We start from the raw sequence: 234,569 nt of genomic DNA on the forward strand, positions 1-234,569 counted from the left end.
TGTTACAGCTGATTACTCTACAGAGACTTTTTTTATACTTTTTTATTCTTGTTTATAATGAGGACATTGTTCTGGATTTATATATTATTATTTGTTTAAAATTAAAGGGGCTGTAAAGGTAAAAATGTTTTAAGCTATTACCACTCTGTTACATACTGATTTCTAATAATTATATGATTTCCTCCAAAAATATTTTATTACCTGTTAAATTTGTATGTAATAATCGTCCTCCTGCTATTCTCCAGCAATTCTTTCCTCTACTTCCGGGTTTGCAGTGCGCATGCATTAAAGCAACATCACGGCAACCATGGAACTATATTTCCCATTGTGCTTAGCGGCACTGCACATGAGCAGTGCCCTTTTTGTATATTTCATTTAACGAGAACGAGCAACGTTCTCGTTCACACGCGTAGACACGCCCACTAACCCCCAGCCCCTATGTCTCTGTGATAAGCTGTAGTCCTAGGGAGTGGGGATGAGCACGATCACTCACCAACAGAGAAAACGGCTCAACTGACGGTGACAAGCTCCATGAAGACCAACAGGAAGTGAAGAATTAAAAACAAGGATTAGTGACATTTAGAAGAGAAATCGAAGGAACAGGTAAGTGAACTAGCACTGCATTAGCTTAACCACTACAGATCCGCGCTATTGCCAAATGACGGCATCAGCGCGGACCTACATTTCCGGGACTACGTCTATTGACGTCGTCCCGGATACGAGCGGCCTGCGCGCCCCCTGAGGGGCGCGCGCGGCGCGCTCTGTGATCGGCGAGTCCGTGAGACTCGCCTGATCACCGATCCGTGCAAGGGGTCGATCCCGACCCCTTATCACGTGATCAGCTGTCAGCCAATGACAGCTGATCATGTGATAGAACGGAGCCGGTAATCGGCTATTATTCCTCCTCGCGCTGACAGCGCGAGGAGAAAAAAAAAAAGCCGATCACCGGCGGCCGTGATCGGGACATCAGTCCCGATCACGGCCATCAATACAAGGGACCACCTGCCACCTGCCAGTGCCCACCTGCCTCCCGCAGTGCCATCCTGAAGTAAAATAAAACGCAAAAGTAAGTGCCCCCCGTCAGTGCCCCCCGTCAGTGCCCATAGTGCCCACAGTGCCACCCACAGTGCCACCCAATCTGCCTCAAAGGTGCTGCACCCCAGTGCCGCCCATCAGTGCCCAGCAGTGCCGCCCATCAGTGCCCAGCAGTGCCGCCCATCAGTGCCCAGCAGTGCCACCTATCAGAGCCACCTATCAGTGCCACCTATCAGTGCCCATCAGTCCCATCTATCTGTGGTACCTATCAGTGCCCATCCATGCCACCCATCCGTGCCACCCATCTGTGCCACCCATCCATGCCATCTTATGTGCCCATCTTTGCCCATCAGTGCCGCCTTATCTGTGCCCATCGGTGCCACCTTATCTGTGCCTATTAGTGCCGCCTTAACTATGCCTATCAGTGCCCACCAGTGCAGCCCATCAGTGCCCACCAATGCAGCCCATCAGTGCCCACCAATGCAGCCCATCAGTGCCCACCAATGCAGCCATCAGTGCCGCCTAATCAGCGCACTTCAATGAAGGAGAAAAATGACCCGTTTGCAAAATTTTATAACAAACTATTAAAACATGATTTATTTTTTTTATTTTTTTTGCATCTTTTTTTGTTTGTTTAGCAAAAAATAAAACTCCGAGCTGTAACTAAATACCACCAAAAGAAAGCTCTATTTGTGGGAAAAAAATGATAAAAATTTCATTTGGGTACAGTGTTGTATGCCCACGCAATTGTCATTCAAAGTGCATCAGCGCTGAAAGCTGAAAATTGGTCTGGGACTGAGGGGGGTTTAAGTGCCCAGTAAGCAAGTGGTTAAAGGAAGCTATTTAACAAATAAAAAAATTACCTTTACAACCCCTTTAATATCCTTCTGGGATTGATACAAGAGTTTAGCGCTGCTAATGCCTATATCTCCTTAGGGCGTGTAAACATATTTTTTACATTACGTAGTAATGGCCAACTGTAGTCACAATCAGGAAACCTGCTTTGAGAAATGGCATTCAGATATTGCTGGAATACAGATGTAGCACCCTGATGTTTAGGCAGAGTTACTATTAAATTTATTTGCCAAGCGATAGTTGCCTTGGCCAACTGTTAGGAGGTCAATAGATTTTGCCCTAATCTGGAATTGCAGCACTTCTCTCTTCTGTCCCTACATGACCGGTTATCTGGTGACATTAGACAAGGGCATTGCAAGGACAGATTAGGAATGAATGGTTTGTCTCAGCCAATGGGCAGGTCCCTTAGCCTGCTGGGAGAACCTATTTATTTGGGTGCAGTCAGGTGATCAGGGTTCTGTGTCACCTGGACAGCTGTCTGGGTGGACGTGTGTTGCATTTTCCCGGGCTGCTAGGCCAGAAACCTAAGGCCTATCCTAGGGATATCTGGCTGCTAGGCTGTCTGAGGGCCTATCCAGAAGCAGGAAAGCAGAGTAGGGTTGGGACTGCAGGCTTGTACTCCAACCAGAAGTAATGGTTCCACCTCCCGGGGGAACCAGTCATGGTCAGAGGTAGAGGGGAAGCTGTCGCCACAAAGGGACCATCCACCTTACTACCAGAGACCACTGTGAGTAAGCTGAGGCCAGTAGCAGAGCAGACTTCTCGCCAGCCGGGGAGTGGGAAAGCATCAGCAAGCGTCAAGTCAGGAACGATGCGGGACAGCAGAGGTGACGCTTGTGGAGTTCCAAGCCAAGGACCTAACGTGTCAGCAGGGGTGAAGCTTGAGGAGTATCTGTGAGTGCCAGACTAGGGACCCAGCAGTGACGCAGGGGTGATACTTGAGGAAAATACGAGTGCTACAGTGAAAGAGCTCAGGGGATCCAGTGGCCAGTGGATTTGAAGTCTAGTGAGAGAGACTTGGAACTTGTTGAGGGAAGACCCACAGTGAGTGAGTGTGGGGTAAAGAGAACTGTTCATGTTGCAGATAGTTGTATACCTTTACCATTAGTAACAGCTACAAGATTGTTGCCATAGGAGACAATGGTCTTACCTATACAGAAGTGGTGTCCAGCTGGAGGCCTTTACCTGTATAGCTGCCTACCTATAGAAGTCTTGCAGTCTGCCAATTAACATTGCACCTACCTAAGGGTGTCCTGGCCCCAAACCTTTCTCCCACAGTTCTGTTTAAGATGAGACAATAAATCTCTTTGCATTCAAAAAGTGTCTGACGCCCACCTGTTCATCTTGCATTACACACACGATGCCTTGTAACCCATTCTACACTGAAGGATGGCAGCTCTCCCTAACTCTGGAGGTCACTATTGGGCCTAAAGAGGCTCGGGACTTTGCTTTACATGTATATACATAGGAAGGTGATCCAAAGTTGCTGCAGGAGATCTGCAACACTGCGATTGAACAAATGATGAAAAACAGGTATTCTATAGTTCTTGTAAAGTCATAGGCAAGAAAATTAAGTGTTGGTGCTCTGTGCAGACAAGCTGTTGACATTTTTGTTACAATGCCTAGGACAGCACTACTAACAGCTTATGTCTGCACAGGCAGTGTGCGGTAGAGTGATCTCGCCAAGCCAACCCCCCCCCCCCCCCCCAAAGCTAGTCATCATAAAAAATAAAAAAATGTTGTTACTTTAAGTGTGTGCGGGGGAGCGGACACACAGGTGTCTATGGGGGGCATGTCGTTTTTTACATCACATGACTAAACCTGAGAATCTTTATTAGCCAACCTTTAGAGTAGCAAGTAGCGATTGGCAGCTTTCTGTTAGGTGTCGGTAACTGTGACGGGACAGGTTTTGGACTTGCAATAATAAAAAATTAAGCATGATATTAAGATTATGTAAGGGGTATGCTGAAATTGGAATTTGTTTAATTCCCTTTTATTACAGCAGTTTCTTCTATCTTGTTATACACATATATCTTTTCATATTCATGTATCATCTCCTTTTTGTTGGAGTCGCATGTGATTACACAAGTGTTTTTTAAACATGGCACTGGTGCCAGGACTGCATTTGGCAGGAGACATGGACTCCTTCATCCATCTTTTACAAAAGTAAGGAGAAAGCATGTCTGCCTGATTATTTGAATAACTAAACTTGGATATGTACACATAATGTAATTTGCCAAGACACTCATATTGCTCATGCCAGGAGACTGGATACTCTGTGATGACATTATTACGTATGCTTTAATGGTAAACTGTTCTTCTGTAAAGTAAGCAAGTCATGGTACATTTATTACGTGTTAAAGGATTATTATACAGGATTTATATAGCGCCAACAGTTTACGCAGCGCTTTACAATATAAGGAGACAATACAGTTATAATACAATAAAATGCAAGGATTAAAAGGACCTTGCTCAGAAGAGCTTACAATCTAATAGGGTGGGTTAGGTGGTACAAAAGGTTGTAACTGTGGGGAATGAGCTAATGGAAGTGGTAGAAGACTAGTTGGAGACGTGATAGGCTATCCTGAAGAGATGAGATTTCAGGGATCGCCTGAAGGTAGCAAGAGTAGGGGATATCCGGACAGGTGGAGGTAGCGAGTTCCAGAGGATGGGAGAGGCTCTGGAGAAATACTGGAGACGAGCATGAGAGAAGGAGACAAGAGAGCTTGAGAGTAAGAGGTCTTGAGAAAAGCGGAGAGGACAATTTGGGTGATATTTGGAGACAAGATTGGTGATGTAGCTCGGGGCGGAGTTGTGAATGGCTTTGTATGTTGTGGTTAGTATTTTGAATTTAATTTGCTGGGTGATTGGGAGGCATTGTAGGGATTGGAGGAGAGGGTTGGCAGACAATAAGCGGTTGGTAAGGGGTATAAGTCTCGCAGCAGAGGCAGGCCAATGAGAAGGGAGTTGCAAAAGTCAAGGTGAGAGGGAGTGAATGAGGCTTTAGGCTCCAGAAGATGACTTTGCTTGAGCTGACATATTTTCAGCCAGTTGCAGGCGGGAGGAGAAAGCATTTCTGTAGTCTTCTTTTCCGTAGTGATCATTTTAGGTTGAAGCATTATAACGGTGTACTGAGCAGCAAGGTGTGAAGCTGCAGCCGGGGGTGTACTGAGCAGCAAGGTGTGAAGCTGCAGCCGGGGGATGCATGTTTGTTAGACAGTGTACACAGTTTTAAACTGCACGGACAGCAATATCTCCGCACCAGCATCTTATGCCACGTACACACGACCGGACTTTCTGGCAGAAAAGGTCAGACGGACTTTCGACTGAGTTATGACAGACTTTCTATGGAGTTACGACGGACTTCCGAATGAGCGTGATGATGTACGAAATACTAAATACTGGCGTCGTACTTGGTCCGTCGGACCAGCATACAGACAAGCGGTTTTCCCAATAGGAATTGAGTCCGTCGGACAGGTTTGAAACATGTTCTATTTCTTGGAATTCTGCCGGAAAATCCGGTCGTGTGTATGCGGCATTAGTCAAAGCAGTAGATGCTGACCGCAGACAGTTCCTAAACAAAGATGCTTCAATAACTGTCACTGCCTTTCTATTGTGTGTGTATACCTCACCTCACAAACCGTGGGGTAGCCTCTGTCCTGGATTATACATACACATATTAACTTTTATATAGACTTTTTATGTTTTGAGTCACCTGTTTTGGGACTGTGACTCTGGGGACATTTACAAAAATATATTTTTTGTTTTTTGCCTTGTGTTTTTTCTGTTTTCTTACTGTTTTTTAATAAGATTTTTTATTTTTATTTTGTCATATATATATATATATATATATATATATATATATATATATATATATATATGTGTATATATATATATATTTTTTTTTTATCTTTGCTGGCTTAATAAAGTTTGCATAAAGAATTATTTTGAGCGTATTTTTGCAAAATCCTTTTTTTTGAAAGTCTGAAGATACTTCACTATGAGACCCTTTTTATTTTTCTGAGGATCCCCTGGCACAGCACTACTTACTGAGTATAAATTAGCCCACATACCAAGGAAGGTGATATAGCTGGAAAGTGGGTTTTTCGCTGGATGTGCCGCCTTCGGACGTGCCTACTCGTGGAACAACCAGATCCTGCATCGTGCAATATTGAAGGCCTGATCGCCCCGTGTGGGCATAGAGCTTTGGTGAGTGGGGACCTGAGGGGGCGAGCACGGAAGTCACCTGAATTCTTTCATGTTTGAGCACCAGTCACCTTTACCTGCAACCACTGGAAGATTTTGAAACTTTATGTGGACTTGTATTTATTTATTTATTTCTCTATTTTTATTTTCATTTTCATTTTTATCTCTGTTCCTGGATTCGTTCCAGGTCCCATATAATAATATATATTTTCTGGCTCTCTTTTTTGGTCTTTTTCGGGTTTAGTTTTTTTGTTGTTTTTTGCCTTTTGTTTTTTGTTTTTCAAAAGGACTGTATCCATTGTCCGTGTAGGACGATCCTTTGACTAAATTATGTACTCGGCATAACCGCTGCACTTTCTCTGCACATTTTTAGCACATTTTTTTGCACAATTTTTTGCATTTTTTGCACAACAGTGCACACCGATTGCTATTTTTGCACATAACATATATTATTTGTTGTACATGTTTATATCTGTGGTACAGATACATAATTGTTTGCACATATATAATTTATTTGCACAGTTCTTATATATATCTATGGCACTTATGGTATATTGAGCACAGACACATTCTGGTACCTATTTATATCCATGATCTCTTATAGTGGTACTTAGACTGTACTTATACAACCGCTTAGTCAGTACTGTAAAAAATTTATACTTTCTGGAATTTTTATATTTATTTATTCACCGGTTATACATTTATGTACAATTTGGACACAAATTGTTTTTTTCGTGAGAGTCACCTGTCCCTAGTACCTTTGTGCAGCCCGCTCTGGATATAACTCTATAAGAGATATTCTCTATAAGATCTTTTACTGTGATTTCCTGTGTGTGGTGATAACTACTACTTACCTGGAATTTTCTCTTCCTTTCTCTCCTTGGTGCTGGAGGCACTACTTTGCTCACACACATAGGGTTTATATACATATTTTATTTAGCTATGACAGGTAGCGCCTGGGCCTCTCCCTCCCTTTCCTAAGTCAGAGTCTAGGATTGCACCTGGTGCCCTGGCGTGAGGGGAGGAACTGATAGTTGCATTGTTGATTTTGATGGAAAAGTCATGGGGGGGGGGGGCACAGGACGGGGTGGAATATTAATAGCTCAGTTTCATAACCATGGCTTCTTCAGGGGAATCAGTTTTTTAACCCAAAGGAGGATGAATAGCAGCTAAGGATAATAATAGATAACACATAATTATTGACGATAAAAAGTGATGCGACCTGACACAACCTATTAGTAGCAGCAGTAGCAAGCCTCCATCCCGGATATATGTTCAATATTCAAAAAAGGGGGAAATTGGACTTTAAATGAGGCGTGTTGCTGGATAAAAATATATTTATTTATAGAGTACACACCATATGTGTGACATCTGCTTGGTTGTCCATTTTGGATTGAATAAAAAATATATTTATTTATAGAGTAACCACCATATGTGTGACGTCTGCTTGGTTATCCATTTTGGATTGCATGAAGTATAGCAATAAAAAGAAACCAAATTAGTGGCCTAAGTTCAGTGCCAAAAACCACATAAGTGTGTGAAAAATTATACAAATGAATATACAATAATTGGTGTAATATGTATTGTGCTTAGTTAGTGATAACGTGGCCAATATAATACAGCATTAAACCCATGTGCACTGCGTTTTTACAGTATGTGCCCAAACAAAAAAATAAATGAAATAATGAAAATAAAACTATGTAGAAAAATATTCAGGATATAAGATACAATTTACTTTGGTACATTTCTTTAAATACAATTGTTTAGATATACAGTCATTTTGCAAAGTAAAATACAACATCGTTAAAAATAACCCAAATTAGTGTATATTATTTGGTCTTTGTGAAAGTTAGAGAGTCCACAAGCTGTGGTGCGAATCATAAAAAATTGATCACACCTGATGTACTGGTGGCCTATCTCATTTCTTGTGACCCGAATAAGCCAGGAGAGTACAAATACACCCCAAATGACCCCTTTTTGGAAAGTAGAAATTCCAAAGTATTTAGTAAGAGGCATAGTGAGGTTTTTGGTGTTGTCATTTTTTTTCCCCACAATTCATTGCAAAATGAAGATTTTTTTTGTTTATTTTTTTCCCCACAAAATTGTCATTGTAATTGGTTATTTCTCTCACGTGGCATGTGTATATCACAAATAATGCCCCAAAATACATTCTGCTACTCCTCCTGAGTATTACGATACCACATTTGTGGGACTTTTTCACAGCCTGGACACTTAGAGAAGCCCAACATGCAGGGAGCACCATCACTAGGAGCATAAATTACACATCTAACTTGTTGACTACCTATTACACTTTTGAAGGCCCTGGAGCACCAGCACAATGACACGTGACACTGACGAGGCACTGATGGCAGATAGTACTGATACGAGGCACAGATGGCACGTGACACTGATGTGACACTGATGACAGATGGCACTAATACGTGGCAATGTTGACACTTGACACCGATGACAGATGGAACTAATATGTGGCACTGATGACACGTGACACTGATGACAGATGGCACTAATACATGGCACTGATGACAGATGGCCCTAATACATGGCACTGATGACACCTGACATTGATGACAGATGGCACCAATACGTTGTACTGATGACATGTGACACTGATGACAGATGGCACCAATACCTGGGACTGATGACACGTGACACTGACAGGTGGCACTGGGGACGGGTGGCACTGGGGAGGGGTGACACTGTTAGATGGCACTGGGGACAGGTGGCATTGACAGGTGGCACTGGGGACACACGGCACGGACAGGTGACACTGGGGACACATGGCACTGACAGGTGGCACTGGGGACACATGGCACTGACAGGTGGCACTGGGGACACATGGCACTGACAGGTGGCACTGGGGACACATGGCACTGATAGGTGGCACTGGGGACAGATCGCACTGGGGACAGATGGCACTGATAGGTGGCACAGGGAACAGATGGCACTGACAGGTGGCACTGGGGACAGGTGGTACTGGGGACAGGTGGTACTGGGGACAGATGACACTGTTAAATGGCACTGGGGACAGGTGGCATTGATAGGTGGCACTGGGGACACACGGCACGGACAGGTGACACTGGGGACACATGGCACAGACAGGTGGCACTGGGGACAGATGGCACTGATAGGTGGCACTGGGGACAGATCGCACTGGGGACAGATGGCACTGAGAGGTGGCACAGGGAACAGATGGCACTGACAGGTGGCACTGGGGACAGGTGGGCATGTGTGTGTGTTTTACTGTGTGTTTTACTGTGTGTGTACTCACTGTCACTGCAGCTGCAGCATGGAAGCTCTCCCTCCTCACATGCTGTCTCTGTGTGAGGAGGGAAGCCGGCGATGAGAGATGATCTCATATGTTTACATATGAGATCACCGCTCATTGGACAGGCAGATCAAGTGCTAAATGGCCGCTGTGATTGGCCATTTAGCACGATCTGTGATTGGCTGTGTCCGAGGGACACGGCCAACACAGAACTTCCCCGATGCGTGCCTGCGGCGGCGTGCATTGGGGAAGTAAACAGGAGGACGTCCAGGGACGCCCTCCCGGCAGTTAGCGTCCGCTCTGTAGCCGTCTTTTGGCTATAGGGCGGACGCAAAGTGGTTAATGAGAAAAAATTTGCCGCCAATCACAAGCCTCTCTGATGGTATGGCAAGATGGATAAGTATCTGCCTGTATTTTTCAACATTGAGGACACCATTGACCCTGACCAAATCTCCAGCTGCATTTGCAGAAATGCAGCCCCAAACACAGAAAATCTTTGGTTAGTTCTCTAAGCATGGAGCGCTGTCTCTTGAGTAGAGCACCTGTCTTCTAACAGGAGCACACAACTGTCTGCAAATGGGAACCCTGCACTATAGTCAGGTCTTTGCTAATCCATATCTGCACACTCACATCCTGAAGATCTCCCATAAGACCTGGACACAGTATTGAAGGTCTTTTGCCACTTAAGACTTATTGAAGCCTTTGGATTCCAGACCCTGATCCAGACTTACAAAACCTGTAGAAAACCAAATACCCATTTTTTTCTCCATAGTACAGACACTCTGGAGCCCTCACTCTGCATTTGGGAAGCCCTGTGTCAATTTTGTCTACTTTCACATTGTGACATTGTCACAATATAATATATATATATATATATATATATATATATATATATATATATATATACAGTATCTCACAAAAGTAAGTACACCTCTCACATTTTTGAAAATATTTTATTATATCTTTTCATGTGACAACACTGAATAAATTACGCTTTACTACAATGTAAAGTAGTGAGTGTACAGCTTGTATAACAGTGTCAATTTGCTGTTCCCTCAAAATAACTCAACACACAGCCATTAATGTCTCACCCACCAGCAACAAAAGTGAGTACACCCCCTAAGTGGAAATGTCCAAATTGGGCCCAATTAGTAATTTTCCCTCCCAGATGTCATGTGACTCGTTAGTGTTACAAGGTCTCAGATGTGAATGTGGAGCAGGTGTGTTCAATTTGGTGTTATCGCTCTCACCCTCTTATACTGGTCACTGAAAGTTCAACATGGCACCTCATGGCAAAGAACTCACTGAGGATCTGAAAAAAATAACTGTTGCTCTACATAAAGATGGCCTAGGCTATAAGAAGATTGCCAAGACCCTGAAACTGATCTGCAGCACGGTGGCCAAGACCATACAGTGGTTTAACAGGACAGGTTCCACTCAGAACAGGCCTCGTATGAAATAGACGTATGATTGCTGCCAGCATTGCTGCAGAAGTTGAAGAGGAGGTGGATCAGCCTGTCAGTGCTCAGACCATACGCCGCACACTGCATCAAATTGGTCTGCATGGCTGTCAACCCAGAAGGAAGCCTCTTCTAAAGATAATGCACAAGAAAGCCCACAGTTTTCTGAAGACAAGCAGACTAAGGACATGGATTACTGGAACCATATCCTGTGGTCTGATGAGACCAAGATAAACTTATTTGGTTCAGATGGTGTCAGTGAGGAATACAAAGACAAGTGTGTCTTTCCTATAGTCAAGCATGGTGGTGGGAGTGTCATGGTCTGGGGCTGCATGAGTGCTGCCGGCACTGGGGAGCTACAGTTCATTCAGGAAACCATGAATGCCAACATGTACTGTGACATACTGAAGCAGAGCATGATGCCCTCTCTTCAGAGACTGGTCTGCAGGGCAATTATCCAACATGATAACAACCCCAAACACACCACCAAGCCGACCACTGTCTTGCTACTAAAAAAACTGAGGGTAAAGGTGATGTATGTCTCCAGACCTAAACCCTATTGAGCATCTGTGGGGCATCCTCTAATGGAAGGTGGAGGAGCGCAAGGTCTCTAACATCCACCAAATCTGTGATGTCGTTATGGAGGAGTGGAAGAGGACTCCCGTGGCAACCTATGAAGCTCTGGTGAACTCCATGCCCAAGAGGATTAAAGCAGTACTGAAAAATAATGGTGGCCACACAAAATATTGACACTTTGGGCCCAGTTTGGACATTTTCACTTAGGGGTGTACTCACTTTTGTTGCCAGCAGTTTAGACATTAATGGCTGTATGTTGAGTTATTTTGAGGGGACAGCAAATGTAAACTATTATACAAGCTGTAAACTCACTACTTTACATTGTAGCAAAGTGTCATTTCATCAGTGTTGTCACATGAAAAGATATAATAAAATATTTTCAAAAATGTGAGGGATGTACTCACTTTGTGAGATACTGTAAATGTGTGTATTGGGTTTTAATTTTAAAATGTATTTTACTGTATTTTAAATAAATATAAATCTCTCCTTATTTTTAACCCATCGATTTTTACAATATCACAAGAGCTGACCTCTCTCCATGTGATAAAACAGAGGCCGTGTCACATTTTTTTTTTTGGAGACATTGCGTGTCTAGGAGACTACTGATGCATGATGTCTCCTTTGCCTCCAGCAATATAGTCAATATAACAGTGTAGTTCTCCCAGACAGGTATTTTTAAGCCCAAATCATGAATTTCTCTTATTTGCTCCCTTTTGGTCTGCTAAATATACCATTATACCACAGCATTGTGTTATATATCTGTTTGATAAGGAAAAAAAAAAACACGGTTAATCTTGTTAGAAATTCAGAGATGTCCTCTCCACACTTCCTGTGTTATGTCAAAAAGCCTAATCAGTTCTCCTAATTCTTATCTTGAACTCTTGAACTACAGAATGATTAGTCTTTATGTTGTACCAAACAGGGGGGTGTGGGGTGGTTGAGTAGTTTAGCAAAAGACACCGGACAGGGCTGGCTATACTCAGTCTACAAAGATTCTGTGTGCTGTCAGCCCACAATAGGGCTTAGGAGCTGATTGCACTTCTGGCGGATCAGTGAGTATTTTTTCTATATTTGCAGGGTCTTTAAATAGATAAAACATGGGAAATGTATACGTGTTAAAAAGATGTACTGCATATGTTATTATTTTACCTTGACATACACTTTAAAGCAGAACAGGAGTCCCGCAGTCAAAAACTGCAAGAACTTTGAGGCTATGATGCTAGCTATGATGTCAGCAACTTATTATTTACTGGCCAGTATACCACTTACTCTATGTGCCACCTACTTTATGTGCCATAGAAACCATACAATAAATTAGTCAGTGCGCAGAAAGAAGACATCTCCAACACAAATGGGTATGCCAACACCATAGCAGTTTGAGCAATACCATATCTGTAACAGCAGATGGTGATCTATAGTCTACTCTTGGAAGCACCTTCCCTCTCTTTATTTTTAGAATATCTGTTATCTTTTTTTGAAGTTCAGGAAGAGCAGTTCCGCAGAGAATAGAAGTTACCCCTGACAACCAAAAGTGTATGTATAATCCAGGACAGAGGCTACCCCACGGTTTGTGAGGTGAGGTATACACACACAATAGAAAGGCAGTGACAGTTATTGAAGCATCTTTGTTTAGGAACTGTCTGCGGTCAGCATCTACTGCTTTGACTAATGCCGCATACACACGACCGGATTTTCCGGCAGAATTCCAATAGACCTAGAAATAGAACATGTTTCAAACCTGTCCGACGGACTCTATTGGGAAAATCGCTTGTCTGTATGCTGGTCCGACGGACCAAGTACGACGCCAGTATTTAGTATTTCGTACATCATCACGCTCATTCGGAAGTCCGTCGTAACTCCATAGAAAGTCTGTCATAACTCCGTCGAAAGTCCGTCTGACCTTTTCTGGCAGAAAGTCCGGTCGTGTGTACGTGGCATAAGATGCTGGTGCGGAGATATTGCTGTCTGTGCAGTTTAAAACTGTGTACTCTGTCTAACAAACATGCATCCCCCGGCTGCAGCTTCACACCTTGCTGCTCAGTACACCGTTATAATGCTTCAACCTAAAATGATCACTATGGAAAAGAAGACTACAGAAATGCTTTCTCCTCCCGCCTGCAACTGGCTGAAAATATGTCAGCTTAAGCAAAGTCATCTTCTGGAGCCTAAAGCCTCACACACACTGTACGTTTTGCCAACTCTCCTAGATACCTTTCCTACTGATAGCAGCATTTTTGAAGAAAAAACGATTGATCCTTCTAAACACATGTAACACGTTTAGGCACATAAAATGCTTGAGTGTTAATTAATTTCTTTGGCCAGAATAATAATTTATTCTGTCCGCGTTTACATGTGTTAAGAATTTTTTTCTGCCAAAACGTTGCTGCTTCTGGATGCACTGGCAATGGTTTTTATTTCCTGCCTCTAAACACCTATGTATGCATGGACATGAAAGGGCGTTCAAAAGCAGAAAAAAAATACCAGACTCCCCTAATCGCCAAGTTAAAAACATCCAGTTTGCATGAGGCCTAAGAGCTGATCTTTACTTAGGAGTGTGTAGTGCACTCCCATAATAGGAGTCGCTAGTGAATACAGTCCTATTTCCCCACTTAGAGCACACACAGCCAGGTACACATAATGTTCTACATTTCTCCTCTGGCTCAAATAAACAGTCTAGGGGGTTCTTTTTAGGGTTTTTATTAAGAATGATGAACTGGGATGGGGAGCATATGATAGCCCAAAACTATGGAACTGGACAACTTGAGGACTCCTTAGCTTTCTGGCTGCACAGTGCAAAGATGAATATCCCCCAGGATATCTATGCTAATAGTGACTAGTACCCAATCCAGAGTTTAAAAAGCTACAAACAGTCACTGATTCCTCAGCAGTGGGGTTGCTTACTCACTTAGCCACAGGATCACTGGCAGCCTCCTACCAAAATCCACCAGGGTCTTCTTGGTGAGGGAGATGTAGACTCATACCACCATAGGACAGCTGGACTTTCTTCCACCAACTTCCTCCTCGCTCTTTCCAGTAAGCTTCTCGAGACCCAGACTCCAGACTTGATCCCTGGACTTAAGCTTGTGAATAAGCTAAGCTAAGCTGGGACCTTGATGTCTTCCTGACAGATCCTTCCAGAAATCTGCCCCAATCTATTTATGAGCTCTTCCACCACCTTCTGGGCACACCTTCCCAGGAATTGGCTAGAGGCCCATAAATATTGGGGCTAATTACTCTGTTCTTCCTCCCGCTATAATTCTCAAATCCTTTCTAATACAGGGGAAAGTGATCATAGCAGCAGCAGCCTATGAAACACATATAAACAAGCAACCCCTGTTCCACTGATTATAGAGGAGCTAAACAAAATCTACCTAACAGCCAATTGTAATCTAGGAGGGTGCAACATTTGGAACAGAGTTTTTGAAAATTATACTATTGCCGTGTATGGTGACATGCTAGGAATATATTTAAATTGTGTTTCTTTCAGTTTAAGGACAAACTAATCTTTGATCACAACATACTAGAAATAAATAAAATAAAAATCTAAATTTTTTTGAGGACAGGATGCCTGTTAAGGAAGATATAGGCATTGCTGTATTCTCCCTTTGATGTCTGTGCTTGGACATCCAACTCATCCCATTGCATGAATAACTACAGTATGCTGGCCATAAACATAACCGGCCATAATTTGAGCCGTGGGCGGCCTGTCAGCACCATCCAGCTTGACAAACTGAAAATCAAAGCAGCCGGGTGGAAAATTCACCGCCCAACAGTGCCTGCAATTGATCAGATGCTGTCACTGTTCTGGTATTCTGACATCCACAGGAGAAATGGCTGTTAGGATAAAATAGTGGCAGGGGAGATTCCTCCGTTCGCATAGTTTAGCGTGGATTGGGGAATCTATTGATTTTTCTTGTTCAATCTATTAAATATTAATTATAACTAAAGGCAAAATGTATTTTTCAATTTTGGATAGAGTTTTTTATTGCTGTCTGTGTCCCCATGTATCTGTGTCCCTGGGCATATACAGGAGCTAATGTGCAGAATTCACACCAATAGAGTCCCTACAAGATATTACAAACTCAGTTTTCAGTTTTCTAACTTTCTAGGATCCAAAAAAAACTACAATAATATCTCTACCTCGTGTCCTACCTTTTCTACCCTAAAATTCTACTTGCCTCTATCTCTGTAGCATAAGCTGAAGTCTCGTCTAAGACATCCTGGCTTCCCTCACTTCCATCCTAACCTCTCATAACATCTATTCCTTTGCTCTGAATAGGGTGGCTTCTGCCAAATTATGCTCTTCTCCCAGCCTTGGCCCTCATTACACTCATTCTTACAAAGCACAACATGCATGGCTGAACTAAGTAGGAGACAATCTGGCCTAAATAGGATAGGGATTTCCTCAAATGTAAAGCAAAACTTCATGATTTCAACTCTACCCTTATTATAACTAAGTCAAAGTAAAATGCTATACTCATTAACTCCCCAGCTTGTTATCTTCACCACATATTTCCCACAATGACTCCCTCCTAAACCCCAACATCCCCTGCCCTTACAATGGTTCTGTTTTGTTGGCAATGTGTCAATTATTCAGCTGTTGGGGAAAAAAATTCCCAGAAAAAGCAAAATGTGTACATGTGTATTTGTCTGAGTGTTTATAACTTTCTGTGGGCCAGGATGGTGGCTTTGCCAGTGAAAGAATGTATCCACAACTTCAAATTTTGCATACTACCCTGTTTCTTTAAATGAAAATCTAGAGTAATTTGTGCACTGTTCCAGCCAATTATATTTTCAAAATGCTTTGTATTTCTGAAGTTGAGATTTTTGAGATTTATATACACCAACTAATGTAACTTTACATGTCGTGCCTTGAACATGTTCATATTAAAAGGAATAACTTTTTCTTGGAAAAGATGCTGATGATTGGCTGGTCCTTGTTCTTAAAATGTATAACAAGGTCCTAGACCAGTGATGGCGAACCTTGGCACCCCAGATGTTTTGGAACTACATTTCCCATGATGCTCATGCACTCTGATAGTTCATGCACGGCCGATAGTTTGCAAACCGTAACGTTCGCGGAGGGCCCCATTGACTTCAATGGGAGGCGAACTTTGCAAACCTACAGGTCAAATTTGCAGCCACAAAATAATTACTAGCTGTGCAAACATAGTCCCACCACATGGCCAATGACATAACACATGTATGAGGTGAATCTGGGATCGACAACTACAAGCATTCTTTTTTTATATGTGAAATTGTTGTGACAATTCAGGACTGTGGAGCGCATGAAGGAAATGGAGGAGAGGAAAGGTCAGGGTAGGCAAAGAAGAGGGTGCAGAAGATGATCACCAGCAGCGTGACATACAGCAATGACACCTGCACCGTGATAGAGTCATCTGACACCAGCACCGTGATAAAGAGCACTGACATCAGCAGCGTGACATACAGCAATGACACCTGCACCGTGATAGAGTGATCTGACACCAGCACCGTGATAGAGAGCACTGACATCAGCAGCGTGACATAAAGCACTCACACCAGCACCGTGATATACAGCACTGACACCAGCACCGTGATATACAGCACTGACACCTGCACCGTAAGCAGCCCCAGGAGGAAGTCAGCATAGCACAGGGATGGTGGGAGCACCTCATAATGAGCATAGCACAGGGATGGTGGGAGCCCCTCATAATATGCACAGCAGAGGTGCAGCCCCAGGAGGAAGTCAGCACAGCACAGGGATGGTGGGAGCACCTCATAATAAGAAGCCCCAGGAGGAAGTCAGCACAGCACAGGGATGGTGGGAGCCCCTCATAATAAGCAGCCGCAGGAGGATGTCAGCATAGCACAGGGATGGTGGGAGCCCCTCATAATGAGCATAGCACAGGGATGGTGGGAGCCCCTCATAATATGCACAGGAGAGGTACAGCCCCAGGAGGAAGTCACCACAGGGATGGTGGGAGCCCCTCATAATAAGCAGCCCCAGGAGGATGTCAGCATAGCACAGGGATGGTGGGAGCCCCTCATAATAAGCAGCCCCAGGAGGAAGTCAGCACAGCACAGGGATGGTGGGAGCCCCTCATAATATGCACAGCAGAGGTACAGCCCCAGGAGGAAGTCAGCACAGCACAGGGATGGTGAGAGCCCCTCATAATGAGCATAGCACAGGGATGGTGGGAGCCCCTCATAATATGCACAGCAGAGGTACAGCCCCAGGAGGAAGTCAGCACAGCACAGGGATGGTGGGAGCCCCTCATAATAAGCAGCCCCAGTAGAAATATGACACCGCTCAACCTCTTCAAACAGGAGGGTACGGGCATATAGTACAGTGTGCTTTTTTTCGACAAGGAAGTGAGCCAAATGAAGAAAGAAGGTCTGTGTGCTCGATTAAAAAAATTGTTTATAGACATATACATAGTCTACTGGTCACATGTGTTGAATTCCTCCGAGATCCATGCCTCATTCATTTTCAGAAATGTGAGGTAGTTAACACTGTCGTGAGCTAGGCGAGTATGCTTATCGGTCACAATCCCCCCTGCTGCGCTGAACGTCCTTTCTGACAGGACACTGGACGAGGGGCAAGCCAACAGTTCGATTGCAAATTGGGCAAGCTCTGGCCAGAGGTCAAGCCTGCCCACCCAGTAGTCCAGGGGTTCATCACTCCTCAGAGCGTCCACATCGGCCGTTAACCCGTTGTAGTCGGACACCTGACGGTCTAGACGTTCCCTGATGCTGGATCCGGATGACACCTGTCGATGGGTCGGCTGAAAGAATGACCTCATATCAGAAGTCACCAACACATCTTCAAACCGGCCACTTCTTGCAGGCGCTGTTGGATTGGTACCCGCAACTCCTTCCCTGGGAGTGGGAATTGCTCCTCTGCCAGCGCACGCAAAAGCAGAATGCAGCATTTCACGAAGCAAGGCCTGGAAGTGCTCCATTCTGACAGCCCTCTGTGACGGCGGTAACATTTCTACCATTTTGTGTTTGTACCGGTGCCACCCAGTACTGGTCCTTGACCCTTATGCTTTTTATACGGGGGTCCCTGTTAAAACACTGGAGCATGAAGGTCCCCATTTGCACTAAACTGGAAGCGGTGTGGTGGCGTGGCTCCTGCTCATCATCCAGGATAATGTCGTCCTCTTCATTCTCCTCTCCCCATCCACGCACAACAACAGGGATCCCAGAAATGTTTAAAGCATGCTCTTCTTGCTCCTCCTCATCCGCCCCGGCACCATCCTCCTCTGACTCCTCTTCAGACTCCTGTTGTTCACTTGTCTCAGATAGAGTAGCCCCCCCTGGGAATTCATACAGCATTGCGACTTCCTCATCTTCCCGCTCCTGCTCCTCCACAGCCTGATCAATGACACGACGCAATGCACGCTCCATAAAGAAGGCATAAGGTACCATGTCACTGATGGCGCCATGGCTGCGACTGACCAGTTTGGTGATCTCCTCAAATGGCCGCAGAAGTCTGCATGCGTCACGCATGAGCAGCCAATGGCGCGGTGAAAAAAAAAACAGCTCCCCAGAACCTGTTCTGCCGCAGAGTTCATACAGGTAGACGTTAACTGCACGTTTCTGCTGGAGCAGCCTATCAAGCATATAGAAGGTTGAGTTCCATCGCGTCGGGCAATCACAAATAAGACGTCTGACCGGCAGATTGTGTCGCCGCTGAATGTCAGCAAGGCGAGCCATGGCCGTGTCAGATCTTCTGAAATGGGCCGAGATTTTCCTTGCCTGCCGCAAGATGTCCTGGACCCCAGGGTATTTGACAACGAATCGCTGCACGACCAAGAGGTGTGCCATGCATGGCACGTGCGTCATTTTGCCCTGTTTCAATGCGCTAAGCAGATTGGCACCATTGTCACACACCACTTTACCAACTGTCAAATTGAGCGGTGTTAGCCACTGATCTGCCTGTGAACGCAAAGCTGAAAGGAGTGCTGAGCCAGTGTGGTTCTTGGCTTCCAGGCACAACAGACGCAGCACGGCATGGCAACATCTCACCTGGCATGTCGAATAGGTTCTGGGGAGCTTGGGCGGCGCAGCGAAAGAGACGCTAGCAGCGGAAAAGGAGGAGTCAGCCGAGGAGGCGAGGGAGGAGGATGGAGTAGGAGGAGGAGGAGAAGAAGAGCCAGGCCTGCTTGCAATCCGTGGCGGTAAAACCAAATCTACACGGGTGCCACGGGTTACATGCTTGCCGGCCGTCAGAAGGTTCACCCAGTGGGCAGTAAAAGTGATATACCTTCCCTGCCCGTGTTTGCTAGACCACGTGTCTGTGGTCAGATGCATCTTGGCACCGACACTGTGTGCCAGAGATACATTCACTTGCCGCTGAACATAGCCATATAGCTATGGGATGCCCTTCTGTGAGAAATACTTCCTTCCTGGGACCTTCCATTGTGGTGTTCCAATGGCCACAAATTTGCGAAAGGCCTCCGAGTCCACCAGTTTATATGGCAGTAGTTGGCGGGCTATGAGTTCTGACAAGCCAGCCCTCAACCGTTGGGCAAGAGGGTTATCCGGCGTCATCACTTTTTTACGCTCGAACATTAGGCCCACGGAAGCCTGCCTTTTTGCAGAAAAACGTGAGCTTGGCGTGATGGAAGGTGGAGTGGAGGACAATTGTGAGGAGAGAGGAGAAGGAGAAGTAGAAGACGAGGCTGGATGGTGAGAGCCTGGAGTGTGGCTTTGTGTGTTCCGTTGCTCCCACTGGGCTCGGTGATGGCTGCTCATGTGCCTTCTTAAGGCGGTCGTCCCTAGGTGAGTGTTGGGCTTACCGCGACTAATGCGTTGACTGCAAATATTGCAGATGGCAACGCTATTGTCAGCAGCGGACACGTTAAAAAAAGTCCACACTGCGGAGCCATGTGCCGGTGTCCTGGGAGCGCCAGATGTGACCTACATGGTCGATGACTCGCTCCTGATACATTTGCAGTCTGCTTTGTCCCTCCTGTGCAATGTAAGTTATTCCTGCTTCTCCTCCCTATCTGATGGTCCATATCTCCCTCTGAACTCCCCTCCTCTTCCTCCTCTTGTGGGCACCCACGTGACATCACTAGACACGTCATCATCGACGTCACCTTCCCCACCGCTATAAGTAGAGATCTCGGAGTAGGCAGCAACACCGGGGACCAACTCCCTCCTTGGGCTGATCTGGGTACTGTCGTCAGACTGCTGAGTGGCGGTTGTCGCTACCTCCTCTTCCTGATCCAATACCAAGAGTGGCTGCACATCAGAAAAGTCTTGATATGGATCGGAAAATAATTCCTGTGACTCAAGCGGAAGGTATGTGGTGGTGGTGGTGTTGGTGGTAGTGTCTTTGGGGGTGCACATAGCAGAGAGTGAAGAAGAGGGTGCAGATCGAGAGGATGAGGAGGGTGCAGAAGAGTAAGGCTGAGTGAGCCACTCAACCAAGTCTGGTGCGTCCTTTAAATGAATTGAACGCACCTTCTGCAACTTCCCACTTTGTCTCAAGCCTGCTGCTCCTGCCCTACCCCTACCACCCATGCGGAAGGGCCTGCCTCTTCCTCTGCCTGTCATTTTTTAAATGACCCTGTGACAAAACTCTCAGTCTCTATACTGATAAAGGACTGCTGCAGTATAGGGCAACAGTCAGCAGTAGTGCACCTCAACCCTATGTATTGTGGACCTATACCAGTCCTTAAGGAATATCAGACTGTACCTCACTCAACCCTATGTACTGTAGTACCCTATACCTTACCAGTCCTTATAAGGACCTTTGTGGAACAAGTAGGTTGTGAATCATTAGCAGACTGTACCTCAGTCCCTATACTGATAAAGGACTATTGCAGCAGAAGGGCAGCAGTAGTGCACCTCAATCCTATGTATTGTGGACCTATACCAGTCCTTATGGAATAGCAGACTGTACCTCACTCAACCCTATGTACTGTAGTACCCTATACCTTACCAGTCCTTATAAGGACCTTTGTGGAACAAGTAGGTTGTGAATGATTAGCAGACTGTACCTCAGTCCCTATACTGATAAAGGACTACTGCAGCAGAAGGGCAGCAGTCAAGTATAATATTCTTTCTATATTTGGAAGAAAGAATATTATACGTGTACAAGCCTATTACCATACCAGTCCTGAAAAGAACCTTTGTGGACCTAATAGTAACAGCTACTGATTAAACTGACTGTCCCTCACTGCCTCACACACAGCTTCCTGCCTGTCCCTATTTAAACTGACAAAACAGAGGCTGCTGGAACAATAACTTGAATAGCACTTTTGTGGACCTAATAGTAACAGCTAATGATTAAACCGACTGTCCCTGCAGCACACAGCATCCTGTCCCTCTCTCTACACTGACAAAAGACAGGCTGCTGCAAAAATCAGTAGCACAGCAGTGCCTCAAACCTATATCCTGAACTACACCTAACACCTATACCAGTCCTGAAAAGAACTTTTGTGGACCAAATAGCTAGCGATTTGGGTCACTGCAGTCTCTCCCTGCTCCACACAGCAACCTCTCCCTATAGTGACAGAAGAAAGAATGTAAAATGGCCACCGGATCGGGTCTATTTATAAGTTAGGGGGAATGTCCAAGTGTCCATGTGCTGTAATGTCTCAATTGGCTGTCCTGTACCCCATGATGGATGTGTCATCATAGGTCAAAGTTCTTTTACACAGTAAACAGGGAAGTCCGCCGGACGAACGAAATAGTCCGCTGATCGGACGGCGAAATTTGCCGCAAAACGACCGCCGGGCGAACCGTTTGGCCATCCCTAGTCACAATATCCCAAATTATTGCTTTTTCACACAATGGCTGGTCAAGCGGTTCTTTGATGAGAGAAATGTCATCATGATCATTGAAACATACACCTTATGTACGTCATTGAAACTCTTTAGGGTGTGCATCACATGCCCAAAGTCCACCACAGGTTAAACATTTGGCAAAAATTTCACAAGTCTTGGTTGAAAGCAAAACTGAAGTCTCCAATGCTCTGAGTTTGTTCAATCCTTTGCTACTTTTAGCGAGTAAACATCTTTTCTCTTATTGCTTTTCCAAGTTGCTATGTAAATTATAAAGAAGTTTGTATGGATGATATCTCATTGTAAAGCGTAAAATTTGTAGGTGCATGTACAATATGTCACTCTGAATCTCTTGTAAAGGTTCCTAGCTTTAACCAAAATACAGGCACTCTGTCATGCAAGTTCTAACCAGCCTCCTAATCACCAGCTCTGCCAAGGTTCCTCCCACCTCATGCCTTTTTCTATTGGTTAGTGAGGCTGTCCCTTATAGTGACTGGCCAATAGTAAAGCACAAACGTTAGGACAGGGCATGCCAAAGCAAGTCACTACTTGCATAACAGAGTGCCCTGGGTTTTGGAACATCCATGCCAACATGCACGAAACTAAAGATTCCTGCAATGCAATGTGTTTTTTTAATGGAAAGACATGAGATTTACTTCTACGCTTCTATGGAAATGTATAGCTGTTAAGGAATCTTCCTTGGTGAACATTGATGGAAAAGGAATGTGTATTATTAATATTCATACGTGGTTTCAGCAGAGCTATTGTCATAAGGCATACATCATACCAGTGAAGTGACATCCCTCGGTGGGAGGCTTTCTATGAATCAGGAGGGATGTCTCAGTGGTTGAATGCTCTGCACTATGGACACAGTTTTCTCTAGAGAATAAGAAAGAATTTCATTTCTGACAACTGGCTTGGTTTCTGTTACTCTTTTTTCTGCAGTTTGTATGTATAAAACGTCTTTCGCATAAAGCTTGGTCTTACATAGCACATAGGGATGGGTTCAAGTAAAATAAATGGGTCTAGAAATTATATAATAAAAGACGTTAAAAGTGAACCTCTAATTCTGCCCAAACGTTTTGCCTGATGTAAGTGTATACAAACATATTTTATTCATTTTATTGGACCTGCTGAGAAGTCCTCATGTCCTAATGAGGCAAATGACTCCCGCTGAGTCTGTTTGACAACCACAAATATTAGTATTTTTTTCTGCATAACCTGCTGAGTCCTATACTGCCACCATCCAATACCTGTGACCAAGGTTAAATGGCTGGTGTTCAGGGTGGAAGATTCAGAGATGTGCAGATACTGGCCTACCTGAATGACATGAGGGCATAGCATTATCTGCAGGGGGATTCTTCTGAGATCCCTGCTGGCTGCTGGGATTCCTGCTCCGTGACTTTTTTTGTGGTAAAAAGCACACCTTCATATGGAAATCGCTTGGCTTTCGTGACTGGAATCCTATTCTATAGGAGGCAAGGGCCTTGGATGAGCGAAAATTCAAGAATTCAGCACTACTCCTAGATTTTTCTATGGAAACACAAAAGCTCCATAGATCATTTGATGCAGCCAGAGCCTCTCTGCCCACCAAGGGCATTACATACAACATGGGGATTGTACGTAACAAAGCCATTTTGAAACCCTTTCAAATTTGGCTTCCTTTTCTTGTAATGTGCTAACAAATAAGTGCAGCACGCTGATCAGCCTCAGTGCCAGGAGAAGGCACTTTTAAATGTAAGGAGCCACTTGGCTATTTGTTTTTATCTATTTTTACAAATAAATGGCATTACATTATTTTAGTTATTTTTGTATCCTTTATATATATCCTACCCAGGATCCACATTGGGGGAGAGGAAAGGTTCCTTGTACGGTTTCCATCTAATTGCAGCAAGCAATATCTTGCTAAGGCTCAAATGACTTCAACCTTTTTTTTTTAACTAATAAGGTCAACACCATCTGGTAAGCAGACATCCACCTACAGAGCACTCTGGGTGACAATGTAATCAATGAAGGTGGTTCATCTCCAAAGTAGAAGAACAAAAGATTTGTTGCGTTTTTCACATTGGACATTTTGCACTTGTTTTATATTTTTCAACATATGTTGTAAAGATATGGTTGACGATTGGATTATTTTAAACTAGGCATCAATTTCACGTGTGTTCATTTAACATTTTTTTTATAGTTGTACTCTATATATTCAGGTATACTTGTATATGGGTATATATATATATATATATATATTGTAACCTGGGGGACAGGTAGCAGGTATAAAGCTCCCTGGGATGAGCAGTTTCTCAGGCACAGATACCAAGTCCAGAAATGAAGTGACCAACAGTGCTGTGTTTATTTGTGGTATATACAAGTCCTTATACAGGTGCTGTACAGTTCTCTAGAAAACAAAATAAAGGGCAAAGTAGCAAAACACAAAACCTAGCCGTGTCACGGCTCTAGCTATACAGTCTGCAGGCCCTCACTACCAGGCTGAACAAGCCTAACGCTTGTCAGTCTCTACAAAGAACTGTTTAACAGGTTTTACCAACCTTACACTCTTCACAGACCAATTTGGTGTGAATGTCCCAGGCAGAGAGCAAAGGCTGTCTGCTCAGGTGAGCCTAAATTAGCCTGGGGAGGAGGACCAAGACCCGAACTGGATCACAGATTCCTGAATGTGTATGAGAGGAGCCCGGTGTAGTGTCACAGTTTGATGCCTATCACAGGATGGTGCGGAAGTGACGTTGTTGCGTACTGCGCATGAGCGATGCGCTCCAAACGCTCGCGCCGTGCGTTCCAACATAGTTTCGGCAATACAGTTCAGCGAAACCATCACATAATGTTACGGAAGTGATGTTACACACAACACAAACACGGGCCACGTTGTTGCGTACTGCGCATGCGCGATGCGTTCCAAACACTTGCGCCGTGCGTTCCAACATAGTTTCGGCAATACAGTTCAGCGAAACCATCACATAATGTTACGGAAGTGAAGTTACACACAACACAAACACTGGGCCGTTCGTTACAACACTAATACTTCCCTTGTTACCTAGTAGGTTTTGCATTGCTGGGACTTGTAGTGCCTATCCTGAGCTACATGCTTCAATGTTCAGTGTCCTCATCCCTATCCCCATGCTTCAATGTTCAGTGTCCATCCTTATCCCCGTGCTTCAATGTTCAGTGTCCTCATCCTTATCCCCGAGCTTCAATGTTCAGTGTCCATCCTTATCCCCGTGCTTCAATGTTCAGTGTCCTCATCCCTATCCGCGAGCTTCAATGTTCAGTGTCCTCATCCTTATCCCTGTGCTTCAATGTTCAGTGTCCTCATCCCTATCCCCATGCTTCAATGTTCAGTGTCCTCATCCCTATCCGCGAGCTTCAATGTTCAGTGTCCTCATCCTTATCCCTGTGCTTCAATGTTCAGTGTCCTCATCCCTATCCCCATGCTTCAATGTTCAGTGTCCTCATCCCTATCCGCGAGCTTCAATGTTCAGTGTCCTCATCCTTATCCCTGTGCTTCAATGTTCAGTGTCCTCATCCCTATCCCCATGCTTCAATGTTCAGTGTCCTCATCCCGATCCGCAAGCTTCAATGTTCAGTGTCCTCATCCTTATCCCTGTGCTTCAATGTTCAGTGTCCTCATCCCTATCCGCAAGCTTTAAATGTTCAGTGTCCTCATCCTTATCCCTGTGCTTCAATGTTCAGTGTCCTCATCCTTATCCCCGTGCTTCAATGTTCAGTGTCCTCATCCTTATCCCCGAGCTTCAATGTTCAGTGTCCATCCTTATCCCCGTGCTTCAATGTTCAGTGTCCTCATCCCTATCCGCGAGCTTCAATGTTCAGTGTCCTCATCCTTATCCCTGTGCTTCAATGTTCAGTGTCCTCATCCCTATCCCCATGCTTCAATGTTCAGTGTCCTCATCCCTATCCGCGAGCTTCAATGTTCAGTGTCCTCATCCTTATCCCTGTGCTTCAATGTTCAGTGTCCTCATCCCTATCCCCATGCTTCAATGTTCAGTGTCCTCATCCCTATCCGCGAGCTTCAATGTTCAGTGTCCTCATCCTTATCCCTGTGCTTCAATGTTCAGTGTCCTCATCCCTATCCCCATGCTTCAATGTTCAGTGTCCTCATCCCGATCCGCAAGCTTCAATGTTCAGTGTCCTCATCCTTATCCCTGTGCTTCAATGTTCAGTGTCCTCATCCCTATCCGCAAGCTTTAAATGTTCAGTGTCCTCATCCTTATCCCTGTGCTTCAATGTTCAGTGTCCTCATCCTTATCCCCGTGCTTCAATGTTCAGTGTCCTCATCCTTATCCCCGAGCTTCAATGTTCAGTGTCCATCCTTATCCCCGTGCTTCAATGTTCAGTGTCCTCATCCCTATCCGCGAGCTTCAATGTTCAGTGTCCTCATCCTTATCCCTGTGCTTCAATGTTCAGTGTCCTCATCCCTATCCCCATGCTTCAATGTTCAGTGTCCTCATCCCTATCCGCGAGCTTCAATGTTCAGTGTCCTCATCCTTATCCCTGTGCTTCAATGTTCAGTGTCCTCATCCCTATCCCCATGCTTCAATGTTCAGTGTCCTCATCCCTATCCGCGAGCTTCAATGTTCAGTGTCCTCATCCTTATCCCTGTGCTTCAATGTTCAGTGTCCTCATCCCTATCCCCATGCTTCAATGTTCAGTGTCCTCATCCCGATCCGCAAGCTTCAATGTTCAGTGTCCTCATCCTTATCCCTGTGCTTCAATGTTCAGTGTCCTCATCCCTATCCGCAAGCTTTAAATGTTCAGTGTCCTCATCCTTATCCCTGTGCTTCAATGTTCAGTGTCCTCATCCTTATCCCCGTGCTTCAATGTTCAGTGTCCTCATCCTTATCCCCGAGCTTCAATGTTCAGTGTCCATCCTTATCCCCGTGCTTCAATGTTCAGTGTCCTCATCCCTATCCGCGAGCTTCAATGTTCAGTGTCCTCATCCTTATCCCTGTGCTTCAATGTTCAGTGTCCTCATCCCTATCCCCATGCTTCAATGTTCAGTGTCCTCATCCCTATCCGCGAGCTTCAATGTTCAGTGTCCTCATCCTTATCCCTGTGCTTCAATGTTCAGTGTCCTCATCCCTATCCCCATGCTTCAATGTTCAGTGTCCTCATCCCTATCCGCGAGCTTCAATGTTCAGTGTCCTCATCCTTATCCCTGTGCTTCAATGTTCAGTGTCCTCATCCCTATCCCCATGCTTCAATGTTCAGTGTCCTCATCCCGATCCGCAAGCTTCAATGTTCAGTGTCCTCATCCTTATCCCTGTGCTTCAATGTTCAGTGTCCTCATCCCTATCCGCAAGCTTTAAATGTTCAGTGTCCTCATCCTTATCCCTGTGCTTCAATGTTCAGTGTCCTCATCCTTATCCCTGAGCTTCAATGTTCAGTGTCCTCATCCCTATCCCCCTGCTTCAATGTTCAGTGTCCTCATCCCTATCCGCGAGCTTCAATGTTCAGTGTCCTCATCCTTATCCCCGAGCTTCAATGTTCAGTGTCCTCATCCCTATCCCCCTGCTTCAATGTTCAGTGTCCTCATCCCTATCCCCCTGCTTCAATGTTCAGTGTCCTCATCCTTATCCCCGAGCTTCAATGTTCAGTGTCCTCATCCCTATCCCCATGCTTCAATGTTCAGTGTCCTCATCCCTATCCCCGAGCTTCAATGTTCAGTGTCCTCATCCCTATCCCCGAGCTTCAATGTTCAGTGTCCTCATCCTTATCCCCGAGCTTCAATGTTCAGTGTCCTCATCCCTATCCCCCTGCTTCAATGTTCAGTGTCCTCATCCTTATCCCCGAGCTTCAATGTTCAGTGTCCTCATCCCTATCCCCCTGCTTCAATGTTCAGTGTCCTCATCCCTATCCCCGAGCTTCAATGTTCAGTGTCCATCCTTATCCCTGTGCTTCAATGTTCAGTGTCCTCATCCCTATCCGCAAGCTTCAATGTTCAGTGTCCTCATCCTTATCCCCATGCTTCGATGTTCAGTGTCCTCATCGAAGCAGGGGGATAAGGATGAGGACACTGAACATTGAAGCTCGTGGATAGGGATGAGGACACTGAACATTGAAGCAGGGGGATAGGGATGAGGACACTGAACATTGAAGCTCGGGGATAAGGATGAGGACACTGAACATTGAAGCTCGCGGATAGGGATGAGGACACTGAACATTGAAGCTCGCGGATAGGGATGAGGACACTGAACATTGAAGCAGGGGGATAGGGATGAGGACACTGAACATTGAAGCTCGGGGATAAGGATGAGGACCCTGAACATTGAAGCAGGGGGATAAGGATGAGGACACTGAACATTGAAGCTCGCGGATAGGGATGAGGACACTGAACATTGAAGCAGGGGGATAGGGATGAGGACACTGAACATTGAAGCTCGGGGATAAGGATGAGGACCCTGAACATTGAAGCAGGGGGATAAGGATGAGGACACTGAACATTGAAGCTCGCGGATAGGGATGAGGACACTGAACATTGAAGCAGGGGGATAGGGATGAGGACACTGAACATTGAAGCTCGGGGATAAGGATGAGGACCCTGAACATTGAAGCAGGGGGATAAGGATGAGGACACTGAACATTGAAGCTCGCGGATAGGGATGAGGACACTGAACATTGAAGCAGGGGGATAGGGATGAGGACACTGAACATTGAAGCTCGGGGATAAGGATGAGGACCCTGAACATTGAAGCAGGGGGATAAGGATGAGGACACTGAACATTGAAGCTCGCGGATAGGGATGAGGACACTGAACATTGAAGCAGGGGGATAGGGATGAGGACACTGAACATTGAAGCAGGGGGATAGGGATGAGGACACTGAACATTGAAGCTCGGGGATAAGGATGAGGACACTGAACATTGAAGCTCGCGGATAGGGATGAGGACACTGAACATTGAAGCTCGCGGATAGGGATGAGGACACTGAACATTGAAGCAGGGGGATAGGGATGAGGACACTGAACATTGAAGCTCGGGGATAAGGATGAGGACCCTGAACATTGAAGCAGGGGGATAAGGATGAGGACACTGAACATTGAAGCTCGCGGATAGGGATGAGGACACTGAACATTGAAGCAGGGGGATAGGGATGAGGACACTGAACATTGAAGCTCGGGGATAAGGATGAGGACCCTGAACATTGAAGCAGGGGGATAAGGATGAGGACACTGAACATTGAAGCTCGCGGATAGGGATGAGGACACTGAACATTGAAGCAGGGGGATAGGGATGAGGACACTGAACATTGAAGCTCGGGGATAAGGATGAGGACCCTGAACATTGAAGCAGGGGGATAAGGATGAGGACACTGAACATTGAAGCTCGCGGATAGGGATGAGGACACTGAACATTGAAGCAGGGGGATAGGGATGAGGACACTGAACATTGAAGCTCGGGGATAAGGATGAGGACCCTGAACATTGAAGCAGGGGGATAAGGATGAGGACACTGAACATTGAAGCTCGCGGATAGGGATGAGGACACTGAACATTGAAGCAGGGGGATAGGGATGAGGACACTGAACATTGAAGCTCGGGGATAAGGATGAGGACCCTGAACATTGAAGCAGGGGGATAAGGATGAGGACACTGAACATTGAAGCTCGCGGATAGGGATGAGGACACTGAACATTGAAGCAGGGGGATAGGGATGAGGACACTGAACATTGAAGCTCGGGGATAAGGATGAGGACCCTGAACATTGAAGCAGGGGGATAAGGATGAGGACACTGAACATTGAAGCTCGCGGATAGGGATGAGGACACTGAACATTGAAGCAGGGGGATAGGGATGAGGACACTGAACATTGAAGCTCGGGGATAAGGATGAGGACCCTGAACATTGAAGCAGGGGGATAAGGATGAGGACACTGAACATTGAAGCTCGCGGATAGGGATGAGGACACTGAACATTGAAGCAGGGGGATAGGGATGAGGACACTGAACATTGAAGCTCAGGGATAAGGATGAGGACACTGAACATTGAAGCTCGCGGATAGGGATGAGGACACTGAACATTGAAGCACGGGGATAAGGATGGACACTGAACATTGAAGCTCGGGGATAAGGATGAGGACACTGAACATTGAAGCACGGGGATAAGGATGGACACTGAACATTGAAGCATGGGGATAGGGATGAGGACACTGAACATTGAAGCATGTAGCTCAGGATAGGCACTACAAGTCCCAGCAATGCAAAACCTACTAGGTAACAAGGGAAGTATTAGTGTTGTAACGAACGGCCCAGTGTTTGTGTTGTGTGTAGCTTCACTTCCGTAACATTATGTGATGGTTTCGCTGAACTGTATTGCCGAAACTATGTTGGAACGCACGGCGCAAGTGTTTGGAACGCATCGCGCATGCGCAGTACGCAACAACGTGGCCCGTGTTTGTGTTGTGTGTAACATCACTTCCGTAACATTATGTGATGGTTTCGCTGAACTGTATTGCCGAAACTATGTTGGAACGCACGGCGCGAGCGTTTGGAGCGCATCGCGCATGCGCAGTACGCAACAACGTCACTTCCGCACCATCCTGTGATAGGCATCAAACTGTGACACTACACCGGGAGAGGTATAAACCCCGAACAGGACTTTTCCTGGCTCTCTCTGGGACGCTATGCTACAATATATATATATATATATATATATATATATATATATATATATATGCATTTAAGAATTTGTTAGTTATATAGCGTCCCCTATCACCTTTTTTCAAATGTGAGAGTACTGCTCTGTTTTCAGAGCTTAGAGGGGTAGTTTTTTATGTTAAAGTGTATTTCCAATTTTTCAGTCAGAGAGAAAACACTGACTGCAAAAAAAAAACTTCACTATATGCGGTGTCATGACTGACTGCAAAGTGTTTTGTCAGAATGAGTCTGTTCCAAGCCTGTCCTCTTCAACATACTGTATAATGGAAAAAGCCCAGCCACTACACATTTACCCTTTTTCTAGGACCTACCGTGTTCAAATCGAGTTACAATTGACCATGGAGATCTGCCTGCACAATACAGACTATTTATGGCAAACACTGCTGCCCAGCTCCCTCAAAGATATTTTCCTTGCTTGAGTGTCCAGATAGAGCATCTTAAAAAGGTAAGCTGCATTTAAAAAAAAAATTTTTATTATTATATTAGTGAATAGGGATGAGCCGAACACCCCCCTGTTCGGTTCGCACCAGAACCTGCGAACAGACCTAAACTTCGTGTGAACTTTAGAACCCTATTAAAGTCTATGGGACTCGAACGTTCACAATCTAAAGTGCTCATTTTAAAGGGTAATATGAAAGTTACTGTCCTAAAAAGTGTTTGGGGACCTGGGTCCTGCACCAGGGGACATGGATCAATGCAAAAAAAAGTTTTAAAAACGGCCGTTTTTTCAGGAGCAGTGATTTTAATAATGATTAAAGTGAAACAATAAAAGTGTAATATTCCTTTAAATTTCGTAGCTGGGGGGTATCTATAGTATGCCTGTGAAGGGGCGCATGTTTCTGGTGCTTAGAACTGTCCCTGCACAAAGTGTCATTTGTGCAGGAAAAAAATACACTCAATGAGAGTTCTCTGTATTAGCCGACAATTCATTCATTCATTGATAAAAAAAAAAAAGCGTGGGGGTTCCCCTAAATTCAATTACCAGGCCCTTCAGGTCTGACATGGATATTAAGGGGAACCCCGTGTCAAATAAAAAAAAAAAAAAAATGACGTGGGGGTCCCCCTAAATATCCATACCAGACCCTTCAGGTCTGATATGGATATTAAGGGGAACCCCGCATCATTTTTTTTTTTTTTCACAGACCCCCAAAGCATCCTCCCAATGTTGAGGGTATGTGGCCTGGTACGGTTCAGGAGGGAGGGGGGGCCGCTCTTTCTCGCCCCCCCTCTTTTCCTGCGGCCTGCCAGGTTGCGTGCTCGGATAAAGGGTCTGGTATGGATTTTTAGGGGGGCCCCCACGTCAATTTTTTTTTAATTTGATGCGGGGTTCCCCTTAATATCCATATCAGACCTGAAGGGTCTGGTATGGATATTTAGGGGGACCCCCATGTCAATTTTTTTTTTAATTTGACACGGGGTTCCCCTTAATATCCATGTCAGACCTGAAGGGCCTGGTAATTGAATTTAGGGGAACCCCCACGCTTTTTTTTTTTTTTTTTATCAATGAATGAATGAATTGTCGGCTAATACAGAGAACACTCATTGAGTGTTCTCTGTATTACGGGGAGCCGACAATTTAGCCGCAAGTGATTTTAAAATACTTTTTTTCCTGCACAAATGACACTTTGTGCAGGGACAGTTCTAAGCACCAGAAACATGCGCCCCTTCACAGGCATACTATAGATACCCCCCAGCTACGAAATTTATAGGAATATTACACTTTTATTGTTTCACTTTAATCATTATTAAAATCACTGTAAAATATAAATATCATCAAAAAGTTAATTTATTTCAGTAATTCAGTTCAAAAAAGTGAAACCCATATATTAGATTCATTACACATAGAGCGATATATTTTAAGCATTTCTTTTAAATTTTGATGATTATGGCTTACAACATTGAAAATCAAAAATTCTGTATCTCAGAAAATTTTAATATTGTGAAAAAAGTTGAATACTGTAGAGTCATGGTGTCAAACTCTAATCAGCTAATTCACTCAACTCACCTGTAAAAGGTTTCCTGAGCATTTAAATGATCTCTCAGTCCAGTTCAGTAGGTTACACAATCATGGGGAAGACTGCTGACATGACAGTTGTCCAGGAGGCATTCATTGACACCCTCCACAAGGAGGGCAAGTCACAAAAGGTCATTGCTAAAAAGCTGGCTGTTCAGAGAGTGCTGTATCCAAAAATAATAATGGAAAGTTGAGTGGAAGGAAAAAGGGTGGTAGAAAAAGGTGCACACGAAAACGCAGCCTTGAGAGGATTGTGAAGCAAATGCCATTAAAAATAAGGGGGAGATACAAAAGGAGTGGACTTCGGCTGATGTCAGTGCTTTAAGAGCCACCACACACACAGAAGTATCCAGGGTATGGGCTTCAACTGTATGGGCTACATTCCTTGTGTCAAGCCACTCCTGAACCAGAGACGTCAGAAGAGTCCTAGCTGAGCTAAGGAGAAAAAAAAAACACTGGACTGTTTCTCAGTGGTCTAAAGTCCTCTTTTTGGAGGAAAGTAAATTTTGCTTTCCATTTGGAAATCAAGGTCTCAGAGTCTGAAGGAAGAGTGGAGAGGCAAAGAATCTAAGTTCCATGAGGTCCAGTGTAAAGTTTCCAGTCAGTGATGATTTGGGGAGCCATGTTATCTGCTAGTGCGGTTTTTCATTGCATAGTTTGCTGGAAAGTGTGTATAGCAGTGTGCAGAGGGTCCATCCAGAATCTGTAGTGGTAATATGTGATCACACCCCTTTAGCACCTGATAATTTAAATACATGTACACACTATTGGGATTTGAGAACAGGTATATATTTTCTCTGCTGTTAAGCAGGTCAGTGACCAGACCTGAACCTAGCCTTTCTCCCCCACCTTGTGTCTTTATGCCCCAGGTTGGCATGGTGTCCACCATAGCATTTACAGTGGCAAAGAAGTGTAGGACAGGCCATAAGAGGGATTACTTTCAAGCAGTTGGCTTAAACATGTATTGCAATAGGTCTTACGTTCTGTCCAACAGCAAATTTGGATAGATTTCAATTTGTCAAAGACATACATCTATTTGCCAGAAGACTCCTATTCAAAGTACTATACGATAAGCCTCAGGAAAACAACAACTCGGACTTTCCACCTATGGAATTTTCATCTAGTGAACTTCAGGCTAAGGACGACCTGATGTCACTTTGGGAGGAAGCACACACTGGAGATATACAGTCACCTGAGTTCGATGTACCTCGGGTTTCTGCTACGGGAGTATCCTTCCCCCCCAGCATCATTTAAACCCAAATCCAAATCATTCCCTTGGTTACAAACCAATCCCAATATTTGGGCTTTTGTAAAACAAATTACTTCAGAAGTTAGGAATCTCGAATTAGACGAACAAGAGTCATATAATCTCTCTCTTAAACATCGTCAAGCTCTTCACACTCTTCAGAATAACTTGGACTTGATAATAAAACCTGCTGACAAGGGAGGCAACGTCTGTGTTATGGATGCTTGTGCATATAAAAACATGTGCCTCAACATTCTAAACAACAGATGTTGGTATCGCCCCATTTCCAGACTACTAATCGATAATTTCAACACTAAATATAATCAACTTATTTTTAAAGCCTATCAGCAGGGCATCATTGACTTAAACACTTGGAAATATCTTAACGTGAAAGATCCCAAAATTCCTACTTTTTACTCATTACCAAAACTACACAAGTCTCTTACGAATCCCCCGGGCCAACCCATTGTGTCGGGATGCCAGGGATTAACCGAAAATGCCAGTGCATTAGTGGATAAATAGATATTTGGGATCAGATGGCGCAAAGAATCAGTCACTGTATAGTCTCTATTTGAGTATGAGTATTTTAAAATGTCAATAACAATAGCATTTGTAATAATATAGGAGAAGCACCGTCGGCAGCAACAGTCTTGAGAGGAGAAGCAGGGCTCTCTAAAGATTTTGAAAACACAAAAAACAGGGAGAAGGTGCGCCAGACTAAGTGCAGTATAAACGATAAAGTATTTATTAAAATAAAAAACATACGGCCAAATGGCTACTCACAAAGGTCAGAGTGATTTAGGCATGTAAATTAGATAGGGATGTATCCATGTCTCAATCCGGTCCACGGGGTTTGCAGAGCTGATGGAGTATAAAAGCAGACAGGGGGGACGACAATAGGCTTGCCTCTGTGTTCCAAAAGCTGATTTGGAGCAGCACCTCTGTATTTCTAATAGTTTTCATCGGTTTCCAGCTTTGTTAAGTGTCCGGATGGTCGGATGGCCGGAACCGGAAGTGCGTTCCAGCGTGGAACGCAAGCTCTGGGATCCGGAAGTGACGCGTGGGCCAATCAGAAGACGCGTTTCACAACTTCAGTTGTTTCCTCAGTTCTAGTATTCTAGACAGGAAGTGATGCATATATACACAGAAGGAGGGGCTGACCTGTGTTACTATTGGACAACGGACTTGTATAGATATATTACCAGGCAAATAACTGAATGAAATGAGAATAAATAAAATTGACTGTAGCATCTCAAAATAATATTAAAACATTATACATATAAAAATTTTATATATATAAAATATATAATTTAAAGCATGTGGGCAGCACTATATGAGAACATATAAATACTCTTATATATATTTAGGAGAGGGACTGAGATTTTTTATGTACATGTGTGTATGGGACTATATATTGGTGATAACCGCAACCATTTTATATAAATAAAGGGGAATAGGATGATAGGGATAGAGGAGATGGGGAAGGGAGAAAATGAAATGAAAAAAAGAGAGTAGAGAAATGAAAATGAATATAAATATGAAAAAAATATAATAGAAAAATATATATAATAAAATAAAATAAAAAAATAAAAAAATTAATTATTAAAAATAAAATAAAATAAAATAAATAATAAAAATAAAAAGTAAAAATAATAATAAGGGGAAAATTGAAGGAAAAAATAATAAATAAATAATAAAAATAAATAAAAAATAAAAATGAGGGAAAAATAGTAATAATACTATTATATGAAGATGATAATAAAATTGAGAACTAATAGAATAAAGATAGAAATGAAAATAAAAATAATAATGAAAATAAAAATAAATATAAAAATAAACAGATATATATAAAAATGAAAAATAATAATAAAAATGTAAGGATAAGAATAAAAATAAAAATAAAACTAAAAATAAAAATAACCATGAAGATAAAAACAGTAAGAATGAAAAAAGTAAATAACAACAAAGTGGAGAATATTTTGTGATGGAGTTGAAATAATAATGGAAAAAGGTAATAGATATGGGATAGATATACTAGTACAACAGAGGTAAGACTGGAACTCCAGAGAGAGGCCGTGGGTAGTTGGAAGTATAAAATATAATGTACTATATTATAAAGTATGAAAAGGAAGGAGTCTGTGTGTAGTCTGATCCGTTTGGGAATTGGGAAACACTATGAGGGGAAGGTATTAGAGAACCGTATGAACTTCAATCTCTTCATTTAATCCATGTGGTGTCAAAGTATTTAAAGAGTATATCCAGTATGTTTCTTGTTTGCAGAGGCGTTGGAATCTCTCTGCCGGAGTGAATTTTTCGGATATTGCTTCAACTATCCAGACATTCAAATCAGTAGTATTTTTTTGATGGTGTGTTTCAAAGTGTCGTGCGACACTGTATTTGGGATTTGCAACCTCAACCGCACGCCGATTTGAATGTCTGGATAGTTGAAGCAATATCCGAAAAATTCACTCCGGCAGAGAGATTCCAACGCCTCTGCAAACAAGAAACATACTGGATATACTCTTTAAATACTTTGACACCACATGGATTAAATGAAGAGATTGAAGTTCATACGGTTCTCTAATACCTTCCCCTCATAGTGTTTCCCAATTCCCAAACGGATCAGACTACACACAGACTCCTTCCTTTTCATACTTTATAATATAGTACATTATATTTTATACTTCCACCTACCCACGGCCTCTCTCTGGAGTTCCAGTCTTACCTCTGTTGTACTAGTATATCTATCCCATATCTATTACCTTTTTCCATTATTATTTCAACTCCATCACAAAATATTCTCCACTTTGTTGTTATTTACTTTTTTCATTCTTACTGTTTTTATCTTCATGGTTATTTTTATTTTTATTCTTAACCTTACATTTTTATTATTATTTTTCATTTTTATATATATCTGTTTATTTTTATATTTATTTTTATTTTCATTATTATTTTTATTTTCATTTCTATCTTTATTCTATTAGTTCTCAATTTTATTATCATCTTCATATAATAGTATTATTACTATTTTTCCCTCATTTTTATTTTTTATTTATTTTTATTATTTATTTATTATTTTTTCCTTCAATTTTCCCCTTATTATTATTTTTACTTTTTATTTTTATTATTTAATTTATTTTATTTTATTTTTAATAATTAATTTTTTTATTTTTTTATTTTATTTTATTATATATATTTTTCTATTATATTTTTTCATATTTATATTCATTTTCATTTCTCTACTCTCTTTTTTTCATTTCATTTTCTCCCTTCCCCATCTCCTCTATCCCTATCATCCTATTCACCTTTATTTATATAAAATGGTTGCGGTTATCACCAATATATAGTCCCATACACACATGTACATAAAAAATCTCAGTCCCTCTCCTAAATATATATAAGAGTATTTATATGTTCTCATATAGTGCTGCCCACATGCTTTAAAATTATATATTTTATATATATAAAATTTTTATATGTATAATGTTTTAATATTATTTTGAGATGCTACAGTCAATTTTATTTATTCTCATTTCATTCAGTTATTTGCCTGGTAATATATCTATACAAGTCCGTTGTCCAATAGTAACACAGGTCAGCCCCTCCTTCTGTGTATATATGCATCACTTCCTGTCTAGAATACTAGAACTGAGGAAACAACTGAAGTTGTGAAACGCGTCTTCTGATTGGCCCACGCGTCACTTCCGGATCCCAGAGCTTGCGTTCCACGCTGGAACGCACTTCTGGTTCCGGCCATCCGACCATCCGGACGCTTAACAAAGCTGGAAACCGATGAAAACTATTAGAAATACAGAGGTGCTGCTCCAAATCAGCTTTTGGAACACAGAGGCAAGCCTATTGTCGTCCCCCCTGTCTGCTTTTATACTCCATCAGCTCTGCAAACCCCGTGGACCGGATTGAGACATGGATACATCCCTATCTAATTTACATGCCTAAATCACTCTGACCTTTGTGAGTAGCCATTTGGCCGTATGTTTTTTATTTTAATAAATACTTTATCGTTTATACTGCACTTAGTCTGGCGCACCTTCTCCCTGTTATTAGTGGATAAATACCTTTTTCCACATGTACTGTCTCTACCTTCCTACGTTAGAGACACCATTGATTTGTTACGGATACTTGATGGTAAACAGCTTCCTTTAAACACCTGGCTGGTAGCTTTGAATGTTGAATGCCTCTATAATTCTATCCCACACGATAAAGGAATCAAAGTTATTCAGTCTCATTTAAGCGAAAGAGGCTCCTCCTCTGAAGCACACGGTAAATTTGTCCTCCAACTACTGGAGTTCATCCTCACTCATAATGTCTTTATGTTCAATCATTCCCACTACCTCCAGGTACAGGGTGTAGCTATGGGCACAAAATGTGCCCCTTCCTATGCCAACCTGTACCTCGGGGGGTGGGAAAGAGACATTTTTTCTAACGATCAATCCCAGGATTTGACTAGATGCATCTTGGGATGGCATCGTTACATTGATGATGTCCTGATTCTCTGGACGGGTACTTGCGATGAACTAAAGGAATTTTTTGACAGATTAGCCATCAATAACTTTAATTTAAAGTTTACAATGGAATTTAGCCAGTCTCAAATCAACTTTCTTGATCTATGCATCAAGGTGGACGATACGGGACAAATCAATTCGTCTCTATACCGGAAGCCTTCATCCGGCAATACCATCCTGCATGCCACCAGTGCACATCCCCGGCCATTACTAAAAAGTATCCCATATAGCCAATTCTTACGCCTTCGTCGGAATTGTACTCAAGATCATGATTTTCAATTGGCTGCCAAAGACCTATACATTAGATTAAATCAGCGGGGATACAGCAAATCATTACTAAAACGTACCTTTAATAAAGTGATCAAATTGGATAGAAATGATTTGATTTATTCTAAACCTAGGTCTACTACTAATCAACCAATACGTATAATAACCCAATACTCACGACAACACAGCCAGATGAAGGAGATTCTTATCCAATACTGGCCATTACTTTTGGCCGATCAAACCATTCAAAAATACATAAAACCATACCCTCAACTCACTTATCGAAGATCTCAATCCATGAAAGATAGGCTGGTTACCAGCCATTTCGATTCTAGGCAACTCACCAAACCTAAACGCAGGGGTACTTATTCCTGTGGCTGTTGCGATGTATATCGGTTTATCTCTAATTCCCCGAACATTTCTCTACCAAATGGCTCTTGTCATACCATTAAACACAACGTATCATGTAAAACGACAGGGGTAGTCTACTTTGCAAACTGCTCCTGTGGCTGTTTCTACATTGGAAAAACTAAACGTCCATTCTTTAAACGCATTAGAGACCACATGCTGCCACTTTTCAAACGCTTATGTACTACAGCTTTAAATAGACACGTAGGCTATGTTCACAATTTTGACCCTAATGTGGTGCAATTTTCGGCCCTGGAACATGTACTCCCTCATGTTCGGGGTGGCGAAATTGACACTCGCCTCTTACAACTCGAAACCAAGTGGATATACACTTTGGATGCAACTAGGCACCCAGGGTTGAATGAATATATAACATTTAAACATTTTCTATAACCTATATTGAACATGCCTGAATCTTGCTATGTTTGCAACCAACCCTCCCTCTTTATAGACTGCTGTCTGGCCCTTCAAAGGTCCTTTCCCCTCCCCGTCCTTCCCCCTTCCCTTTCCCCAATAAAACCTTCTCCTTTACCATCTTTATTATTATTTATATTCAATTTTATTTTAATTTTTTTTCTTTTTCTATCTCATTTGAAAAAGAATGTGTTTCATAACAAATTTATATAGCACTTGACTTGTGGATTCTACTTACATCTGTTGTGTTTAATATGATGTCAACACAATGAACCGACTGTTTCTCTTCTTTTCTGTAATGATATTTATATCTTTGTTTGAGTCATAGCCTAAATCATAGTTATTGTAATTATCTGTGAATGTTTGTATGTCTAGCTTACCCCATGACTTCAACATGCCATTGTATATTGATATCATCTTTCTGTATACCGTTATTGTATAAAAATGTTTTTTATCTCTGTCAGGATTACTGTACTGATCATGGAAATATGAGGCAGCCCATATTTTTCTTCCCCCTTCTTTATTTCCTTCTTCCTTTTTTCTTTATTAAACTTAAGAAAATTAATTTTTATATATATTACATCCCTTTTCTGTTGTTAATACATTCCTCTATTAGGTACCGTATTACCCCTTGTCCTTTCCCCTCACATATCCAGCAACATGGATGTGAGTCCTTCGGGGGCATACTGATCTCACCGCTCTTAGTGTCTGTATGAACACCCGGGTCTGGCTGTGTGGAAGCCGGACCCGCAATCGTGTAGACTGTAGCGTTACCAGCAAGTCTCTGCCTTTGGACATCGTTAGTATCCCTGCTGTTACACAGCTCACAACTCCTTACTGTGGCGTCTGTCAGCCCAGTGGATATCTATGACGGCGTTGTGGTCACCGTGGAAATGGAACCCCACCGCTGAGCATTTTGGGTCTTGTAGGCTTCACCACACTTAACGCACATGCGCAGTACTACCCCCCTGTCCGCTCTCACTCGGCGCATATGCGATGACGCTGATTGAGTGGGGGATAAATAAGACGCCCACACTGCAAGCCTATGCTGGCTCTGCAAGGAAGCTGCTATTTTGTTACTGGACGAATCAAGGTTAGTGAAGGGATTCAGCGTGGATTGATCCACACCATCCATGCCTTCTCCCCATTTTTGAGGCAATTTAGCTTCTGATTAATGTTATATCTTTGCTTGTTAGGATTTGTTCAGCTTGATACAGCGCTATGCGGCATACCTTACCCCTTGACAAATTTTCTAGCTGCACAGTGTATAACACTGACCCCATCAGGTGTATCTGTACCCTCAACTCTCATTGGGACCGGGTAAGCCCTTTTGTATTTCATCAATAATATAAAGCATAATGCTATATTTATACCAAGATATAGGCAATGACCCAGTCTTGGTTTATAATTTTTTTTTTTTTTTTTTGGGACCCTGCTTCAATTGATACATTTAGGTTGGTTCACACCACCATTTCTACGGGACTTCCTGTTCTCCATACTGGCACCTGTTTCCACCTATAAAATCCACTAGAGCATTCTAATCAAGGGCAGGTAATTAAAGATATTGGATTCTGAAAATATCCTGTCTTTTTCATATATTCCTGTTCCTTTTGCCCCATAGTGGGCTTTGTTTTCGGATCCTTATTAGGACTAGTGGGTAATTGTCCACCTTATCTATCCCCTGCAGTCACTTATCGGTGATACCTATGATCGGTCTACACCTACATTAAGAAGGCTCCCCCAGTTGACTGCTGTGGTAGGGTATAGGCCAAGGGTAGGTACCTTTTATGAATTTACTTATGTTTTTTCTCTCTTTTTATTCTTTTTTACAAATTGAAGCCCGTGGTACAATTGGGGGGCGTTGGCTGCATCATACTTCCATATTCATTTTTACAGTTTTGCTCTGTTGTTTCTGTTTATAGCGTGTCCTGTCAAAACCTTTTGGTATTGAATATTGGCTCCCCTGAAGAAGCCTTTGTTAAGGCGAAACATGTTAGGACATTTCTGAACTAGCCATATACTACCTCAACCAAAATGACTGACTTGACATGGATATTCATTTATGAATGATCAATGTGGTTTGTGTGTCACCTTGATTATCCTGTGTTTTTAAGTGTATTTAATAAACAAAATATTCTTTTTAGTTTATAATTGTTATATTATTCCTTTCTCTTTTCATCTTTTATCTCGTAATTGGGGTTTGTATTCTATTTAGACAGAAAAATTAGAACAAACAAAAATATATATATTTTTTTTCTTGTTTTCCTTTATTTGATATGATAAAGTATTTGGCACCGCAATAATCCCCCTTTCTCTCTCTTCTTCAATTTTTTATATGTATTGCAATATGTGTGAACTAAAGATCCCAGTTTTCCATTGCATAGTTTGCTGGAAAGGGTGTATAGCGGTCCATTCAGAATTTGATCTGCTTGCATTGGTCCACTGTATTTTATCAAGTCCACAGTCAGCGCAGCCCTCTACCAGGAAATTCTAGAACACTTCTGCTTCTCCTCTGCAGACCAGCTTTATAGAGATGCAAATTTCATTTTCCAGTAGGACTTGGCACCTGCCCACACTGCCAAAAGTACCAACCCCTGATTTAACGATCATGGTATCACTGTGCTTGATTGGCCAGCAAACTCACCTGACCTAAACCCCATAGAGAATCTGTGGGGTATTTTCAAGAGGAAAGACACCAGACCCAACATTGCAGACAAGCTGAAGGCTGCTACCAAAGCAACCTGGGCTTCCATAACACCTCAGCAGTGCCACAGGCTGATGGCCTCCATGCCACACCGCATTCATCCAGTAATGCATGCAAAAGGAGCACTAACCAAGTACTGAGTGCATACTATACTGTACATGGACATACTTTTCAGTAAGCCAACATTTCTGTAATATTTTTTTTTTATTGGTCTTATGTAATATTCTAATTTTCTAAGATACAGAATTTGGGGTTTTCACTAGGTGTAAGCCATAATTATCAAAAATTAAAAGAAAGAAATGCTTGAAATATATCACTCAGTGTGTAATGAATCTATATAGTATATGAATTTCACTTTTTGAATTGAATTACTGAAATCCATTAACTTTTTGATGATATTCAAATTTTTTGAGTTGTACCTGTATATAAAATATAGGTCTTATCAAAAAAAGTGGAAATATACTTTAACGAAAGCCCCCTGTATGTTTATTGCAGTTGACCTGTAAGAAATAAGCTCAAATTGGTCAAAAGTGGACAAGCCCAAAAATTACTATTAGTATATGATTTTGTGCAGTCCTTGAGAGAAAAAGTCATATAAACTCTAGCATCCTTCCTGGCAAGATCTTCTTTTATTGATGCGGTTAATCATATAAATGTTATATGCACAGTGCCATGTAAGGCATTATGTGGAGAAGTTGGAAGGGTGGCAGAGATTTCATAAATGTCTGTTTGACCTTCTAGTGATAACATGCAGAAAAGGAGATTTCAACAGAAAAAAAAAACATATTTTCTTCTACAGTACACATGGCTCAAAGAGGGTTTTTGGTGTTTGCAAATGAAGACAGACTTGCGGTTCATTTCAACAATATATAGCGCAAAAATATAATATGTCAACTTAAAGGAAATTGAAAAATGACACAAAAACTGTCTGTGATGATACATAGAGCACGTCAAGCAGAAAAAAAAATATTTTACATTAAGGCCCCTTTCACACTGAGGCAGTTTTCAAGTACTTTAGCGCTAGAAATAGCCTCTGAAAACTGCCTCCCATTCATCTGCATGAGTGCTTTCACACTCGGGCGGTTTGAGACGTTAGAAAAAGTCCTGCAAGCAGCATCTTTGGGTTGGGTTTGGAGCCCTGTAAAAAGCGCTTCAAAAATGCCCCTGGCCATTGAAATAAATGGGCAGCGATTCAAAAACCCCACAAAACAGGTGGTTTTTTAAATTTTTCTCAAAAAAATACCAGGTTGCGTCTAAAAAGCACTGCTATAAACACAGCAAAAATGACCGTCGCTTTAGCGTGAAAGGGGTTTCAGAGTCGCCATTTGAGAGAATTAGCTCATAGGGTCCAGAAAATAGTGAATTTTCACTATGAAGCAAATCTACTTGTGCGCTAGTTTTATTTTATACTTTCAAGTATTTGCAGCACAAAGCTCTAATGCTTGCTTATTTTTTTCAGCCATGCAATTTTCATTAGTGAATTGAGCCATGCCTCTGTTGTTTTGTCTCAATTATTGTATACTATAGTTATGAATAAATATAAAACATACAATTTAATCAGTTTATTAATGGCAATAAGAAAACATTTTTTGTTAACAGTCTTCAAGTTTACAAGCTTAATTTGTAACAGTCTCATTGACTGGACAGTTTCATTGACATTTACAAGCTGAATGATTGAAAACAGAACATAATGCTAAGAAGCAGCCATGACATTTACATTGCTTTGCTATAATGCAAGGCATGTTGTAAGACATTTCTGCAAAAGGCACTTCCAAAACAAACATTTGGAATGTTGTTTTTAATGTATAATTCTGTGTATAATCCTTGGCAGCCCACGGCTGTATGTCTGTGTATATATATATATATATATATATATATATATATATATATATATATATATATATATATATATATATATATATATATATATGACAAACCAAGATGCAAGGGGGCCGAGAACACCCTGGTTTGGTTTTTGATTCTGCATCCCCAACATCTTACACGACTCCTCATCCTGCAGTAGCAGGGGGAACACGTCTGCTCGCAGATGAAAGATGAAAAATAAATGTAAGAGCAAACAGACAGCAAAGCAAGGCTCATTCAGAATAGCTAAAGTTTAGCTGGGCCGGATTATAAACATCTGAGCCTCAAGAAATAACCAACACATTTGTTGAGTTAGCAGTAACAGTAAGACAAAAAAGTTTTGCCAGGTGCCAGAAATGATGCATCAAATCTGAGCCTTATTGCCCATTGCATTCCAGTTAAAATTTTCCCTTTCTGATATTTTCCACTACAAACCTGAATCTTAGAGGTTGCTTAACATACACAGATCTTATTATAGATGCACTAAAATTGAGCAATGTGTGTTATTTCTTAGGGACCCCAACTGCTAATGTGTATTATCAGAGATTCCAAAAATCTCGAGGCACTAAAACACAGTAAAATGAAGGGCATATCAGAATATTTTGAAAAATGTATTCTTGTATGCCCTTTGGGGTCTCAGCCCAGAGGCTGCATACCCCATGCTCCTATGGAATGAGGGCTGTTGACATGAAAATTATGCCAGAAGACAGTCCTAACTGTAATGAAGAGGTGTGTCGCTAGTGAAAATTATACAAAACAAGTTATCACAAAAAAAAAAAAAAAAAGACAAACCATTCCAGTAGGAACCCTCCCTTTCATATTTACATAATACCCAACGTACCTACTATAGTTAGTTGCACTTTTCCAGTTTGGTATAAGAATATATTCAAATGCCAGCTATGTGTTAAAAAATTAGAATTATGGGTCAAACAGTGCAAATGAGTTAACACATGAGCAGGATGCAGCTACAGTAGATTTGAGAAGTCTATTTTTTTTTTATATACTTAAATTTATAACCCATACATATACTAATATTCTGTCTTTTGTGCAGCAATTCAGAGCTCGGTGTCCCTGTATTTATTTGAATAAAATCCACGTTTTGATTGGTCAGCCAACTGTCGACGATAGTCCTCTTCTTCGTCATCACTCCCATAGCTTCTCCTATTGTCGGTGTATGACCAGCCTGGTGGTCTTTGAGGCTCTGGATGCCTGGAACTTGAAATTTAGAAAAAGTCAGATTTAAACATCTTTAAAGCGAACAGTCACAATCAGTAAAATACCCCAAAGACTGCTGTAAATCTACACGAATGATCAGGCACCAAACAGTATGGTTTCTAACACTGATGTTTCAGCTGTGACATTGCAAAAGAGTTGATCACAGTATAAGCTATAACTTGTAAAAATGCATTTTTCTTTTTTCCATATTTTGTCTATTTGTTACCACCAGTGTATTTATTTAACCACTTGACCTCCAGAAGATGAATTGTACTCAAAACAAAGTTTTATATACATTTTTTTTTTTTACACAAATAGAGCTTTCGTTTGGTGGTATTTAATCACCACTGGGATTTTTATTTTTGCAAAACAAACGAAAAAAAAAAAAAAGATCAAAAATTTTGAAAAGAAAACCCCTAAAAAGTGTTTTAATAAAATCTAGCAAACATGTTTAGCTCTGATCGCTGTATAAATGTCAACGGTCCCAAAAAAAGTGTCTGATCTGTCTGCCGTAATATCGCAGTCCTGCTAAGAATCGCAGATCACCACCATTACTAGTTAAAAAAAAAAAACGCTATAACTTTTTTGCAAACCAATCAATATACGCATATTGCAATTTTTTTTTACCAAAAATATGTAGAAGAATATAGATCGAGCTAAATTTAGGAATACGTTTTTTTTAATATATTTTTTGGGGGGATATTTTAGCAAAAAGTTAAAAATATTGCTTTTTTTTTTTTTTATTTGTCGCTCTTTTTTTGTGTATAGTGCAAAAAATAAAAACCGCAGAAGTGATCAAAATACCACCAAAAGAAATCTCTATTTGTGGGGGAAAAAAAAAAAGGACGTCAACTTTGTTTGGTTACAGCATTGCACGATGGTGCAATTGTCAGTTAAAGCAACGCAGTGCTGTATTGCAAAAATGGCCCAGTCATTAAGGGGGCAAATCCTTCCGGGGCTGAAGTGGTTAACGGCTCTCTTCTCTCTCATGCTGTCAGCATGAGGAAAAAAAAAAAAAAGAGTGCCGATAACCGGGTTCTATTTCTATCTGTGATCACCACTGAATGGCCCTTTACCTCAATCTGTAATCAGCAGTGTCCTCCGGACAGTGTGATCACAGGATGCACTGCCCATGTCCCGCAGCAGATGCAATTACGGGAGGCTGTCATATAAAGGCCTCCCAGAACTAGCCGTCCACACTGCAGCCATTATTTGGCAAGTAGATAACTAAAAAATTGCACACTTGTGCGATGCTGTACCCAAATAAAATATATGTCCCTTTTTTTCACAAATAAAGCCTTCTTTTGGTGGTATTTGATCACCTCTGCGGTTTAAATTTTTTGCACTATAAGCAAAAAGACAATTTTGAAAAACACAAAAAAAAAAAAAACTTTACTTTTGGCTATAAATTATATCCAATAAAAATAAATAAATAAATACATCAAATTTCTTATAAAATTTAGGCCAATATGTATTCTGCTACATATTTTTGGTAAAAAAAAAATCCCAATAAGCGTATATTGATTGGTTTACGCAAAAGTTAGTGTCGACAGACTATGGGATTTTTTTTTTTACTTGTAATGCCGGCGATCAGCGACTTATAGGGGGACTGCAAATTTGCAGCACACATTTGGACACCAACGCTTTTGACACTTTTTGGGGACCAGTGACACTAATACAGTGATCAGTACTTAAAAAAAAAATGCATGGTTACTGTACGAATGGCACTGGCTGGGAAGGGAATAACATCAGGAAAGATCAAAGGGGTAACTGTGTGCCTAGCCAGTGTTTTACTACACTGTGGGAGGTGCTTTTCCAAGGGAAGACATGGATCCTAGTCCCTGCTTTGCAAAGAGACAGGATCCATGCATTCCCTCCTGTCAGAATGGCAATCTGCCTTGTTTACATAGGCAGACCACCATTTTGTCTGTCTGCAGGATGATTAATCACAGCGAGAGTGAGCTGCCGTTAGTGTGCATTCACGCCAGTTACCTGGAAGTGCAGGATTATTATATATATATATATATATACACGCACGCACGCACGCACGCACACACACACACACACACACACACACACACACACACACACACACACACACACACACACACACACACACACGCGCGATTCAGCTGCCACCCTTTAGCAGCAAAAGGCCTGCTATAGGGTTGTCAGCATGTGGTTAAAGAGAGCGTACCCAATACAAACCTTATTTTTCTTTAAAAAAAGAATCAGTTTGAGACCTGACATCATACAGAATCTATTGATAGTGCAGTTGACCTCCTTCTGACCAGCGTTTCAGCTGCTTCAAGCTCAAATGCAGGTCAGAAGGAGATCATCTGCTTTGCTAAAAGCTTGTATGGTAATGCAAAATCCATTTGAAGCAAACAAAAGTTCACTGCACATGGGATACAAAATTTTATCTGGGTATCTATGGCTTTAAAGACCTCTAGTCCTGGGTTAAAGTGATTGTAAGGGTGCGATAAAAATAAATAAAAAACACACAAAACAAACATATCCTACTTGCCTCCACTGTGCAGCCCGTTTTGCAGAGTGGCCCCCGAACCTGCTCTTCTGGGGTCCCCCAGCAGATCTCGCGGCTCCTTCCCACATCAGATAACCCCCTGGGAGAAGCGCTCTCCCGGAGGATTAACTTGTGGGCGCCCCCTCTCGCGTCCAGCATTCGGCATCCATAGAGGCCAAATGCAGGACTTGGCCCTGCTCCCCCGGCGCCCACATCATTGGATTTGATTGACAGCAGCTGTGCTTCTATAAATCTAAGAGCCGAGATTCCCCGGGCAGAGAGACAGCGTGTCCCCGTGGGTGGGCCGATCACTGCAAGGTGATTTTCACCTTAATGCATAGGATTCATTAAGGTGAAAAAACACATAGGGTTACAACCCATTTGTGTAGCGATAAGCCCTTTATAACCATGTGTATTGCATCAGTTGCTTGCTTGAAAAGTCCTGCATTCTTTCATTAATGGCATCTTCCCATGACACCTCTTGCTGCATCAGGAACACCTTGGGAAACTAAGGGTCACATTTAATATGCATTTTCGTAGTGAAAAAGAGTACCTAAGGAAGAAGGCTAACAGCTGTAACAAGTAAGCAGGCTGGTAGTTCAGTTACTTCAGACTTTGCTGGCTGCAAGTTTGATATGCAGGCAGTGAAACAAGAATAATGCTGAGACACCAAAACCTGTTCCTATAAACCACGCTAGCAAAGGAAGCTCCCATTAGAGGCTTCTTAGTTCTAACCAAATCGATCTATACTTGCATGTGTGTATGTAACTCTCAAAAAGGACTGACATGAAAGGTTAACGTTACCTGCAAATAATGTAATAATAATTGTAAATGTAAAAGTGCTGTATAATATGTAGGTGTTTAATGCAGTTCATTAGAGTAAAAAAAATAAAAATAAAAGTAAAAAAAACTTTACATAAGCAGGTATAAAAAAGAAATAATATGAGCATTACCATACCTTACTGCCTGGGGTCGATTCTGGTCATTTTTCTGTGGCTTTATAGGTACTGCATAAATGTCAGGAAGCTTTTGTGCCAGCTCCAACTTTAAATGAGAACAGGAAAAAAATGTAAAATTGAACAAAAAACAGAAAGTGGTTGGAAATATTACAGAGGCTAAAAAATACTTTAAAGTGACGAATAAACAGAAATACTGCATAGAACAGAGAATACATAACTGAACAGAAGGCTAATCATAATTAATATCAAAGTTAAAGCGCAACAATTAAATAGAAAATTAAATTAAAAACCCTAAAAAAATAATTTACTGTTTGCTATGGGTAACATCTGCTTTTTGAGACGGCTCTGCCTCCCGGTAGCTGACACCATCTACGAAACCACATGAATGGGAGGATCAGCAATAGCTAAACTGCCAAATGGGTAACACACTGTTGTTATGAAACTGCGGTTTTTGAGGGAGTACATTGGGACTTTAAAAAGGAGACTCTGTCCTCTGAAACACATTGTCATAGCAATAGTGTGTCACCTATTTGTCAGTGACAACAACCCTAAACATTCAGCCACAGCTACAATGGAATGGTTTCGATCAAAGCACATTTGAGTGTTAGAATGGTCCAGTCAAAGTCCAGACCTAAATCCAATTGCAAATCTGTGGCAAGAATTGAAAATTGCTGTTCACAGACGCTCTCCATCCAAGCTGACAGAGCTTGAGCTATTTTGCAAAGAAGAATGGGTAAAAATGTCACTCTCTAGATGTGCAAAACTGGTAGTGCAAAACTGCAAAAATACCCAAAAAGACTTGCAATTGCAGTAAAAGGTGGTTCTTCAAAGTATTGACTCAGGGGAGCTGAATACAATGCACGCCACACTTTTCACATATTTGTAAAATATTTTGAATATCCCAATAAAATACATTTACATTTTTGGTTGCAACATGACAAAATGTGGAAAAGTTCAAGGGGTATCAATACTTTTTTTAAGGCACTATACATACCTACAATTGTAAGAGCAATTTTACTTGTGTTTTATAGGGATGGCCGAACTGTTCGCCCGGCGGTTGGTTTGCTGCGAATTTTGGCTGTTCGCGGTCTGCCCGATCGGCGGACTATTGCCACTGTTCGCCCAGTGGACTTACGTGTTTACTGTGTAAAAGAACTTTGACCTATGATGACACATCCATCATGTGGTACAGGACAGCCAATTGAGACATTACAGCATATGCACACTTGGACATTCCCCCTAACTTATAAATAGACCCGATCCGGCGGCCATTTTACATTCTTTCCTATGTCACTATAGGGAGAGGTTGCTGTGTGGAGTAGGGAGAGACTGCAGTGACCCAAATCGCTAGCTATTAGGTCCACAAAAGTTCTTTTAAGGACTGGTATGGTATAGGTGTAGTTCAGGATATAGGTTTGAGGCACTGCTATTCAAGTCATTGTTGCTGCAGATTGTCTTTTGTCAGGGCTGAGAGAGAGACAGATAGGACGCTGTGTGTTGCAGAGAGGGACAGTCAGTTTAATCATTAGCTGTTACTATTAGGTCCACAAAAGTCCTTTTCAGGACTGGTATGGTGTAGTAGTACAGGATAGAGTTTTGAGTGCTATTCAAGTTATTGTTGCAGCAGCCTGTGTTTTGTCAGTTTAAATAGGGACAGGCAGGAAGCTGTGTGTGGCAGTGAGGAAAGTCAGTTTAATCAGTAGCTGTTACTATTAGGTCCACAAAGGTCCTTTTCAGGACTGGTATGGTAATAGGCTTGTACATGTATAATATTCTTTCTTCCAAATATAGAAAGAATATTATACTTGACTGCTGCCCTTCTGCTGCAGTAATCCTTTATGAGTATAGGGACTGAGGTACAGTCTGCTAATCACAACCTACTAGTTCCACAAAGGTCCTTCTAAGGACTGGTAAGATATAGCGTACTAGAGTATATAGGGTTGAGTGAGGTACAGTCTGCTAATCCTTAAGGACTGGTATAGGTCCACAATATATACAGTGGTGGGAAAAAGTGTTTGCCCCCTTCCTCATTTCCTGTTCCTTTGCATGTTTGTCACACTTAAGTGTTTCGGAACATCAAACCAATTTAAACAATAGTCAAGGACAACACAAGTAAACACAAAATGCAATTTGTAAATGAAGGTGTTTATTATTAAAGGTGAAAAAAAATCCAAACCATCATGGCCCTGTGTGAAAAAGTGATTGCCCCCTAAACCTAACAACTGGTTGGGCCACCCTTAGCAGCAACAACTGCAACCAAGCGTTTGCGATAACGTGCAATGAGGCTTTTACAGCGTCCTGGAGGAATTTTGGCACACTCATCTTTGCAGAATTGTCCTAATTCAGTTACATTAGAGGGTTTTCGAGCATGAACGGCCTTTTTAAGGTCATACCACAACATCTCAATAGGATTCAGGTCAGGACTTTGGCTAGGCCACTCCAAAGTCTTAATTTTGTTTTTCTTCAGCCATTCGGTGGTAGACTTGCTGGTGTGTTTAGGATCATTGTCCTGTTGCAGAACCCAAGTTCGTTTCAGCTTGAGTACACGAACAGATGGTCGGACATTCTCCTTCAGGATCTCTTGGTAGACAGCAGAATTCATAGTTCCTTTTATCACGGCAAGTCTTCCAGGTCCTGAAGCAGCAAAACAGCCCCAGACCATCACACTACCACCACCATATTTTACTGTTGGTATAATGTTCTTTTTATGAAATGCAGTGTTCCTTCTACGCCAGATATACTTGGACACACACCTTCCAAAGAGTTCCACTTTTGTCTCATCGGTCCACAGAATGTTGTCTCAAAAGTCTTGGGGATCATCAAGATGTGTTGTGGAGAAATTGAGACGAGCTTTGATGTTCTTTTTGCTCAGCAGTGGTTTTCTCCTTGGAACTCTGCCATGCAGGCCATTTTTGCCCAGTCTTTTCCTGATGGTGGAGGCATGAACGCTGACCTTAACTGAGGCAAGTGAGGCCTGCAGTTCCTTGGACGTTGTTGTGGGGTCTTTTGTGACCTCTTGGATGAGTCGTCGCTGCGCTCTTGGGGTAATTTTGGGCGGCCGGCCACTCCTGGGAAGGTTCACCACTGTTCCATGTCTTCGCCATTTGTGGATAATGGCTCTCACTGTGGTTCGCTGGATTCCCAAAGCTTTGGAAATGGCTTTATAACCCTTTCCAGACTGATAGATCTCAATTACTTTCTTTCTCAATTGTTCCTGAATTTCTTTGGGTCTTGGCATGATGTGTAGCTTTTAAGGATCTTCTGGTGGACCTTACTGTGTCAAGCAGCTCCTATTTAAGTGATGCCTTGATTGTGAACAGGTGTGGCAATAATCAGGCCTGGGTGTGGCTAGAGAAATTGAACTCAGGTGTGGACAACCACAGTTATAGTATGTTTTAACAAGGGGGGCAATCACTTTTTCACACAGGGCCATGATGGTTTGGATTTTTTTTCACCTTTAATAATAAACACCTTCATTTACAAATTGCATTTTGTGTTTACTTGTGTTGTCCTTGACTATTGTTTAAATTGGTTTGATGTTCCGAAACACTTAAGTGTGACAAACATGCAAAGGAACAGGAAATGAGGAAGGGGGCAAACACTTTTTCACACCACTGTAGGGTTGAGGTGCACTACTGCTGACTGCTGCCCTATTCTGCAGCAGTCCTTTATCAGTATAGGGACTGAGGTACAGTTTGCTAATCACAACCTACTAGTTCCACAAAGGTCCTTCTAAGGACTGGTAAGGTATAGCGTAGTACAGTATATAGGGTTGAGTGAGGTACAGTCTGCTAATCACAACCTACTAGTTCCACAAAGGTCCTTCTAAGGACTGGTAAGGGTGTACTATTTGGTGTGCAGTATATAGTTGTGTAATACACGTATAAAATACTTGCACATATAGAAAGCATAGTATACTGCATTTCCACTGTGCAGCATTGTGACTGCTGAGCCGTTCTGCAGTGATACTACAAAGAGTGACAAATGCAATCCAAAAAAAAAGTATTGTAACTGGTGTGATAGACCAGTGGCCCCCAAAAACAACAGATTGAAGTGGGGTGTTATATACCTTCTTCCACATACATACTGCACGTCTCTAGAGAGTTGTCACAGGGTAATTTAAAAAATGACAGGCAGAGGAAGAGGCAGGCCCTTCCGCAGGGGTGGTAGGGGTAGGGCAGGAGCAACAGGCTTGAGCCAAAGTGGGAAATTGCAGAAGGTGCGTGCGATTACGTCAAAGGAAGCACCAGAATTGGTTGAGTGGCTCACTCAGCCTTACTCTTCTACACCCTCCTCATCCTCTCGATCTGCACCCTCTTCTTCACTCTCTGCTATGTGCACCCCCAAAGACACTACCACCAACAACACCACCACCACCACATACCTTCCGCTTGAGTCACAGGAATTATTTTCCGATCCATATCAAGACATTTCTGATGCGCAGCCACTCTTGGCATTGGATCAGGAAGAGGAGGTAGCAACAACCGCCACTCAGCAGTCTGACGACAGTACCCAGATCAGCCCAAGGAGGAGGTTGGTCCCCGGTGTTGCTGCCTACTCCGAGATCTCTACTTATAGCGGTGGGGAAGGTGACGTCGATGATGACGTGTCTAGTGATGTCACGTGGGTGCCCGCAAGAGAGGAAGAGGAGGGGAGTTCAGAGGGAGATATGGACCATCAGATAGGGAGGAGAAGCAGGAATAACTTAAATTGCACAGGAGGGACAAAGCAGACTGCTAATGTATCAGGAGCGAGTCATCGACCATGTACGGTCACATCTGGCGCTCCCAGGATGCCGGCATATGGCTCCGCAGTGTGGGCTTTTTTTAACGTGTCCGCTGCTGACAATAGTGTTGCCATCTGCAATCTTTGCAGTCAACGCATTAGTCGCAGTAAGCCCAAACACTCACCTAGAGACGATTGCCTTAAGAAGGCACATGAGCTGCCATCACCGAGCCCAGTGGGAGCAACGGAACACACAAAGCCACACTCCAGGCTCTCACCGTCCAGCCTCGTCTTCTACTTCTCCTCTCTCCTCACAATTGTCCTCCACTCCACCTTCCATCACGCCAAGCTCACGTTTTTCTGCAAAAAGGCAGGCTTCCGTGGGCCTAATGTTCGAGCGTAAAAAAATTATGACGCTGGATAACCCTCTTGCCCAACGGTTGACGGCTGGCTTGTCAGAACTGATAGCCCGCCAACTACTGCCATATAAACTGGTGGACTCGGAGGCCTTTCGAAAATTTGTGGCCATTGGAACACCACAATGGAAGGAAGTATTTCTCACAGAAGGGCATCCCAGAGCTATATGGCCATGTTCAGCGGCAAGTGAATGCATCTCTGGCACACAGTGTCGGTGCCAAGATACATCTGACCAAAGACACGTGGTCTAGCAAACACGGGCAGGGTAGGTATATAACTTTTACTGCCCACTGGGTGAACCTTCTGACGGCCGTCAAGCATGTAACCCGTGGCACCCATGTAGATTTGGTTTTACCGCCACGGATTGCATGCAGGCCTGGCTCTTCTTCTCCTCCTCCTCCTACTCCATCCTCCTCCCTCTCCTCCTCGGCTGACTCCTCCTTTTTCGCTGCTAGCATCTCTTCCGCTGCGCCGCCCAAGCTCCCCAGAACCTATTCGACATGCCAGGTGAGACGTTGCCATGCCGTGCTGCGTCTGTTGTGCCTGGAAGCCAAGAGCCACACTGGCCCAGCACTCCTTTCAGCTTTGCATTCACAGGCAGATCAGTGGCTAACACCGCTCAATTTGACAGTTGGTAAAGTGGTGTGTGACAATGGTGCCAATCTGCTTAGCGCATTGAAACAGGGCAAAATTACGCACGTGCCATGCATGGCACACGTCTTAAACTTGGTCGTGCAGCGATTCGTTGTCAAATACCCTGGGGTCCAGGACATCTTGCAGCAGGCAAGGAAAATCTCGGCCCATTTCAGAAGATTTTACACGGCCATGGCTCGCCTTGCTGACATTCAACGGCGACGCAATCTGCCGGTCAGACGTCTTATTTGCGATTGCCCGACGCGATGGAACTCAACCTTCTATATGCTTGATAGGCTGCTCCAGCAGAAACGTGCAGTTAACGTCTACCTGTATGAACTCTGCGGCAGAACAGGTTCTGGGGAGCTGGGTTGTTTTTTCACTACGCCAGTGGCTGCTCATGCGCGACGCATGCAGACTTCTGCGGCCATTTGAGGTCAGTCGCAGCCATGGCGCCATCAGTGACATGGTACCTTATGCCTTCTTTATGGAGCGTGCATTGCGTTGTGTCATTGATCAAGCTGTGGAGGAGCAGGAGTGGGAAGATGAGGAAGTCGCAATGCTGTATGAATTCCCAGGGGGGGGGGCTACTCTATCTGAGACAAGTGAACAACAGGAGTCTGAAGAGGAGTCAGAGGAGGATGGTGCCGGGGCGGATGAGGAGGAGCAAGAAGAGCATGCTTTAAACCTTTCTGGGATCCCTGTTGTGCGTGGATGGGGAGAGGAGAATAAAGAGAACGACATTATCCTGGATGATGAGCAGGAGCCAGGCCACCACGCCGCTTCCACTTTAGTGCAAATGGGGGCCTTCATGCTCCAGTGTTTTAACAGGCACCCCCGTATAAAAAGCATAAGGGTCAAGGACCAGTACTGGGTGGCAACGTACTTAGACCCCCAGTACAAACACAAAAAATGGTGGAAATGTTACCGCCGTCACAGAGGGCTGTCAGAATGGAGCACTTCCAGGCCTTGCTTCGAGAAATGCTGCATTCTGCTTTTGCGTGCGCTGGCAGAGGAGCAATTCCCACTCCCAGAGTAGGAGTTGCGGGTACCAATCCAACAGCGCCTGCAAGAAGAGGCCGGTTTAAAGATAGGCAAGAGAGTAGTGGTGCGCAGTACTAGCTTTAAAGGTTTAAAGATGTGTTGGTGACTTCTGATATGAGGTCATTCTTTAAGCCGACCCATCGACAGGTGTCATCCGGATCCAGCATCAGGGAACGCCTAGACCGTCAGGTGTCCGACTACATCGGGTTAATGGCCGATGTGGACGCTCTGAGGAGTGATGAACCCCTGGACTACTGGGTGGGCAGGCTTGACCTCTGGCCAGAGCTTACCCAATTTGTAATCGAACTGTTGGCTTGCCCCTCGTCCAGTGTCCTGTCCGAAAGGACGCTCAGCGCAGCAGGGGGGATCGTGACCGATAACACTGTCGTGAGCTAGGCGAGTACGCTTAACTACCTCACATTTCTAAAAATGAATGAGGCATGGATCTCGGAGGAATTCAACACATGTGACCAGTAGACCATGTATATGTCTAGAAACAATTTTTTTAATCGAGCACACAGACCGTCTTTCTTCATTTGGCTCACTTCCTTGTACTAAAAAAGCACACCGTACTATATGCCCGTACCCTCCTGTTTGAAGAGGTTGAGCGGTGTCATATTTCTCCTGGGGCTGCTTATTATGAGGGGCTCCCACCATCCCTGTGCTGTGCTGACTTCCTCCTGGGGCTGCTTATTATGAGGGGCTCCCACCATCCCTGTGCTATGCTAATTATGAAGGGGCTCCCACCATCCCTGTGCTATGCCGACTTCCTCCTGGGGCTGTACCTCTGCTGTGCATATTATGAGGGGCTCCCACCATCCTTGTGCTATGCTCATTATAAGGGGGGTCCCACCATCCCTGTGCTATGCTGACTTACTCTTGGGGCTGCTTACGGTGCAGGTATCAGTGCTGTATATCACGGTGCTGGTGTCAGTGCTTTATGTCACGCTGCTGATGTCAGTGCTCTCTATCACGGTGCTGGTGTCAGATCACTCTATCACGGTGCAGGTGTCATTGCTGTATGTCACGACGCTGCTGGTGATAATCTCCTGCATCCTCTTCTTTGCCTACCCTGACCTTCCCTCTCCTCCATTGCCTTCATGCGCTCCACAGTCCTGAATTGTCAGAATTTCACATATAAAAAAAGAATGCTTGTAGTTGTCGATCCCAGATTCACCTCATACATGTGTTATGTCATTGGCCATGTGGTGGGACTATGTGTGCACAGCTAGTAATTATTTTGTGGCTGCAAATTTGACCTGTAGGTTTGTAAAGTTCGCCTCCCATTGAAGTCAATGGGGCCCGCCGCGAACGTTAGGGTTCGCGAACTATCGGCCGTGTTCGCGGGCCGCGTAACGTCCCGTTGGAAGTTCGTCCATCACTAGTGTTTTATCCATCCAAGAAAGGTTACTGCACTAGGAGCCTGTGCACTCTCTTCCTTTTGTGTCTTTTGCAGTTTTTGGTGTCCCGCTGGTTCTAAGAGCAGCAAGGCTTCCCTGGATTTAGTTTTCGAACTAACTGTTACAATTTTCTGAGCTGTGGACTTTGAACTGGTTATGCGGGTAAACCTTGGTGATAGCGCATGCTACTAGCATTTTGTGTCTGCACTTATTACATGACTGAGATAGAGCTAGAAATCAGCTGCAGAGACCAGTGTTAAAATAAGGTCTTGCTCAGGTACAAAGAAAAGCATTGTTACCCTGACCAGTTTGAGTGTTTTGCAACCCACTGTCAGAGCGAGGGTTTGAGTTTTTGCTGCTGTTCTCTTTGAGCCTGGTTTCCGCCATTGCTACCAGTAAGTGAATTCTCCCATGGGTTGCAGAAATGAGGCAATCGTATCCATTGAAAGGGTCCACCATCCTGTAGCGAAGTCCTCATAGCAAGATAGCAGGAGGAAGTGCCAGAGTGTTTTAAAAAGGACTATGGGCATAAGTGGTGGCAACAGTGCAACCTGTGGTATGATCATCCTGGTCATCCACCTGAGATTAAGCTCTGAATGGTTGAATATTTAACATCAGGTTTAAAAGTTTAAATACTTAATAGTTGATAAAGTCAAACTACTATAAGTAGTGTAGATATTAAAGTGTCGCTAAACCAAGAACCCTGCACTTACTATATCTGGTCTCCCATAGTACATGGAAACGCAATAGGTTTAGTAAATATAAAGTGCTAAATACCTTTTCATCAGCAGTTAGCGCAGCCTTGTGACTTCTATTGGTGTCTAGTTAAAGCTTGTAGGAGGAGTTTTAATTCTGCTCTGACTGTCCTATAAGGCTTGCAGACCCTCTGTCTGTACAGTGATGGGCCCTGCGGTGATCTCATGCATTTTCCCAAGAAAAAAAAAAAAAAAAACACTCTAGCAATACACACCAAACTGAGCATGTGCAGCTTGTCGAAGAAAAAGAAAATTGGTCGCACACCATGGAAGGAAGAACTTCTGTAGAATAGTTACTTTATTGTCAAGGTGCCAGGGGACTTAGACATGATGTTACAGGAACATTGGTAGACCGGTTTCACACAAATAACTTGTGCTTGTTCACAACGTTGTCAACAATCACGAGTGATCCATGTGAAACAGGTCTACCAATGTTCCTGTAATGTCCTGTCCATGTCCTTTGGCACTTTGACAATAAAGTAACTATTCAACAGAAGTTCTTCCTTATATGGTGTGCAACCAGTTTTCTTTTTCTTTAATTACTATTGACAGTGGTGAGACAGGGTCAGCACCCATGAGGAAATTTTTATCTACAGCCTGAATGGCATTACACTGATGGGTGCAGCTTTTATCAGACTCACAAGGCTTGATGGGGCTGATAAATGTAAGTATGCCTCAAAAGAGGACATCTGTATGCTATCAATGACCTTGCAGACACAGACATATTTGTATAGATTATGATGCTGGCACAGGAGCCTTCGAGGGACTTGAGGGTCCATTTATAGAAGATGCGTGGCTTAATTTCCATAACAGATGCATATGATCGCATAATGAATAAGGTTCACTCGCAGAACTCTGCTGCAAACACAAATACTTCCTGAAGCACACTTCACTTGAAAAGAACTCCACTGTTTATACCATCTATCAAATCAGACCACACACACACTGTAAGCCCTTGTACACACGGTCGGACATTCCGCGGAAAATGTCCGATCGGACCATGTTGTCGGATAATCCGACTGTGTGTGGGCTCCATCGGACTGTTTCCGTCGGAATATCCGACGGACAAAGTTTTAGAGCTGGGCTATAAAACTTTCCGACAACATGATCCGATCGGACATACTCCGATCATGTGTAGAGAATTCCGATCGGACAAAGTGCCACGCATGCTCAGATCAAATTCCTAGACCAAAGCTATTGGCTACTAGCCTGAACATAGTCCCGTAATAACGAAATAACGTCATCACGTTACGTACGATTGGATTTTCCGACAACTTTGTCCGACCGTGTATTTGCAACACAAGTTTCGGACAAAATCCGATTGATTTTGTTGTCGGAATGTCTGACCGTGTGTACAAGGGCTAACACCCAGAAAATTTCACCGTTAGACTAATGTAGACATAGGATTACCCCCCCTCCATGGCTAATGCCACATGGAAGATAAAGGAAAATAGACTGTTGAGCGTTCCTCTGGGAGACTTCTCCGTTTGTTTTATTGCTTCTGAGGAACATTCCCCCATCGCACTGCACACAGAGGCACAGACTCCTTAATTCGTATTCCGCTCTCTACCTATCGCCCCCCTCCTTTTTGTTCTCCTCCTTTCCCATTTTTCTGGACGCTCATAATCTGTTTGAGAGTTTTCCTAAACCCAGGAACTAACCTTCACTAGGATGACGACATTGGCCAAAGTGGATATCATATTTTCATCACCCGATTGCAGAAATTCCCTCCAAAGACAAAAATCTGTATGCGTATATTCCGGGTGGGAGAAACTTTCAATCCTATATCCCTCTCATAGCCCCTTCTCCGATCCCCATTTTCTCCTATAGACGAGATGCTTTACAAGCTTATTAGCTTTTAATAACCATTTCTGTGTTGTGGTGTTATAAACTTCCTGAGCCAAAGAATGCCATACTACAGCCCTGACCTATAACCACATCGCTTACTAGTATGTACCCGCAAATATGCAATCAAATGCATGGTTTGATTTAATAATTTGGCACAAGATTGGGTCGAATGCCCACTGTTCATTTGCTATAATAGACTTTGATTATGAGAAGTTTGTAACATTGACTTTGTGCGTTGTTTAATATCAAATAAAATATGTTTGGGAAAAAAATAAAAAATAAGATGATGTGGGTCAGCTGAATGCTGGCCCTGCCCCCTCCTTCCCGGTCATGTGGACCTGGGCATGGCTTATTTCTATTTGTTAATAGATGCATAGTAAATGTCTCTACTTGGCTGGTAGTTACTGAGAGGCCTGAAAATGTCTCTCACAGAGGGGCCATTAGAGGACTTTGTTCACCACCGTGTGCTCAAATAGACTTTGAGCAACTTCAGCCAATATTAGGACAAGTAAAAGGCCCCCTACCTACAAGAATTAATGAGTGCATCAACAGCACTGTAGCAAAATTATATGATCACACACCCCCAGAAAGACGTGATCTTACACCCAAACCCAGGTAGCTTGCTGACAGATCAGCCATCTTGTCACAAGTGGAAACTGGTCTATGTGTAGCTCCATTATGAGCTATTCTACTTTCTGCTACATTCCTTAAAAACAAGTGGTTTGATTTGGTGGAAACACAATCCCAAAGAACATGACATTATGCAACCCATGCTGTTATGCAAAGGATATGGTGAAAAATGACATGATTTTTGCAGTCGTTCATTCTTACCCGTGCATTTTGTGCTTCATGCAACTCCTGCATCCTTTGTTGTCTTGCACTGAAGTCCATTTTCTCAAAAATTTTCACTTTCCCTAAAACAGACTTGGGGGCATTTGTCCCTTCATCAGCCGTGCCTTCATTATTTCCCACAGGAGGGTTAACACTGACAGGAGGCTTTATAATGGGTTTTGTAGCAAACACAGGTTTAGCAGCCGTAGGGGGTGGAACAGCTTTGCCAGATCCTGCTGAGGCTTCACTGCTGGCTACACTAGAGCTACTCCGTTTAGCATCATAACTGCGAGGTGAATCGTACAGTTCATCTTTGCTTTGTGCTTTGACCTGTAAAGAACATATCAAATTGAAAACTACTGCTAACTAACTACATAATATATATATATACAGATCTAGGAAGCATTTCTACAAAAGTAATATGACCATAGTTTGACTCTTAATATGGTTAAACCTGAAATTCAGCCATTTAAATAATGTAGAAGCAGTGAGGATAACAAGCAGATTTTTTAATAGGAAATGTGGAGAACACAAATGGCAGGAATAAAGAAAAGGATTAGCTATATTAACAGTACATACCTTGGGAGGTTCTGGTTTAAATGATGGTGGAGGACTGGGCTCTCGTAGCACTTCTTTGCTGCTTGCCCCTTTCAGCTGACTCTTTGGCTCTGGAACTGGTTTTACGGTAATCTGAAAAATATCACAGTACAATCAAACATCCCAAAATGAATATTGGCAATAAAGAAGAATAGGTTTAATTATGCACATAAACATGGCCATGCTATTACAGTGATTATTTATTAGTATTGGCATCTCTAGAAGTTTATGAAGACTCCATTCACAAAGTCTTCATCACAGTATTATCAACAGTGCAATGCTAGCACCACAAATTCACATTAAGTCCATCTGCATACGTCATATGATGTCCTCCCAGAACTGTCTGGCCACGCTGTAGCCGTCATTTGGCTATAGCGCAGTCGGCAAGTGGTGGAAGGGTAACTCTACTTTCCTGGGGAAAAAAAAAATAACATAACAAAAAATAATATTGCATATACAATTGTTACACAAGCCATATTGTAACTAAATTTTAACAAAAATTATAGTCTCTATAATTTTCTGGAAAATTCAATGTAATATGGCAACCTGGAGGCCTTCTGTACACAGGCGGTGTACAGAACTTCCTCAGAAATGTAATTTCTGGCTTGTAAGATTGGCTCACTGATTTTCCCAGAAGTCTGCACTACAAGTCAAATTTTAGCTACCCTATGCAACAAAAAATGAATTGTTGGTGAGATACTCCTAATGGCGTAAATATTTCAAAAGTAATGCAGACCCTAAAACTTTCCTCATAAGAAATCTGCAAGTGCATCAGCTGATTAATAATGATAAAGCCACTCCCATTCAGATTCACTATGCACATTGATCTAATCAAACAGTTTTTTCTTCACAGCGGAATCGTGTCGCAATCTGCAACAAAGTTTGGTAAAATCCTTGCAATGTACATTGATCACCCAGAGGGTGATCACAAAAAAAAAAAAAACTATCCTTAGTGACTGCTTTAATTTACCTCTTCTGAGTGGACAGGTTCAGAAGATCGACTGATGGCAGAGACCGGTACAGGATCATCAACAAGTTCATCAAGTTCATTGTCTGTATACGCTCCTCCTTCACCGTCGGTGTCTTCGAAGTCACTGATTAATCGGCTGTCACAGCTCAAGTAGTCTGCTCCCATTGCTGTCAGGTAGGACATGCGATCTTCATCGTCATCTACTCCGTCTACCTATTTTTTAATTGACATTTCAAGAGGCTAAATTATTCACTCATCCTAAAATGATTGTAAAAGTAATTTTTTTTCTTAAAATAATAAAACATTGGGGGGAATGGACAGGCACTAAAAAGGTAAATGCATTAAGGTAAAAAAAAAAAAAAAGAAAAGACCTTGGAACCAATTTAACTAAAAAAAATAGCATCCATAGCCAAATCAAATACAAATAATTGAAAATATACAATAAAACAGCCATATAAAGGTGTGCACGCTGCAGAGAAAAGAGGTTCTATAAACAATTAACATGGTCATGGATTTTTTGTAAATAGTAGGCGAGTTAAAAACCATGTCAGGTGAGTCTGTGCCCTGTTGAAGTATTTCACTTCCTAACCCAAAGACAAAACACAAAATGAAAGGACATCTCCAAATTGGTTGGAGAAGGACCTCTTATACAGGTGTCACTGGAACAGGAGTCCACCTTGGAAGATTTCCTCTCACCTCCTGTTATGGTGACAGATTAATGTTTAGTTGAAAATGAGCACCAGGACGAAAAAAACAAAAAAAGGAGGATCATCTTCCCAGTGGGAACAGAGGCAGCAGAAAAAAAAAATCATTAGATATTTTTCTGTCAAAAAAAAACACACTTCAAAGTAGCCACAGTAGGAAGCTCCCACTGACAACAGTGAAAAGGGCTCATAAAAGTAAAGCTGGCCATACACCCTGATCGACATTCGACTGGTCCAGCAGGGACTGGGCGACTTTCGATCAGTGAGTCAACTCCTGTGCTCGACGGAAGTCAATTGTTTGTCAACTTCTGTAGAAGAGGCATTTCCATCAATCAGCAGCGGAAGCCAATCAGCTGCAGTTGCTAATCAGTGTATTCCGACAGTGGGGATTCCTCCATCTACCTCGTTTGTGTGGATGGTTTAATCAGTTTGTTTTTTCTCTTTCAGTCCACTGGCCGAACAAAGAAAATAAATAACCGTGTAAACCTAGCTTAAGTATTCCACTTTTAAATCTGTAGATTCACTGGCTGTTTAGCTTGCCCTGGAACTCATCCAGCCTTGCAAAAAGTTAAAATACAAAATTTACCTTTCCTTCCGAAACCCAGACTGCCTCTGTCTGCTGATCTTTAATTACATCCTTAAGGCTTCCATACCAGCTGTCATTTGATGAATTTAGGTTAATAGTAGCTGTAGGATAAAAATAAAAAAAAGAAAGAGATTATCAAACATATTAGTGATAAAGAAATACAAGTTACCTTATAGGTTGGACTTGTGTCTTTTTTTCAACCTCAAATTTTATATCTATCTCTCTTAAAAATGTATGTATGTATATATATATATATATATATATATATATATATATATATATATATATATATATATATATATATATATATATATTTTTTTTTTTTTTTTTTTTTTTTTCAACTTATGTGCAAGAATAAATGTAAGGGACAGAAAAAGTGTCCCCATGCCAATTATGGCGTACGAGGTAAGAATTTTATTTATCACCATCTCCACTGCCTACTTAAGGAGTCCGATCATCCAGTCAGGCAGCATGGATGGATGGCACAGAATGCTCTAATGGCAAGACTGATCTTCATATATTTAAAACACATACAGACTTTTAAAATGGCAGTGCAAAAAAAAAAAAAAAAATGGGATTAATTAAACTACAGGATGCATTATTTGCCACAATGTCTATTATTTCTGCCAGTGCAGTTTACACCTCACTTTACAGAAAATAACAGCAACTTACAGCAATTAAGGAATGTTATAGCTCAGTGAAATAAACCTGATGTGCAGTAACCCATAGCAACCATATTTTGTTTAATCAGTGCCATCATTCAAAAATGATTACACTCACAAACCATTTTTGGCTAGATTGGTTCACAATCATTGGGTTATGCTAGAGCTGCATGATTCTGGATAAAATGAGAATAAAGATTATTTTGCTTAAAATAAGGCTCACGATTCTCTGTTCAACATCATCTTTCACATTATAAAAAAAAAAAATAATAAAAAAAATTGGGGTAACTTTATAGTTTCTTTTTTTTTTATAATTGAAGTGTATTTTTTCCTCAAAAATTGCTTTTGAAAGACCGCTGTGCAAATAAAGTGTGACATAAAATATTGCAACAACTGGCATTTTATTCTCTAGGGTCTCTGCTAAAAAATAAAAAATATAAATAAATGTTTGGGGTTTCCAAGTAATTTTCTCACAAAAAATACTTATTTTAACTTGTAAGCAACAAGTTTCAGAAAAAGGCTTGGTCTGTGAGCTCATGCACACTGCAAAAAAAATAAAAAAAAATAAAAAGAAAAACCTGCTTTTACAGGCATTTGAGCTTGTATTCAGCTTGAAGAAGCTTGTGATCTTTTGTGCTTTTTTGGGCACTTCGTCATCTTTTCTGCTCAAAAGCTCCTCTCAAAAACATGAGTTTTTTTTTTTTCTGTCTGTAAGAGCATTATGCATGTAGGAGCTTGAAAAAGCCAGAGTGTGCATGGACTCATTAGCTAACATGAAGGGAAGTTTCCGGGCAGAAAAAAGGCTCAAAATAGCTCAAAAGCGGACCTTCGGTAAAATTTTTCAACTTAAAGCGGAGTTCCACCCTAAAGTGGAACTTCCGCTCATCGGAACCCTCCCCCCCTCCGGTGTCACATATGGCACCTTTCAGGGGGGAGGGGGTGCAGATACCTGTCTAAGACAGGTATTTGCACCCACTTCTGGGCATAGACTCCCACGGGAGTCTATGCCTCTTCCTGTCCCGGCGTGTTGTCTGCTGGGACACACACGGGTCTCAGAGACAGCGCGGACCATTCCCATGTGCAGTAGGGAACCGGGAAGTGAAGCCGCAACACTTCACTTCCTGATTCCCTCACTGATATGCCGACATCGCTGGACCCCAGGAAAGGCAAGTGTCCATTTCTTAAAAGTCAGCAGCTGTAGTAATTATAGCTGTTGGCTTTTAATAAAAAAAAATTCAGGTGGACTCCCTCTTTAACTACCTTAATACAGCTAACTTCCCGTTTCTTGTCTGGTAAAAAGCCTAGGCTTATGACATCATGCACAGCTCTTTCTCGCACTCTAGTGAGAGTTTGCCAGGAAGGGAGGGGGGGTGAGTCATAAGAGGGCCAATGAGAGCTGCAGGGTTGCAGAGCTTGAGGTGTGCCTCTGTGTAAATCCAGGAAGTGGACAGGCAGCAGCTTCAGCTGCCCACAGTTAAAAATGGTTGCAGCCAAACTTTATAGAGGGAGATTTCTGCAGCATATTTGGCAAGTAAAGAATCACAATATATATATATATATATATATATATATATATATATATATATATATATATATATATATATATATACACACACACACATACACATATATATATATATATATATATATATATATATATATATATTTATATTACACACATACATATACACACACACACACAATAATAAGGCTAGAAAAAAGGTAGCGCTAAGTGATAGAAAGCAATAATCAATATACCAAATAGTATATAAAAATAGTGCAATCATGTGATAAAATCAATCGCAAAATGAAATTACCATGTGAAGATGTGTATAAAACCACAAGTGAAAAAGGAAAACTTATAGAGTCCGCTACAAGAAAAGTTGTTGCTCAGGGGGTAAAACGGCCTTGGCAGGCATGTAGAGTACCAGGGGTAGTGTGTCCTCCACCCAGGATAAGGGGCATGTACTCTTACCGGAAGAAGTGGATCCGAGTGTCAGCGACAACGAGTCAATCACGCAAGAATGGCCGAATCAACGGACTTCCAGAAACTATCCAGCGAATCTGGTAAACTCCAAGAAAGGATCCAGAAAATCATGCAGATGAACGTGAGGCTGGAATTCAGATGTTAGGCAGCCGGAGTGGAAAGTCAAAAAACTTGCATCATAGGGGATATAGAAAGAAAAAATGCCTCCATATGGTATAGGTCAAAAAGGTGGGTTTTATTGAAAAAAAAAAAATAAATAAAACCAGCATTCATCCATGAATATAAAACTGATCACAGAATGCCCCAGTTGAAGTCCATTGGGATGAAACGCGTCGGGTTTGGCTTTCAGCTACCCACATTGATTTTTATTCTGTGATCAGTTTTATATTCATGGATGAATGTTGTTTTTTTTTTCAATAAAACCCGCCTTTTTCACCTACACCATATGTAGACATTTTTTCTTGAAATATGCCCTTTGATGAGAGTTTTTTGGGCTTTCCACCCCGGCTGGCTAACATCGGAGTTCCAGCCTCACGTTCATCTGCATGATTTTCTGGAACCTTTCTTGTAGTTTTCCGGATTCCCAGGATTGTTTCTGGAAGTCTGTAGATTGGGCCATTCTTGCGCTATTGACTCGTTGTCACCGATACTCGAGTTCACTTCTAGCGGTAAGAGTACATACCCCTTATCCTAGGTGGAGGACAAACTACCCCTGGTGCTCTACATTTCTGCCAAGGCCGTTGTACCTCACTTCTGAGCAACAACTTTTCTTGTTGCAGACTCTATATATATATGTTTACCTGTTAAGGTCTTTCCACCTTTGGGACTTTCCACTTGTGTTTTTATACACTATATATACATAAACTTCACATGTTAATTTCATTTCATTTTGTGATTGATTTTATCATATGTTTGCACTATTTGGTATAGTTATTGATTATTGCTTTCTATCACTTAGCGCTACATTTTTACTAGCCTTTTATATTGAATTTCTGTCACATTGCTATGAAGCAGCTATTTTTCCTTTTCACACACCGGGTTATCGCAGTAATATCCCCCATTTACATATAAAATAGTATGCAAAGCGGTTGGAGGGAAGCTTCAGAATGGCAAAGATGTTTTTATTACAAATTATGTGAGCAGACTGCAGTTCCTCTTTAAGCTGAAGTGTGCATGAGCCCTTAAAGTGGTTAAACTGACCTCATTTGCAGACCGAAGTTCACCTCTTTGATCTCTAAAAGAACAAGAAGGATACAATGTTTCTTTTCATCTCTTTCAACACTTCCTTTTTTTTTTTTTTTTTTTAACAGCGGTGAGCAGAACTGCTCTGCTGGAAAAAGATTGTGAGGAGGGCTAATTCGAGATTGTGATTTTTTTAATGATTAATCATGCAGCGCTAGTTCATGCGCCTGCCAGCTACCTTTTCATTGTATTCTTCACTGCTTTTTACTGAGATAACTGGTGAGCTCAGCAGAACCAAGCTGACACATTTATGGAGTGCTCTACATGGCTATTACGTGGCTAAAAACACAAAGTTTAAATTTCGCTAGCATGTAAAAAAAAAAAAATATATAAAAATATACCTGTAATTAGATGACTACAGGTCTTCTTAAGTTTATTTGCTTGATCATATAGTTTCCGAGAGCTTTTGTTTGAATGAGGGCACAGTCTTTGTCTTATAGTTTTTACTCCTTGCTTACTGTCTGGGTTAAACAACACAACTATAGGGAACCACTGTGTATAGTTCAGCAGGTCCACGGCTTTTGGTGTAACATCCATAAGAGCATGTTTGTCCTTAAAAAAAAAACAAAGAAGGGTGGGTATTAAAATTTAATTCAATTCAAACAGCTGTAAAAGCAACATAGACCTTGGAAAGTTCGGATTCATTGTTCCTTTAATGAGTACACAATTGACAGTTACATCTGCATAAGAATGCCCATGAAAAATCAGATTTTGACATACGAGGTTAATTTGAGTTTGACGACATCCTCCGGCCATTCCTTACGTCACTGCATAAACCCTGTAGTGAAACAGGAGCCAGTGGATGAAACCTCAGTGCTCAGCACGGCTACCAGGGAATCAATACTACCAGACGTTTACTAGATGAAGATCATCCAGGCACCCTAGCTCTTAAAAAGAGCCAAGATCGGTGTCTGGACAGGAAAACAACACACAACAGCAACTAAATATTTAAGGAGCTGTGTCAACGGGGCTATCATTCACTTCAGAGTTTGCATTCCCTTACAAGTCTATATATAGCATTCCCATACAGGTCAAACTGAACGTAAAAAGCACCTGCCAATGAATTGTGAATGATCTCAGATGTGTGCCTGAAAGTGATGCCACCGACACAAGCCCAATCGGCAGGGGGACCAATGATCCGGTACTCCTGGAAGTTTATTAAATAAAACGGATTCTCCAGGCACCCTAGTTTTGAAGGGAGCCAAGATCGGTGGCAAAATATGCAAGCATAACATCTCTTTTGTACAGGGTTATTTATGCAATTTAAGCTTTATTCAGGATAACAGCATCACACTAAAGCAACTAATCAATTAAGGGACTATATGTCACCGGCTTTGTTGGCTTCAAACTGTGTTGCCATACAGGTCAAAAGGAGATTAACGGCAGGTAAAATTCACCTGCCAATGAATGCCACACAAACTCAGAAGTGTCCCAAACCATTGGCACAAGCCAAAGTGGGGTAGAGAGCTGGAGCATTGTGTGCATAAGGCAGCAGTGGGATCCAGGTGGAGGGATGCAGAGAGGCGGAGCATTGTGTGTATAAGGCAGCAGTGGGATCCAGGTGGAGGGGTGCAGAGAGGCGGAGCATTGTGTGCATAAGGCAGCAGTGGGATCCAGGTGGAGGGGTGCAGAGAGCCAGAGCATTGTGTGCATAAGGCAGCAGTGGGATCCAAGGGGAGGGGTGCAGAGAGCTGGAGCATTGTGTGTATAAGGCAGCAGTGGGATCCAGGGGAGGGGTGCAGAGAGCCTGAGCATTGTGTGTATAAGGCAGCAGTGGGATCCAGACGGAGGGGTGCAGAGAGCCGGAGCATTGTGTGTATAAGGCATGTAAAAGTTATGTTAGTGGTCCATGGGATTCAAAATTGCGAGTTTAGTAGTCCGTGAGGTCTGAAAGGTTGGTAGCCATTGCCCTAAGGGACCAAGTGCATGTCACACTGGGCCCTGCTATGATTCATGCCCTGTTTGCTCAGCAGCATGATTGCAGTGCTAATTGTTCATTTATAATAGCAAGCAAACAGTGAGCTTAGAGAGGGGGCGGGTGACTCAGTCCTCTGCTGTAACTTCCCCACAGGAATGCCCATAAATTGGACTTCATTACAGGGATGGAGCTACAGCACTGAAAGAATAATAAATTAATTTTGTTTTTGAACCACTGGATGGATGTTAATGGGACCAATTGCTTTGTGCATCCCCTAGGGGATTTAAAAATTTTTTTTTAAGAAATGCTACTTCTTTAAACGTATAATTTTTCTCTTTGAGCCAAAGCCATTTGAATTTACTTCCATGTTTATGTAATATTAGGTACCTAAATTATTTTGTGCAATACTACTTTATCTACAACTGTAACATAATGTAGTCAACATAACTGGACCGTTTCCTTATCTAGATCATAATTATAACCACTTGCCGCCGCCATATAGCAAAATGATGGTGGCAAAGTGGTTTCAATATCCTGACCAGACGTCATAGGACATCTTCAGTATATTAAGCTGCTGTGCGCCCTTGGGGCATGCATCGAGGCGATCGTTGTTGCGGTGTGTCAGTCTGACGGTGACTCTTTACTACGTGATCAGCCATGTCCAATCACAGCTGATCATGATGTAAACAGGAAGAGCCAGTGATCGGCATTTCCTCACTCGCGTCTGTCAGATGCGAGTAGAGGAGAGTCAATCGGCTCTGACAGGGGGGGGGGTCTGTGCTGATCGATTATCAGCGCAGCCCCCCCCCCCCAGGATGCCCACACTGGACCACCAGGGAGGTCACCACCAGGTATGCCACCCTAGACCCCCAGGGATGCCGATCAGTGCCCACAATGGATGCCACTCAGTGCCAACAATGGGCATCACTGATTGGCGGGCATTATTGTTTGGCACCGATTGGCATCCATCAGCACCATACATTACAGTACATCAGTGCCACCTATCATGGCCTATCAGTGACCATCCGTGCCACCTATCAGTGACCATTATCAGTGTCCATCAATGCCACCTCATTGGTGCCCAGTGCCGCCTTATCAGTGCCCGTCAATGCAGCCCCATCAGTGAAGGAGAAAACGTACTTATTTACAAAGTTTTGTAACTGAAACAAAACACATTTTTTTTTATTTTCAACATTTTCGTTTTTTTTTTTTTTTTTTTTATTTAGCAGAAAATTAAAATCCCAGAGGTGATCAAATACTACCAAAAGAAAGCTCTATTTGTGGGAACAAAATGATAATTTAGTTTGGGTTCAGTGTAGCGTGACCGTGCTGAAAGCTGAAAATTGGTCTGAGCAGGAAGGTGTGTGCCCAGTATTGATGTGGTTAAAAATGTAATCTCATTTTGCCTTAAAATAATTGGAATATCAAAAGAACAAGCTTACATTCTATGAATTCGGAAATGCATTGATTCGTAAACTATTCAGCCAATATCTATCACACAGCAAAAGTTCATATTATGTATAAACTTGTAAAACCTACCAGTTCAATGATCTGTCTAACAGTATTCAGCCTCACTACACCGCTCGCCCTATCCGAGCCGGCATCTTTTGGCTCTGTCTCTAAAATAAAGGGAAAGATTATTTACTTTCAGCTAAGACAAGTGTAAAACAAAGTGCGAATGACAGGTGCAAATTAACTCACTTGCTATTTGAAACAAATCTGGCATATCATTTGCCAGCTTTTCCATTGCTACATCAGCAATCGGGCCAAACAACACAACCGGTCTTTTAAAGCCAGCTGTCAAGAAAAAAAAGATTTACATAAAAATGAAGAACTTAATTAACCATCATAATACATAATACAAAATTACCCATTTGTTTCCTTTGTAGGTTATCCCTGATAAACTTCAATAAGACATTTGTAAAAAAGAATCAAGAATAACATTGTTGAAAAAAGCATTTTCTTTTAGGCTATTTTAAATGATATACCTGGTTGAATGAGTGGTGCAATGTTCACTAGTGGAGATGAGCAAGCTGTATTGTACACACCATAAAACTCAAGTTTTGCATATGAAATATATAGAAAACAAATGAAGAGCTCCTAATTTGTCACCGAAAATCCTGACCACTCTTCAGTTCACACTCTACACTCAACCCATCTGGTTCATGATGATCAGGCCAACTATATTAGACATACTTGAATCCAGAGCACTATTACCAACAGCAGAAAGTGGTGCATTACATGAACTAGAAAGTTCTTTTTTAGTAGAATCCAAAGACATTGCATGTGATATGCGAAAGCACGTGTAGCCTATAAGTCATGTGTGCAGAAAGTGTAGAAGTACACTGGAGATTCGCTCACCTTCCCTCAACAAGATTCTCTCATAGGCCGGAAACCTGGTACTGATTAGAGAAAGAGATGCCTGGTCATCGCGGCTTTTCTTCACATTTTTCTTGCCTCCAGATCTTTGGCCTCGTTTTTTCCAGTAGTCTGCCCTATCTCCAGTTGCAGACCTCTGGGCATTCTGTACACTGGCCAGCTGATCAGCTCTGAAACATAAACTCATAGCTATAGGTACACCATCACAATGCAACATGCATATCATATCATATTTAAGATACATTTTAAACATTTAATAATGAACTTCTTATATTCTAAACTATACTTAGAGATTTCAAACCCTGAGTATGGTCCCATTCGACACTACAGGGCTCCCTGGCCAGGCACATCTAGAACTGAAGAAGCTTTCTGCCCGGTGGATGTATATAGGTGAGGCTTTGGTTACCATAGTGAATGAAAGTGTATTCAAAGCCAAAAAAACTTTGTTATTCAACAGAATCACAGACAGCATTAAAATGTCTAACATAGGTTCCAAATCTTCCCTGTTCATCTAAAACTTAAAAAATATAAAATAAACTAGCTTTAGATACACTAAAATGCTGATTATTATTATTATACAGGTTTTATATAGCGCCAACAGTTTGCTCAGCGCTTTACAACATGAGGGCAGACATTACAGTTACATTACAATTTGGTACAAGAGGAATCAGAGGGCCCTGCTCGTTAGAGCTTACGATCTAAAAAGGAAGAAGGGGCAATTGATACAAAAGGTAATAGCTGTGGGGGATGAGCTGATGGAGGAAGTAAAACAGTGTTAGTTAGAAGCAGGATAGGCTTCTTTGAAGAGAAGGGTTTTCAGGGATCGTCTAAAGATGGATAGATTAGGGGACAGTCGGACAGATTGGGGTAGGGAGTTCCAAAGAATGGGAGAAGCTCTGGAGAAATCCTGGAGGCGAGCATGGGAGGAGGTGACAAGGGAGATAGAGAGCAGGAGGTCTTGGGATGACCGTAGAGGGCGGTTTGGTTGGTATTTTGGGACTAGGTCAGTGATGTAGCTGGGGGCAGAGTTATGGATGGCTTTGTAAATTATTGTTAGTACTTTGAATTTTATTCGTTGGGTGAGTGGAAGCCAGTGCAGGGATTGGCAGAGAGGGGTGGAGGACACTGAATGGCTGGTAAGGTGGATGAGTCTGGCAGCGGCATTCATTATGGACTGGAGGGGGGATGGTCTGTGTAAAGGTAATCCAACGAGGAGGGAGTTGCAGTAGTCGAGGCGAGAGATGACCAGGGAGTGAGTTAGAAGCTTGGTGGTGTCATTAGTTAAAAAGGGGCGTATTCTGTAAATGTTGCGGAGGCTAAGGCGGCATTATTTGGACAGGGCTTGTATGTGGGCCTGAAAGGACAGTTCGGAATCTAAGGTTACCCCTAGCACTCTGGCATGTGGGGATGGACTGATAGATGTGCCATTGATCTTGACAGAGAAGTCAGGCGAAGGGGTACGTGGGGGAGGAAATATTAAGAGCTCGGTTTTAGATAGATTAAGTTTGAGGAAGTGGTGTGACATCCAGGCTGATATGTCTGTTAGTAGATCAGCGATGCATGAGGAGATTGATGGGGTGAGCGGAGGGGTAGAGAGATAGATTTGGGTGTCATCAGCATATAAATGGTAGTGAAAGCCATGGGAGGCTATCAGCTGACCCAGGGAGGACGTGTAGATCGAGAATAGTAGAGGTCCAAGGACAGAACCTTGGGGGACCCCAACGGTAAGAGGAGTTGGAGAAGAGGAAGTGGAGTTGTAAGTGACACTGAAGGTGCAATGAGATAGGCAAGATTCAAACCAACGGAGAGTGCAGCCATGGAGACCAAGCAAATTGAGTTTTTTGGAGGAGGAGGGGGTGGTCAACTGTATCAAAGGCAGCAGAAAGGTCCAAGAGTAAGAGTATGGAAAAATGACCATTGGTTTTGGCTGTTAGTAAGTCGTTAGTGAGTTTTAGAAGGGCAGTTTCTGTGGAGTGCTGTGGGCGAAATCCAGACTGAAAAGGATCAAGAAGGTTATTTTCAATGAGGTGGTTGCTCAGTCGGTTGTAGACTAAACGTTCAAAGAGTTTGGAGGCAAAAGGGAGTAAAGAGATGGGTCTTAAGTTGTTAAGATTGGTGGGGTCTGAGGCCTTTTTTGGTATGGGAGTGACTAGTGCATGTTTTAGAGGGTTGGGGAAGATGCCAGTAGAGAGTGAGAGGTTGAAGATATGAGTTAAGGAGTGTAGGATTGAGTCAGATGGTGACCGTAGTATTTGAGAAGGAACAGGGTCCAGGGGGCAGGAGGTTAGGTGGGCATTAGAAAAAAGTTTAGTGACTTCCTCTATAGCAGCTGGGTCAAAAGAGGAAAGTATTGATTGTGCAGGAGGACAGGGAGTGTAAGGTGAGGGAGATGTCTGTAGAGCGGAGATCGAGACGAATCGTCTCAATCTTATTTTTGAAGTGATAAGCAATCTCCTGGGCAGTGAGTAAGTTAGTGGGTGGGGGTAATGGAGGACGAAGTAGAGTGGTAAAGGTAGATCAAGGCACATGACACATGGACAAATCTGCCACTAGCAACAAATTGCCCAGAGGCACAATGGTTAGGAAGCCGGCCTGTGTGTACAATTATTCAATCCGTAGCCACATGCAGCGAGATGCTGTACTGTTGCTGGCCTGGACGCTGCTGACTTTCAAATGCTAGCCATGGGAGTGATATTCCACTGCCTCAGTTACAGCCTTTTAGTGATCCTGTCAAAGTTGTTTTTGACACATTTTTAGCAGGATAGCCGTGGATCATCAGCCTAAGCAAGCAGGTAGCTAATGGGTATTTAGATACTTCATATAAGTAAGGGCTCTCGCTTTTACAATGTGTATATTTTTTTTTAGTACCAACATTCAACAAAGTTATACATTTCGAATATTCACTGTCTCTACAAAGGCTCCAAGGCTTAAAACTGGTGGAGGCTCTGGGTTTTAGTGTTTGCATATAAATATTTGTTCACTGGGATATTCACTGTGCCTAAAGAGACACCGTCATCAGGTAACACTTTTCAGGCTACTAACATACGGTACATAAAATGTTTACTTTTAGCCCTTACGGATTATGACCTTGCTATTGAAATTCATTATGCCTTTTTCAGTAATAGTCCTGTAGTTTTTTTTCTTTTTCATACTCCGACATCTTTAGGAGTGTCAGAGGCAGGGGTGCTTATTGGGCAGTACAGCCAGCTCTCCTGTACTGGGCCTGAGCTCTGTCACTTCAGAAGAGGGGTCTGGGCCAGGAGAGCCAGCTGTAATGCCTTGTGACAACGGTGGATCCCCTGCAGTGCTGCTGGCGTTCTCCCTCCAGCAGCTCTGCAGAGGGATAAGTTCTATATACTGACAAAGTGTCCCGATCTGAAGCAGAAGGGGAGAGCTGCAGAGTCTCTGCCGGGTCCTAAAACTCCCTCTCCATCTCCCCCTGGCCCATAGTCGGCAGTGTTATCTCCTGACAGTGTCAGTGGTGGCCCATCCATTGTGGGCACATAGGCGCCGTGTCCCCCTGCCCATGCAGCCGCCACCCTCCCTATCCATGTGCCCGGCCCCTTTCAGGACGGCAGGTGTATGAATTCCTATTGTGGGGATGGGCGGGAGGTGGTATTTTTTGAAGCACATGATTAGAGCCAGAGGCTCTAAAAGGCTTCAAAATAGGGTGGGCTTGGAGTGCAGAGCATTGCGTCCGGAGGCCACCCAGGTGTGTTGCAGCAATATTCGCTGCTGCAACACTGATCCTCCTCCCGGCTAATTGGGAAGCGGGTCTGATACCCATCACCCGACTGGCTGAAAGGACAGGTGATCCTATTGGACACCTAGTAGGAGGGGAGAAGACACACGGCGGAAGGGAGGAAGAGAAGACGCTACCCGATGCACGCCGCAGCCTGATGTTTGCTGATGCCTTGATCCCCGCCACAGACTGATGTCTGCTGATGCCCGATCCTTGCCGCTCCGTGATGTCCACCGATGCCCCGATCCCTACTGCCCCCAAACAAAAAAAACACGAGCTGTCACTGGTCAGTGTGATGAAGGAGCAGGAAGCTTGCTCCCCTCCCACTAGATTGTGCTCTCACTGCTCTGTGTTCAGTGTGGACTCCAGGGTTTGGAAGGAGAAGTGCTTCTGCTGGAGTGAAGGGACAGAACCTTCAGGTTTTTGTAGAGGGGTGAATATACCAGGAGCCAGCCTAGAATTGCAGGTAGCTACCACTGCAGTGCTGGAGCTAGGAGCCCTCTCTCTCTCTCTCCAGCTGACAAACATCTCTGCCCAGCCATTTCTATATACCACCCCTAAGGTCCCCTTTATAAATTGCATAGCGGGAACACTGTTCATGCTACGCATTTTTATTTTATTTTTTTGCTTGATTTTTTGCACATAAGGTAGCCCATTCTCTTGAATGGGCTGCCATGTGTGTGACAAACACATCACAGAAAATCTAGAACTTTTTAAGGCATGCAGCTTTGCCACATGACAAAACACAGGTCTGCTGGTTGCATTTGGGGTGCCATTAGCAATTATTGGCACCACAACGCTATGCACATTTGCAGTGCATTTGCAAAACGCCCTGTACCTGTCACACATCCAGGAAACATCAAATGTGAATGCAGCTTAATGCCTAGTATACACTGCTTGTTTTGTTTGTTTTTTCAACCCAGCGGGCTGAAAGAAAAAAAAAAAAACTGACATCTCAGGTCAGAGCCACTGTACTAACACACTTTAGTACAGCGATCTCCCCTGCTGCCAGAACACTCCAGTCATTGGCTGAGAGTGCTGATCAGGAGATGATCGGCAGACCTTTTTGGTCATGCCCCTTCAGAAGTGGGCAGTCACATATTCCGACAAGGCTGTATACATGCCATGGCTGCATTTTTAATGCAGGTTGCAGAGTTTGATAGTCAGCACCACCTGTCAAATGTCTCATTGAGTTCAATGGGGCCGCTCTGCGCCTCAAAGCCAAATACTTGGTTCACAGTTGCCATGTTGTCTCGCAATTAAAAATTGCCAGTCAGAAATGGAAAAAAAAAAAAAGGTAAAAAAATCAAAAAACAAAAAAAAACACCACACACACACACAAAAGGTGTCAGTAATGAAATTTTTGCCATGGCTGCAAAGTATATCCTTGCGACCGTGGCATTTTAGCGATTAGTTAATTCTGGGGGGGGGGGGCCTGTCAGGTAAGTTGTACAGGACTCTGATTTCTGCCCAGAGGTCTACTTTAGTAGGTCCCATACCGTCCCTGATGTCACATAGGTGTCTGGCTGCTGCGTGTGAAGTTTTCAACACCTGAAGCTGGGCTCAAATTGTACAATATGCACCAGTTGTTCATGTACCAATTTTGGAACTGCATTGCAGGGTTGTTTGCACCATGTGATCTGGAGCTGGCAAACACACTGTGTTTGGGGTGTCATTTCACCTAGGTTCAGAACTAGAATGTGGTGTGGCAAACCCACGATCTGTGCACGTTTCCTGCACTGCATTCAATTTGCACTGCCCTGGTGATCTGCAGCGGGTGTAATCTTAACGACACCCCAAACGCAGGTCACAAATGTAGTGCGTTTGCCTGCACTGGATCGCATGGAACAGAACGACCATGCAATTCAGATGCAGTCCGGTTCCAAAATCAGTGCATGAGCATCTCTGGCGAGATTTGAGCCCATTCAAAATGAATGAGCTCAAATGTTGCCACACTGAATTGCATGTGAATTGAACAGGAATGTGATGCAGTTCTCGTGCGGTTCAAACGAGCTTCGTAGTGTGAACCGAGGTGAATGTGAACCTGGGCTACGTCTACATCTGTAAAAATCAAACAAAATATGCTAACGCAAAATCAGTAACATACAAAAGTAGGGAACAAAAAACGAAGAGAATAAACTTGATTACATTTTTTCAGGATAAATGACTATACATAACAGAACATATAAATGCACAACACATCATACAATTTAAAAAGGACAGACGAAAGATTACCTGCTTTTACTTGGAATAAGTCCCTTCTCCAATTCATTGGCGATCCTTACAGCCAGCCAGCTGCCAAGCTTCCCATCATATAGTGTATCAACCACCCTGAAGATCTCGCCTCTTGTAAATCCTAAAAATTGCTGAGCCTCTTTCTCATACTCAAAATGAGTCCTTATGAAGAACGAATCTCCCCGGCCACAGGCAAGTATGTTTTTGTAGACTGGAAACAAAAGATGAAAGATATATCAAAGAAAATCCTTTGAGAATCAATGTACTGCCAGAGTGGGAGCTACAGCTCTCGTTCAAGGTCCAAGGAAACAAAGAATTTCGGCTTGTTTAGTATTTGAAGGACATGTAATTATACTGGCAATCTCGCTAGTTAAAAAGCAGCTTTGGGAAAGTACAATTCTGTTAATTGCTTTCCTGAAAGCATTGCTTATCAATTTATTGTAACTTGAGGTTTAAACTATTTTCTCCAGACAAATTAAGCAAGACTTTTAGAGTGCCCTTTGTGAGCTGTGCAACTAACCTCCCAATACAAGACAAGAGGATGACAGGTCCTCTGATGGCGCTTCTACCATTTATGTTAATTAATTCAGCCCCAATGCCATTCACCCTAGTCAGGTGTTGCTGCGTAGCCAAACTAGACAGGGAAAAAAAAGAAAAAGCCCCGCCCAGACGAAGCTACGCCACTCATCGTTGCGAAACGTGTTGACGTTATCACGGTCATGTGACGGCGCTTAAACTATCCCCATTCATCAGGCATTGGGAGAGCAGAAGCCTGACTGACGGCTAAAAGAGCTTACGGATCTGCCTACTGTGGCATACTCCGCGGTCACTGCGTGAATCGTGACGGCTATGAAGCAGCAGTGTCTTTCTACTTCGCCATGGATGGCTTGAAACATTGGTTGTATCATCCGCTACAGGATCTAGTAATGTAGGATCACCTCCCTGCCTCAAGCCCTACTTCAGAACTGTTATGTACCTTTGCAATTACCTATTTTTTGCTTGCTAACTTGACATACAATTTGTCCATCAAGCGGGACTCTGCTCTATTGCGGTCAGCCCCTCTGGGCATTGCTAGCTATTGACATTTACGTGTCTATGTGTGACTGTTGTATATACGACTACTTCTAGCATATCAGTGAATTTGTGAATTGTAAGAATTGCGCACGTGCATGCATTCACCTTGGGATCTAATAATGTGTGCCTTCTAGGAACCACCAGTCAATCCAGAACATATATTTTGAGGCTAATGATCTATTGTCCATTAATGATCAGCAGCAACTTAGGTGCATCTATCTAGTCATCATCATTAGATGCAGAACATCAGCTAATCTTTGCAGGACTCACTTAAGTGACAGAAGTCACTTCCATGCATCTTCATCTGACCACTGTATATGCAGCTCTGAAGCACATGAACTCAGAGGCTCCATTCATTGATCCACAGCTTGCGATCCCATACCAGGAGCCCTAGTACTAGATACCTCCCATCTAGCATATAGAAGACTTGCCATATTTACTGCCTTCCCATATCCCCGGGGGCCATCCGCACATAGATCGCCTTAATAGGATTCCTCCCTAATAGGATTCCTCATTAATCCCTCATCTGAGCTTACCTCCTAAGCAATGCTTCTGGAAGTCCACATTAGTCAATTAATATTGATGGGCACAGTAAGTATTTTTGAGATAGCTCTATATTTAAAATTGCTACTTGGGTGCCCAGTTGAAGCAGAATGATTCAAGGTACATATACCTGGTGTCTGCAGGTATATAGTGCCCAATCCTTGCTGTTCAAACCATAGAGGGAGCCATTTTGTGCTAAAATCAAGTTTACTATTTATAGTAAATTTAAGTAAAAAAGTAAGTTTGTAAGTGAGAATCTCATTAAAACAGAAAATACAACATATATAATCACTGATTGACAAGAAATGCTCAATTTTTTCTAAGTTGAGTGAAGGAAAATGTTTTAAGCGGCTGACTTTTCATATTCTGGAAACTAGATCCAGGATCATGATGTTATATGACAAAATCCAGGCCAATATCTTGATACAATGAATAGGTTTTGGGTGATTTGGTATCCAAGGCTGATGTATTTCCTTTCCCCACCCAGGCTTCTTGCTTCTGTGAAAAAGGGGATACTCACAATCTCTCCTCTCCCCTACCGAATTCCACGACCCTATCCGTCCCCCCCCTCCACAATCTTCCTACCCCAACCTATTAAAGTGTTACTAAACACACAAACGTAAAAAAATCAGTCTGTATATGCCATAAAAGCATGCTTATTAAAATCACTGTGGAACCCAAGGGGTTAATCCTCTGCATTGTGTAAAAAAAAAAATTGTTGGATGTGGTCTTCTCAGATTTTCCCCTTCTTCCCCAGTCCCCACACCATCTCTTGATAGAACAGAGCCTTGGGGGCAATCTGCACATGCTCAGTTTGGGCTGTATTAATAGAGGGTTTTTTTTTTTCTTGGGAGAGTGGCCCTGTGCTGATCACATGCAATCAGCACTGTTCAGACAGAGGGTCAGGGGTTCTGCAGCCTAATAGGACAATCAGGGGAGAATGAAAACTTCCCCTCTACAAGCTTTAACCAGACACTGATAGAAGTAACAAGAATGTTATATACAGCTGATGAGAAAATGTATTTATCAGTTTATATTTAATAAAATAATTGCATTTCCATGTTGTGTGTACTGTGGGAGACCAGATATAGTGAATGCAGGCTCCTGGGTTTAGAAACACTTGAAGTCTTCCCCAGCGCTGTTGTTAATTGGTCTCTATTTGCACCATTATAATAATAAGTAGAGACAAGGTGTGCTTTACTACAAACAGAAACTGCCAACCTCTAGTAATGTTGTTCATCTCAATTGTGCGCATTTTTGCTACTTGTAACCATTTGCATGTACTACTTGTACATTTGTTTTGTACATTTGCTATGTAAAAATACAAAGATGAAAAACACTGAAGAAGAAAAATATGTTAATGACAGGTAAAACCTAACATCAGAAAGTGGAGAAGCACACACGCTGTCAGAGTATACCTGTTGCTGCAGAAGTCAGTGCAGTCCAGTGTGGCTCAGAGCCCACAAAACAAATGGAGATGTAAAGGAGGGATGGTGGTGTCACAAACTCTACCTCATCCAATCAGAGAATGACTTAAGTCAATTGCCTCCAAATTCAAGCTGTTCTGTGAATGGTAGCAGTGTCGAGCAAGCAACACGACTCTGGACAGTGTGCACAGGGGAAGCGCTGACTACTACATTGATTGCCAGCTTCTCCAGCAGCCCCTCAGGTATGAGATATGCTTACTGCCATTGGTCCAATGTGGACCAATGAAAGTATGCAAGACAGATCATACCTGGATTCAGATTTAGACTTCATACGCTACATTAAACCAAACACCGAACATTAATGGAGTATGAAAAAAAGGATGTGTGTTTCTTCCATTCATATGCTTAAAAACACATAAAGATCAATTACCATCATATCTGCTCTGAGTTAAAATGGTAACTTCTTCTCCTTTTGGAATTTCCAACAAATATAAAACTGCATCTTCTCGAACAATGCATCTGAAGTCTTGTGTGTTGACCTATGATAGCGATATACAGAACAAAGAAGGTATTTTAGAACATGAAAAATATGTTTTTGTATCGTCGTCTATCTTACATAAGATGTGCACATAATTCTAAAGCTAGTAGCATGCAATTAGTAAAGCTAGAAAAGCACTATGGTGCTTATTCACCTCAATGCTCCACAGTTGCAGACAATTTTTTGAAAAAGTGCAGGTGCCAATTTGGTGCAGCTGCAGCGTGATTTTGGCCCATAGACATCAATTGAAATTTTTTTTATTAAAATGTACTTTTTACAAAAAAAATGCATTTTGAAATAGTGCTGCGCAAATACAGCACAACATAAAAAATTGCAACAATCGCCATTTTATTCCCTAGGGTCTCTGCTAAAAAAAAAAAAAAAATATGTAATTTTTGGGGGTTATAAGTAATTTTCTAGCAAAAAATACTTATTTAAACTTGTAAACAAAAAGTGCCAGAAAAGGCTTGGTCTTCAAGTGGTTAAGTCTGCAGGGGGCACCCTGACAGTGTGGACACTCCATGGAAGGTCTGCTGCCCCATTGAAATACCTTCAACTGAGTGGTATAAGCCCTGTGAACTATAAATAATTAAGCGAGTCATTGTGCAGACAAACAGAGGGCACTAGCTCCAGGATAGTTCTCTAGTCATCGTTGGAAATGTTTCCCAGGTCCCGCTCCTACCCACGATGACCTGGGAAGAAAAAGGGTCGCTAAATAATGTCCATGGGGGGAAGTCTATACAGGGAAGAAATAAGTGCCTTTTTTCCAATGGCCTCTGCAAAGGTTTCAATAAGTGGCATGACCTGCAAGGTCAAATTGTTGCGTTTAGCTTGTGCCATTAAAGAGGAAGTAAACCCTAATGAGTTTACTTCCTCTTTCATTCCCTGCAAAGGTAAAGCATAATGGACTACTATGCATCGCATAGTAGTCCATTATGTGTCACTTACCTGACACAGGAGCCAGCAATGTCACCGCTGTCCCCTGTAGTCCGGAGCATCCATCTTCCTGGTGGGTCTCGCTGGTCCGCCGCTGTCATTCGGCGAAGCCGCGATTACGTCACTCCCGCGCATGCGCACGGGAGCCGCCATGTGCAGCATATTCGCCGTTGACGGTGCCGCGCTTAGTGCGCCTGCGCGCCGCTGTCTACGGCGCATGCACCGTAGACAGCGGTGCCTGTCTTTCGGCAAATATCTCCTAAACCGTGTAGGTTTAGGAGATATTTCTTGGACCTACAGGTAAGCCTTAATCTAGGCTTACCTGTAGGTCAAAGTGTGTTGTAAGGGTTTACAACCACTTTAAGGCATGCTGTAGTTGTAGAAAAAAAATACATTCTGACTGTATAATTGCCTACTAAATGGTACTCCACTGGTGTATCTCAGGTCTAGAAACCATCTTAATGATTATACAGAAGTGTTGTGTTTGTATGAAGAAAGGTGTCGGCAGCTTAAACAGAAAGGGGGTCAGTAATTTAAGTCCAATGCTACCCTATACTTTCACGAATTGTGGACAGAGTAGGTAAGGTTTTTTTTTTTTTTGCACTCTTCCGAATTAGAAGATTTCCCCTATCTTTTGTTTCCATATTACCTGTGTGTACCTAGAGCAGCCTCTCTCAACCTTTTCAACACAGAGGAACCCTTGACATAACTTTCTAATCCCAGGGAACCCCTGCTAAAAATTACTATATCTACAACTCATGAGACATTAGTGCGATGGTCAGTGGGAAGAATCTTCCTTATGCTTGTGGACACTAGGAAGAATTACCCCCTTACAAATAGCTAAAAAGATCAATGGTGGCAGTTGGAACTTATCTGGGAGGCAGAAATTGCTAATTTCTCAAGGAACCCCTAGCAACCACTGGAGAAACCCTAGTTGAGAAACCCTGACCTAGAGGATGGAATTCTAGAGTAAAGCTTCCCAATAGGGACAAAGAGCAAAAAATAAAAAACACAATCTTAGAGAGGTTCTAACCTTACCTACTAATTTGTGATATTTACTCTAGAATTCCAGCCTCTAGGTACACACAGGTATCCATAGGCCGATTTCCCAGTTAGCTATAATGGGACTGAAAGTTAGGAGAAATATATCCTACACGGCCAGCAACAAAAACTTAAAAGGAAGTTATAAGTCTTTCCCTCTCTATCCAAAATGAAAAAATATATATTTGACAAATTATCAAGCTGTGAAACGTCTAGTATTACCTTGAGAAGCTGATCTCCTTCTTCTAGGCCTTCCTGCTCAGCAGCGCTTCCTTCCTGAACACCAGCAATAAATATACCAACATCATTACCACCAGCAAGCCTCATGCCTACGCTGTCACCTTTTCGAAACTGAATCATTTTTGTATTAGGCCTAAAGAGAAAAAAAAAAATGGACTTTTAGGGTTTGCAGTTTGGACTTATATTATTTACAGTGCTTGAAACTTGTCAGAGCTTGTGGCGATATTGTCTGGCTTATTCCTTAAAGCTAAAATACAGGCAAAAAAAACAACATCAAATGAATACCAGCATATATTCATTAAAAGCATTAAATGATTTTTTTAGAATACAAAAGTGAGAAGGAGGGACAGAGCACTGGGGGCCAATCGGGCTTTGCTGCATGCACATGAGCCTTGCTGGTAAGGGCAGAGGGATACGCTCATCAGTCTGCTAATACCTCTTTTTTTATTTCTTTTTTTCAATATAAAAGTTATAAATATAGACGTTATAAGCCTCTTTAATGTCCAATCAAAAGACAAGGCAGCAGGAAGATGATATAGTAATATCGCTACAGAGAAAAGTCTTGTCCTCAACCTGACTAATTTCTGACAAGACTGTGTAAATCAGACAAAATTACAATCAATTTAATACACAACTGAACTATATAAGTATACAGAAGCTGTTTATTTAGTTTGTGTGGCGTTCAACTTTTTAAGCTAAAGAGTAATAAGCTATAGAAATCAACAAGAATATATTTTTACCTTACTTGACAGTAAAGAACTGAAATATGAGTGGTTACTACATGTCTTAATGACATATATCTGCACCTACACAGGGGGAGATTTACTAAAACTGGTGCACTCAGAATCTGGTGCAGCCATGCATGGTAGCCAATCAGCTTCTACATTCAGCTTGTTCATTTAAGCTTTGACAATAAAACAAGGAAGCCGATTGGTTTTTATGAAGAGCTGCACCAGATTTTGCACTCTTCAGTTTTGGAAAATAGTCCTCATAGCCTCTTTCCATTTGACAATCCCAACACCAGAGCAAGCAGAGTTTCCCTGCCAATTACCCCTAACTTGGCACGTGCGCTGTACACGTGAATGTCAGGTTTAAAGTGTCACCAAACTCATATCATAAAAAACATTCAATAAATGGTGTATTACATGCTGTTCATATTCACTCAGTCACTACGAGATTTGTTTTCTGTATTTTGCAAATAAAATCTGGTTGATCCTGCTGCCCTCTAGCTCCACCTTCTGTTCATGTCCCCAAATCAGTTAGGGATTTTGCAGCTGTAGTGGCAACTCTGCATATGCTCAGTTTTCAGTGAGTTTCTATACTGAGCATTTCCTCTTTACATATGAGCAGCCCATGTGACAATAGTCATAAATGTGGGTGTATACGCATCGGTAAATGACAGCCCACTACCTCCCTCCTCCATGCTCACTAACCAGTTAAACACAGTGGGGGCAGAATATTACATGTAGATTAATGGGGGCTTCACCCCCCTCTTATTCCAAGACACAGGCTTGAGGAGCGCGACACAGCCTGTGACTGGCAAAAATTTGCCCATGCCATGTTATTTCCACAACCTAAAAAAGATTTCATTTCAAATATACTGTATATGTCTATAACTATTTAAAAGTTTGATAGCAGGACTAGGAGCTCCACCAGATCATGTTTTCCTGGAGACATGCTGGGAAAGATCCAGGTTATGTGACAGCTGTATATCAATTAGGAAAAAGGAACTTAGATTTTTTTTTTATTTATATAAAAAAAAATGGTTACAGTGCCATCATCCACATACAGAAATAGAAGGTACAATGTAAAATTAAGCAACGTGTTTAGTATCACTTTAAGACATAATTTCTTTCATCAAATGCTGTCAGGTTTACATATACAATTCTAAAAATGTTCAAAAACATACCCGTAGATCTCCAAATCTTCAGGACTTGGCTGCAGAAACTGCTTTCGAACCACTACAGGCTTTTCTACTGTATGAACCAGAAAAAAACATAAATCCTGTTTATAGAATTAAATCATGTACAGGCACAAAGCAAAGACTTTCAGATATACAGAGGTTGGACAGAATTATGGAAACATGTATGCATGTAAAAGCAAAATCGTTACTTAATATGGTGTTGGACCACCTTTGCCATCCAAGACGGCCTGAATTCTCCTGAGAACTGACAAACAGAAAAGTCTTGGATGGTGGATAACGGAATCGGATTGCACTCTTCATGCAAAAATCCATGTCACAATCCTGCGCAGTGTCCTTTCGTCTCTTTTGGTCATTAGACCATGTCGACCATGCTTATCCTTATCAAATGACGTTTTCCCGGGAACTGTATATGCTGCCAAACTTTGTAAGGTACCTCGCAACACCGCAAATAAATTGACAACTTCAGTCACTGAGGCACCAACAATTTACCCTATTTGAAGCTCAGTGAGCTCTGACCTGACTTTGAATTACTAGTAGTGCATGTAAAAATTAGGCTTCCCACCCAGTGGCGGCTCCCCCCCCCCCCCCTCGGTCACCAGCCCCACACTTAACCCCCATCTAGGTCATGGGCAGCGCTTCCCCAGAGTCTCCTCCTCCAAGGTGCCCAATAGGATCGCTTCTCCTCTCGACCCATCGGGTGACGGGCCTCAGGACCTGCTTCCCGACTGGCCAGGAGGAGAATCAGGAAAGAAATAGTGGATATTAATTCACTATTGTCACACGACTGGGTGGGCGCAGTGCTCCGTGCCCCAAGCCCACCCTTTTTTTAAGCCAATTAGAGTCTCAGGCTCTAATCAGGTGCTTAAAAAATAAATAAAAATAAAAACAAACAACCCCATTGGAATCCATGCCTCCGGCGCCCTGCATGTAGATTAGGGGCCAGGCGCATGGATTAGGAGGGTGGCGTCCCTATGGACGGGCCGCCACTGTTCCCTCCTGTTAGCTAGGTGTCTCATCACACAGCAGAAGCATAAGAATGTTACATCACTTCCACTTTAACATGTCATTACTTTCACACCTGCAACTCAAATAGCGTTTTCATATTTTTGTCCAAACCCTGTATATGTAAAGTTTTACCAGCCAAAAATGGTGTCAATACTCAATTTAGAAATACACAGAGATAGCCAAATAAGTGCCTGTAAACACAACATGCAGAAATATGTCATATACACTTGCTGTAATGCATTTACAGTTGCTGTAATGCACACAATGAATAGTCTTCCAATGCTGCATGCAATAAGCTAGCTCTGTCTTCAGTAGCAGGGATATCAATTGCCTCGCAAGAGTTGCAGGAGTGCAAGTGTCAGCATCACTTTAATGGAAAGTGGGAAAAGCTTCAAATTACTAACTATTCTATTGTAATAGGAAACTATTCTGCTAAGCATTTTTTGGCAATGCTCAGAAGAAAGTCTACAAAATGCATTCAGTTGAAAACCAGCAGGGCTTTTTTTTCAGCACTGAATGTATATGTAATGGCAAGGGGTGCTGGGGGGGGGGGGGGGGTTGGGGGGGGAAGAGGATCTATAGTTGTTGGGGTTGGCCTTATGTTGCGGGGGTCAGTTGTTGCTGGGAATGATCTGCAGTCGAGGGAACAGTCTATTATAGTTGGCAATTGGAGGGTCTATTCATGCTGTCTGCGGGGGGGTCTGTTGTTGCTGCTGGGGGTCCATTATGGCCGGGTGGTATTTTGTTGTGCAGGGGATCTATTTTACAGATTTTCTTGTTATCATTAACAAATTACATACAAATTACTTAGTACCACAAATGTTACTTGGTTCTGTATGCTCTAGGGGGCAGTACTGGGAGGTGGGTAGGGGGTGGAACCAAGGAACGGTGCTCAGAGGTAGGTGCGGAGACAAGCGGTAGTTCATGCACCTATTCTCTGAAAAAAAAGCCCTGCAAAAGAGTTTTCTGACATTTGATACAATTTTATACTACTAGTGGAAAACTTTAATAGATGTAGCTCTACCAATTAAAAAAAAAAAAAAAAGCTCAACTCCCACCACCATGAAGTGAAATAACATGCATACAAACAATTTAGTTACAACCTCAGTACATAGGTGTATCTATGGTAAAATTAAAACATGGCAAGTATCAAATTCACACCAGAAACTGCACGTAATTGAGCGTTTTGGACTGCATGGCTTATTTCCATTTTGAAATAAGGCTGTAACACAACAAAAATGTGGAAAAAGTCTGAATGCTTTCTGGATGCACTGTACATGCATTTGAAGTGCGCTTGCCTGGGCTTAAGTGTGTTTTGCAATGCCTTTTCAGTGCATTTTTCTGTGTGTTTTTTGGGCTTGGCTTTTTTGGCTTAGGGCCCTTCCACAACAAACGCAGTTGGCTGCATTCTGAACTGAACTCCATCTACATAGACAGCCCAAAACCAAGGTTATCCTAGGGGAATAGTTCACATCATTGTAGTGCAGTACAGCGCAGTTAAAAAAAAGAAGAGCATTTCCTGCCCCGCAAATGCAGGTAGGGCGCTACAAACGCGCTTCAAATGCACCGCACCATGCCCCTTTAAGCCAAGAAAGCCAAGCCCAAAAACTTGTAGAAAAATGCACTCCAAACGCAGTACAAAACGCATTCAAGAGTGCGTCAAGCGCGATTCAAATGCATGTCAACATGCAGTCAAAAACTTGAAGATATGTGCAGTTTCTAATATGAATGAGCCCTAAAGGGGGCACAGTGTGGTGCATTTGTAGCGCACACCCTGCATTTGCGGTGCAGAAAAATGCAACATGCTCTACTTTTTTTGAACTGCACTGCAATGATGTGAACTATGCCCATAGGATTACCTTGATTTTGGGCCGTCTACTTAGTTGAAGTTCAGTTCAAAATGCATCCAACTGCATTCTGTGTAAAAAGGCCCTTAATGTAAAAATGCAATCTCTCTTGTTTTCCACCTCCAGTAATTCTTAATTTGTTGCGACTCTCCCAAGTGAAAATTCCAACGAGTCTGAGCTCCACCAAAGACTGAACATGTACTTACCAAACTCTTTACCTCTTTAGGGAAAAGGTAAATAAGGGAAGTGGGCTCTTCATATCAATGATCCATTAAAGTTTTGTTTTCCATTTTGGAAAGAGTAAGGGAGGGTTATAGCCCATCAGATTTTTTTTTTTTTGCCCATCTGTAGCCCATTGCAAACATTTTCCTTCCCTTCCTGTACCATAGCTAAACAGGAAGTGAAATCCCTGCAAATTAAGCAAATTCCTTGGGGATCCCAGGGTCACCAGAGCTAGGATCCCCATTGGAAGATTTCCCCTCTATTACTTTTCTAGGGACAACCCAAAATTTGGGATTTTAGTTTACTTTTATTTTCAATGATAAATGGTAAACAGGACAAATAGAGAGGGTGAATCTCCTTAACAGAGGCACAGACAGCCATAAAAACTGACATGGGTTCTAATCCAGCTCCACTCCACAGTCCGGAGTGATGAAATGTGCCACAGGCGGAGGTAGTAGGGGAAAATTCCAGCACAAAGCTCTGCCAATCGCACCAAGATAGGGAGCATTGGTTCAGGGTCTGTAAGGAACTGGAGTTGCTGCCATCTTCTACAAATACGCCTTTAACATAATTCTCCAATCCACAAAGACTATGCATGATCAAAAAATAGGATGGCCGCACTCCCAATACAGAAAATGTAAGATTTATTGAGAATAAAATCATGTACAAACGACCAATGGCAAAAAGGTGACACGTTTCACACGACTAGCGTGCTTTGACAAAACACGCTAGTTGCGTGAAACGCGTCACCTTTTTGCGCCACCATTGCGCGATTGTACATTCTCCTCAATAAATCTTCAATCTTGCATCGTATTGGGAGTCCGGCCATCCTATTTTTGTTCATACATGTTCTCCGCAGCAGTGACAGGACGTGCACGCCACATGATGCTCGTTTGCCTGCATCCTAGCAGATTTACCTGGATTTTGTTTTGTCTAAGTGGATCTTCATTGCACACAGACTATGTTGGAACTTTTTTTTTTTTTTAATAAATAACGTTCTTTACAGTTCTCTGCTCTTTTTGTAATCCACTGCAGACAGCGTCAGGGAAAGGCGGATCAGAGTTCAATTAAAAGATTAATGATCTTTGATTTGGCACTCCCACAAGATTTTTTTTAACCTCCCTAAACAGAATAATAAAGGGTTTGGCGAGTGCATTTTCAGTCTGAGGAGGGCATACACACAGGTGGAATTGTCCCTAGGAAGAGAGTCGCAACAAATGAAGAATCATTAAAGGTGAAGTGACTGCATTTGATTGTTTTTTACATTAAAATGACCGATACTTGTCACATTTTAATTTGAATCACAGACACACCTATGTATTGTGCTTGTAATTAGATTGTTTGCATGCATATTATTGCACTACAGGGTGGTGGGGGCTGAGAGTTTATGGGTAGTCCTGTGTCAAGTTTTGCACTTTCTATAAATGAATCAGGAGGGCTTAACACAATTGTATACAGCTGCTTGCCATTAACCACTGTAAATTTTTTGTATGTTGTAGAGTTAATGCAGAAAATATATATTTTTTTTAATCTCATTAATAGCTAAACAGGGTTAGTTCACATTTTAAAAAAAATTGCATGCATTACAGTTCTGACTGTTCCTGAAAATGCCGCCCCCATTTTTAAAAACTATCCTTACTATTGATGCTGCTTCTATGGTAGGCTGCCTCTCTCCATCCTGCCATTGGATGCCGGGCCCCACACCTCACAAACAAGTGCTCAGTTACGAGAACGCAACTTGCATATGCAGTCTGCTCTCTCTCAGACTCGCAAAACGCTGAGCTCGGCCACTAAGGTTAGACGACGCAAACTGCGCATGCATGGTTAGGCAATCCAAGTTCTTGTAGATGAGTGCTTGTCTGTGAGAAGTGGGGATTTGCATCCAACTGTCTGTGTTTCCTGCCATCCAAGCAGGATGGAGAAGTGGAGATCACAATAGAAGTAGTATTAAAAAGTAAGGCTTGTTTTTATAAAAGGGAGGACAACATATTAACCACTTGCTTACTGGGCACTTAAACACCCTTCCTGCCCAGACCAATTTTCAGCTTTCGGTGCTCTCACACTTTGAATGACAATTACTCAGTCATGCAACACTGTACCCAAATGAATTTTGTGTCCTTTTTTTCCCACAAATAGAGCTTTCTTTTGGTGGTATTTGATCACCTCTGGGGTTTTTATTTTTTGCGCTATAAATGAAAAAAGACCGAAAATTTTGAAAAAAAACGCATATTTCTTTGTTTCTGTGACAGAATTATGCAAATTATTAATTTTTCTTCATAAATTTTGGCCACAATTTATACTGCTACATATCTTTGGTAAAAATAACCCAAATTAGTGGATATTATTTGGTCTTTGTGAAAGTTATAGAGTCTACAAGCTGTGGTGCGAATCGCACAAAATTGATCACATCTGATGTACTGGTGGCCTATCTCGCTTCTTGTGACCCGAACAAGTCAGGAAAGTACAAATACCCCCCAAATGAACCCTTTTTGGAAAGTAGACATTGCAAGGTATTTAGTAAGAGGCATGGTGAGCTTTTTGATGTTGTCATTTTTTTCCCACAATTCTTTGCAAAATTAAGATTTTTCATTTTTTTTATTTTTCTCCACAAAATTGTCATTGTAATAGGTTATTTCTCTCACGTGGCATGTGTATACCACAAATGACACCCCCAAAAAATTCTGCTACTCCTCCTGAGTATTACAATACCACATGTGTGGGACTTTTTCACAGCCTGGCCACATAGAGAGGCCCAACATGCAGGGAGCGCCATCACGTGTTCTAGAAGCATAAATTACACATCTAACTTGTTGACTACTTATTACACTTTTGAAATACCAGGACAATGACACGTGACACTGATGACAGATGGCACTGATACGTGGCAATGATGACACTTATACGTGGCACTGATGACAGATGGCACTAATATGTGGCACTGATGACACGTGGCACTAATATGTGGCACTGATGACACGTGGCACTAATACGTGGCACTGATGACACGTGGCACTAATACGTGGCACCGGTGACAGATGGCACTAATACGTGGCACCAATGACGCGCGACACTGATGACAGATGGCACTGATAAGTGGCATTGATGACACGTGACACTGACAACAGATGGCACGTGACACTGACAGGTGGCACTGATGACAAATGGCACTGATACGTGGCACTGATGACAGATGGCACTAATACGTGGCACTGATGACAGATGGCACTATGTGGCACTAATAACACGTGGCACTGACAGATGCCACTTATACGTGGCACTGGGGACAAATGGCACTGACAACAGGTGGCACTGGGGACAGATAGCACTGCGGGCAGGTGGCACTGGGGTGGGGTGGATTGCACTGGGGCGGATGGCACTGGGGCAGGATGGCACTAAGGCGGATGGCACTGGGGCAGGATGGCACTGGGGGGGGCATGGCACTGGGGGGGGGGGGTGGCACTGGGGGAGGATGGCACTTTTTTTTAACTTTTTTTTACACTTTTTTTTTTTTTTTTTCCTTTTGTACACTAACGGCTGCTGCAGCCGTTCTTCTCTCCCCTCTCACACGCTGTCTGTGTGAGGAGGGAGAGCGGCGCTGAGAGATGATCTCATATGTTTACATATTAGATCATCTCCCATTGGACACGCCGATCACGCTGTAAACGGCCGCTGTGATTGGCCGTTTACAGCGATCTGTGTTTGCCTGTCCCCGGGGGACACGGCAAACACAGAACTTCCGCGATGCGCGCCCGCGGCGGCGCGCATCGCGGAAGTAAACACCAGGCCGTCCAGGGACGGCCAGGCGTAGGAAGCCGCCCGCCCTAAGGCCGTCATTCGGCTATAGGGCGGGCGGGAAGCGGTTAATGTGCAGACAAAGCTGTAATGCATACAGATTTTTTTATTTTAGAAAAAGCAATTAAAAAAAATGAACCAACTTTAAAATACAACTAAAAACTAAAAGGCCAACAATTTTTTGTTTTTTGTTTTTGATAGAGTGCAGCGGGATTAGAACACCTGTCGGTTTTTATTGCAATCTGTGCCTCTGTTAAAGTGGATGTCAATACGATTTTTTTTTTTTTTTTTTTTATGTCATAATGTAGAGTATAAGATTTCCTATCATTTGAGCCCAGTCTTGTCACAAAGAGTTATTCCATCTCTGAGCAATCCTCTTATATTGTTCAGTGAGATAAATCTTCACAAACAGAGAAAATCTTTGTCAAATCCTCCCCCTTGCTGGGAGGGACAGGTGATGTACATATCTCGTGCACTAGCCTAAGAGACATGCATTATTTTTTAATTCCCTCCCATTCCTTTCTTCTGCTGCTCTGCCAGGATTGGATGTTCCCCACCTCAGCATGATTGGGCATGCTGAAGTCATGTGGTTACTTATCTGTCTTTTCACTGGATGTTAGAGATCATTAGCAGAAGTTCAGTGTAAGAAATACACAGGAGAATATGCATATTGACAAGGGGAGACAACAGAGCTCCAGACAACAGACCCACCCACAGAATATGCAGTTTTTCGGGTCTCATAGCAGACAGAGGGGAGACATTTGACAGGTAAGGATACATGTAGGAGGCATGTATATCCTTATAGATAACCCCTATGGCAGTAGTTTAGAAAGGATGACATTGGGTTTACATCCACTTTAAGGAGATTCACCCTCTCCATTTGTCCCGTATACCATTATTGAAAGTGAAAGTAAAAGAAAATCACAAATTTTGGGTTATCCCTAGAAAAGTATTAGAGGCTAAATCTTCCAATGGGAACACTTGTTCTGATGACCTGGGAGTCCCCAAGGAATTCCCTTAATTTACAGGGATTTTTCCCCTGACTTCCTGTTTGGCTATGGCACATGAAGTGAAGGGAAATTTCTACAATGGGACACAGATGGAAAAAAAAAAAAAAATCTGTCAGGTCATAACCCATCCTTCCTCTATTCAAAATGAAAAAAAAAAAAAAAAACTTTTGCTTTAATTGTTCTTACCTATAGTACCAATTCAAGTGCTGTATAAGGAAATTAGTATACAAGAAAAATCCTGGATCATGGAAAGAAATACTTCTCTAAGTCAAGTTAAAGAAGCACATTCAAAGGAAGTTGTCATTACATCAATTTTTCCTTTCTTCTTTTTTTATGTTGTCACACAATATTCAGAAACTTCCTTGTATATGTGTGCACATTTTCAATGACATGTTTCTATTAGCATTTAAACATTGGCAAGAAATATGAAATCAATATACTTTAACGTCATTAAAGCCCTAGTATCCTTAAGCATTAAAAAAGTGAGGATGAGGCTAAATGAACTGATAATGGCCTAATATTAGTCCAAAGTAATTTTGTACTGAAAATTCTACCTGAAAAAGTATTGGTGAACGTGCCAGTTAAGCTGCTTGTCACTAAACCTCACTGTTGATTTCATATTTTGTTAAAATGGTTCTAAACCTTAAAACATTCTATGCATTAAGGTAAAAAACAAAACAAAAAAACACACAAACCTTTCAGTAGCTGCCCCCCCCAATACTTACCTGTGTAGTGTACTAATCCACCTGTGCCCATCTGCTCTCTCTGGTCTCACAGGACAGATTAATAACAGCAGGGTAATTGGGTTTTGTTGCTGTCAGCCAAATCAAGTGAGGTTAGGTGGGGATGAGCCACACTGTGTGTGTCTGTAGATGCACATAACCCAGCATGGGAGCTTGTGTGACACCGTAGGAAACGTATTCCCATGGTGGCATACACAGAAGGAGGGGTCGCCAGCAGGGGTCCCCAGAAGAGATGTTTTAGGGCCGCTCTATGCAATAACCTTTCACATAGTAGGTAAAAGAGTTTACAACTGCATTCAATATTTTCATTCAGAATCACCAAGAAAGGCATGTCACCATGAAATAATAATGCAACCTTAATGGCAAAAAAACAAATAGAAAGACTGTATTAACCTGGAAGGTCTTCTAAATGCACTGGCTCTGGGCTGCTCTCTGGAACCACTGGGCTTATACTAACAGGAGCAGGGCTCTCAGCTCTGTTCACCACTTTAAAAGGAGTAGGCATGGCTCCCATTTTCGTCAGTCGGTTGGGTGGATCCTCTTTAGAGCTGAAAGACAGCATGAAAAGATTATAAAAGCCATTTTTACTTTATGGCGATCCTTACTCACACTATGGTGCTGGAAGAATAACATTACTTACATTGTTTTTTCTTTTAGCTTCTCATTGGAGGAATGAGAGTCTGAGTAGTGCAATTTCACCTCCTCCACAGGGGAGCCAGAATGATTGGATTCTATCTCAGAAATATCTGTCGAAATAGTTCAAATGCTTTCATATTAACAAAGATATTAATAACAACTACAACAGACTTCATGGCTATGTTAGATGAGCCACACAGGGTCAGCGGCAGAATCCCCAAGATCATTTCCTCTTAGAGTTACTTTGTTGATGACTTGAAATGCTGCCTAAATGCACATGAGAGTGAGCAGTGAGGCAGTGGCATCTTGCAGGTCTGGCCAACAAGGAATAGACGCCATAAGAAAAAAAAAAAATCTACATTTTTTTTAATTATTATTATAATAAATTATATATATATATATATATATATATATATATATATATATATATATATATATATATATATATATATATATATATATATATATATATATATATATATATATATATATATATATATATATTTCCTCTTAGAGATACTGGATATGGTCCTCAAAAAACACAAGGACACCATATACAGTATACTTTATTGCCGCTCTACACTTTTTTTTGCTGTGTACCCAGCAAGCCATTGTGGGCAGAGAATGCACTTTAATTACGAGTATTGTGGCAATCATTTAAAATGGGTGTGGTTCTAAAAGAGGAATATCAATAGCCTATTAAACAATTTCATTTTAAAATACTATATGCACTAAGAAAAAATAAATAACAAAATAATAACAGAAACAGATCTAAAGATGGGATGCTCATAAGCAAAAAATTACTATGAATATATGAATTTGTTTAGCTAGCTACAATTCATATGCTGGCCGTACATGACTCCTGCCGAATCAACTGAAATTTGAACCATGGGTGGCCCTATTGTCACCACCTGGCTCAAGTGATTTCTACACTTACAGCAGCCCTCAATATAATGGGGGATTTCTACACTGACCACCAATGCAAGGATGGACCTTACACTGACCACTAATGTAAGGGGGAATTTACCCTGACCACCAATGTAGGGAGGAACCCTACACCAATCAGTGACATACCAGTGGAATTTACACTGACCAACAATGTAACGGGGGCTTTCTACAATCTAAACAGGGGATTTCTACATTGAACATCAGTGTATGGGGGATTTACTTTGACCACCAATATAATAAAAGCATTTAAACTAACCCACCAATGTAACAGGGGATTCTACGCTGAAAATCAAAATGAAGGGAGTAGGAGAGGAGGGAGCGTCCAATAACCAATGAAATGCACGGAGAGTATAGTTTGTGATCATTTAATGAAAGTTCAGAACATGGTTAGGCCAATGCGTTTCGGGAGAAAAGACTTTCCGCCCCCCGCTACTGTTTGTAGATGGTGAGCGAAGAAAATCACATATGGTGGGTTTGTGATATCCGAATCAGAGTTGCTCAATGATCATTGTGATCACTGCGAATGCAATGATCATTGAGCAACTCCGATTCGGATATTTTCTCTGCTCACCATCTACAAACAGTAGTAGCCCTGAAGTAGGGGGAGTCTTTTCCCCTGAAATGCGTTGGCCTAACCAGGTTCTGAACTTTCATTAAACGTTTACAAACTATTTTTTTTTTTTTTCCAAAAGCTTTTATTGAAGGAATCGTAATACAGAAAAAAAAACACAACCGTACAATGTAACAGCAAAGTACAGAACTGTAGTAAGACAATTGTTGTAGCATGAACAAAGAGCCTGTTGACTTAGAGTAAATAACCAAAAGCAGAAGTAGCTGAAACAAGGTAAATAAGCACCAGCGAAAGTTAATACTAACTTAATGGTTTGGCTTAAAGTTCCAAAACATGTCTATTAATCAGATTCCTAACAATCCCGGGAGACTGCCTCCCAGGAACTGTTAAAACATGTTGTACAAAGAGAAGATATAAATGACATGAAAACCTTAAAGTAGAAAGGTGCTTTGAAAACATTAGAAACTAATTTCTATAACACCGTGTGTAACTTAAAAACAAAAGTATGTGTGGAGGGTAGGAAAGAGAGGACAGTCTGACAATGGGAAGAAAGAGAACACAAGTGGTGTAGGATTATCGAGAAAACAGGAGAAATTTCAGGGGCTAGAAGTGGGGGGGACTCCAGCTACCAGTTTGGAACATTCATCTGATGAACGAAAATGAAGCCAGCAAGCCCAAGTGGCCCAATATTTGGATGGGGTGTCTTTAGCCTGCGAAATTAAATTTTCCATGTCCGCAACATTGGAGACTCTCTTAATCCAATCAGAAATTGAAGGTGGCGTTGAAGATTTCCATAATGGTGGGATACACATTTTTGCTGCATTCAACAAGTGTTGTGCCAAAGAGCGATGATAAGTCTTCATCGAGATGGTCGAGTGGTGTAGGAGCATCATGGCAGGGGAAAAATCTATAGAGAGTGTGGTAATTTGGCAAATTAAACGATGGATTTCAATCCAATATGGTTGAATGCGAGGGCAAGCCCACCAAATATGTAGAAATGAACCTGTACCACCCGAGCATCTCCAGCAGGAGGGAGAAGTGGAAGGGGACCTTTTATGAAGTTTATCTGGAGTGAGATACCACCTGGAGAAAATTTTAAAATTATTTTCCTGAACAGATACATTTAAAGATCCTTTATGAATATGTGTAAAGATGTTCAACCATTCTGAGTCCGATAACGTCAGGGATAAATCAGTTTCCCAGTTGCGAACCGCTAGGTTGTCTTTCGGAGCTTGATCCAAGAAAAACAAGGAATATATATTGGAAATAAGATGACGTTGTGGTTCAGATTGATTGCACAAAATTTCAAACGGAGTGAGTTGCCTAGTAAAATCATGTTTAGAAAGTCTCCCCATCAGGAAGTGTCTTATTTGGAAATATGCCCATCTTGGGAAGGGGATACCCGAAGGATGACATGGAAGCTCTGATAATGGGCGGAATTGCGAGTTGTGAAAGAAATCCATAGCTCTAATGTCAGGAGATTGCCAAAAACCGGAAAGGAAGGTATTTGATTGTCCTGCAGGGAATTCTGGGTTATTGTTAACTAGAGTCATCGGACTATGGTGGGATGATACATGATGAGTATTACAGATTGTGTGGAAGGCATGTAAAGTACTAGCGATGAGGGGATGTTGAGTACATGTACGGGGGATATGTTCGGGGAGCATCCAAGGCAAAGATTTGATTGGGTAGGGAGAGAAGGCGTTTTCCGTCTGTACCCAGGCTTTGGAGCGGGAGTGGACATTCCAGTCCACAATTCTAGTGAGGAGGCTTGCCCAATAATATTTCCTAAAGTCGGGTAATCCAATTCCCCCCTTAGATTTCGGGAGAGTCAATCTAGAGAAACTTATTCTGGCCCTTTTACTAGCCCATATAAAATTGGCACAGATGGAGTGCAATGACTTAAAAAATGTTGGGGGAATATGGAGTGGAATCGTCTGGAAGAGATACAGCAGGCGGGGTAGGACATTCATTTTGATAATGGATGCCCTGCCGAACCAAGAAAATAGACCTGTCGACCAAGTTTTAAGGTCACTTTGGACTGTCTGAAGCATATGGAGAAAATTAAGGGAATATAAATTGCCTAGGTTGGTTGGTAATTTGATACCTAAATAGGTAATGGCAGCTGAGGTCCAACGAAATGGAAAGTTTCGTTGGCATAATGTAACTATGTCTTTGTTTAAGGATATATTCAACGCCTCCGATTTTGAGAAATTGATTTGTAGGTTGGAGATCTTTTTAAAATCCTCCAGATCCTTAAGAAGATTGGGAATAGAGACAAGTGGTTCAGTAAGAAAAAGCAATATGTCGTCAGCATAAGCCGCAATTTTCTGCATTTTGGAGCCAGTCTGGATCCCCTTAATGTCGGGATTAGATTGCATTTTACGAAGAAGGGGTTCCAGTGTAAGAATAAATAATAGGGGGGAAAGTGGGCAGCCCTGGCGTGTCCCGTTGGACACGGAGAAGGCGCCCGACAGTTGGCCGTTAACTCTGACTTGTGCAGTGGGAGAGGCGTACAACGCCATAATGAAAGAAAGCAAACGGTCTGGGAGTCCGATTTTTCGTAATACCTCTTCCATATAATCCCAAGCCACCCTGTCAAACGCCTTCTCCGCGTCCAACGAGAGAAAAAAACCTTGTTGTGATGTGGAAGTCAGCCAGTGATGGACAGAAATAGCTTTAATCGTGTTGTCTCTTCCCTCTCTTCCCGGCACAAAGCCAACTTGGTCAAGAGATATCAATTGGGGAAGAAGAGGGAGGAGACGGTTTGCCAAAATCTTGGCATAAATTTTTAAGTCAACATTTAGCAAAGAAATAGGTCTATAATTTGTCACTTGTGTATCGTCTTTGTTAGGTTTTGGAATGACCGTAATATGGGCTCTGAGGGAATCTCGTGGGGGTGGTTTACTAGAGGACAAAGAGTTGAAGGCAGCTAGAAAGTGTCGCTTTAGGGTATCAATGAAGGTTTTATAATAGCATGACGTCAGGCCATCAGGACCTGGACTCTTCCCAGGCTTCATTTGTTTAAGAGCCAATTCCAATTCTTGGGCTGAGAGGGGGGTGTTTAAGGAAAGAGCGTCTTCTGGGGAGATAGGGGCCGGAGCGTATTCACTTAGAAACTTGTCAATGAGAAGTTTTCTATGGGTCTGGTCTTGTAAAGGTAATGTGTCACGAAGATTGTAGAGATTGGAGTAGTATTGAACAAATTGTTCAGCAATTTTGTGGTTTGTAACCATTTTAGTCCCCTTGGCATCCACTATGGAGTGAATGGTTCTAGCTGCGTGTTGTTTTTTCAGGGCTCTCGCTAGAAGTTTGCCTGATTTGTTTCCATATTCATAAAAAAGTTTACGGGAAAGCATATAATTCCTTTTAATCTGGGAATTAAGAATGTGGAGTAGATCCTGCCGCGCCTGCACTAAGTCCTTATGTACGTCCGTAGCTAATGAAAGCTTGTGAGCTTTTTCCAGTGACCGAATACGGGTGGAAAGCTGGGATATGGCATGTTGTCGTTCTCTTTTTCTTTTAGCCGATGCAAGCATGAATTCTCCCCGCATTGTACATTTATGGGCTTCCCAAATGGACATGGGGTCCATTGTGGGGGATAGGTTATCTGTGAAATAGTTAGACAGCTTTTCTTGAAAAGAAGAAGCTAGTACCGGATCTGACAAAAGTGCCGGATCCAATCTCCATATCGGGGGTGTGTGCGGATTGTTTGTGAGCTGCAAAGTCATGGAAATTGGATGGTGATCCGAGATATACATGGCCTCTATGGTTGCAGAAAAGAGGCAAGGTAAATCTCTTTGAGTGATAAATAAATAATCCAACCTGGAGTAACGATTGTGAGGGGTGGAGAAATATGAATAGTCCCGTTCTTGGGGGTGCAGAGTTCGCCATGAGTCATGTAAGCACAGCTCATGTAGATGTGTTTTAATGGCACGTAACGCTTTGAAAGGGAGTGAAGAGGTACCAGTGGAGGAATCAAGAGTCGGGTTAAGAGGGACATTGAAGTCTCCTCCTAAAATGAGCATACCATCCTGGAAAAAAGATAAATCCTTCAAAATTGAATTAAAAAAGGCTGGTTGGCCAGTATTCGGAGCATACACATTGGCTACAGTAATACGTTTGTCTCCTAGGCTACCTTTCAAAAAAATAAATCTAGCTTCAGGATCTATCATGGTCTCACTAATTTGAAAATGGCATGTTTTGGCTATAAGGATCGAAACCCCTTTAGATTTCATGAGAGGGTTGGGGGCATGGTATACACGTGGGTAGCGATGGTTGGAGAGTTTCGGAATAGAGCTAGATTTGAAATGTGTTTCTTGTAATAGAACCAAATCTGCTTTACATTTGTGGGCAAAAAGCAGAACTTGAGATCTCTTTTCAGGTATATTGAGACCTCTCACATTTAGAGAAACTATTTTGAGTGAGTCCCGCGTGTTTAGTTTGTGTTTAGTGGACATTATGTGGGTGAGCTAATCGCGAGAAAGGCGTAAGGTGCGGAGTGGGACGTTCACCTAGTAGAAATTAATCAAGCTTGGGTAGTGCTCAACAAAATGTCTTGCAGACTTCGGCTAGGTGAGTATTGAGGCACAAAGAGAGTGCACAGGGGGAAGGGAGCTGGAGTCCCGCCACAAGAAACAGATAGAGGGTAGAGAAAGGGAGGGATAAGGATACCACGGGACCCGCAGTCAGTAAGCTGCGAGGTGAGAGAATGTCTTAGATATTACTAGGAATTCTCTAAAGTTAAGCCGGGGAAATGCAAGTCCTGCTTGCACTTCCACAGAAAGTCACGGGGTAGACCCCGAGACCAGTGTCCGGTTTTGGTCGGTGGGCACTAAAGACTTAGAAAGCAATTAATTTCAGCATGGAAGTGCCACCTTGAAGGGAGAAAGCCTTAAGCTGTCGAAGGTGGAAGCTCAAAAAATGAGCGAAAAAAACAAATAGTAAAAAACAAATCACGAAAACGACAAAACCACGAAAACGTAAAACGTCAAATGTCAAATATCCCGCTGATAGAGGACTTAAAGAACAAAAAAGAGGAACCCCAGATATTCTGGGGTCCTTGAGTTAGGGAAGCCAAGTGATGAAATTTGTTGGGAGGAGCATCCTTTGGCCACCCATATGAGGAACCCGATTCCTATTCATCAGTGAGCGAGAGCGATAACTGCCTCAAAGTAGCTTTAAGTAATATGAAATAGGCACGCATGGGGCATGTGCCTTTAAGGAAACATTTAAAGTCAAATAACAACAATCTGCACTATAGTAGTGTTGGAGCTCTCTATGTATAGTGTAGGCCTAATATGTCCGAAAAGAAAGTGGAGTGTATTATTCCCACCAAAAATTACATTTAACAAATATACAAACGAGGAGAGAAAAAGAACCCAGTTAGCAGATCCCCGCAAGAGGGATTCATGCTCATTCTCAGATGGCTAAAAAGACCACCAGAGAATGAGTCAACCGCTTCGTCACTCAACAAATAAAAAGCACTTATCACATTTAATAACTGGATCACAATGGACCAATAATAACTATGGTAACAATTAGTATGTGCTCTAGGAGATGTATGCTCTGGGGAGATATTTGAAAAACAAAACAATGACCGAGTTCTGATGTGTACTCATGTATCTAGCTGGGGGGGTCAAAAAACAGTGCGACCTATCATGAAATTGAAGAATTTGCCTAATGATCCCAGCTAGAAGTAATCAGTTATGTAAAGAAAAAGAAGGACATGAATAAGGATAAAATAAATACCAAATGAGGATACATAAAAAGAGAGTAAGGAAAGCTGAAAAAATAAAGTCACAATGAGGGTGTAGTGTGAGGGAGGGAACAGCATAGTCTAAGGTCCCCTCCCTCCCACTCCACCCCCGGACCCTGGAGAAAGTTGCATCTAAGGGTATGCATCTAAACCGACTATTGTACCCATAGAGAAAAATGTCAAGTATCCGAGGGCAATAGCAAACTTAGGGTCCTATACATCAAAAAAAAAAAAAAAAAAAAAAAAAAAAAAAATTCCCCACGAAGCAGTGTCTGCTATCATACATACCGATGATTCTAATCTCCTAACAGTAAAATAGAATTGAAGGCTACGGACCGATAGTCTGAATGCAAGACATAGCAAACACTGTCGATTAAAGATTAAATGAAGTCATTAGGGACAGTGCGGTGGGTCACAGAGTCCAGTGGTCAGATAATAGCAGATTATAATATGGGATAAAGAGAAGTGCAAAGTCACAGGTAAAAGCCAGAGAACTAGGAGGAGGCAAAGGACTTGGTGGAGAGAAAGGAAGCAGCCAGCGAGAGGAAGTATGAAATACTGAACTAATAGGGAGGAAAAAAGTAGCAAGAAAGGAGAGAGCAGAGGGAAGAAAGTCAGTAGATTCAGACCCCATTAGGACGATCAATATCCAGTTCAACGGTCTCGACGGGCTCTCCTGGAAGTGGGAGCTCTTTGCAGAGTAGTATCAGAGTCAGCTCCGTGTCTTGAGGAAAGATGCCCTTGATCCGAAGGTGATCGACGTCTTCTGTAGCGGGAGCGTTGATAGTCCATTGGTTCCGCATAAGTATCAGCTTGCCTTGTAGAAGGAGGGCGGAACTCGGCGTACCAATCGGGTACCTCCGTGTACGGAATATCCAGCGTTTCGCAGAAGTGCCGTAAATCTTCCGGTACCCTTAACAGGGCGGATCTTCCCCCAGAAGAAGCGGACAGAGCGAAGGGGAATCTCCAGCGATAGGAGATTCCTTTGGCGCGAAGAGTGTCTAGAAGGGGGCGGAGTTCCCTGCGCCTCTGCAAAGTAATGGAGGACAAATCTTGAAATAGAGAGATCTGGGCGCCATTATAGGTGATCTGTTCGGTAGCCCTTCTGGCTCTGTGCAAAATGTCCTCTTTCAAAACGTAATCAACCACACAACATATAACATCTCGTGGAGGATCCGAATCTTTACCTTTGGGACGTAGAGCCCTATGCGCGCGTTCTAACTCGATCGGAGTATCTAAAGGCCGCTCCAGGATAGTATTAAACACTCCTATGACATCCGCCTTGAGGTTGACGGAATCCGACGATTCTGGGAGGCCTCTTAGACGGATGTTGTGGCGTCGGCCACGATTGTCCAAGTCTTCGGTATGTCGGTTAAGATCCCGGAGCTGTAGAGTATGTGTGTCAATAATCTGACAAGCCTTCTTCAAGACCGAGGAGTGTGTGGATGCGGTCTTTTCCACATCGGTGATGCGAGTCGCCATAGCTTGAATGTCCATCCGCAAATCTGATATCGCGCTTGTCAAGGCCGCTGTTAGAGAATCTTTGATATCGGCTGCTACTGATCTCAGGTCATGGATGCTCGGTTGGTGGTGAGGGGTGAGAATCACCTCATCCGATCGCGGAGAACTTCTCTGTGAGGGGCTGGCGTGTCTTGCGGCCTGTGCAGACAGGCCTCGTGAGGCCGCCATATTTGAGGTATAGGAGCGGAACATTTCTGGTATGTGCTGCTGGCTTCTGTCGGTCTCGTCTCTCGGAGAACGCGATCGGGAAGCCGATGAGCTGCGTGAAGAAGTTCCCATAGTTTTGAGCAGGTTGTAAGGGCAAAAGCCTCCGTTAGGTGCCGAAAAATGTCCTCGTCAGCGGGAGCTAATAGATTAAGCTGCCATCTTCAACAGAGGTCAGGCCACGCCCCCAACGTTTACAAACTATATTCTCCGTGCATTTAATTTATTATTGGGGGCTCCCCCTCCTCTCCTACCCCTTCTATTCATATGGGGAAATTACCTTTAAGGCTGCACCTCTAGGCAGCAGCCCACGCCCCCCCCAAAAAAAAAAAAAAAATAATAGTTTACACTGACCACCTATACAATGGAGAATTTTACACAGACCGCCACCAATAAAAGACCACCAAAAATAATGATTTAAAAAAACAAACACACAGTCCCCACCTCCTATATCAGAGTCACTGTCATGCACAGAAGGAATGTTGATCAAAGTTTGTTGGACATCTCTCTGCACCACCAGCTGCAGTTTTCCTCTTGACTTCTCAATCAACTTCCGTGCATCAGCTAAGGACATGTTTTCTGTCACAGTGCCATTAATCTATAGTAGAAAATAAATCCGTTATTAGAGGACAGTGATAGAAGCAATGTTAGTTTAGGATTTCCCCCTTAATTTTTTTACTGAGCAGCCACACGATATTGGACTGTAGGATGAGCATAGCTTACTGTATAGTAAAAAGTATGAAGGATGGGTGCAGTAATTAGGATGGGTTTCAAAAACAACTGGGATGTGCAGATCAGGGATAGAGTGCAGATACATTGAAAGGTGTAAGTATTATGGACACAGATCATATACATGCACTGAGAATGTACCTGAGGGCTTCAAACATCAGGGAGAAAGGATGAAGTGTGTGCTGACAGTGTAAAGTCAGGTAACAAAATATGGGGAAAAATGGACCATGGAGAGAGCCATGACACAGTGGTATGCAGAGTATATAGGAAAGCACTTTTTCCTGTCTTGATGCGTGTCAACTATGACTGTGGGAGAGGACATTGGCATAACTACCATATGTGCGTCGGTGAAGACAGGGACATGGGCACCTGAGTGTAGAGAAGCTTTCAGCCTAGGTGTATGTATGGTGGTTTATGCAAGTATGTATGTGTAAGATGTTATGTATATAAAAACGTATGTATGTATGGTGACAGAATCTTCCAGCATTAGACATTAAAATGTTTCAAATAGTTTGTGTAGCAATAAAATGTATACTTTTTTTTTTTTTAGGGAGCCAAAGCTTTTCCTTAGGCCTCATTCACACCATATGTGCAGAAAAAACTGATGGAAACCGACGTGTAGATTTCACTTGCAGAGATACAAGTTTACATCAATTCTCCTGCACGGTTCAGTGAGTTTTATACACAGTGCAGATTCCTGTGCAGAAATTTTTTTTGCACGTGATAATAATGTTGTAATGTGAAATGGGCACATAGAGAACAATTGTTTTTTTGTTTTGTTTTGTTTTTTGTGCCCTTGCAGAAGGCGTGCAAAAAAATTCACTTCTCTGCACATGCTGTGAACGAGGTCTTAAATAAAAAGAAGTACAGCCAAAGCTAGTTTGGCTGTACTTCTCTTGTGGATCACAGGAATGCAGTTCCTTCCTAAGCCTGCTGTCAGCTGATGTCACAGAGCAGGTCCAGGCTGGGGAAAGATAACGGCCATATGGTCGGGATCCACCCAGGAGCCTGGACCGGCACATGGACCTCTCAGCAGGCCGCTGAGAGCCTGAGCCAGCCGCTCCTGCCCCCTCCACAGCCCAGTGCTCCAGTGAGTGCTGGAGGGGCAGAGCAGAGAGCGGTGACTGACACTCCCAGCTCTCTGTTCAGAGCGGTGGGGAGAACTGGGCGATCTGCTATGTTTGATCAGTCAGTTTGCAGCCTTAGTGAAGAAGGCGGGGGACAGATGCTGCATCCACCTAGGGAAGTATGATTTTTTATTTATTTTTTTTTTTTAAATCCAATATGTCTCTTTTAAAGATAGGACAGGAAACACTACATTTTTGCATGAATTTTCCATTTTAAATGACAGCAGCAGTTATTTAAAAAGGAAAGTGGACTTTAACAAATGTTCTAGCTTCAAATGTAATGCAATCCGATTCAGAAATATGTTTTAATAAAATATGAAGCTACCTTTCAAAATATTAACAGCACTACAATACTAGAGGGAACAAAAATACTTTGATAAATTGTAAGAAGTTGGACATACTGTAGGTACCGTATACAGTATGTCTACTCATAATAATTGTATTCTGTCAGTGGCAACTGTATAAAACAATGTTAAGGTAGTTAACAACATTTGTATACCTCCATACAGGGTAGTCATATTGGCAGATACGTGTTGCTTTGCAAAAAACATGTGGTTGGGAGATCTTGGAGGCAAATGTGGAGAAAAGCTGACAAAGACTGCTGGAGCAGGTGGCCGTGTTCTCCTTCTGAAAGGCCGATGCAATTGGTTATTGTACATACAATACCGGTATATCGCGTCCTTCCAACTTTTTCAGAGGCATCTTAGAGATAGTCCAAGATGTCAGGGAAAAGCAGCCTCTTACATATTTGCTGGAAATGTCCCAACTGTTTGTGAGTACCATCAATATGACATATAAAAACTATTAGCTCAAGAACCTCTTCTTTGTCTATTAGGAGGTCTGGAAGAACTATAGCCCCCAAAAATTTAAGTTCCTGTCTCTAGGCCTTTATTCTTGGTTCGCACGCTTATGAAGTGGATATCTCCAAACCCTGCCACTGTGGAAGAGTGGCATAATCAGGTAAACGCCATATTCCCAAAAGAAGAGCAAATTTTTCACCATAGGGGATTTTCCCACAAGTTTAATAAACTATAGGATCCATGGCTGTCTGTTCTAGGCTTAGCCCCATGGTCTCTGGTCACCCAATAATTATTTCAAGGGTAAAAAATATGACTGGGTGTTGGGAGAGCAAGAAATGCAGGGGGGCTGGGGTACCTGTGCAGACTGTTCTAGACTAGTGTGACAAAGTATATGGGGGTAACTGAATGGTTAAAAGGGATGTATCTTGTGACAAGTGTTGGTTTAATAATTAGTTATGTTACTATAACTGATTTTGTAAAGCCAGTTGAAGACCTCTCAATGTGAATATACAGTAAGTACCTCTGGAATTCTGTAAAAAATAAATGGACAAGTGTACTTTAGAACAGACTGTCTCCTTTATATCTAGATGACAGTTATGAATGCTGTTTATTTTTAATGTTCTTACAGACTTTGTACTGAACTTCATGTCCAAGACAAAGAGGTGGAAACTTTAAAGTTGATTGAGTGTTTTGTGTGTTTTTGAAGAACCACAAAAAAAAAAAAAAAAAAAGAAGGGGCCAATGGTCTCATCACAGACTCACAACTTCTGCGTGAAATGGATCAACAATCACACACACACACCATTATAAACCATAGCATACCTAGATACTTACTTTAAGAACAATGTCTCCCTCATTCAAGCTTCCATCTCGTGTCGCTAAACCAGCGTCGGTCATTTCCTTAATGAAAATTTGGCTGCCCAGGCGCAAACCAAATTCTGAAAGAAATAAAAATGGACATACCGATATAAATACTTTCTATGGATATACAAGCCTATTTATTAAATACAATGCCAATATCCAGGCATTTTAAAAGGGGTTTTCTACAAAGTGGTTTCCCTCTGCAGAAGTGTTACTTCCAGTGGCACACAGGGTCTCGTTTCCTGAAGTCACTGCCAACATGCTCCTAGTCATGTTTTTTTGCAAAGGCCTTAAATAAAATACTCTGCTAGCCTCAGACACAAACAACAATCTAGATGGTTTCCCAAACGCACTCTGTATGCATCCTAAAAAAAAAAAAAAAAATCCAATCAGTCCCAAACATCTGAGGCCCAATGGAGCAGGTTTTAAATATTATAGTGACTGGGTTTCTTGTTACTGGTCCTCTTTTGGAGGGATGTTCCTTTTTTCCCCCCACGGTGAAAATACCCTTTCATACCCTTCTAGTGCAAAAATTACATATTTTGTACAATCTCCAGGTGGGGAGATGAAACACCTCTGATGCTAGAATGATCAGAGTGACGTCAGCCAACACAGGGTGCTGCAACTGGTTCACCTTGCATGTTCTCCCTGAGCCGTGTGGGTTTCCTCTGGGTACCTTGGTTTCCTCCCACACTTCAAAGACATTCTGGAAGGTTAATTGGCTCCTGCCTGTCTAAGCCCTTGTACACACGGTCGGAGATTCCATCGGAATGTGTCCTATCGGACCGTTTTGTCGGATATTCCATCGGACTGTTTCCGTCGGAATATCCGTCGGACCAAATTCTCCAACTTGCTGGAAATATTTTCCGACAAACTGCTCCGATCGGACATACTCCGATCATGTGTAGAGAATTCCGATCGGACAAAGTGCCACGCATGCTCAGATCAAATTCCTACATCAAAGCTATTGGCTACTAGCCTGAACGTAGTCCCATCGTAACGAAATTACGTCATCACGTTCTGAAAGATCGGATTTTCCGACTGTGTGTATGCAACAGTTTCGGAGAAGATCTGCCGTACAAAATCCGCCAGACAAAATCCGACGGATTTGGTTGTCGGAATCTCCGTCCGTGTGTACAAGGGCTAAGTATGTGTATATATGAACATGACTTAAGGACCTTGGATTGTAAGCTCCTTGAGGGCAGGGACTGATGTGAATGTGCAATATATACAGTATGTAAATCGCTGTGTAAATTCATGGTGTTATTTAAATACACTATTGTAAAAATTTGCCAAGGGGTTGTGGCCTTACTGCCCATTCTGTTGATTAGAGCCATCGGAGCTGGTCCTCCCATAGTGGGGATCTGCATGTGCTTGATAACAGTGCTGGGGCGACTACCTAAATTTATGATATTTAACTTGTCATACAGCACTGCAGCCGATTGAAGAAACATCTTCGTCGACTGGTAGGAAATATGCAATATAAAAAAAAATAGAGAGAAAAAAAAAAAAACCAACACATCCTACTCCTGAGGAGGATGCAGCAGAAGGGGGAGTTTAGCCACCTCCAGAAGGTTGCCCCCTGGGTGCGCTTTTAGTTTAATTGCACCTACTATGTTTCCCCAAAAATAAGACCTACCCTGAAAATAAGGCCTGCTGTGACTTTCGGTTAGGGCTCAATATAAGCAAATAAACCCTAGTTTAAAGTGCTTTTAAAATCCTAGAATCTGCTCTATTACAGTAGTATATAATGTAAAATGTGTGCATTTCTGTAATCCAATTGTGCCAAATACCTTCGGTATAGCTCAGCTGATCCCCAGCTGGTATCCCCCTTTCCTCCCAGCTGTCAGCGGGGATCTCGTGCGCCCCCCCTCCCCCCGCAGTGCTCAGAGCAGGGTAGAGAGTTCCGGCGGGTCACGGAAGCGCCACTATAAGGTATTTGACACAATTCAATTACAGAAACACACACCTTTACATTATATACTGCAATAGAGAGGATTCTACAACCACTTTTACTATTTTCACACTGGGGATTCCTGACAGGCAGGCAGGGAGAGGGGGAGAGAAGACGTCACATTAAATGGCAAGACCTACCCCGAAAATAAGCACTACTGTGTCTTCATATAAAACCCGGGCTTATTTTCAGGGAAACACTGTGGCTTCCTTTTTCTGAGGTGGCAAAATCAAACCCATCTGTCTTAATGTATGGCTGTGTCCTCCAATAAAACGGATGAAAAATCATCATATGGTTCCTGGCAGTTGGAGCTGGAGCCTCCGGGCCCTTTAAGGGGTTTAGGATGCTGGAAGGCGGGGCTTATGATCATGTGACTGCCATGGTTGGCTGTCAAAAGAAAAGAAAGCTCCCGATCGTAAGCATCAATTGGGGAGCTTTCCGTTAGCCACCGGTAACTGTGCTGGAAGCGTTTAGGGCGTGCTCTCACGACACAGTTGTATTTGCACTAATAATTTAATCACAGAAAACAATCAGTGCTATCCACGTGTATATCAAAAAAATTATATTGAAGAAAAAAAAAAAAAAACACTTAAGTAGCCGCTTTCACTTAAAGTGCTTCCACTACACCTAACAAAATGACACGGATACGGATAGCGCAGCACGGTTTTGTTGGATGTGTATTTGCACTAATACACCCAAATATGCGGCCAATCAGCGCCAAGGCCCACCTGCTGGGAGACTGCATATTTGTGTGCGGCCGGTGCAAAGAGTTTAATATACTCATTCAAACAAGTATAAAAAGCAGATACGTTTGCTCTCCCTACTCCTTGTATGCATTTACAATGTAGATACGTTTGCTCTCCCTACTCCTTGTATGCATTTACAATGTAGAAAAAACTATTATAGCACAGAATTCTAAAAGAAAAATTATGGCCAAAGCTCAAATACAAGATACAGATGTGCAGGTGTGAATTTAGAATTGTAACGTGCTTTGGCAGCCCATTCAAAAAGATAAAACGGTTTTAGACCCCTTTCACACTGGGGCGTTTTTCAGGCGCTTTAGCGTTAAAAAAAGTGCCTGTAAAGCGCTTGAAAGAAGCCTCATCTGCAGTCCCAATGTGAAAGCCCAAGTGCTTTAAGAGCCCTTTCACAATGTCAGTGCCCGAAAAACGCTCGTAAAGCGCCGCTTAGGCTGCTTTCACACTGCAGCGGGAGCGGCGTCGGCGGTAAAGTGCCGCTATTTTTAGCGGCGCTTTACCGTCGTTTTAGCGGCGGTCTGCGGGCGCTAGCGGGGTGGTTTTAACCCCCGCTAGCGGCCGAAAAAGGGTTAAACCCGCCCGCAAAGCGCCGCTGCAGCGCCGCTTTGCCGGCGGTATTGCCGCGGTGTCCCATTGATTTCAATGGGTAGGAGCGGTGAATACACCGCTCCTTCACCGATCCAAAGATGCGGCTAGCAGGACTTTTTTCACCGTCCTGCCAGCGCATCGCTCCAGTGTGAAAGCCCTCCGGCTTTCACACTGGAGAGAAAGGGGCCGGTTTTTTTCAGGCGCTACACAGGCGCTATTTTTAGCGCTGTAACGCCTGAATACCGCCCCAGTGTGAAAGCAGCCTTAAACTAGCAGCGCTTTACCAGGAGTTTTTCGAGCGTTATTGGGGCACTTTTAACCCCTGCTAGTGGCCAAATAAAGGGTTAAAAGCGCCCACAAAACGCTGCTGCCAATAGCGCTTTTCAGGCGTTTTACAGGCGCTTCCCATTGATTTCAATGGGAAGGGGCGCTTTAGGGGCGTTGTATTCACCGCTCAAAAAGCGCTGCAAAGAAGCTGCTTGCATTACTTTTTTTTGACGCCCTGCCAGTGCAGTGCCTCGGTGTGAAAGCACTCGGGCTTTTACATTGGGATTGCAGTTGCGGCTTCTTTCAGGCGCTTTACAGGCGCTTTTTTTAAAGCTAAAGCACCTGAAAAACGCCCCAGTGTGAAAGGGATTTCAGTGTGAAAGCACTCGGGCTTTTACATTGGGATTGCAGTTGCAGCTTCTTTCAAGCTTACAGGCGCTTTTTTAACGCTAAAGCGCCTGAAAAAGCCCGAAAAACGCCCCAGTGTGAAAGGGTTTTAGTGCAATGCACGTTAATGAAATATAGTGTACATTGACACGCACATGGAAAGTACCCCCAAATATGTGATCCCAGCCATAAGAGGCAGTCAAAAAATGTAAAATATAATTGCTTTACCTGTCAATTGTGTGGTAATGCAACAAAAATAATAGAAAGGTTACAATATACTGTATCCATAGTAAAAGTAATGAATACAGCAGGGCCCACTAACAGGCCAGGTTTGCAAGATAACTGAAATACATCACAAGTGATATAATTTTCTCCTCAGTGATTGCAGTATTCTAGTCTGCATCTCCTCAAGGCAATACTTAAAGTGGTTGTAAACCTTACAACCAACTTTGACCTACAGGTAAGCCTAGATTAAGGCTTACCTGTAGGTCCAAGAAATATTTCCTATACCTATACGCCATAGACAGCGGCGCGCAGGCGCACTGGGCAGGCCGCAGATCGCGGCATTATGCCGCGAGTGTCGGCTCCCGTGCGCATGAGCGGGAGTGACGTCATCGCGGCTCCGTCGAATCACAGCGCCGGAGCCGCGAGGCCCGGAAGTCGCTCCGGGATACATGGCAGCGGCGAAGAGGAAGACGGAGGACCGCTTCGGGGGCTTCGTTCTCAGGTAAGTTATTCATAATGAGCTAGTATGCTCATATAATGAGTTAGTATGCCTTACAGGGTGCGTTTTAAAAAAAACATTTTTGCCTTTACTTCCTCTTTAAAATCTGGCCTGTTAGTGGGTCCTGAGGACAGGAGTTGAGAACCACTGGTTTAGAAAGTGATTAAGCATTTCAAAATGCTATCTATGCATTTCTTTAACCGCATGCCAACCAGCCGCCACAGTTGTACTGTCGGCATGGCTCGGCTGCATGAATCGCCGTTATGCTACGTCGGTTGCATAAACGGCCACTAGGGGGGCGCGCGCCCCCCGATCCTATGCGAGTGCCCGGCGGTCTTGATCGCCGCTGTGCTCCTGTGATCGCTCGGGGCACACGGAGAACCGGGAGCTGTGTGTGTGTAAACACTCAGTTTACAGTTCTATGAGCAGTGAACTGACAGATAGTCTGTTCATACAGAGTTCCCCTGCACAGTCCCATCCCCCCCTTCAGTTATGACACATACTAGGATACATATTAACCCCTTCACTACCATTTTTACAGTAATCAATGCAATTTTAATCGCACTGATAGCTGTATTAATGCCAATGGTCCCAAAAATGTGTCAAAATTGATCGACGTGTCCACCATAATGTCACAGTCAAGATAAAAAAAAAAAAAAAAAAAAATCTGTCCCTTATTTTGTAGACACTAGAACTTTTGCGCGAACCAATCAATATACGCTTATTACAATGAATACGTATCGGCCTAAACTGAGGGAAAAAAAAAATTTGTTTTTATATATTTTTTGGGGATATTTATTAACCACTTGAGGACCGCCGTATTGCCATTGTACGTCAGCACAATGGCACAGGCAGGCATAATCACGTACATCTACGTGATTGCCTTCCAGCGGGTGGGGGGTCCGATCGGACCCCCTCCCGCTGGTTACGGCGGTCCGATTCGGTCCAGGAGCGCTCCGTGATGAGGGGATGGCCGTTGGTTTTCGGCCACCCCCTCTGGATCGCTCCTGGCCAATGAGAAGCTTCCTCCCCTGTGTATTGTTTACACAGGAAGGAGGAAGTGATGTCATTCTCCTCGGGGCGGTCTTTTTGACCGGACTACGAGGAGAACAGTAAAAGTAAGTGTGCACCAACACTACACTGACATGTAGGTACACACAGGCACACAAACCCCCCCCGATCCCCCCCCGCCCCCCCTCCCCCCCCAGTCACAGTGTCACTGATTGCATTGATCATTTCTTTACTGATCAATGCATTCAGTGTCAGTTGTGACAGTAAAAACTGTCAGGACAGTTAGTGTTAGGTCCAGGGTAGCCCCCTATCACCCCCCAATAAAGATTTAACCCCCTGATTGCCCCTAGAGTTAACCCTTTCACCCCCTTTTGTCAGTGTCACTAAGCGATCATTTTTCTGATCGCTGCATGTGTCGCTAGGTAGCTAGTTATTTTTTTAGGTTCACCGCCAGGTTTTTATATCGCTAGGTACCCCGATATACTACCCAATAATGTTTTTAACCCCCTGATTGCCGCTAGTTAACCCTTTCACCCCCTTTTGCCAGTGTCACTAAGCGATCGTTTTTCTGATCGCTGCATTAGTGTCGCTACAGTCGCTAGGTAGCTAGTTATTTTTTTAGGTTCACCGCCAGGTTTTTATAGCGCTAGGTACCCCGATATACTACCCAATAATGGTTTTAACCCCCTGATTTCCGCTAGTTAACCCTTTCACCCCCTTTTGCCAGTGTCACTAAGCGATAATTTTTCTGAACGCTGCATCAGTGTCGCTAGTGTCGCTAGGTAGCTAGTTATTTTTTTAGGTTCACCGCCAGGTTTTTATAGCGCTAGGTACCCCGATATACTACCCAATAATGGTTTTAACCCCCTGATTGCTGCTAATTAACCCTTTCACCCCCTTTCACCAGCGATCACAGTATAAGTGTCACTGGTGACGCTGGTTAGCCAGTTAGTTATTTAGGTTCCCCGTCAGGTTTTTATATAGCGCCAGGGACCCCCATATACTACCTAATAAAAATTTGAACCACCTGATTGCCCCTAGTTAACCCTTTCACCACTGATCACCGTATAAGTGTTACGGGTGACTCTGGTTAGTTTGTTTTTTATAGCATTTTATATTCAAATCCGGAAGGCAGTGCTTGGTTTTCGGGGTCCCGTACGTGGCTAGGCTCCCAAAAAGTCCCCCACATGTGGTATCCCCGTACTCGGGAGAAGCAGCAGAATTTATTTTGGGGTGTAATTTGACTTCTGCCCATAGCATGTGTGAGCAATATATCATTTAGTGACAACTTTGTGCAAAAAAAAAAAAAAGTTTGTAATATTCCCGCAACTTTTGGCAAAATATAAAATATTCCATGGACTCAACATGCCTCTCAGTAAATAGCTTGGGGTGTCTACTTTCCAAAATGGGGTCATTTGGGGGGGGTTTTGTGCTATTTTGGCATTTTATGGCCTTCGAAACTGTGATAGGTAGTGAGGAGTTAAATCAAAAATTTGCACCCTTAGAAATTCTGAAGGTGGTGATTGGTTTTCGGGGTGCCGTGCGCGACTAGACTCCCAAAAAGTCCCACACATGTGGTATCCCCGTACTCGGGAGAAGCAGCAGAATGTATTTTGGGGTGCAATTCCACATATAACCATGGCATGTGTGAGCAATATATCATTTAGTGACAACTTTTTGTAAAAAAAATGTTTTTTTTTTTTTTTTGTCATTATTCAATCCCTTAGGACAAAAAAAATAAATATTCAATGGGCTCAACATACCCATCAGCAATTTCCTTGGGGTGTCTACTTTCCAAAATGGGGTCATTTGGGGGGGATTTGTACTGCCCTGCCATTTTAGCACCTCAAGAAATGAGATCGGCAGTCATAAATTAAAAGCTGTGTAAATTCCAGAAAATGTACTCTAGTTTGTAGACGCTATAACTTTTGCGCAAACCAAAAAATATTCGCTTATTGACATTTTTTTTACTAAAGACATGTGGCTGAATAAATTTTGCCCTCAATGTATGACTAAAATTTAGTTTATTCGATTTTTCTTATAACAAAAAGAAGAAAATATCTTTTTTTTTCAAAATTTTCGCTCTTTTTCCATTTATATCGCAAAAAAAAAAAAATCGCAGAGGCAATCAAATACCATCAAAAGAAAGCTCTATTTGTGGGAAGAAAAGGACGCAAATTTCGTTTGGGTGCAATATTGCATGACCGCGCAATTACCAGTTAAAGCAGCGCAGTGCGAAATTGCAAAAAGACCTCTGGTCCTTAAGGTATTTATTGGTCCGAGGCTGAAGTGGTTAAAGTTAAAAATTGTTTTTTTTCAAAATTGTCGCTCTCTTTTTGTTTTTAGTGCAAAAAATAAGGTGATCAAATACCACCAAAAGAAAGATATTTGTGGGGGGGGAAAAAAGGACGTCAATTTTGTTTGGGAGCCATGACGCACGACCGCGCAATTGTCAGTTAAAGCGACGCAGTGCCGAATCGCAAAAAGCAGTCTGGTCTTTGGCCAGCCAAATGGTCCGGGGCTTAAGTGGTTAATGTAGGTCTCCTGGAGATAAGCCGATTCACCATATTTTTTTAGGATTTGAATAATTGAAGGAAATCAATTTGTTTTGCTCTGAAAATCAAATGATTTTATGACTTGAAATATAAAATTAAAAATCACATAATTTTTTCAGTGCAAATAAAAAAACCTCTTTAACAGCTATTGAAATGTAAAGAATCTGCAAATGTATTGAGGAAAAAAATTGACACCTTTACCTTCATTCTTTTTCTTTTTGGCAAGGAGTACACTGACAGGCTTTTCCTGCCCCTTGTGTGCTGCATGTCGGTGCGGTTCAGGTGAAGGACTGTGGGACTGAAGTCTATCACGGCTGCGGTGAAGCAGGTCTTTTTCAATTCTGAAGTCTGTTTGGGATTTCTGTATGCTTCCTCTTTCTGGGCTATAGTCCCCACTGTAACTATGTGCAAATGACTCTTCCCTGTCCACGCTCTTTCCCCGATCTTTCCTATACCTGCGTTCTTCACTTAAATCCCGGTCCATGCTTCTACCTCGGCTGCGTTCCCGTCTGTGATGGTCGTCCTCTAGATGTCGTTCTCTACTCCTTCCCCGGACATTATCCGGCTCCTTATCATAAGAGCGACCTCTTTCCTGATCTCTTCCATAGCCTCGGTCTGGACTGGGTTCCCTGCTGCGCCGGCCACTTACACTTTGCCAGCTCTCACTGTATCCACTGTATGCACTTCTACGGTCAAAATGTCCATCCTCATCATCAAGAGTGTCAAAAGCTCGGGGATCAGGCTCAGGAGAAGGGGTCCTTCTTGATGCTGTAACTTGAACTATCCGAGGTCGTTTCACCACCTATTAGCAAGCCAAGGAGATGGCCAAAACATTATAAAAAGTTAGACTAAGCATGTTACTAAAGAGAACGGCATTCTAAAGACTGTCACTTGAGCTTCTCCCATAGAAGCTATGTATTTGAGTCCGTTACTGCCTTTTTTTTTTTTTTTTTTTTTTTTAACCAAGACACAATTTGTATATTAAGCCCATGTAACCAAAAATGCTTTCACCTATGACTTCTACAAGCAACAAATGAGGTTTGTACCTTTCTTACATGGGTTCACACTATAGCCATGTGGGAACCAGCGTAATTCCAGTGCGGGCTCCTGCACCTCTCCCGCAGGCAGTTTACACTGACCCCTTCGAACCACTGCAGGCGTGAATACAATGTTAATGACACCCCCAGATTGAATCCACGGTTTGCACTGCGATCAGTGAACCAGACAAGAATCAGATCCCATGGGTGAGAACACCCATGCGATCCGATCCCAGTGCGGAAAAAAAAAAGCACTTTTTTGTGCGAATCAAATGCGAGTTCAGCCATCCAACTGTATGGCTGAATTCGCATTGCACAGGCATCACATGTGACCCGCACCAGCAATGCGGTGCAAATCACATGCAATGTCTGCGTTCGCATAGGTGTGAACCCAGGCGGAAGCTGATTGGTTTATATGCACAGCTGCACAAGAGTGTTCACTCTCCAGTTTCAGAATGAACCCCAAGGTTTAATTCACCTTGATACACAAAGTAGCTGCTGCTAAACTGCATTTAGATGTTAGGATCATTTTGTATACTCACAATGACAGCTGTTTTTCCACATTTTCTTAATTGCTGTACTGCAAATGAATGAAGCACATTATCCATAGATGTTCCATTGACCATAACTACACGATCGTTCTCCCTATAAAAAAATTAAATGAAGAATGATAAGTAAACATAACCAGAAACCATACCACAATAAAACACACACTCACTTAACTGCCCTATTTATTCCAGAAATACCTTGAACAATTTTTTTTATCCAATAAGACGTCATAACTTACAGGCACGCATTTTAGGTTGCAGAGCACAATACAGAAGCAGTGCTCTAATCCTACATATACCAATAATGTGTAGGTCGTTACAGGTATAGACAGGGTATAGCTGCAAAAGCACACAAAAAGTGACCTCATCACCATCCCCGATTAATAAATGTAGACAACCAAATTTTTTTATGACATTCTCTTTAATCTTTTTAATGCAGCAATTGGAAAGATTTATTTATCCTGCGGAAACTAAGGTGATTTCTAAGTGAAAATAAAACTTGTCTAGAGTGTTTGTATAACCAAAACCTTTGTTTAGTCTAGAACTAAGTAGGGAATGGGTAAAAACCCTGTCAGGTTATTTTAATCCATATTTACATTGTCTCAGAAATGCAGCCAGGTGGAAATATCCCTAAAGTGAGGGGAATTCTCATTTTAGACAGCTGTCCCAGAATAGGTGTCTGCATTGCAAGATTTCTCCTTTATTCTTGTCCTGTAACAGCTGTAAAATCTCCTCAGCAGGGGCACAGACAGCCATAAAAACCCGATAGACCTTCCAACCCTTCTACACTCCATCCAAAACTCCAGCTAGCAAAAAGATGTCAGTTTTGATAGATGGTGCTTTTATCTGTCTTTGGGCACCTAAAAGGGAGGGGTCGGCAATCCATTGATCGCGTTCCACCGGTCGACCACAGGCAGGAGACAGGTAGAACGTGATCGAGTCACTGCCTTGCCGACCCACAAGTTCTCTCTCAGAGTGGCAGAGCTGTGCAGGGAAGCGATGAGCTCAGGCATATTGGCCACCGAAGCTCCGAGGCTGGGAAGCAGTCAAATCTAATCTCCGCCTCTCAGCCTGCCCATTGTTTACTAGCAGGCAGGGACTTCTGCCACATATGTTTAGTTGTTGGCTTTGACAGTTTTCAATCGGAATAGCTTGAATGGGATCAGGCTTCTATGTGAACTAGCCTGAGCTCATCCTCACAGAGCACTGCACTGGTCCTCACTGGCCCTCCTCCTCTCCAGTCCACCCAAGGAGCACTTAGAGGACATCATATGAAATGGACAAGAGAGGGTGTCCGACGGGGACCAGAAGAAGTAGATCTGCAGTAGGTTTCCTGCACTGTGAACTCCATTTGTGCCCTCCTAAGCCCCCCTGTACCATGCCCTCCTGAGTTCCCCTGTACCGTGCCCCCCTGAGGCCCCCGTGTACCATGCCCTCCTCAGTTTCCCTTTACCATGCCCCCTTTTCCATGCCCTCCTGAGCCCCCCCCCCCCGTACCGTTCTATTCTATCCTGAGCCCAGAATTTTGATGCTAGGAAAAAAAAAAAATAAGAACTCTAGATTGAAAAAAAAAAAAAGAACAAATATATACCCAAAAATTATAACCCTGCTGAGAATGTGTGCAAATATATTATAGTACAAATGCTCCTCCTTGCTGAGATCTGCCCAAGTCCTCAATATGGAAATGAGCTCCCTGGCAAACCCAACAACATGAATAATTAGTTGTCAGCACAAGTCATGGCTGCTCTCTAGGGAGATGAACAAGGGAGTTTTGTGAATTCCATCATTCCAGCTTACCAGGCATATTTTTTTTTCCTGTTAGTGCAGCGGATCAGAGACTTTTTTACAAGCGCAGCACATCTAGTAGCGAAGGAAAAATAGGGGAAAACAAGATGCTGGGTGTATTCTGTTTTTGTAAGACTCAGGCCGCGTACACACGGGGCGGACTGTTCGCCCAACTTAGTCCGCTGAACAGTGTTTCAGCGGACAGTCCACTCGTGTGTGGGCTTCAGCGGACAGTTTCAGCGGACAGTCTGACGAACAAAGTTTTTCTGAATTTCCGTAAGACAGTCCGCTGAAACTTGGTTTCAGCGGACAGTCCGCTCGTGTGTAGGCTTGTTCGTCAAACTAAGTTTCGTGCATGCTCAGAAAGGATTTACACGGTGAAGGTTGCATTGCAGTGTATAGGACGTCGAATTTCTCGTCCCGTCGTACGTGCCGTTCATGTCATCGCGCACGCTTTCAGCGGACTGTTCGTTCATCGTGTGTGGTCAAGTCCGTTCATGCAAATTTTGAGCGGACTGTTTGTCGGATTGTTTGACGAACAAAGTTGGGCGAACAGTCCGCCCGTGTGTACGCGGCCTCAGAGGTACCTTCATTGACACAAAGAAAAGGAAGGGAGCAACAATACATGCCTGTATCTTAGGTGTTTACTAGCGCATGCACGTCCAACTTGTTTTCCCACTGCAAAAATGCTGCATTCATGAAATTTGTTGGGTGTACATGCAAAGGTAAATGCGGATATAAAGAATCATTGTGTTTACTAGAGCATGTTCTGCCAAATGGGTGAATGGCTGTATGCAGGAAACTGCTGGGAAATTCAGTCAGACATATAAAATGCCTGGTAAAGTCCCATGGCATGAACCCTAATGGAGTAGTGGGTACAAGCACTTCAAACTGTGTACAGTATATACTGTTATGCCTCGTACACATAAGATTTTCCGACGGGAAATGTTCGATGCGAGCTTGTGGTCGGAAATTCCGACTGTGTGTATGCTCCATAGAACATTTGCTGTCAGAATTTCCACCAACAAATGTTTGAGAGCAGGGTCTCAAATTTTTCCACAACACGTGTCAGAAATTCCGACGCACAAAAGTCCACGCATGTTCTAAATCAAGCAGAAGAGCCGCACTGGCTATTGAACTTCATTTTTCTTGACTCGTCCTACATGTCGTATGTCACTACGTTCTTGACGTTCGGAATTTCCCACAACATTTCGGTGACCGCGTGTATGCAAGACAAGTTTGAGCCAACATCCTTCGGGAAAAAAATCCACGGTTTTGTTGTCAGAAAATCCTAATCGTGTGTACGAGGCATTAGACCATGCTACTTTAAGTCACGTCCAATATTCAGTGCAATTTAGCCATGTCACTTTTTGCCTCATTTTTAAAGCGCAACTCTAGGAAACTTGAAAAGTATCACTTGCAGTGGAGCTGTACCCGCAACAGTTAACAGAGGGAAAAAAAAAAAAAAAGTACAGCCCTTTGCTTGCCTTTACTTGGCCCTTGGGGCACTATTCCTCCCACTGTTACCAATGATGGGGGATGAATTAATTCCATGGACGCCAATAATGGAGCCCTATTCCTTCCACTGATACCAACAATGGGGCACCATTCCTTCTCCTAACACCAAAGATGGAACACTATTTCTCCCACTGATACCAACGAAGGGGCACAATTTCTCACACTGACACCATTCCTTCTCCCAATACCAAAGATAGGACACTATTCCTAGCACTGACGCCAATGAAGGGGCACAATTCCTCTCATTGACACCAAGAATGAGGCACTAGTCCTCCCCACTGACACCAAATATAGCCTATTGTTTTGTCCCACTTCATGGCAGGACATTTTGTTCTTCCACTGCCCATGGTCTGGCCCCCCTAAAAACTGAAGGACAGTAAACTTGCCCTTTGTTTAGAAAGTTTGGAGACCCCTGGTCTAGGCTTATGTAGGGTCCATAGGACTTGATGATGCCTCGGGGCAGTCCTTTGCTGGAGCATTTTTATTCTCCCCTAGATTAAATGAGCAACTAACCCCTGCAATGCAGACGCAGCCTCACTGCGGTTCAAAATGGTGCGATTTGAGCTCATTCATTTTGAATGGGTTCAAATTACACTGCACCACACCAAAAGTGCTGCATGCACTACTTTTGGAAACTCACTTGTAACTGGATTGTATGATACTTCTGGCACAAACCAGCATTAAATCTGGTTTGTTTTGACAGTTTATGGTCCTTTGCACACTCGTCCTTTGCAATGAATAAATGGCACATAACATACATCACTAAATTCCACATAACTAAAAAGCATGAGAAAGAGCAAGAAATGGTCATTATAGGAATTGTCAAAGGTTCTTTTAAAGCTAAGCTTTTAACTAAACACCAAAGTTGACCATAAACATGCTTATTTCTCACCAAGGATAACCAATAGGGGGATATATGCTAAACCACCAGGTCTTTCTGATTTGGTTACATACAGTGCCTTGAAAAAGTATTCATACCCCTTGAAATTTTCCACATTTTGTCATGTTACAACCAAAAAACGTAAATACATTTTTTGGGGGATTCTATGTGATAGACCAACACAAAGTGGTACATATTTGTGAAGTGCAAGGAAAATTATAATTTAACATTTTTTACAAATAAAATATTTTTTATTTTGCCCCCCCCGAGTCAATACTTTGTAGAACCACCTTTTGCTGCAATTACAGCTGCAAGTCGTTTTGAGTATGTCTTTACCAGTTTTGCCCATCTAGAGTGACATTTTAGACCATTCCTCTTTGCAAAATAACTCAAGCTCTGTCAGATTGTATGGAGAGCATCAATAAACAGCAATTTTCAAGTCTTGCCACAGATTCTCAATTGGATTTAGTTGTTAGGGTTGTTGTCCTGCTGGAAGGTAAACCTCTGCCCCAGTCTCAAGTCTTTTGCAGACTAACAGATTTCCTTCTAAGATTATCTGTATTTGGCTCCATTCATCTTTTCATCAACTCTGACCAGCTTCCCTGTCCCTGCTGAAGAAAAGCATCCCCCACAACATAATCATGCCAACACCATGTTTCACGGTGGGAATGGTATGTTCAGAGTGAAGTGCAGTGTTAGTTTTCCACCACACATAGCATTTTGCTTTTAGGCCAAGTTGTTACATTTTGGTCTCATCTGACCAGAGCACCTTCTTCCACACGTTTGCTGCGTCCCCCACATGGCTTCTCATGGCTTTCTTCTTGTCACTCTTCCAAAAAGGCCAGATTTGTGGAGTACATGACTTATACCGCGTACAAACGATTAGAATTCTCAATCGGAAAAAGTTTTTCCGACGGAATTGCATACACACGGTCACACAAAAGTTCGCTGAACTTTCGACCAGTGACATACAACACTACGACGAGCCGAGAAAATGAAGTTCAATGCTTCTGAGCATGCGTCAAATTGCTTCAGAGCATGCATAGGAATTTTGCGCATCGGAATTGCTACAGACGATCGGGATTTCCGATCAAAACTTTTTCCGCCGGAAAAAATGAGAACCTGCTCTCAATCTTTTGCTGGTGGAAAACCGGCCAGCAAAATTCCAATGGAGCCTACACACGGTCGCATTTTCCAACGAAAAGCTCTCATCAGTCTTTTGCTGGCCGAATTTCCGATTGTGTGTACGCGTCATAAAAGTTATACTGTGGGCAGATTCTCCCACCTGAGCTTCCATGGGCTTTTTGGCTGCTCCTCTTATGAATGCTCTCCTTGCCCGGCTTGTCAGTTTAGGTGGACAGCCATGTTTTGGTAGGTTTCCAGATGTCCAATACTCTATTTTTGGATGATGGATTGAACAGTGCTCCGTGAGATGTTCAAAGCTTAAAATAGGGGATCGGTGCTGTCTGTGGAGCGAGTCCCGTGAAGGGGGGGGGTCTATATACACCCATCTGTAATGCTGGGCTATATACCCTGATCTGTGAGGTTGAGCTATACACTCTGTCCTGTGAGGCTGAGCTGTATACTTCTGACACTATGGGTGAAAGCAAGTGGAATACAGGGGATAGAGTGGGTGGATTCTATAAGGGTTATAAGGCTTATGAGAAGTGGGGTGGGCCAAAAAATTATTCAGCCAACACTGCACAGGTAGACTCTATTTACTAATTAGGTGACTTTTGAAGGCGATTGATAACGCTAACTAAAATCTAGTGGAACCAGAGTAAATGGGCTGAATACAAATGCACGCCACACTTTTCAGACATTTGTAAAAAAATTAAAAAACATTTATCATTTTCCTTCCACTTCACAATTATGTGTCACTTTGTGTTGGTCCATCACATAAAAATGTACATTTTAGGTTGTAACATGACAAAATTTGGAACATTGGGTATGAATACTTTTTCAAGGTACTGTACATAGACATAAACTACTTATCTGTTTATCCACAAAAGAAGGGATGGTCAAAACTTGCTCACACAGGGATTTTTCAACAAGCTGGAAAATCTCTGTGTATGATAACAATAGCTCTTGATGGTCTAAAGCAGCCCATCGATGATAAGGGATTGCTTGATTCCCTCATCAACACAGTCAGTGTTCTGTATTCTGCCGGTGGAGGGGGGGCACAGGGAGCCTTCCCAGTCAGCAGAACAAAATGATTACTGCTAGAGGCTTTAGCCGCCCCGGAAGTAATCACATGTAAAAAAAACACAACAACAACAGCCTGGTTGTGCCCAAGTCAATCAATGGATTGAGTAGGGTACAATCGGCCTGCCCATAGATAGATTGAATCCCTGCTGAACAGCCTGAATTTCAATCCATATATGTCCAGCTTAAATCTATCTCTATTATACAAAAGGATTCATCATCACAAGTAATGTACAACTGGGGCACAAGGCTTTCAAGGTTGCCCAAATAAGAATAATTTATACTGTTTATATACTTACTGTAAAAACCCATCAGCTGGACCTCCAAGAAGCACATCTGAAATGACAATGGAAGGTTCACCATTTTCAAAGTGTGGATTATCCTTTCCCCCAGAGACTGCAATTCCAAAGCCTTTTTTGCTATCCTGTAAAAAGCAGAATACACAGAGTTAATAAATCTGATTAAAGCACTGTTACTGATGAAGTTAATTCCCCCAAGAGATGGATAGATATTTTTATTATTTTTTTTTATATATTTATATATGCTGGAGATCTTAACCACCAAGGAGGTCTCAAACTCCAAGCTTCGGATCCTAGCACGGCACACCAGTCACATCCAATCACAAAGAGCTCCCTCTCCATGTCATTGTTTTATTTTATAGTAAAAATTGTATATTTTTAATATTTATAGTGTGGAGAATGCAACCAGAGACGAGGGGACATCACAAGGTGGGCATAAAATCCCCAAACTCTACAGTGATCAGGAACAAAAAGCTGCTCAAGCCCAGTTAGTGATTCAGCTGTTCAAGCTTTAAAATGTAGTCATCAAATAGGAGGGGCCTGCTGTTTTAATATACAAAATAAAGTTCACCTTAACCCACCAAAGAAGGATGGTTCAGCAAAGTGTCAGGGACCCGCCCCATCCCTATTCCTATTATGCAACCGTTTACCAATATCCAGTTGTAGTAGCACTCTGATTTTAGTAGTAAAAGCAGTTTCCAATGATAAGAGGGTGAGGACGGTAAAAGACCAGTAAACTACAAGGGCAATTTTATTCTCATATCAATAGGTTTAAAGTGGTTGTAAACCCTCCCCTACAACTACAAAAACCCTTATGAACACTGCTTGTAGATATATCCTTACTTGCTTAGTATTGTTGCAATCCTTTTTGTTCTTTAGAATGAGGTCACTGAGCATGCCCAGATCTCCCCTGATTTAAGGCACACTCTCTATGTCTTATCTATCTGTTATCAAGACTTCCTATGGCACACAGCTCTGAACTCCCAGCAGGCTGCTAATCACTCAGAGCTGCCTTCTACACACCATGTGACCTCACATACAGTGTAAACCAGGGAATGGGACAGCAGTACTGCAGTCTTATCAGCTGAAGCTGATAGGACTCATACAGGCAAACACTAGGTAATCAGCACAAGTAACTACTATGAAACAAACAAGTCAGCTATGAACAGGGAAGCAGGGTTGCCATAGAAACGTTGGATTGAAAAGGAGGCTTGGTTAACAGTACAGGAAGCTCTCAATGTAATGGAAGAAATACACTCCACTGTGGACTCAGAAAACAATACTTAAGATGGCGCTGCTTAACTCCTGGAAACAAGTTTTTTAAAGTTTCTTTAAACAGTAAGTAATATGCGATTTGGGCTGGATTACAGTGGCTATAGTTTGATAATTACTTATTATAATGGACTAAATGAAAAGAAGCATCAGAGTGGGAGAGTTTTCTTCCTCTTTAACTACTTACCGGCAGTCACCTTGCTGTACTATGTTAAGCGGTTTTGGTAATCTCAATCTTCCTATTAAAATTGTCAATGTTTAATTGGTAAGAGTTGCAACCTGTGCAGGAATTTATAGTGGTCTGTGTCCCCTTTGTGTAGAGTCCCCTCACTTCCTGTGTAGTCATAGAGATAGAATGTCTAAAACTTCTGTTAGGAGAGATTTTTTTCAAGTTGCCGAGTTGTCACTGTGGGGAAGATTTTCTAAAACTGGTGCACACAGAATCTGGTGCAGCTGTGCATGGTAACCAACCAGCTTCTAGGTTTTAGCCCCCGATCGCATCGGCGCGATTTGGTATGCAATTGGATATGTCAAATCACAGCCTATTGCCGGCAGCGGCACCGATTTCCAAAAGTAGCTTCTGTACTACTTTTGGTAACTTCGGGGGGCGATTTCAATAGACATCTGTGCATGAACCCACACAGATGACTTTCAAATCACCCCTGTACACAAATAGCATCAGTCTTCCTCCCTCAATCCACAATTCACTCCCAGGTCTCACTGTAACAGATCACAAAATTTTGTGCATAAACACTTTCATGACCATGTGCAATGATTTACAGAAATTGATTCTATTTACCTGTGTGTGTTGTGATGCAACCTCAAAAAGGGAAGTAAATCTCACCTAAATTGAACGGTGAACTTTGACTATGAACTTCAATCCAAACACTTGACATGCTCGCTCGTACTCAGGGAATTTATAGAGGAGCTCCAGGCTTCCCCCAACAAATTAAAAGTCAGCAGCTCCAAATCCAAATTTAATCAGCTATAGGGTTCTGGCACCGCCATTGTGAAAAAATGAAAACCAGTGTCCTACTGGGCTGCATTTTCTGAATTGGCCGGCTCAATGGGAAGGAAGTATGTGGGGGCGCTGTGCAGTACGTTGGGGGTGTAGGCTTTAGGCCTTTTGCACAAAAACTCACCATTTTTAGACAGTCATTTTTTTTTTTTGATCTAAATGCAGCCCATTGTATTCAATGCACCTGTACACACAGAGTAAATTGTATGCAATGCGCTGCTCATTGAGTAAAAAAATAAATAAATAAAATAAAATACAAAAACTCAAGTTGCCGGTCAGTATTTTACACATGTATGTAATAATCATTTGAAGAAGCTAAAGTGCTATTCTGAGAGCTAGAATTTTGTTTACTTGTGTAAGCGGGAAAAAAAAATCTTGTCAACAAACACAGATCTTCAAATATCAGTACCTTCTGCAAGTACCCTGGTCAAGGTGACAGGGTCTCCTAAGGCACTTTGACTTGAAACCTCACTTTTTTAGAAAGACTCAGTACCTAAAGAAATACCAGTTCATCTTAGTAGAGCTGTAAATGCACAAAATACTTTGTAGACATTTTAGGGCAAAAAGAAAACGATACAGTGCAGTTAGTGAAGGGGAGTTATTAAATGAGGAAAATTTAATGTGCTTACCTTCTGCAAGGTCACCGTAAACTGCTCCCATATGGTCTCTTCCATGCTTGAGGCCTAGATCAGACAATAAACAAATCATTAGGCCTCTAAGAAAAAAGTCATACTGCCAAAATACACAGGACACTTTACTATTAGGTACACCTGTTCAATTCCTTGGTAGCAACTCAATGCATTTCAGCATCTACATAGCTACAAAGTTACATAGTTAGTAAGGTTGAATGAAGACACCAGTCCACACAGTTCAACCTGAGTAAGTGTCTACAATTGTCCCTATCGCTGTGCATTGCACACTCACATTGGTCCCTACCCTCAAGGAGCCCACAATCAAAGGTCCCCATTCATATACTAGGGCCAATTTTGGACAGAAGCCAATTAACCTACCTGCATGTCTTTGGAGTGTGGAAGGAAACCGGAGTACCCGGAGGAAACCCACACAGGCACAGGGAGAACATGCAAACTCCAGGCAGGTAGTGTCGTGGTTGGGATTAGAACCAGCAACCCTTTTTACTGCTAGGCGAGAGTGCTAACCACTACACCACTGTGCTGCCACTGTCTAGATGTGGTGAAGACGACTTGCTGAAGTTCAAATCGAGAAACAGAATTGGGAAGAAAGGACATTCGAGCGACTTTTACTGTGGCATGGTTGTTGGTGCCAGACGGGCTGGTCTGAGCATTTCAAAAACTGCTGATCTACTGGAGTTTTCATGCACAACCATCTCTAGGGCTTACAGAGAATGGTCCGGGAAAAAAATAAATAAATAAATAATCCAGGGAGCGGTAGCTGTGTGGATGAAAATGCCTTGTTGATGTCAGGGGTCAGGGGAGAACGGGCAGACTGGTTCAAGATGATAGAAAGGCAACATTAACTTGAATAAACACTTGTTACAACCAAGATGTAGAATACCATCTCTGAACACACAAAACTTAGAACCTTGAAACAGGCAAAAGACCACACCGGTTGCCACTCCTGTCAGCTAAGAACAGGAAACTGAGGCTACAATTCTCACAGGCTCACCAAAATTGGACAATAGAAGATTGGAAGAACGTTGCCTGGTCTGATGAGTCTCGATTTCATCTGCGACATTCAGATGGTAGGGTCAGAATTCGTTGTAAACATAAAAGCATGGCTCCATCCTGCCTTGTATCAACGGTTCAGGCTGGTGTTGGTGGTGTAATGGTGTGGAGGATATTTTCTTGCCACACTTTGGGGCCCTTAGTACCAATTGAGCTTAGTTTAAATGCCACGTCCTACCTGAGTATTGTTGCTGACCATGTACCCGACTTCTTTTGGCTATTTCCAGCAGGATAATGCACCATAGCCCTAAGTTCAAATCATCTCACACTGGTTTCTTGAACATGACAATGAGTTCTGTACTCCAATGGCCACCACAGTCACCAGATCTCAGTCCAATAGAGCACCTTTGGGACGTGGTGGAATGGGAGATTCGCATCATGGATGTGCAACTGACAAATCAGCAGGCAAAAAAGGGGTCCAACTAGCAAGGCGTACTGAGTAAATTTGTGATCGTGTAAATATTAGGGAGGTTAAGTTCCATGTGTGAATTACATTTTTGCTACATATGCCAACTCAAAAATCTAGACTCTACCAGCTGTTCACCTGTCACCCAAAGTACTACTGACTTGTGTTCTGACCAATCAGAAAGTCCCCAGAGACTACACAGGTCTGCTATGATAATTTATAGAATCTTCAGAGACTACAGGGGTCTACTATGACCAATTAGAAAATCACCAGAGATTACAGGGGTCTGCTGTGACCAATCAGAACATCCCAAGAGACTATAGTTGCTTGACTGCCCTTTTTCTAATTATGTATATAGAATATGTATATATATATATTATATATATATATATATATATATATATATATATATATATATATATACACACACACACACACACACACACAGTCTATAATTATATATGATTATTCATATCTAAGGGCATTTTTTTTTTGTTCTCTTATGTCAATAATTAAATAACGAGAGACTTCCCTGCAGTGAAATGGAGAGATCATGTGACCTTAGCTGCCTAGGCTGAAGGCTGTTGAGCAGGAATCCTTAACTCATGGCAAGAAAGGTAGTGGGCCGAGCACATCTGGTATTTTCCTTTATTTTACTATGACCGAAGTTCCTTTGATTTTGTATTCACTGCTGCATGCAGAATGTGGAAGCATGGGTGTGTCGTCTGCGGGATAAAAATATTTTATGTGTAATGGCAAGCTGCGTCCACACCTCGCGTAGGAAGTATAATATTCGGATGTGGCTTCTGTGACAAACCAAAGGCTAGAACCTGAAGGTTCAGTCTGCATGGGAAGAGGGTATGTTAAAATACTAGAAGCATTCAATGAATCTGAAAAGACTTGCTCAACTGCCAATCTGAGTCATTTGGAGGATGCAAACATGCAAAAAATTTCAAAACTGATTGAAAAACCGATTAGGGATCTAGAAATCGCACAAACTAAAAAGATTGAGATTGACTTGGGGGGGGGGGGGGGAACACTTTAAATGTATTTATTGCTTTGTTCCAACCCTATGTTAAATGTAAGCATTTTCAATTTCTCAGGACTTTTCCTGCTTGCTTATTTCATCGCACAACAGTACCACACTCCCCTTGCTGAAATCTCTGATGGAATAAGTGGTAGCAAGGGACTAAAGACTAGGGGTGTTGAATATAATCGTAGCATCGATGCATCACGATTCGGAAGTCCACAATGCGGCAGCGATGCTATGACCAGCATAATTGATTGACGTTATCCCGACTTGCCCCACCCCCCCCGGGAGAGCGCTCCCATCGTAAACTACTTACAAGTTTTAAACGGTGTCCTATTGAATCCCCTCTTATAGTACATTACGTGCCCCACTGTATATGCCTTTTAAAAATATGTAGCTACATACTGCATTTCAGACTGTTCTGAGAATGCCCCGCTGACGTCAGCCGAGAGGAGAGCATCAAGCAGAAAGCTGGGCAGTCCAAGTCACATGTGAGCCAAGCAACAGTCTGAAATGCAGTATGTAGCTATATATTTATTTAAAAGGCATGTACAGTGGGGCACCTAATGTACTATAAGAGGGGATGTGAATGCCTGTACCCTGAGTGCCAGTGTCATTGATCCCATCTTCCACTACCATCACCCCTCTGCCTGATCCCACCATCCATCTGCCTCTGATCCCTATGCCACTGATCCCACATCCCTCTGTCACTGGAGAAAAATTTAGTTTTTCTGACTGCTTGAATAAAAAGTTTAACCATGTGCAGTAATTTTGATATCTAATTAAATTGTGGACAGGATATTCGAATGACCAGTGAAGATGCGCACCCCTACTATAGACCCCAACCAAAAATGAGTTTAGTCTGGACCCATCTTCTCAAACCTCTATAAGTAGCATGGGGCAGAAAAGGAAGAACTGATTAATAATAATAATTATAATTACAGCTTTCCCGGTAAACTGGGCCCTTGTAAAGCATTCACAAAGGAATGTTTCACATGTAATTGAAGGCTTCCTTTCAATAACTGCGTGTTACCTGTTACATGAGTCACATGATTGTCTAAGAGATACATTCATAAAAGTACACGTGCTATTTTAGGGCTCCTACAATCTATAGCCATCTGCAAAATAGCTATTACTTTCAGATCTCTAACCTGGCAGCAACTCTTTTTCATTATCAAGAACGCCAAATTCCTCAAATAATACCTGTTTTTAATGAAATATGAAAGCTACCATCATTGACCTTTTTCTTTAAAGGCCACTGTCATTAGGTTAGACAAATTAAAACATAATCCACACATACATAAAATGTGCAATAATCTCCTCTTCCAAGAATAGCCACCCAATATACAGTTTAGAGGGCAGTACCTCATTCATAAATGGCACAAAGAGGGGAGAAAAAAAAAAGAAAAAAAGGAAGGAGTACGTAACTGCACATTTGGCTCCATGCACACTAGCTAGAAAAAAGAAAGCCGAAACAAAAATGCTCATATTTAGGCATTTTTCTTCCAGCATTTAGCACTTGGGGAAACGCTGAAGTATTACGCTTGGCTACAATGTAAGGTAGTGAGTGTAAATTTGCTGTCCCCTCAAAATAACAACACACAACCATTAATGTTTAATGTTTAAACCATTGGCAACAAAAGTGAGTACCCCCCTAAGTGAAAATGTCCAAATTAGGCCCAATTAGCCATTTTCCCTCCACGGTGTCATGTGATTCAGTGTTACAAGATCTCAGGTGTGTTAAATTTGGTGTTATCGCTCTCACTCTCTTATATTGGTCACTAGAAGTTCATCATGGCACCTCATGGCAAAGAACTCTTAGGATATGAAAAAATAATTGTTGCTCTACATAAAGATGGCCCTGGCTATAAGAAGATTAAGACCCTGAAACTGAGCTACAGCACGGTGGCCAATATCATACTGCGGTTTAACAGCACAGGTTCCACTCAGAACAGGCCTTGCCATGGTCAACCAAAGAAGTTGAGTGCATGTGCTCAGCGTCATATCCAGAGGTTGTCTTTGGGAAATAGACGTATGAGGGCTGCCAGCATTGCTGCAGAGGTTGGAGGGGTGGGGTGTCAGCCTGTCAGTGCTCAGACCATACGCTGCACACTGCATCAAATTGCTGTCGTCCCAGAAGGAAACCCCTTCTAAAAACGATGAACAAGAAAGCCTACAAACAGTTTGCTGAAGACAAGCAGACTAAGGACACAGATAACTGGAACCATGTCCTGTGGTCTGATGAGACCAAGATAAAACTTATTTGGTTCAGATAGTATCAAGTGTGTGTGGCGGCAACCAGGTGAGGAGTACAAAGACAAGTGTGTCTTGCCTACAGTCAAGCGTGGTGGTGGGAGTGTCACAGTCTGGGGCTGCATGAGTGCTGCAGGCACTGGGGAGCTACAGTTCATTGAGGGAACCATGAATGCCAACATGTACTGTGACTGACTGAAGCAGAACATGATCCCCTCCCTTCGGAGACTGGGCCCCGCAGGGCAGTATTCCAAAATAACCACCCCAACACACACCTCCAAGATGACCACTGCCTTGCTAAAGAAGCTGAGGGTAAAGGTGATAGACTGGCCAAAGCATGTCTCCAGACCTAAACCCTGTTGAGCATCTGTGGGGCATCCTCAAAACGGAAGGTGGAGGAGCGCAAGGTCTTAAACATCCACCAGCTCCGCGATGTCGTCATGGAGGAGAGAAAGAGGACTCAAGTGGCAACCTGTGAAGCTCTGGTGAACTCCATGGCCAAGAAAGTTAAGGCAGTGCAGGAAAATAATGGTAGTCACACAAAATATTGACATTTTGGGCCCAATTTGAACATTTTTACTTAGGGGTGTACTCACTTTTGTTGCCAGCAGTTTAGACATGAATGGCTGTGTGCTAAGTTATCTTGAGGGGACAGAAAATTGACACTGTTATACAAGCTGTACACTCATTATTTTACATTGGAGCAAAGTGTCATTTCTTCAGTGTTGTCACATGAAAAGATATACTAAAAAATGTGAGGGGTGTACTCATTTTTGTGAGATACTGTACATATGGGAGGGATACATATCTTGTTACCAATAGACATATGGGAGTCCTGCTAAAAATGAAATGTATAGGACTCACCTAGTAATACTAGGAGGGTCTGCATCAGAAAATCAGATGCACAAACGAACACAAAAAAACTAAAAGATATAACACACCCATAGAGCGTTACATAACAAATGTATTAAATCAAAAAGGTAAAAATATAAGCATGTCACACCAAACTGGCACCCCTAGAAGCACACAGGCATTGCTTCAAGTCGCATCAAAATCGTGACAAAAAAAAAAAAAAAAAAAAAAATCGCATGACTTTGGGGTTACAATAGTGAAAAGTTAAGCCTAAAACCTCAATGGGTGAATGGGGTATATCCCCACAGTGCTGGCAGAGCCAACCACGGGAGCCCATTTGATCCTGGACCCTCCCTGTTATGCCAGCAGCGTTATCCACCACATGTCAGTGGTCTATCAGTACTCACATGTACCAATGAGGATGTATTATGTGCCCTGATGAGCGTTTACCTGCTGCTTGCTGGGCTATCCCCACACATGAATTCTGGCCAAACTACTGACTTACTGTTTGATTGATAACCAAGTCTTGTTTACATCTATAGGATTACCTATGCCGGATATAATCCCTGCAGCTAATGAACGTCCTTCCTGGCCAAGTCTACAGGGACTTTCTAGCTGTCTGCAATGTTACTCTCCATGCGTACCATCCTTGACCATGACTGAACATATCTAGCAGGCATTACAGAAGGTTTGCTCCTGTGGTTGGCTCTGCAAGCACTGTGGTGAGGTGCCCCATTGGCTCATTGAGGTTTTAGGGCAGTGATGACGAACCTTGGCACCCCAGATGTTTTTGAACTACATTTCCCATGATGCTCATGCACTCTGCAGTGTAGTTGAGCATCATGGAAAATGTAGTTCCAAAACATCTGGGATGCCAAGGTTTGCCATCCCTGTTTTAGGGTGTGACACTGTCAGCAGTGGGGCTAGATCCTGCCACAGAAGTTTTTAGGGCCATGGTTCTGCTTGGGCATAGGTTAGGCCCAGCTCCCTTGAGCTGGCTTCCCGTACCCCATTCATCTAGTAGGTGTGTGTGTGTGGGGGGGGGGGGGGGGCTATTTTACTAGTGATTTAAATTGACATGATTTAGATCAAATCCACCCTGCTGCACGCAGTACTCAACTTTATGTCTCAGAATATAACCCTTGCTTACTTATATGCATATTACCAATAATTTAAATAAGCATATTTGCTTTAACTTGCTACATTCCTTAACGCACAAAAAAAAAAAAAAAAAGTTTTACATATTCTAATTTAGATTCAAACAGAAAACTTTTTTTGGTGTATGAATTACTTTGAAGGACCATTGTTTAACAATGGCAACCCGTACAGGAAATATCAGTGACCGATTTTATCCAAAGGGTTGGCTGTTCTGATTATTACCAAGCACAATTACATTCTAAACACCAGAATCTACAAACCTTAATTAGTATTAAATAAGCAGGAGCACTTAAGCCAACCTATAAAGCAGTAGAATTTTTATCTCAAAAAGTTTCCTTTTCAGGACCTTGTTTGATTTTCTAAGGGCCGGTTCACACTGCAGGCGAGGCAGGAGCGGTATGGAATTCTTTGCAAAAACAAACAAAATTCTAACAGTAAATGTGGTTTTCATTCCCGAAAAAAAATAAATAAATTGTACATTAGTATAATGTGCATGCTCGAAGCACAAAAGAAACCCGTTTAATATGTGTGGGATTCATGTAGCATCTTTAGATTAAATTTTAAGGGCTTTTTAATGAAATAAGCTGACTCAATGATTGCGAGTTGGAATGCTCTGACAAATGCCTTTTCCAAATTTGCATAAGAATTAAATTCTATTGATCTACGGCCAGCTTTCAACCTGTTTGGTGCTGTTTGATGAGAGGGTCGACACACATACACTATATATATATATATATATATATATATACATATATATATACATATATATATACACACACATATATACACATATACACACATTTTTTTTCTCTATATCAGTTTAAAAAAGTGCAGAAACTTTTTGAAGAACCCTCGTATTTACAAAATTGTGTAAACCCTGCACATTAAACATACAAGATAGATGAAAAACATTTATTTTCACCCATGACATGAAACTGGCTCTGTATTTCGAGATAAATTAAAATATGGTCATTATAATTAAGGTAACCAATTGCCATAACAAAGAATAGCCCATTCCACTGACATACAGTAGATGTATTAAATTAGAACTTTAGCATTAGGCTTTATTACTCTATTGCTATCACAGCCTTATACATTTATCATGAAAACCGATCATTAGCGTCCAAGTCATAACCTGCCACATATCCGTCCACTGTTGAATAAAACACATGGTATCTTAGTTTACCTGATCTTGGAACCTGACCGTCAGTTTTCCCGGCCATGTGTTGCGGCGCCTGTGCTGTACTATGCATGAAGAGAGTTTGCGGACAGGTTTGCTGTCTGTCTGCATGGCATGATGTGCCGTGGACAGTGAAAGAAGTATGCAGGGTAAAAACTACTATCATCCTATAAGTCAAATGATCTCATGTTAATAATTACTTTAGAGGCCCCACCTCTTGTTCAGTGCACCTTTCAGCAAGTAACCTGATCTTGCTTGTTTGACAGTACATCTGTGGGTTACAATGGTGGGTAAAACCGTATACATAACAGCCGGCTTTATCACATGGAATTGCTAGCATGTTTTCCTCTTCTTTTTTTTTTTATAGCATAGCACGCCTTATTAGTAAGAGGTGGCGATATACAGGCAAACTATGCACAACTGCTAGGATTACACAATAGACACTTGACTTTTGACCGTTGGACTATCACAATACCCTTGTAATTTTTGTTGCGCGTATAACTTTCTAACAGACAGATTGAAGACATAGAAATTAGCTGCAGCAATAATACATTTTGTTAAGAATATATTGGACTTTACCAAGTGTCAAGTATGTAAAAAAATTCTAAATAGCAGGTTCCCACCACAGAAGAACATTTAGACTCAGTTCACACTGGGGCAACTTGTCAGGCGGCTAAGTCGCATCACGTTCTGTACAATGGAACCGTTCTAATAGGAGCGACACAAGTTGCCCCGACTTGGAAAAAGGTTCCTGTACTACTTTTGGGGCGACTTCAGGCGACTTGCATTGACTTCTATACAGAAGTCATTTTGCAAGCCGCCGCTGAAGTCGGATTCAGGTCGCCTGAGGCAGTCACGCTGCAAGACGTGCTGCCTCAGTGTGAAGCGACCCTTAGACTCCCCTCTATGTGTCTCCTACCTTTCAGGTGTTGCAGACCTAAAAAAAAAAAAAAATAAATAAAAAACACACACACACTACTTCAGAATTCAACACTTTCAGGAATGTCAGATACCTCTGTTCTCTGCCATATGCTGTGGTTCCATTCTCCAATCCCTACATCACTGCTGTGACCTGGAGTGAGGTAAGAGTCGAATGATGGAACCATAGGATGTGGTGAGGGATGGAGGCATCTCACACCCCCTGGAAGTGCCGAATACTAGAGATTTAGAGAATTATGCACGGCACTGCAATAGGGAAGGTAGGATACATGGGCCACTAGATAGGCAAGTATCATTTTTAGAGACTCCACAACGTTACTTTAAAACATATCTTACCCAAAACAAAATGTAATATATTGCAGCTAACCACACCTTAGATTCGGTGACTGTATGGGCACTTTAACGCTGAGGCGAAGGGGTGTCGGCAGTAAAGCACCGCTGGTTTTAGCAGCGCTTTACCGTAGTTTTAGAGGCGCTTTTCAGCCACTAGCGGAGCACTTTAAACCCCTGTTAGCAGGTGAATAAAGGGTTAATAGCACCTGCATAACGCCACTACGTGGCACTGCCCATTGATTTCAATGGGCAGGGGCGCTTTAGGAGCAGTGTATACACCACTCCTAAAGTGCCTCGAAGATGCTGCTTGCAGGACTTTTTTTTTTAACATCACGCAAGCACACTACTCCACTGTGAAAGCCCTCAGGTTTTCATGTTGGAGTGACAGGAGAGGCGCTTTACAGGCTCTATTTTTAGTGCTATACTGCCTGTAAAGCGCCTCAGTGTGAAAGTAGCCTATTAGTTTTCATATTTCATGTTAAAAAAAAAATTCAGTAAGTACAGAAAATACCTGTTGATTTTGCCAGAAATGCAGTGTCCTTACTGCTTCATGTGAGCCAAAAAAAAAATAAAAAAAAAACTGCACGAACAATCTTTTTTTTTCTAGTGCAATATCAACTATAACTACTACTAATATCAACTACCATGAAATAGAGATGAACAAGGTTAAACATGTTTGATGTCCAGCCTGTGTGAGAGCCATGACTGCCTCCATAAATACAGTGGAGAAATTAGTGTAGATATGAAGAGATGGGAAGTTTGTTACTAGCAGGATCACTAGATCAAAATAAAAAAGGAAAAAAAAGCCTAAAATAAATAAATAATAAAAAAATAAAACCAACGCAGACACCAAATCTAAGGGCTCGTAAGTTGCAATATATAAAATATATAGTTTTGGGTTTAGATATGTGAGCCAAGTTGAATGAAGTCTGGACATGATTTACTAGAGTATATTGTGAGGTCAAGTGCACCTATATAGAACTGGTTTCTTTATTTTCAAGTTCCCCGCACATGACTGGATGTTTAAATACGCACAAGAGTACACTCCTTCATATATCATGCACCTCCCTTTGGTAGGCCATAGACGGAGCAAACTTATTTTCTGCAACTGTTGACAGTGGAATCCCTCCAATGAAACCACTATCTTCTCCCAGCAGGGGGGTGTGGAGTAAGCTGCCCCTGCTGGGAGAGCACAGTGATCATTGCTAGCGGCTGTAACAGCCACTAGCAATAATCGCATGAATAATTCGGCAGGCTGGTTGTACCCAAGTTGATCAATCGATGGGTACATTCAGCCTTGCCATACATGGTCGAATAATCTATGGCCGGCTTTAAATCTATACCTAGTTTTTTCCAATGTTTAAACCAGGGATCCTCAAACTACGGCCCTCCAGCTGTTGCGAAACTACACATCCCATGAGACATTGTAAAACTCTGACATACCACAGACATTTTTCAATACCTCCTCCAGTCGCCGGGGGAGACATTCCCGGGGCCCTTCGGGCGCTGCGGCGGTACACCGTTTGGGGTAAGAGCCCTATTTTGTGCCATTTACCCTTTCCCTTTTATTATATTGTATCCCCAATGATATTTTTCTGTGTAATTTTTTCTGTTTAATTTATTATACTTACGTTTTCTTACAAACATATGTATTTCCTGAAGAAGCTAATTTAGAGCGAAACTAGTAGATATACGTCACCACCTGTACCAGTGTATATATTGTTAAATGATTTTATCATTTGAATAAACTTTGTATTTTACTCTGGTTTAAATATCTTGTCATCAATATCTTTACATGTACCGCAATAGTCCGTTAGCTCACTTTTGTTTTCAGTAAGCCCGATATGGGAATCGGGCCTCCCAACCTATATTCCATACCACAGACATGACAAGGCATGATGGGAATTGTAGTTCCTGAACAACTGGAGGGCCATCGTTTGAAGACCCATGGTTTAAACCATTAATGATGCTTCATAAATTATAAGGCAAAAATGTTTTACATTAAAGATTTTTTAGATTAAAGTTTTCGATTTTGTTTGAATCTGAATAGAATAGGGAAGGGTTAACAACCTTGTCAGGTTATTTTTTGCTACTACCACTATGGAAAAGATTTCACTTTGCTTCTTGTACCAGAGATGCAACAGGAAGACAAAAGGAATCTCCCAATACGATGGGACTCCCGTCTTAAAGCGGAGGTCCACCCTAAAGTGGACCTTCCGCTCATTGGAACCCTCCCCCCCTCCGGCGCCACAATTGGCACCTTTCGGGGGGGGGGGGGGGGTGCAGGTACCTGTACAGTACAGGTATCTGCACCCACTTCCAGCGTAGATTCTGCAGAAGGTACGCCCCTTTTCCGCAGAATCTACGCCCCTTTCCGAAGGTCCCCCGCTGCCTGGATCCCAGAGACAATGAGGACCATCCTTATTGCGCAGCCCGACTCGCGCATGCGCAGTAGGGAACTGGGAAATGAAGCCGAAAGGCTCCACTTCCTAATTCCCATACCCAAGATGGCGGCGGCAGCACCCGAGAGACGATCGAGAGATCGGCTTCGGGTGCCGACATCGCGGGTGCGCTGGGCGGGTAAGTGTCATTATTTTAAAAGTCAGCAGCTGCAGTAATTGTAGCTGCTGGCTTTTTTTTTATTTTTTTTATTTTTTTTAAACGGCGGACTCACGCTTTAAGCCAGCCATAGACGGTTCGAATCTTGGGTGGTTCAGCGGGAACTGGCTTAGATTTGAAACCTCTATAGGCAGGCTGATTGTACACAAGTCAATCCATCGATCAACTTGGGTACAACCAGCATGTTGGATTTTACAGTGGCTATAGCTGCTAGCAATATTCCCGGCTCCCTGCAACCCCCTCCCTGCCAAAAGAACACAATGGCTCAGCGGGAGGGATTCTCTCATCAATACTGTCTGTGTTGATTGGGGAAATTAAGTAAATTTCTTACCTGAAACCCGTGGTTGCCGGAAAGAAAGTTGCATCATCTTTGGCCTGCACTAGACACTGGTCCATAAGTGAATATTTTCCCTCCCCAACCCTTAAATGCTGGATTCCCCATCACTTTCTATTTCAATCACAACGGTCACCCAGACAAACAAAGGGTTGAATCTCCCCTATGGGGCACAGACAATAATAAAAACAGAGGCTCTGTCTTTAAAGCCTCAATCTGAAAAAAAAATATATAATAATAATAATAATAATAATAATACGCTGCACACATTTTCAACCTCCCATGTCCATGTGCACGAGGCTTAATGCAGAAGGATGCTTGAAATCAGGAGAAAACTGATGGAAAAAGATCCAACAAAAGCACTGCAAACATTTCATCCCATGGATAGATCAAATAAAATTGAATCTAGAGGATATAATTCACAATGCACAAGTCAGTGTCTGTCGTCAATCAAATAAATATAGACACTAAGAACTGAAAATTCGACAAAATAAACACTAAGCACTTTGTATGTATTAACACACTCCCTCACCAGAAACACAAAACAAGACATCAAGCGCTGAACGACTACACAGCATCGAACTACTGAGCCCCTGCAGAGGGCAAACAATACAACTATTCAGCAGCAGTGCCATGAGAACACTACCTCCCTTCACTAAAACACAATTCATTCCTGGCATACTTTGTATCTCATTAATATGACAAACTTGGTGGAAAGAATCGTCTGCTTTTATGCTATAATAAATGTTTATGTTTCTCTAATTCATGTTTTCCGAATCCTTGTTTTGACCCCATTTAAAAATCTATTCTATTTCCTTTGATTTCAAAATGAAAAACCAGACTTAAAGCTGAACTCTGAAAGTTCAGCCACTTTGTAAAATGCGCTGACTTACTATGTGCTACATCCAATGAGCTGTATGCCACCTTGTGGACTTCTCTTTTTAATTTGCAATTTTTATTTCCATTGCGCACTAGGAGCATAGCCATCACTATACTTCAGGTGCTCCAACTCTGGACCTTATGGTCTCAACTCCAGCAGCTGCGGAGTCATATGCAGCCACTCTGTCTGCCCCTTCTGCCCAATCACAGAGTGCTTTGTATTATGTGAACCCATTCACGAAATACAAAACCTTCTGTAAATTGACAGCAGAGGAGAGGGATGGGCAGAGCTGCTGCTGTAAGAGAAGGCAGTGTCCCTCCTGTCAGGGCGCTGGGAGTGTAGTGGTAGCTGTGCTCCCAGCACTTCATAAAACTTTTAGTTGTAAATAAGGAGATACAGCCTTGAGAGCGCATGCACCTTGCTGGACTAAACCCCAATAAGCCAGGATGTTTTAGGAAGTGGTTGAATTCCTGGCACACGAATTTAAAGAGTAACTCACGGCAGAGAGCTTTTCAACATCTTCCCACCTAGCGCACACATATACGCAGCCTCTTGGAAGACAGTCTTTATCTGTAGAGAACTGGCCTGTGGAGGCCTGGCTGCCCCTCATTTAAAAGTGAAGTATGGACTTTATCTTTTTGGCTGAATCATACTTACCTATGCGATCGATGCTGTATCTGTCCCCCGCCAGGTCCAACACTGAGAACCGAGCGATCAAACAAACGCTGGTCGCTCGGTTCTCAGAGCTCCATGGAGCAGAGAGCTGGTGAACGTTAGTTAGCAGCCCTCTGGTCTACCCCCAACCCCCCCCCCCCCCCACACACACACACACACACACACACGCTCGCTGGAGTGCTGGGCTGTAAAGGGGGTGGGAGCGGCTGGACCAAATGCCGGTCCAGGCACGTGTGCGGATTCTGACTTCATGGTCACGATCTTGCCAGAGCCTGGACCACCTGGACTGGCTCTATGACTTCAGCCTGCTGTCAGCTGAAAATGGGTCACAGGAGTGCAGATCGATCTGCACTCTTGTGATCCAAAGAAGAAGTACAGCCAAATGAGCTTTGGCTGTACCTTCTACTTTAATCGCTGTGATAGCCTTTGATTGGCTATCACAGTGATCAGTCACTGTACAGCCCAGCTCTGTTTTTTTTTTTTTCCTCTTGAAAGGAGAAAAGTGTAAAAGAAAAGAAAAGTTTGAGTAAAAAAATGAAATAGCTAGATCATGGTTTGATCTAGTTCAGCGTTAGAGTTAGGCCTCATGCACACAGGATGTTTAAAAGACGCCAGCACCTCGACCAAGAAAAAGCAGCGGTAAAAATATCGTTTATACACGTTTTTCATCATTTGTTCAGTAGAAACACTCCATATAATGTAAAGACTTTGTATAGTATATATCCTGCTTAACTGCTATTTGCATATTGCCCCATTGTAAACATTGTGACAAAAAAGCCAATAGGATCTGCTGTTTTTTCTTTGATTTCAAAACTAAAGTGTGAGAAGACTATCCACTCCAGCAAGAGATTTCATTACCAAAACAATGTGGATCTCAAGATAACAAAAAGCAATGATAAATGAACAGTACCCCATAGTAACCATACTGCAATTATCTGTCATTGTTCTATTTACTAAAGTCAGATAAAGGAAGAGATCAGCCTTGTCTGCTTGCTCTTGGATATAGTCCTTTTAACCACTTGCTTACCAGGCACCTCCTATCCAGACCAATTTTCAGATTTCAGCGCTGATGTACTTTGAATGAAAATTGCGCAGTCATACAACACTGTACACAAAATAGCTTTCTTTTGGTGGTATTTGATCACCTGTGCGATTTTTATTTTTTGTTAAAAATAAAATAAAAAGAAAGGATTTTTTTAAACAAACATTTTTTTTGTTATAAAATTTTCAAACTGGTAATTTTTGTCCGTCACTGATGTACGCTGATGAGGCGGCACCGATGGGTGACAGTGATGGGCAGCACTTCTATGCTTACATCATGTGATCAGCTGTCATTGGCTGACAGCTGATCACATGATAAGGGGCTGGGACTCAGATCGATGATCACCTGAGTCTCAGCGACTTGGTGATCACAGCGCGCTCCGCCTATAGGGCGCGTGCAGGGAGCGTGCACAGGGGAGGCCGTCATATGACGGCCTCCCAGGAATTCACATCTGCGCTGTGGCCGTCATTCGGCCATAGCGCGGATGTCAGATGGTTAAGCTGACCATACATGGATTGATATTTGGCAGGTTCAGCAGGGATCTACTGATCGACTTCTATAGCCAGTAGTGCTTTTCTGAGTATTCTGATGACGGGGAAGTCTCCTGTCATCAGAATACAATAGCTCAGCAGGGAGGGTTCCTCCATCCACCCGAAAAAGCTAGTCACACACACTATACAAAATTTTCTTTAAACCTTTTTTCCTTTATTAAGTCATGTATGGGCTGCCCTAGTGTATCCACTCCACTGGATGGAGGAGCAACAGAGACACCTTTGGACAGCAGCATTGTCAGTCTGGGGAGAGGGCCCCATACACACTATCAGATTTTCTGCAGATTTTTGTCTTCAGATTTAGCAAAACCATATAATATGAGGTCAAACCTTAAGAGTTTCAATGTGTATGCAATCAGGCAGACCCTTGCACTACGTGGTTTTGGTAAATCTGAAGACAAAAATCAGCAGAAAATCTAATAGTGTGTATGGGATATTAAGCTAGCAGATTTAGCTGGACTTGACAAACAAACCTAAGCTTAGCCCCTTCCCGCCGAGCGTACGCATATATGCGACCTCAGCTTTACGGGGCTATACCAAGATGATGCCCGCAGCGGCAGGCATCACCCCGGTATTGTTTTTTTTAGATCGGGCGGTTGGCTTTCCAGGGATAACAACTGATGCAGCTAAAAGCCGCTCGGTTGTTATCCTGGTGGAGCGGGAGGGGACATCCCCCCCTCCTCCTGCCACTCTTCCTGGGCCTCCCGTTCCACCAGGAGACCCGATCATCCACTTCTGGCGGATAGAGACAGACTGGCACGAAGCCAGAAACAGCATCACGTCACTTCTGGTTTACTCGGCTTCCAATGGCGCAGTTTTTTTAAAAATATACAGTATCGCCGTTTTCGGCGATCTGAATACTTTGAAGTGCAAAGGGGGGCTTGGAGGTCTTTTAGACCTCCTGTTACCCCTATTACTGTCACAAGGGATGTTTACATTCCTTGTGACAGCAATAAAAGTGATAATATTTTAATTTTTTAAAACACAATGAAACGCAGCAAAGAAAATGCATACGGAAGTCGCGCCCGCATAAGTAAACGATGTTCAAATCACACATGTGAGATATCACTGCAATCATCAGGACAAGAGCAATAATTTTAGCACTAGACCGCCTCTGTAACCCTAACCTGGTAACCGTTATTTTTTTTAAATGTCACCTACGGAGATTTTTTAGGTACAGTAGTTTGTCGCTATTCCACAAGTGTGCGCAATTTTAAAGCATGACACGTTTGCTATTTACTCTGTGTAACATCATCTTTCACATTATAGAAAGAAATTGGGCTAACTTTACTGTTTATTTTTTTTTATTTATGAAAGTGTCTTTTTTCCCCAAAAAGTTGCATTTAAAAGACCGCTGCACAAATACAGTGTGACATAAAATATTGCAACAATCGCCATTTTATTCTCTAGATTCTCTGCTAAAAAATATATATACAATGTTTGGGGGTTCTACGTAATTTTTTAGCAATAAATACAGATTTTTACTTATAAAACACCAAATGTCAGAAATAGGCTTCGTCATGAAAGGGTTAAAGAGGTTGTAAACCTCCATTTTCAAGTTGTAGCTATACTAGTAAGCCTATAATAAGGCTTACCTATTAGGTACAGTAAATATATCCTAAACATGTACTATTTAGGAGATAGGTACTATGCCGATGATGTCATCGGCGCATGTGCTGTGAACAAACCGAGTGGCGGGACTGACATCACATGACTCCAGCCAGTCACAGAGCCGGAGTCCGCAGCCTGGAAGGAAGAGGGGTGAACATGAATGCGGCCTCCAGCGGGAACAGCACAGGCTTCGTTTGCAGGTAAGTGCCACATCATAATCTGCTAGTATGCATCACATACTAGCGCATTATGCTTTTACTTTACAGGAAACAAAAAAGGAAGTAAAACCGTTCAGGGTTTACTTCCTATTTAACTCCAGGTAACAATTTATAAGCAGTTATAGCAAACAGGTTTTTTTTCTCCTTCTGGGATAAAGGTTTTATATAAATGAATAAAATCTGGCCATTGTAAGTACTCCTCTCTGTGCCAAATGGTTTGTCTCAACCACAGTTTGAAGGAGAAAAAAAAAATAAAAAAATCACCTGATCCCCCCCCCCCCCCCCCCCCATAAATTCAGTCAGTGTAGATGGCACTGTGCTATTGTGTTCTGACAGTCGCAGGTTTCCTAGCTGTCAGAATACAATGATCAACGCTGGCAGCTATAGCCACCAGCAATGATCGAATGGAAAAAAAAAAAAAGGAAGAACAGGCTGGTTGTAATGAGGTTGATTGACAGCAGCCTCAAGTGTTATTAAAGCCTCGATTTTTTTAATTACATGTCATACTTACCTGCTCTGTGCAATGGTTTTGCACTGAGAAACCCCGCACCTCCTCCTCCTCTTCTAGGGTCCCCCCATAGGTGCTTCTGGCTTGTCTACTTCAGCGAGTGACCCCGTAGAAAGCCGTTTTCTACGGGGGCACTTACGTGGGCTCACTCCTGAGCCACCCTGTCTGCATCTATTGACACAGACAGGGCGGCTTAGGCCCCACCCCCTGCTTCCTCGTCTCATTGGATTTAATTGATGGCAGCAGGAGCCATTATCAACCTACCCAGGAGGAGGGACAGAGCCGTGAGAGCTGCTGCTCTCATGCACAGCGATGGATCAGGGGGATTGAGGGGGATTCTGCAGCACAGAAGGTTTTTTTTACATCTATTCAAAGAAAGCATGAAGGCAAAAAAAAAAAAAAAAAAAAACCAACAGCATTGTCTCCCCTCTTTAAATATGAATAGATAATAAATATCACATTTTCTAGCTGCAGATACATTTTTTTCTCCACAGTTCCTGTCTATTTCCTGCTTCCCCTGCTTAAGCAAATGACGTAAAACATTTGCTCCTGTTGGCTCCTGGGACATTTTCGTTAGAAATCCCAGGAGTCTTCAGGCTTTTTTCTTTTTAAGTGAGTGGAGGAGTGCTGGAAGAGGGCAGAGAAAAGCTGGAAGAGGGTGTTTCGTCAAATTTGGCAACCCATCACATTTTGCTACCCGCTGGAGTGCGCATGTGCGACACCGCCATATGCGTTCCAAAACGGTTGTAAGACCACTTTGCCACAGGGCTCGCTCGCCACGCTTCAGGCACGGCCTCGCTTCACTCGGCATAGTTATAATCTAACTCTATGTCCACTTGGATGGTGGGGCTTGAACCTGGACTCAGGGGTGTGGGCACAAAATTCTGCGCAAGTGCATATCGCCACAGTGTTGAAACGCATATGGCGGTGTCGCGCTTGCGCAGTCCTGTGGGTAGCCAAATGTGATGGGTCATCATATGTGATGAAACAAGGGCAGAGAAAAGCTTGAAAAGAGCAGAGGACCGACCTCTGATATTTACTGCGCATGCTCGGACTCGCTATGTGCCGCAGCTGTGCAGATTCAGATTGCTGATGGTGGAGTAGCCGCATGAATTTCCTGGAAACTGAGGGTGCTGGTTTCAGCTGCCCTCAGTTAAAATGGCCACCGTGACATATGTGGTCATCGGTGTTACAAACTATTGTGTACATTGCAGAATGGAGCATTAAGAAAGGAAAAGTACATAAGTGACATCACTGCAGTATTTAGATGCTGCCTGTATTTTCTTTCCAAAATTTTAGGAGTGACTGAAGTTCCTCTTTATAGCTTTAGAACCGATTTTATTACAACCAGCCTGCTCATAGATGGATCTAAATTTGGCCACTTTAGCAGAAATTTCAATACGTCTATGGCTGGCTTCGGTTTACACTTGTGGTTAAGGGGCGGTAAAAGAAGGCAGTTAAGGCATCTTTTTTACTGCCCTTTAAGTTGCAGGTGTACAGCAGCACCTGGATAGGGTAGTACACATGCCACAGATGTGCTGCTTTGCTTCACGGCCTGGCAGTACGGCCAAACATAACCCAATCAAGTATGGTTGCACCGATACTAGTATTGGTGCCAATACTGAGTATTTGCACAGGCATCAGTACTCGTGCCAGTGTTAAAGAAGTCCGGAAATTGGAGCCGTCAAAAAAAAGCAGCCGGCAATGTTTATTAACAACATTGCTCAGCCCTGAAACACTAAAATAAAAAGAAACATTATTTCTTTCTGTATATCTCTGTTTCTTCATCTGCAGATCAAAGGGGTGAACAAATGTTCCTCTGTTTAACCCCTTAATAACCCCTAGTTAAAGCGGGGTGCCCATTTAAAAAAAATAATTAAAAGTCAGCATCTACAAATACTACAGCTGCTGACTTTTAATAATTGGACACTTACCTGTCCCAGGGTTCAGCGATGCAGGGGATCGAAGCCACGCTCGCCCCCCCCCCCCCCCTGTTCAGTGGCGCCGGCATTGTAAGTGTGGGTGCCCGGCTGTGGCTTCTCAGCCGGGCAGCCACTGCACATGTGCGAGCGGTGCCGTGAGTGGCTGCGCAATCATCTGGGACCTGTCACGTGTCCCAGATGATTGACAGGAGGGAGGGGGCAGAGCTGAGCCCTAACTGTGCCGAGGGGAAGTGATGTCACCAGCCCAGGCACTGAAGGAGGCAGACTGAGAGGGACCCCCTAGCAACAGCCATTTAGAGGAGAGTTAAAAAAAAAAAAAAAAAATTTATTTATTTTTTTTAGGAATATTCATGATTTTTTTTTTTTTTTTTTAATTATGTTCACTTATATGTTATAAACGATAAACAATTAAAACTTTTTTTTTTGTTTGCTTTGTTAGTGAATATCTTTACACATATATTAACATATTTACACATTTCACATTGAAAAAGCACCAAATTAAAAAAAAAAAAAAACATTGATTTATTTAATTTGTAAATAAATGTTCAATGCTTTGTACCATTACTGACAGTTGTGGTAGGTATTGGCGAGTACAAAAAAAAAAAAAAAAGTATTGGTGCATCCCTACAATCAAGTGAATGGGGCTGTGCAAGCCAAAAGCTAGGCTAGTGGTTTGGGTGCGGTTTCCCAATCAAAAACCCCATTTGGCTGTTAAACAATAAAAGGGCAATCAGGAGGTAGTAGTGTCGCCTCCTGAATGCCTGTCAGCCATGCTTGAACTGGTCTCTGAAAAGCAATCCATTGTGGATCCACTAACAGAAGTGTAAGCGCCCGTACTGGCAAGATCATCAGGGGAAAAAAAAAAAAGACTAAAAAGGGAAAGAAAAGTAATGCAGCCATCACATCTAATGATCAGTAAACTGCAATCAACGCAATGTTTCTTTTTCGAATGGATACTTCTTTATTTATGCACACATTAGCATATCTGAGTGACAGGATAGCACATGTCCTGAGTTCCCCTGCCATGGCAGAGTACAGAATGGCTAGGAAGTGGTGTGAATATGATCCTGAGTATCTCCCTTGTCCTGGGTGTCAGTCTGGTGTCACAGGAGCTGCACAAAGTCCCTGCTCAGCAGTCCGGGCCATGGAGATCAGTGCATTATACATGAGGACACACTGCACTGCAGCAGTATATACCTGTAATAAGAGGGATCGTGGGGGGCAGGCGCCTTCCGCAAGAAGAAGGGTGGGGGGGGGCAGACACCTTCCGCCAGAAGAGGGATCGTGGGGGGGCAGACGCCTTCCGCCAGAAGAAGAGGGATCGTGGTGGGGGGGCCAGACGCCTTCCGCCAGAATAAGAAGGGGGATCGTGGTGGGGGGGGGGGGGCAGACGCCTTCCGCCAGAATAAGAAGAGGGATCGTGGTGGGGGGGGGGGCAGACGCCTTCCGCCAGAATAAGAAGAGGGATCGTGGTGGGGGGGGGGCAGACGCCTTCCGCCAGAATAAGAAGAGGGATCGTGGTGGGGGGGGGGGGGCAGACGCCTTTCGCCAGAAAAAGAAGAGGGATCGTGGTGGGGGGGGGGGGGGCAGACACCTTCCGCCAGAATAAAGACGCCTTCCGCCAGAAGAAGAAGAGGGATCGTGGTGGGGGCAGACGCCTTCCGCCAGAAGAAGAAGAGGGATCGTGGTGGGGGGGGGGCAGACGCCTTCCGCCAGAAGAAGAAGAGGGATCGTGGTGGGGGGGGGGGGGCAGACGCCTTCCGCCAGAAGAAGAAGAAGAGGGATCGTGGTGGGGGGGCAGACGCCTTCCGCCAGAAGAAGAAGAGGGATCAGGGGGGGCAGACGCCTTCCGCCAGAAGAAGAAGAGGGATCGTGGGGGGGCGGGCAGACGCCTTCCGCCAGAAGAAGAAGAGGGATCGTGGGGGGGCAGACGCCTTCCGCCAGAAGAAGAGGGATCGTGGGGGGGGGGGGCAGACGCCTTCCGCCAGAAGAAGAGGGATCGTGGGGGGGGGGGGGCAGACGCCGTCCGCCAGAAAAAGAGGGATCGTGGGGGGGCAGACGCCGTCCGCCAGAAGAAGAGGGATCGTGGGGGGGGGGGCAGACGCCGTCCGCCAGAAGAAGAGGGATCGTGGGGGTGGGGGGGCACATGCCATCCGCCAGAAGAAGAGGGATCGTGGGGGGGGGGGGCAGACGCCTTCCGCCAGAAGAAGAGGGATCGTGGGGGGGCAGACGCCGTCCGCCAGAAGAAGAGGGATCGTGGGGGGGCAGACGCCGTCCGCCAGAAGAAGAGGGATCGCGGGGGGGGGCAGACGCCGTCCGCCAGAAGAAGAGGGATCGTGGAGGGGGGGCAGACGCCGTCCGCCAGAAAAAGAGGGATCGTGGGGGGGGGCAGACGCCGTCCGCCAGAAAAAGAGGGATCGTGGGGGGGGCAGACGCCTTCCGCAAGAAGAGGGATTGTGGGGGGGCAGACGCCGTCCGCCAGAAGAAGAGGAACCGTGGGGGGGCAGACGCCTTCCGCCAGAAGAAGAGGAACCGTGGGGGGCAGACGCCTTCCGCAGAAGAAGAGGGATCGTGGGGGGGCAGACGCCTTCCGCAGAAGAAGAGGGATCGTGGGGGGGGGGGGGCAGACGCCGTCCGCCAGAAGAAGAGGGATCGTGGGGGGGGCAGACGCCGTCCGCCAGAAGAAGAGGGATCGTGGGGGGGCAGACGCCGTCCGCCAGAAGAAGAGGGATCGTGGGGGGGCAGACGCCGTCCGCCAGAAGAAGAGGGATCGTGGGGGGGGCAGACGCCGTCCGCCAGAAGAAGAGGGATCGTGGGGGGGGCAGACGCCGTCCGCCAGAAGAAGAGGGATCGTGGGGGGGGCAGACGCCGTCCGCCAGAAGAAGAGGGATCGTGGGGGGGCAGACGCCGTCCGCCAGAAGAAGAGGGATCGTGGGGGGGCAGACGCCTTCCGCCAGAAGAAGAGGGATCGTGGGGGGGCAGACGCCGTCCGCCAGAAGAAGAGGGATCGTGGGGGGGGGGGGGGGGGCAGACGCCGTCGGCCAGAAGAAGAGGGATCGTGGGGGGGGGGGGCAGACGCCGTCCGCCAGAAGAAGAGGGATCGTGGGGGGGGGGCAGACGCCGTCCGCCAGAAGAAGAGGGATCGTGGGGGGGGGCAGACGCCGTCCGCCAGAAGAAGAGGGATCGTGGGGGGGGCAGACGCCGTCCGCCAGAAGAAGAGGGATCGTGGGAGGGGCAGACGCCGTCCGCCAGAAGAAGAGGGATCGTGGGGGGGGGGCAGACGCCGTCCGCCAGAAGAAGAGGGATCGTGGGGGGGGGCAGACGCCGTCCGCCAGAAGAAGAGGGATCGTGGGGGGGGGCAGACGCCGTCCGCCAGAAGAAGAGGGATCGTGGGGGGGGGGCAGACGCCGTCCGCCAGAAGAAGAGGGATCGTGGGGGGGCAGACGCCTTCCGCCAGAAGAAGAGGGATTGTGGGGGGCAGGCGCCTTCCATCACACAAATTTCAAGTTTCACACACTTCCAGTAAGTTTTGCTCCCCACCCCCTCCTCCTACCAAGGTTTGATCACATGACTCGTCCACTAATACCTGCAGGAACCTAACACACCCCCCATCCCCCAGCAATCAGCTGATGGCGACCACTTACCCCGAACCAGGCTGCCAGATCCTTGCCATGGTTAGGCGCCTGATGATGAAATAACCTGTCTCCTCGGATGGGCATCGCGGCTTCTCTCTGCTTCCTCACTCCACGTGTGTCCCTTTAACAGCGATCTCCTGTGTGACCCGGTCGGACGATCACTTTACTTTGTTGTGTGCTGCCATCATCAACCTGTCCGTGCACATCGATCCCTCCCAGACAAGAGTAAACTCCCCAGGGGCGAGCCTCTACCACTCCGACAGGGGAGGGGGGACTTGTTCTCTGGCCTGGAGAAAAGTCCATCCATCCTCCTTTGTCTTCCGGAAGGCAGTGCTGATCAAAGGCTGAGCTGAGTAAACCGAGAAGATGTGTCTGTTTTCATGTGTATCCTGCCAGCTAGGGTGGACTGACTGGTATTGTACAGACAGTGATCCCCTCCCTGGGGGAATGGTACAGTCCAAGTGCTGCAACTCCAAGCCTGAAGTTTGGAATCAGAAAAGGAGGAGGAAAAAGGGAGGAGGGGGTGACACATTGTGGTGTCCTGAGACCAGGAGAAGTCACTATTCATCATCAGCACTCACTGCTCAGCAATGAGGTCTACACTGCTCTCTTATATTCATTTCTGCTATGATAGTAGAGATAGATGGAGATGAATTCCAGTACAACTATGGGCAAAACTTTTTTTTGACCACCATTATTTTCCAGCACTGCCTTAACCCTCTTGGGCATGGAGTTCACCAGAGCTTCACAGGTTGCCACTGGAGTCCTCTTCCACACTTCCATGACCACATCAGGGAGCTGGTGGAGGTTAGAGACCTTGCATTCAGTGGTGTAACTAGAACCTTCAGGGCCCCGATGCAAGAAACCATGAAGGGCCCCCCTGACAGGGCCCTTTACTCTGAGTTTGTTGGCGGAACAACAGGGCCCGGTTGCAAGTGTGTGGCTGCATGTAAAGGAACCAATTTCTCCATTTGCCGCCGCTTCTCCACCTCTCCCTTCCACAGGCATTCAGCGGCTGCAGGAGGAAAATGAAGAGACCGGTTCCTCTATGTTGGTGTTTCTCAAGCTTTTTCTAGTCAGGGCACCCTTTAAGTACATCCCTATGTGAATGGGGCTGCACCGCAACCACCCTGCAACTGTGTGCATTGCATGCAGTTGCAGCATAGTGATGATGCATTTAAGGGGTTGTAAACCCTCGTGTTTTTTCACCTTAATCCATCCTATGCATTAAGGTGAAAAAACACCTGGCAGTCACCGGAACCCCAGCCCCCCTGTTTTACTTACCTGAGCCCTGGAACTTCACCAGGTGGAGATGCGCTTTTCCTTTGCCCGGGGTTCTCAGCTCCTGATTGGATAGATTGATAGCAGCTCAGCCATTGGCTCCCACTGCTGTTAATAAAATCCAATGACGCGGGCATCGGGGGCGCCTGCAAGGTAACCCCCCCCCCCGGAGAGCACTTCTCCTAGGGGATTGTCTGATAAGAGGAGGAGCCACGAGAGCCACCGAGGGACCCCACCGAGGGACCCCAGAATACAAGGTTCGGAGCCATTCTGTGCAAAACGAGCTGCACAGTGAAGGTAAGTATAACATGTTTGTTATTAAAAAAAAAAAAAAAAGCAAACCTTTACAATCACATTAAGGGATTAAAACAGGTGGTCAGGAGACAACATATTGCCCCTTTACCAGCTGTCAAATGCCTCTGAAAAGCGATCTGGGCACAGATCGCTTTTCAGAGGAATAGCATTTTTTTTGCTGCTACTTTGAACAAGCAAGAAAAAAAAAACAGTTCTGATTGTACACATATGGGGTAGGGCTGGGGAAAAAAATCGATTTGAATCTTGAATTGAGTTGAGAGGTCAAATCGATTAAAATTTTCAGCAAATAGTTTTTTTTAGATATTTATTTTTTCACCAGGATCAGTGCTGACACCGCACCGGTCCTGAGGAGCTGCGGGCAGGAGTTTTTAGGTGAGGCCGTGGCTTTGGCCTAGTCCGCGAGGCCGGAGCTGCGGACTAGGACGAAGCCACGGCCTCACCTAAAAACGGCCTGTCCATAAAAATAAAAAAAATGGATTTGAATTGTGAATCGAGTTTTTTTTATTTTTTTTTTTTTAAATGACTTTTTTTTTTTTGAAAATCGCCCAGCTCTAATATGGGAAGGGGGGGGCAGGATTAAACGCAGATACATAAAATGTGCATACATACATCTAAACAGCGGCGGCTGGTGCTCAAAATTTTTGCGGGGCACAAATTTTTTTATAAACCAAATCATTAAATGCAGCCACTGTGCCGTCAAACACTGCCACTGTACCCTCAAATGCAGCCACTGTGCAATCAATCGCAGCCACTGTACCCAAACGCTGCTACTGTGCCCAACAAACGCTGCCACCGCGCGACACCTAGTGCTCTGAATTGAGACAAGTACACATAATAGAGGGATATGTATTTCTTATTTAAAGAGGAACTGCAGTCTGCTCCCATAGTTTGTAATAGAAACATCTTTACCATCCTGAAGCTTCCCTTCACGCACTTTGCATATTATTTAATATATACTGTGATTCTGTACTTGCTAAATATGCTGCAGAAATCTCCTTCCACTGAGTCTGACTTCAATCATTTTAACTGTGGGCAGCTAAAGCTACTGCCTGTTCACTTCCTGGATTTACACAGAGGGACACCTCCAGCTCTGCAGCTCTCGTTGGTCCTCTTATGACTCATCCCTTCTCCCTTGGCAAACTCTCACGAGAGTGAGTGAGAGAGAGAGGGCTGTGCATGATGTCATAAGCCTAGGCTTTTTTCCAGAAAAGAAACAGGAAGTGGGCTGTATAAGGTATAAACTGGCAGGAAAAAATATATTTTAGTATCCAAAGTTAAAACAACAAGGGCAGAAGATTTAATAGATGGAAAGATAAAAAAAATTACTGAAGTTTCAAGTTAATGTTTGAGGTTTACAACCACTTCAATGTTGGCTTAGAAAATCATTTAGCAAAAATGGTCGGAATAAATAAAAAAAAAAGAAAAAAAGAAACTGAACGTGTATGAGATAACACCATCATTGTATTAATAGATGTTACCCAATTATCATCATATTATATATCAATTACATCAGGCTTACATTTTAACACATGCATATGTTGTAGATTTGTTTGAACTGTTTCTTGATCGATTCCACTACTAATGTTTCAAAAATTGTTTGTTTTGGGACAGAAAATAATTTTTTTGGGCATAAAATTTTTTATTTCGAGAATCAAAATTAGCCCACTAACATTTCAATTTGGACGATCAATTGCATCAAATGCTTTTCAAACAATTTTTTAACCGGTATGGCCAGCTTAATGCTCCTCAAAGCTCCCAGCTCTCTCTCCCCACCTGGTCCCTGGGGTTTTTCCAATTTGTGAGAACACTGGTGCCACTGGTTCTCAGACTCATAAAAAAAGCTACATAATGTGTATGATTTTTTTTTTTTTTTGTTCTAATAAAACAGCAGTTACATTATATCCAGTTCATAAAGTCATTCACATGAACTCACATGAGATGCCTGCTACAAAGGTGTTGCTGATCTCCTCAGCTCACAAGCTGCTACACTCTCTCCTTGCCACCCTTGCTGGTGGACTGACACACCAGAGGCCCTGTTCCTTTGTCCCCTCTCCTCCCTCATTCGGTGCCGCAACCAGTCTGGGCCCTGGCTTGACACACGAGCACGCATCGGGATACCCTCCATCACTAGACGTTCCCTGGCACTATGAATAAGCCCCAGTGCGAGGGCAGGGTGAAATGCATCAGGGTGTGTGGTTTGGGCGTTTAGGCTGAGGCAGCTCCTAATCGTTTATTCACCTGGGCTGGTCGGCAGTCCTTTTTCTCTTTGCATTAAAGCTTGGTACACACTATGAGTTTTTTTGAGGTTCAACAATCCAACGATCCAACGTTAGTACAGCTGTCTCTCCCGCTGAGCTGTTGTGTTCTGACAGAGGGATGGCACCCCTGCCAGAACACATTCCGGTCTGTGGTCTCAGCCATTGGCTGAGAGCGCTGATCGGGAGCCAGTTTCTGCTGGTTTTCCAGCATGCTCGTCCAACAGACCGGCTTCTGTCGGACCAGCTGGCACGCACATAGGCCGAATGTCGGACTGATTTTACTGATATCGCTCGGCTTTCGGCCTGTATGTATGGAGCTTTACTAGCCCTCTAGGTTTGGTATCAGGATAAGCATGAACCTGGGCCAGGGGGCAATTGCTCCCCAGACCGCTCTGATGCCCTGCAAAAGGACATGTCTAAAGGCTTCCTGGTGAGGAGGAGTAAAAAGTTCCTGCCAGTGTCCTATCGAGTGCGGGATGAGGACAAGGACAGCACCCAGGCTGCCCCCCCCCCCCTCATGGATGGTGTATGCCATGCATGAGCAGGGGCCAGCTCTGTGCCCCAATCGGAGGCTCTCCTTCCCTGGCCGGCCCTGACCAAGCCACCCTGGTTCCCTCCTGCAGCCACCCCTGCTGGCCAATTTAGGAACCCAGAGTCTGTGCAACAGGTCCAGCCCAACCTTCCAGATAGTACCTGGAGCAGAATTTCAGCCTGGGATAGGGGTTGGGAGGAGGCAGGGAAGAGGGAGAGCAGGAAGGGGGCTGAGTTGCTGTATCATGGGCCTCTGGGTTGTACTTGCCATTCTGCCCCTGTATGAACCCCATGTTCTGGGACATAGGGATATGCTTTCAGCTCTACTTTGAATGGCACCAAAAGCAATATAACAGCTCACACAAGGATGTTATATGTTATCGTACATGCTAAGGAAGGTACCCTCCTAAGTAAATTTGTTGTTCTGCTTTTTTTTTTTTTCTCTTGTGGGATCCACATTTAAAAGCTGAGAGCAAATGAGTTACTTTTTGAATGGTGTACGGTCCTCTCTTTCTTCAGATTCAAAGTTTGGCTTCTCACCATGAGACAGAATGGTGCTGACAGCAGGCGTGGTGCTGCATGATGGATAGAGAATAGAACTAAAATATACAGTATAAGCAGAAATAAAACCTTGAATAGTGCTGGGTGTAGTGATACTGAGTGCTGGCTTTCAGCAGAAATCTCCTCTAAATGTTTAGTATACAGCGATGGCCTCAATGACACAGACATATACAGTATACTGTAGGAATAAAATATGACTAGTGTAAAAAAAAAACACGTTTTATCACAGCCAGGGAGCCGCAGATGGAGCATACAGCCAGTCATAGAAGTAAATGGCTATACACCCCTGTACCAATGTAAACGCTGGTGTTCTCTGTATCAGTGTTTACCAACACACATGCATATCAAATGCAGAACTGTTGTCTGTGTGTGAGTAGCCTTAAAGGTTTTGGGGTTTTGCAGCCCTGTACAAGTCTATGGGAATGCAAACCCACCTGAAGCAAGTCTAATGCAGGTCAGGAGAACCCACCAATGAATTCTGAATGATCTCCTAAGCATCTCAAATAAATGGCATTGACACAAGCCTAATCCCTGACCTGCCTTCTGTCTGGTTCTGCCAGCTCCTGGCTTCAGCCTCACCAAACTCTTCATACCAGCTCTTCTGATGAGTCTACCCCTGCTAGTGGAAGCACTTTGCCATCAAGGGTTTCTTCTCCCCAGCCTGGGACATTCCACATCCGTGTCACTCGTGTTCCTTGTCACCAGTCCAGGGGTATTTGGACTAGAGGAGCAAGGGAGTCCCTTTCATTACTTCAGTCTACAAACTAGTACATGATTTTAGCATCTGGGGCTACCACTTTTCCTCCTATTTACCCTAACATTTCAGATTCCCGATACGTGTATGTTGTACCAAGTACTTGTATGCTGTTCTTTTTGTATTTCTTCCTTTTGTGTGTAGTCCCTGGTGACCCTGCCAGTCCCCCTACTTTCCTGTTTTAAACTGGCCACGCGGGTACATCCATCTCAGCATGGTCAGTTTTCTGGCTGGCTGTCCATCCTCCAATGGCCAAGATTTGTGCTGACACGCCACCTGCCCAGTGCCCACGGTAGTTTTACAAAAGGTAGAGATAGTCAGCGCAGAACATAGTCCAGAGGGTAGTATTGGGGGCATTAGTGGTAGGTTGATTAAGGCACATAAACCCAAGGTAAGTATAGTAACAGGTCTTATGCCCTGTACACACGGTCGGACTTTCTAATGAAAAATGTGTGATCGAATCGTGTTGTCAGAAAATCTGATCATGTGTGGGCTCCATCAGACTAATTCCGTCGGAATTTCCGACACACAACGTTTGAGAGCTGGATCTAAAATTTTACGACAACAAAATCCGATCGTTTAAATTCTGATCATGTATAGACAATTCCGACGGACAAAGTGCCACGCATGCTCAGAATAAATCACTAGACGAAAGCTATTGGCTACTGGCCTGCTTATAGTCCAGTCATACGTGTTTTACATCACCACGTTCAGAACGATCAGATTTTCCGACAACATTGTGCGATCATATGTATGCGAGACAAGTTTGGGCCAAAATTTTGTCGTCAGAAAGTCCTCCCGTGTGTACAGGGCATTGGTTGCAATCTCAGAACGCCCAATAAGAGGATAGTACATGACTGGTCTAAACTATGTGGCATGTTCACCAATGCTAGGAGCCTGGCGGACAAGATGGGTGAACTAGAAATACTGTAGTACGAGGAGGATTTGGATTTTGTGGGAATTTCAGAGACCTGGTTAAACAGCTCTCATGATTGGCTGGCTGCCATTTAAGGGTATACCCTTTATCACAGAGATAGAGAGGTTAAAAAAGGGAAAGGGGTATGTCTATATATCAAGAATCATGTACAAGTGAATGTGAGAGATGACATCACTAAGGGAGCTAGGGAGGAGGTGGGATCCTTCTGGGTAGAGCTCCAAAGGGATGAAGCTAAGGAGAAAATAATACTGGGAGTATGCTATAGGCCCCCTAACCTGAGGGAGGAAGGGGAGGCGGACCTCCTACCACAATTTGGATTTGCAGCAATGATGGGAAGTTATCATAATGGGGGATTTTAATTATCTAGACTGGGCGGAGGGAACCATGCATTAGTTAAAGGCTCGCCAGTTCTTAAATGTCTTGCAGGACAATTTCACGGGTCAGATGGTAGACTCACCAACTAGAAATAAAGCATTACTAGAATTACTGATTACAAACAATACAGACCTGATCACAGATGTGGAAATACAGGGCAATTTAGGAAACGGCAATCACAGGTCAATTGGCTTCAGTATAAATCACACAAATAGGAAACATAAGGGAAATACAAAGACACTGCATTTCAAACTTCAACTTCCCTAAACTACGAACCTTGCTAGAAGGCATAAATTGGGATAAAATCTTAGGAACAAAGAACATGTAGGAGAGATGTGTTTGCTTTAATAGCATATTAGATCAGTGCAATAACCAGTGCATCCCATTGGGTAATAAATGTAAAAGAGCAAACAAAAGTCCTATATGGCTTACCGTATATACTCGAGTATAAGCCGAGATTTTCAGCCTCTTTTTTGAGGCTGAAAGTGCCCCCCTCGGCTTATACTCGAGTCATCGCCGTCTGACTGCTCGATCAGCGTATCGAGCAGACAGACGGCGGACATACTACAATTTGAAAGCCGCGCCTCCGCCTCCGCCTCCGCCTGTGATAGGCGGAACACTGAATTTCCCAGCAGCCTGTGTTCCGCCTATCACGCACATCGTCTCATCCTCGTACTACGGACGAGGATGAGACGATGTCCGTGATAGGCGGAACACAGGCTGCTGGGAAATTCAGTGTTCCGCCTATCACAGGCGGAGGCGGAGGCGGAGGCGCGGCTTTCGAATTGTAGTATGGCCGCCGAGGCGCCGACGAAGAGCGGCGATCCTGGCAAGGCACGGGACGGGACGGAGGCAAGGCACGGGACGGGACGGAGGCAAGGCACGACACGGGACGGAGGCAAGGCACGGGACGGAGGCTCGGGACACAGGTAGGCTGGACACACACACACACACACACACACACACACACACACACACACACACACACACACACACACACACAGGGATGGATGGATGGAGACACACACACACAGGGATGGATGGATGGATGGAGACACACACACACAGGGATGGATGGATGGAGACACACACACACAGGGATGGATGGATGGATGGAGACACACACACACAGGGATGGATGGATGGAGACACACACACACAGGGATGGATGGATGGATGGAGACACACACACACAGGGATGGATGGATGGATGGACACACACACACAGGGATGGATGGATGGATGGAGACACACACACACAGGGATGGATGGATGGAGACACACACACACAGGGATGGATGGATGGATGGAGACACACACACACAGGGATGGATGGATGGATGGACACACACACACACAGGGATGGACGGACACACAGGGATGGACGGACACACAGGGATGGACGGACACACAGGGATGGACGGACACACAGGGACGGACACACACACAGGGATGGACGGACACACAGGGACGGACACACACACAGGGATGGACAGGCATGTCTCACCCTCGGCTTATACACGAGTCAATAAGTTTGCCAGTTTTTTTGGGGGTAAATTGGGGGCCTCGGCTTATATTCGGGTCGGCCTATACTCGAGTATATACGGTAACTCCAATGTAAAAATGCATATAAAAGCAAAAGAGAAGGCCTTCAAAAAATACAAGGTTGAGGGATCATCATCAGCATTCATACTATATAAAGAATGCAACAAGAAATGTAAGGGTGCAATTAGGGCGGCTAAGATAGGACACGAAAGACACATGGAGGAGACCAAAAAGAAATCCCAAGAAATTATTTAAGTATGTAAACAAAGGGAGGACAGACTATATTGGCCCCATAAACAATCAGGAAGGACATCTTGTTACAAAGGATGGGAAAAGGTATTGAATTTATTATTTTCCTCAGTCTTCACAAGGGAATCGGGGGGCTTCAGTAACCAAAACTGCCATTTTTATCCTCATGACACATCACAGAAAGCACCCTCATTTCTAACAGTGGACAGAATTAGAATTAGACTTGGGAAACTTAACATTAATAAATCGTTGGGACCGGGTGGCTTGCACCCGAGGGTACTTAGAGAACTCAGTCAAGTAATTGCCAGACCATTTTTCCTAAATTTGTCTGACAGTCTACTGACTGGAATGGTACTAGCTGATTGGAAAAAAGCCAATGTAGTACCAATATTTAAAAAGTGCCCAAAATACATCCCTGGGAATTAGAGACCAGTTAGCGTAACATCAATAATATGCAAGCTCTTGGAGGGGATGATAAGGGACTATATACAAAACCTGTATCATTAGCATTAATCAGCATGGATTCCTGAAGAATCGTTCTTGTCAAACCAATCTATTAACCTTCTATGAGGAGGTGAGTTGTCATCTAGATAAAGGAAGGCCCATAGATGTGGTGTATCTGGATTTTTAAAAAACATTTGTCACAGTTCCCCATAAACGTTTACTGTACAAAATAAGGTCTGTTGGCATGGACCATAGTGTGAGTACATGATTGAAAAGGGTGGTGATAAATGGGGAGTACCTGGAATGGCCAGGGGTGGGTAGTGGGGTCTCCCAGGGTTCTTTGCTGGGACCAATCCTATTTAACACTAGCATCACTGCTAGGGGAAAAGGTACAACATGGGGGAAGCATGGGCAGTAGGGGGAATCCGCAAGTAGTCCATGTGTACCTTGTGCCGCTAACACGTGAAGCTTATATATACAGTACCCTGCGAAAGTATTCGGCCCCCTTGAACTTTTCAACCTTTTGCCACATTTCAGGCTTCAAACATAAAGATATAACATTTTTATTTTTTGTGAAGAATCACCAACAAGTGGGACACAATTGTGAAGTGGAACGAAATCTATTGGATATTTTAAACATTTTTAGCAAATAAAAAACTGAAAAGAGGTGCGTGCTAAATTATTCGGCCCCTTTACTTTCAGTACAGCAAACTCACTCCAGAAGTTCAGCGAGGATCTCTGAATGATCCAATGTTGTCCTAAATGACTGATGGTGATAAATAGAATCCACCTGTGTGTAATCAAGTCTTTGTATAAATGCACCTGCTCTGTGATAGTCTCAGGGTTCTGTTGAAAGCGCAGAGAGCATCATGAAGACCAAGGAACACACCAGGCAGGTCCGTAATACTGTTGTGGAGAAGTTTAAAGCCGAATTTGGATACAAAAAGATTTCCCAAGCTTTAAACATCCCAAGGAGCACTGTGCAAGCGATCATTTTGAAATGGAAGGAGTATCAGACCACTGCAAATCTACCAAGACCTGGCCGTCCCTCTAAACTTTCAGCTCAGACAAGGAGAAGACTGATCAGAGATGCAGCCAAGAGGCCCATGATCACTCTGGATAAACTGCAGAGAACTACAGCTGAGGTGGGAGAGTCTGTCCATAGGACAACAATCAGTCGTACACTGCATAAATCTGGCCTTTATGGAAGAGTGGCAAGAAGAAAGCCATTTCTCAAAGATATCCATAAAAAGTCTCGTCTAAAGTTTGCCACAAGCCACCTGGGAGACACACCAAACATGTGGAAGAAGGTGCTCTGGTCAGATGAAACCAAAATCGAACTTTTTGCCCACAATGCAAAACGATATGTTTAGCATAAAAGCAACACAGCTCATCACCCTCAACACACCATCCCCACTGTCAAACATGGTGGTGGCAGCATCATGGTTTGGGCCTGCTTTTCTTCAGCAGGGACAGGGATGATGGTTAAAATTGAGGGGAAGATGGATGCAGCCAAATACAGGACCATTCTGGATGAAAACCTGTTGGAGTCTGCAAAAGACCTGAAACTGGGACGAAGATTTATCTTCCAACAAGACAATGATCCCAAACATACAGCAAAATCTACAAAGGAATGGTTCACAAATAAACGTATCCAGGTGTTAGAATGGCCAAGTCAAAGTCCAGACCTGAATCCAATCGAGACTCTGTGGAAAGAGCTGAAAACTGCTGTTCACAAACACTCTCCATCCAACCTCACTGAGCTCGAGCTGTTTTGCAAGGAAGAATGGGCAAGAATTTCAGTCTCTCGATGTGCAAAACTGATAGAGACATACCCCAAGCGACTTGCAGCTGTAATCGCAGCAAAAGGTGGCTCTACAAAGTATTAACGCAATAGATTAATCCAATAGATTTCGTTCCACTTCACAATTGTGTCCCACTTGTTGGTGATTCTTCACAAAAAATAAAAATGTTTGAAGCCTGAAATGTGGCAAAAGGTTGAAAAGTTCAAGGGGGCCGAATATTTTCGCAAGGCACTGTACATATTGCAAATGGGGAAGGGGGAGGAGATTTTTACAGTGCTTACAAATAATAATGGAAACCAAAGTATAAAAAAGTATAAATTTAAAAGGATTACAGTTAAAAACCAAACAGAGCCAAATGTTCAATAATATTCAACATTTCAAAGTAGAGGTGGTAATAAAGACAAATGTTCAAATTGAGACAAGAAGATTCAAGTTCATATATAAACCCGACATGTTTCGCCTAGTATCTACATCAGGGGATAAACGAATTACAAAATGTCTTTGAACTGTATAAAAATCACACACAAAAAAAAAGACATGAGTATAAAAAGAACAGCAAAAATATATTACATTGTGTACAGAAACAAATTAATAACAGTTAGCAGCAATTGCCAATGCTCTTCCCAAAGGAGAGCATAGTGGTCGTTGTAGTTTGAGGGATCGGCCGTGACTCTTGCGCATGCGCTCTGGCACCATCACGTCCGCATTTGGTCTGTGACGTCAGACGCCAACCAAATGGAGGACACAATAAAGCTGATCTCTCAGGCAGCACCATTGTCAGAGGCGGAGGGCAACTTACACTGTATCCTGTGTTGCGCAAGATGGGATCGCCATTCTTCTTATATCTCCTTCCCTATTATACGCTTCATTAATCATTTAGTTCTGTGTTTGTTTATTTTGTTCACTACTCAATTACTCTTTCTGCTGGTCCTTAGTCTTTTACCAAATAACTTTAGTGTTGTTATTATCTCAAGTACCCTTAATATACTTTTCATATTTGGCTTTTTTCTTTCTCCTTGTCTATACAATAATTATTTTGCCTGCTTTTATCAATCCTTATCTTACTTTATGAGCTACATTGAGACAAGTGTCCTGGTGTATTCCTTAATTTAGAAGCACTTTTTCCTTTTGCCGATTTCTGGCCATTTAGTTATATGACATGTAACATGTAAACTTAGTTTAATTATCATCATATCCTCTCTATCCCTACATTACAACTCTATTGACCTTCTTCATAAATGTTCATAGGTCCCAACCTCAATAGGTGTAGCCGTTTCCTGACTCTAGGTTTATTCCTTTTTCTCCCCCCCAATACTTTATCCTACTACCTATTATTTTTCTCATCACAGATATATACATTTTTTGGTTTTACTGGATAGAATTCAACCGATATCATAATCGCTCTCCACCCTATGCTCTGCATTTGCTTGCTTATATATATATATATATATATATATATATATATATATATATATTCTACTAACCTGTTTAGATTCTTTCACATATATATACTTTATTGTACTTTCTAGCCTGGTCCTCTTGTTTCCTCTGTGGCCACACAGGGCTCATTTCCCTCTTTGGTTGATTGGTCCTTTTGGTGGTGGCCCCTTCGAGAATTCCCCTCCTTTGGTTAGAGCATTGGCAATTGCTGCTGTTATTAATTTCTTTCTGTACAAGATGTATTATATTTTTGCTGTTCTTTTTACACTCATTGGGGGTTATTTACGAAAGGCAAATCCACTTTGCACTGCGAGTGCACTTGGAAGTGCAGTCGCTCTAAATCTAAGGGGTAGATCTGAAATAGGTGGAAGCTCTGCTGATTTTATCATCCAATCGTGTGCAAGCTAAAATGCAGTTTTTTTTATTTTCCTTGCATGTCCCCCTCAGATCTATAGCGACTTTACTTCCAAGTGCAATTTCAGTGCAGTTTCAAGTGCACTTTGCATTTGTAGTATTCATTTATAGTGCAATGTGGATTTTCCTTTAGTAAATAACCCCCATAGTCTTGTGAAATCCATTTGTGTATTCAGGACAGCCAACGGAGGCTATTAGTTTCCCATTCTACATAGCCTGGTTCAGTTTTAATCTTCCCCAATCTCTAGCTGATTATTTAGATGCAATTTACAAAGCGCTTTACTGAGAGTACATTCCACTGAAGCCTGTGTGCATTTCAAATATTCAATTATTATCCAAGAAAATGTCTGTTTTTAAAAGTCCCACCAGACCGGATTGAGTATGTGAAGTGATTGCAGACTGAGATAGAAATTACCTCTTTACAGGAAAAGCCTTGCTTTTCAATGGATAAATCACTTCTGGATTAGTTTTGTAAATGCACTGCCTGTGGCTGCTTAACATTAATTGAGCTATAATATAAAAAAATATCTGAAGGGATTGCCATACATTTATAGGAGTACATTTATAGGATTAAATGCTAGCGATTACCATTCTATTCAAGGATTTTTCCCTTTTTGTTCATTTAAGCAGCATTTCCCATTTTATAACCTCTTATATGAAATACTGTACACTGTAATAGTTCTGTATATGTGGCTGTGCCCCAATTCCAGTTCTGCAGCCCTTAGATAACCCATGCCCTGACTTGGCTGGAAACAGCAAAATTGTGTAGTAGATCATATTTGTCATACTCATCGTCCACCTTTGCTAAACAAACTACATTACTTAAAGCAGACCTTCAGTCATTTTTTTCAACTTTCCATCTAATAAATCGTCTGCCCTTGTTGTTTTAACTTTGAATAGTAAGACATTTTTTTGTGCCAGTAAATACCTTATACAACCCACTTCCTGTTTCTTGTCTGGAAAAAAAAGCCCAGGTTTATGACATCATGCACAGCTCTCTCTCTTGTGTGAGAGTTTGCCAGCAAGGAAGGGGGGGAATTGGGGGTGAGTCATGATAGGACCAATGAGAGCTGCAGAGCTGGAGGTGTGTCTCTGTGTAAATCCAGGAAGTGAACAGGCAGCAGCTTCAGCTGCCCACAGTTAAAATGGATGCAGCCAGACTCAGTGGAGGGAGATTTCTGCAGCATATTTGGCAAGTACAGTATATATAAAATAATATGCAAAGTGGTTGAAGGGAATCTTCAGAATGGCAAAGATGTTTTTTATTAAAAATGATGGGAGCAGACTACAGTTCCTCTTTAAGCAGCTATTTTTTCTTAGTTGAACCAGCAGGTTGAAGAAAAAAAGAATGACTTAAGCCCCATACACACTATCAGTTTTTCTGCTGAGTTTTTCCTTCAGATTTACCAAAACCATATAATATAAGGTCAAACCTTAGGAGTTTCAATCTGTATGCAATCAGGCAGGCCCTTCTACTACATGGTTTTGGTAAATCTGAAGGAAAAACTCAGCAGAAAAACTGATAGTGTGTATGGGGCTTTACAGTAATTCCCCCATCCACACATTCAATGTGGTTGGGGGAATCCGCCCCACTTAGTTATTGTATTCTGGCTGCAGGGAGACTTCCCTGCTGTCAGAATACAATGATCGAACATGCTGGCTGTAGCTTGCAGCGCAGATCAAGTGGCAAAACATCAGACAGGGTGGTTATACAGAAGCTGATCAGTTAAAACCACCACCACTGTACAACCATGCTGCCCATACATGAATTTAAATTTGGCCAGTCCCTACTGAACCGGACAAATTTCAGTCCATGTATGGCCAGATCATGATTCTGTTGAAAGCTAAGAATAGGCATTAAGCTAGCCATATATGGATCAAAATTCACCCAGTCCCTGCCAGTGATGTAAGTAACTCAGTTAAAATAAACAGAGCTACTTAACGCAGTGAATGCCGTCTCCATCGGTGAGATTGACACCTCGCGAGCACTGTCGCCTGGTATGGATTTAAAGGGGAACCCCTACCCCGAGAAAACGGCGTGGGGGTCCCCCCAAAGTCCATAGCAGACCCTTATCCAAGCACGCAGCACCCGGCCGGTCAGGAAAGGGTGTGGGGACGAGCGAGCGCGCCCCCCCTCCTGAACCGTACCAGGCCACGTGCCCTCAACATGGGGAGGTGCCCTGTGGCTCCCCCCACCCCAAAGCACCTTGTCCCCATGTTGATGAGGACAAGGGCCCTACCCATGCACCTGGGGAAAAAAGTGTTAATAAAAAAAAACACAACACAGGTTTTTAAAGTACTTTATTAGACAGCTCCGGGGGTCTTCTTCTGACTTCAGGGGTCTGTCGCTGGGCTCCCCCTCTATCTTCTGCTCTTTTACTGCTAGCTCTTTTGCTGGCGGAGGAGCCCGGCTTTCTCCTTCGTTGCCGCCGCCGTCCGGGGGTCTTGTCCCGCTCTTCACTTCTTCTGCCGGGCCTCTGCTATCTTCTTACAGCTCTTTTACTAGCGTTGGCCCGGGAAGAAGGAAGAAAGAAGGAAGAAGAAGAAGAAGAAGAAGACCCCGGGCAGCGACAAAGGAGAAAGTCAGGCTCCTCCGCTAGTAAAAGAGCAGAAGATATCGGAGGAGCCCGGCGAGAAGACCCCCGGAGCTGTGTAATAAAGTACTTTAAAAACCTGTGTTGTGTTTTCTTATTAACACTTTTTTCCCCAGGTGAATGGGTAGGGGTACATTGTACCCCATACTCATTCACATAGGTAGGGGGCTGGAATCTGGGGGCCCCCTTATTAAAGGGGGCTTCCGGATTCTGATAAGCCCCCCACCCGCAGACCCCAACAACCAACGGCCAGGGTTGTCAGGAAGAGGCCCTTGTCCTCATCAACATGGGCACAAGGTGCTTTGGGGTGGGGGCCGTAGGGCCCCCCCTTCCCCAAAGCTACCCCCCCATGTTGAGGGCACATGGCCTGGTACGGTTCAGAAGGGGGGGGCGCTCGCTCGCCCCCACCCCCTTTCCTGACCGGCCGGGCTGCGCGCTCGGATAAGGGTCTGGTATTGGCTTTGGGGGGACCCCCATGCCGTTTTTTCGGCGTAGGGGTTCACCTTTAAATCCATACCAGGCGACGGGGCTCACGAGGTGTCAATCTTACAGATGAAGGCGGCGACATTCACTTCCTTCACTAGTCCCATCTATAGAATATAAAAAAAAAGTCACAGTTACTTTGCTGAGTAACTAATTACTTTTCCAATGTAGTAACCGAGTTACTAACACAATTACTTTTTGGGAGAAGTAATTTGTAACTTAACTAATTATTTTTTTAAAGTAAGATGACCAACACTGGTCCCTGCTGAACTAGCCAAATTTTGATACATGTATGGGCAGGGTGGTTGTACAGAAGTGGATCTATTGATTCACTTCTGTACAACCCCCCTGTTATATATTCCCTGCTTGATCAGTGCTGTACACTATAGCATTCAATGCTGATCAGTTGACAGTAAGGCCGCGTACACACGGGCGGACTGTTCGCCCAACTTTGTCCGTCAAACAGTTTCGGCAAACAGTCCGCTCAAAATTAGCATGGACGGACATGGCCACACACGACGAACGAACAGTTTGCTGAAACCGTGCGCGATGACGTGAACGGCACGTACGACGGGACGAAAAATACGACGTCCTATACACTGCATTATAACTTTCGGCGTGAAAATCCTTTCTGAGCATGCGCGCAACTTTGTTTGACGAACAAGCCTACACACGAGCGGACTGTTCGCTGAAACAAGGTTTCAGCGGACAGTTTTACGGAATTTCCGAAAAACCTTGTTCGTCAAACTGTCCGCTGAAACTGTCCGCTGAAAGCCCACACACGAGCGGACTGTCCGCCCAAACACTGTTCAGCGGACAAAGTTGGGCGAACAGTCCGCCCGTGTGTACGCGGCCTAAAACTTTGGATTGCGAGCATAATTTGTTCCAGAAACATGCTTGTAATCCAAAGCACTTGTATATCAAAACAAATTTCCCTATAAGAAATAATGGAAACTCAAATGATTGGATCCACAACCATTTATTCATAGGTCCTACAGTTTATAGTCCATATAAAAAGATTATAGCATTGTGATAGGTTGTGTAACCATAAAATGTCCATCCACAAATAAGAAGCCTCCACAAGGGGATTAGAAGCAAAATCCAGCAGGAGCTACAGAGTATATAAGAGAAGAGAGGCACTATGTAGCAATATGTTGCTAAATATTGTACCTTCATTAGATGTAACCATATTGCTACACTTGGAGGCGCCTCTCTCTTTTTTATACTCAGTTGTGACCTGATACTACTTGTATATCAAGACATCGCTTGTATATCAAGTCAAAATTTACTAAAACATTTTGCTTGTCTTGCAAAACGCTCTGAAACCAAGGTTTTACTGTATTCTAAAAGTGGGGAAGTCTCCTCGCTGTCAGAATACAATAGCTCAGTGGAGAGGATTCCCCATCCACATCGAGTGTGTGGATGAGGGAATCTATGGCCCGTGGCTTTTAAAAAGCTTCAAACAGCTTCCTGAAGGACCAAGCTTCATTTGAAAACCAGCACTATAGTAACAATTGCCACAGAGCTTTTTAAAGCGATGTTTAGTCTCAGGAACCATGATGGGTCCCACATGTGTTAGGATCATAAAAGACACTTAGGCCACCAACCTAAATTTTTAACATTACGGCTGGATGGGGCTGTACACATGCGATGGCAGTTTTATCTCTGCTTGCAGAGCTTGTCACACTCACCAATTAGACCCTTTTCACACTGGAGGCGTTTTTCAGGCGCTACAGCACTAAAAATAGCGCCTGCATAGCACCTGAAAAAAACCTCAGCTGCAAACCCAGTGTGAAAGCCCGAGCGCTGGAAGGGCGTCACAAAAAGTCCTGCCAGCAGCATCTTTGCAGTGGTGTAGGAGCAGTGAATACACCGCTCCTCCACCACTCCTGCCCATTAAAAACAATGGGACAGCGCCGTGACACCACCGGCAAAGCGCTGCTGCAGCGGTGTTTTGCTGGCGGATTTAATCCCCTTTTGGCTACTAGTTGGGGGTTAAAACCGCTCGCTAGCGGCTGAATAGCGCCAGAGTGTTCTGTCCCCCTGTCAGAACACAATCGGCACAGTAGTGGAGATCGCAGTGGAGATCGCTGTACTAACATTGGATTGTCCTGGGCTGTCAGTTTTTATTTGTTCAACCAACTGGGTCGAACGAAAAAATAATAATTGGTGGTGTGTACTAGGCTTAAGCGTTGATCGGGAGATGGACGACTGCTGGTTTTCCAGCATGCTTGCTTCTGTCAGACCGGCTGCCATACACATGGCCCGTTTTTATTGAACCACCGATATTGCCTGGCATTTGGCCTGTGTGTACTAGGCTTTAAGCTTGGATAGATTTGGTTCAATGCAAAGGTGCTGTTTACAACAAACAATAGCTCACTACTAAAATCCTCTTCCACTAACCTGATCTAGAATCTTATCACAAATTCTCAGGCAAGCCTGGGTAATGTCATTGAGTGTTCATGTGTTTGCAAGCATATGCAAACAACATTTTGTACCAATGTTATCTTGGCATACACTTAAGATTTATGCAAACAGATTCTTATTAACCATGTGCAACACTGTGTAACTTCAATAGGGGAGAAAAAGCTCTCCTGAATTGAAAGGTTGGGCCACACTACTCTGCTATGTTGTATAAAAATTGCACTTGTATTACACTACTCTCTGATGACTATACAGTATATTTGGGATAAATGTCAGTTATTTTGCTAATTAAAAAATAAAAATAAAATAAATAAATATATGTATATGTATGTGTGTGTATATATATATATATATATATATATATGTATGTATGTATGTATGTATGTGTGTGTGTGTGTGTGTGTGTGTGTGTGTGTGTGTATATATATATATATATATATATATATATATATAATTTATTAGGGAAACATTTCTTTATGTTTTTTTTTCTAATTGTCACGTCTTTCTTCCTAATTCCAACCTATAACCTCATTATTATTTTAACAAATAATTACTTTTTTTAATGGGAAAATATTAATCTACAGTTTTCTGAGCTATTGTTATATAGATTCTTTATAATTGATGTGAGGTTGAATGGGTATATGAAGGGTTAAATAATTTGACATGTATCTATTGCAGTTAGCTGAGGCTATGTATCAGACTGTTGATACTATTTGAATTGTATGTATCTGTTTGGCCTGGTGAAGGACTGTTGCCACTCCAAAGTAATGTAGCAATGTAACAGGATTATTTGTTTGATTAAATAAAACGTTTTTGCGGCAACCTGTCTTCAATTTCATATGTGGATTTAGGAATTGTCCCACTAATCTCTTTTGCAGACATTGCAATTTATACAGGTGTGCTTTCTAACTTTTCTAAGTGTGTGTGTGTATGGGGGACCTGACCTGTTAGAGAGACCGCTCTCCTCTATGGGGGGATCGGATTACGGACTGCCTGTCCGTTTTCATCCGATCCGCCAGACGAATGGAAAATAGGACATCCATTTGTCTGTATTTTGCCGATGGGATCGGGGCGGATCAGATGTCAGCGGACAGAGAGATGTATGGAGTGACCGTTCAGATCCTCCTGAAAAAACTGACAGGAGGATCTGAACATCCGCACGTGTGAAAGGGCCCTTATACACGCACATGAACTTTAATGGCATCCCAGTCTTAGTCCGTAGGGTTCAATATTGAGTTGGCCCACCCTTTGTAGCTGTAACAGCTTCAACTGGAAAGGCTGTCCGCAAGGTTCAGAAGTGTGTCTATGGGAACGTTTGACCATTCTTCCAGAAGCACATTTGTGAGGTCAGGCACTGATGTTGGACGAGAAGGCCTGGCTCGAAGTCTCTCCTCTACTTCATGTCAAAGGTGATCGATCAGGACTCTGTGCAGGCCAGTCAAGTTCCTCCTCCCCAAACTCGCTCACCTTGCTTTGTGCACTGGTCCAAATCATTTGGTGGAGGAGGCATTATGTTGTGGGGTTGCTTTTCAAAGGTTGGGCTTGGCCCCTTAGTTCTAGTGATGAGAACGCTTATGCTACGTACGCACAGTCGGAATTTCCAACAACAAATGTTCGATGTGAGCCTGTTGTTGGAAATTCTGACTGTGTGTAGGTTCCACACCGGACATTTTCTGTCGGAATTTCCGACAACAAAGATTTGAGAGTTAGATTTCAAATTTTCCGACAACAAAATCCGTTGTCATAAATTCCGACGCACAAAAGTCCACGCATGATCAGAATCAAGCAGAAGAGCCGCACTGGCTATTGAACTTCATTTTTCTCAGCTCATCGTACGTCTTGTATGTCACCGTGTTCTTGGTGATCAGACTTTCCGACAACATTTGTGCGACCGTGTGTATGCAAGACAAGTTAGAGACAACATCCGTCGGAAATTAATCCAGGATTTTTTGTTGGAATGTCCAATCGTCTGTACGTGGCATTAGGGCATCAACATACCAAGACATTTTGGACAATTTCATGCTCCCAATTTTGTAAGAACAGTTTGGGGATAGCCCCTTCCTGTTCCAACACCAGTGCACAAAGCAAGGCCCATAAAGTCATAAATGAGTTTGGGGTGGAGGAACTTGACTGGCCTGCACAGAATCCTGACTTCAACCCAATAGAATATCTTTGGGATGAATTAGAGCGGAGACTGCGAGCCAGGCCTTCTATTCCTCATCAGTGCCTGAGCTCACAAATGCGCTTCTGGAAGAATGGTCAAACATTCCGATAGACACACTCCTAAACCTTGTGGACAGCCTTCCCAGAAGAGTTGAAGCTGTTATAGCTGCAAAGGGTGGGCTAACTCAATTGAACCCTATGGACTAAGAATGGGACGCCATTTAAGTTGATGTGTGTAAAGGCAGGAGTCCCAATACTTTTGGTAATATAGTGTGTGTGTGTGTGTGTGTGTGTGTGTGTGTGTGTGTATGTATATATATATATATATACCGTATTTTTCGGACTATAAGGCGCACCGGATTATAAGGCGCACTAGCAACGACCGGCTGATAAAATGGATATTTCCATATATAAGGCGCATCGGACTATAAGGCGCACCGGATTATAAGGCGCACTAGCAACGACCGGCTGATAAAATGGATATTTCCATATATATAAAGCGCATCGGACTATAAGGCGCACGGTCGATTTTGGGAGAAAATTTAGGCTTTTACGTGCGCCTTATAGTCCGAAGGTTTACGTCAAGATGACAGATACTGTTAACAAAGAACTCCAGCGATGTCAACAGGTCATATATAAGGCGCACCGGACTATAAGGCGCACGGTCGTTTTTGGGAGAAAATTTAGGCTTTTACGTGCGCCTTATAGTCCGAAAAATACGGTATATATATATATATATATATATATAGATATATATATATATATATATATTATGTATGTATATGTGTGTATGTATATAATATGTTTAACACTTTTGCATTTTTTTTTGTCAGAAAATTACTTAGAACCCCCAAGCATTATATATTTTCTGAAAGTAAAGTCTGTGGAGAATAAAATAGCGAATGTTGCATTTTTTTTATGTCGCACGATATTTGTGCAGCCATTTATCAAAATGCAAAATTTCAGAAAAAATACACTTACTATAAGTGCATTTTAGTGCAAAAAACACATAATAATACCTAATAATATTTGGGTAAAATATAATAATAATATAAAAGATTACGTTGCTCCACATAAATAGATACTAAACACATCAAGCATTAAAGTTTTGCATGGCATGAACTACCTTAAAATCCCCATGGGTGGCGCCTTTAAAGCCTTTACAGGTTACAAGTTCAGAGTTAAACATGAAATCTGGGGCTAGAATTGATGCTCTCCCTCTGTCGTTCTTGGCAATACCTCATTTGTGTGGTTACTATTTAAATATGCATGCAGGACCTAAGTGCACATTTGCATTTGTCTGTGAACATGGGGGTTGGGGGCACTTTATGTTTTTTTACATTTTATTATTATTTTATTTTTTACACTTTATCTTTTTTTATTTATATTTTATTTAACTTAATTGCTATTACAAGGGATGAACAACATCCCTTCTGATAGCTTGAGCAGCGACAGGTACTCTTTTTTTATTGAGAGATCTGGGGTCATTTAGATCCCTGATCTCTCCTCTGCCCTCCAAGGCAGCTGATCAAACACAGATGAGTTTGATCAGCTGTCTGGATGGCTAGTAACAACCAGCATACAGGGAGCCAAAACCAGAAGTGATGTAATACATGTAGTTTCTAGCTCCATTTGTTACAGAGGAAAGGAAAGGGAGCAGTTCTCAGCTGACTTGACCACTTGCAGCAGTCTAGGGCTCCCCGATGGGACAGGAGAGCCCAGGAACGATGACGGGAGGGGGTGGGAGGGGGTATCCCTTTCCGAGCCCTATAAAAGTGATCACTTTTAAGTAAAAATTAAGGGATCACTTTTACATGAAAGAAGTTCGCCAGCTGAAACCATGACCCTGGTTTAACAGTTTCCTCCGGATGCTATCTATCTATCTATCTATCTATCTATCTATCTATCTCTCTCTCTCTCTCTCTCTCTCTACCTATCGCCCAAATTTTAAAACCAGAATCCTCAAAAATATGCATGGGTCCATAAGGAGAAGCTGTTTTTGCTATGCAGGGCTAAGCAACAAATTCACTTTAATGATGGCCCCCAAAGGACCACACATTCCTTCCCCCAAAGATGCTCTCAGTTTTCATGTAACAGCACTGGAAGCTAGACTGGCCAATCACTAAGCACCATCACTGTCGTTCAGGAGTCCTATACTCCACTTACGTGGAGTATTGGATATTTATCTTTCCTCTCAGCGAGGACAAGTTTCTAAAATAACTGTTTTGGCAGATGGCCGACAGCATAAGCTGTTAGCACATACTGTTTACTCAAATAATTTAAACAATATATGATACACTGGTGCATGGGCAGCATATAAGACCCAGGCATTGTCACATGGAGTGTGTGCTTATGGCTGTGCAAACAGTCTGTTAATTGGGGCAATGGGAGGTGTTAATGGCTAATAAAAGTTATATGTGCTAACAAATAATACTGTCATCTTTTTGTAAGTATTGTTATGTTAGGCTGGCTATACATTATACAATTTTCTTGTACAATTTTCCTTTAGATTTAACAAAACCATACAATATGAGGTGAAACCTAAACACTTTCAATTCGTATGCAATCAGGGAAGCCCTTGCGCTACATAGTTGAAGGTAAATCTAAAGAAAATTGAACAAGAAAATTGTATAATGTATGGCCAGTTTAAGTATCTTGATAGTTCCCACTGGTTCACTTTAAATCGTCCTTCCACTCTAGTCTGGGGGCCTTGGCTCTCCCATTTACTCTGTAGGGCCTACACACTGCAGCACATGTGTTGGCAGAAAAAATGAATGTAAACACTACCCAGGGTGTCAGAGAGCCAGGCAGTGGGAAGCTGCTCTTTGCTAAATCTCAGATATGAGTATACTGTACAAGGTAGGAGGGAATGGGGGAACTCAATCGTAAACTTTTCGTTTAATGGGGATGTTGACTGTAACATTACAAAAGCTTTTAGCAACATTCAGCAGGATTTTAGAAATTATATTAATGAAAAATGTTAACTTACTGAAAATACACTATATTTTGCAAAGTGGTAACTGCTGGAAGGCACATAAAGGCTTGAACTTGGCATGAGCCTGGCATTCTGCACGTCCCACTAGCAGGGGGCAGATAAGGTGGGAAAGGTCACAATGACTTGAACAAGTACAGAGAACCATGTTTTCCATGTCTATTCAACCCAGTTTATATTGTTCAGTACATGAAATGTGTGCCCTAGACCATATCCACCTTTAGATTAGGTCCTAAATGAACACATTTATTGACTAATTTGATTTGGCAAATGATAGTTCAAGATTAGCAAACAGACACAATTTTAGAAGTATTTATATTTTTACTGTATGTAACAAAAAAGTATTCATGATCAGACTTCCTTGAACTGAGACAAACACAGAACCACATAAAGACGCCACAAGACTCACCACGAAACACAGACCTGGGGTGTGCCCTGGTCAGCTGAACGGTACGGCAAAAAAGGGGGCATACTCAAGATAGTTAATGGATAAAAGTAGAAGAAGGATGTGCAAGGAAAGTGCCCTGAGAAGCAGGTGGCTCGTGGTTTTTTTGTTGGAAGAGGCAGCAAACAACCACCCCCCACGGCACCTCAAAGCCCACCCCCCACTCGCTGTCTGCCGGTTGGTCCACATACCTCATCTAGGCGATGGGCATTGGGCAGCGGCGGACATCAGACTGTGGCAGGCATCGGGGCATCGGGTAGTGGCTCCTGTGTCTTCTACTCCTCGCTTCCGCAGTGCGTCTCCTCCCCTCCTTCTAGGTGTCAAATAGGATTGCCTGTCCTTTCAGCCAATTGGGTGATGGGTATCAGACCCTCTTCCCGATTGGCCGAGAGGAGGATCAGTGTTGCAACAGCGAATATTCATTCGCTGTTGTAACACCTGAATGGGCTCCTGGTGCAATGCTCTGCACCACAAGCCTACCCTTTTTGAAGCCTACTAGATCCTCTGGCTCTAATAAGTTGCTTCAAAGAAAAACACCCCCGCCGCTGTAATTTAGGTGCCCAACATCCTGAAAGGGAAACTGGAACTAAAATTAAATCAGAGGAAATTTGCACTTGAGCAGCTTATTCTACACCAAACACACTACATAGAATTCAAATTTGCTGACATGGGAGACTATTGCATTGTGGTACCAATATTGTCATTTTATTAATTTAAATACAAGGGTCTTAAAAGTAATTCAAAAGCCAAAAGGTAGATATGGCTCATACCTGGTGAAGCAATCTGCTGCGAGATGTCTTGTGTGTTGGCCCAGTCACGTGCTTTGGCGGAGCCTTCCAGCGTGGGTCTGTGTACCACTCACATGCGCTGGGTAATACTGTGGTCCTTTGCCTAAAATATTTAAAAAAAATGTACACATGAGGAGTGAAGAAAGTGGTGAATAATGAGTGATACCCTAATTTCATTTTCCCATGGTTGAATAACAGTGAAAATAAATTATATTTAATTTAATTATAGTCGCTCTCTGTTTTGTATATAAAGACGGGATTAAATATTTTTTTATATAAAAATAATATAAAAATATTTATAAAAAAAATGACATATCTCAGAGTCAGTGTAACACATACTAGAACTGCTTAACAAATGCATGCCTATGAAGCTGAAGGAGAATACTAAGGGCATTATTCTAAATATATGAGGGCTGGTTGTACCCAGGCCCAGACTGGCCATAGAGCAACCTGGGTAGTTTCCCGGTGGGCTGGGGCCACCAAGCTGCATGTCCCAAGGCCGGGACAAGGGGTGGGCAGAGAGGAAACATGCTCCAGGCCCAGCTGGTGTAAAGTGGAGGGAGAGGCACCAGTAACGTTGGTAGCATCAGGCTTCCAGCCGCTGCCCTGCTTCAATCGCCGATACCCGCATCATTCCTTACAGCCTATCAAACAGAGCCAGGAAGCTTCCACTAGACTCCTCCTTGACTGATGTGTCCTATGAGAGAAGATGAGGAGGAGCCTGGAAGGACAAACATCTCTTGCCCCAACATTGAGTCATGATGTATACACAGTCTGAGAGATGTGTATGGAGGAAATGGCAGTGGACTTTGACCACAGATGACAGAAGATATGGAGGGATGTGGAGGAGAATGATCATAGAGAGGTAGAGTAGGCATTGATAGAAAAGAATGATATTGACCAGAGAGAGAAATGGCAGTGGGTAGAGGGGAGGGAGAAGGATTCTGAGAGGAGTTGGCAAGAATGAAGGCAAAGGAGAATGTTCAGGGTGCAGGACATGCATTTATAGAGCAGAAGGATATATATATATATATATATATATATATATATATATATATATATATATATATATATTAGTTGTCATTATTAATAAGTGCGGAATACCAGTTTTGTGTTATGATAACGCTCGTTATCTGCATTGGTGCCTTTCGTTTTGAATGGCACCCACATGCACCTGTGTTGTAGCGCACCACAACACACAATAACGTGTTGCTGTTCATTACATAACAAAAAAAGGGGGGGTCAGGTCTGATTTTGGGTACACTGTGGTGCATTGGCAGCCCATTCAAAATAAATGGGTTGCATTACCAAATGAGCCCTTAATTGGACTCTACATCTAATACAACATAAGTTTTTACAGAATTTGTGCTTTTTCAGAACAAAGCTTTTTTTTAATTGAGATACAGTAGACACTTGATTGGCCAGTTGACTAATATAAGCAGAAGTACCACTTTTCTGATGCAAATCATTTTGAGATAATGTTCTTAATCAAAGGGAAGTTTTTGTTGGTGTTTTTTTTTAAGTACACTAGATTCCTTTTAATTATTCCATCAGAAGGAACCTTAGGCTGACCGTACATTATACAATTTTACTTTAGATTGACCAAAACCATATAATATGAGGTCAAACCTAAACACTTTCAAATTGTATGCAATCAGACAGGCCCTTCTATTACATAGTTGAAGGTAAATCTAAAGGAAATTGAATAAGAAAATTGTATAATGTGTGTCCAGCCTAATGCCTCGTGCACACGATCAGATAATGACGTATGATAAAAAACGCTTTCGGATTGAGCGTACAATAGTCTGATCTTTAGTACACAGCTTTCGACAGCCGATCGCAACAGTTCGTCCAACAATATCCGAAGGGACAAACACAAAATCTTTTCTTGGATGATAGCCCAGCAGACAGTAATCCTTTATTCAGTACAGTATGCATCCGCTAAAATGTATAAACAAACACCACGCATGATCGGAAGCACGAAAGTAACCTGGAAGGAGATGGGAGAATGTAAGCAATATTCATACCATGAAAATGCTCCAACATACCAACAGCAACAGATCAGTACAGTTCTCCGTTCGCTAAGAGAACAAGCGAAAAAACGTGCGTTAATGAAATGTGTGGAGAGCAATACACAAATATGCCTCTACAATACGAATGGAAATAGCCAAAAGGCGTGGCAGACACAGGGGTCACATGTATATGACATCACTTCCGATACATAGCTACGCAAACAGGAAGCTTTTCCAGAATCGTCCGAAAAAAATTGTACATTTAGTAGAGCGCAAAATGCACTCTTGAATTCAATATTATGCTCTGTACACACAATCGGACTTTCCGACAACAAAACCGGTGATTTTTATTCGACGGTTGTTGGCTCAAACTTGTCTTGCATACATGCGGTCACACAAATGATGGCCAAATTCCACTACGTTAAATTCAATAAACTGGGATAAATACAGGAAAGGAAATATCAAAAGATCCGCACTGAGAAGCAAATTCCATTGGATTGAGGTCTTGGTATTGGAGCCAATGATAATAATCGTATAACCTTGACCCTATCAGTTAAAGTCCACTTAAACTGCTGCGGCGGTCTCTTATTGTGGACCCGCAACACTTGGTAGATTGCTGACCTAAAAGATTTATCTAGGGATTAGTGACTTGGAGTTCTAGTCCGTACGGCGAGCTGATAAAAAGGAAGTTCAATAGTCATGCGCCACCCATTGGGCTCCTTCTGCTAATGTTGTGTTTGGTGAGCACTGATTCCAAGCATGCACGGACTTTTGTGCGACTGACTTGTGTACACACGATCGGAAAGTCCGACAACAAAATTTGTTGGCTGAAAACTTGAGAACCTGCTAGCCAACATTTGTTGGCGGAAAGTCCGACAACAAATGTTGGTTGGCCATAGACACGGTCGGACTTTCCGCCAACAAGCTCACATCCAACATTTGTTGTCAGAAAATACGATCGTGTGTACGGGGCATTAGTATTATGCAACAAAATGTGAACGATAAGTCGTATGATTATCTGATCGTGTGAACTGGGCATTAGGCTGGCCATATATTATACAATTTTCTTTTAGATTTACATTCAACTATGTAGTGGAATGGTCTGCCTGATTGCACACAAATCTAAAGAAAAATTGTTCAAGAAAGTTGTATAATGAATGGCCAGCCTAAAAAATGGCACCTCTGCATTGTTTTTAATGGCTTTAATTTGACTGTACAGGCAGCACTTATATGTTAGAAAATCCACCATTGCATTTCAGGCTATTACAGTACAATCAAACTAATATCTTACAAATATGTAATCATTATAATGCACATGAGTTAGGGAGGGGGCAGGAATATAATCCTGCACAAATAACGACTAACAGAAGTGAGACAATATTTATTCCCAACAAACTAGAACACTTATGTACACAATTAGACAAACATAGCTATATACATGAGAAATGTTGACGGTGAGGTGTGTGCAATGTTCAATGATGAAAACACAGTGAACAACCTCAAAGGACCGGTTGTTTCTTGCCTTACCCTGAATACTGCCACAGATTTGCATGTCTTCCTTCTGGAAGCAGTTCCCTCTTATTCAGGGGGGTGATGCCAATGGCAGCCTCTAGAATAGTAAAATATTTCTTGTACCTCATGCTGCCTCTGTCACTCCACCTCTGCATCAAGTTGTGACTGGGTAAACCGCTGCGCCTGCGACTTTTGATCTCACATCTGTAAGCAGCTGCTGTGATCTAGTTAAACCATGCATGATGGCTATAACACAAACTAACCGTAATGCCGTGTTTTAAAAACATATCCGGGAGGGGAAAAAAAAAAGAAAAAGATGCATAGCGCAGAGTAGGTTGTCTATAACGTCACTCTTATATAATTCCAGTGATCTTAAAATAAAGCCGTAATGAAAATTCTCTGGAGTTACAATCATGTTGTAAGCCTTTCGCCGTACGGACTAGAACTCCAAGTCACTAATCCCTAGATAAATCTTTTAGGTCAGCAATCTACCAAGTGTTACGGGTCCACAATAAGAGACCGCCGCAGCAGTTTAAGTGGACTTTAACTGATAGGGTCGAGGTCATACGATTATTATCATTGGCCCCAATACCAAGACCTCAATCCAATGGAATTTGCTTCTCAGTGCGGATCTTTTGATATTTTCCTTTCCTGTATTTATCCCAGTTTATTGAATTTATCGTAGTGGAATTTTAATCCATCTTTAGAAGCACACCATATGACAGCAAAAGTGGCACCATATTGAACTGAAAAAAACAAATGAACTTATGACTGAGCTTGGTTCAGTGATATGTCTAACCACAGTTAGCTGGCCATAAGTTACAGAACATTTGCAAACAGTTAAAGGCCATTTAGGTTTATGCCTTGCCGAAACTGCGTTGCATTGCCTGTTATTTTGAATAGCACCCCAACTTACTATTACTGTAGCAGGAATGTACCTGTACTGCAGCGTGTTGTGGTGATGCATGGCACATGCCACCTGTGTGGTGAACGCCATTAAAAAAACAAAACATTTATTTTTAGTGTATGCATTGCAATGTAGATGGAAAGGGCAATGAAGCTCTTCTAAAGTTAAATGCAAACATTCACTATGAGCTTTATGTTGCATTAAAAAAAATGTGATATAATTTTAATCAGCAGACTTTGAGTACCGGTTCACACAGGGGTGGTTTCAAAAGTTGTCCGAGTCTGAAGCCACCGCGTACAGCCTGACTTCAGCACGGTTTGCAAAATGACTTCTGTATAAAAGTCAATGCAAGCCGCTCCGAAGTCGCCCCAAAGTAGTACAGGAACCTTTTTCTAAGTCGGAGCGTCTTGAGTCGATCCTATTAGAACGGTTCCATTGCAAGTCCCCTGACAGGTCTCTGTGTGATCTGGTTTCTGCCAAAAACTGTCCCCCCATTGGATAGTATCTGCCCCGTACTGCGCAGGCGCAGCGCTTGCGCAGTACGGAGGACAAGGAGACTCTGAAAGTCACTGAAGATGAACGCACAGAGTCCAGGTTGAAGCCCCACCATCCAAGTGGACATACGGTAGCACTTAGTAACATCCCCCCTCGCGGGCTTGCTTTGCTTACCACACTTCGGACATGGCCTCGCTGCGCTCGGCAATTTTTTATACTAACGCTATGTCCACTTGGATGCTGGGGCTTGAACCTGGACTCAGGTAAGCAGTATGGGGCGGACACTATCCGATGGGGGACAGTATTAGACACAACACCGACACTGAGGCTTATATTTTGGGTTAAATATACAAAGTGTGTGTATATAATGCCTCTATTTTTTTTTACATTTTTTTTTACAAAACAAGTAACTAAAAGTATATGTATATCATTTTGATTTCAAATAAAATCCTATCTGTCTAAAAAGTACATATAATACATTATAATTCCATAAATATTGGGACACCTGATTTACACACAGCCTCACTGCATGGGCAAAAAAAAACTTTTAGTATTTGTTTAGTCCAACGTACACTATATTACCAAAGGTATTGGGGCACCTGCCTTTACATGCACATGAACTTTAATGGCATCCCAGCCTTAGTCCGTAGGGTTCAATATTGAGTTGGCCCAACCTTTGCAGCTATAACAGCTTCAACTCTTCTGAGAAGGCTGTCCACGAGGTTTAGGAGTGTGTCTATGGGAATGTTTAACCATTCGTCCAGAAGCACATTTGTGAGGTCAGGCACTGATGCTGGACCCTACAGACTAATGCCGCGTACACACAAATTCTGACCATGTGTAGGCTCCATCGGACATTTTCCATTGGAATTTCCGACACACAAAATTTGAGATCTGGATCTCAAATTTTCCGACAACAAAATCCGTTGTCGGAATTGTGTGTACACAATTCAGAAGCACAAAGTTCTACGCATGCTCAGACTCAAGCAGAAGAGCCGCGCTGGCTATTGAACTTCAATTTTCTTTTCGTTGTACGTGTTGTACGTCACCGCGTTCTTGACGTTTGGAATTTCCGACAACATTGTGTGACCGTGTGTATGCAAGACAAGTTTGAGCCAACATCCGTCTGAAAAAACCAATGGATTTTGTTGTCAGAATGTCCGATTGTGTGTACGCAGCATAAGCATAAGTGAACTTTAGGCATTTTTGCCCATGCAGTGAGGCTGTGCAGTGGGGTAATTGCTCTTCTTTGTCTAATGCCGTGTACACACGAGCGTCTTTTCCATCGGAATTAAACGCTGAAGGTTTCTCCGACAGAATTCCGCTCAAGCGGTCTTGCATACACACGGTCACACCAAAGTCCGACCGTCAAGAATGTGGTGACATACAACACGTACGGCACGTACGAAGGGGCTAGAAAAAGGAAGTTCAATAGCCAGAAGCCAATAGCTTCCATCTCGTACTTGCTTCAGAGCATGTGTTTTTGGTACGTCGGAACAGCATACAGACAAGCGGTTTTCCCGATAGGAATTTTTTCCGTCTGAAATATTTAGAACATGTTCTCTTTGTAGGTCGGTCAGAATTTTCGACGTAAAATGTCTGATGGGGCATACACGCGATCAGAATATACAATGAAAAGCTCCTGTCTGACTTTTTCTGTCAGAATTTCCGCTCGTGTGTACACGGCATAAGGGTTCAGAATGCCGAGATATACTCACCTAATCCTCTAAACCTCACAGCACATGACCGGTTTCTTCAGTCTTCAGCTCCTGTCCTCCCCAGGGGCCAGTGGTCTTGTGCAGTGGACTGCTCCTGACATTATCATACCCACAGACCGGCTCTGGACGTGAAGGCGTTAGGAACAGTCCATCGCTGGACGTGGGGGTCGTTGTTTTCTGGAGTATCAAAAGATCGGGTGAGTATAGGCTCTGTGTTCACCCCTAGACAAAACAAGCAGTTAACCAATGCACTAAAGGCACAGCACCACTGCATGGGAATAAAAAAAATTGGGCTTTAAGGTGTGCACCTGAGATATCTTGGAAATGAAAAAACACTCTGGGACTTAAGAGGATTAAGAGAGAAAACTCTGGGACTCGAGTTGTAGTCAGTTCATGAAAAAATATTTAGCTTTTTAGGAATTGCCAGAGGGCCAAAATATTGTGTATGTTAGTATGTTGAGCTTCTATTGGTTTTGAATGGTACCCCAGTGCACTAAGGCAGTGTAGCACACCACAAAGCACTGTAACACTGTATTGAAAAAAAATTCCCATTGACGTGATTCTTTTTTTCAGTTCTGGTTGCATTGGTAGCCTATTCATTTAAATAGACTGCCTTCGTGCAACACACATTAGCACTTAAAATGACATGTTAAAGTAGTTGTAAACCCCTGAAATGAAAAATGAAAAAAGCATATCCTAATATAGAACCTAGGGTAATTTTTGTCTGCTGTGTTATTTCTCTGCTATCTGCATGAGCCACTTTTGACAGTATATGCTGACACCAAGCAATCCTGGGAGAAGCCCCACCAATCAGCACAGGCTCATCAGTGCCTCCTCATCAGTGCCCACCAGCGCCGCCTCATCAGTGCCCACCAGTGTTGCCTCATCAGTCCCTATTGCAGCTTCATCGGTGCCTACCAGTGCCCATCAATGTAGCGTCATCAGTGCCTATCAGTGCCCATCAGCGCACATCAGTGAAGGAGAACATTTACTTGTTCGCAAAATTTTACATCTGCAACTTTAGATGGATTTTAGTGGACTGACCTTTTAAAGCTAAACCTCCACCTAAAACGTTTTATTTTGTTGTGCGCAGTATCGGAAAGGGTAGGAGTTTGTAATTTGTCATTTGCAACCAGCAATAAAACATTTTAGGGTGCCTAAGCCCCTCCTCAGTGTATCGACCTGCTAGTACAATTATTTTAAATATACAGTAAGCACACCACATAACAAGAATGCTTATGCAATAAATTTGTATTCAGTATATAGGCACAATTATACAATAGGATATAGGATATCCAATTGTGTCATATCACATCAGGCAATAAACCTTTGCTTGATGTGACATGGCCTACTTGGATTTTTGTACCTATTGCATGATCGTGTTTATATGCCGAGTACAACCATAATGTAAAAGCATGCTTGGTATGTGATGTGCCTACTCTGTATATTTAAAATGAAGGGTAAGTGTCTGTGTCAGGTTTTATGGCCATATGTGTACATATTGGAGAGGTTTCCTGTCACTTGCTGTCCAGACACAGCCAGTAACACACCTCCTGTATTAAACTGCCTCCACTCTGGATGAAGGAGCAACAGGGACACCTTTGGACAGCATCATTGTCAGTCTGGGGGGGGGGGGGGGGGGAGTGTTATATGCACTAGTAGATTTAGAGTTTAGAGTAGAGTACTAATGTACTTTAGAGTACTAAACAAATTGAAGCTACTTTAAAGTACTTTAAAGTACTTTAGAGTACTAAACAAATTGAAGCTGGACCACCTAACACTTTGTATGCATTCACAGCTATAGTTTTTCTCCCTTTTGGGATAAAGGTTTTACATAAATTAATCAAAAAGTATCATTGTAAGCTCCCCTGACAGTGGTAAATGGTTTGTCTCAACCTCTTAGCTGCTACATCTGCAGGACAGCTTGTTTTGTTGAAAACCAACAGACTTACTGCCTAGATCAGTAGTCTCCAAACTGAGGCACGGGGGACAGATGTGGCCTTTTGCTCGCTTTTATCCAGCCCTTGGGGAACTAATTTCATCTACTGATACCAACAATGGGGCATAATTCCCCCCACTGACACCAATGAAGGTGCACAATTTCTCCCAATGACATCCAACAATGGGGCACAATTGCTTCCCATGACACCAATGATGGGGCACTGCTTATTCCCACAGATATTGGGACCTTTTCTACTCCCAATGCCCACAGTCTGGCCCCCTCTTAAGTCTGAAGGACAGTAAACTGTGTTGTGCACAGTATTGAAATCATGCAGTCGAAGCTCCTTGTTTGCAGCAATAGCTTTGCTTTTATGGAGGATTAGCAGAACATATCTTTTACAGCATGTCTTTATCATGGAACGGAAACAGAAACACACAAAAACACAGTGAGGAAAGCAAACACTTCCTCTCATTTCATTACCACAGGTAACACACTATAACACTGCATCGCCCCCTGCTGCATAGATAGGTATAATGCATACAGTATTGTCAGTTTATAAGTAACTATGCTGTTGCTCTTCCAACAAACTGGCCATTTATTTAGAAAGTTTGGAGACCCCTGGCCTAGATAACCAGGTAAAAATAAAAAAAATAAAAAAAATTACAACTTTTACATCTAAAAATTGGTAAGTTCAGCTGCAGTATAATAAATGTGTGCTACTAATACTGTTTTTACTCTCTCTTATCTCTCTAAAGAGTTGTTTTTTAAACAAGTAACTGATTTGTGTCTGTTTTTACTGATTTAGATAGATACACTATATTACCAAAAGCATTGGGGCCCCTGCCTTTACACGCACATAAACTTTAATGGCACCCCAGTCTTAGTCTGTAGGGTTAAATACTGAGTTGGCCCACCCTTTGCAGCTATAACAGCTTCAACTCTTCTGGAAAAGCTGTCCACAAGGTTTAGGAGTGTGTATGAGAATATTTAACCATTCTTCCAGAAGTGCATTTGTGAGGTCAAGCACTAATGTTGGATGATAAGGCCTGGCTCACAGTCTCTGCTCAAATTCATCTTGGTGTCCTATCAGGTTGAGGTTGAGTGCTTTGTGAACCAGTGCGCAATTATGTTGGAACAGGAAGGGGCCATCCCCAAACTGTTCACACAAAGTTGGGAGCATGAAATTGTCCAAAATGTCTTGACACCTTAAGAGTTCCTTTCACTGCAGCTAAAGGGCCAAGCCCAACCCAGGAAAAACAACCCTTCACCATAATCCCCCTCCACCAAATTATTTGGACCAGTGCATGTCTTTATTGACCTTGCTGGTCTTTATTGACCAGCAAGGTCAATAAAGAAATGGATTAGAGTCCTGACCTCAACCCGATAGAACACCTTTGGGATGAGTTATAGCGGAGACTGTAGGCCAGGCCCTCTTATCCAACATCAGTGCTTGATCTCACAAATGCGTTTCTGGAAGAACGATCAAACATTCCCATAGACACTCCTAAACCATGTGGACAGCCTTCCCAGAAGAGCTGAAGCTATTATAGCTACAAAGGGTGGGCCAACTCAATATTGAACCCTATGGACTAAAAAAGGGATGGCATTAAAGTTTATACACGTGTAAAGGCAGGCGTCACAATACTTTTAATAATATAGTGTATATTTCATTTCACATCCTAATAGTTTTTTCCAGAATGTTCTGCAATGATATACTGTAGAACTTTGATAGTCTCAATAAAATAGCCAATTAGGTTAAACCTCCCATTCTATTACCTGGACTGAAAAAATTAAATCTGACTAGTGGCTCTGGGCAAGTGTCAATTTTTTTTTATCTCAGTTATTGTAAATCCTAATCTGAGTAACTTCAACTGACATTTTCATTGACCAGTTTGGAATTATGTCTGTGTTCGCCAAACTGTAAATTTAAAAAATCCCCAAACGCTCCTTCTACTGTACAAGCTCACTAATTTTTTTATCATTGTAAAACATAGAAGTAATGTCAATAGTTTGACTAGCTGATCCTGTTATGTCATGAAAAACAATAGACCTTCTGTTGTCTCTAATGAGGCCAAATATCTACATCCGCCTGGTGGGCAGAGACCATGTGATTAGATGCCTAGGTTTGGGTCATCTGAGGGAACTCAGTCAGAAGATTTCATGGCTAGAATGAGTTCCCTTTTTTGCTTGAATTAATGATATCTGGTAATGCTAATATGGACGCTACTGATTCATAGGAGTTTTGAATTTCTGTTTCAGTCATTTTTTATTATTATTTTTTGAAAAGAACAAAAAGTAAGTGATCAGTAAGTGATCACTTTCCAGAGAAGCAAACAATCCTTGCGTGCAATGTACATAAAACAAGAATGACACATACCCTGTTTCCCCGAAAATAAGACCTAGCGTGATTGTCGGTGATGGCTGCGATATAAGCCCTACCCCCCAAATAAGCCCTAGTCAAAGTCCTTGTAGGTCTTATTTTCATGGTAGGGCTTATTTTCGGGGTAAACAGGGTAGGGCTTATATTGCAGCCATCACCGACAATCATGCTAGGTCTTATTTTCGGGGGGAAAACAGGGTAAGTGGAGGTGAGAGGCACAAATATACCAAAAGGACAAACCAGAGAAGATCTTGGTAGTTAGGTTTAGTCCTTCATAAGGCCATAGGTGTATATTCGAACTCCATATAGCACAAACTTTGTTAACATTGGGAGATGGCCGTCAAGACAGCTACTGTTAAAAACAGAATACAAAGCAACAAGTCATAAGGATCTGGAAGTCAACACCACACCGATGTGTAATCAGTATGAGGAGGCCTGCAAAGTAGAAAAGCCTTAAAGCGGGAGTAAACCCGCTGATGTGTTTTTTTTGTTTTTTTTTTATACCTGCAAAAGAAAAGGCATAATGAGCTAGTATGCACCACATACTAGCTCATTATGAAATACTTACCTTAGAACGAGGCCCTGACATCTGGTCCGATCCACGCCAAGGGAGCTGACATGCTCCCTCAGCGTTTCTTACGGGTATCGCGGCTCCTGCGCTGTGAGTGGCCGGAGCCACAATATCGTCACTCCCGCGCATGCACGTGGGAGATTTCTTCCCGGCAGGGTCCGTAGTCTGCAGGGCTTTCAGCCGGGAATCCCCTGTGTGCATGCAGATATTTTTTTACCTACAGGTAAGCCTTATCTTAGGCTCTCCTGTAGGTAAAAGTCCCAAAAAAGGCTATACAACCACTTTAATCCAGTGAGTATAGCTTCCTGAGTATTTCCCGTTATCGTACAATAAAACAATCCCACATAAGGAACTCAAACTCCCCAACTGTAAACATGAGCAGCTCTGTTAAGAAAAGAACAGAAGAGCTGCTAGAGCATGAAGCCAAGACTGGCAAAAATCAAAAGAACAATAGAAAATTTAAGGATATTAAAAAGAATAAAGAAAGAAGTGCTTCCGTCCTCCATACAATATAAGCCGCGTTCATTCGGAACCTGCAGGTAGGCTAACCAAGGAAACCATATTTTATCAAAAGTGGATTGTTTGTCTCATAGGACACTTATGTTTTTTTTTTTTTTTCGTTTAATGATCCACGTAAGTTTCCTTTTCACTAATGCAATGTCTTCTACAGGGCTTTTCCACTCTGTGGCTATACCAATTTTTGCCGCTAGAAACATGAAGTAAATTAAGGTATGGATATGTCCTGGAACATTTTCAACACGCTTATTTAGTAAGGTTATGCTTGCATCCAGGGGCGGACTGACAACTCATGGGGCCCCCGGTCAATAGGAGATTATGGGGCCCCCAGGCAATCAGAGATTATGGGGCCACACAGTATACACAAACACACACAGTATACAATCACACAGTTTACACATACATTTACACACAATATACACAGATATGTTTCTATTGGCTGAGAAGGTACTGGAGAGGTGGTGCAGCTTTAATCTTGGGATTTTTAGACCAAAAGGATGTCGGTAAGGGACATTTCAGAGACAGATGTAAAAAAAAAAAACACAGATTTTTATATACTGTCCCTGGTTTTACTGAGGCTGGTAACCCTGATGGGGCCTCCTAGTGGCCCAGGGCCCTCGGGCAGTGCCCGGGTGGCTTAATATTCAGTCCGCCCCTGCTTGCGTCTTTAAAAATATTAACCATTGTGACTGAAAAAATAAATGAGTGAACCCTCATCCAAAAGCTGCGGTCCTAAGGACACGTCCGCCAAACGTGCAATAGTGTGCCTATCAGGCCACAACCCCTGTGAATTTAAATTCTAGGTTCACGTTATTGCAGAACAAACTCTTGTTCTGTGAATAGATATGCTGTCATTTGACATTCTATGTGGCATGTTACAGCTGATAACAGAAGGGAAGTCATTGAATGAATTATATTCTCTATACACAGGGTCTGCCAGAGATGTATGTCAATGTACAGGTAGTAATACTTTTATCAGGAGCTCATTGTATGAAATTCTGACATGCAAAGAAGGGTTTGAGGCAATAAAACAGATCACATTATAGCAATGTGCTGAAACAGAATCCCTCTGATAAACCATTTCTATTGAAAATAGGATTGAATTATCCTGTCATAAGCATGATGGTTCCTTTTAAATACTATTAAAGGACAAAAGGAGAGATTGCATAGCATATTCCATAATACAGACAGATAAAATCTGCCTCTCGAAGGTCGTGTAAACTGGATTTTCTGCCTATGGCCCTTTCAGGCCTGGATCACACCTATGCGTTTTTTTTTTAGTGCTTTTTGCAGAAACATGGTTACCTTTGGGACACGTTCACATCTATGCTTTTTTCAGCCGCTGCATTTTTGGAAGGGGTCAGGGACTTTTTTAAATGCAAAACGGTGTGCTTGTGGATCAATAGACTTTAACGGAGAAAAGCATGTAGTGCGTTTTCATCGCAATCTTGCCACGTTTTGCGCTTTTTAATCTGCCTAAGCAGTTGGCAAAAAAAAAACAAAAGGCAAAATGCATCAAAAAACATGTGTAAAAAACGCATGTCAGAAATGGAGCAAAGGCAAACTGCATAGGTGTGATTCAAACCTAAAGGATAACTAAACCCAACAACAAAAATTTAATATATTGCAGCTTACCGTCCTTAGATATGATGGCTGTCTTCGTTTTTTTTTTTTTTTTTTTTTCAAGCTACGAACATTTTCAGCAAATACAGAATATACCTGTTATTCTTGCCAGACATGCCATGTCCGTGTCACTTCCCTGTGAGCTGCACAGAGGAATATCTTCCTTCCTATCTTCTGTAAAATACTGATTGTCCTGTCCCCCATATAATAGAGATTAGGAAATACAGACATGTTTGTACTCTATATCAGGGGAGCAGCCTAGGGTGACAACACTGGCTCCCTTTATATATACAATGGAGGAATGATGTAGCCACACCGGGACAGGAAGTGTGTTATTGCAGGATTATATAGTTTGAATAAATGAAAGCAGCTACCATACCAAAGACTAGTAAACTGAAATATATAAAATTTTTGGTTTTGGGTTCAGTTACACTTTAATCACATCAGCATCCCTGTAGTGGTAGAGTTTAGTACTAGGTCACCTGCCAATAAAGGCCAGGGGAAGGGAGTGTTAGATGTACTAGCAGATTTAAATACACTAATTTGAAACTTAAATACACTAATTTGAAATCAAATTGAAACCCAACTGTAGCTAACACTTTATAGTCAGTTAGAACAGTTTTTAAGTTTTGGGATAATAGTTTTACAGAAAGAAATAAAAGCTGGTCATTGTAAGCACCTCTGTCAGAGGTAACTGTTTTGTCTCAACGCTCTAACTGCTACTTCTGCAGAATAGCTTGCTCTGTTGCAAAACAACAGACTTACTGGCTGGATCACCAGGGGAAGATAAAGGAAAGAAAACAAATGTAGCCACCATATCTAAGAACTAGTAAGCTGCAATATAATACATTTTTGCTTTTGGGTTTAAATCCTGTGTTATTTCTGAGACATGAAGGGCAGAGGGTGGTCTGAGGGTACAATTGGGTAATGCTTGGGTATACAGTACACTATAGAAGAACACCAAATACTTTTCGACAGCCATGTCATATAATTTTTAAAGTGGTTGTAAAAATAGTTACACCACTTTTACCTACAGATAAGCCTATAATAAGGCTTACCTGTAGGTACTGGAAATATCTCCTAAACCTGCCTGGTTTAGGAGATATTTACCATATATGCTCGTGTCGTTTCTAAAGGGCCTGTGCCGTGACTGCATGTGCACTGGAGTGACGTCATGTGGCTCCGACCAGTCACAGAGTCGGAGTCCATGGCCTTGGAAGGAAGAGGGGTTAGGATGGATGCGGCCACCAGTGGGGACAAGGTGGGCTTCATTTGCAGGTAAGTGGCACATAATGGGCTTGTATGCAATCTATACTAGCCCATTATGCTTTTACTTTGCAGGGAAAAAAAGAGGAAGTAAAATCCGTCATGGTTTACTTCCTCTATAAATTGCACATTTACCAGTTGTATCAGGAACTCCTTTAAAGCAAATCTCTCTCAATGGCTTTTATGAGGAAGGAAGGTTTATAGTGAAAGAAGCAAAATATTACCTTTCCCATATGGTCTGCTGCTAACATTTGATAGAATAGAACATTTGGTAAAGTCACTCTTTAACCACTTACAGACCGGACCATTTTGCTGGTCAAAGACCAGACCACTTTTTGCGATTTGGCACTGCATCGCTTTAACTGACAATTGCGCGGTCGTGCGACGTGGCTCTTAAACAAAATTGACGTCCTTTTTTTTCCCACAAATAGAGCTTTCTTTTGGTGGTATTTCATCACCTCTGTGGTTTTTATTTTTTGCGCTATAAACAAAAATAGAGCGACAATTTTGAAAAAAACGCATTATTTTTTACTTTTTGTTATAATAAATATCCCCCAAAAATATATAAAAAAACATTTTTTTCCCTCAGTTTAGGCCGATACATATTCTTCTACATATTTTTGGTTAAAAAAATCGCAATAAGCGATTATTGATTGGTTTGCGCAAAAGTTATAGCGTTTACAAAATAGGGATAGTTTTATGGCATTTTCATTAATAATTTTTTATTATTATTTTTTTTTTACTAGTAATGGCGGCGATCAGCGATTTTTATTGTGACTGTGACATTATAGCGGACACATCGGACATTTTTGACACATTTTTGGGACCATTGTCATTTATACAGTAATCATTGCTATATAAATGCAGTGATTCCTGTGTAAATGACACTGGCAGTGAAGGGGTTAAGCAGTGGGTGGCAGTGTAGGGGTTAAGTGTTCCTAGGGGTGTGTTACCAACTGTGGGGGGGGGTTGGGCTTTCATTTAGTGAACACTGATCTCTGCTCCAATCAAATGGAGCAGAGATCAGCGTCACTAGTTGCTAGGCAGAATGGAGAAATCCTGTTTACAACGGCACTTCTCCATTCAGCCGTCCCGTGAGACGATCGCGGGTATGCCCGCGGCGATCGAGTTTGCGGGTCCTGACTGGCGGCGCGCTCGCGATGGCAGGGCGGCATTGAAGATTGGACGTACCTGTATGCCAATATGTCTGCCCGTGCCATTCTGCCGACGTACATCGGCGTGCGCTGGTCGGGAACCGGTTAAAGTGGTTGTAAATCTTAGACATGAAATATGAACAAAGCACATCCCTCTATGGTGCATACTTGTCTCAATTAAGAGCATTAAGTGTAATTTCTGTCTGCTACTTTGTTCCTCTGCTATCAGCATGAATCACTTCTGACAAGTGTTCCTGACACTAAGAGAAAAAAAAGAATAAAACATTTTCTTGTGAAAAAAAAAAAAAGAGAAAAAAATGGTGACGGGGAGGGATCTCCAGCAGATTGACAGCCTCAGCTCTGTTCCTGTGAGCTGTGAAAGGGGCAGGGGGTGGTGTCCCTTCCCTCCAATCAGCTCTCAGAACTCTAGTCACTGAACTCTGCAGAGTGTAACTTCAACTCTCCAACCCCAGTTCTCTGGAAGCTCAGATAAACTGTATAATTTCTTCCCTTTGAACAGACGTAGAGAAGAGAAGACTACATATACAACGTATGTAGGAAGATTTGTTTCATCTTGGTGTATTACCTGAGGCCAGTCTCTTCACTGGGTTTATGTAAAAGTTTACAGCCACTTTAAGGGCCAGTTCACACCATAGAAACGCAGTCCGGATGCGTTCCAGGTGCTTTTCTGCATGCGTGTTTTTGATGCATTTTTGGTGCGTTTTTGATGCAGTCCAGTGCTTTTTTCAACCCCTCTTTTTTCTTAACCTTAAATAAGGACAAGTGTGTTGCAGTGCGCTTTTAGTGCATTTAGGTGCGTTCCGGTGCATTCTTGATGCGTTTTACAGCGTTCCAGTACAGTCCAGTGCAGAAAAAATGCAGCATGTTCTACTTTTTGCACTGGAACTGGAATGCACTGGAACTGACTGCACTGGTGTGAACTATGCCATTAAAAACCATATAACCTACTTTCCATGCGTTTTTGATGAAGAAAAAAAAAACGTACTGGACTGCATGTGGTGTGAACTGGCCCTAAGGCTACATTATGTGCCGGTGTTCTAGAAACACCTTAAGGCTAGGTTCACACTATTGCGATGCGGGAACGCCGCGAATCCGCGGCGTTTTCCCGCATCGCTCACCTCCCGCCGGCAGTTCACACTGCCCTATGCGGACGGCTGGGGGTGTCAATGTTATGTTAATGACACCCCCAGATCCGTCGGCATATCGCAGTGCGATCTGCCGACTCGCACAGGAATCGGATCGCATGGTGTGAACCCCCATGCGATCCGATTCCGTTGCGGACCCAAAAAAGGGTCCTGTGCGAGTTTGCTGCGGGACAGCTGCGAATTCAGCCATACTATCTGTATGGCTGAACTCGCAGTGCTACGGAGATCGGATGTGATTTGCTGTGCGAATCACATCCGGATCTCCCCCCGCAGCAGTGTGAACCCAGCCTAATACAAATATTTCAGTTATAGTTTATCCAAAGATCTTGTTCTAATTTGTAGGTCCAGGAAAACATCCCATCTTGGCCCTTCACACTGTTTTTCTTGAATTCTTCATGTGGGTGGCTTTGCAACAGTATTATGATTATTATGATTAAGACTTCAATGTTAAAAAGAAAAAAAGAAAGAAAAGCACACATTTGATCAGGATAAGGCAGCAAGGGAAGCAGAGAGGTCAAATGCTCTCTGGAACACTTTTGAGGACTGGCTCTGAGTTAAAGCGGAGTTCCACCCAAAAATGAAACTTCAGCTGATGGGATTCCCCCCCCCCCCTCCGGTGTCACATTTTGCACCTTTCAGGGGGGAGGGGTCTAATACAGGTATTTTTCTCCCACTTCTGGGCATAGATACCCGAACCACCCGCAGGCATCTATGCTACACCACTCCCCCCCCACCCACTGTATTCTGGGAGACACAGGTCCTAGAAAACAACAGGGACCAGTGGGATAGCACAAGTCACGCATGCGCAGTAGGGAACCAGGAAGTGAAGCCTGATTCCCTTATCGAGGATGACGGCGGCAACACCCAACAGCCGAGGGATAGATCGGCTTTGGGTGCCGACATCACGGGCACCCTGGACAGGTAAGTGTCCATATTTTAAAAGTCAGCAGCTGCAGTATTTGTAGCTGCTGACTTTAAAAAAAAAAAAAAAACAGTGGAACTCCGCTTTAAGCTGGCCTACACGGCAGGAAATCACTTGATTCCCCTAGACAAATCTCTCCTGCCAGCTATTTATTCTGACAGCTGGAAGCCGTGGCAGTATTCTGAAACGGTGCCTGCATATGATTGGATTTTCCCCATCGCATGACCAGTTAAATATAGGTCCCCTTTCAATGCTGCACATAGTTAGTAAAGAGTTCTATGGGCAATAAAGAGTTATGAGGTAATGCATTTAAAGCTATAGCACAATAAAAAAAGCAAATCAGCCCAAGGGACATTGCCTTCTAATAATGTGATGTGTCTCTCGTGCTGCTGTTTCCTAGATTCCTTGAAAAATGTTCATCCTCCAGGCCCCCTATTACCCCAACTACCGTAATCTTCTAGTATGGCGAGGGTTAATCGAACTGTGGGAGCTGTGACAGGCACTCACTAAAAGTACCCAATTGTGCCCCGCAACTCCTCCATTCATAGAAGCTGTAGTACAGCTTTTTTAAATGAAATATGATCTAAATTTGAACAGTATCGAATTTGTATAGTATATGGCAAGTCTAAAGCTTAGTACACACAATGAGATTATCGGATGAATGATTGTCCATTTTTTTTTTTGCATGCTAGTCTTCAGATCAGTGGCAATGTGTTTATTAAAGAGGAAGTAAACCCTTTCAAACCACTTTGACCTACAGGTAAGCCTAGATTAAGGCTTACCTGTAGGTCCAAGCAATATCTCCTAAACCTATATGGTTTAGGAGATGCGCGCAGGCGCACTAAATGCGGCAAGTCCAAGAATGGATTTGCCTAATTTGTCGACTCCCGTGCGCATGCGCGGGAGTGACGTCATCGCGGCTTCGCCGAATGGCAGCGGCGGAGCTGCGAGACGCAACTCCCGTGCGCATGCGCGGGAGTGACGTCATCGCGGCTTCGCCGCTGTCATTCGTCGGAGCTGCGAGACGCCACCAGCAAGATGGATGCGGCGGACTACAGGGGACAGCGGCGACTTCGCTGGCTCCTGTGTCAGGTAAGTGACACATAATGAGCTACTATGCGATGCATAGTAGTCCATTATGCTTTACCTTTGCAGGGAAAAAAAGAGGAAGTAAACCCATCAGGGTTTACTTCCTCTTTAAGGGCGCACGGGTGCCACCCACTCTCTGTAAAATTGATAGATTCATGCATTGCATGAATCTATACATGGGAGCTGTAGCCACCCCCTATTCAGGTGTCCGGACCCTTTTCGGATGCTGGGTGCCTGAATTACAGTGGGGGGGGGAGGGGGTTAAGCCCCTGATTAAAGCCATAGGCTCTAATAGGCTTCAAAAAGGGTGAACTGCACTCCACCGAGTCCACCGAGGTGTGTTAGCACTGAACTGCCTCTCCACCAATCAGGAGGCATGGATCTAATACCAGTCACCCTTATTGGCTGAAGGCAGAGGTGATCCCATTGGCTGCCTGGCAGAACAGGAAGAAGAGACGCAGAGAGGACACAGGAGCCATCACATGACCAGCGCTACCCGTCCCACAGCTCGCCGCCGTCACCCGCTGCCTGATCCGCCACTACAATGGGGTAAGTGCCAGGCAAACAGTGGGCAGGCGGGGGGGCACAGTGGCTCTATATTATGGGCACAGAGGCTGCATATGATGGGCACAGTTGGCTGTATATGATGAGCACAGTTGGCTGAATTTGCTGGGCACAGTTGGCTGAATTTGCTGGGCACAGTGGCTGCATATGACGGACACAGAGGTTGCATATGATGGTCACAGTGTCTGCATATGATGGGCACAGAGGCTGAATATGATGGGCACAGTTGGTTGGGCACAGTTGGCTGCCTTAGCTGGGCACAGAGGCTGCATATGATGGGCGCAGTTGGCTGCAAATGATGGGCATAGTGGCTGCATATGATGGGCACAGTTGGCTGCATTTGCTGGGCACAGTTGGTTGCATTTGCTGGGCACAGTTGACTGCATATGATGGGCACAGTTGGCTGCATATGATGGACAGAGTGGGCTGCATTTGCTGGACACAGTTTACTGCATATGATGGGCACAGTGGCTGCATATGATTGGCACAGTGGCTGCAATTGGTGTTTTTGTTTCAGTATTTTTCAGTTTGTTTGTGCACCCACAAATATTTTGAGAACCAGCCGCCACTGGCCCATCATATGCAGCCAACTGTGCCCATCATATGCAGCCCCTGTGCCCAGCAAATGCAGCCAACTGTGCCCATCATATGCAGCCAATTGTGCCCTTCATATGAAGCCTCTGTGCCTAGCAAATGCAGCCAACTGCCCATAATATGCAGCCACTATGCCCCCCCCGGCCGCCTGCTGTCTGCCCAGCACTTACCCCATCGTGGTGGTGGGTCAGGCAGCAGGTGACGGCGGCGAGCTGTGGGATGGGTAGCGCGGGTCAGGCGATGGCTACTGTGTCCTCCCTGCGTCTCTTCTTTCTATTCTGCTAGGCAGCCAATGGGATTGCCTCTGCCTTCAGCCAATCAGGTGACCGTTATTAGATCTGCGCCTCCTGATTGGCGGAGAGGCAGTTCATTTGCTTTGCTAACACACCTGGGTGGATTTCTAGCGCAATGCTCTGCGCTCGCAGTTCACCTTTTTTGAAGCCTATTAGAGTCTATAATTCAAGTTGTAAATCAGGCGCCCAGCGTCTGAAAGGGGCCAGCCACCTGAAAAGGGGCTGGCTACAGTAGCCATGGATAGATTCATGCAATGCATGAATCTATCCATTTTACATAGAGGGGAACTGCCCATGCGTCCTTAATGGACGCACCACTGATGTGACGGTACAGTTGGCTGCATTTTCTGGGGACAGTTGGCTGCATATTATGGGCACAGTGGCTGCATATGATGGGCACAGTTGGTTGCATTTGCTGGGCATAGTTGGCTGCATATGATGGGCACAGTTGGCTGCATATTATGAGCACAGTTGGCTGCATATGATGGGTGCAGTTGGCTGTATATGATGGGCACAGTGGCTGCAATTGATGCCTTTGTTTCAGTATTTTTCAGAATTTTTCAGTTCGTTTGTGCCCCGCCCCTCAAAAAAAAAATTTGAGCACCAGCCGCCACTGCTCCAGATCGAAACTAAAGAGGTTACTAAAGTTACAAAAATCTCTCACTGATGATATGGATACCGAGAAGTGAGCTTTGTGTGCTGGGGGCACATGTTATTGTTAGCGTGGATACCGAGGAGTGAACTATGTCTGTTGGAATGTTGGAATGTAAATCTCACAGATTTCATTGGTGACATACATTAGACACTTAATTATCTGTTTGGTGACAGGGATTATTGGCATTGAGTTGCGTGTCCTGGAGTGCAGAACTTACTCATGACATACATATTAGAAAGTGAGTTTTGTATGTCATAAGCACCACTAGACCCCCAGCAATGAGAACACGTCCCAGATCTCCTGTGAGGTGCCCTGGGTTTTAGTGAGACCTAAAAAAGAAAATTGACTGTCAGAGTGACTTTCACTGTTCAATGCAGGCAGTGCTGAGCAAAATATCCAACCCAACACTGTCTGTATAGTTCTAGGCTGATGTCACACAGGAGAGACCAGGAAGCATACTGACCACCAATGGGGAGGACACACTGACCAATGGGGTTGTGGTCAAGGACCACAGGAGGGGATAGCACACTGATCACCAAAGGGTGGGGGGGCACACTGACCACGTGGGGGGCACACTAACCATCAGAACTTTTAGAGCATGCCCCACTGCCCACCAACCTTTCAGAGAGCAAAAACCACTGACCTCCAACATCCAAATGTGAACACATCACTGGTCAATGTAAGGGGGGAACTTATTCCTGCCCCGAGATATGCATATTTAATTTACATTGCTTTAGCTGGATCAATGTAGCACACCCCTAGCATAGGATGCTAGGTAAATATAGTTTTTAGCTCCTTCTGTGATCAAGGGACCAGTAACTGTTTGGTCTGGTCTGTTCAGGGTTTCACATGCTGGGAGTTTGATTACGTTCCCCTGACTGTAGAAGAACTAGAACTTAGGAAGGAAGAATTCAAATAACCAGCCTGAATATTGATCAGAGCCTAGCCAATCCCTGGGAAGGTGCTTTCAAATAGTGGCTGGGTAGCTGATAAATAGTCTAAAGCCCTGGAGAGATTGTCTTTCCCCAGAGAGGAGAGTTCCCAGCCTCATGGGGGTATTGCCCCTGAGGCAGATTCTGGACTGTGTGGATGTTCTGTTAAAGCCTCAACTATGGCAGAGTCAGGACCTAGATGTAATCTGGGACTGACTTCAAGACTTGATCAAAGGGATCTGGTCTAAAGAAGTGTAGCGCTCACCACAATTAGGTGGGTGCTAAATAGATTTAGATAAGGTAAGTGTTAGATAAATTTAACCAGGGCCTTACACTTTTAGGCCTGGTTGTTTGTTTTGGGAGAGAGGAGTGACAGAGTAGAGGAGGGTGTGGCCACCTACACTCTGACCCAGAAAGATTCCCTTTTACCTTCCATTGGAAAAGTTCTGGAAGGGAGGCGGACTTGGGACTGGGGTGCAAGCAGCTTGCATAGAGAGCCCTGGACCAATCATTAAATTGCATTGGCAGGGCAGGACTCACATATAAGCTGGGAGTCACATGCTTCCAGGAGGTGGGAGGAATCGGAAGCAGAGAAGGAGGATGTAGCGAACATGGAGCAGGCTTGCAGGCCTGGGGGTTCAGAGACCCCAGTGTTGGATAGCAGGAGTGGGCTTGAAGGCCTGAGGATTTAGACACCTCAGTGCTGGATGGTCCTAGCAGCCACAATGTAGTCTGGAAAGGTGGATTGAGCATCCCAGCCTGGGATGTACCCGACCATGTGGAGGAAGAAGTAACTGAAAAGAGAACGGAGTAAACTGGGATCGACCTTCTGTGGCAATCGTGGACTGTAGATGGGAGAGAGCAAAGGGAGTGCAAGCCAGCAGTGCTTATCCGTCAAGGACACTTACCTGAACTGATGCCGGGAGGATTTCAGGAGTCAAGATAGGCAGGTGATGCCCGGGGATTCTAACAGCCACAAACCGCAATGTCTTTTAGAGGGGCATTGGTCAGTTCACTACAGGAAACGACATGGGGGACAGAAATAGGAACCAGAGTGTTAGAGGCAACTCATATTCCCTAACCGCTATTTAACATCCTTCAAGCAAGTAATAAAAGTTTTCTAAAGTTATCATGGACTGTCTGCGCTGTTTATGGAATTTGTGCAGGGGTGGAACAGGGGAGCAAATTAACAGAAAGGTATGAACACACCCAGCAGCTCCCAAGGGAGTAGTGCGCTACAGAAGGATTGTCTCACTCAGTGGATTGTGTCCAGAGGAAGCTGGGAGGAGGCAGCCGTCCTGGGCACTTGTGAGTAATGACCCTGAATTGATTCCTGGTGACTGTGTGCTTTTGGGATATAAGTGCTAGAGGTAGCTTGGACTGAGACAGCTCTCATAGGGCCTTGGATATTACCCATTCTCTGTCCTCAGCAGTGCCCTGGGCTGAAGCTTAGAGAAGAGTGCCCTCCTGTACTGTGCAGTGTTTCTGAGATCGCACTGGATACCAATGGCTGTGCAGTGGTGCAGGATAACCAGATGCCAAAGAGACTTGGCCTCATGGTCCCCAGCTATGAGGCCTTAGACTGTCCAATATTCACAGTTGCTTAAAGTGGTAGTATACATGCACAACATTTTTTATTTAAAAAAAAAAAAAACGCATGCTAGCTCAATATGAAATACTTACCTTAGAGCGAAGCATCGGCATCTGATCCCGATCCATGCAGAGGGAGCTGACATGTTCCCTCTGTATTTGTTCCAGGTTCGCAGCTCCGGCACTGTGAGTGGCTGGAGTCGCGATTACATCACTCCCGTGCATGTGCACGGGAATCTTCGTCCCGGTAGGGGCTGATGTCAGGTTTAGGAGATATTCATTTTACCTACAGGTAAACTTTATTATAGGCTTTTTGTAAAAATACAAAAAAAATAATATTTGTAAAAATACAAAAAAAGGGGATACAACCACTTTGAGGAGAAGACTGTCCCCTCACAGGCAATTGCTAACAGTTTTGCAAAGTCCCATACCCTAATTCCTCCTAATTTGTTCCGCAATAAATTGGAAAAAGACATCCCCTACAATGAAACATTAAAGTGTTTTTTTTTTATACTTTAAAATAACAAACATGTCATACTTACCTGCTCTGTGCAACGGTATTGCACAGAGCAGCCCTGATCCTTATCTTCTGGGGGCAGGCTCCCAAGCCGCCTTGTCTACATCCATTGACACAGACAAGGGAGTTCGGCCCCACCTCCCTCACTCCTACCTCACAGATTTTGATTAACAGCAGCAGGAGCCAATGGCTCCCTTACTATCAATCTGAGCAGTGAGGAGGGACAGAGTTGATAGAGCCACTGCTCTCATGCACATTGCTGGATCGAGATCAGGCTCAGGTAAGTATAAGGGGGGCTGGGGGGGGGGGGGGGTGACACATGCAGCACAGAAGGTTTTTTACCTTAATGCATACAATGCAGACTTTACAACCACTTTAATTATTGTAGCCGCCTAGCCGGAGTGAGTGGCCTGTTGCTTGGGTGGCTGATGGCCTCTATACTGTTTGGGGGAAAATTAGTTAAAATTAGTGACCCTTGGGGTAGAGCTAAAAATGTAAGTATGAAAAAAGATCATACCTGGAGATCAGCTTTAATACAATGTAGTGTAATTTAAAGTCGTTGTACACCCTGTACCACCACTTTTACCTACATCTAAGCCTATATTAAGGCTTACCTGTATGTGCTGGAAATTTCTCCTAAACCTCCATGGTTTAGGAGATATTTACAAAAAAAGCCAATGACTACGGTGCTTGCGCCGATGTCCACCGCGCATACGCACTTTGGAAAGGGCAGATCGTGCTGTTTCTAAAAGGGGTCATGCCATGACTGGCGGCTCCCGCATGCACACATGACACCTGCCAGTAATAGAACCGGAGTTCGTGGCCCCAGAAGGAAGAGGGGTGAAGATGGACGCTCGCTGCTAGTGGGGACAGCGGTGACCTCACAGGCTTCAGTTTCAGGTAAGTGACAGATAATGGGCTACTGTGCGGTGCATAGTAGTCCATTATGCTTTGCCTTTGCAGGGAAATAAAGAGGAAGTAAAACCCACCAGGGTTTACTTCCTCTTTAATACATTGAGGGATCGGTTTAGGCCCCACAAAGTGAATCGAACAATTATTTTCTTTGGTAAAATCCCTATAGCAACAAAAAAAGTAAGGTTATAATAAGAACATGTCATAAAGGAGCACCTGCGGCTTAGTGAACTGACATCTTAAAGCTTTATTTTTTCCCAGTCTTTTCAATTCAGAAAGTAAATGGTAATTTACCTGTTTTTGTTGAAACGTGTCATGTTTCTCCCTGCATAGGCATTTCATTTTTTCACAAAAAAAAAAAAAATCAACAAATCTACGTTTTGCAGGTGTGTGTAAATGTGTAGTTGAGAAGATACTGGCACGTGTGTGTGTTGTTGTTGAAGAGGTACTAACACACTGATGCCACAGGGATAGAAACCTGGGAGCTAAGTAATGGTGGGTACACACGAATAGAATTCAATTAAAAAAACGATTGATTTCAGAACATTGTATTGATCTTGTAATGGTTAGTGTGGTAAAATCATTATTTGTTTTCAACAGTAATGATGAGAAAACTTGAAGAAGCAGAATGGGAATTTTTTCTCGAACAATAGAAATGCTAACTATGAGTGTGGTTTTTATTCAGGAAAAAAATGTATGGGATTACATTGAAATAACGGGTCTAGATTAAATTTTAAGGGTTTTCAAATGAAATTCGTTGAATCAAGGATGGCAAGAAAAATACTCTGACAAATGATTTTCATATGAACGTTCAAAGAAAATTCTACTTTATACCCATTTTACAGTGGTAAACTTGACCCCCCCCCCCCATGTTGTTGTTTTTTCCCCTTATCTGTAGTGCTGTGTTCTCATCAAACCCACACAGCGAAGCCAGCATTGTCCTGCTGTGATTTGCTGTTTGAGTGACATACACAGGGTCCCGTGCCGCCATCTTTGTCCTATTTATCTGGCTGCCACTTCCGGGTGGAGTTAGTCAGCTTCCGATAACATGCTGGGCCCAACCTGATTATGCAGCCTCCAGGGAGATGTTATGTAAAGATAAGATACATGTCATGCTGGCCTAAGTTAGAATAGTGGTGAGGAGCGGTGCCAAAGGTAAAGACAGGAAAAAAAAAGGGGGGTAAATATTTAGACAAGAATAATTTCCTTTTTTCCTTTTGGGAGCTAATTCTACTTTAATGGCTCGTTTACATCAAATGCAGTTGAATTCATTTTTATTTACAGTACAAATGCATATGCAAGAAAAATTTATGTAGTGCTTTCATGTACGTTTAAAAAGAAAACTGTACAGCATGCTATATTTTTTTGCACGTGAATTCAAAGAACATAAACACACACAAAAATGTAAAAAACAAAAGCCTAGCAAACGAACCTCAAATGCAACAAAAGTTAACTGTAAATGAGATGCAAAAGCATTACCCAAATGCATGTAACCGCACATGTGGAACTGCACACTGAATAATAGGATTTCTGTGTAAATGGGCCCTAAGACTCATATAAGATGGGTGACCCTGCCACGAATGATCCTGGCATTGGTGATTTGTTGAAATCGCCATAAACAGGATCGCTAAGAGGCTGTCTGTCCTTAGGGAATTCCTCCCTCCTGCATTGGTCCGGCCAGCAACAGAATGACATCTCATTATGTACTTGTCTAAGCCCTTGTACACACGGTCGGACATTCCGACCGAAAATGTCCAATCGGACCATGTTGTCAGATAATCCGACTGTGTGTGGGCTCCATCGGACCGTTTCCGTCAGAATATCCGGTGGACAAAGTTTTAGAGCTGGGCTATAAAACTTTCCGTCAACATGATCCGATCGGACTTTGTCCGATTGTGTGTAGAGAATTCCGATTGGACAAAGTGCCACGCATGCTCAGATCAAATTCCTAGACCAAAGCTATTGGCTACTAGCCTGAACGTAGTCCCGTCGTAACGAAATAACGTCATCACGTTCTGCACGATCGGATTTTCCGACAACTTTGTTTGTATGCAACACAAGTTTCGGACAAAATCCGTCTGACAAAATCCAACCGTGGAATGTCCGACTGTGTGTACAAGGGCTTAGAGGAATTTAAAAACACAGATATTTTACCTATATGTGTTGCCAAAATAATCATTGGACCATTATCACTTAAGGGAGAATTCCAGGCTAAACTAGTCCCCCCCCCCCCCCCCCACACTCCTAACACCTATATTGACTAACCTATATAAGAAAGATCTCTATACTTACGTATTTTTAGGTCCAGTCATATGACAAGGATCCCCTGTGTCAGCCAACGGTGGCTGCAGGGTAAAAGAAGGGAGAGCCAGCAATGGATGAGCCATAGTAGCCTATGGTGATGTCCCAGGCATTCCCAACCATTCACAATCACTCTCTCCTCTACCGTGTGGCCGTCACTTGCTGGCACAGGGAATCACGTGACTGGACCAGAGCGGGCAGAAAATAGGTAAGTATATAGAGATCTTTCTTACACAGGTTAATCAGCACATGTGTTAGGAGAGGGGAGGGAGCATTTGTAGGACTTTAAGTGTTACTAAACCCACAAGAGTAAAATCAGTCTGTACATGCAGTAAAGCATGCTTGTTATACTCACTGTGTAAACCTAAAGGGTTAGGCTTCATGTACATGGGTCGTTTTCACAACCTCTCCTGAACAATCAATTTAACTTGACAGGTAGTAACCAATGCTCAAAACGTCTGTTTTGCCGTGTTTAAAAGCGTTTTTTAAAAATAATTTTTTTGTAAATAGCCAAAAATGAAAAAACGACTGTAAACGAAACACGGCTAAATGTGAGTTACCACGTTTACAAGCTGTTAAAGGCATTTGGTGTTTCAAATGCCTTTGAACATTTGTCCTGAATGCATTTTTTTTGCATTCCAAAAATTGCTTCTAAACTCAACTGCCTAGAAATGACTATAAAGGACCCTGTGTAAATGTACTGATAAGATAACATTGGATAAGTTCAGGGGCAGTTGAAAAAAAACAGCCAACTGCTCCTAAACATCCGTTTACATGAGGCCTTAATCCTCTGCAGTGTGTAAAAAAGGGTGTTTGAGACTGTCTTCTCTGATTCTTCCCTTCTTTCACTGTCCCCAATCCATCTCCTGAAAGTACAGAGCCTTTAGAATCACTCTGCACATGCTCAGTTTGGTGTGTATTGCTAGAGAGTTTTTTTTCTTGGGAGAGTGCATGTAATTAGCACAGGACCAATCTTCACAGTCCAGACAGATGGTTAGGGGTCCTGCAACCTAATTGGACAGTCAGAGGAGAATGAAAACTCCCCCTACAAGCTTCGAACTGATAGAAGTCACAAGACTGCTATATACTGCAGTTAATTTTTCATAAAATAATTGCATTTCCATGTTCTGTGTACTGTGGCAGACCAGATATAGTGAATGCAGGGTTCTTATTTTAATAACACAGGAATTATACTTATTAGGAGTGAAATTGAAACCCAGTTGAAATGGCATAGCACCTGAAAGTCAGAACCAGTTTTATGTAACGTCTTCATATTTTTTACGCTAACAAATGCTATAAATCTCTGAAACATTACCCAACCCGTAAACTTAAAAAGGTTCTAAATTCTAAAAAGTTTGAAAAGTTTTTAAATACCCTAGGAGTAAGGAAGACATAACCTTATTAAGACACCCAGTCCAAATATTTGCGGACATCTCCCAACAAACCATCCAGAAGAGACGTGCACTGAAGCCACTATTGTTGCAATTAATTAATTGTCACATAAAATATCGATGGTCTTTTCCCTTCCACCTCTCATTTGCCTACAAGGGTAAGATGCACTCATTTAACAATTTCCGAGATGGAGAGGAAATTCTGCTAGACCTAGGACTGATCACTCAAGAACGTTCATCCCCCTCTCCCCGGCAAGCAAGGGAATGACCAATTTCACCTATATGGTCCCAGCAAGGCCGCTCCTCATCCAAGTGGTCCAACCCAGCCATGGGAGCATACGGACAAAGCTGAACTGAATTCCGATCTTCTGACCCAGAGTTGAGGCGTTGCCTGCCAAAACCCAGATCTGATGGAAGCCTAGTGAAATTCCTCCCTGATGATGGACACATTGTTCCTCCTTGACTTAAAAGGTTTTTTTTTTGTCCCCCCCCCCCCCCCTTTATTTGGCTGGATAGCAGTTGTCTACTGTATTTACTAAACGTGCCTGGTTATACTTTAGTTGAGGTTTTGTATCCCGGATACTGACATGGTCATAAAAGATAAAGAAGGGAGGTACAGTATGTTATGGTGGTTGGGAAAATCAACAAACAGGTCATTACTTTAGTCTCCTATTTTGCCCCGAACGGGGGACAGGTAAAGTTCTTTGAAACCATGCTAGTGACACTAATCCTACATGCAAAAGGTCAGACCACAATGGTGGAGACAGTAATGTACCCTTGGACCAAACCTTTGGATACAGTGCCTTGCGAAAGTATTTGGCCCCCTTGAACTTTTCAACCTTTTGCCACATTTCAGGCTTCAAACATAAAGATATAACATTTTTATTTTTTGTGAAGAATCACCAACAAGTGGGACACAATTGTAAAGTGGAACGAAATCTATTGGATTTTTTAAACTTTTTTAACTAATAAAAAAATAAAAAGTGGGGCGTACAAAATTATTCGGCCCCCTTGCGCCAATACTTTGTAGAGCCACCTTTTTGCTGCAATTACAGCTGCAAGTCTCTTGGGGTATGTCTCTATCAGTTTTGCACATCGAGAAACTGAAATTCTTGCCTATTCTTCCTTGCAAAACAGCTCGAGCCCAGTGAGGTTGGATGGAGAGCGTTTGCGAATAGCAGTTTTCAGCTCCTTCCACAGATTCTCGATTGGATTCAGGTCTGGACTTTGACTTGACCATTCTAACACCTGGATACGTTTATTTGTGAACCATTCCTTTGTAGATTTTGCTGTATGTTTGGGATCATTGTCTTGTTGGAAGATAAATCTCTGTCCCAGTTTCAGGTCTTTTGAAGACTCCAACAGGTTTTCATCCAGAATGGTCCTGTATTTGGCTGCATCCATCTTCCCCTCAATTTTAACCATCTTCCCTGTCCCTGCTGAAGAAAAGCAGGCCCAAACCATAATGGTGCCACCACCATGTTTGACAGTGGGGATGGTGTGTTGAGGGTGATGAGCTGTGTTGCTTTTACGCCAAACATATCGTTTTGCATTGTGGGCAAAAAGTTCGATTTTGGTTTCATCTGACCAGAGCACCTTCTTTTTTTTTATTTTATTTTTTTGGTGTGTCTCCCAGGTGGCTTGTGGCAAACTTTAGACGATACTTTTTATGGATATCTTTGAGAAATGGCTTTCTTCTTGCCACTCTTCAATAAAGGCCAGATTTGTGCAGTGTATGACTGATTGTTGTCCTATGGACAGACTCTCCCACCTCAGCTGTAGTTCTCTGCAGTTCATCCAGAGTGATCATGGGCCTCTTGGCTGCATCTCTGATCAGTCTTCTCCTTGTCTGAGCTGAAAGTTTAGAGGGATGGCCAGGTCTTGGTAGATTTGCAGTGGTCTGATACTCCTTCCATTAGAAAATGATCGCTTGCACAGTGCTCCTTGGGATGTTTAAAGCTTGGGAAATCTTTTTGTATCCAAATCCGGCTTTAAACTTCTCCACAACAGTATTACGGACCTGCCTGGTGTGTTCCTTGGTCTTCATGATGCTCTCTGCGCTTTCAACAGAACCCTGAGACTATCACAGAGCAGGTGCATTTATACAGAGACTTGATTACACACAGGTGGATTCTATTTATCACCAGCATTCATTTAGGACAACATTAGATCATTCAGAGATCCTCACTGAACTTCTGGAGTGTTTGCTGCACTGAAAGTAAAGGGGCCGAATAATTTTGCACGCACCACTTTTCAGTTTTTTATTTGCTAAAAAAGTTTAAAATACCCAATAGATTTCGTTCCACTTCACAATTGTGTCCCACTTGTTGGTGATTCTTCACAAAAAATTAAAATTTTATATCTTTATGTTTGAAGCCTGAAATGTGGCAAAAGGTTGAAAAGTTCAAGGGGGCCGAATACTTTCGCAAGGCACTGTAGGTCTAATACATAAAAAACAGTTTTGAAACAGGGCTGTAAACTGGCTAGGCTGTTACACTCTTACAACCTAATAGATCTCCACCCAACCACTAGGGATTATACACACTATTCTCAAGTACATAAAACCTACTACCATCAATAAAATCAGCCAAAATAATGACCACGGTGTGGTCTGATCATTCCCTGGTGCAAATCTGCTTATCAGACTTGGGGACAGAATCAAAGCCTATGATATGGCGCCTTAACGCTTGCGTACTTAATGATCCTATTATATTCACCGAAATTGAAAAGGCCATAGGCCAATACTTTACTGAAAACTGGGCAACTGATATGACCCAGAGCATCAACTGGGCAGCGCACAAAGCCACAATTTGCAGCCAGTTGATCCAACTAGCTTCACTGAATGCTTTCCCCACAACTCTAGCTGACAAGTATTTTAGAGATATACCTTTACCTAAGCTGGCAAATGATCATATTGAGCTGTTGGAGGGAGATTTTAAGGAGGGTGAAATCAAAGCAGCTATCAAGGGTCTACACCCCTCAAAGGCACCCAGTTCTGATGCATTCTCGGGCCATTATTACAAGAAGTTTTCGGAGTTGTTGGTGCCCCACCTATGCTCTTTTTTCAATGACCTGAAGGCTCGGCTTTAGCTACACATGAAAATGCAGCCTTTATCCATGTCATCCCTAAACCTGGGAAGGACCACAGCGACTGTTCCAACTTTCGCCCAATTTCCTTAATTAAAGTAGATCTTAAATTGATGGCAAACCGAATGAATACCTTCCTATCCAGTTACATCCATCTGGACCAGGTGAGGTTGGTACAATCGTGGACCCAGGGAGGGCATGCTGTTATCATTAGACTTTTGTAAGGCCTTTGACTCCCTGTCATTGGATTACCTATTTTATGCATTGAAAGGCTACAGGTTTGGTCCAAAATTTTTGGGGGTGTTACAGACTCTTTATAGCTTACCCACGGCAAGAATCCAGTTCAAGGGATACACCTCACTTAAAATTGATATTCATAGAGGAACTCAGCAAGGATGCCCCCTATCTCCCATTCTATTTTTATGGTCTCTGAAACCCTTGGCTATTAACATTAGGAGTCACCCTGACATAAAGGGTATACATTGTGGAGAGCTCGAGCACAAGTGTGCTATGTTTACTGACGACATCCTCATGCTCCTCCATCCCCGGTCATGTCAATGCCAAGCCTATACCAAATATTGCGCTACTTCACCATGATCTGGGGGCTTTCCATCAACCATTCGAAATGAGTTGCTCTTAACCTCTCACTGGACATGGACACAGTAGCACAACTGCAAAAATAATTTCCATTTGAATGACGAAAGCCCCCCCATATTTAGGAATCTTCCTAACCCCCACTCTAGATTAATTATATCATGCAAACTATCCCCCTCTATACAAGATGGTGGCTGATGTTAATGTTAATTTGGTTGTGTTATCATTTTATCCTTCTCGGAATTGGAATAATACGATAACAGATGTGCAGGCCGGAAGAAAATAATTTACTTTTCTGGAAAAGTCATGCTGTATAATTATACTGAGCTATGGTAAACAGTTTAAGCCTAAATTTCAAAATTGTTTTGCAACTCTCAATAAAAACCATCGAAACAGAAAAGTTTTTAAATACCCAATCATTGTTTGTAAACACTTGTTTGCCTGTAGTAATTAGTTGTGGCATTAGTAAGTAGATGGCACACAGGTGAAAAGCTTTATCTGTGTTCTCTCCAGACTTCCTGATTCTAGAATTTTTAATATTGTGGTTGATCGGAATTTTCCTGATTAAAGTGATTGTAAAGTCATGTTTTTTTTAAACAAATATGTTATACTTACCTCCTCTGTGCAGTTGGTTTTACACAGAACAGCCTGGATCCTCCTCTTCTGGGGTCCCTCTTTGTTGTTCTTGGCCCCTCCCTCCTATTGAGTGCCACCACAGCCAGCAGCTTTCTATAGGGGCACATGAGCTGAGTCACAGCTCCATGTGTCCATTCAGACACCAAGCCCCAGCCTGACACCGCCTTTCTACCATGATTGGCTGGCTGGCTGACTTTGAGTGACAGCCACAGGAGCCAATGGCGCCACTGCTGTGTCTCAGCCAATCAGGAGGCGTGTCCCCTACAGCTAAGATAATCGTGGACATCGCTGGAGAGAGTTGGGGCTCAGGTAAGTAATTAGGGGGTGCTGGGGAGGCTGCTACACACAAAGGTTTTTTTTATCTTAAAGCATAGAATGCATTAAGATAAAAAAAAAAACCTTCTGCTTTTACAACTCCTTTAAATTTATTTTCAGAAAGTGAAATTTTAAACACGCATTGCTGTCATTAAACTGAACTTAACGTGCATGCTTATTATTTTGATTCTAAAGGACAAGCTTTAGGTTCAAATCCTGTTGTGAATATCAGTGAGCTTAGCAGAGGATTCTTGTACGGCTGCATGCTGGGACTTGCTTAGTTATGTGGATAGACCAGTTGACTTCTGAATTTGGCTTACAAATGGCATATTAGCCTTCTTTTCCTGTGTAAATATCAGTAGCAGCTGAGATCAAGACGTTCTCAGTTACATTTCAGTAAAAAAGAGTCAATGTGTGAAGACAATTATTATGGAGACTTTCACTTTCTTTGTCTGACATTGTGTCAATGACACCGTTCCAAATTTCATAATCACATTCAAACTACAGTGAGATAGAAAAATTAAGCAAAAGGTAGGAACATAAGCTTAAAATCCCAGCCGTCCTCTTACTGCGTCTACAAACAACCCTACAATACAGTTTGGACTGTGTGCTGTAACCTGAAGCCATGTTGACAGGTTTGCACTCACCTGGCAGTTCCTGAAAGTGCAAGATTTGTGATGACAAGCGAAAGAACCGATCCAGCGTATTATGTGTGACCAGCAAATAATCCTGACATCTTTTCCAGAGATTCCTTTTTCTTTTGTAAAAGATTCCTTAGGGAGAATGGAGAATTTTAAGGTTGGGCTGGAAAGGGTGTGTGCCGCCTTGGAGCAGCCAGGGTGGAGAATGAAAGGCAGGAAGCTTCCTGTTTGCAGAACAGTGTATGGGAGTCAGTATAGTATGTGTGCTAAGGGGAGGTGTTTATGGGTCATAGGTATCACTCTTCTCACTCTCAGGGAACTTCATAATAAAAGACCGAGACAAACTGCTTTTCTACTATTAGCTCTACTCATAGGAATTACTCATTATTTACATGGAAAATAAAAATAATTCATGAAACTTTGTATTTGCTAGAGAATAAAAAGCCATATTTTGAAACACTGAACACAATTATTGTTGTATATAACTGTGCATAGTGAGCATTTTTTAAAATGGTTATTTTGTGAGCTGATGTCATAACTTACAGCATCCTGTCAAATCATGCTTTGAAACTAGTAGGGATGATTCCCTAGTCTGGTATAAAGGTGGACCTTTTATAGTAACATCTTTAAAAATAATGTGCATAGGATTATAGCAGCCTTTCTCAACCTTTTCAATGCAGAGGAACCCTTGACATAGTTCCCCGGTTTCAGGGAACCCCTGCTAAAAAATCTGCTAGAAATCTACAACTCATGATACATTAGTGTGAGGGTTAGTTGGAAAAATGGTCCTTACACTTGTGGTCATTGGGAAGAATTACCTCTTTACAGCTAAAAATATCAATGGTGTCAGTGGGAAGTTATCTGAGAGGCAGACATTGCCCAATGCTGAAGGAACCCCTAGCAACCTCTGGAGGAACCCTAGGTTGAGAATCACTAGATTATAGACTGAAGGTGCAACTTTTTACAAGGAACTGTTCTTATTGATATCCCTTCTAAAATCAATAAGGCCCAGCAAACTAGAGAGCTTAGTGAAAACATCTGCTGTTAGACATTGGCAATTGCCATAGCTACCATCTCTAGCAAAATGGGTTACGGAATTTGATTCCATCATGCATCTCAAACATCTAGTTATCAAAGAATATATGATCATTTAGCTCATCATACCTTTACCTGGGCCACATGGACAGTGTTTTGGCATTCCCAAATTCTGAGATTCACTAGCCGATTAATATAGCCATTATTACTAACTGGAGGTGACAAGGATGGGGAGAGATCACTACCTCCCAAGTAGTGAAAAGAAAAATACAAAAAAGCGGGCGCACCGGCCTAGTGCATTATTCCAAGTATATTTATTGATATTAAAAACAAAGTAAAAACTACTCACAAACATGTGGAAAATTGAAGCTTGTAGAGGCCACCTTGCCGTGGCAATCGGTTCGAATTCGATTCTGAGGCTCTGAGGAAGAAGGTATTCCTTTGAAAAGCGGCAGCCAGCAGAGGCCTTGGGGCCTGATCCTCTTAGCTGGAGACTGTCGGTTCCAGGACTGATTGCCACGACAAGGTGGTCTCTACAAGCTTTATTTTTCCACATGTTTGTGAGTAGTTTTTACTTTGTTTTTAATATCAATAAATATACTTGGAATAATGCCCTAGGCCGGTGCGCCCGCTTTTTTGTATTTTTCTTGTGATCATTAGGGCATACCCTGCCTTGGAGGGCAGCAAGGTCTGAGACACCATCCCTTGAACAACAGACCACCCGGACATCACACTAATGCGCAAGAGTGTTTTTTTTGTTGCTCCCAAGCAGTGAGCCTGGGACGGGTGATAAAACATATCATAAGAGACATCAGGAACTTAATATGTACAGTCTGGAGGAAAGAAGGGAAAGGGGAGACATGACTGAAACCCTTAAATACAGCAAGGGGGTAAATGAAGTTCAGGAGAGTAGTCATTTCATTATGAAGCTAAGATCAAAAACACAGGGACACAATTTCAAACTAGCAGGAGGAAAGTTCAAAACTAATCTTAGAAAGTATTATTTTACTGAAAGGGTAGTTGATGCTTGGAGCAGACTTCCAGCAGTGGTAGTGAAACAATCAACAGTAAGTGGTTAAAATATTCCTGGGACAAACATAGATCTATACCCCCTAAAAAAAGCAATAAATTAGAAAACCCCCTGAGAGAGTACAACATTGGGGATACAGTGTTAGCCAACACTACAGAAGAAAAAGATTTATTGTTGCTTATTTCAGATGATTGCAAAATGAGCGAATAGTGTGACTAAGCAGTGGGAAAAGCAAATAAAATTCTAGGATGCATCACTAGAGGGATCACCAGCAGAAGGAAGGAGGTTCTGATTCCCTTATATAGATCTTTAATGAGACCTCATTTAGAATGCTGTATCCAGTTCTGGAAACCTGACTTACATAAAGATATTGATAAAATAGAACAAGTCCAGACACGAGTAACAAAAATAGTTTGGGGGATAAAACATATCAAGAGCGGCTTCAAGAACTAAATATGTACAGTCTGGAGGAAAGAAGGGAAAGGGGAGACATGATTGAAACCTTTAAATATACCAACGGGCTGAATAAGGTTCAGGAAGTCAATTTTGTTTCAATATGAAACCAAAATCAAGAACACAGGGAAATTACCTGAAACTAACTGGAGGAAAGTTCAAAACTAATTTTCAAAAGTATTATTTTACTGAAAGGGTAGTTGATGCTTGGTATATTCTTCCAGCAGAGGTAGTGAGACAGTCAACAGCAAATGGCTTGAAACATGCTTGGGACAAACATATCTATACTCAGACAATAAATGTAACAAAAAAATAAAAAATGTGAAGATTCGATGGACTACTATTTTTCTGCCGTCACGTTTCTATGTAAAAATGGGTAGACTCGATGGATCGCTTTCTGCTGTCACTCTTCTATGTTTCCCCTCCCCTTTAAACCCTCGAGTTCCTTTCATCTCCCCTTCACCATAGTCACTCATTTCTCTTTTCTACAGTATATCCTTATAATTTCTTCTCTCTATCCATCCAAATTCATCATTATACCCTATTTATGTTGGTCATGTTTCAATAAACTGATGCTAACAAACTTCTGCGAAAATGTATCTTAGTGCAGCGGTTAGTAGTGTCGGGAGATATTATATTCCCCCCTTATTTTATTCAAACTACATTGGGAACATTTCAGCATTGTTACACTTGTTATCTGAAAAATCTGATCACAGCCAGCTGTAGATTAATGTCATAATATAATATTAAATTGTACCACAGATTTGCTCTTAATCATCTACCATACAACCTGTACTATACATTGTCTTACTTATATGTGTTTTTTTCTTATAAAACTGAATAAAATGAGTTTGAACAGTGTACACATTTGTCTACAATATTGTGGGTACAACTAGAGTAGGAGTGCCTGGATCAATCACTACAAGGCCTAAGACAGGGGTGTCCAAACTTTTTTCAAAGAGGGCCAGATTTGATGAACTGAACATGCGCGAGGGCTGACCATTTTGCCTGACATTCTTTGAACCATTAAAATTCGGTCTAATTGTGTTAGTTCGAACACTAATACACGGCCCAACAAGAATTCTCTTGCGTGTTATTTAGATATACCGTATTTATTGGCGAATAGCATGCACCTTCACTTTAAGAGGGACGTTTCAGGAAAAAAACTTAAAATTTTAAATAAAGAACTGTGAAGCAAAATAAGGGTCAGTTCCCACCTGCGCGCCCACCATTGCTGGGGGGAATGCAGCACCCACCATTGCCAGGAATGCACCCACCATTGCCAGGAATGCAGCCACCATTAGCCAGGAATGCAGCCACCATTAGCCAGGAATGCAGCCACCATTAGCCAGGAATGCAGCCACCATTAGCCAGGATTTTACTCACTATTGCCAGGACTGCACCCACCATTAGACAAGAATGCACCCACCATTGCCAGGATTTCACTTACTATTGCCAGGAATGCACCCACCATTAGCCAATAATGCACTCACCATTAGCCAGCAATGCACTCACCATTAGCCAGGAATGCATCCACCATTATCCAGCATTTCACTCACTTTTACCAGCAATGCACCCACCATTAGCCAGCAATGCACCCACCATTAGCCAGCAATGCACCCACCATTAGCCATCAATGCACCCACCATTAGCCAGGAATGCACCCACCATTAGCCAGGAATGCACCCACCATTAGCCAGCATTTCACTCACTTTTGCCAGGAATGCACCCACCATTAGCCAGAAATGCACCCACCATTAGCCATCAATGCACCCACCATTAGCTAGGAATGCACCCACCATTAGCCAGGAATGAACCCACCATTAGCCAGGTTTTCACTCACTATTGCCAGGAATGCACCCACCATTAGCCAGCAATGCACCCACCATTAGCCAGCAATGCACCCACCATTAGCCAGGAATGCACCCACCATTAGCCAGGAATGCACCCACCATTAGCCATCAATGCAGCCACCATTGCCAGGAATGCACCCACCATTAGCCATCAATGCAGCCACCATTGCCAGGATTTCACTCACTATTGCCAGGAATGCAGTCACCATTGCCAGGAATGCAGCCACTATTAGCCAGCAATGCAACCACCATTAGCCAGGAATGCACCCACCATTGCCAGGATTTCACTCACTATTGCCAGGAATGCACCCATTAGCCAGGAATGCAGCCACCATTAGCCAGGAATGCACCCACCATTAGCCAGGAATGTACTCACCATTGCCATCAGCGCAGCCTTGGAGGGGACATGGAGGGGGCAGGACGAGCGCCAAAGAATAGGAGAATCTCCTGTTTACACAGCGGCCTCTTTAAGAGAAAGTCCCGCCTCCTTTGATGGACAGAACAGTCGTCCAATGGCGGAGACGGGACTTCCTATTACAGAGGCTGCCGTGTAAACAGGAAATACTCCTGTGTGCACGCCACTCGTACCGCCTCCTATCTCCAAGACAGCCAGACTGGGCCTATATATCTTTTGTGGCCCCCGGTGCTGGGCGATCGTCAGGGGCCACAAAAGATATATATGTTTAGATAACCAGGCGGGCCATTCAAAACCATACTTTGGACATGCCTGGCCTAAGACAACAGGAGTAACACTCCAAGTTCTTACAGGAGATGAAAGCCTATTGACAAGGATACCACGGAGCTCAATGTATTCCCCCATCGAGAGGAACTCTGCCTGCTCACCCTACTGCTCTCGCTCTGGCCCAGACTTTAAACCCCTATATGAAATTCAGTGTGAAGAGCTTCGTGACCTCAGGGGATAGAAGACAATCTCTGAGATACAGCCTCTGACAGACCTCCCAATCACACTATGGAAGGTAACCTATATGTGACATTTTCCTCTCACCTTATGTAAAGCTCAGGAACTGGTAAATAGCGGTACCTTTTTTGAAACCCTCTCCTTGGGCCTTACTCCACTTGGTCAGAATGTCTCCTATTCCTATCCACTAATGAACCAAACAGCTGATAATTTTCAAATGTAGTTTCAGAAATGGGGGAGAGACTTTGGGTTTTCCTTCCTGGAGAACAATGAGATAATATTTAGTATTTTGCCCATAAATCTTGTATAGTGAACAAAATACAGGACTCAGGCTTTAAAATCTTTTGAGTTTGATACAAAGTCCCTTTGACCCCACAGAAGATCTTTCAGCAAACCTTCTTTCTGTATTAGCACTGTCAACAGGCAATTTGTAACATATACCATATTTTTGGGGATTGCCCCATGCTCACAAATTCTTGGGACTTGGTTCAGTCGCAAATTAGAAAACTAACGGTAAGTGACCTGGGTAACAACCCCGCAGTGTGATTGTACATGTGACAACTGTAAACTGTACCTTGCACTGATATACCAATTTGCCTTCTTTATAAATTAAGAATATATATAAAAAAAAAAACATAAATGTGAAATATAACCTAGAACTAGGTCAAATATACATAGACAGAACTTGTCACAGGTTCACTGCCTTTATTATAATTAAAATGGTATTAAACCCAAAACAAAAAATGTTATATATTGCAGCATACCAATGATTAAATGTGGTGGCTGCATATGTTTTTTTATTTTATTTTTTCTCTATTTTCTCCTGGTGATCTTACCAGCAACACAACACCTGTATTAGAGTGCCACCACTACGGTTGACTGAGCACAGTGGGGCACCTTTGGACAGCACCATTGTCAGTCTGGGGGTAGGGGAGTGTTAAGTGTACTAGAAAATTTAGATACACTAACTGAAGGCAAACTCCAACTTAGGCCACGTACACATGGGCGGATTGTCTGCCCAACTAAGTTCGTCAGACAATCCGACAGACAATCCGTCCTACTTTTGAATGAACGGACTTGACCACACACGATGAGCAGACAGTCCGCCGAAAGCTTGCGCGATGACGTGTACGGCACGTACGACGGGACTAGAAATTCGACGTCCAATACACTGCAATGCAACCTTCGGCGTGTAAATCCTTTCTGAGCATGCGCCATACTTAGTCCGTCCAACTTGCCTACACACGAGCGGACTGTCCACTGAAACCAAGTTTGGACGGACAAAATTACGGAAATTCTGAAAGACTTAGTCCGCCAGACTGTCCGCTGAAAAAGTCCGCTGAAGCCCACACACGAGCGGATTGTCCGCTGAAACACGTTTCAGCGGACTAAGTTGGGCAGACAATCCGCCCGTGTGTACGCGGCCTTACACAGCAGTTACACAAGCAGTTACGCAATCAGTTACAGCAACAATTTTTTTCTTTTGGGATAAAGCTTTTACATTAATAAATAAAAGGTGCTCATTTTAAGCACCCTATCAGTGTTGAAAGGTTTGACTCATCCCATTAACTGATACAATCTACAAGAAAAAACACAAACTTATTGTTGGATCACTAGATGGAAATTTAAAAAAAGAGAGCCTTAAAAAAGAAAATCAATGCAGCCATCACAGTGAACTGGTAAGCTACAATATAATGGGTTTAATACTGCTTTAAGAACCCAATATTGCAGATGCACTTCCTTCAGGCTGGGTTCACACTTATGCGTTTCCCTGCATCCAATTCGCATGACAGGAGACTGTGACCAGCTCTCAGTGGAGCCGTTTAACACTGGAAAAGGGTCCTGTGCTTCTTTGGCTCTGTTTCAGGTGTGAATTCAGCAGAGGTGGGGGACTTGAGTCACATGACTTGACTTAAGTCAGATTCGAGTCACCTGTTTGAGGACTTGCGACTTGCTTGACTGAATTCAATAAATGACTCGACTTGACTTTGACTTGTCACTACTGACTTGCGACTTGACTTTGACTTGGGCTATATGACTTGCAATGACTTGGCAAGTTGGCACCATAACACTACCACCACTAACTAACACTACCCCTAACCGTAACCACCACTAACACACTAACCGCAAGCCGCCGTCTGCCTACCTGATCAGCGTGTCATGCAGACAGACAGCGGACACTGCAGTGTTCAAAAGCCGCACCTCCTCGTCTGTGATAGGCGGAACACTCAATTTCACAGCAGGCAGTGTATCCTATCACGGACATCCTCTCATCCTCGTCTGTGTTATGAGGATAGGTGGATGTTCGTGATAGGCGGAACAATGAATGCTGGGAAATTGAGTGTTCCGCCTATCACAGACGAGGAGGAGGCACAGCTTTTGAATACTGGAATGTCCGCCGTCTGTCTGCATGACACGCTGATCAGGTAGGCAGACGCCGCCGATCAGGTACACGGTGTCCTGACCATAAAGTTTATAAAATAATATACTGTATAATTTAATATAAAGTATATATATATATATATATATATATATATATATATATATATATAGTAATTTAATATATAATAATATATACATAAAACTAGTGAGAAGTAATTTAATATATAAATAAGTAATATATATACTAGTGAGAAGTAATTTCCTTGTTCCTCATCCCTGCCATTTTTATATGGACAACCACCTCTACATATCCTCTTCTTTAAAGAGGAAGTAAACCCTGATGAGTTTACTTCCTCTTTGATTCCCTGCAAAGGTAAAGCATAATGGACTACTATGCATCGCATAGTAGTCCATTATGTGTCACTTACCTGACACAGGAGCCAGCGAAGTCACCGCTGTCCCCTGTAGTCCGAAGCATCCATCTTCTCGGTGGGTCTTGCAGCTCCGCCGCTGTCATTCAGCGAAGCCGTCACTCCCGCGCATGCGCACGGGAGCCACCACTCGCGGCATATCACCGTTGACAGCGGCGCGCTCAGTGCGCCTGCGCGCTGCTGTCTATGGCACATGCGCCGTAGACAGCGGTGCCTGTCTTTCGGCAAATATCTCCTAAACCGTGTAGGTTTAGGAGATATTTCTTGGACCTACAGGTAAGCCTTAATCTAGGCTTACCTGTAGGTCAAAGTTGGTTATAAGGGTTTACAACCACTTTAATAGAGAAGATATCTTTTCAATACTAGGTTTAGTATATTGTATATGCATAGTATATTTTTATATAGTATGTTTTTTAATTCTGCTGTAGTACAATGCACAATCAAAAAATAAAGCCCACATCTTTGGTTCAAAAAGAATCTCACTCAGAATTGTCCATTAGGTCACTTGTTTTACATATGTTAAAAATTGTGTTTTTATATGAAACTTGTACATAAGTGCTAGCTGATGCAATCATAGTGATTATCACATTGACCTGCACTGTAATTAAATGTTATTTTATCAGGGCATAATGCAGAGGATACAACTACCACTGACTATAAATGTATAGAGTGCTATTTACAAAGTATATTAAAACCCTAAAACTGATCCATTGCACACTCTTATATCTGGCATTTTAAGTGGCTATTCTCATCACCATTCAAGTGTCCAGATGTTGTTGGCGTTGTGTCCACTGATTTAGATGTTAAAATACTTTGTTTATAGTTTGAAGTTCAAACTTTGAACTTAGTTATTTTCCCCCTCAGCAAGGACTACATTTTTTCCGGCTTGTTGGCCATTTAATTGCTGAGTGTTCTGCTCATTGTCTGCTGTTTGGCCATTCAAAGTGTTTCTTTAACCACTTAAGCCCCGGACCAATTTGCAGCCAAAGGACCTTTTGCGATTCAGCACTGCGTCGCTTTAACTGACAATTGCGCAGACGGGGCCAACAAAATTGGCATCCTTTTTTCCCACAAATAGAGCTTTCTTTTGGTGGTATTTGATCACCTCTGCGGTTTGAATTTTTTGCGCTATAAACAAAAATAGAGCGACAATTTTGAAAAAAATTCAATATTTTTTACTTTTTGCTATAATAAATATCCCCAAAAAATATATAAAAAAACATTTATTTTCCTCAGTTTAGGCCAATACGTATTCTTCCATATAATTTTGGTAAAAAAAACAAAAAACGCAATTGGTGATTATTGATTGGTTTGCGCAAAAGTTATAGCGTTTACAAAATAGGGGATAGTTTTATAGCATTTTTATAAATATTTTTTTGTTACTAGTAATGGCGGAGATCAGTGATTTTTATTGTGACTGCAACATTATGGCGGACACATCGGACATTTTTGACACATTTTTGGGACCTTTGTCATTTATACAGCAATCAGTGCTATTTAAATGCACTGATTCCTGTGTAAATGACACTGGCAGTGAAGGAGTTAACCACTAAGGGGCGGGGAGGGGTTATGTGTGTGTTTTTTTTACTGTTGGGGCGTGGCTTGGCATGTGATGTCACTGATCGTCTTTCCCTATAACAGGGAACAGACGATCAGTGACAGCCAGAGTAGGAAGCACGGGGAGAGGTTTGTTTACACAAACTTCTCCTCGTTCTTCAGCTCTGTGACCCAATCGCGGGACACCAGCTTCAATCGAGTCCCCAGGTAACGCGACTAAGGTCACGGGGCTCATGACCGGGTCGCGAGCTCCCCGCTGGCGTCGCGCTTGCGACCCACGGCTGGGTACTTACAGGTACGTGATTGTGCCCAGCCGTGCCATTCTGCCGACATATATGTGCAGGAGGAGGTTCTTAAGTGGTTAATATGCCAAGAAAAAAGCACAAAGCAGTTTTGTTAATGTTGAAAATAAAACAAAACCTTTCCTGAACACTGACTTTTAACTAATTTAAAGGTGGAAATGGGGTAGATTAGTATTTTGACTTGATTTGTGACTTGACCAAAATAAATGACTTGACTTGACTTGCTTGACTTCTAGCAGGGACTCGACTTGACTTGCTTGCTTTTCGCCACAGTAATTTGGGACTTGCTTGAGACTTGAAGGTTAAGACTTGAGACTTGCTTGTGACCTGCACATGTGTGACTTACTCCCATGTTTGGAATTCAGACTGGATATGCACCTGAATCAGTGTACAGGGATGCACCGGACCCCCCTCCCGGGACCCGCGGCCCCATCAGTGTGAACCCAGCCTAAAGCTCAAATGACACTTGCTGTGTCTCTAATTTTGATATGAATATAGAATGATCTTTAATGTGCAATGCTGAGCAGGTTAATCCAATGTACAGCAACCAGATATGTCTGCAGTAAATGTTAACATACTTTTTATAGGGAATATATTTCAGATACAGACACATACCTACCTCAAAAGTAACAAATTAACCACTTCCTGACTGACGCACGATGATGTACGTCGGCAGAATGGCACGGACAGGCAAATTGGTGTCCATTTGAAATTGCCGCCGTGCCATCGTGTGCACGACGCTGGCGGCGCACGCTTGCCGGTCGGGATCCCCGTTCACGGGTCCCACAGACTCGATCGCCGTGGGGATACCCGCGATTGTCTCACAGGGAGGCTGAACGGGGAGATGTGGAAGTATACAGCATCTCCCCCTTCTGCCTAGCAACAAGTGACACTGATCTCTGCTCCCTGTGATTGGAGCAGAGATCAGTGTTTACTAACACACAGCCATGCCCCCCACCGTTAGTAACACGCCCCTAGGACACACTTAACCCCTACACTGCCACCCCCTGGTTAACCCCTTCACTGCCAGTGTTATTTACACAGGAATCAGTGCATTTGTATAGCACTGATTGCTGTATAAATGACAATGGTCCCAAAAATGTGTCAAAAATGTCCAATGTGTCCGCCATAATGTCGCAGTCACAATAAAAATTGCTGATCGCCGCCATTACTAGTAACAAAAAAATTATTAATAAAAATGCCATAAAACTATCCCCTATTTTGTAAACGCTATACATTTTGCGCAAACCAATCAATCGCTTATTGCAATTTTTTTTAACAAAAATATGTAGAAGAATATGTATCGGCCTAAACTGAAGAAAAAAAAAGTTTTTTTATATATTTTTGGGGGATATTTATCATAGCAAAAAGTAAAAAATAATGCTTTTTTTCAAAATTGTCGCTCTATTTTTGTTTATCGTGATCAAATACCACCAAAAGAAAGCTCTAGATGTGGGAAAAAAGGACGTCAATTTTGTTTGGGAGCCACGTTGCACGACCGCGCAATTGTCAGTTAAAGTGACGCAGCGCAAAAAGTGGTCTGGTCTTAAGCCAGCAAAATGGTCCGGCCTGAAAGTGGTTAATACCAAAAAAGTACAAAGACAAGCATCATGTACACCAATGTTTTCTTAATTCCCATACAAAAAAAATATTTGAATGTTTTATTATAAAGGAAAAATTTGTGCATAACGTAGTTAGCAATAAAAGCATCCACCAAAATGTCAATAAAAACATAAAAAAAACGAAATTGAAATTTGTCTCCACAAATAATTTTAAAAATCTTAAAAGTCTGTGTTAAATATTAAACTTCCCCAACATCCTGACCATATAAACCATACATCAGGAAATTCATTGAATTAAGTGTTTCATACCATTCTTGTGTTCTATGGTTAGTCCATAAATCGTATCTCTGGGAATATTCCATATGAACAGTATATATAATTTATTAATTGAGCCTGTAGATTTTTTTCATTTGGCACACCTAAGTGGCAGTCTTATACAGCTTGTCCTTTTCAAAATGCTAACTGTTGTGACAGTGTAAGGCCCTGCCACTGCATTAGTAGGATGGAAGACAAGGGTTCTTAAGGGTACAGTTAGCGGGGCTCCAGAATGTCTGTTCCGAGTTGAAAAAGTTGTTTCTTCATCTTTCTCTAGATCAGGGTCTGGGACTCAAAAGCTTTGAAAAGCTTAGAGTGGGAAGAAGACTCCGACATAGTGTCCAGGTTTTACAGAAACCAGCAGGCTGAGTGTGCAGCTGTGCACGTCTGTTAGATTAAAGGGAACAGTAGCAGAACAGGGCTTCACCCAGGATTCAGGAAACAGGAATCTCAGCAAAGGAATCTGGTGGGATCCTATTGAGAGTTCAGGGCATGGTAGGCAGGTAAGCCAAGGAATCTGAGAGAGGCAGTAAATCTAGGTTCCATGTGATTAAGTGTCGCAAGGCAAGAAACCTGTACAGCCAGGTGGGCATTTGTGTTTGCTTGAAAATTAAAGGAGATTGCATGGTGCGTCCTGCCACAGACTCAGAGACAATGAAGTCTTGATAGCCAGGAGGTTATAGGTTATGAATTGCAGTTCATTCTTTCAGAGATTCCTGTGAGTACACAGCAGTGGTGTTTTTATAAAGTGACAGCAGATACAGGGAGAAGGACCGCTGCCCAGAGTCACAGATAAAGGGTGTGAGGGGGAGGGCCCTCAACATGTTACACCAAAAATAAGGAGGTAACATGTAAGGCAGGCCACAGATGGAGAGATTCCTGCAACCATGGGTTCAGACTCACAGTCAGTGTTAATGGGGGATTCCCTTCCCCTGAGCTATTGTGTTCTCCTGGCTGAGGTGTGCAGGAAATCATCCCTGCCAGGAGAACACAGTGATTATTGCTAGCAACTATAGCCGCTGGCCATAATAGAATGTCACAAATCCGACATGCTGGTTGTACACGTTGATCAATGGATCTACTGTACTTCGGTACATTCAGCCTGCCCACAGATGGTTAGAATCTCATCCAGTCCCTGCTGAATCAGCTCAGTTCTGAACCACTTATGGCTGGATTAACCTGTTGAAGGCTCACTTTATGGTGTACCATCATTCTGAGCATGCTTCGCAAGTAGTGTGTTCCCTTACTCATAGCATTCCTTGCCCCTGGAAAAGAGAGCTGGTGCACACCGGTGAAAGCCACCTGTTAGGATCCGGAAAGCGGCTGAATAAATCCGGGTGCCTGCCTGGTCCGCAGCCAGAGACGTCCAGGTAAAACAAAGAAAGGTGGTGGCACATCCAGAAATAAAATCAAAAAAGTTTATTGAAGATACATAAATCAGAGGAACATGACATACATCGATCCAAAAAGGTGCTCAGTGGATACGTTTCACATAAATGTGCTAACTCATCACATTTTTATTCCTTGCCCCTACTGCATGTGCTTTCCACAGGATAATCAGATACTGTGTGGACATGTCATAAACCTCTGACGTGTTTCATCTTGATGAGATACTTCATCAACTTGTCACCCTAGAAAGATTTTGTAGTCAGTCAGTCCCATACTGGATTTGAAAATGCTCAATGAATTTGCCTAGATTCAGAAGTTCTGAATTGGATATGTTCATTCGGTTGTGGCTACTCTCCAAAAGATAATTTGTGGCTTCAGCTGACATCCAAGGCGCCGTTCTCTATTCTCCCAACATCCCTCTGCAACAACTCTTTCTGCTCTTTTCAATAGAGGATCAGTGCTTCTAATCTGTGACAATACTTGTTTTGTTTTTGTTTACATTAAACCCTATACATGCAAGTCCTGCATAAACTGACAACCAGGGGCATGTTGGTGGTAGCCTATATCACCAACCTGATTATTCAAGCTACATCAGACTTGTTGCAAAATCTGCAGGTCAGTCTACACTTACTGCAAAATATCAGATGCCTGGTAAAATCCCAGAAGTCTGCCCTGGCTATGTCATCCATTATTTGGGCATGATCCTGGATACCAGGTTAGTAAAGGGGTTTTCTGACCACAGACTGCTAAATACTACAGGCCCAGGTTATCTAGACACATTACAGATCCTTTCTCATGCAAGCTCTAGAATTGTGATTTGAGGAAGTGCCTTTTAATCAGTTCTACATCAGAGCTCTGCAGAAAGACATGGAATCCAGACAGGCAGTACTCTCTATCTGTTAATTCACTAGAAATCTTCACAAAGTCTAAATTATTGATCAACCTGCTGAAGACATGTGCAAGTCTGACAATGGGGATACAGTTTGACAATGCCACAGCAAAAGCGTACATAAATCTGCAAGGAATGACCATGGTGCAAGAGGTATAACACATCTTCTACTGTGCCTTACATCAGAACCCAGTTCTTTCACCACTTACAGTGTATATAAAAATAAAAAACTGGCAGGCAAACTTTGAGTTTGTACGACCCAATGACCAAAAAGAATAATACTTCATCAGAAAATCTCCTTAGGATATTTATGAGTAGGAGAGAGTGATGGTAGAACAATGACCTTGTTAATTTAAAAGGAAGAAACTGCCTTGGGGGGAAAAAAAAGCAATCATGGGCCTGAAAACAATCTATTCTTTGTGTAGAAAAATAGGTTTCTTGACTGGTTAAGGCCACCAACCCATGAACTTCAGAGAAGTGACAGCAATGAGAAAGTCAACATTGTAGGTAAGGGAAGACAGAGGAATATCCCTAAAGGTTTCAAAGGGTGGTCTTTGAAGAGCCGACAGAACCAGGTTGAGATCCCATGGAGTCACTTGGGAATGTGCAGGATGTGACTGACAGCCTATACAAAGGCTTTTTATAAGGACTGAGAGGCAAACGGTCTCTGAAGAAAGAGCCGCTAAGGCTGAGATTTGACCCCTCCACTCAAAGCCAAAAGCTGAACCAGACCAGACTGGGGAAAAGACAGGATTTGTTCCACAGAGAACTTCCCAGAATAGAATTTCATTATCTTGCACCAAGAGAAATATGTTTTCCAATTGTAGACTTTGTGGGAAGTGGATTTTCTAGCTTTCAAAAGAGAAGAAATAAACCCCTTTCCCTCAGGACTTTATCTCCAACAGTCAAGCCATTCAACCAGAAACCAAGCACAGTGGCAATAGGGACAGAACCTTGGAGTGATTTGGGAAGGCCCACAGTGAGTCTGCACCAAACTGGGCTGGGAGAACATGGTACTCAGACCTCATCAGACTTCTGGCAATACGATTTATTAAAGTGCCCGCCATCTCAATCCTGAAGAATGAGCTAAAATGTGTAGACCAGGAGGACAAATAGTGTAAACCAAGCTGAATTGATCTCATTGAGTCACCAGAGCTTACACTGTGAAGGCTGGAGTATCCCTGGATTTGGAGACAAACTTGCTTAGTTTGTTGTTGAACTTTGAAGCCAGGAGGTCCATGGCTGGGATTCCCCACCTGTAACAGAGGTCTTGAAGTGCTTCGGGGTGAACAGACTATTCTCCAGTGCCCAAACATTGATGACTGAGGAAGTCCACCTGCCAGTTTTACACACCTGAGATGTGCATGGTGATTAGGTCTGGAACGTAATGTCTGCCCCAGCCAGATTTTTTATGCCTCCCTGATGGATGATGAAAGCCACTGGGATTAGCCACTGTAGCCAGGTTGGATGTCCTTGTAGATGAGAGGTTCGGCATTGAAGGGATAACCAGATCGCCCTGAGTTCCAAAGTATTGATCAAGAACCAAGCTTCCCCTGATGCGTCTCTTTTACCGAGAGGGTACCAATGACCCAGACCAATAGGCTGGCATTCATCATGAGCATCTTCAAAAACCATTAGGAGGAATGATGCTCCCGATTCCAACCCCAAACTTGTGACCCACCATGGCAGGGCAAACCTGGCCCTGCTTGTCAGGCATATGGTATGATCCAGAGACTGCCCATCTTATTTTATGCTGCCAGAATTCTGAATTGTAATGGTCCAAATGAAAAGGTGTATATGGACTTGCCTCCAGAGTGCCCTGAACTCTGTAAGGTCTGCGCAATCCTTTGGAAATTGCCTGATAAAGTTGACTGTTCCCTCAGAATAAGGGTATCCAGATATTCCACTTTGTGGATGCCTTGGGAGTGAGGAAGAGCAATAACAGGGTCTAGCACGTTTGTGAAGACCTGAGGTGCAGTGAACTGGCCAGGTAAGGGTACCAAATTCATAATGTGTACTCACAGCAGAATGCAGGTGGCATTTATATTCTGGGAAGTTGGGGGCAGGCAAGTAGGCATCCTTGATATTCACAGGCAAGAAGGTCTCCCAAGTGGGCAGAAGAAATGACAGGTCCAGGCAGATTCCTTACTAATTTTTTGTACCCAAAGGAAGGTTTTAACCTTGAAATCCAGTATGGAGAGGGTGCGCGCCTTTGGCTTAAGACCAGTGAACAGGTTGACATTTTGAAAGCTCTGCTTTTCAGGACAATGGCTATGACCCCTTGAGAGAAAAACTGCATTAGAGCAGTGCGAAGGTCTGCTAATTGTTGTGAAAGTGTTGGAAAGTTTTCAAACATGAAGCAGGGTGAAGGCAGAGATTGAAAACCCAGCTGGACACAAGCATCTGCAATGTTTTGGGACCAGCTGACCATGAAGGCCAACAGAAGCCCCCTCCCCCCCCCACTGAGAAGTGGGGGTGCCCCCTTAATGTGAGGAGGGCTTAGGGTCCAGGACTTGTGTCAGAACTGAGCACCATGCTGCCTTGGACCTGGAGGTCTGAGAGAAACAAAATTAACTCTTTTTAGCCTCAGGTGTAGAGGGTTTCCCAGATGGAGAACTTGCCTTCTTTATCTGGGGCAAAAGGGAATTCTTTCCCTTGATGACTTCCTTAATGAAGTTGTCTAGGCATTGGCCAAAGTGGTGTTTCCCATCAAAAGGCATGTGCAAGAAGCATTTCTTCCACTGATGCTCCACAGCCCAGCATTTTAGCCAAAGGGTCATTTACATACTGAAAAAGGCCCGTTCTAGATAATTTACTTAATATATGCTAGCCTATTAGCCATGACCTCAAATTGTTAGAGGACAGAGGCATCTGGCAAGATAGGAACCTGATTCTTGGACATACCATCAGGCCAGACAGCTAAAGTCTGGCAGATGAATATAATTGCAACATCCTGAGAGGGAGATTAAGGCCTTATGCCAGCCAGAGATGGTTTGAATCTTGGCCGGTTTAATAGGGACTGAGATGCAAACCCTCTATGGGCAGGCTGATTGTGACAAAGTCGATTGATGGATCAAGCATGTTGAATTTTTACATGCGATTATTGCCAGCGGCTTTAGCCACTGGCAATGATCACGGTGTTCTCCGGGCAGGGATGGCTTCCTGTCGGGAGAGATTCCCCCATCAATGTGGAGTGTGTTTATGGGGAAATTGAGTGGTTTTCTTTCTTGTAATCCATGATTGCACAAAAGAAAATCACATCATCTTTGGCCTGTCTTAGTAGGGGTTCTAGCCTTTTATCCATTGTGTCTTTAAACATGGGGATGCCCTCAACAGGGACAGTCAGAGTCTTGTTAAGAGAGGAATTGGCTGGGTCCACAGCTGGAACAGACTACTTCTTTAGAAACTCCTCCATGGAGTATTGCTATGAAAATTATTAGGAGGAGGAAAGACCTTTTCTGGGTTATACCAATCACTATACAGGACTGAATCCAAGAAGAAATGCACTGAAAATGTCTTAACAGGTTGAGAGTAGAAACAAAGTGTTAGTCAATGCAGGCAACTCCAAATATAGGCATATGTGGACTGCGTCAGTAGTAGTCTGTGACTCGTCGTGTGCCTGAAATAAGGATAAGGCACAATCTTCCTCATCCATGACTGACTAAAGAGCAGCAAATGCAGCCTTTAGGGAATTCAGAGATGCACTCTGGTGGACAGGGCGTAGAAGCATGCTAGCAGCCCCTGCGTTCTGATTTAGCCATCATGACTGCAATTTTGCCCATAAACTTAGACATAGCAGCTGAGAATTATTTCCGAGAAAATACTGAGGAAAGGGTAGCCCTGCAGAGGTTAAGGAAGACTCAGAGGAGTGCAGAGATTCAGACAGGAAACTGTGATCAATGTCAGGTCTCATAGAATGGATACTGCTAGACCACCTGCCCCTGTTAGCAAACCATAAGCTGGTCAGGCTCTCAAGTAGTGCTGCCTTTGTAAGTAACAATTTAGCTGCTAATGCAGGGAGGGTTAATGCAGTCTGTGACTAGGTCAGCAGGAAACCCAACTACAGTTGAGAGGATCCTAAAACTGAGGGAGAGTGGGAAGGAGAGTGGGAAGCAGAGGGAGGGTGGGAAGGCAATGTTTGCATGATCTCAAGGAAATTGGTGTGCGCATGCACAGCACAGCCATCATAGCAGGGACTTTTGCATAGGGATGAGCCAAACACCCCCCCAGTTCGGTTCCCACCAGAACATGCAAACAGACAAAAAATTTGTGAGAAAATGCGAACACAGTTAAAGTCTATGGGACACAAACATGAAAAATTAAAAGTGCTAATTTCAAAGGCTTATATGCAAGTTATTGCCATATAAAGTGTATAGGGTCCCAGGTCCTGCCCCAGTTTTAAAAGCAACAGTTTTTTCAGAAGCAGTGATTTTAATAATGCTTAAAGTGAAACAATAAAAATGAAATATTCCTTTAAATATCATGACTGGGGGGTCCCAGTCTGCCTGTAAAGTGGCACATCTAAAATTGCTTGCAGCTGTAATGTATTGTCAGCTGCTGGCAATATAGATAAAAAATTTTGAAAAAAAAAAAAAAACTGTGTGTACCAGACAGACCCTTCAGTTCTGGTATGGATTTTAAGGGAAACCCTGCGCACAAAAAAAAAAAAAAAAATGAGCATGGGAGTCCCCCCAAAATCCCTACCAGACCCTTATCCGAGCAAGCAGCCATGGCAGGTCAGTAAAGGAAAGGGTGGGGAGCGAGCACCCTCCCACGTCCTGAACCATACTAGACCACTTGCCCTCAACATGGGGAGGGTGCTTTTGATGGGGTGAATGGCCTTATCCCCACTCTTGCCTGGTGGTTGTGGGGGGGGGCTTAGTTCCTGCCCCCCCCCCCCATGTGAATGGGTAGGGGCTTAGTTCCTACCCCTCCATGTGAATGGGTAGGGGTAAATTGTACCCCCTACCCATTTACCAAAAAAAGTGTAAAAAAAAGTAATGAGGACAGGAGACAGTTTATGACAATTCCTGTTTTTTAAATAAAGTGTTCTGCGATGTCCATCCATCTTCAATCACAGCACTTGACCGACCACAATAATAGGAAAAAAAGAGCTCGGCCTCAGTGGAAGCCATCCCGCCGACTGTTGTCTCTTGGCTGTGACAGCTGTTATATCCCCACTCTTGCCTGGTGGTTGTGGGGGGGGGCTTAGTTCCTGCCCCCCCCCCCATGTGAATGGGTAGGGGCTTAGTTCCTACCCCTCCATGTGAATGGGTAGGGGTAAATTGTACCCCCTACCCATTTACCAAAAAAAGTGTAAAAAAAAGTAATGAGGACAGGAGACAGTTTATGACAATTCCTGTTTTTTAAATAAAGTGTTCTGCGATGTCCATCCATCTTCAATCACAGCACTTGACCGACCACAATAATAGGAAAAAAAGAGCTCGGCCTCAGTGGAAGCCATCCCGCCGACTGTTGTCTCTTGGCTGTGACAGCTGTTATATAACGGGTGACCCCACCCCCCCTCTGTCACATAACGTCAGAAGGGGGCGAGGTCACCATACCCATTCACAGAGGGGGACTGGGATCTGGGGGCCCCCTTATTAAAGGGGGCTTTCAGGTTCCGATAAGCCTCCTGCCCGCAGACCCCCACAACCACCAGGCAAGGGTTGTAGGCATGAGACACCGGTCCCCATCAACGTGGAGTCAAGGTGCTTTGGGTATGGTTCAGGGGGGGTGCTGCTTGCTCGGATAAGGGTCTGCTATGGATTTTAGAGGGACCCCCCCATTCCATTTTTTTTTAAATGCTGGTTAGGAGTTCCCCTTAACCACTTCAATACACTGTTATATATACTACACTGCCTGCACTGACTAAATATAGAGTCTACACTAAATGCAGAGTGATTATATCTATCTATCTATCTATCTATCTACACACACACACACACACACACACACACATATATATATATTATAGTCTACACTAAATGCAGAGTGTGTGTGTGTATATATATATATATATATATATATATATATATATATATATATATATATATATACACACACACACACACACTAGACATTTTATCTATATATACATACATACATACACTTTATATATTTTACACTGTCACTAACTAACCTGCCTAATCTAGCTCAGTCTCCATCCACAGTCACACCCTATACACGGCCGCTATGTAAGCAGCCTTATATAGTGTGGGGTGTGGACTTAGTCCCCCTGAGCCATGTTTGGCCAAAGGCACCTGCCTTTGGCCAATTATGGCTCTCGCAGCAGAGCGTGCTGTGATTGGCCAAAGAGTGCAGGTCAGGTGAATGCTTTGGCCAATCATCAGACATCAATGCACTGCGCTCTCGTAGGGCGTTACGCAGCACTCAAATTTGCCATAATATTTGCCGTTTGGCGAACATCAAGCAGAGCACACATAGCCAAGAAAGGCAGGCTGCATTTATATGAAAAAACTGGCATAGCTGCCTTTTCTTATTGCTGGCCGTACAACCGAATGTGTCCGGGCCAGATCACAGGGAGGAACCAAACTACATGCACCAATCAGCTATAAAAACATGGGAAAAAGCTCTACTCATTGCAGTGAAGGTCCAGCAAGGGCACATCAGAGGAGAGAAGCAGGATCCAGGGAGCATGTCACTCCCACCTATATCAACACAATGCATTGTAGGTAAAGCTGATAAAGGAAAAAAGTAGTAGCACTCATGTTGGTGCCGGCTACATTTTTAACGTATAATTTTTTTAAACCTACTAGCATGAATGTTTGGCTGTCAATGGATTCATGCAATTTGTTTTAACAACAGGAACAGTATTTTTTTTTATTTTTTTTTAATTGTAGCTTTTACATTTTCAAAAGTGCTTTGGAAATGCTTCCCAATATAGATTTTATTTCTACAAATAAAAGCAATGCTGACCTCTACAGGTCATTACCTATAATACACTTTTGAAAAAGTGTTTCATTATAATTTGCTGCCCAAGATCTGGAGGATAATGCAGCAGTTATAGTAATTTACAAGATTAGAAATAAGGTGGCATCCTGTGACCACATAAAAGCACATGATTGCAGGTTGAGTGCCAGTTTGCAAGTAGGGCCACAGGCACTTTGTAAAGTGGGTATATTAAAACTTAATGCTTGACCTGAAATAGTTACATACCATTCCTACATTCTCAACTGCAGATTCTAACAAAATGTACTGGTAAAAAGCATCCATCAACAGTAGATGGATGAATGTTAATGGTTTCAGTTTTAAGCTTATGTTTTTTTTTTTTACTTTTGGGTTAATGCCGCTTTCACAGGCATACAGCGTTTTGTAAAGATACCTGGATTTGGAGAAGCCGGTCTATAAAAACACAAACTGAACATTGTATATACTGTATTTGTGTATAGTTCAGGCTAGATACTATACCAAGCCAGTAGAGGGTATTTGCATAGTTAAACTTTCTAGGGTGTGGATCCCTGAATATACATACGTTCTTCCTTTTTTTATGTGAGGTTACATTTTAATGAGGCTGTAAATAAACATGAAATGTATTCATCGTCTCGTGGTGTGCATATAATGTCCATCTATATTGTAGCCCGGTGGGGAGTATCTTCCCCTTTTCGGGTTTTTACACAGATAATTTTTGATGTGGCACTTTGAATGTTTTAAGCCCTTTGCGCTGGCCATTTAAGAGGGTTCAGATACCGGGAGGCAGAGTTTATGATTATGTGACCACAGTGATTGGCTGCCACATTATCAGAGGCTTTCAGTTAGCCAATGGCAACTGTGCCGGGAGCACGCAGCTTTTATTATTCCTGCAGAAATCACCCTAGCCAGCATGCTCATTAATGGTGTGAATAGAGTAATCATGAGATGACTAAGTGTACAGAGCTGATCCAAGATGCTCTGTGCGTCATGCAATGATCAATCACAGCAATCACAAAATGTAAATAGTGCAACATTTACATTGAAAAGCCCTTCTATTCCTCTAACAATGGAAGAAAGAGGAACTAATGTATGGAGTCATTCTACAGTTCCAGATAGCACAGATTAATGGCAGCAGCTGATCACCCTCTCCTATACAGCTGTTCTCCAGCTTGTCTTGGTATGCGATCTGTATACTATGCACTTTTACCTCACTTATCCTGAACATTAGCCCCTTCCTCTCTATCCTCCCACTCTATGCGTACTGTACATTATACCCCTTGACCTCCTCTTCCCTCTGTGTATGACCTTTAGCTAGTGCTTCATTACCATACCCTATGCATTAACACCTCAATACTGGAATGTTTCTTCATTTAAAAAAAATAAAATAAAAAATGACCTTGAATGTTTCTACTTTCCAAAAATGGGTAATTTTTGGGTGTGTTCGCACTGTCCTGTCTTTTTCAATGGGGTTTTCAAGAGGAAGCAAGTTTTTTTTTTCTTTATATATTACAAAAATCAAAACCCATTGGTTATTAAAAATGCACTTCATCCTTTCTAGCATTTTTTTTTTTTTTTTGAGGGCATGTAAATTGTTCCCGCATTTAATAAAAAAAACATACTTATTGGTTCATGGAGTCCAGCATTGTCCTTCTTGCAGCAAAATGTTTTTCTTCCACCTTGTCATCTTTGATTGTTATTCTGCACACGTGCAACCACACCACAAATCTTTATCTATGGGAAATGCATGAAAACCCACACATACACACTGAGTTTATCCCAAGTCCCATATACCTGCTGCTTTCTGTGCATGCACAGACATGCAATGGGTGTCTGCAAGGTCCTATAGACCTGCCATAGACACACACGATTCCATAAGAGCAGACCTAGCCCTGGAAAAGTCATCCTTGCTTGGGCCAGGATATAGGAAGCAAGCTGATTATCAAATAAAAAAAAAATTGTGAAAACTATCCACAATTCTGTAAGAGGGAGGGAGAAAGACTTGGAGGAGAGTAAACCAATACCCTGGGTGAAGTTCAGCCCTAAATACCACCAAAAGAAAGTTGTATCTGTCAACAAAATGTATAAAACTAGCAGCCATTAAAAAGATCTGATACCCCATTGTAAGCAGCAGTTAAAGCAGAAGTAAAGAAAAGTTTTTTTTCTTCACTTTGAATAAAGTATGGGAGGATTATATAACCCATTTGTGTTCCATTGGGGAAATTTCCCTTCACATCCTGTCCCACAGACAAAAGAGGAAATTTCTCTTAAAGTGAGGGAATCTTTGGTTGGCGCCAGAACTACCGTCCCCATTGGAAGATTTCCTATATATATATATATATATATATATATATATATATATATATATATATATATATATATATACAGTTCTCCTGAATACAAGAAGTATCACATTTGTGCACTTTATTGTTCTTAGGAAATCTCTTTCAATCACCAACTCCAGCAATGGTATGCACTGTAAACCATGACAGAATTTAGCGGATATAGTGTTCAGCAAACTAAAATCTGATTGGTTGTTATGGATTACCACATTTTTGCCCTCTGCACTATTTGATGAAGGAGACCGAAAGCATGTTAATTTGTTTGCACTTGCCCAAACTGTGATTAAAAGACCAACTGCAGCTTAATCAGCAAATGTATGAAAGTGCAGTTTTATAAAATCTAGGTAGTGGTATTATGTTTGGGTACAAACACCGTTAGCTGGTACATTCATGGACCAAATTGTAACTGAGATTTGAAATTGTGTTACAGTTCTTTTCTTTACCCGATTTGGCGTTTTACCTTCCAGTAGATGGGTATGTTTTAAATTCCATCACAGACTAAGGTGACCAGCAAAAGTTTCTTACAGGGCTTGGCGCAAACCATAGAACACTGGCAGATGCACTTAGAACTATTTCTATTTTTAAGAATTAAACTCCGTTTAAAAAAAATAAATAAATAATGTGGCAACTGCTAAAAAATAAAAATGGATCTCTTGCTTAAAGCAAAATTTAAAAACGACCTCTTCGTCTAAAACTATGCTACAAACGGCCTCAGAAAAACAAAACTGCTGCATTAGTGACAGACTATGATATAAAGTGGGTAGATACAATAATGTGAATACCAGTACTGTATTATATGGTTTATTTAGTGTGTGTTACATTCAAAAAAGTTATGTTTTGTTCATCTTTTTTGTCTAGGCTCTCTAGATTTTATACCAGAGAAATTGCATGTTGTGTTCAGCCAGTCAGTAAAATGGATGATTTGTAAGACTTCCAATAAAGACAAATTGTTGGTGCCCATTTAGCTGGAGCAGTTGTAACCAAAACAGCCAAACTGTTTCGTTTTCAAAAGTAACACTCTTAACCACTGCTATGATACACTGGCATATAACCTAGACAGTATTGACAAAGATTTTTTTTTCAGTATAGTCTATACAAATGAAATTAGGCCCTATAATACTGGTGTTTATATTCTGTCCATTCCTGTATTTTTATTTCATCCATAGTTACATTTTAATTGTATTAAAGTACTTTTTTTGTAAAAAGATGATAGAAAAATAGAAGCATGGCTGAAAAAGACAAAACCACATCCCTTAGTAAATTGAAAACATGCCATACAGCAGGGGTCCCCAAACTAAGGCCCTCCAGTTGTTCAGGAACTACTATTCCCATCATGCCTACTCATGTCTGTCAATGTCAGAGTCTTACAATGCCTCATGGGACGTGTAGTTCCACAACAGCTGGAGGGCTGTAGTTCGGAGAACACTGCCATACAGGATGGTACCTTAGAGGTGCTGGAACCCCACTCTCAGAATGAAAGTCAATACATAATTAAAAGGTAAAAAAGTATTTATTACACAAATGGTAAAAAAGACAAAAAAAAAAAAAAAAAAAAAAAAAAGACATACTAGGGGTGTAACCCTTAAAAAGCACAAGCGATTGTTCCTACACATATTTACCAAATAATAACAAACACCCCTGAGGGTAGAGTTTCCTTCCTGCGTGTAATATCATACATATAGCAAGAAATATTGGTGGACTAAAAATCCAAAATAGGCTACAGCAGGGAAGGATAACTCGTCCCGTCCCATTCTGTCCATCCCTTTTTTTTGTAAAAGTCAGTACTTACTATGCACCCGCCTAAAAGTATGCCCGATAACCTGTGATGTGCATACTTTTATTTCCTATTCCTCTGTGTATACATTTTGTCAAACAACCGCTTAACCAACTAAATAACCAAGTATACGTTTGTCTTCTGACTGAAGTACTTTAAAGCCCAACTCTGTACTAGGTATTCCCCGATATCTCAGACCTTGATGGTTGCTAATGTCACTCCCTGCAGAGGGGAAACTGGGTGACTTTAGATTGCGTTTTCATTCTACTACAGCATTTTGGCAAGGTCCAAAAAAAACAGACCTTGCTTGGTAGTGCAAGGTCCACTTTAAGAGAAATACTTTTAGCCTGTAGCTGGGCTTTAAGCAGAACTGCAGGCAAACGCTAAATGCACATAAAAAAATATAGGTGCCATTTTACAAGACAAAAGATTGAGGACTTTGTTGAG

The 234,569-nt window shown here is 42.9% G+C and overlaps 1 protein-coding gene across 4 annotated transcripts; it reads right to left on the reverse strand.

Annotated features, from left to right (window-relative positions):
• Positions 1–44,004: 44,004 nt before the first annotated feature.
• On the reverse strand, positions 44,005–209,190 carry TJP2 (tight junction protein 2). 4 transcript variants are annotated; one of them, XM_077474973.1, is made up of 24 exons: positions 208,966–209,190; positions 174,647–174,767; positions 126,626–126,679; positions 123,707–123,831; positions 117,014–117,116; positions 115,636–116,236; positions 107,164–107,267; positions 104,118–104,271; positions 94,676–94,781; positions 94,429–94,583; positions 85,402–85,468; positions 83,475–83,625; positions 81,168–81,276; positions 77,694–77,904; positions 71,699–71,886; positions 71,039–71,134; positions 70,877–70,956; positions 67,761–67,971; positions 63,529–63,629; positions 62,239–62,451; positions 61,251–61,361; positions 60,672–61,001; positions 49,018–49,103; positions 44,005–45,535 (listed from the first exon to the last, which is right to left on the reverse strand). In XM_077474973.1, exons 3-24 carry the CDS (start codon positions 126,668–126,670, stop codon positions 45,376–45,378), a joined length of 3,507 nt encoding a protein of 1,168 aa, XP_077331099.1. In that variant the 5' UTR covers positions 126,671–126,679; positions 174,647–174,767; positions 208,966–209,190; the 3' UTR covers positions 44,005–45,375. The 4 variants fall into 4 exon arrangements, with proteins under 4 accessions (XP_077331099.1, XP_077331096.1, XP_077331098.1 ...); XM_077474970.1 differs by lacking the exon at positions 208,966–209,190 and adding an exon at positions 178,204–178,226; XM_077474972.1 differs by lacking the exons at positions 174,647–174,767; positions 208,966–209,190 and adding an exon at positions 149,876–150,095.
• Positions 209,191–234,569: the final 25,379 nt, after the last annotated feature.

This window comes from Lithobates pipiens, unplaced genomic scaffold, assembly GCF_037356315.1.
Source record: "Lithobates pipiens isolate NorthernLeopardFrog02 unplaced genomic scaffold, aLitPip1_a1.2 Scaffold_13, whole genome shotgun sequence".
NCBI lineage: Eukaryota > Metazoa > Chordata > Amphibia > Anura > Ranidae > Lithobates > Lithobates pipiens.

Excerpts from the sequence above, each read along its gene's own strand:
- TJP2 (XM_077474971.1), bottom strand. The coding sequence starts at position 134,689 with ATGCAGACAGACAGCAAACCTGTCCGCAAACTCTCTTCATGCATAGTA. Across the intron at positions 107,268-115,635 it reads CAAAAAGAAAAAGAATGAAG|AATTTGGTTTGCGCCTGGGC; the intron begins GTAAAGGTGTCA and ends TATTTCTTTCAG. Across the intron at positions 81,277-83,474 it reads AAGGAGATCAGCTTCTCAAG|GTCAACACACAAGACTTCAG; the intron begins GTAATACTAGAC and ends TCGCTATCATAG.